Source organism: Corvus hawaiiensis, chromosome 1, assembly GCF_020740725.1.
Source record: "Corvus hawaiiensis isolate bCorHaw1 chromosome 1, bCorHaw1.pri.cur, whole genome shotgun sequence".
NCBI classification, from domain to species: domain Eukaryota; kingdom Metazoa; phylum Chordata; class Aves; order Passeriformes; family Corvidae; genus Corvus; species Corvus hawaiiensis.
Genome location: NC_063213.1, coordinates 47,292,605 through 47,538,559, shown reverse-complemented (window position 1 = coordinate 47,538,559; position 245,955 = coordinate 47,292,605). Strand labels below are relative to the sequence as shown.

At 40.2% G+C, this 245,955-nt stretch overlaps 4 protein-coding genes and 2 long non-coding RNA genes across 14 annotated transcripts; 2 read left to right on the top strand and 4 right to left on the bottom strand.

Annotated features, from left to right (window-relative positions):
- The first annotated feature begins 8,940 nt into the window (after positions 1 to 8,940).
- PALS2 (protein associated with LIN7 2, MAGUK p55 family member) lies at positions 8,941 to 67,709 on the top strand. Of its 2 annotated transcripts, none has more exons than XM_048303263.1 (12): positions 8,941 to 9,076; positions 36,645 to 36,763; positions 41,597 to 41,749; positions 49,264 to 49,416; positions 49,933 to 50,160; positions 51,312 to 51,443; positions 53,386 to 53,485; positions 54,022 to 54,090; positions 55,100 to 55,261; positions 57,831 to 58,033; positions 58,452 to 58,580; positions 60,883 to 67,709. In XM_048303263.1, exons 2-12 carry the CDS (start codon positions 36,647 to 36,649, stop codon positions 61,057 to 61,059), a joined length of 1,623 nt encoding a protein of 540 aa, XP_048159220.1. In that variant the 5' UTR covers positions 8,941 to 9,076; positions 36,645 to 36,646; the 3' UTR covers positions 61,060 to 67,709. The 2 variants fall into 2 exon arrangements, with proteins under 2 accessions (XP_048159220.1, XP_048159212.1); XM_048303255.1 differs by having other exon boundaries at positions 36,642 to 36,763.
- LOC125325825 lies at positions 52,370 to 53,392 on the bottom strand. Its single transcript, XR_007203568.1, has 2 exons — positions 53,285 to 53,392; positions 52,370 to 52,540 (listed from the first exon to the last, which is right to left on the bottom strand). It is a non-coding gene; the product is annotated as an uncharacterized LOC125325825 (long non-coding RNA).
- Positions 67,710 to 69,286: 1,577 nt separating the features above from the next.
- On the bottom strand, positions 69,287 to 95,039 carry GSDME (gasdermin E). 4 transcript variants are annotated; one of them, XM_048303287.1, is made up of 12 exons: positions 94,932 to 95,038; positions 93,271 to 93,379; positions 92,368 to 93,033; positions 90,827 to 91,057; positions 89,501 to 89,693; positions 81,728 to 81,899; positions 80,640 to 80,760; positions 75,658 to 75,846; positions 73,892 to 74,019; positions 73,589 to 73,775; positions 72,152 to 72,225; positions 69,287 to 70,946 (listed from the first exon to the last, which is right to left on the bottom strand). In XM_048303287.1, exons 4-12 carry the CDS (start codon positions 91,035 to 91,037, stop codon positions 70,716 to 70,718), a joined length of 1,506 nt encoding a protein of 501 aa, XP_048159244.1. In that variant the 5' UTR covers positions 91,038 to 91,057; positions 92,368 to 93,033; positions 93,271 to 93,379; positions 94,932 to 95,038; the 3' UTR covers positions 69,287 to 70,715. The 4 variants fall into 4 exon arrangements, with proteins under 4 accessions (XP_048159244.1, XP_048159234.1, XP_048159258.1 ...); XM_048303277.1 differs by lacking the exon at positions 92,368 to 93,033; XM_048303301.1 differs by lacking the exons at positions 75,658 to 75,846; positions 92,368 to 93,033 and having other exon boundaries at positions 94,932 to 95,039.
- Positions 95,040 to 105,159: 10,120 nt separating this feature from the next.
- OSBPL3 (oxysterol binding protein like 3) lies at positions 105,160 to 191,148 on the bottom strand. 5 transcript variants are annotated; one of them, XM_048303203.1, is made up of 24 exons: positions 190,929 to 191,148; positions 172,182 to 172,301; positions 150,371 to 150,613; positions 144,103 to 144,222; positions 143,838 to 143,891; positions 143,508 to 143,621; positions 142,574 to 142,744; positions 139,085 to 139,211; positions 138,147 to 138,250; positions 137,910 to 138,002; positions 137,162 to 137,318; positions 134,638 to 134,768; positions 131,798 to 131,905; positions 128,867 to 129,001; positions 128,077 to 128,170; positions 124,856 to 125,106; positions 122,882 to 123,019; positions 120,068 to 120,131; positions 116,979 to 117,057; positions 114,754 to 114,898; positions 113,289 to 113,433; positions 112,473 to 112,599; positions 111,808 to 111,930; positions 105,160 to 110,615 (listed from the first exon to the last, which is right to left on the bottom strand). In XM_048303203.1, exons 3-24 carry the CDS (start codon positions 150,461 to 150,463, stop codon positions 110,519 to 110,521), a joined length of 2,670 nt encoding a protein of 889 aa, XP_048159160.1. In that variant the 5' UTR covers positions 150,464 to 150,613; positions 172,182 to 172,301; positions 190,929 to 191,148; the 3' UTR covers positions 105,160 to 110,518. The 5 variants fall into 5 exon arrangements, with proteins under 5 accessions (XP_048159160.1, XP_048159179.1, XP_048159169.1 ...); XM_048303222.1 differs by having other exon boundaries at positions 144,103 to 144,219; XM_048303212.1 differs by lacking the exon at positions 190,929 to 191,148 and adding an exon at positions 190,444 to 190,585.
- Positions 191,149 to 236,779: 45,631 nt separating this feature from the next.
- LOC125325781 (cytochrome c) lies at positions 236,780 to 239,293 on the bottom strand. Its single transcript, XM_048303180.1, has 3 exons — positions 239,131 to 239,293; positions 238,153 to 238,329; positions 236,780 to 238,013 (listed from the first exon to the last, which is right to left on the bottom strand). Exons 2-3 carry the CDS (start codon positions 238,319 to 238,321, stop codon positions 237,865 to 237,867), a joined length of 318 nt encoding a protein of 105 aa, XP_048159137.1. The 5' UTR covers positions 238,322 to 238,329; positions 239,131 to 239,293; the 3' UTR covers positions 236,780 to 237,864.
- Positions 239,294 to 239,301: 8 nt separating this feature from the next.
- Positions 239,302 to 243,664, top strand: LOC125325788. The gene is made up of 3 exons (XR_007203544.1): positions 239,302 to 239,378; positions 242,570 to 242,674; positions 243,344 to 243,664. It is a non-coding gene; the product is annotated as an uncharacterized LOC125325788 (long non-coding RNA).
- The last annotated feature ends 2,291 nt before the right edge of the window (positions 243,665 to 245,955 follow it).

The window sequence follows — 245,955 nt, the reverse complement described above, 5'->3', positions numbered from 1 at the left end:
TTGACTGGACATAAAACTCTGAACAAAAGGATATCATTAGTCCTACAAGCCAACTTTTCTCAAATGATAAGCAATTTTGTGAAAGAAATTAACTGCAGGAACAAAAAGTACGAATTTGGGGTCTGTTCAGACTATGCAGAATAAGTAACTAGTCTTTAAATGGAGATATTTTGTTACATGTGCCTGCAGTAATTTTTTTTTTTTTTTGAGCCTGGTTTGCTGTAGTGGCCATAATTAGATTTCTTTCAAATACTTTTAAGACTTTTGGGATGGGCTCAATTCTTAAAATTACATATTATAGTCTTACAAGTATTTGAAAATTAAAGAGGAAAAGGAAGTTATGTAAGATCAATACTGGCGGAATAATTCCTGAGCTACTCTTCCCATGGTATCGTATTTGTTATAAGAATTTGATCCATAAATATGGTTGTTAGTAAAATGAGTCCTTTCTAAAAAGTAAAATACCTAATCAGCAGTTATTTTTCTCTTTGTTCTCCTTTCCAATCCATGTACCTTTTAAAACCACCTCATATTTTGTCTTCAGTACTTGGTCTTTATTTCCTCACTCAGACAGCAAAATGTCTTCTGATGCTCTGTCATCTTTGCCAGACTGACTTGTGGGTTTCTTTAAATGAATTTGCTATGGCAGATAGCAGGAAACAGGCAGCAGTGCTTCCTACTGACACTGTTTATCTTCTACTAGATTTTCACTGGGGATTCAATTTTTTTGCTGGCATTCCATTGAGCTGGAGACATGAATGGCAATGTATTTTGCCTTGAGAAGATTTACAGGCAAAGAGCTTGGGGAAGGAGCTGTCTTTTGTAGCCAGAGCTACAACAACAATTTAGGGAAGAGGACCTTGCAGTAGAAGCTGCTAATTTAAAGTTCATTTCTCTGTTGTAAGGGATGGTTCTTCCTGCCCTCAGCTGAGTATTAATTTGGCCTTGAAGCATGAGGATACACAGCCTCTCTGGCAACACTTTCTGAAAGGAGAACACTGCTAGGAAATGAGCTGAGCCTACTCATGTAGGCTGCTGAGCTGTGGCTTTTCTGATATGCTTAGGTTCACAAATGATTTGATTCCCTGGAGTTTATTTGAAGTTTTTAATTAAAATTCTCTCCATTGGTACTCTGATTTTATTGAATGTGACAAAGATTTCTTGGGACTTGATTTTTCTTTAAACTACAGTCCCTTTACAGTCATCACATAGTGTAAAAGAATTTTTAAGTGTGTGTAAATGACATCATTTTAGCAATGTAAAGGAAACCTTTGGGAAAACGAGAATGTCTGTATTCTGTTTTTCTGGAATTTCATCTTTGTGTGCCTGGACTGAAGACAAGACGGTGAAATAGAATTTCTACATTTTCTTTCAAGAAATTACTTTCAGATATGAGTATCTTGTCAAGACATCTCATAAGCATTATTTTCACAATCTTGTAATTCTTCTCTTTCACTTTGAGGTCCCCCTTCTCTGGGAAGGAGGTTATGGAAAGGGTAAAAATTAGGACATTTTCTGGTAGCCAAAAAAGACTCTAAATATGCAAGCTTTCTTCCTAGAGCAGAGCAACTAAAAGTTCACAGCTGGTGAGGCCAGGAGGAGAGCAAACAATGGGGAGCATGGAACTACAGCCGGCTTGTTACTGCACAGCTGGGCAGTTGTGGCTTGGATTCTGGTCCACGCTCCCAGTATAATTTAAGGTTTATCATTGTATTGAATAAACCATACATATTAGAACTTTATTCCCTGTAGATACAGTTCCTGTGAACTCATTGAGTAACTGTGTAATTGAGTAATTCAGCTAAGAAGGGAACCCAGGGGGTCTCTAGTTCAAGATGGTCCTGATGGTCCAAGAAAGCATAACTGGGAGAGCATACCATGCTGCTCCAGGCTTTATCCATCTGAGTCTTGAAAACCTCCAAGTATGGAGAATGTATGACGTATTTTGGCAAACACTTCTACTGCTTCCTGTTATGAAATAGGTTTTCTTTATCTACAGACTGAATTTCTCTTGGTTTCATTTATATCTATTTTTTCTTATCCTTCAGTCATGCACCACTGAGGAGCCTGGCTCCATCGCCCCAGTAATCTCCTTGTAGGCACTGCCAGACTAGTGTTATGTCCCTCTCAAAGCCATTCCTTCTCCAGACTGAACAAGCCCAGTTCTCTCAACTTTTCCTCACTGAGCAAGTGCTCTAGCCTCCAACAATCTTGGTGGCCCTCTGCTGAACTCAGTTCACTTTATTCAGTGTATTTCCTGTAGTGGGGGACCCAAAACTGGGGGCAGTATTTATACGTAGTCTAACAAAAGTAATGGGGCACTAATATACTGACTTCCCTCTATAATAATAAAGCCTTGGTTTCTGTTGATCTTTTTTTTCTGCCAGAGGACACCCCTGGCTCATGTTCAGCTTGCTGTCTATCAACACCCCCTGGGCTTTTTCAGAACAGCTGCTGCCCAGCCACGCAGACACTCTTCCCCCCAGCCTGAATCAGTGCAAGGAGTTGGTCTACCTCTGGTGCAGGACTCGGCATTTGTCCTTGCTGAATTTCATGAGGTTTGTGTTGGCCCATTCCTTCAGCATGCAAAGGTCTTCCTGGTGGGCAGCCCTCCCCACCAGCATTTTAACTGTATCCCAACCTGCTCTCATGTGTAAATCCATTGAGCAACCATCACTTTGTCATCTCCTCCAGGTCATTGCTAATGATGTAAAACAGGACATGTTCCAGGACAGACTCATGTGGTGCTCCACTCGTTACTCTTGCTACTGTCCTCATGGTCCATTGCCCTGACCATCCAATCCATCTGATTGTCTGGTCATCCAGACTGAAATCTCTGAACTTGGGTAAAAGGGCATAGTCAGACCCAGCATCAGAAACCTTGGTATAGTCTGTCAAGGGTCTTTTCTGCTTTGCTTAAGTCTTGACATCCACACACCCAGCCATAGAAATATTTTCAGGCTGGTTAGACATGATTTACTCTTTGTAAATCCATACTGACTGTTTTCAGTCACCTTCTCCATATGTTTAGAAATGTGTTCCGAGAGGACTTGCTCCAGGACTTTCCCAGGAACCTGAATGAGTCTGGCCCTTCCGTAGTTTCCCAAATCATCCTGTTGGCCTTTTCTGAAGATGGGTGCAAATTTGTCTTTCTTCTGTTGTCAAGGGCCTTCTTTGATCTCTATTATTTTACAAACATTGCCAAGAGCAGCCTTGTAAAGACACCAGCCAGCCCACTCAGCTCTTTCAGGTTTAAACCATCTGGGTTGCATGAGCTGAGTTCTTGCAAGTAATCCCTGTCATGATTTTCTGATCTACTGCTGGTACTTCTCTTCCTCCTTGCATGGAAACCTGGGAGACCTTGCTAGTGAAGAATGGAGGAAAAAAGGCATTGAGCACCTAAAACAGCTGTGTCTGTCGTCACTAAATCACCCCACCTCTTTAGCAACAGAATATTTTCATGGTTCAGCTCTATGGATTTTTTGTACCTAACTGTATTCAGGAGGATACTGTAGACAGTAGATCCTTTAGTGAACTTGTTACTGAGACTCAAGGAGTAAACAAAAAATTTGGTTTTTATTCAATTCCATTTAGCTGAAGCTTCTACAGCTCATGGCCACACAGTCTAGTGAAAGAAAGGGGTTGGATATGATTTATATAAGACAGATAAGCACTTCTGCACCTGTGAAGAAGTCTTGAAATGGTCTTTATGTAATCTCTTCTTACATTTTTAGATTTTCTTGTCATTTAGCCCAAATTTCAAGATGGGGATGAGGTTGTGTTTTGGTGGCTTTTTTCCCTGCTCTGAACAGTGTGTGGGCTGAGAGTTGAGGATGCATATAGGTTGTGCACAGGGAAAAAGTATAGGTCACCTGAAAATAATTAGCACTTTTAAAATAACTGTGTTTGAGGTACAGCTCATAAAAAGAGACTTGTTTTCACAATATGGGTTTTTAAAGAATGTTGTTCTGCTGTCATGTTTCCTCCATCTTGTAAGGAAAAACCCCACTAACTCATAAAGAGTATCACATTCACATAAAGAACATAAATTTTGCAGAAAAAATAGCTAAATATTTTCAATTGCATCAAATATAATTTCTCTGATGCACATATTGATGGAAAATAAAATACAAGTATACACACAGAACACCTACAACAATATGTTCAGGCAATTAAAGAATATGAATGGTACTTCCCAAACTAAATATTCCAAAAACATGTCATTTCAGATCCTAGCTAAGAGCTCATCATTTGGGACTCTCTTTTTGCCTCCACTGCTGCAAAGATGCAAATTCTGTAACATTACTGACCTAATGAGAGGGAAATGCGTACTTTCAACCTCCAACGGCTAAATCAATGCAATTCCCATGTCCAGTCAGTGACAGCTATTTTTGAATTGGGCTAGCAGGCACAGGTGGAAGAGTTTTTGATGGATTTCAGACAGTAATGCACATAGGTAATAATGTTCTAGGTTTTTTGTTTTGTTTTGTTTTGTTTTTTAAAAACCCAAGAATTGTAATTCTAAAATTCTGACAAGTATAGAGAAGCAGAAGTGGTACAAGAAAATAATGGTCTTTTCTCTGTTGGGCCAAGTATAGCCTCTGTTCTCAGATAATGGCAAAAGCTTGCTGCTTTAGAAGGCTGCACCTCTGCTCCGCAATAATAACCTTGCTAATTGTATAGTGTTGTATACAGTGGAAAGATTTTTCCTGATCCCGCAGGGAACAAGGGCTGTGAAGCATGAGATTTGATTAGCCTTATTATCTTAGCTTGCCCAGTTACCAATGTTGTAAGCTGCCATGAAATTATCCACCCCTTTTAAAAATAAAGCCATACTATTTGTCTTCATTATCTCCTTCTATGGAGTTGAATTCCACACGCAAACAGACCTCAGTGATGAAAATAGCACAGGAATTACACATGTAGACTTTTAACTCTGTAGGTACTGTTCCCTTTTATTCTTTCATACTACCTTTCCATGTAAATCAACATTCTCGTAAATATTGTGGGTTTGATCACTCGGTCCTGAAGGAAAACTGGTTTTATTTTACCGTCTATATTTGTAATTATCTATGTTATCTCTTAATGAGTTGCTCTGGAGCAACTCATAGCTAGGAAAATGGCGTGATTTCTTAGAAATTTTGCTGTATTTGCTGGATCTTTTTTTAAAATGTTCAATGCTGTCTTTTGTACAGAAATGAAATCAAACTACACACCAAAAATAAATTAAAATAATAATAATGATAATTAAAAATCCCCTAGCTGATTTCTTTGGCACAAAGAACTTAGTAAAACATATCTTGGATGATATGTCAATGGATACATAAGTAAGTTATCATCATAAGATCTCCAAATAGTGATAAACACAGCAAGGATACTGACACTTCATTGTCGTAATTTTTTCAGGCCATAAAGACAACATATTTTAGGGGTTATCAAATAAAGAAGTAGTCTAAAGTTCCATCTGACTTAAGACTGATCATGATAAATGATTATACAAATTAGACATGGGTTAACGAAAGTGTGGAACACTGGACTTGCTGAGTAGGCTAGCAATCAGCTTAAAACCTCCTTTAAAAAAAATACTCCATCCCAAAGTCCTTAACACAAGTTTGCCACAACAAGTATGGAAAGCAGAACTAACTCAAAGAAGTACCTCCTCTGGTACAACTGATCAGTGGGTACAACTGATCATTTTGTCATTAAAATAGCCATCAGAACAGTGACAGAGAATTCAGAATTCAGACCCAGAATTCTGCAGAGAAAAAGAAAATTTTGGCACAGTTCACACCAGCCAGTAGATAATTTCTCCACTATTGTGGCACTGCTGGTGGTAATTACAGGTTTTGTTTTCCATGTGTACACCCAGAACTGTAATGGGACTGAAAACCACATCCTCCTTTCCACATTCTGTATACTGGAATGTCTGCTACTCTAATTCCTCTAACATCAGGGTAGGAGTCCTAGCACAACCAGAAGACCCTGGAGAACGACCTCTACCTTGTTACTTGTAGCATCAGCGTAGAACTGTCACAACGTCAGCCACCCTTGTCCCTGCAGTTTTAGAGAAAGGAGCAGAAGACTGTAGTAAAAGCACTCAAGTGAGATCTGTATCATCAAAGGCTGAGTTCAAAGCTCTGTAGAGTCATAAACTCCAGTTCTAGTGAATGTGAATCCATCAGCCCAAAAGTATGAGGGCTGGGGCTGCCCTACGTACAGTCCTTATGTTGCTTGAATCCTGTGGCTAGACAGAGACTGAGATAATCCCTGGCATAAAGCAAATCGGTTTTGGCACTCTTCTAACTTATGCGTGGCTGACCATGATCACTAGCCAGAAATTGCTGGGACATAAGTCAGCCCTGGCCAGGTCCTGTCTTCTCTGCCACAAACTGGGAACAGGGTGAGGCTTGGCTAAAGCACAGTAATTGCCCATTAAATGGATAAAAGAGATTTACAGTCGTTTTTTTGCACTGTGGGAATGGTTCAAAGCTCTCAGATAGAACGGCACCAGCAGGGTCCTAAGGACCATCCTTGGATGGGGGATTTCTGCTATGAGCGGCATGGGAACGTAAGTAGCAAAAAGCCCAAAGGATATGATAATTCCTGACAGAGGGTAAACATCAGTTTTTAAGTTCTTCTCTAATACAATACACCTCTATTTCTTCCTTGACCCTAATGGATCAAACTGATTAAATAGTGGGCAAAAAATGGTGTGTGAGCATTTGGGACACATTCTCTAGAGGGCTTTAATAGCCAAATAGCAGCTGCAGAGGCCAGAATGGAAGACATTCAAAAGACTGTGGAGCAGTCAAAGTACTTCGTGTTTAGATATTTCTGTTGCAGCCAAAAGTGGGCTCTTGTGTTTCACAGGTTTGGATTCAAGCTTTGAGCTGAACTGTAATAAGGAACCTCTAAGTTTTTCAGTGAAGCAATTTTCTTTCATTGGCCACGCAGGTAAAGTCAGGATATCATGAAGGATGTCAGCGTAAATTGCTACAACCCTTTGTCCTTAACAGAATAACGTTTAGTTTTCAGAAATGCAGAAACTGTAAGAGAAGAAGTCAACAAGATGTTGAAATACAGGATGAGAAGGCATTTATGCATTTTGCGGCTCTGGTTCAGAAGGTTTTCCATTAGAACATCACAAAAAATAAACAAAGGGCAAAGGAGAGAAAACGATCTAAAGTTATTTTTTGGGGAGTGAGGATTTTTTATGCCTGTCAGTTTTTCCATAGTAGCTGCAGGGGTTCAAACACCAAAAGGGTGGTATAGGTCATTATGTTGCTTAGAATCCCTCAAGCCATTTTAAGTTTCCTTTCAGTTTAACAAGAAAAAGATAACTGCTTGTGAAGCAATTTACCAAAAATATGTTCAATTTGGACTTTTTTACTGAGAAATTGCAGGAGGGCTGTAAACGCTTTGGACCTGTGGATGTATAATTCTGCATGCCTATGATGCTCTCAGCACAGGGTAGCTACTGTAATTTGAAGAGTAAGAAAAATAATTCCTAAAGGAATTTTACATGCTGTTTTTCTAAGATGAGGTGCACAGGATCTCATTTACTTGATGCAACTTTATTGGACAATCTGAGAGAGGTTTTTCACCTGCTGGCTGCCGTTCCACAGTTTATGTAATTATGCCCATCATAAATATCAGCTGCTTTTTCGGATATTTTTGGTGGCATAGAAATCAGTTTAGTTGTTATCTGGTAGGAAAGCAGAATCTGAACCCGTTAAAATGAAAATAGGTAACTAGTGGATTTTCTGTTAGAACTCTGCCCTCACATAACTCTGGCTTTCCCTTTTCCTCAATGGCTCCCAAAGAAAAAGCCAGTGTGAATTGCAGACAGCTTGTTGTGAAGGGTTACCTTATGTCACACGGGGCTACCAGGTATTCTTAAATCAGCATAATTGTGCAGATTGCAGTTAAACTGTATGCTTGGATTCAAAAATTTCCAGGAAAGTCGGTATGAAGAGGGAAAAGTGAATGAAAACAAGCTGAGGAATGATGGATTGTTTTGGATATGAGCATTTCGTTTCTGGGGCAAATTTTGCCCTTAGGTGAAAACAAAAAAATTCCAGCTTTAGTTAGTGAGAATTCTGCATGCAGGACTGACCACGTGCAAACAAATTTCCCTCTTAGACAAAAGTCCAAGAGTATCCAAAGGTGAGAGCCTCCCCTGAAACAAAAAGCGAGAGCTGCTGTACCATCACTGTTCAAAACACACGGAATGTTTAAAGTGACCAGAAGTATGGGGAAATCGCTTTCCCAGTGTTATTTCCATTTAGGTGGTCTTGCAGGTTATTAGCATCAAGGGAAACTCCCCGCTTTTCCTCTCCCCTGTGAAATGTGTGACTTCTCTGCTAGCATTTCTCGCACTCGGCGACTGAGCAGGCAGCGCCACGCGTCCCCTCCGGACTCGGACCGGGGAGAGCCCGAACCCCGTCCGGGAGCACCGGTGAGGGCACGGCGACAGGACACGGGCACGCTCGGACACGGGCACGCTCGCTCCCTCCTCACTCGCCAGCGCTCAGCGCACTCGGCGGCCCTCACACACGCGTGCTTTGACACGAACACACGCGTGTCCCCACACGGCCCCGCGCCTCCCCCGCCCGCCTCACAGCCACGCGCTCACACACACGCACCCGCACCCTGTGACGCGCAGTCACACACGCGCACGCTGAGACACGCGCAGTCACGCGCACTCCCGCGCGCTCGGTGTCTCACACTCCCGACCCCTCTCGCCCCCTCACCCTCACACGGGGGGAGAGGGGGGCGAGGCAAAGGCGCGCGCGCTCCCTCCGGCCGGGAGCCAGGGAGGCGCTCGCGCGCCACTGCCGCGGAGGCTGCGCGCGCGCGCGCGCTCGCCGGGGGTGGGCGGGGCAGAGGAGCGGCGGCGGGAGCGCGTGCCACAGCCACGCCGGCGGCGCGCGCCGAGGCGGGCGCAGAGCGGCGGCGGCACCTCCGGCTCGCGGCGTCCCTCCGGCAGCCCCGCGCGCCCGGGATCGTCCATGGGGCCGAGCGGCGCCCGCTGAGGGAGGAGGGGACGGGGAGCGGCGGGAGTCGGTGCCGGCCGGTGAGTTCCCGTACCGGCGGGGAGGTCGCGTGCTCGGGCGGGGAGGGAGGGAGGGTTCGCCCGCCCGGCTGCTCCCTTCTCCCGTCCCTCCGAGCCGGCGGGGAAATGGTGATGGGAGGCGGGGTCCCTTAGCCATCCCGGCCGATCCCCTTGACCCGGCGGCGGGAGCGGAGGCGCCCCGTGTGCGTGTGGCGTGAGGCGGGAAGAGACGTCCGCAGGTAGCGGGGCCGGGCGGGCCTGCAGGGGAGCGAACATGGCAGCGCCGGAGTCCGGGAAGAGGGATTTTTGCCCCCAGAGCGGGGATTAACCCTCCTCCTCCCGCCTCCGGATGCGTCCCCGGGAGACTCGCGCTTCATCTGCCGCTCCGGATTATCCACCCGCCCACCCTTCTTCCCCCACCCCCTTTCCCGGTATTTTCTCTCCTCCTGGAGATTATCAGGTTTCCCGCCCCTCCCTCTCCGGGATCCTCCGCCTCCCCCCTCCGAGGGGATTATCTCCCCCCTTCTCTGCCGGATTATCCCCCCAGTTCGCTGTCCCTGTCCCTCCCTCCGCGTTTATGCTCCTCCGCAGCCTCGCCTCTCGGGGATTATCTCCTCTCCCTTTGGGGTGATTCCTCCTCTCTTGATCTTTGTCCCGGCCTTTCCCTGCCTATTTTCTACCCGAGGAAGTCAGCCCTCCCCTTCCGTCTGCCTCTGACTGGGGAAAGGGGTGAAAATGTGGTTGTGATCGGGTGGGCAGGAGTTTCCAGCAGTGCTGTCATCTCCTCGGCCGTTGTACGAGTACTACAGGCAAGTGGATGTACGTGGAGGAGAGGTACAACCAGGGATGGATGTGCGGAGCTTGTACCAGAGTTCATTCAGCCTGTGGCGTTGTGCTCCGCATGCGGGAAAATATCTGCACCCTTCCTGCGATGTTACATCTGATGGAGATGGAGGAGAGCCCACCTGGATCAGTGCTTTAATAAACGTGCATGGCTGGGTGGTAGAGACTGCATGGAAAAAAAGCCAGCAAGCCTTTGAGTTTCTTTGGGGAAGGTGCAATGTACAGTAGTAGCTTTAAGTGGGAAGGTGCTTGGATGACATTGCTGCTGTCCGGGGGTCAAAGCTGGCTTGGATAGCTTCTGTCTTGGCTTGCAAGGCAGCTGGCTTAGGCTGTTGATCAGTGTTGAGGAGGAAGCAGACAGGTATCTTTTGCTGAAGCTCTGATGCTGATGTGTCAGCTTCAGACTGTCAACTTGCTGGCAGAGGAAAAATGTGTGTGTTCCTAAAACATAGAGGGAACGTTTATCCCATGTATTTTTGGCTCCTGTGTAGGTTTGACCAGTCTGTTCTCCTAACACCTGGTCTCCCTGCACATGGGTTTGCTGGAGGAGAGTTGCAGATCTTCTGGCCATCTTGCGGCACAAGGCTCAGGATTAAATCCATTAAACTTCTCTCACTTGGCTTTGAGAGGAGGAGAGGCTGCTAGAAATTGTACAGAGACTGAGCAGCTATAAATAGATGTCGGACTAGAGGAGGCTTTGAAATCTTAGCATGTTGCTTCTGAACAGATAGTGTCTGTTAAACTGGTGGGGTTGACACTAGCATCATAATGTTTCCTTTTATTTCTGCTGAGGTGGTTGGCTTTTAACACTTTGGCATGTGGTTGGACCATACAGCATCTGCCAAAAAATTCTTTTTAAAAAGGACACAGAGAAAATTCTCATTTAAATAAAGTGCTGACAATTGGAGTCTAGTTTGAGCTCATTTAAATGTGATTTTTAAAGGACCCTTGAGAGAAATCTTTAGTTTTTTCTTCCCTCCCTTGAAATGTTTGGAACTGATGATCTTGTGTCCTTAATTTGTTCTCAAAGTATTGCACTAGATAGATTACCTGAGATCTATGTTGCTGTGAAAAATCTGCAGTTCTGAGGTATGGTATCACAATGCTGGTAGCATTGCTGGGTTTTTATTTTGTTCTTTAGGTTTTGGAGTTTTTGCTTGTTTGTTTGTTTTTTTAATGGAATCTTTGACATCTAACCAAAAGGGTGTATATTCAGTTTCCTTGAATTCAGGGTGCTTGCATTTGTTTTAGATCTTATGGATCACTGCTCTTTCAGCTTGTCTTGTTGAGAACTAATTAATATGGAAATTATTGACAAATATGCTGTACTAGCTCTGTGGAATGATATCTGTTCTGCTGCTCTATTAGTGGGCTAACTGCATACTCTAAGTCTTTAAAATTATTGCAAAGCTGTTGCAACATACGTGCAGTTGGACCTTTTTTGAAATAACTCTTTTTTGTGCCTTTTTTTTTCTTTAAAAAATAGTGGAAGCTGTTAAATCATGACGGTTGGGTTTTTTTTTTAATAAAAGGAAAATAAGAAAGGGAGTAATGAAAATATGCCTGGATAATATGAAAGAGTTTTAACAAAGGCTAATAGAGAGGATGAATATCTGCAAGAACCCTGACTTTCAGGACATTTCTTATTTAGATCATAAAATTTTAATCTGATCTTTTTTTTCCTTTTTCTGAATTTGTGTATATGTAAACCTCAGGGAGGTAGAAAGGAATGGAAATCTTGGCAGTATGACTTCCTAGTTGTGGCATTTTTAGTTGGTATTTAACCATAGTAAAAGCAGGGAAACCAAGTAATCTATCAAATAATTTGGCTTCATTTTGAGCTGTTAAGGATGTGATCAGAGCATTATCCTCAACACTGGGTATCTTTGGTCAGCATCAAGCTCCAGTTTGCTATTAGGTCCATGTGTTGGGTATTTCTCTGTGCAGAGACAGAGGTTAGTGATCTGGAGAAAACTTCAGAGTACCAAAATGACAAGCAAAAGACTCTTTAGTATGAGTCTCTTTGTACAGTGACTCATTCTAAATCCTTGTGTTGTTCTAAATGTATTTGTTTGTAGAAATTGTAGTTTGAATGCCATTTTCTAAAAGTTCAGTGTCCTGCTTTAAACCCATACTTTCTGCCAAGTGATTTAAAGTTCTCATTGGGTGTGACTGTCTCAGGCTTGTGAGTGCCCTTTGATCCTCTGTGCAGAACACTGGTCAGTGAATCTTTTCTCATGCTGTAGAAAAAGTGGGAGGAATTTCTTTTTACTTAAGAGACAGGTATGCACCTGGGATTGTGACAGTCTCCATGCAGATGTGGAAGGAATAATAGTCTCAAGACATGAAAGGATGAAAAGCTTACATATATTAAAATAAAACGCCCTGTCATATTTTGTGTTTAAGCTAAAAATGGGTAAAACCTGGATGAGTTGGCCTTGCATGTGGTAAAAACCTGACTTTTTAGAAGCATCCTGCAACTGGAGGGGTACAGACACTATTGGACTTAATTGTGTGGCAGTATGACACAGAATATGATGGCAGGGTTAAGAGCAAGTCGGTGAGAGGGAGAAGTGGTTTTACTGTCCCCCCCACAAGAGAGGAAGCTCATAAAGGGTGCTGGAGAAGACAAAGTTTAGTTCAGTGTGACATGTGAGAGGCTGAAATACAGATGTGGTCACAAATACTGTTAGAGGGCTTTTATGATGCCATGGTCGTTATAAGCATCTGCAGTTGGATCTCAGGCTATACTACAGCAAAACTAGCACAACAAAGCATGGCGATGATAATGTACTATCCTGTGGCTTAAAATTGTTTTTTTTCAGAATAAAGCAGGCATGAATTATGTAGTTATGGCTGATGTCATTCTTAGAAGAATAATGGAGACCAAAAAAAAGATAAAAAGAGAGATTAGGACAGGGGTTTTCCATATATAAACATTTACTTCCCTATTTTGGGTTACTTAGAGCCTTTGAAGTTACAGTAATTTCACAACTCGTGTTAAATAATAACAATAAAAATTGAAAAATGGGATGTTATCTACTCTTACCATCATGTTTTAATTATTTTCAAGGTCTGTGGCTTAAAAGAAAAAAGTGTTTCATACTACGAATGTTTCACATTAGCAACCATTCTTTGGGTTTTACACATCAGTTATTTAAAGAACTTATTCTAGTGTCCAGGTCTCATGAAACCATGGTGGAAATGAGAAAGATACTGAAATCAGGTGGCATTTCAGATTTACTAGCAACAAATGTTACTTAATAAATTATATATACATGTTTTTTAAGAGTATTGACTAGTTTTACATTCTGACAAGCAGCTGTTTGAGAGTAGGGACTCTGTGAAATCCATGCTTACTGCAGAGAATGAGAGTTTCTATAAACTTGTTTTTGGGGCAGGGGGACATGAAACATGATGACACATGAGACACACAAATTCTTTGTATCTTACACAAAAAGATTGCTCCTCATGCAGCTTCTCATTACCCAAATCCCAAAGGATCAAATTACTGGTTCAGTTAAATTCATTTTTCCAGTAGGTGGAGACACAACTGTTGATTTCAAATAAGCTTAAGCCTTTACATTTTGATTGCAAACATTTTGTCAAGATACTGTTGAAATAATGAAAATTAGGATGCTAGAAGGAGTTTAAATTTTTATTTTAAGGTAGATTACTTCAGCCTCTTTTATTGAAAGAGTTCTGGCATTCAAATATTGCTTCTGTAGTAAAGAGTGGCTATTCAAATAGTTTGGGTTTAATTTTCTAATTATCTCCACCGACTGGTCAAATATGCATTAATGAAAAGTTTAAGTGATACCTTTTAAAATATCCAAACACAGGATGGAGGAAAGTAGACTGAGGATAAGTAGACTGAGGGTAAAAAGACTGGGTAAAGTTTTTTCTTAACACTAGTAATGCAAGGTAGGGGACCCCTCAAGTAAATCAGCAGGGGCATAAAAGAAAGAGGAATCAGCCATTTTGACTGTGTTATTCCATTCCTTGATAATTTTTTTTTAAAAATATTTTATTCCATGTTCATTCATTAGTTGTTTAGAGATCTGACTGCAGGTATCATGTCAGAGGTTTTGTATGTAAAACATGTCAGCAACTTTTTATGTGATGTTGATTTATTTTTTTAACAAGTCAGTGGGCCAGTTGGTAAGTCAGCCTTTACGTATCTTATTAAAATTCCACCCCATGCCTTTCCTGATCCTCTGTTGAAGTTTACAGAAGTTGTTTTGGCAAGATGAAACTGCTTATGCAGCAGAAGTTCTCAAACTGGGAAGACAAACTGTATTCTAGTGAATTGAGAGAAAAGTTTGTTTCTCCTTTCCAAGCCATTCTGGCTTACTGTACTGTGAGCTGTTGTGCTGAAGCAAAGGACAGGGTTGCTGGACAGAAATTGCTTGAACATTGGTAAGTTTGCTGTAGTCATACTGCTGCTTACAGCTTCTCATGCATTCTTCAGATCATTAGAAGGAGGTGTAATTAACAATTGAAAGTTCAGTTTACGCATTCTTTGGTAAAGAACATGCAGACAAGGGAGAAGTTGGTAAATGAAACTTAATGTTCGTGGAGTGTGTGACAGTAGGGCATTCAGTCATCTGAATTCAAATCAGGCAGACAGTCCCTCTTCCCAGATCTACTGGCATGTCTCTGCTGCTTACAGTAGATTTGGTACGGAACAGCAAAATGCGATGAGCAGTGCTTGATTCGATCACTTCTGACCAGTGAAGCTCCTTTATACAGATTAAATCTTTGTAGTATTTTAGCAACTTCTAGGAGCTTGTTGCTTGATGTAGTTGGCATTTGCCTTATGTGATCCTCCCTGAGGACAAACTCTGGGTGTACAGTGCTATGTGTGGTATTTAAAGCAGTGTTCAACTGAGGCTTATTTATCAAGTGAAACACTGGTTTCAGCTCTGTGAATTTTGTTTCTTTCTTTCATAGCTTTATGTGGAGTGGCCCACTTGCTGCTGGATAAAATTCAACCTTGGTGTGAGCCTGTTGTGTGAGAGAAGTTGTCCGTCATTAGCTCTGCAATAATCTCACAGGTGTCTTGTCTCAAGAGGGATCAAATGGACACACTACCTTTGAGTCATTGTGCTTTGGGAAGCAAGATAAACTGGTGACCAGTGTTGCTGGGTTTTAATAAGCACTTCTGTAACATTACCTGGTCACAGAGGTGTAATGACTGTGCTTGAATTGCTCTGACTGATGGTTGAGAACCCTCACATCTGCTTTGAGTTCCCATTGCTGGGGGGGAGAAACGTTTGGGCAGTTTTGAGGACAGGCCATAAATACACGAAGAGAAAGAAGTATGAGAGCACTGAAGAGTTGGCACTTGAAATGTTTTTTGAGTTTGACACATAATTTGATAGGAAAAAAATCCATCCATGCATCCGTCTGTCCTTGTGTCTGCCACGCTCACACCACTGGCTCCCAACGGGTAAATCTTAGGGATCCAGACATTGTTAGAAATTGGGCTATTGGTATGGGAGATTAAGTGGGTGTGTACACTGGTGAGAAGGTAAGAGGCTTTGTATGTTGTTAAAAAGGTGCAGAAAAGCGATTTTTATTGAATGATTTCCAAGTTCGAGTGTGGAGTCCGAACGTGCCGGGTCTGCTCGGAAAGGTGGCTCAAGCGCGCTCTCCAGTGGCCACACCGGGACAGCGGCGCTGGGATGGGCTCGGGGCCGTCGGGGCCACGGCTCCGGGTGAGTGACAGAAGCCAGCTCCAGTCGTGCGGATGCCTGCTTGCTTAGCTGAGTACACTGATAAATAAGCTGGTGCTTCTTAACAAATAAGTAGCTAAATTTGTTAAAAAAAAAAAAAATCCGCTGTTGCCAAAAATTGATTCAGTTAGAAATCTTGCTCTTGTAGTTGGATCAAAAAATGACTCTCCCATCCAGCAGTCTATTAGCTGGGGAGATTGGTGCAGTCTCTGTTGGGACTGTTTGTACTGTCCCCTGGAAGCAGGCAGGTTTACTGCTGAACAGAATTTATTAGCTATGAATTGAAGCGTGCACATTTAACTGTGTCAAATCTTGGCAAATAGCTCTGCAAACAGCACAGACTAACTAAACAGCAGCAGAAATGTGTAGTTCTTACCAAGTTTACCACACAGTTCTCAGTCTTACATCAGATTCCATGCTATTCAGGAAGCACTGGGGGCCTTTAGAAGGAAGAACTTTGTTGGTACTAATGAATAGGAAATGGAAAAGAGAAGGGCAGACTGTTCAGCAGGTGGATTCCTCATAAAGTGGAAGGTCTCAAGGCGCATTGTTGTAATTTGGGATTTCTGAGATAACTGAATGCTTCATAGATTATTTCAAGTTTCTGGTATTGTTTTACTTTGTCTCTTTTTAACTGTTCAAACCTTGAGCTTCTGGCTTCTGGTAGAGTTCTCTTTTGTAGACAAGACCTAAGTTAGGCCTTGTTGACCACACACCTTGTTTCTCCAAAAACTACAACTGTTTTGAGAGTTTTGTATGACAGTGAGGCTGTCAGAATGGTACTGTTAGGTGTTGCTGTTAATTGGAGTTGTTGCACTAAGACACTTTAAGTATGAGCTTGTAAGAATATAGTGTTTGGTTGGTAATTTTATTAGTACGGTACTAGCAAAAAACCTACATAGAGGAACATCCAGGGAAACCATTAAGAATTCTTTCTTTAGAATTTTAAGAATTAGTCTAATTACAAATTTGGCAAGAAATGCTTGTGTAATTGGTTTCAGAACAGTCTACTACTTAGCTTCGAATGTATGGGCCCTATACGGAAAAGTGCAACTGTATGTCCATTCATCTGTGACATCTGGTGTGATACAGTTTTACTAGTTACACTTACCTGTTTACCACTTCTGATAAAGGCCATTACACAGAATATGTACTTTTGTGCACAAAGCTCTTTCCTCACTATGGATGTCATGATAAAGCTTTTACACATTTCAAATAATAATAAAAAAATAAAATCCCTTGGGCTTCTGTACCCTAGGCATAAATGATTTTACTTTACAAATATAATTACTGCACTTCCAGGAGGTAATCTCTCTGGACAGCCATAGATGAGTTTGAATTAGATTACTCTGTTTTTTCCTCCAGGGTGAGTTAATACATTGAGTTTTATTTTTCTGTAATTACTTCAAAATTTAGATCACTTTTAATGCTTACTATTCTTCCTTATAACTAGACTGGGAAAGCTAGGAATACTTGCATTTGAAAGGTTAACATGAACTTTTTTTCACCCATAACTTTATTTCTGTCAGGTAGGTATCTGTTCTGCTCCTCAACTTCATACATCTCATGCTGTATTCAGTTAGTCTCAGTTGTAGAGTTTCTTAATTTGGAAATACTGGAAATATTTCCTTAATAAGCAGAGAGTAGGCACACTAAATCTTCCGACTGTGACATTTAACCAAGTCTAGCTAGAGCAATGTTTTTGTTAAATCTGTATTTCCAGAATTCTGGGTTTGAAAGCTTTCCACTAGTTTGGCAGTAAGCTTCATGAATAAAGCAAGTTACTACTTTTACCGCTGTTACAAAATCCTTGGACAGAAAGCCAGTCAGTGTGAAATAAACAGAGGAGCAGAGTTAGTCAGGGGAGACAGTCAGGAAAATGTTTTTCCTGGTTTTTTTCATGAACTTCAGCAGGAAGGGCAAATCTGTGGATAGATGATTGTGAACCACGATGGGATGCATATGCATTTATATAAATGACCTGTTTGTATTTGGATTTCACTTACTTTAAGAAGCAGCAATGCGCTTAAGCACTAGATGAGAGAAGACTACGGAGATTAATTTGTAAATTAACTTTATAATAATACAGTTCTGTTTTGAAGTAGAAGGAAATCTTTGGTGTTTTGAGATCTCAGAATATGACTTCCTGTTTGTGTTGAATACAGGATATCTGTAGAGGCAGTCACTTTAGTTCTGTTTCTGTAGTTGGCATCTGGTATCAAAGTGCAGGAGTATTATGTACTAATGCAAAACTAAATACAATGTTAAAGGATAAAACTTGTTACTTGTGTTGCATATGAAGTCCTACAGCCTAGGTGTGTAACACGTAAGTCTGTTGCAAACCTGAAAGTACTTTGGTCCCCTTTAATATAGTAGGTTTTCAAATATTAAGAACTGTCATTGGGTCAGACTGAAGGTCCATCTAACTCCTTTTTCTAACATGCAGTGCAGCTTCTGAAACCATGCCGAATCTATCAGGAGCTCCTGTTAATATTATCTCTGGGCAGATTTTCAAGAAGATAGAAGACATGGATGTCTCCTGATGAGAAGAAGCTGGGGCCAGAAAATTTCGTGTCTGGATAGCCTTAAATTCAGTTCCAGATAGGGAAAAAAGAGCATAATGTGGTCCCCAAGTGCCTAGATGTCATTATCCAAAAACCGGTGAAGAATTCATTGTGCTATGTGCAACAGCGGCAGAATCCAAAATTTAATGCATTGTCCATGACTAAAATAACATCTTATGTAATTGCCCTGGGCCTGCAAATTAGCAGTTTCCAAAAAGATCTGATAGCTTTGCAGAGGGGATTGAAAAATAAGGCAGCAGAATGACTGATAATGCTAAAGACATAAGACTTGAAGGTCTCCAGGAAGTCCATCCCTTAGTAGAGAATAGATTATGCATTTGCCACTCTTCTTTCCCTGCTCTTCTGCAAGTCTTTAGGGAGCCAGTATAAATGCAAGAGGATGACCTGAAATACCAGGCACAGGTTAGCAGCTGTGGGTGTGGCTACCTGTAAGAAAAAGATTCCTACTTCCTAATATTGCACTGAAGAAAGACCCTGCATCAGGAACTTTCTCTTGTTTGATGTGGTCTTTATGTTAGGATATTACCCATTTGAACTGAACAGGGTTATTCCTGTAATTGTTCCAATCCAGTAATGGATTGGAAGTCACAATCTGTCTTTTAAACGCCCTTTAAAAATACGTGTATTTCACTTTGTTTGTATGTGTGCACATGACTGCATACATATATGGAAACATACAGAAAAAGAAGGAATTTTTAATAAAGTGTAGTATTTTTTATATATGTGTGTTAAGATGTGTGTGGGTATATATATATACATACATTTGTATCTTAAAAAAAAGAACGCTTGTCTGTAAACAGAAAGCCCAGCATCCATAAACTGTCTAGGAAAGCATAAAAACAAAGTAAGCATACATGACATTTTCCCTAGGTAATCTCACAGAATCTGGCTAATGTTTAAGCTGAAGATTTTTTGAATTAAATTAGGTTGTGGATTGTTTATGTAATTTGTGTTGGTTGCTTCTACTGTTCAGAATGCTTCCATTTCAAAACTGGTCTCAACTTCTTAATGGACCAGTATTCATATATAAATTGCTACTGTGCACTGGAGATCTGTTTGATTAAACATGAGAAACTCTTATCCTTGGATTGGATTACTGTTTAGTTTCTTTAAATAATTGATAATGGATTTTTGCTGAAGTGCTTGATAACTGAGATGTGATATGTGCAGCATTGTAGCCTTCTGTGAAGATTGAGCCCAGTACTAGTTCTTGTTTTGGCAACAGAGCTGGTGGCAAGTTTGCAGCAGATTAATGATTACCCATATCTTAGTTTAGGAAGCATGTCAGACTGACCAGGATACCCACAGGTTGTTCTTTGGTGGGCCATTGCTCCGTTCTGCCTAATGATATGTCCAGGTGAAACAGCAGAAATAGATGTTTAGCCTCCAAACACTGGAGCTATGCCTGTTTATTTACCTGCTCTCCAGAAATCTGACTGCTGCTATGTGACATGTTCCATCTGATCCTGTCTTCCACAGAGGCACTCTGTATAAAGTGGACCCTAGCCTTGGCCAAGATCTTGGTGTGGCTTTAAAGGTTCTTCTGCCTTCAGTATGGGGTTTTGATAAACGCAGAAAGATAAAGTGTGTTGGGATTAAAGGAAGAACATTCTAATAGCTTGAATTTTGGGTTGTTGAGTCGTTTGGGTTGTCTGTGCTGGTAACAGGTGGTTGTCTGGAGCTAAAGAGAAGACTTCTTGACTAGCAATAGAAATGCTCTTTCAAGTTAGTCTGACAGTACGGTATCCTGTGCCTGAAAGCAAGTTCAACTATCTGTGGAAATGCACAGATAATAAGGAAACATCACTGTCTCAATTGCTGTGATTAAAAAACATCCTTCCTAACATCCCTCACATTGTCCTGTATCTATACCCAGAATTGGGAGCAACTGGCTCATCTTTCTCTCACTCACTTCAGTCATTCTACAGGTAGTTCTTTGTATTCTGTATCACTTGGAAAACACTTCCAATTTTACAGCAATAAGCAATGACTTTAAAACTTCTAGGTTCAGTCTTCTGATGTAAGGAAGAAGGATGGAGTCAGGAGTTCGAGATCAGCCTGTGTTAACAATGAACTGGAGACGTGTTTTCAAGTGAAATCATCTTGATACAAGATCTTAGAATCCCAGCAGTGATTTCCATACAGAATAAAGGCTTAGTGTTATAGAAGTAGTTTCTACAACCTGTTGGAAATGTGGTGTCAGGGATTCAGAGAGATGGAAAGAGCTCTTCCCCTTTACTTTCCAGTCTATCATCTTCTCACTTGTTGATAGAAGTCACAGTTCTCATGTTTGATCCTTTCATCAGTCGGTTAAAGAGACAATGAAGAGGCAATGCCCCAATACAGTTCTCTAAAAAGATTTTTAAAAAACACCTTTTTAAGGTGACTTTCCTATTATCTTTTAATAGGAAGTGTAATCATTGACAAACCCCTAGTTGGCCTGAGTAGAATGTGGAAGCTCTGAGGCTTGACAGCAGCTGGGAAGTGTATAAAAAAATAAGAGCAGTTCCATTACCAAGAACTTGACCTATTTTATAGGTGCTCTTTCTTTTTGGGACAAGAGATTTCGATAGTGGTAGGTAAAACAAATAATTATGGGTTGGTTTTTTTTTAGGTATTTAGTTAAGAAATAATGCAACAGAAATGAAACAGAAATAACACAACATATGTGGAGTTCAGAAAAAATTGACTGACCTTTCTTATCCCAAGTTGCATCAAGAGGGCAGGTCTTCCCCTAATTATTGGTACATCTTGCTCAGAGAAGTGACAAAGGTTTATATAACTTCTAAATTTGATCGTCTCATCCCTTGAAAGTGGGGCTTGACCAGACTTGTGTTTCCTCTTGCTGAAGAAATAGATCCTTTGGGAAAAAAATTGAGAAAGTGCAGCATGAATATGCTTCTTGTATAGAAATAGGAGAAAAAAAGGGAGTAAAATTTACCAGCTGTACATTGGATATTGTCTTTCCAAGTGATGCCCAAAAATACTCTTGTACATCTGAAGATGTTGAATGCATCATAAATCTCAGCTAATATTATCTAGAATTGCTCTACTTAGTTATCTGTGACCAAAATTAGAATCCTTCTAAAGCTTCTGTTACGTAGCTTTTAGAGTTCATTGACAGCTTCTGAGTGAATTAAAAGGATGAAGAAAGGCAAAAGAAGTGAAGAGTCATAAGGACTTGAGATCTTGGCCATCCTATTTTAAATTGGAATTTGAACATGAAAGATCTCTGAATGTCTATAGCACAGGTTGCTTTTATTCAAACTACTCATTGTTCTTTCACAGCTAACCTGCCATTTTGGTTTTAGTCTCTACTCTGATTCTTAAGCATTTGGTTGTACTTAGGAAACAGGAGGAGTACTTTCTCGTGTGAACAGAAATAGGCAGTGAATAGAAAGATAGTGGAAAAAATCTTGAGTCTATATGAACCTAATGGATTAATCAAGAGTTATACTGTGTGACATTTCACAGTTTGTACTTAAGGAAATATATGCAAATACCTCTTGTCAGCCTGTTTTGAGGGGATCTGAACATGTAAACCTCTGAATGAGTCTTTCATTCAAGTAGGTCACTTCCTTCCTGTTCTTTTTTTTTTCTGACATAATTCCCAAACCAGCTTTAACAGATGCATTAACTTTGAAATCCCTGGGAATGGTTACCTGCTTGCAGCTGAACTTACACTTAAATCCTTTTCAGTAATATTTTAGCAAATTCTACTTCTCTGGTACGTTGTCTAACCAACTTTTTTAAACATAGCAGGCTGAAAGAGGAGCACAGTGAGAGACTCAGCGTTGGGAACCACCCTCTCTTTCCCATCAGTCAGGAAGCATAGTGTCATCTTCCAGGCAGAAGTGCCAGTATGTGTACATGAAGACAGGTGGAGCAGGTGACAGTTCCATTTAAACACTGCCCCTTCTAGCATGGTGTCAGCACTATGCGGTAGTGCTAGACTGTGTACAAAAATGACAGGAGGTGCGGTTTCCTGGGCCATCAGCTGGAATATGTAAGACATTTCACGTTTTTTCCTTTTTCCTACTGAGCTGCTCCTTTTGCTGTATCTAGGTTTTCTAAGTTCATCTTAATGTGTTGCCTACTTTCCAGCCTTTTTTTTTTCCCTTTTATTCAATAAATTTTCAAATAATTATTAAATAGGTGTTCAGGACTTTCAGCTCTTGAACAAAATTTTATATCTGTGTTGGAGAGATGCCCAACTTCTCTGTGTATGGTAGGGTATTTGGCTAAATGATTTGAACACTGATTTTGGGGTATGTGCGCAGGCCTGTGTTCTGATGACTGGTAAGATGACTGCAAAAAAACCCATGAGAGATAATCTGACACTAAGATCTTGAATTTGTGCATCTTGGTGGTGATTAAACTCACTGAAATATATTTACCCTCCCAAAATATAATCCAACAAAAGCCTTCAAAGGGTTAAAGTCAGTGAGTTTTTATAGAGGATTATTTGTACAAGGTGTTGGGAGGGCTGTGTCCGTGAATTTGTTTGGGATGCTGTTACGTTATGTGTGTGTCTTTTATGGAATCTATTTTCCTTCCTCTGAAGTCATAGGACACTGTGTGTTGCATGGCTTTGGTCTGCTGTTAGCATAGTAGATTCAAGTAAAGATGTTTGGCAAAAGCAAGAATGTCTGGGATGCAGTTGCAGTGGTACTTCCATGCTTCAAATTTATGGTGGAGCCTTGCAGCTCTGCTGCACTAAGCAGATTTGTGCTGTGCTGTAAATGTCTCATTTCGTCAGTCTTTGCATTGTTTTTCTGTATCTGTCATACAGAAAAATCTGTATCCACCTGTTCTTGGAAAGCCCTGTAACTGAAGAGCAAGGCTGGTAAAATTACTATATGATTTATTCATTTTACAAAGTCTTGAACTTAAGATTGTCTTCTTCCTAATTTAAAATGAGAGATCTGATGTGTGCACATACAGCACTGTGTAAGTATTGCTTTCTGTCAAAAAGGTACCTGAACCCATTCAGGGTATCTCTCTGGAACAAGAACTGCCTGCAGAGTGATGGACTTTAAAGAATTAGGAAAACTGATGAACAGTGTAAGTCTTTGGTAAAAATCCTTTACAGTATCCTGTTGTTATTCAGCATGGATGAGAATCTTTTTCTGTTCATGTTTTAAGTTTCTGGTTGGCGCATGAGACCAGGAAATTACAGGGCTTCTTGGTGTCCTCTTGTCAAACAGGTTTTAACTTGTTTGACATGCTAGCAATTCATTTATTAAGCACAGGAAGAGCACATGTGAAATTTATGTAACTGCATAGTGAATTTCAAGTACTTAGGGTGTATATAAAAAAATTATCATGGGACTATTTAATTCTCTACCCTTCAGCCATAATTTAATCCTATGTTGAGCCAATGTAATGCATGCCTGATTGAATCTTTATCCTTCATAGCCCTTGATGTCCATTGTTCTGGACAGAGGCATGGTAATTAATTTGTGAAAAGAATTTTTCAATACAGAGACTTGGCTTCTCTTTTAAGTACTGGCAGGAGCTCATTCAAAGCAGTCTCTCCAGTATTAAAAAACAAGTGTTGATTCCTTCTGTGTGAAAGTTGGCTTGTCTGGGTCTGAAAACTTAAGCTGAGAAGTGATGTGGTATTTAAATCCTGACACTGTTTGGAAAAACAGAATCTCTGCCAGATTTTCTGCAGCTGAGAAAGCTTCTTTCATGTTTCAAATACTTCAGTCATTGAACACAAATTCCTTTTTACAGGATCAAATGTGATTGCTATAACCATGGCAAGTTACTGTAGAGGAATACTCGGTGCCATCTGTAAGCTTGATTTATGGAAAGGATATTAATGAAAATAAAAAGGTCCCTTTCCAAGCAATATGGTGTTAGTACAGCTGAGGTTTCTTCCAAACTGAGTATTCCAAAGGAAGTTTTGACACAAAGATCTGATGTTTCTAATGGATCTCTCAATGTGCAGACTAATGCCAGTAGGTAGCAATCCAGCAAGTGCTTACCAGGCTGCTGGGCTTATGCCTTTTTTAGTGTGCCACTGGATCTGCCCAGGGACAGGTGTTCAGGAGTCTACCTGCATGTGGTTTACTTTATTAGAGCTGTTTCTTCAAGCTGTTTTCCCCTCCTGACTGGACCAAAAAGCAAGCTGAAGTCCAGCATGTGTCCTTGCAGTCCTGCAGTCCTTACAACTTTGCACGCATGTGTAGCTGACTCTTAGGATGGATGTAGCTGAAGTATCAGGATCTGTTGACTTAGGGAAGTGCAAGTCTGGGCTGCTTAAAAGTATCAGCTGCTCTTTGAGTAGAGACAGTCAACCAGGTTCTGTCCTGAGTCTAGGACTTTTTCTGTACCACATGACAAGTGGAATGTGTGTAGGTCTCCTGGGAGCCATATTAACAGGCAGGGTTTCTGAGAAGTTGAAACAGAATTAAGATTCCATTTGGGTGTTGAGCATGTCTTCAAGAAAAGTGTAGTGAAAAGTGAAAGAAATGGAGCTGATTGTTTGAAAAATAACGTAACAGGTTGATTTCCTTTCTGCAAACAGGAGTTTATACTTCTGAAAAGGCATTCTTAGACTATGTTTTGTTTCAGACCTTTCAAAATCCTGAGGAAGAATGGGACCATTTAACTTCAATGTCAAGTTTGTATGAGACAATGACTACTCACTCTATCTATTTCTTACTACCTTGTGTGCTCTCTAACCTGTCTGCTGAAATAGGACTTGTTTTTTTTTTAATGACATTCCTAAGTACTGGCAACAATGTGGTTTTGAGCTTGTAACGCCCAGGAAGTTATAGAAAAATACATCATTGCCCTTTCAAGTTTTCTTGGGAGCTTGAAGGTAATTTCATGTTAAATTATTCCGCAATCTTAAAACTAGTTGTGTCTGAAGAACCAATTTATCCGTAGGAGGTTACACTGTTCTCTTTTATATTGTTCTCAGGCCCAATATTCTTCAGGGAAAGAGGAATTTAATGGGGAGTAAAATAAGCAGAAACAACCATGGATGGGACTGACTGCTCTGAGAACTCCTTTGGTATGATGAGACAGTCCTCTCAACTGCCATGCTGAAGGTGGTTGGCAAAGCAATTACTCTCTTCCAGGTCAGAACCTGGACTTCATAAAACCTTCTTGTGGAAAAGCTGAAACACGGAACTATTATTTATCTGTTGCGGTGAAATTCCAAGGCTGGGGACAGAGACTCATGGTCCTCAACCTACCATTTCTCATTGTACATGGGAGGACTTCAGTAGGCTATTTTGGGAATCCTCTCCAGATCTTTTCTGTGGATGGCATTAGAAGTGGTTCTGGCTACTGATAGCCAGGTAACTGGGCCTCAAAAATTGTGCAAATCTGAGAGGTTTTATAGTCAAAACCCAACAAGGTTCTTGCTTGCACTAGTATCTTTCTTCTCCCACCTCGTTTCTCTGAGACCCCTAAGCAGTGTGGGAAACAACAGAACAAAGGACTTGAGTGAAAACTAAGATGTGTATGAGGATGTGTATGAACTGCTTTTAAGAAACACCAATTGCAGTTTGAAGTCGAGAAAGACATTATCTTAGAACTTTATTTTTCCCCCCCTCTGTTGACTTTATCACGGCTCAGATGCAGTCAAAAAGCCAAGTTCCATCATGATCTTATTTTTATAAGAAAAGCCATTATAAAAGAGATGATGTCATATCAGTAAAAGTTGTAGTTTCAAACATCACTACTTTCATATTTAGAGCCATTTGCCTGTCTCAGAAAATGATGAAAAGCCTCAACAGACATTATTCTTCCCTGAGTTTTGCAGTGGTTTGAACTGTTCAACAAGAAAAGTTCAGCTGTCTTTGCATTTGCTAGTGCTTCTTTTGAAAAAAAAAAACAAACCAAAAAACCCCCCAAAACCAAAACAAAAAACCCCCACAAAAAATCAACAACAAAAAAACCAAAACAAAAAAACCCACCCCAAACCCCTTGAATTGAAAAATGTGCAAAATTTACTTAAAAGTTCTTTGGTTTTTGCTTTAGTTGGAGTGATGGGATACGTGACTGAGAATTCAGAAGTTCTTAGCAAAACTGAATGAAACCCAACTTGGTTTTCTGAGTAAATGGAGTAGAAAATTTCAAATATGTCAGGATGCATCACATACAGTTTTGGAGATACCCTTTGCTGTTTCACTGCCTGTGCCCACCTTACACAACACAGAACACTGTCATTCAGGGTTTACAGCAGTAACTTGGAAATTGACTTTAAAGTGAAAGTGGCAAACATTGAAAGAGTGCATTCAAAGCGGGAGTTTCCTTAAAAACATGAAGTTATTAATCCAAGCTGCCCCAAGACCACTAGAAATAAATTTTTCCTGATGTTACTGTGCCTAGATATTCTTAAATTGAAATTAGATTTCCCACTTTTCATTAAACGTTTGCAATCATAAATAAATCCTGATAACATAATGTGGGGAAGTAGTCCAGGAGGTAAAACACAACTAAGGGCAGTGTGACTTACTCCGTAAAGTTTTTCGGTTCCCTTCAAAATACAAGTGTCAAGCTGATCTTTTTATTCCTTTTCCAGGGTTCTTGGACATACCCTTCAAAGGACTAAAGGAACATATCTGTTGAGGGTAATGAATAGGCAATTGTGTAAATCTTGGCTGCACTGAACTGAAAGAAAGGTTTAGAATAGTCTCTTCACTAGGGAAGTGACAGAGGTGTATTTTGAGGATTCCTGAAGGTCAAGTAAGCTTTTAACATGCTGTATTTTGCCATCTCTTTATTAGAGCACAAAGGTTTTATGTGGTATTTTTTGCTATTTAGAAACATAAGCAGTGTTATTTGGCAAACAAATTTGGAAAAGACATTTTCTATCCACTACATCTCTTCTAACATTCCAACTGTGTTTTGGAAATTTTCTTTGTGGGTAAAGCTTTAGCTGTGTCCGTAAAATAAGTAAGAACTATATCATGTGACAAAGGTAGTGAAGTAAACATATTTTTATTTTCTTGTTGCAAGTCACCTTGAGCTAGAATATCATTAATTTAGTGAATTGCTTTTACTGCTTCCTAATAAGTTTGTTTGGGCAGAAATGAGGGGTGTGTGCATGAGAGAGATTAGTTTAGTGGAAGTAGGAGCATTAGAGTTTAGGGATGAACTTCTAGTGAAATTTTTGGAAAATGTACTAGGTGATCACGTAAAATTGAAAACTGAGGTCCTGGGACTGAGATAATTTCATTTAAATGTTATAAATTTTGCAGATTCACTCTTGTCCTAAATTTTTTGCCTTCAGGCTGGGATGCAGTAGAAAATTAAGTGAAATTAAGTAGACTCTGAATTAACTGAACACATCCCTATGGAAGCGTTTCGTGGTGGGTCTTTTCCTTTCTATAGAAAAATGGGCTAGATATAATAATAGTGTAATTGAATATATTTTTCCTTTTTTATTAAAGAATATGTTGACATAGTCTAAATACATTCTAAAATGCTTTAACTTACTTTGTGCTCCAAAAAGCTGTCTTACTTTTCTGTTTTCTGCATATAATTTTATTGAGCAATTTTCAAATGCTTGTGTAGCATCTATAGTGGAACCTCAAAATATTTTTAGGCCTGCATTGGTACAGCTCTAATTTAAATACTCAAGTGTTTTAGCTTGGAAGGGATAATTCAATAAATACTTCATGGTAGCAGAGGCCTGAAACAGTGCATGCATGAAATGTTAACATATGGGTGTGATTGTTTAAAGGACAGAGGTGTAGTTTTTTAAGTGGCTGCATCATAATGGAGCAATCAGATTTTGAAAGTGCTGTGTTTGGATGCTTTCATTTGGAAACGCATTCTGCTGTTGTTATAAAATAACTCTGAGAATATATTATGATACAGCCTTATTTCACTTGATATCAAAACTCTTCATCATAAAATTCTTAATTGTTAGAATTCCTCAGTGTCTCCTACACTTGAAGATGTAAAAGGAAGTAGTGTTAAAAGCGACAGTAGTATCTGGATGATATGTGGTTTCTGGTGGATTTCCTTGTCTAAGCATTTTCACTAAAGCAAAAGAGAACCAAAAACAAAGTGCCAAAAACTAATTTGAAACCTAGAGTAATAGCAGTGGATAAAATATGTAGTGTTTTCACTAAAGAAAGAGGACACTTTGTTCAGTTATAGATTTAAATTTTGGAGGAGGATGAGGTTTAAAGTGATCCTTTGTACTGTTTTGTGACAGACCAGTAGACTGAGCTTGACAGTATGACGTAACTGTAAGAAGGTCAAAATAGATCTCATTATCTCTCCATATCAGTGGAGAGGGAAGTATTAATGGTGTCGTGCAAGGCACTCACGAGACTCTCATCCGATCTATTTTCCACAGTTCTGACTGTCTGTATTGAAAAAAGGTGCAGACTGAAAGAGATACATGGGAGTTATGCCAAGCTTGCTTCTTTCCCAGTCAATATAGGAGAGGAGAAGCCTTCTGAAGGGCAGAAAATTGCCCTCTTTATCTTAGAATAATGAAAACTGAGACATTGTTTGCTAGATGTAAAAAAATTGGGTAAAGAACGGGGACCAGAAAGAATTGGTTAAGCTAGATTTTCTGTCAACCAAGATTAAGGAAATGCCCAGGTATCTGAAGTGTGGATTGTTTTTAATGATATCCTCCTGATATTCTGTTGAGGGATCAGGTGCCTTCAGATAAAGGATGCAGACAGCCCTGAGATGCAAATTGCAGTGGAACCAACATCATCTCTGGTGATCAGATTCATCATGGGTCTCTGGAGGTGCAGTGTTGTTACTTTGCCACACAGTGGAATATCTAATTTTGTTTATTAAAAATACCTTGTCTTTTTTGCAGATGTGCACAAAGCATGCTACAGAACAGCTCTGTAACTATTGTTCTGAACCATGACATTTACACTGACAGTAGAGTATGTAACAATCCTTGTGAATTTTAGCTTTCTTCTTTGAGAAAATCCCTATCCAGTGTTCCTAGATGAAAGTGCAAATGGTTAAAAAAGATGTTGATGGCTGAGCTTGGACCAGTTGCTGCTGGGGTGCCTGGTCTCTGAAGTGGGGCACAACATGCAGCTTGCCTTATCCACTATGGCAGTGTTGATTTGAGCCCAGCGACAGGATGCAAGCATGTAACACTTGGACTGGAAGTCTGCTTTCCCTTTGGAAGGGTGTTCATTATTTTCCCTTCAGGTCTATTCTTTTTACTTGTGTAAAGAAGGGATTTAATTGAGGAAGAAATCTTAATTGATTTCCAGCTGCCCTTAGGCTGAATTTGAGAATGGGATAAAACTATAGATGGTTCTGTGTGGCTTCCCCTCAAGTGTTTCACCAAGAAAAGTGGTACAGTAAACCAATTCTTGCATTTGTTTGGGTTTGTTTGTTTGTTACACATAACGTGTTCCTGTGGTATATAACTGTGATCTTTACTTATGTTAGCATTTTTTCAGTCCTGTTTTCTTCAGGCTCTGTTGTACTGCAACAGATAAATAATACTGAGTCCTGTGGCAGAAAAGCAGGTACAAAGCTTTGATTCATTTGGAAGAGTGCACATTAGAGAAAGCAATACTTCAAAAGGTGCACTTAGGTTGTTGCATCTCTTTTGCTGGCATTTTAGACTTCATAAAAACTGGCATTGCTTACCAGAGGTACTGCAGAGAACGCAAGTTTCATCCAGCTACTGTTTGCAAAATACCCGGGAGAATGATGGATGTGTGCAGTAAGCTCAGCCTATTGTATAAATTGAGTGCAGTGCAGGATATGTTCTGAAACTTTGTTGACTTTCTGCTGTAACTTTTGAGTTTAAAGTAGTATCTTAGACTGCCTATTCACTGAATGTTTTGTCTTAATTTTAAAATCTGTTTTAATATATTCTCCAGTACCTGAACTACTAAAATAGTTGAAGAACTAAGGGTAGTACAGTCTTTCTTCACCAAAATTGAAATTTCTCCTGGGGCATGTCCTAGTATTCATTTAGAGTACAGTAGTCTTTACGTGACATTAGTATATACTTTCCTAACACCTGTAGCTGAAAGGTAAGAACACACACAAAAAAAAAATTAAAAATTCAGCCTTTTAAAAAACTTCTGGTTGACTTGCTTGTACATGCTCTGGTTTGTGCTGTATAGTGCTTGAAGAATTTTATTCTGTGTACTTGTCTGGAGTGTGCATGTATGTCCTTCTTCAGTTAATCATTTCTGTGCCTGAAGCTTGCATCATTCTTCCTCTAATTAAAAAAGGTCAGAAAACTTGGTAATACCTAACACCTATATAGGCTTATCTTTAAAGCATCAAGCTTAGTGAGCATCAAGTTTAAGTTAATCGCCTATTTTTCTTTGCAATCCTTTAAGAAAGAGAAGTATGCCTTAATACTAGATTTTAGTGTATCTGTTTTCAATATCTTACTGGTGGTCATGATATATGTTTTTAAGTAAGATTTAACCTTTTAATTCTGCTGGTTTTGGAGTTTTGATGTTTTGTTCCCTTTTTATCTTTGCTGAGATAATTTTTAAATAGTGCTTTTTTTTCCAAAAGATGCAGCTGTGAGGTCCATCTGTTCAGAAAATTTGTGCTTCATCTTTTTTTAGACAAACTTCACAGCCTGAAAGAAGCATGTCTGCAGTGTTCGAGCTGGGAAAGAGTTGTTGGCTCTTCCCTATAGCTTTCATGACCTTCACAGTCAATGAAAAATGAGCATGTAAGATATGGTTGAGCCAGGTTTGATAAGGCTAGGGACTGCTTGAGCTTCTATTTATAGGTATGCTAAAATAGCTCCATCTTGGCTTGCCAGTAGACTTACAGAAAATGAAGTAAAAAAAATTAATAAACTTTTCTAAGCATTTATGTTATTTCTTTTCAACATGCAGAAATTCAGTGGGCAGAATTTGGATATCCAGAGGAACATTCATTCTTATCAATTAGACTTTTCCATCTTCCTTTAAAAATTCATTGCCATAGGTGATTCTGCAGTCAGTAAAGTGTTCATGCTGCGGACAACACCTTTCTTCATTAAGTAATCTTACTGTCTTTTTAGAGGAGGTCTGCTGGGTTTACTGCTTGAGTAAGGGGTCGCGTTTAGAAAAGGTGGCTGAGTATGTTACAATGGAATGCTGCCCAGGAATGTCTGAGTTAAGGTGGCTGTCCAGGGCTGTAGCTGCACTGGCCCAGCACTCCCTGCTTGGCAGTGTCTGTCAAATAAGAGGTGCAAAGTGTTTGGGTGGTTGTTTAAAGGCCCAAGTGTCATTGCACCCTGCTACGGTCAGCAGCATGTGTGGAGTAGGTGACTGATTTGTAGAGGAGCAGGGGGCTGAACTGCAGAGCTCCATCATTCAGAGCTTGCTGCTCTGGAGCTGTGACTGAGAGTGATCCTGCTCAGTGCCTGCAGCTGCTGGCTCTGAAAACACAAACATGATGTTGTATGTGCTCACTGCATAGTGCTATCCCAGAGACTTTCGTCTTGAAATGTGGCTTCTGAAACTTACTCTACCAGTAGTAAGACAGCTTTGTCAGTCTTTCATATATTCTTGGTCAATAGCCTGTTTATGAATGAACTTGTGAAATATTCTCAGAATGTGAACTTGTTCCTAGGTACTCCTTTTCTCTGTTCTAGACTGCCAAAACTGCTATAATTTGTGACTGGGGAGAGAAGTGGCCAACACAAAATAACTTTTTTTTTTTTTCCTTTGCCTTATATTTAAGCGTAATGATCATTAATTAAAAACATGAACACAAATGGGAAAAAATTACAGAGTTGTCATTGGTTAAGGGCTGGCGAAGTTACAAATTAATCTTCTTTTGTCTGAGCTTATTGTGTGTCTTGTGAAAGCTTTCCATATGTCCCTCTTGAAAAGGTTTTAAATTACACAAGAAATTATTTCTGAAGTTTGTGTATGTGACAAGATTTTAATCTAACTTTCTAGACTTTGTATGGAGCACCTGCCTCGCCAGTAGTCCTTGAGGTATTTATTATAACTTCCTATCCAGATGAGTAGGCCATGTGGAAATAAATATGCATGTTTATTTAAATATATTATACATAATTTTCTTTTCATTCCTGTTATTTTGTAAGCTTGGAGACTAATAAAGTGAAACCAAGCTAAAAAAATCTGTGCGAGGTATTCACTCTGAAAAGGTTTAATTTTCCCCAGTGAGTGACACATTTGTCTTCTGTCTGCAAATCTGGAAAATTTATTTAAATGTATGCTTCCTCTTTCCTCTACATAGAATTAATGTAGACAAGAATTAGGCACTGAAAGAAAGAATAAAATCAAATTTGGTAGAAGAGTCACAGCTGAGAGCTTGGTGAAAACCTGTCTTTTTCTTAAAATTACAAGAAGAAAAGCGTTATCGGGGTATCTTTTACTTCTGTTTGGTCTGAATTTACTATTGTAAGGTACAGTGTGTAGATTAAACCTTTGAAGCATCCTTTGGTTGTCTGAAGAACTCTGTGGGAATTAGGAGGATTTAATTCTGGTTAGTAAATTGTGCATTAGGAAGTGGGATTTCTGTGTTCCCACACCTCAGGATGCGTGCTGTTTGCCACAGAGATCAATTAACATCTCTTTCCCCCTTTTCCCTTTTTGAAATGGGATTCAAATGGCGAACTAGTTTCCATGAATGTAGGGTCATATGTATAGTAGGATTAAATTGTTCAGTTCATGTACACAGCAGACCAGTGTGTTCCTGCTGAGTCTTGCTTCAGGCTTTAAACTTGGCTGCAGTTATGAAGATGTCCTTTGAAAATTGACTGTGGAAATTAATTCTATGTGTATTCCCTGTCACGAAAGCCGGGGGCTGGAGTGAAGAGTGGCCTGTTGTAATCTCATTTTCTCTTAGGAGTCCCAGCTCAGACTCAGTTCTGTTGTCACTTTTGCCTAAGAATCCCTTTATTTTAACACTTTGCCTCAACTGAGAGTCTGTTTCTGTTGCCCAGTTCCTCCTGGTGTGTCTGAAGGCTGTTGTCTGTGTGTGTTTCTTGTAATATGTGCGTGTTCCTAGGTGGTTTTGTTAACCACTGTAGTCAGCCATGCCTATCTCATGGTGTCCTCACAAAAGCAAATCCTTATGTGTTGTAATGAGAGTTTAAAGTTTTTCCCAGATGGGTCTTTGAATATAGAAACAGGCTTGCCTTCAGAGAGAGAGAGGGAGGTGAATAGTAGAGCTCTCAAAGTCAGTATATTCGTATTATTTTCTTGTAAAAGATGGGACAAGAGTGGGAAGAGAGACCCAATTAGTTTTCCACTGAAGGAAAAGCACGAACTTCCTTTTCATTGTACACCAAAGTACTCAACAATAAGGAGCACTTCTGACAACCTGGTTTATGCAGTTTATTCATGTAGTCCTTAGTTCTTCAGTATGCCTGACTTAAATGTAAGTTCTACAGGGCTTTCTACTCCACAGTGAGTAACTTCTGTCAACATTTCAAGGGCAGATTCACCACAAAAGAGATGTGCGGCTCAAAAGGCAATTTTTGATGGGATATTTAGATGTGGTAGTGTTAAAACTCCTCAGTTCCATCTGTTTCTTGCTTGGTAGGACCTGATCTTTTAAGTAAAACTTTCCTACATAAGTACTTTCATCTTCAGCTTTCATTCCCGCTGCTCAGGAACAAGGTAAGATACTTTTCTAAAAGTGCTAAGGTGGCTTTACCCCAGGAAAGGAAAAAGTGAAACTGTTTAAAAGAGTGCTACTTGAAGTTCCATGTGTGTCTACATTATTCTGAAAGATCAGTGTAATTAAGCCTGGAAACAAAGTATCTCCTGTTGTTTGTTGTCTAATAGAATATTTCTTCCCTAGAAATGAATAAACAAAAGCCTGTTGAATAGATACAGAAGAAGAGGTTCTATAATACATTTCCCAAAGTGTCTTCCCCTCCTCCCACCTCTGCCCTTAAATAGTCTTTTGAGAAATCAAATTGCTTGAAAGTACATGTATGAATATCTAAGGCATATATAGTCAGTATATTGCTTAGACTTTCAAAGCTATTTTCACATGTGAGCAAATATCAGCGTTTCACATTAAACAGGAGCTATATTTGAAAGTGGCCCATGACTTGTAAAACACACGTAAGACACTGAGATTAAAATGCTTTGTCTAGTCCATCAAAAACGTACCCATGTATTTGTGGTCTGTTCTTTTTAAATAAACCAGCAGACATAGTTCCTGTTGGAAGATGCTCTTGATGATTTTTTGGCAAATAACATTTGATCATGTTCCGAATTTTTTGCCAGGTGGGTGTAAAGCAGTGAAACACAGTGAAGCATATAAATGTTCCTCTGACTACGATGTGCTGGGTAACAGGTGCAAAGACTGTTGAAGCTTAAACTTTCGCTCATGCTAAAATTTTTTTGCTTAACATTGTAACTGGTTAAAATAAAGGTACTTAAAGGTATTATTTTTTAAGTAGTTCTGATGCTAGATGTCTGTGAAACCTTTATTAAATAAAATATTAATTTGAAAATTAATACTGTCTACTTGCACAAAGTTTGAAAGACATTCTTCTGAAGCTTAACACTGCCCTTAACAGTTTCTCATTGATAATAAAGTTTCTGTGTAGGGACTGTATTTTTTAATTTGATCTAAGGCAGAGTTCTGAAAGGCTTAAGTAAGAAACAGGATATTTTAATGGAGATAATATGAAGAATGTCTTTATTCTAGATGTTTTTGTCATCATCAAGTGCTGGAATTGTAGCTGTTAGTTGAGATGCATACTTTGACATGAAGGAAGCTTTACATTTTCTCTGATTATTTATAGGAGCAAAAGTGCTAACCTGAAATCCCTTGAAAAGAATTTACATAACTGTTAAAAATGTAAAGAAAGCTTATATTCTAACACTTGAGTTATTATGCAGCACCTATGATGTAAATTGGCCAGAAACATCTGTCCGCTTCTCCAGATATTGCAGCTTGCATGACTACATTAAAAGCCACGAGTCTGAAACTGGGAATTGAGTAAATGTGAAAGAAGGCAATTTCATCTGCAGCTGAACTAGTCAGGAGGCCCTGGAACTAGGACATACTTAGTCTGGGGCAGTTGTGGACTGTTTACACGGTGTAATTTCGTGACTTTACATAATTTGTGATTGCTGGCAGCACTTTGTCTGTTACAAAGTAGAAATAATACTGCTTCAAAATCTGAAAGCATGAAGTGTCATTTCCCTCCTACTCGTGGTTTCACAGAAAATTCACTTTTTTCAAAACAAAGAGTGTAGTTAAAACATTTAAAATAATGCAGGGCTTTTGACATGCACTGCTGTAGTTAAAATATGGCACATGAGTTGATTTGCTTGTTGAAAAGTCAGTTCCACTTAAAGAATGGCCAGAAATTTTTTTCTTGGGATGGAATTTTCTAGGAAGAATTGAAATCAGAAAGTAGGTGTTGAGAAATGCAGTTTGTTCTGTTACTGTGCAGTGTTTCATAATAGCTTTCATTATAAAGCAGTGAGGAAAGTTAAGGGTAAATTCCTGTGTGGGAGAAGGGGCATATAGGCTTTTCTAATTCTTTTGATATATACCACTCTGCAATATGCAGAGCCTTACAAAACACTGTGGTTATTCCAAGGCTTCTCAGCTTACTGGGGATCTCAAGAGGAGATTTTGTTAGTACACCTGGGCGTGTGTCTATTTAAGCATGCATATATAACTTGGCAGGAGTTAAAAGAATACAGTTAAGAACAGGAACAAACTCTCTTCACTCACCTTGATGAGACCAGAGACCGGGATGGTGGCATTTTCTGACATTTTCTTGGGCAGCATTGTTCACTCTCAGCCAAGAGCAGTTCTCTCAGCAAGTCTGAGGGTCCTGGGCAGGCATGATGCATTTCTCGTTGTAGGATGTAATTCCCACTGCAGTGTGTTTTGGAACCGGGTTGGTCTTCGCATCTGCACCATGTGCACTTAGTCCCAGAGTGCAGTGCGTGAGGTCTGGCTGTAAAGGACTGCTGGGGATGTGAGTGTCCCCGTGCTAAGAGCTGCCTTGGAAGCAAATTTTTGGTTTAAAAAAATTGGTTTGGAACTATGTGTTCATTTTAAAAACAGTGAATCTGCCTCTACAAGCATTGTAAAACTTGTGGGTGTATGTAAAACTTGTATGTATGAGGGCTGGAAACTTCTGAAAAAGATGAAAAGAAAAGAGTACTGAATGAGTTGCTTTTATTGTGTTTGGAAGATTATGCATAACTTGTACATAAAAAACTTGTTTGTTTTTTCAATCCTTAGCAGCAAATCTTGATAGGAATGTGCTGGGCATGGTTTTAATTGCTTACAACCTTTATTCCATTTTTCAGGCACACACACAAAAAAAGCTTCTTTTCTGTTCTGTCCTCTTGCTCTCAGTAGATGTATTTGACTGTGTAACATCTCTAAAGTTAACATTGTGGTGTTCCCCAAAGCTTTTGCTCCTTATGGAAGCCTGTTTTGGTCAGTACTTACTTTATGTTTTTGTTTTGTCAGCAGCCATGCAGCAGGTCTTAGACAACCTTACTGATCTGCCGACATCGACAGGCGCTGAAGAAATAGACCTGATTTTTCTTAAAGGAATTATGGAAAACCCTATCGTAAGATCACTTGCTAAGGTATTTAAATTTGCTGCTTTGAGTAGAATCGGGAAATGTTTTACATTATTGTGTGGACATTGAGTATGGATTGAGGTAATAACAGCATGTTATTGGTACATCTTATTAAAAGTCTTGAAAGCCAGCTCGAAGGTGAAGATTTAGTAGAGTGTAATTTCTGTGCACTCTGGTTAATTGTTACATAGAGGAATCTAGAGGAAGAATAAAATTCAGAGACTACAGAAATAATGTGGTTACATTATTTATGAAGAAAAAATTAAAATACTTGAAATTAGAAGCAGTTGATTTTAATGTAGTCTTGTAACCACTGTTGTGTGCAAAACCCATATGCCTTCTGACTTTCAGTGTTTTTGCCAGAGATGAAAAGTGAGAGCAGTAACCTTCATTACCCCATGGTATAAACAAGTTTTCTTTTCGTCTTTAGCTCAAAACTACTTTCTTATATGCCCAGGAAAATATTCTCTCCATGCTCTTTCCTGGATCTCAAGAGTAATGCCATTACCTTTGATTGTCAGCTCTCTAAAACATGGATTATCCTAAGTTTTTGTTCTTGGGTTACAAAAATCTTTTATGTATAGGTGGTAGCAATCAATTATAAATATGTAAGGTGATATTTGCAAAAAAATCTTTGGACTCTGTAAATAAAATGTTGCTGGTCTTACCAGTAGGAAATGCAGTCAAATATACTACATCACTTATATTTGTTCTTAATCTTCTTCATAAAAATAAGCTGCTTTCATGAGGAAAACCCAGTTAAATACAGCTGTCTCTTTAATAGGAATAGACATCTGAAAGCAGTGCCCTTTGGGCAGGTGTGAAATCCTCTGTAAAGCTAAAGGATTGTTGTTCAGGGATTTTGTTCAGTATAAAAATCTGCAAAGGAAAACTTCTCATGAGAATTCATATGAGAATTTACTTCTGTTTAGCTGTTCAAAAAATTGGTTTTAAGTTGAAGACATGGCATAGTAATAAACTTAGAAGTAATGGAAATGTCTCATCTGCTGGTGAGATGACTGCAGAGGGAAGGACTTGTGTACTAGATTTACTAGAGTAAGTAAAAGCTTTTTTTTACTGATGATGGAAACAATGTTAAGTATCTGCTGCATAGGCCATCTTTAATATTCATCATGAAGAAAATGTTCATGGCAAAGCCTTTTTTTCTTATCAAGAATTTGTGCTTTGATGGCCAATTACAATTAGGTGGAATTTATTGACTAGCAGATGTAAAAAAAAGTGCTGTAATGGAAACAGATTCTTAACTGTGTACCCATGCTTTATCTAGAATGCTTAAAGGTTTTAATTGTGTTCACATGGCATGACTGCACTCATATTTCTTTGTAATTATTTTGGAAAAATCCTCAGTCTTAACCAGCAGTGCTAAATAAGGATAAGATAAAAACACATTTGGTGAAGTGTATGTAGTTCACATATATATCTTATTTGTCCCTAAAAATACATAAACTTGCTTTTCTATTAGAAGAGCTGGTTTTACCAGAATTAGCAGTTCTCTGAGATGGTTACATTATTTAAACAGAATCATTTCAAAGCAGGCCAGAAATGCAAAAACTTTTTCATTTTCCTTTATTCACCACTTACTAAGACTAATCATTATGTAAAGTATGCCAAAAAGAACAAAAAGAAACTTAGGGAAAGGTGCTGCAAGCCACACAAACTTATTTTCTCCTTTCGGTCCTTAAATAAATGAAGGCAAACAATAAGCATAGTAGTTAAATTAGAGTATTTTACAGTGCAAAGTTTCACTGATGTTTTAAAACTGGGTTACGTTAATTTCACACTTTTCCTGTATAGAGTAAAGGCAACAAGGTAGAAATTACAGATTTATTTGGGATAGGATTCTTTCACTGAACCTTTTCACTTTTCAGTAGGTGGTAGAGGAAGGGAGAACTAACTATTACCATTGTAAAATGTTTTTTCCTGTCACTGATGTTTATAGACTCATAGAGTAGTTTTGGTTGGAATGGACCTTTAAAGGTCACCTTGTCTAACCCCCTTGCAATGAGGAGGGACATCTTCAACTAGATCAGGTTGCTCAGGGCCCCATCCAGCCTGACTTTGATTGTTTCCAGGGGTGGAGTGTCTACAACCTTTCTGGGCAACCTATTTCAGTGTTTCACCACATCCATCCTAAAACCTTTCTTCCTTATATCTAGTCTCAATCTACTGTCTTTTAGTTTAAAATCATTATGCCCTGTCCTATCGCTAAAAGCCCTACTAAAAAGTTTGTTCCCATCTTTCTTGTAAGCCCCCTTTAAGTATTGAAAGATTGCTGTAAGGTCTTCCCAGAGTCTTCTCTCTCCCAGACTTAACACCCCCAATTCCATATCTTTCCTGTGCTGATGTTTGTGTTCAATCCTAACTAGTCCTCAGAATTATTATGCTTTTTGGAAAATAGTTGTTGAACTTGGAACATGCATGAATTCTCCTCAGTTTTGCTACTGAACTGTAGTATCAAAATTCTCTCCTTCTGGATTGTTAACTATTCTTTCAGACCTCAAAACTTTATCTTCTTTCTGCTGTCACACTACTGCTTTTAGCATTGTAGTACAGCCTACAGCAGACCAGGTGAATGCCCAACCCAGGCCAAGGAAACATCTTGGGAGTAATCTATGAGCGTTTAGTCCAGTATTTAAGATGTCAGATTGTTGGAGGTAAAAGCCTTATATTTGAACATTTGGCGAGTATGATACAATACTGAATGCACAGAGAGCCCCAATTCAGTATCAATGATTTATTGATATTTATTTATTTATTTATTTCTGAAATGTTGACGTGAAATTAAAAAAAGAATTGCAATATCTAAATTAGGTATTCTTGTTTGTTTGTTTGTTTTTAACCTTATTCATACCATTCAATATCCTGCTACTCCTCAACGTATTACAGGATCAGAGATTTTTCACTGATAAAACTTTCTGTTCCCCAGTATATACACGGCCTTGATTTTTGGAGTGAAGGGTAAGGATGTTTGTATTTAGATTATATCATTCAGTGTTAGTGGTGGTATTTTAAAAACAACGAATGAGAAAAAAGGTAACCCATATTCACTAATCTTACAAAGGTTTTGCAGTTGGATTATGTTTAAAATCTAAGGACTCTTAGATTTGTGTTTTTACTTGCTGTAAAAGAAGTAAACTTTAAAAGAAGGATATTGTTTACTGTATGCATTATGTACAAAATAGCATTCCCTTATTAAGGAAAATGTGTGTAGGTGCCGAGCTTCCTATAACTTTGTAATCACAGTTGTTTGGTTTGTGTGTGTTGGTGTTGGAGAATGTTTGAAATGCCTTTATGTTAAATTTGCCTTTCCAGAGTTTGGTCATCAGTCCTGCGGAAATAGCATTTTATAGTTATGAAGTACAATGTAGTACTCAGATGATTTCAGGGAGCAAGGTTTTCTGCTTTTAGCAAAATTTTGTTTTATTGTCTGTTTTAAAGCACTAATAAAGAGAGTAGAAGTGCTCACATACCTTCAAATTATATCTATGGGAAGCATATATAGATGACTCTGAATTTTACCTATTATGTATTTGTTTTTATATGCCAAAGAAATTGCTCTTTTGTAAATTTCTTGTTGCTACAGTGTTGAAAATAACTTTCAATTGAGAATCTGAGTTATTTTTGGCCTCCTCTTATTCCCTAATTGTATGATAGAGCACTGTCTGTAATAAACAAGTGACATCTTCAGAGATGCTTCTCTTTCTGCTCAAAGTATGTACCTTTCAATGAATTTCAGTATCTGCAGAGTTCAGGAAAGGATTATGTCTGCAGGAGTAGCTCTAGAAATAGATTAAATGTTATCAAAGAATCACGGGATGGTTGAGTCTGGAAGGGACCTGTGGAGGGCATCTAGTTCAACTCTCCCTGCTCAAGCTGGGCCACCTGGAGATGGTTGCCAAGGACCACATCTAGATAGCTTTTGAGTATCTCCAAGGAGGGGGACTCCCATCTTCTCTGGGCGACCTGTGCCAGTGCTCATTCACCCTCACACTGGAAGAAGTGTTTCGTGATGTTCAGACAGAGCTTCCTGTGTTTCATGTTATGCCCACTGCCTCCTGTCCTGTCACCGGCCACCACTGGAAACAGGCCGTCTCTGTCCTCTTTGCATTGTACACTTTGTATACATATTGATGAGAATGCCGGGAGCCTTCTCTTTTCCAGGCAGAACAGTCCCAGCTCAATCAGCCTTTCCTCATATGTGAAGTGCTCCAGACCCTTCATCATGTTTGTGGCCTTCACTGGGCTCTTCCCAGTATGTCCAGAGTGTTCCAGGTGCGGCCTCACTAGTGCTGAGTAACACTCACTCTTCTAGTAACACTTTTAATGCAGCCCAGGATACTGTTAGCTGCCTTTGACTCTGACTTTTCTTTAGCATTTCCTTCAGTTATGCAGATTTTTCTGTAGAACGTGCTGTTCAAAAGGTGTTTGAATGGGAGGAGTCTGAGGTAAATGTTTTTCTTGAAGACTCTGGAAAGATCCCATAGTTCCTTTTTTGCCCTTCTTCTAGAAAGTGTACTTGTCCAGGATTCTGAAGAAGGAAAGGTCCTGAGGTGCTGTACTGTTGATAGAGCAGTGTTTGATGTGTACAGCATAGAGGAGGTACAGACTTAAAGCTTCTCTGGCATGTGTTGCTTATAAAGTTTTTTGGGTCATGTAGTTGAGCATGCAAAATCCTTCAGCAGTTAAATCAGATTATCCTATATACAATTTTTCTGGCTTTCCTGCTGAAGATTGTGCTGAAAAATTACTTTAAATGCTTATAAATTTGAACCACTTGAAACTTATTTACATTATAGTCTCATATATTTAATCTTACAGGCTCATGAACGACTGGAAGATTCTAAACTTGAGGCTGTCAGTGACAACAACCTGGAGCTGGTGAATGAAATTCTTGAAGACATCAGTCCCTTAGTAAATAAGGATGAAAATATTGCAGAATTGGTTGGAATACTCAAGGAGCCTCATTTTCAGGTGCCACCTTTTTACTGTATGTTACCAGCTTACTGTATCAGTGTCCACGTACGGATCTAGGAATAACAATGAAACAAAACCTGAACTATAGCAAACTGTAATATGTGGGATTTTACTCCAAATGAAAGGTAAAGCAGAACGTGGGGTTACATACAAATAAGTATGATTTTATTCTTTGATATCATTTCAAAAATACCTTTACTCACTGTATTAAATTCTGCTGCAGTTTCTGTTATAAATCTTGGACAAGCTTTTACTTCCTATATGACTGGAGTTTCCACAACAATTCTCTGAAGGCGGCTTGATGAAGGCAGATGAAGGCTTGCTTCATCTGTAACATTTCCAGATGAAATCAGTTCCTAATCAGGAGCATGGTACATTTCAGTTCAGCTGTTGGAATTTGTACTTGTGTGCAAGACGTACAGTTTGCAGAGTGAATGAACGTGATTCTTTTGTGATCTGATCTGCACTGCAGCTGAAGCTGAGACTCTGCATCCCTCTCACTGCTGCTCTGCTTAAATGAAGTGTTGACATACGCTTGTCGAAAGCAGATGTTTTTCCATTTTGCTGTTTCTATGAGCAGCTTCTGTACTGAACCTCGAAGATCAAGGTTTGAAAATCCTTGGTAGATTCTGGCCTTTCTAGGCAGGGTTCAGTGGACTTCACTACTTAGCTGAAGGTATCCTGTAGAAGAACATAAACAACCTTTTGCCACAGTATAAGTGGGCTTGTTTTGGCAGATGGGTATGGAGCATAGGCATTTCAGGGGTAGATGAGTTTAAACACACTTTTTTCCCAAGTTTTCCATTACATGTTATACAAACGTAGCAGTGAGTTTAACATGGATAAACACTGGAAATGCTGTATTGTGGCCTGTTGGAAGAGGGATCACTTCAAGAACTCAGCTTTTGGGGCAGTAGCTCTTCTGAGTACTGACAGTTCCTCTGCCTCTCCTGTGCTGGCCTCCCTTACTTGTCCAGAAAGGCATCATAACTAAGTGATCAAAAACTATGATTCAGAGACTTACTGATGCATAAACCTGCAAATCAATCTTTGATCCTGTAGAAGATATTGGGACTTTAAAAGGACCGGATGAGTTTGGAGGAATTGGTAGTTAAAATGCAAAAGGATTAGAAGTGGGGGCAGCTGGTGCCGTGACAGACTTGACAATGATCCACTGTGTTAGATAGAGAAAATAAAGCTGAAAGTCAGGACGATGAATCAAAAGATGAAAAGGACATAACAATTGAAGTGCTGCTCTTTGAAAGGCATGGTAGCAATCATCTCTGGAGGGAGATGGCAAAGGCCAGAGAGAAGCTTGGGCAAAGGATCTTTGGGGTGGAAACTGGAAATGGCCTGTAGGAGGCTAGATCAAGAATTTTATTTTGGGTGAATAGCCAGTACTAAGGCAAACCCACCATTTATTCCTGTTCAGTGGTCAGATCTACAGAGAGGCAGAATGCGTTGCTGGTGTCAGATACTTCATTAGTTCAGGCTTAAGCAACTTAAACATGTAATTTAAAAGTTCCAAAATAGATGGTAAACTAGAATGTCAGTATTTATGCTCTTTCTTTTACCTTTTTTGTTGCTTGATATATAAGGAGCAGACATGAAACTGCATATATGCTACCTTAACTTCACAGTTTTGCTCTGTGAATTAGTGCTTCCTAACTGCATATTAGGTAAATTTAGCAAACATCTCTTCTGTTTTCCTTCCCTGTCCCAGCAGTAGGCATCTAGGGAAGACTGTAAGTCTAGAACAAGCCAACAGTGATACCTTCCAAAACATGTTGTGAAGATTTAATGATTTTTTGCTCAGACTTCTGAGTGAGAAGTAGTATCATCCACCTGTAGTTCTCTTCCATGAGCTTTTTCAGTTGTTTTTTGAACCTGTGTGAAAATCTATCATTCACAGCATCCCCCATCTGAGTGGAGACTCTGCTCTTTTGGTTTTGAGACTGTCTCCTGTCAATTTCACTTAATATACCTGTCCTCTTATGTAGGAAGAAAGTGAACATTTTTTCTTAATCAGCTTTTCCATGTTACTTGTGGTAAGAGAGACCTCATTGTGTCTGTCTGTGTCAAGTAAATAAAATGAAGCAAAGCTGTATATAGCATGGATTTATGAAGTGGTGTCTTAATTTCTATTGCATTTCTTACTTACGGCCTAAGAGTTCCTAGTATTTGGTTTGCCTATTTAACAGCTGGTGAATAGAATAGAACAGAACAGTTCAGTTAGAAGGGACCTACAGGGATCACTCTCTCCAACTGCCTGACCAGTTCAGAGCTGACTGAAAATTAGAGCCTGTTATTAAGGATGTTGTCCAAACGCCTGTTAAACACTGACAGACGTGTTTAGGAGCCAATTCCAGTGTCTGACCACCCTTTCAGTAAAGAAGAGGTACCTCTAGGCTTAGTGAGTGTAGAGGTGGGTTGTTTGTTAGGCTCGGTTTGGTTTTGTATTATTTACATTTCCCAGATACCATTTCTGAGTCTCTCAGTTAGCATATTAAACTAGGATTATGTTTTCCCTTGCAGTCTGTGTTGAATTTCATTTGCCTTGTTCTCAGTCTGTTGCTCATGAGGTGCCTCTGAAGGTTGCAGTCAGTTCTTTTAGTCCTTGAATAGTTCATCAGCATCAGCAAACTCAGTAGTTTCACTTCTCATCCCTATTTCCTAGGTCATTTATCTGACATGTCAGTGTATTGACAGGTGTAGAACTGAGCCCAGATGCCTGTGGAAATCACCTGATAATGTGAATTCTGAAAACAAATAATACTGTATTCCTGGCACCAATTATCTGTCTTTTAACCAATATTTTCTTCTTCTTGAAAGCCTTACTGCTTATCCTGTTGTAGTTTTGTTTCTTTAAAAGACTTCTACCAAAGGCCTTATGGAAATTGATCTATATGAACAACTCTTAACTGCCTTGTTGCCACGCTTAGTGACCCTTTGAAGGAATCTGACTAGATTTGAGAAGCCTTACTTCCTTATTAAAGCATGTTGATGCTTTCCCGTGATCTGTTTTGTCCAGTCATTCTGGGTTTTGTGGAAAATTCTAATTTGTTTAGTATCAGCATCACACTTACTGTTTTGCAGTTTTTTGACTCTTCCTTGGAGCTCAGTTTAAAAATTCATGTCATGATTTTTGCAGGCTGCTTCTTTCCCCATAGTGTTGGGTGAGTCATGAGCATGTAAGAAGAATACAGTGCAACTTTGCTGCAAAACCTGGATTGCACAAAAAGGACAAAATAGTGTGAAAGGAAGAGAATAGAGATGGTTAAGACAGTTAAATGCTACCCTGGAGAATGAGCCTATTCATCACTCTGTCAGAACTAGAATTCATTTTTAAAGAAAGTCTGAAGAAGCTTTAACTTGTATTTTTAAAATTTATTTTCTAAGTGCCTGTTGGAGGCATTCAGTCTCATTTGCAGAAACAATGAGAAGTTTTGGCTGCTGCATACAGGTAAAAGTGCCCATCTACTTGCTTCATTGAAGTGTATCTGTTGTGATTCAATTCTGAAGCCTAAAATTAGGGAGAATTTTCAGCCCTTAATTTTGTGCTTCCATTACCCCTGTGGAGGCAAGCAACAAAATCATTGCTTCTGCTTTTTACCCTCTTTAGTTTTAACTTTTCAGAGGTCAAAGTGTGAAAGTTCTAATGAGTTTCACAGTATTGATGGCTGCCCAGTAGGTCAGTATGTGTTGGAGAGCCAGCTGGCAGAGGCAGTGCATGGAAAAGCCTGTAGCAAATCTTACCAGACAGTAGCTGGAGAGCAGAGCACAGAAGTGGTAAGAGAGGTTGCCTTGAGGGAAGAAGAAACAGTTAAAAATTTTCACACTGTTGGAGTGGTTAAACATGCAGAAGAATCACTTCTGCTTCTTCTTCTTCAATGGAAGAGCTTGTTCTGTTACTTTCACCTGTCCAAGAATTAGCCAAAGCATTCATCCTAAATAGATTCTGCTGGCAATAAAATACTTAATCTGAAAAGCAGCCAGTATTGTCTTATAATAGTCAGGTTTGTAAGGGCTAATCATACCTTCAAAAGGTTTCATTTAGAAAAAGTGATCTTAAGTTCCATTCTAGACAGGTATTAATAAATAGGGTTATTTTCCCCACATACTCCTTTGTTCTTACCAGCCCTCCTGATTTTTCTGAGGTCATAAATGATTTCCTCACTTTTCCAGAAGAGCCTTTAAAATGTGTTCTTTTCACATGACCATTAGGAGCCTCTAGTCCATTTATTAAGTTCTAATATTTAAACAACGTTATCAGGAAAGACTAGCACACATTTAGTGCATAAAGAGGAAAGGAAATATTTTAAATACTTCCAGGCCCAAAGTGTTAGGAAAGGAGTCCTGAATTCCAGATTATAAGTCATTCTGCTCTTCTGTATTCCCTCCCACGACAGCCCCCAGTTTGTAATATAATTGTTCCTTTGGATCAGAATTGGGGAAATAGTTATTACATTATTTAGGGCAATGCTTCATAACATGTGCTTAGAAGTTTTTTAGGAAAAACAAATGTTGAGTTTGATGGTGGCTTCAGCACTGTAGAGAGCCTTTAATGTTTCATGTTTCTCTGTTTACTGAATTTTTAATTACATTTTAAATTATTTTTTTACCTGTCAAATATATGCAGCCTCAGAAAACTACTGTAAAGAGGTCAGTATCTTCTAAGTTTATGGATTGTTTTTTGACAGTATCTTACATGAAGAGATCATACTGTCTGTCACAGGACTGTTTATCCATTGTATGTTATCTCTTGTGCTTTGTAGGAGTTCTTCAAAATGCCTTATATTCTGTCAATATTGTCATTTTTTCATGAGAACCTTTCTGCAGCTATCCAGTCTTGGATAGTCAGCTGATCCTGACTGGAGGAAATTACAGGAGGAAATTTTGTATGGAGGAAACTTTGAACCATTTTATGACTGTTGATCAGTCCATGTTGTTTTGCAGACTTTGGCGGTGGTTTTATAAGTGTTCCAGCACCAGTATGGAAAGGTCAGATTCCAGCAGAGCTCTGGAGTTGCAGGAGCACAGGATATCACTTTTTCCAATATCACAAGAAAGAAACAAGTTCATGCAACTGAATTTCTCAGCTCACTCAGCCATGTTCCCGAAATAAGAAGGAACTTAGTGACATAAAATGTTGGCGAGTAGTCCGGCAGTGGTACAGACACATGGTCCCCGTTGCCAGGTGCCTGTGCTTAAGTGTTCTTCAGAACTGTAGGTCATGACCTGGCTGGCTGGAAACCGGCTCATAAAACTGGAACATATTCTTGAGTTTCAGAAGTGAGAGTTAGGTGTGGGACAGGAATAAGTTAACTGCCTTAAGGAAACCAATGAACTACTTTTCTCAAAGAAACCACTTTATAGTTGTGGGCAGCAGTGTACAGTTCCTCATAGTCCTTCTGTGACTCAGGCATTGTGTAAATAGCAGGAAAAAGATCCTGTGATTGAGAGATGGTTAAGTAGTAGTTGTATGAATTCATGCTTGTCAATAAAACTGAGTGATTAAAAAGGATCAGAATGTGGAATGGGATCAGATTTAAGAACTGAAGAATTTTACAGAGCATGTTAATTTGAAAAGGATGACACAGACTCTTATCTTAGTAGGCTTTTTTGACTGTGGATCAGGTTATAATCTGTAAATTGCATTACTGTTAATGGGCAGGGAGATGTACAGGCAGCTGTGTGAGGCTCTGCCACAAGGCTCCATGAGAAGTATAGTGGGTTGTGGTGAGAAACTTCAGAGACAATTTGTTCTAGTGTGTGACCAGAAGAAAACTGGAAGTTTCATACCGCTGTATCTACCTGACTTTATGAGTGTTAATCTGTTAAAATGTGTAGCTGATGCAAATTAGTTTCATTTTGGAAATGCAGAAAGATCCAAAAATATGTTGCTTGCAAACATTGGCAGAGAGATCTATTCTCCTGGTTTCTGGATTGGATGTGTCTTGGATAGAGAAGAATTAGAAATTGCTACCATCTGACAGCTGCTTGATTTAAATAAATGATTGTTTTTCCTATTTAATTTGATTTGGTTTGTGTCCACAGTATCAGAGCAGCCACAATAAGCAGCTGTCTTTACAGTCTTAATGGAAGGGGCAAAATCGGTGAATTAATACTTCCTTCTAACCTCAAGTTGAAATATCAGCAGGTTTGTTGTGTAATGGGCAGATGAAAATGACTGTTCAGGTGTGTGACACTTTGAGCTGAGCTTAGCATGCTGAGCTTAGCACTAACCCCTAATGTGGCTGCACAGCCTTTAGCTTAGAGGTGGCTTACAGAAGGATGGAGCAGACTGCATAGCAAATCATTGCTGTTACCTGCTCGCCTGCTCTGCTTTCTGGTAGTTTGCTGTCTTCTTCAGGCATTTGCATGTCAGTATCAGCGACAGTCCCCATGGTGTCTTCTCTTTTTAGCTACTTCCATGACACCGTCAGCAATCTGGTTTAAGACCATATCTGACCAGTCACGGTTTGAAACAAAGCTGTGTAGTTGGAGGCCCAGTAGGTATCTCCTCTGCTTGCTACTTCTCCTCTCTGTATCTGTCAGTGTGACTCCTTGTGCTGTAGGATGCTTTATCTTGGACTATGATGGCTTTAGAGTGTCCCTTTTCCTCTCATAGAATCACAGAATTGTTTGGGTTGGAAGGGACCTTAAAGATCATCTTGTTTCAGATCCCCCACCACAGGCAGGGACACCTTACACTAGAAGGTGGCAGAAAGACAGAAAGTCCCCACTGTTTTAATGCACAAGTTTGCTCTTGGTTTACCTGTATGTATTGTCTTATATCTTAAGAAAAATTTGTCTTTTATGAGAAAATCATGCCTAAATTGCATTGTCTTCCAAACATGATTATATTCGTTTGGATCTCCTCCTTCCACCTTGTATTTATGTCTCTGGACTGGTGAAAACAGCGCTAACTCTGAGGTCTGAGCTCTTGTCTTCCAGAAAGTAAATTCTGTCAGCTTGGATTCATTTGGTGCTAGAATTCTTCCTTGGCTTTATGCAAGCAGGAAGCACTCATTCTGCAGATGGCTAGAAATCCTTGCATACCTGTCATTATCCAAATTACTGTGGAGGAAAATTTTATTGCATTAAACACAAGTATCTAATGATGAGTTGTCTTCATTTTTTGCAGTGGGTTGTTCGTTTACTGTAACCATTTGCTCAGATACTGTCTCATTAGGTGAAAGACTATTTTAGGTACTCCTTTTTCTGTCTTCTTCCCTTGTAACATCACACATTCCTCCGCAATTTAATTACATTTCTCCTATATTTCCTTAAAAACCAGCATTTTTATTTACAAGACAGCATATTTGCTAAGGCAGTGGGCTTATCAGTTCATGTGAGCACTTGTATGTCTATTTTTGCTTTATTTCATGTGAAGTAAGAGTATTATGATGTGGTCCCAAAAGGACAGATTCAGTGTTTATTCAGCACTAAATCCTTTCACAAATGGTTATTTCATGATTTTAAAAAATACTTTTTCTGTTCCTTTGCAGTCACTCTTGGAAGCACATGATATTGTGGCTTCAAAATGTTACGATTCCCCTCCTTCTAGCCCTGAAGTCAATAACTCTTCAGTGAACAACCAGGTTGTTCCGGTAGATGCTATTCGTATCCTTGGAATTCACAAAAGAGCAGGAGAGCCACTGGTAAGTAATTGGGGATGAATGTGTCTTTACTATAAAGTGCTAGTGAAAATGTTTGCATGTACCCCATTTCTTGCATTATGTTTTATTTCCATTATGTTGTCTAATTTAATGGGTGATAAGCTCAGTACTGAGAGGTTGAAGTAAGAAGATACTTTCATGTACTCCATCCCACTCTCTCCAAGAAGTAATGGGACAGTGAATAGGCAGTCACTGGGCTAGCATAATTGATTAACACAACATCTCTTTGGGCCTGATATGAGATGACAGGATTGCATGCAATCAGGAGCAACACAGTCATTTTTTAGTCATATGAAAACCTTGTCTGAAAGCACTGCTGTGTCACCTGATGCTTCTCTGTATGGGGAGCTCTTACACTGTAGTAGCTGTGACTGACTGTTTTCTTTGGAGGAGGTATCATTTTGGAATATCCCACAGCTGTGTATTGGTGCTTGAGATAATGGTAAAACGAAACTGACATTCAAACAGTGGTAAACTGGGTGTCATTACCTCTTTCAGGGTGTCACATTTAGAGTTGAGAACAACGATCTGGTAATAGCCCGAATTCTTCATGGAGGAATGATAGATCGGCAAGGTCTTCTGCATGTAGGTGACGTCATTAAAGAGGTGAACGGCCATGAGGTTGGAAACAATCCAAAAGAATTGCAGGAACTGCTGAAAAACATCAGTGGAAGTGTCACTTTGAAGATTCTCCCCAGCTACAGAGACACTGTCATTCCTCAACAGGTCAGTAGCACATTTCTGATCATTCTGTGAAAAGAACTTCTGCGTAGTACTTCATTGTATATTCTGGATTAGACATATTTTGTTTATTTTGTGAATATAATGTTAGGATGAAAACTAAAATGTAGATACCTGTATTTTGCTTCAATTACATTTTAGAAATGGGTTTATTCACCTAATACGCCTGCCTAAGAAACTCGAATTAGTGTCTAAAATTGTTAAGCATTTGTATGCTACATACAAAGCACATTTCTTTGACCTCAAGTGATCTCTGATAACCTGACAACAATCACACTACATGCAGTGAACTGTGCATGTTTATGACATGGTTGGTGTCCAAATAATCTGTTTCATAGAATTCAGAAACATACTAAATTCAACAGATGAGCTTGAACTTACTGACTTCAGTGGGAACTTGGATGGTGGCTATTCCTATCCTTTTGTTGTTGCTGTAAGCTGTCAGTTTCTCCATGGCAGAAGTAACTTCTTGAGCTAAATCAGTGCCTTTGAAACACCGTGTAAGGTGCTCCTTCAGGTAGTGGGTCTTATACCTGTGACTATAACAGGCAGTGCTTCCAGTGAGTGGAAGCTGAGGGAATGTGCTCTATTGAGACAGGTGCAGTGCTTCTTCTGCTCCCCAGCCTGGTACAAAGAGAGTCAAAGATGTTTTCAGTTCAGTCATGCAACCTACTGTTTCTTCCCCTGTATGAAATTTGAGTCTTAAGCAGTTGCATATCCCGTTACTTTTAAAACATTGAGTTCATGGCAAAAATAGTTAAGATTCCACAGGCCTTAAACACAGTGCTCACATTCCAAGAATTTTTTGTGTTTTTAAGTAATTAAAAGTCAGAATTCTAATTGAGTTGTATACACTGAAATACAAAAATGAGCGTTTTGTAATGCACTGTCCAAATGGAACAGATTTTTTTATTTTTATCATGAAGCTACTTCAGCCAGGGTTTACACTGTTGATTATTCTGTCCCAGTTGGTGTATAACTTCTTTCCCCCTAGATTGTATTTTACATGCCAAATGCAGCTTGGATCATGTCAAGCTTTTTATGCTGTAGGTAAAGACATTACTTCAGTTTGACAGACAGATTAGTCAGAATGTATTTTATAATGCTTAAGCTTTGTTAATTTTTACACATTTCAGGTTTTTGTGAAGTGTCATTTTGATTATAATCCATATAATGACAACCTCATCCCATGCAAAGAAGCAGGTTTGAAATTTTCTAAAGGAGAAATTCTTCAGATTGTAAACCGGGAAGATCCGAATTGGTGGCAGGTTGGTAAAAAGATTAAAATAAGTAAAGTAAAAAACTGAAAAGCATCAGTAGTTGCCTTAATAATAAACTCTTTAAATTATGATCTACTATCATTTTACAGTAGATACATGAAAAATATATTTACACTGCAATCCAATTTCAAGCTAATAGAAAGATATGCAGTTGAAACACTAAAGGAAATGGAATGTTTTAAATTGTATACGTAACGCTCATTTTACTCTCAGTGCTGTTTATTTGTCTTTGTTCTTGTATCATAAGCCTGGACATTCCCAAATCAGTTTGAGGTGGACAATTTCTAGCAAAAAAGTCTTAAGTTGACTATAATTGTGGTAAGCCTTCCCTGACGGCAACTGTGGAAGAAGTGGACCCCTTCCTGAGTGCTCAAAGTTGAGGAGAGGGAAATTAACCTTGTGGATTTGAATAGAATAGCTCTTTGGAGAGGCTGTATGTTTTATTTCTACAGTGGTGGTCAGTGTCTGTGAGCTGTATCATGCATGCTCACAGTCACAGTGTTTGTCACTATTTCAAATATTAACAGTTCATCCTGGTTTAAGGTGGCATTTCTACATTCAGTCCTTCAGTAGAAATGAAATCCAGTGCTTATGCTATGTTTATTTTTTCCAAGACACTATACACAGAATTAAACATTATCAGTGCCTTTGAAAATGGGACAAGTGAACCTTTAAGACAGTTTTCTCAACCGAAATCCTCAAAACTGGTGAAGAGTTTGGCATTATTAATTTCCCTTTCTACCCCTGTGTTGCTCACCCTTTGCAAGGCAACAAGCAGAAGAGAGCCAGACACTGCCTGAGAACAAGATACATGACTTTAAAAGCAACAAAAATATTCCAATATACATCAACAGCTGCTGAATTCTGTTGCTTCTCAGTGACAGTAATAACAGAAAGAAAGACAATAAAAAGTGTCGGGAAGGCTGAAAATTTATTGCTGCCAACTTAATTAGTTTCAGAAGTAGACACTCCAGAACTCCAGAGGAGTTTGATGTTTAGCTCCCATGCTGACTTCTGTATTGCTTTTCAAACTCTCCAGTTGTAACTTGTGGGAGTCCAGGAGAAATAAATCTTCAACACTCAATCTGGCAAAATTGAAATGTGTTAAATCAGTATAGTGTATTGCTATGCAGATCATGCCCCAGGAAAGAAAAGTTTAGTTCCTCATGCTTTCTAGAAATGCTAGACTGTTAATGAAAACTTCATACTGTAAAAAATCAGTCATAGATAAAAGTACAGAAGTTGAAAAGCAAACATCTCCTGTTAGCAAAAGAAGGATTTATTGCAAGCAAAAGATTTATGGAGAATTACACACTTCATAACTGTGTTTATGTGTGCTAAGCTTGCTGAAAATTGAGCTTGCCATTAAATTATTTTATAGAGAATTTTAGCCAAATTTTCATTACTAGGAATACTTCAGTTACTAAGATTTTAAATCTGTAGTTGCTTAGTGCAAAAAGCTTGAAGGCAGGATTAGGATGTGTTAACAGCATTCACTGGGAAATGACAGTTAATAAGCTGCACTGGAACCTGTTTGGAGCAGCTCAAGAATGTAAAATAAGTATACTGTATACTAGAAAACCTTGAGTTTTGTCACCTGAGCCTTCAATGTCTGGAGCCAGAGAATTCCACTTTGGAATTTTATGCCCAAGTTTTATGGCTATGGGACCTTACCAATGTAATGGCAACTAGTAATGAAACTTGGATTTATTTTATTTTTCTGAATTTTAATACTCAATGGCAAGACACTATTATTGTAAAGGAGAATTTTAATATTTACATCTGACTTTGAATTTCTAAGTATCAGCAGTAAATGTATAAACACTCACCAGTGAGAAACTGGCAGTGAGGAAGTCAGTAACACCATGTTGATGAGAAAAATGCTTCTCACAGGTTAATTATAATCATTTGTATTGGTTTGTTTCCCCAGGCTAGTCATGTCAAAGAAGGAGGAAGTGCAGGTCTAATTCCTAGCCAGTTCCTGGAAGAGAAGAGAAAGGCTTTTGTTAGGAGGGACTGGGACAACTCAGGTGAGATTGAGTGAATTTCAGGAGTAGATTTTGCTCTGACTCCATTTTTTTTTTGCTTTTCCTGCCTTCATAAATAATAGAAAAACTGCTGTGTGAGATTATACAGATTATTGTGAAAAGCTGAATATTATATTTTGGCTTTGGCTGAAGGACAAAGGGTGAAGTCTCTGTTTAGTGTTCAAAGACACATGAATCATTTTTGCCACCTGCTGATGAAAAGCTGAATGAGGTGGGACAGGCATTGTGCACTTTTTAAAATTTTTTTTTTCTATAGTATGGACTAAAAGTTAATAAGCTAAACATGAATTTTACTCCTGCCTTCTCCAAAGCTTTCTAGAAAAATACTTTTTTCTCTGTATGCAGTTCTTCCAGTACCATTTGATGGCCATGTAAATAGATGTAATATCTTGCCCTAGGATATATACAATTCTAGAGTAGTCCTTATAAATTTAATTAATCTAAAAATTCATATATTCATGTAAATAAGCTTTGGAATTTAACAGAAATTGTGAGTTCATTTAGTTTTTTATTTCTAGGGCCTTTCTGTGGAACAATAAGCAGCAAAAAAAAGAAAAAGATGATGTATCTCACTACAAGAAATGCAGGTATCTCTTAATATTACATGAAAGTCGAAGTTCTTTATGTTTCAAAACTCTCAGAGTCTGGTGTATCCAGAGGTAAAGATTTGCAGTAAAATATTTGATTATAAGTTTGATAGATCAGATAGTTTTTATCATTTAAAAGCAATAGTGACCAGTGCCGACATGGTTGTGCTGAGTACATCATTTGGTGTGTGGAAATCAGATTAAAACTGGGTGTTAAGAAAAATGAAATGTTTGTTGCCAGTGGGGTGAGGGGATGTGATTTTTCCCTTCTGTTCAGCATTGGTGAGGCCACATCTAAGTGTACTGGGCACCTCCCTAGTGCAAGAGAGATGTGGACATACAAAGGTGTTAAAGGGACTGGAGCATCTCACCCATGAGAAAAAGCTAAGACAGCTGGGAATGTTCAATCTGGAGAAGAGGAGGCTCAGGACAGGTCTCATCAATGTGTACAAATACCTGAAGGGAGGGTGCAAAGAGTTTGGAGCTGGGTGGGCTCTTTGGAGAGTAGCCCAGTGACAGGGCAAGAGCCGAGCAACAAAGGAGGCTCTGTCTGAACACCAGAAAACACCTTTTCCACTGTGAGGGCGACTGAGCACTGGCACGGGTTTTCCAGAGAGGCTGTGGAGTTGTCCTCCTTGGAGATACTCAACAATGTCTGGATGTGGTCCTGGGCATTGGGGTGGACCAGATGCCTTCCAGAGGTACCTTCCAACCTCAACCATCCCATGATTCTGTGAAAGCTCACTAATTGTTAGTCACAGTTTTCTCCTTCTGATCAAACACAGACTTTCTCCTTCAAAGTAAAAGTGAGAATCTGACCTTATGCTGTAATGGAGGGATAACTATTTTATTCCCAAACCAATTCAAAGCAAGAAGTCTTGTATCAGACTTACTGCCCTCTGAGTACTGTTTATATTCACATGGGATCTGTTGATAAATAGCAGGACTACTTAATTTTTTTTCTTACAGCACTGTGTATTAAAGTGTTTTTGTACATTTCTCAATGTAGAATTTGATCGCCATGAAATCCAGATATATGAGGAAGTAGCCAAAATGCCTCCTTTTCAGAGGAAAACACTGGTCTTGATTGGGGCCCAAGGAGTGGGGCGAAGGAGTTTGAAGAACAGGTTTATTGTACTGAATCCTACTAGATTTGGAACTACAGTGCCATGTAAGTTGTCAGCATTCCTGTCATAATACCATACTTTGAGTCTGATTAACTGGAAAGTACCTGATGTTTATCCTAGTGATTTGGTGTAGGAGTGATTTCGTCAGAGCATAAAAATTATAGAGTGGGAAAACAAAAGGCTCTTCCTGTTTTCAGACAACTGAACTAACATATGATCATGAAAATATTTGTAACTAGCACTTAAATGATGCTGCAGAAAACAGTTTTTGTCTGCACAATATTTCAGTCTGTGGGTTTCTTCGTTGTCAGTCACCGTCCATTACTGAGGGGATTCCGTAAGTTCCCAGTAGCCTTCTGTAATGAACAGCCAGTGGAGTTTCTCAGGTCTGCCTTGTAGTTTTCCACCTGTGGACTAGGCATTATAAATTGTTGCTTTTGTATTAAAAATGTAGGGAAAAGCAACAAACTTCCAGTAAAACTGAAGTAAGTGTTTGTGATCTCCAAGATTTGTATAACTGTCTGATGTTTTAATATATCTAGCCTTAAGCACATGGTCTTTCATATTTTCCCCTATAAACAGCAGAAAAAAGCTGCCTTTACCTAAGTATGTTTTCTTGCCTTTCTTTCTGATACTTTGCTCATTCACCTTTGTTTTTGTAACTCCTCCCTCCTGTTAGACTGCTGACCAGAGAAGCCCACTCTAGCTACGTTATTATTCTCCTACTATGTGCTTTTCAGAATTTCAAAGCCAGCCTGTTCCCTTCTGTTTCCAGGGGGCAAGGAATAGATCTGATAGTAATGGGAGGAAGGACAGGTCTGAAAGATGAATTGTGCAAGATGAGAGAACCAGTCTCTTTCATTTGCTAAATCTTTAGCATCAAAACTGGCCAGGACATTTAGAACTGGGTTGTGGACCTGATAATGAGGTTGACTTCTCAATGTTACTTTTTTAAAGAAATCTTCTCCTGGGAATTTCATTATTTTATATTGGCAAAATAGTAAGAGACCTTTTATTTCTTCTAAAATTCTTATTCTATTTCAAAAAAAACTTCAGAATTACTTATTTCTCTAGAATGCTATATAGACGCTTGAATATATATATATAAGTAATGCAACACACTGTTAAAATGCTTTTACTTGGAGTTCTTGCACATTCTTTAAAGGTATAAAAGTAAACTTTTCCCAATCTGATAGTCTAATCATGCACATGCAATACCCAGTTTACTGTATAAAGAATCTCTTCTCTAGTTCAGATTTTAAGTGGGATAATCAGTAAACTTAGTTGGTCTCAGTGTCTTTGATTAGAAGGGAGTTCTCCCAGTTATTCACAAACAAATTTGTGTAGGATGTGTTTTAGGAGGTGGGAAATGGGTAAAATAGATCCACTGTGCTACGGGGAGAAGCATGTTCTTGGTGTTGAGTTCTAATCCACCACATTGCTGTGGTGCCATGGTTTTTCTTCAGAGTGGACAACTGAACTGTTAAATCATCTCCTACCTGTAAAATGTTAAAGCTCACTCTCCAAAATTCATTGCAAACTGATGTATGATTTTTAAAAATGTGTTGTATTAAGCAGTATAGTTTTAATCTTTCCGTAGAATCTTGACTAAAACTAGATGTTCTAGAAATATATTTATTCTTAACCACTTCAGATAATTGTTTTTCTTGGAACTTGTGTTTTCTATAATATTGAAGTGGATAGGAATTACTGGAAGGGGAAGATTGCTTTTCACTTGTATCACCAAGTTGCACCAAGCGATGACACAAGTATTACCAAAGGAATGCATTGACTGTTAGGTTTAATATGTTCTAGAGTTCAAATCTAATTAACTGTAAGTAGCAGGTAGTTAATATGGTGATAGGATAGCAAAGTCAATAATAATATGATATTATATTTTATTTTATTCTTTTAAAATTTTATTTTTACTTTCTTGTTTAAGTAATGTCTGCACTGCACAGTGTAGCCAACACCCAAGACAGCTGATAATGATTTACTTAAGTACTGGCTTTAATCTTTCTACAGGGAATTTACCCTGATTTAAAAGGGAAGTTGTCCTGGAAAGCAGCATTAGCTGGCCTCCACTAAGATTCTGCTACGGTGGCTGGGCTGCTTCTGATATTTAAGCTAACTTTCTTTATAGCTAGCTCAGGTAATTTTACCCTGAATAACAGGGCAAATACAGAGAGCAGAAGTTTTGGGGGTGGGATGGGGCTGATCTTGTTGTACTCAGCTGTTTTCAGAAGTACATTTGGTATTTGAGAGTTAAACGTCCACTTGATTTCCAAGTCACTTAAATAAATATTTTATTAAGTAAATAATTAAAAAGATGACATAAATGAGTATTGTATATGGTGTGAAGGAGTAAGACAAAGGAAATAGGCAAATGGGTGGGTAAGCAACATACAGGAAGGAATATAAATAAAGGGAACAGGAGGGGCCATGCTCAGTTTTAAAATTTATCTGGAATAATGAATAAACCTGTACATGGAGCAATTACAGTTGTATAATGTGTATTATGGTCTCCCTAACTTAATAGGCAGTCCAGTCTCATATTTATATTCCAAATATAGAAAGCAGACATTCAATTTATATTTTACGTTTTTTGTTTAGTTACTTCACGAAAGCCAAGGGATGATGAAAAAGATGGGCAAGCATACAGATTTGTGTCACGAGGCGAAATGGAGACAGATATTAAAGCTGGCAGATACTTAGAGCATGGAGAGTATGAAGGAAACCTTTATGGCACCAAAATTGATTCCATCCTTGAAGTTGTTCAGACAGGAAGGACCTGCATCTTGGACGTAAATCCACAGGTATATGATTTATAATGTTACACTACAAGTGTGGGAGTATAGTGCTGAAGAGGTGAAGAGATATGCCTTCAAATTTGAAGGCTTCTTATCTGGTTTCAAGGTTACGGTTACCTACTGGATTCTTGTGTTTGTGGCACTTACTTGGAATGAGTTAGAAAGATGGAAAAAAACCAGCTTAAATTCTGCATGAAAGAGGAGTCTTGCAGAGTAGTAAATAATCTTTTTAGTCAAAGAAAGAATGATGCTGAGCATTTCAAAAGGCAATGTAGGAATTTCTAAAATAGAAATAAGAATCTTCACTTATGTGTTCCTGCCCATTTTATCAGGTGAGTTTTGTGGTGTCCCTTAAGTAATGGGGAGATGTGGTGAGTCATTCCCAAACTTTGGTGTTTTTTTTTTTCTTCTTCTCTGCTTCTAGGCCCTGAAAATACTGAGGACTTCAGAATTCATGCCCTATGTGGTGTTTATTGCTGCTCCAGAGTTGGAGACTTTGCGAGCTATGCACAAGGCTGTGGTAGATGCTGGAATTACAACCAAACTTCTCACTGTAAGCAGATCATTTCTTACTTAGTTTGCTTTGAACAGGATGTTCTTAGATTTTTAAAAAATTCTTTACCTTTCATTTTAGATGGAATTTGTTCTGAAATTAATGCCTCTAAGAAAAGTTAGGCAAGACTTCTGCTGATAACCTAACAGAAGTTAATCAAATACTATGTATAAAGAAGATTGCTTCTTTCTTAAAAATAGACCCTTACAGAGAAATGTTGATTACAAAAATGACTTGTAATGTGTACTTTGGGAAGTGTCACCTTTGATTATTTGCAGCAAATGGTAGATATTTCAGAATGGCAGAAATTGTTCTTTTATGCAGATGTCTTCCCTTGACTTTCCCATCTCCCTCCCCACCCAAATTTTTGTTCCAGTTTGTCTTGTAATACATGTGTGTTTTAAAATGGAATCTGTAATGCTTGGGAAAGATATTGCAGCTTGTGTCAAAAAAAAGAGAAGAAAACTCCTGCTAACCAACAAACCAACCAAAAAAACCCCCAAACCAAAAGACAAAACCAACCAAGAGTGCAGGTAGTCCTTGTTTTCACTGCTGCAGCAGCACATGCTGCACTGAGAATGGCTGAGAGCTGCCAGAATAGGAAGTGTTGAACAGCTTCCCCTGAAGTTCCTTGGATTTGTCATATAAAGTGAAGTGGCATGTTTTGTTCATTAGATCTTCCCTCCCTTTCTGAGACACAGTGTGTAGCAGAGGGAAATGAGACGTTTCCTCCAATGCAGCAAATTATAAATATTCTGTATGGGCATGAACTTTCCCAGCTGCAGGAGCAAAGCAAAAAAAACCAGATTGAGCAGTTCAATTTCCCCAACGGAGAAAAGCCATGTTTTCCTGATGGCTCATAACAATAGCACTGCAGCTTAGTAGGAATATCTTGAAAAAATGCTGACAGGGCATTCAAAGCTATAAAATGGGTGGGTGGGTTAGTATTTCCACTAAATGAGTATGTGATTTTTAGTCATGGATTCTGGTTATTATGCATTCTGGTATATCTGTGGATGCTCAACCATTCCTCTTTCCTGCCCCAATGAACCCTGAATTTTGTGGTGCATATACAAGAAGGCAAGGTTAAAACTGTCCAGACAAGTATAAAAATAATTTCCTGCACTTCCTAATATTTGATTCCCTAAGGGACATCCTTTCCTCTATATTACTTTTTATGAATAATAAAGAGCATCATTAAATTTCAAATATGCATTTATGCGTCTTTACGGATTCTGAATCGCATCCGTGCAGGTATAAAGAGTATGACTTGCTATTTCATATTCTTGTGCTTCCTGAACAAATGAAAAATAAATGTCATTTAAAGTATTATGGTTTGCTTGTTAGTGGATCTGGCTGTATTATTTCTAGCATCCTAACACATTCCATTACAAAAATTCTGGCTCCTGTGGTCATACATTTACTTGTCTCCTTCATTCACTGTGAAGAAAAGGCCATTGACAAACCTAGTTTTTCATTTTGGCTTTTATATTGACAGCTGTATCAGGACTTGAAAATATTGAAATAAATACTGTAAAGGGGGACAAATCTCATAACTGCTTACAAAAAAATTGCTGTTGTGCAAAAATGGAGAGGAATTTTAAAACAATGTAGGACTAGCAAAACACAAAAACGTGCTCAGACACACTTTATAAAGGTTTCATAATGTAGGAATATAAATTTCCTGCATATTTTTCAGCTCATGTCAGGACTACAATAATGCAGCAGTAGTTTACAAATGAGGGACTGGTGTCAGGTGAGCAAGGCTGAAATGTTGTCTCTAAGAGCCGTAAGGTATTCTAGAGCTGTATTCTGCTAGAAATTGTCTTTCATTTTGTACTAATTTAAAATCTTGGATTTTTGGTGCCTTCTGTGGAAATAAAAGGGGCACAAATAAATTTACAAAACTGATTGACTCAGTCATTCCTCAAGTATTAATTTTGCTCTGATTGTATCATCAATTGCCCTACAGTGATTGACTGCTCATTGTGCACACCAGCCCAAGTTCACCTGCTTCTATTGATTCTCTTCAAAATTGCAAGATTTGCTTGCCATATTTAACATTATTGACACAGCTCCAAACTTTTTTAGCCCTTTCAACGTGTTTTAGCTAAATTTCTGTGTGAATTTACTATAAATGAAAACCTTCCTTATTTTTAAAATATATTCAGTATCTAGCTTTAAACAGTCAGTTGCAGTACGTACCGAAGGGATCTTCTGCATCTATAAGGATTTGCCAAGTCTTATCTTCAGATCTTTAGTAACATTTAGATTCACTAATCCTTAAAAATCTCTTCCACAGGACACTGATCTGAAAAAAACAGTGGATGAGAGTGCCCGGATCCAGCGAGCCTACAACCACTACTTTGACCTGACCATTGTAAACGACAACCTGGACAAAGCCTTCGAGAAGCTGCAGACGGCCATCGAGAGACTGAGGCTGGAGCCGCAGTGGGTCCCCATCAGCTGGGTCTATTGAGGAGTTCCAGTGGGAGCTTAAGTAACAAATAAAGCCAATGGCAGCAAATGTGATGTGTAGATACTGATGATAACCTACAGCACCTGTGCATTTTTACTCTGTGTATATTCAAAAGTACACTGTTCTGAATTTTTATAAAAATGTTGAAGAGAAAGTGTACTTAAATATGTAATTTATTTTAATTTTTCTAACTTTTTACAGATAACCTTTCTATTCATATCACATGAAGGAAATGCGTTTAAGCATTTTTCTATGTTTTGATTTAGTACCTTTGCCTTTTTCATCTAAGAAACTTTCATTCACTTCAACATTTACATCTTGGTCTTACATTTTCACTGTGATTAAAAAAAGGATACTTGAAACAATTTTTGTAAAATTTGTTTAATGTCAGTGTTTGACTGATCAAAAGTCTATAGCTCTTACTAGGAAAGAACACTTAATTTCTTCGGTTTTTTCTTCTTTAAAAACTAATTTCATGGGAGCAGAATTTTAAATATTAAAAGCAGTAACAAAAACACAGGTCCGTTGCTCCAGCTTTCAGCTTCATGTTGGTGCATTCCTGATGTTTCACAAGTTCTTGATATCTCTTGATTTAGGTAACTTTTGTGTAGGTTCCCTTATATCTGTCTCCTAAAATAATACAGAGCAATACCTTGCAAGCTGCTTATTAGGCTTTCTTAGGAGCCAACCTGTTAGCCCATTACAGTTGAAGTACTGACATTAGAAAGTCATGCGCAAGGTAATTCAGTGCAATTTGAATAATGGTGAAGTAGCTTGAGAGAGAACCTGACAATGTGGAGCCTTGTAGGTGACACTTAATGCTTAGGACTATTTGTTCATGCTTGTGAAAACACATTGCTTTTAAAAAAAAAAAAAAAAAAGGCATTTTCTTTTCTTAGGACATTGTTCTGTATGTGTATAGTGATCTGTGGCTTCATTTCCTGTGAACGTCTAGCTGGGTTCTAAATTATCTTTTAAATATTCGTGTGTGATCAACTGCTGTATTTTATGAGTGTTGTGTAATGGCATTTCTGTGCTTTTCCTTACATTGTTTTTAATTGCATTTTTCATTAGCTAGCTTGTGAATTGGAAGCTTACTGCTAAAAAGCAATGTTGTTTATAAGTTTTTTGGTTTGCAGTGTATTTCCTTTTTAGTGACAATTTTCCCCTCAGTAGGCTCATTGATATAATTCGTATTAGGTTCAGGTTGATTGATCAAAACTTAAGCTGATGTAAATTTCTGCTTAATGAGAACAGAAGGAAAATACAGCTTGTTGCTCAGATGAGCTCTTTTTGTGACCATGTTTTATATGACACTGTCAGCTGTTGTATATAGTCACATTCCCCATCACATACTGGGTTAGGTGTCTAAACTGAAGTCATCTGTTTAATTCCTCTTCCATCTGGTGACAGGCACCTGGCTTCTGGATTCTTTTTCAACACCAAAGTGTGACATGGAATGCTATCAAAAGGCATCTTCCTCAGAACTATTTCTGGAGGAAGACAGGCTTAGACACTGTAAAACAGCATTGCTTCCTGGGGCTCTCAAAAGACTTTCATGTGCACAAGGAAAAGAAAAAATGGAGTCGATGCAGTAGAGGAAACTGTGTTTAAAAAAAACCTCAAAACACCCATATACAACAGATGGTTTTTACACAGCCTGTAAAGTTGGGTGTTGTGGGGGAAGAGGGGCAGAGGAGACTTGAAATCCCAGTGTGCATGGAAAATGTTAGTTCAACTTGTGTATAGCACAGGAGATCTTCGTGGCTCTTAATACTGAGATTTCAGTCTTGTAGAAGGAATATGAAATTCTCTAAGGAAAAGTTTTACCACTGCTTTTTTATTGCTATGCTTTCTAGGATGTGTTTTCTCTGGTTTTGTTTCAGTTTGGCAGAACTCTTAAATGTGGCGCCAGCATGGGACTTGCAGTTTTCTTCCCCAGGAGACACGTTCCGTGATCCTATTGCTCAGAGGCTGCTGTGAGAAGCGAATGGAGTGTTGTGTGTAGCAGCAAATGATAGTAGGGCTGTTGCTTGGCTATTTTAGTGGTTTGCTTTTGGCACTCTGTGCTGAACATGACTGAACTGTGTGTGTGTACTGTGTCATGGGAGACCTCCATATGCTGTAAATAAGATGTGCTGTCTGGACAGATAAGATGCCTTTTCATTATGAGTTAGAAATATACTCTTATTTGTGATGCCAAAAGTGGGCTGAGTTCACTCTTCCCCAGTGAAAGGAATGAGAAGACTCTTCAGTTTACACACCACAGTACTTCATATTGCAAACATCACTTATTTTCATCTTTTTTCCATAAATTTACTGGACCAAACACATGAAACACAGACATCAGGGTTTAGTCAGGAGAGCCTTTCTCATTCTGTTTCCATCCCAGGGAAAATACTGTCAAGAGAGTCTCCCTAGTTGGCAATCTCCAGAATAGCCACCTATTTGCTAAAGACTAAAGCTTTAGTGTTTGCTATTGGTTCACACAGTGTGCTTAAATCAGGCTGTGGAGCGTCGTGGCTGACCTTTGGGTGGTGGTGGTGTAGATGGCAGTGAACAATTCTGCAATGCAGTTCTGAAGCAAGAAGAGAAGGTGGCTTGCTTGGGTTGGCACAAAGATTGTGTGGAAGTATCTGCAGGTTTGATCTGGATGTCTGTGTGTCAGGTTGTGGGGGGAAAACAACCTAAACCCAAACAGCACACCCCTTGCATCTGTTTGCTAAATCTTGAGGGTTCACATTGGTGTGTTTAATGGTGAGAGGGAGTGAGAGGTTGGTTTCTTTCTTTGTGTAGTTTTGGCAAAGTCAGATTTTCATCAGATACTCTGCTTAGTTTGTCCCTACCTGGTGAATGACCGGAATGAGAATAACAGTTACTATTTTTTAAGAAGAATGTTCTTGGAGGTTCTTGAAATGCTGGTGCCATTTCAGTCACATCCACAGCAGTGGCAGCCCCCACCTGTCAGGGTGTGCTACATCAGCTGTCAGACAGGGGCCTGTGCATTGTGCAATTAGCAGAGAAAGACGCTATGAAAGGCTCATTTTGAGCAAGTGAAAACATTTCATAGAACACCTGTTCAGAGTGTTTTGGAGGAGTTAAAATAACTGGCATTTCATGTTATTTCATCCTGTACTAAACATTGATTTTCCAGATACTAACAGGAAAACTTTACATTGACTGTTAAGGATTACAATAGGTGTGTCTGAGCGAGGTGAAGATGCTGCTAAATGTTTAAGATATGTGGTGTGTATCACAAGATAAATATTTAAGTAGTTTAGAAAAGTAAATTATCAAATAGTTGTCTATGTATATGTATGTATGTGGATGGTAAAACAAAAAAATGCTCATGTTGGTTATCACATTACTAAGATACCATGACTTAATCCAGAAATGTACCTGCATGTGAGACTTCAGAACTGGTACACTTCTCTACCTGGTTTATTGTGTTTACTAATGTATATTTTTCTAAATATACAGATATTTCAATCTAAAAAGAATCTATATTTATCTGTAATTTCTATCTGTTTTGGACAGTGCATGAGGTGCTGTAAAATTCTGTACATATAGAGACTTATAGAACACTGTAGTTGCCCTGTGAATGAAAAGTTATACATAGAAGTACAGTCAGTATGCCAAGATCTATAAGTTATTTCCCTGAATTCACCAAAAATTCACTTAAGTGCGCACCAATCTCAACTTTCCTGTAAATATTGTGGTGCATGTGTACCCAGGCGATTACCTTGCTCTCTCTAAATGTTAGCAGGTCTGCTTTAGGTTCTGCATCACATGCCAAGATGCAGTCCAAGTTTAGTGGGATAATTATAATGGAATATGTCATCTTGCATAGATTTATAAAGGTCTTTCAAAATGTTCTGCAAATCTACAACGAAGGTAAACATGGAGCAGAATCACAGATCTTTGTAGGCAAGGAAAAGGGAGTTCATAACCAATGCAGTATCCGTGACTTGTGCTGTGTTCTCAGGGCAGCTCTGTGTACTTAGTTGTACAAAAGCTTTGTGGAGCAGGATGGCAGATCAGCTCATTGCTTTTGAATTTGTGTTTATATAAACTTGTCACATCTTGGCTAAGCTCAAATTGTGACATTTATTTCCTCATCCTCTGTACTCACTGCATCTTCTAAAATCATACCTAAGTGACTTGCTGTACAAATTGCCTGCAGCTCAGTGCTCAGGAAGTCATCTGGGTTTGGTTTTGTTTTTTGAAGAGGGTGATTCAGCTAAGAAATAGGAAACTTCTTTCTCTTTGAAACACAGAAAATCCCTGGCTAGGTACCCCCTTGAGCCCAGCTGGCCTCTGCTGAGCTCAAGGACCAGTGCAGAACGATCAAGCAGAGCATTGCAGAGATCAGGAACTGGGTTCTTACCTGTCCTTATGCATGAGCCAATATTGTGAACATAAACTCCCTTCGCCTTTCCCGTGGTTTCCCATCCAGGCTTCCTGTAGCTTGCTTCTCCACTCACACTGAACCTTGAGGCCTTGTCCCAGTGCATGGACAGTGCCTCCTGCAGCAGCTGCTCCCTTGCCCATTGCGCCTGTGGGTGCAGCTCTCAGACAACCAGCAGCTGGAGCTCTGTCGCATGTCGTGCACATCTGTACAGGCTGTTTGCTTCATGTGAGGTTTCCTCCCTCATCCAAATTCCAAAGACTTCAAGGACCACATGGTTATTGCCAAACTTCATGATGCTACTTTTGCAAAAGTGGTGAGATCATTTTATTGGTGTCTGTGTAGTGGGTACTGGATCAAAGACTCATAGTCTGCTGGGCCTCTTGCCTTAAATACCCCTCAGCTCCCAGCACCCTTCTCTCCCTGCAATAGAAACCTCTCCTGGGTCACTGAAAGGGTTTCTATCCTTCAAGGTACTTTAATTTACTTTCTCTGGTGGACTGTTGTGACTGACAGTGCTGAAGTGAAGTTCTGGCCCTTCTCTTTTTTTCCTGCATTTCTTCTTTTTTGGCCTGTCCTTCTTAGTTTTCACATGTTTAACAGGCTTACTAATGGGAATTGTCTGGGATTCCCAACTTGTGTCTTGTAGAGGAAATAGTAGTTAACATGAACGTCAGTATTTAGGACTGGTATAACTTACTGTTTTTATGCCCAAGACAGATCCTAAAAATAAAAATTCAGAGAAAAGACTTGTAAATTAACCAGTTTTGGTTATTTTTACAGGCAGCTTTGCCTTCTAATCATACTAAAAATGTGCTCATGCACACACACATACACACATACATATACATAAATAAAACTTAGGGGCAAGTGCTGCAAGTAATTCAGGCACTGTCTACTAATTTACCTGAATTCTCTGCACTATTCCACAGTCGCATTTTCAACTGCTGAATTCTCAGTTCTTCTGCTGGTACTGCAGCTGGGATTTACTGGTACAGGCTTAAAAACAAACCCCAGCTTGGTGAAGGCCATTAGGCAGTTTCACCTACAAATGGAATTCATTCAGCAGGGGTTCAGTAATAGAATAAATGACACTTGAAGTAAATGAATTTTATTCTTGGTATTTGGAACTGTTCCTTATGCTCACTGGGTATGGAGTTCCTTTTGCTGCTAGGACAGTGGTCGGGTAACACAGTTAAAAGTAGTCCTGAAAACACTTCTCCCATTTAGCCTTTTCCCTTATGTCAGTAGCTCCATGCTACTGCTTCTCCCTGCAATTTTGGTTGTTCCCATGGCTGAGCCAACTTGGTTACTCCACAAGCAGCCAACATTTACCTGAATACAGTAGAGCCTCTTCCAAAAACCCAACCTCTCCATTACCTGACCTCTCACATGATCCATAGCATAAAGCAAAATGAACAGCGTTGCTTTGTACAGGCAAAAAAGGTTTTGACTGATTTTTGTTGGTTTAGGTCTTGTACACAATTATGTATGGAGAGAACTGTTCAAATATATTTTTCCCCCTAGGAAAATGCATGTTAAGCATCCCTTCCCTACCCCCCATATGTTGCCCATGTGTAACATTTGTGCACTGTGGTGTAAGGAGGGGAACTGCTTCTGTGGGGTTTAAAACACCAGAAAGTTTGCTGCTCTCCGACCCCACACCAGGCTAAGAACTGTAGGATCGTGGTTGTGTTTGGGTTTAAATGTGTACTAGAACTCTGTCACCGTGCGTTTCCTTACCTTGCGTCTTCTCACAACTGGTTTTGCCAGTTGGAAGCTCTCATGGTTTTGTTTTCTTTTTTTTATTATTTCTACAGTATATTAAATTAACCTGGATTTGACATTTGTAAAACTTTCAAAACTGCTCTCCTGTAAAAAAAATAGTTTCTTTAGCTGAAAACTTCCTACAAGAAAAATCTTAACTATTAGAGAAATTTTTTAATGGGAACCTGGAAATTATTTAGTACCTAATTGTTTGAATACAGTACTGTAGAGCAGGCCTAGGATATGGGACTTGTTAGCATTGTGACTTCATACTGATAAAGTCAGCTACTATGTGGGACATTTTTAAATTGTGACTTGTTTTCTAAGAATCCCCCCCTTTGTCTTTTTCACAGCTAATATTTTCACAATAAACACAGCCAGACATAAAAATGTTAATGTACAAATGATGAAATTCTGTTAATTCCCAACAAAATATTTTTGTATATAATAAAAATTTAATATTGAAAAAATGTAATTGGCTATTTTTCTGATTTTTTTTTTGGTTGTAGTCTGCATTTGAGCCACATAATGTATGAAGGACCAGTCTTTGCAGCTGCCTTTCATCTTTGGATCTTGGTGCTCCACCTACATAAAAGCAGCTTTTCAGTTGGTCTTGTTTATCTCGATGTTCATGAATGTGCCACGTGCACAGGGAGACCTTGGGGGCTCTTCAGCCACCCTGGGAATATCATTGCAGAATCTGGGCGCCTCATTTCCTGAGCACTGCAGCACCAAGGGAGTCGCTCTCCTGCGCCTGCACTGGAATGAGCCAGGGGACAAAGCCCAGGGGACTGGGATTGAGCAGCTGGAAGGAGGCAAGTGCTGGTACTGGCTGCAAGGCAGAGCCTGCTGGCCTCTAGAGGTAGCACATACTCCTTGAAAGGCTGCTGACCTCCTCCTGCATCGCGAACGTATGAATTCTCCAACTGTCCTCCTGGCGAATGCAAAGGGAAGCAGTATTTTGGGGAGGTTGTCAGGGTGTGAAATCACACCTTTTATGAGACAAGCTTCAGCCTCCTCTGAAGCACCCTACAGGTCTTTCACCACCTCCTTTCCTAGGGAAGACCACATCTAAGCTTGAAAATGGATTTTCCATGTGAGGCCAGCCCAGAATCTCGTTCGTCTCAGGTAGTGGATGCACATTCAGCTCTTCCAGTGTGGATTCTAAATTAATTTGCATCAGCTAGGCTGGGTCCCTGAAGAGGCCAAGCTCTTAGCCTAGGGAAAGGCAGGATTAGAGAAATACTGCTTCTGCTGCTCCCTTGGATCTTCATATCCCCACTCTGAGCTAGTTTTAAAATTAATGTGCATAAGGATCCTGTTTTCAAGTGCATGAAAGAATCAGCTATAGTGAAAATTGTGTACATATAACCTGCTGTAGTGCTTCTGTCCAGCTGTGCTGCTCACTCAGTTCTCGGAAGGCCATTCTACCCTACCTGGTCTAGAGGTGCTTCTGTAGTCACGGGAGTGCTGCCAAATGGAGAAAAACTGGGAAACCCCTCCACAAAGAGCATCTACAATAAAGCCAAGACTGAAGTGCAACCAATGTCTTCTGCAGACACACTGACGAATCCTAAAAACAGGGCAGCAGATGAGGCGAGGAGCCAAGAAACCCCAGCAATCCTCATGAGCAGCGGGAAGCCTGGCGTCCCTGGGGCCTTGTGACTGCTCTGTGGTGCTTGTGTCTCTCCTGTTGCACAGGCCCAAGGCTGCCCATTCAGTGCACTGAGCTGAAGCTGAAGCAGCAGGAAACAAGCAAAACATTTCTTTCTTAAGGGTGTGTCCACAGAATACCCAGCATTTGGGAGGGTTTCTGCCTCTGTAAACAAGTTCCCTCTCCTACATCTGTGACACAACATGCACACCCTGAAAGCAGTGACACAGTGTAGTGCTCACAAGGCTCACACCACAGCTCTGCAAGGAAGATCAGAGCATGTGGACAGTGGCCCCACATGGATGCCCACACAGCCATTTGCCATCCGTGTGCACCACTTTTCAAGGCAAAGGGCATTACAGGAATGCCCAAAAGAAAAACAATGGAAATTACATGCATAAGTTATTCTATTGTTTTGACATAGCATTTAATAGAAAGTTTTAGTAAGCTCATTACAGAGGCAACTTTTGAGTAGCGATGGGCAAAGAAGACTTTCCCACTTAAAAACACACACCCCTCCCAGAAGCAGAGTTATGTGCTTCCATCCTCCTGAAGGATCTCTCCTTCTACACCAGCACAAAGTTCAGGCAACACCATCAGCTTCACTTAACAGATGAGATGCAGCAACGCCCACAGCCCAGCGTGCAGAGCTACCCTGAGCTCTCAGGGAATGAAAGGCACCGTGGGGCTTTCCTGCAAAGCCCATGTCCTCAGGGAATGCTGAACTGATGCGACTTTTTAAAGGCTTCTTAGACGATCTGCTCAAGGCCATGTGGGAATAGAGCAGGAAACTGAGCAGAACTCCTACCCACCAGCTACGCTGCAGGGCCTGGTTACTGATCACCCCCACACAGGTGCCTGCTTGCTTGTCTGTCAGCCATCTCACAACCTCATCTGCAAGCACTGATGATGTTCCACCTACCTGGAACATCATCTTCCCAAGCCCACATTTACAGTGATCTCTGCTGCATTTCTGTTCAATCCACAATTACAAAAAAAATTATGATGAAAAAGCAGGCAAAATAGTTCAAGCACACAGTGCTTTACTAATACTTTGCTGTTAGTCAAAGAAACAAGCAAAATATCTACACTGAAAATGTCATATGGGGTAAAATTATCGTTTTTGTGGTGTGCAGCAGGGACCCTTCATGTGCACACATCAAAAGGCATTGCCATACCTCAAAGTTCAGAATGCAGTTTAAACAGCTGAAACTTGCAAAGGTGAGTAAAAACATACCAGAAAACAGAAATGCTGTACAGAGGTATAAATCCCAAAAGTGGTCTTGATTTTTGAAAAAGAGGCTTTGTTATTTCCCACAGTGTGCAGTTCACATCCGTAAAGCTAAACAATAATTAATAAGAGAATCTAATCAAGTACCTTTCTAAGAGCCCTCCATTGCACTTGCTCCAGAGTGAAGGCATTCTGCACACTCAGTCTCAAAGGAGCAAAACAGTTGCTGCATTGCAGAACCCTGGGTTTCCAGGGCCTGGTTGTTTGCTTGCTTACAAAAAGCAGTTTGTACTTTGCTGTTTTCTCCCGTGCATATTAATGCAAGCAATCCAGCTTCCACTGCCCTGCAGATCTGACACCTACCACAGCAGCTATATTCCATTTCTCTTCCATGGTTCTCTTTTAATTTCTCCCCTTTATCCCTTAAATAGGTATTTTCCACTGAAACTGCAGAGTCCCCTGATGGCCCTAATTCCTGCCTGTGCTGCCTGAAGTACCAATGCAGCAGCTCTACTGCTGATCCCAAACACACCAACACTACAGAGCTACGGAAGAAACAACGGGCTAGAGCAAAAACAGGATACTCAGTACAGCTCCTACACATTCCCACCTAAAGCATGAAATCCATACAGTGCAACATAAAGAACAAGTGGGAAGAATCTCGGTTCTTTCATAGTTACAGCTTTTACAGAAGACTCTGTCATTTCCAGGTTAATGTTTGATGAAGCAAACAGCCTTTGCACGACCTCAAATCTTCCTCTGTCAGCGAGAGTGGCCACCAAAGGACTGCTCAGTGCCACAGTGCCATCGGCTGAAGCGATGTTAGGCTGCATCCATGAGAGAGAGCAAAAGACAGAGATATTAAAACATTTTCCAAGCACTGCTGCTCCTGCCATCGCACAGCTCAGCTCTTTCATACAAAACCGCTGGAGAGCTTACAAGGCAGCAGCAAAAGGTCAAGATTCCCTTTACTATTAGCCCTGACAAGTATGATGTACTGATCCAGAACCAAAGCTCTATGGCACACTTTAAGGAGGAAAGTCTCTCCTACTGTGCCATTCCCTGAGTTCAACTTCTCTCACTGCACGTCACACTTAACTATCACTCTGAGCAAACAGTAGAACTCCCCTTGCTCCTACATATTAAAAGGATTTTACTATTGTTTTTGTCAGTGACTTTAAAAAGCTAAAAATAATCACAGAATCATAGAATGTTCTGGGTTGGAAGGGACCTTAAAGATCATTCAGTTCCAATCCCCCTGCCACAGGCAAGGACACTTTTCACTAGACCAGGTTATTCAAAGCCCCATCCAACCTGGCCTTGAACATTTCCAGGAATGGGGCATCCACAGATTCTCTGGGCAACCTGTTCCAGTGCCTCACCACTCTCATAGTAAAAAGTTTCTTCCTAGTATGTGATCTCCTCCAGTTTGAATCCAGTCCTCCTTGTCCTGTCACTACATGCTCTTGTAAAAAGTCTCTCTCCATCTTTTTTGTAAGCTTCCTTCAGGTACCGGGAGGCTGCATTTAGGTTACCCTGAAGCCTTCTCTTCTCCAGGCTGAACAAACACAATTCTCTTACCGTTTCCTCACAGGAGAGGTGCTCCATTACTCTAATGCCCTGCACCATTCCTTCAGCAGTTTCAATAAATGGCCTCAGAGTTTTGGGACCTCAGGGTTTGCCAAGGCTCAAGCACTGTTGCTATCAAAGCGAAATTTCTGTTTCCCAAGGAGAGGTGATTACTGAGATTTTAAAACAGTGGGACTATTAGAAAAATAAAACTGGAGCTTAAGTTACAATTTTCTTTTGCTCACAAGCCATGAAATCTCCCAAATACAGCGATGTTCAGAAGTTAGGTAGCACCTGCAGCTTCGTTTGCCATGTCAGACTCTGACCTTAGCTAAGCGCTGCCTACAGCTGAAATTCCCACTGCAGCTTGACATCTCCTCCTTTATTGGGGAGAAACGTGGCTGAGGACACGGCCACTGCTGCTGCTGTGCCCATGAGCCACGCTCCCATCTCCATTACTCACCAAACAGCACAACGCCGGAACAACCTGAAGATCACAACAGGCACGCAGCAGGACCAGAGTGTCATCAGGCAGCTCTGTGAAGGAAACATTCCCAGGGAAAGATCATTTCCAGTGAACCCTGCACCAGGCTGGCTGCTGGAACAGGGGCTTTAACAGGGAGCTAACAGGTTCTCCTCAGCTGGTTGTGTGGAAGAGGTTGATCCAGCCCCTTCCTGCCTGCAGAATAGAATGGGATGGGCAAAGGGTCTGACTATCTCTGTGCTTGAGAAAAGGCACTAGTAGAAAAGAGGGTTTCCTACCCATCATCCTTGCCTCCTCCCTAAGTATCTCCTCAGTGTTTCACTCCAAGTCTGCAGACTGGATGAATGACCTAGGCCTTGAATAAATCAAACTCTATGCTCCCAAACTCTATACGAGATGCTAACTTCAGCAAAGCACAGTTTGAGAGGAATGGCATAGCTGAGACTGCCTTGGGGCTGGGAGATGGACTAACTGATCTCTGTGGTGCTCTTCAACTCTGTAACAAGGCTGTAATTCCTACCACAAGAAACAGGCATAAAACAGCTTTTGAATCTGGATCCAGGTACACTTATGCCTGGACTTCAGCAGTAGACATTATGTCCAAATCCAGGTGATAATGCAACACACTCAATTAACTGCGCCCTGCTGTTAATGGCATCTGACGAGTGTTACCACATCAGCAGGTTTTTGTTTTCTATTTCTTTCTGTCTCCACAAATGAGTTGAGCTCTCCCAGCTGGGGCCTGTGCATATATGGATGCACACTGACATTTTGCTGCACAGTGCCACAATTTACACCGGACTTCCCCTCGTTATCTTAATGTCAGGGAATTCTTTAGATACAAGAAAGAAGAGAAAAATCCAGGCAAGTCTGTCTTGGACTTTGCAGGTAGCTTTTAATTAACACTGTGGTGCCAACTAGATTGTGAGGGTGGCATTTATTCGACATTTATGTTTCATCTCCTGTTTCAGCAGCTGCAAAACAACCCTCTAATTGCAGAGTCTCCATGTTAAACTCATTTTTGCTAAATTTAGTTTGCACTTGAACAATATACGCTTTTACACAGGAGACAACACCTAATTTGTAATTCTCAGCATTTAGGCGGGAAGGACTCTGGCATGTAGTAAGTACAGAAATTAGCTTGCCAAACTGCAAATGCTCACACTCAGCAGAAGCAAAGTTGAGCAGTCTTGGGGGAATGTGTAATTTACACACAAAATCTGTCAGTGATTGAGGGCTGAATTTAACTCACAACCAGGAATGCTAAGCGTAGTATACCAAACTCATAAAAAGTGAACAGAACAATTTATGTTCACTCAGCTCACCAACTGCTCAAAGAGAGCCATAAATGCTTTAACATGGAGGGAGCTTCTAAAAGGAAAATAAAATTTTTAAAAAGGGCTTTTCACAACATACCAGACATAGCACTGATAAGAAGGTGAGCAGCTGAGAAAAGTTCTTCATCCTGAGGCTGGTATTTCTGCAACAACAGCTCACTCTGTAAACTGCACCCTAAGAGCTGCAAGAAACGAAGGAGGTCTCCTTGTTGTTCAAGTTTTAACTCCTCCAGATCTGGCTTGTCTCCTGTGCAGATATCATCGAACTGAAAGGAAAAGAATAAGCAAAACTACTTGAAAAGAGAAAAATTCAAGCAAAAGAGAATGCTAGTACTATTCTGAAATTACTTTGAGGAAGCAAGCCAAAGGTTCTTCATCTTACCATGTCCCCCAGGGCAGTCACCATTTCTTCATGGAGCAGGAGCTCACAAAGGGTTTTATATAAAGCTCTTTGCTTGTCTTCCGGAAGCTTCACAAAGGGCTGAAACTGGGTCTTCAACCGTGACAGATCTTTCCCAAGAAAGCAATGGAAAGCAAAATTAAGTATTTCTACAAAAATGCCAGTTAAAACCAGGTAACATTTTGCTATGTGTTTCATAAGCTCATTTATCATCACACCTTGACATCCTGATTTCCATCAGCACAAGTTAAAATGCAAGGCTGGAACAGATCTGATTTTATTTCCTAAGGAGCCACTGAAGTTTCAGTGCAAAAATTAAGAAAGAAGAACAGCTATCAAGAATCAACATTTTGGTGTACAGTATTTTTAATATTTTAAAAGTCAGCTCCTTAGTGTTAACCAACTAACTGCATCTTAAGTCTCTCGCTTCAAAGTTTATCTCCAGAGAATGTTCATTTATATGGCAGAATGAAGAGTACTCATTAAGTACAAGGGAGTGCTCTGCATTCACCTTCTCACAATTCAACTATGATACTGAAATTAGGTCTTTTGTGACATCGACTTACCACTTTGCTAAAAAAAATTGAAGCTTTCAAATCAATAATGCCAACTGGAAGGATGGAATGTTTTTTTTCCACATTCCAGAAACGTGGGCATGCAAGTGTTCTCAAATTTGTTTAAAAGAAATTTTCCTTCATGTCACTCCAGTCAAGAAACACGCTCTCTTTAAAGACATCCTTTATAACCAAAAAATTACTTCACTAGGGAAAAAAAAACATCCAGCCACAGGCAGATATTTTGTTTATCTGATGCAATCGTATGACTGTCTATACAAATAACAGAAAATGAAATGTACTTTCAAATTCTTTAGTAAAAACAATTTTTTTTAGCTTTTTTATTTTCCAAGAGACAGTGGAAGTTAAAACTAATTAAAGAAATCTCTGTGCTTTTTAAACAAGAAAAGCACAAAGGTATGTCAAGCTAAAACAAAAACCACAACAGTGGCATACCATTCTTCCACAAGTAAGTGTTTTTTATATATTGTTTACTGAACAACCATTAACCAAGGGTGAAACTTACAGACAAGAAGTGATATTCATCAGTAGAACCAGCTGTAAGAACTCTACCAAGAACTGATGAAAAGCACAGTGTGTTCTGAGTCCTTGACTGGTTTTCCATTTTTTCATTCCTCCAGTAACATTCCTGCCTCCTCTTTCCAAATTCCTACAATAAAAACTTGTACCTGGGCCATTATACCAATTTGCAAACTTCCATTTAAACCCCATTTTAGTTTTCTCAATTATAAAGCTCCTCAGAAAATAAAGAGGCTAAGTGAAGGCAAGGGAGATGTCTAATTCTGTTACTTAACCTGTAACTGAGGAGCTTTATTGAGAGTTTTTCAAATAATGAGAAAGTATTTTCAGTGACTCTTTCTCAATGAAAGCATGTATCATCACTAATCTTGCAGAGGTTATCTGGAATGCAACAGAGCTGTCATAAACACCTGACTTTATAAGATTATATTTATGACAGATTGATTCAGAATGTTGATAGGAAAGAGTCCACTGCACACACTTACTGCAAACTGATTTTTTATATTCCTTCAGTGCATTCCCCCAAGAGTTCCTGATAAGAACTATTAAAATGAACTAACAAGATTTCTTACTTACTATTGTACCAGATTATTTCTGCCTATCAGGATGTTTAATTCACTGTAATATAATCATGTCAAGCATTTTTGGTAATACCTTGTTTCAATATACTTATAGAAGCATCACTGGGAACGAGGTTTTTAGCCCCAGAGTACATCTCATTATCAACAGCATCTGGCTGATAGAGGAACGAAGCATCTCTGAATTGAACTGAATGGGGATAAGTTGAGCCTTCTGTGCTTTCTTTTTCAAAACCTCCCTGCTGTTCATCTAGCAGACAGAATTCTGTAATTAGAAATTCAATCAAAAACAATAATTAATAAAATACACAAGCAATTACTGAATGAGATGATAGCTTGTATTTTCTAGTGCTCTCGCATGTGATTTCTCCATGTGTCGTCTCTTCCAGATGGAAAGAATGCCAGCAGTTGCTGTGTGTGTGAATTATTGAGCATTCCTGCAGCCCTGATGTTTGGTACAGTGCGTACAGACAGAAGACCTGTGGTGCAGCTGCCTCCTACAGAATGTGACACCAGCTCCTGTGAACTAAATTAGTGTAGACAGGAAGTAACATGAAAACTTCCCTCTGACACTGTAAACCAGAATGCTGCATACAGGAGATGCACGTAGGAATTCTCAATGTTTTCAGAGAATAAGTTTGAGTTGGAAGGGGCTCTCAAGGATCATCACACTCAACTCCTGGCCCTGCACAGCACCATCCCCAAGAGCCACACCATGTGCCTGAGAGCATTGTCCAAACACTTCTTGAACTCTGTCAGGCTGGTGCTGTGACCACTTCCCTGGGGAGCCTGTTCCAGTGCCCAACCACCCTCTGGTGAAGAACCTTTTCCTGATACCTAAACCTAAACCTGCCCTGACACAACTTCAGGCCATTCCCTTGGGTCCTGTCATTGATCACCAAAGAGAAGAGATCAGCATCTGCCCCTCCTCTTCTCCTCACAATGAATACTGCAATGAGGTCTCCCCTCAGTCTCCTCCAGGCTAAACAGACCAAATGACCTCAGCTGCTCCTCATATGGGTTCCCCTCAAGGCTCTTTACCTTCCCTCCTTTCCTAAGAGTTTTCTTACATTGTGGCACCCAGAACTGCAGACAGAACTTTAGGTGAGGCTGCCCCAGTGCAGAGCAGAGCGGTTCAATCCCCTCCCTTGCCTGGCTGGAGATGCTGTGCCTGCTCCCCCCAGGACACATTTGGCCCTCCTGGCTGCCAGGGCACTGCTGACTCATATTCAATTTGTCATCACCCAGGACCCCCAGGGCCCTTTCCATGGCACTGCTCTCCAGCTTCTCCTTCCCCAGTCTGTACATTTTCTACCTACTAAGAGACGTGCTGTAATGCAGGCAACAGGATCCACTCATGAAGGAGACACATGAAAGTACTCTCTGAGATCTGTAACTACTCTTGAGAGTCCTTTACAGAGCTTCTGCTGGTCACGGCACTGACAGACTCCTCTTTCTCAGCCAAGCCACAGGTCCATCCTCACGTCCTCCAGGTAAGCAGAAAGCTGGAGGCTTCTGAGAGTCTCTAAAGGACATCACCCAGGGATGTTTCCTAAGAGAATCACTCTGCAATAACTGTCTCTCTTCAGTAACTTCATGGAGGAAATAACACACCCTGGCTGCATTGCCCTTTCTGCCTCATCTTCGTGACAAGCACGGGCCAACCTCACCCAAACAGGACTGTCCTTGTCACCATCCCAGTACCCCCAGCCTGATGAAGTTAAGGGCCTCCTAGAAGGTACAGGGACCCTTTGTAAGAGTTATGCTGAGAAATCTGGCATATCAAGTTCTGTGCTCATGTGTCCAACACTGTGCCCTAACGATGCAGAATACACTCAAAGCCCTATGCATATTCTGATCATCTTTTATTGGGTCAAATGCAAGATTTGAATGTGTATCCATTGCACTCTGCAGCCTGTCTGAGGAGAGAGAACACAGGCAGGCTAGCAAGAGAAACTCAATTTTAAAGTAATACCTGACAGCAAAGGAAAAAAATGTAACTAATCAAGCACAGTGCTCACATGTACCAGGCACAAAACCCAAATATAACCTTTCTGCAGTTGTAAGAGTCTGTCTCACTAAATTAAGGACATTCAAAGCAGATGAGAAAGCATGGAGAGCACTCCATCAGCAAAAAGCCTTTTCAAAGGGAAAGCAGACAAAGAAATCCCTGCCATAGAGAAAGAAAGACGACAGACCTTTATGCTTGCATAACCCTTCACGGAGAAGAATGAGCTACAGAAGAGCAGAAAGTGATTAACATAAGCTAAGAACTTCCCAAAGCAACAAGACTCTGGACAGCAGCTGAGGCACCACAAGGCCAACTCACTCATGTTGCTGTCATTGCAAATAACAAGGCTTTCACATGAACCCTGAGGAGGAAGACTGTGCTAATAAAACTGCCTCCCCTCCTGAGGCAAATGATGCTAATAAGGGAAATCAAACTTTTCAGATGATGTTGTTAAATCTTGTAATAGGACTTGATCCACAGGAAAACACAGGACTCAAAATTCCTTATTAATAGGACTGTTAATTAATTCTGTATTGAATTCTGTTACATTCATCGATGACAAACCTCCAACAATGCAGTTAGAGCTTGTTAGTTACTCAGAAATGTTAACAAAAATGCAAGAAACACAGAGGTGATCAATGAAAACAATCAAAGAGACTCCTTTATGTAGAAAAGTAGATATATTGGGACTGTTTAATTTACAGACATTTAAGAAAAAGCACACCACACACATATAGCAATGAACAGAACAAAGCAAATCAGCTGGGTGCTGTTATATCCCCTGCTTTGTAAAGCAAGAACAAGAGGCATTTCAGCACAACTTTAAAACACGAAACTGCAAAGCCTTTAGCAGAAACAGCTTTTACACGGAGTGGAAAATTAGCCTGTAGAAATCAAACAGAATGATTACAGGAAAGCACAATGGTAAATGGATCAGAAAAGGATTAGATCCTTTTTCTTTTTTCTAGTTTATTTTATTTATTTATAAAAATATCCAAGTATGTCCAGTCACATTAGTCAGAACATTTAAAAGAAAATTTATATACCATTCTTCCTAACAGAATAACTCAAGTACTGTCAGTGGCAAAGAAAAATAAACAATAAAAAGCTTACATGCATCTTACTCCGTAATTATTTGTGAAGAGAATCCCATTAGGTTACACCCGCTACTGGTCACTTTCAGTCTCATGACAAAGGACTACATTAGTCCCTGGATTTAACTTCAAAGGCTATTTTGATTTCCATAAACAGACACTGATCCCTGCTGCTCAGACATTAACAAGTTCAAGTTTAGGCTCCACTATACTTATTCTTGCAGGCAAAGCCCTAATTTTGCTGTTAGTTCCTCCCCTTTACCTTCTCAATGACACTCAGGCAAAGGAAAATAGCACAAATTAAAAAAGAAAAGAGGCAAGACGTAAGTTGTTTAAGATAAAACATGAAACAAGCTGTGCTGGTTCTGAAGCTTCAAAGATCTTAATACAAAATGTGAAAAAAAAGAGCGGAAAAAGAAGCAGAAGTGGAAAAAGAGCCGAGAAATACAGATCATTAACAAGGCCCATGCGTTCTCAGCTAGCAGGACATCATAATTTCATGTAGTAATCACCTAAGTAGACAACCAGCTATATACTACCTATGTAGTCAGACGGCCTTAATTACACCTCATTACTCTGAATTACAGTTCTATTATAACCATGACGTCAACATCCTCTGCTATTATTGCTGTGTTCCGTCTACGTCAGAGCAATTCCACTTTTCAGAAACTTTTTACAGGTTAAATAATATTTACTTCTATTCCTGAGCCTACAGACTTCCTTCATACCAGAAGGACTATGATGGAGAGTTAATCTTCTGCATTTCTCATCCAAGTAAAGCGCATCCTGGATTCAAATCTCAGCTGTACTCCAAGTATTTCTTCAATGTATCTTCTGTTTCTCTCCACATCAGTCCGTCCCAACTTCCAGCTCTACTATCTGATTTTATTTCTCCTTGCAAAACATCCCCATAAACCTCCTCTAGGTCAGTGAGTTTAAATGAGGATAGACAAGAAAGAAAAACCCAAGTGATTGTGCAGAGCAGAGATACGACTTCCCCCAAAGCCAATTTCAACATTTTTTATAACCTGAGAAATATTCAACCTGACATAAGTAAAGCACGACCAGAAAACATGACAAGGGCATTTCTGCAACCACTCCGAGGGCAATCTTTAAATGAAAGTGTAGGCTAGAAAAGTTTAAATTCCAGTCCTGTACGAATGATTATTTTCCTAAGATGACTGTTGTCTAAACATTCCTGGTTGACAGCTGATTTACATTCAAGTCACTCTCTGCAACAGGTGAAGGGAATAGCCTGGGCCAAGGGCCAGCTGGCTGGAAGCAAAATTGCAGAAAAAGACCTGGGCAACAAATCCAAGAGGATCACCAGCAAGCCCTTGCAGTTATTGAAGTTTGCTGCATACTGGGCTGTACTGACAAGACTGTAGCTGGCAGATTGATGGAATGGAATTTTCAATTTGGGAAAGTGCATTCAGAGTGCTGGGTCCAGTTTTGGACTCCCAAGTACCAGCCCCACATTCACAGACTGGAGCAATTTAGCAAACAGCAGATATTAAGGAAAAAAAAGTTCACCACCACGGTCGTCAAACATGGTAACAGGCTGCCCGGAGGAGTGATGGAATCTCCGTCTCTGGAGAGGAATCACAACTTCAGAATAGACAAGGATATGAGCAATCTGATCTAACGCCAAACTTAGATCAAAGTTCAAAAGTTGGCCCTGCCTTGAGCAGAGGCTCCAGCTACATGATCTCCTGTGGTTCCCTGAAACCTAAGTTATTCTGAGTTTACAGTGTATTCAAGCAAGTGAAAAAGCATTACTAAATCAGAGTTTTAAAATTACTAAATCAGCATTTCTAGCACAAATAACTACCAAGGCAAAGGAGACCATACAACATAATCACCTTCATGCACAGGGAAACATAAAAATCAGTCTGACAAACAGCTTTGTCCATAGTTGAACTGTGTGCCACAAAAAACAAGCTTTTCACTTACCAAACTGGCCATTGTGCCTTATAAACAGTTCAATTACACCGTAGGCAATAGCAGTTGCAGGAGGAATTTCAAGGATCACACTAGAATCCTTCATCAAACTTCCATTTTCACTTACTGAAACCTACAAGACAGATTTATTTACCATTTATCTGATTCAGCTACTATACAGCTTAAACACCTAACTAAGGTGAAAAATACAGAGGGAGAATGTGCTTTATTCTCCATGATGTCTCATCAAAGCACACGTTACATCTGACTTCTAGGAAAGGAACTAGATGAAGAGTGAGGTAGAAACACAATGCCAAGAGCAGCTCTCTCACTCTTAGCTACCCTGTCCTAGCACAAAGTTGAGCTCCAGGAGCAGCTTTTGCCACACATAAAGCACCATGTCAATAGGAAGTGGGCACCCACTTCAGTACTCTGCCTCGCCCAATTCTACTGTGACATTGGTTTTGCCCAGCTGGAAGGCTGGTACCAAGAACTCGCAACTCCCAGATTTCTTCAACTGGAGACACACTGTACACAGAAGTGATTCATCTCCAGCTTAAAAAAACCCAAACTTTCAATGAATGAGCATATTTTGACTTTGGTAATTCCTTCTCAATTCATAGGCAATTTTTCAGATAGCCTCATAATGCAGTTAATCTCTACTCCCATGATCGAAAACAAACAGCTTCCCAATAAATATGAAAACTCAGTAGGCACTACAACCATTTGTGATGAATGATTACTTGGCTGTTCAGATAAATTTGATTCAGCAATACATTTTGCTATTCAACTTGCAATGAATTGTTTTAAGTTTGCTTCATGTTCTGCTGCAGGCAGGAATCTACACAGAAATGGAAACACAATGTGATAATATTGATGGAAACTACATTCCAGGCTCATACAAAAAGACAGCATCTTTTCCCAGAAAGGCAGTGGAAAAAACATTTTACCATACAAAATTTTCACAACCAAGCAGTGCAGTTTGTTCAGCACATTAAGAAAGCACGAAAAATATGCTGAAGTCTATTTGGAGAAACTGTAATTTCTTCCCAGATAATGTGCAAATGTTCTATTCCTTGCAGATTTTTAGTAACTTTTACCTTTATTGTTTTTGCAGTGCATCCCATCACACCCCTGACTTTTTCTTCTGTCTGGATATGTTCGGATATTGTACACTTCTGAGTTGTGATTATCTTTTCTCTCAAGATGCACAGCACTTCACGTTTTCTTTCTATTACTTGTTGCAGTAAACTACTGTTTAGATCTATTGTTCTGAAAAAGAAAATACACCATAGCAATACCAGAATTGTGGGAAAAAAACTAACCACATTTTCTTAACTGCTTGAAGAAGCTCTTATTGTAAAAATGACAATGGTTTCTGTATGAGCAGCCTCCTCAAAATTATGATGTCCTCTTTTGCTATTTGGCAGCAGTAAATACCTGCATTCCACAGTAGGCCCTCACATATACATTGAATTCTTGATTCCCTACTCTGAGCAAAAATGGCAGTTTGTCCAGATACTTGCTAAGAAAAAAGAAAAAAAAAAAAAAAAAAAAAAAAGAGAACTAATGGCAACTTTAAGCTTCCTGGGTAATACAAAACCAACAAGTCCGGCTCCTGGACACTGGACTAAATCCTCTCCTACTGTGAGCTCACACTGACATTTCCATGGCCATGGCAGTGGGTGCTGGCTGGGGGACACAAAGACAGCAATGACTCAGTGGCAACCCTCACTGCTTGCTATGGATCTGTTTCAGTGTTCACCTAAACCTGGAACAGGCAGAGTGGGATCAGCACTGACCAAGTACTTCAAAGGGCTGAATGAGAAAACATGGAAGATTTCACTGATTTTGAGACTGTACATTACTGAAAAAATCCACCTGCTTCAAGGTCCTGTGTTATTCATTGGTATAGACTCAAAATTTAAAATTGGTGACAAGGACTATCACAGTCAAAAGAAAAACTAACTGTGGGAGGGAGCTCTAAACTCTAGCCCAGGCACTAACTTCATAAGCCATCCTTACTTCACAGCACAATTCAGCATCTGTTTAAATGCTGCTGAAAATAATTCTAACGTTAAGTTCTTCTGAGAATGACGAGAAGACTGAAAGTGAACTCCCAGAAACAATACAGAAGATTTATTATCTAAGAAAATATTACAAAATCCACTACCTTGTCTTTGGGGTGTTAACAGACTTTCTGGTAACAGTTAAAGCAACTTCCTAATTTTATTTAATTGATTAAAATGTGTCAACTATATTATACTTTTGCAAAATATTCACTGGAGGTGAATCAGAGGAGATGTTCTATTTTTTATGAACAGGTAATCTAGCAAAACTGTTGGAAGATTAAAGGATTGCTATCCCCGACTCAAATTATTCCATCTTTTCTCCTCCCTCTCACTGTAAATGGCTATTCATGGAGCTAAATGGCAATATCCCAAAAATGTGACAGAAAGACATGTCTGACTCCAATTCATTTAAATAGAGATATCTCCACTTTTAATTTAAAAGTTTTAGATTTATTAGATTCTGGAGTTTTGAATTTATGCAGTCTATATAAGTCTGAACTCAGCTGGGGTTTTTATTGAATTAAAAATATCCTCAGGCAATTTTTGATCTTTGGAGAGTTACATGCCTATATGAAAGTTCAATCAGTTGGAATGAACTGTCTGAAAACCTTAAAGTTGATTGTTTAGACAAGGGAAAGAAAATACCTCTGAAGCAATGCAGCAGCCACCAGAAAAGCACCCCCAAACATTCCTGAGATTATTAATATAACTTTTTTTCCTTTGGTGCAAAGTCATGCTTTATGCTTGGAATCCAATGAACCTTTGGATTAAGCAAAAACTGAAGAAATGTCAAGCAATCACAAACATCACCGCTCTCAGAAGTGTCTGCCAAACCAGAGCCATTAGTCACAGTCTATCAAGCCTATCATATACTTCACAATAATTATTTATGTTTCTAAAGTGGTGTGCTAAGCATCTTGAAAATACAAATTATTGCACTAAGAACTTGCAGTTTTAACATGTCACCTAGGGAGCCACAAAGGAAAAATACAATGAAGAAGCACAAAAGCAATTTGCAATTTGCTTTTATTTTCTGACTGTTTAAGAGGATGACAAGCTTGCTGAATGTCCCCAAAATTTAGCGGAAAAAATTCCCTCAAACAATCCAACATAGAAAAATACACATTAAATAAAGATTTGCTGTTTCTGAATGAGTGCTAAATGAAGACGCATATAGAATATGACCTAAGCCTATGCAAATGAATTACCAAAATAATTCAAGAGACTTTTTCTTCCATCTGCTTCTACAGTATTCTGCCCAAGGCAGAACTGGCTCAGACCCTGTCACGCTCCTGGCTTTGAGGCCCAGATGCAGAAGTATCAGCAGAGTAGCAGAGCAGAAGAGTCAGAAGACATAGTTAACTTGCAAAGAGGGGCAGTGAACAAATCTTGGAGGCAGCACTGGAGGAGCTGCTGCAGCACTGGGGGCTACAGAGAGACACTGACACACAGGGACACGGAGCTACCTGCTGCAGCAGCACTCCCCAGGCAGCGCCCAGAGGCGACCTGGGATCTCCAGCACAGAGCGGAGCGCATGCCAGAGACAGCCGCTGCCACAGCCCCAAGGTTTGAGTGCCTTCAGTGGGATGTGTCCCGTTGTAAAGCCATCAGAAATGTTCTCCTCTGCCCAGTAAGTTTAGTGAGCACCGAATTCAGAGCTTTCACACACATACCCTTACTCACAGCTACAAAAACCTTTTCTTCCAGCACAGCACAGTTAAGTGCTCTCCAGTAGACTTCTGGCACCAAACTGTCTATCATAAAACAGAACTTTAGGGTTGCACGTGGGCACATCATGAGTTATTACTGGGGCACAGCCTGTTGAAGGTAAAACATTCTGCTCTCCTCAGCAACTCAAACAGGAGATGACACGAGGTAAGCAAGTACCCAGTTTATCTAAATTATGACTGAAAACAGTCATCAAGAGCAAAACACAACAGGGTTAAAGTTTGACAATCAGAGCAGGGCTTCAAGTATTGCAGGGCAATGGCCGCTGTGTCTGTGACTATTTTTGCAAGAACTGAACTTACTTGCCAACATAGCATTGAATATAAGAAAATATCTGAAAAACACAAGATAGCCGAATTAAATCCCTGAGAATACATGCATGCAAGGCACACGAATTGCATTGCATTTTTTTTATTTTACAGGTCATGTTTCAGAGCTTTTACTTCTGTTCTACAACCACGGCTCTTACCATCTCTTTTACTCTGTACTGTACAAGAGCCACCACTAACCTTGTGCCATTTGCACTATATCACCATGACCCATCCCAGCCTGAGGAGCTGAGCTGAAGCCCTCAGAAACAACGCTATATAAAATATAATGAGATGTTGGTTTGCCAAGTCCCATTATCACCACACAGAGTATAAGCCTGGATAAACAAAAATTATTTAAAAGATACAAATTATGAGGTTTTGCTTGATTGATTGTTCTGCTTAAACAACCTTCCTGAGGTCAATGATTTACTATGCTGGGAGCCTTACAGGTCAAACATGTACATAAAATAATTTCTTTGAGTTTTGGTCTCACTCCACATTTAACTAGATTAAACACTTCTACTCTCCTATAACGCAGACTTCTTTCACCTTCGTCCAGTATTTTTCTTCTTGCATTAGGAAAGCAGTAGACAACAGAGGCACAAAGGCAATTTGCTGCAGACTGGAGTCAGAAAAGAAGAGACAAAGGCAGAAACTAAATAAAGACAAGAAAAAACAGACAACACCTGGCAACAGATCAGGCTCTCACAGTTAAAACAGACAGCAGGTGCCTGCTCTAAACCTCACTGCTGAGAACGAGGGTCTTTCCTTTAGGCACAGAATTTGACCAAATTACCCACAAAGGAGACACCTTAGGACCATTTTTCCATCAAATCCTGCCTAACCTTCTCAGTAATCCACCCACAAATCCTCAAAGCAAGGTGCTTGTCAATTTCCTACAAATACCAAGAAGATGGGCATTGCTGTGAGTACTCTCCATACTCACATTGAAATCAGCACTGCTGCTTGTCTGCACAAATTTTCACTGCTCCAAACTACTCACAAGTGAAAAACCTTTTCAGTCCTGTGCTGGGCAATGCCACCTCAATACACCTCCTCTCCCAGCTGTAGAGACACAAGCAGCCTGTGTTCATCACCTCTTCTCCACTTCATTTATAATGTGCAATAGTCTGATGTCTTCTATACAAATACTGCTTGTTGCAAGTGAGAGCCTTCACCCAGCTTTGATCCTGCTCTAACAGAGACCTCTAGATGGGTGCCAAGGAGTAAAATCCACCAGACCTCACTCTGCCATTTTCCACCAAGCACAGATGCATATTTCTTTTGTTAATCCATTTCAAATATAACCTCTCTGACCTACTTCTTACAGAACACAGCATCTGCAATCGTCAGCTTACTGACTGCATTTCACTATTTTCCCTACAGAATAACCTGACACGTACCTCATAGAACATCTTCCCTAAGAATACCAGAGACTTCTTAGACTGCGACTGACAGGTAGTTTCTCTATTTTCTATTTGACATGCTCCTTATTTTTTAAATCAAAGGCACACACAATTGCTTTTATTCAATCCTGTCTCACAACACTTTGTGACTTCGTATTACCTCATGTAGCAGCTTAGGTAGAAAACTGAATGGTTTTCTCACCATACTCATAAATGCTCAAGGAATTTTAAACAATAAATCACAAAATGGTCTGAATTTCCACTGTACTCAGATTAAGAATAGGAATTTATTTTTGTCTCAGTATGGACAATAATATGCCCTTCCATTAGTTCACCTAAAGTGCAATATGCAACAATATAAAAGTATCTTTCAACCATGCCAGAGTATGCTGCTAAAAACACTTAAAACCTTTTTCCTAACATGCTAATCATAGAGTTAGGAATCATTCACGTGAAACGATGGAAGCATGACAGGCAATTTTTTCTGCAGCTGATGTGAACTCACTGACTGCTATCACTGTCCTCTCAGAACTTCTCTTTCAATCACCTTCCATGACTTTTAGTGAAATGGTGAAAACAAACAAGCAAATTGGTAACACATGAGAAGTACAGAGATTATAATCTCCTTATGATCTTTTTTACTGCAGGGAAGAAGACAGAATGGTTGAGGTTGGACAGTCATCTGCTTTAGCGGGGTCACCTAGAGCAGTCTGCCTAGGTTCATGCCTCCAAAGAAGGTAACTACACAGCCTCCCCAGGCAACCTGTGCCAGTGCTCAGTCACTGTCACAGTGGAAAAGAGTTTCCTGATGTTCAGACAGAGCCTCCTGTATCTCATATTGTGCCTATTGCTTTCTGCTCTGTCTCTGGGCACCACTGAAAAGTGGCTCATCCAACCCACACTTCATCAACTTCTCTGTGAGGACCTCATGGAAGACAGTACTGAAAACAGAAAATGGAATATACTCTTTAATCCATAGCAATCCAAGTGAGCTAAAGGCATCGGACTCTGCCCCAAATCTGTATGTTGCAGTCCTCTGTGAGCCAGCAAGCATTATGTAATGCAAAATCAAAAATAATGTAAAGTGAAATATACCAAGTTTGCATACCTAAAACTATTGTTTAACTTTATTTTAGTATTGTATATTATGTTAATAAGTGTGTTCTGCATTTACAATGTCACTGCTTCTGCAAACTAGGAAGGATCTCCTCCCACATCCTTCAGCTGTCATCCTCTTTCAGAAAAAGGAGCCAGTGCAGCACCTGGAATCTAATTAAAAGATCAGTAGGATTCTCCTTCAGAAGGTTCACCTAAGAAGCGACAGGAAACCAATTTGCTGCCACTGAGCACTCTAAGCTTGCTGAACTCTGAAGACTCACATGACTTAGTTAAAAGGCATATCAGCTTTGACATTTTAGAGTTTTCTGCTACTAATCTGCAACTTCAACTTAATCAGCCTAATACAAGAACATTTTAAAAATGCAACTTAACTAGGTTATACATGTAGAAATAATAAATGAAGCAATGATTGATCAAACAAGTACAAGCACCACATGTCATTAAATGACATCAGGAACAGTTTGCTGCCTCTCATTTCACACGGCCTGACAGGTAAACATGCTCCTATAAGTACCATAACGCTTTGCATCCAAAAATCACTAACCTGGAGGCATCAGCACTCCTGAATTCCACACAATACTCATGAATGAGTTGAAAGCTTGAAGCTTGGACACAATCAATCATAAATCATAAAATATTTATGAACGAGTAAGTAGAATTCCATCTATAAGGCACTGCCAACAATTTCCAGTGAGTCTTCACATTATGCTGGAGAAAAAAATAAAAATTCTGCTATCCTCATCATTTTCAGTGACCTGGCAGAAGGCAGACGGACTCGATATCAATTATACACGGTGCATCATAAACTTTAATAAGCTATGAGCATCTTTTTTATGAACTAAGAACTAGTTCCTTGCATAAAGTGGCACACACATCAACTTCAGTCACAGTTGCACATACATCGGAGTAATGCTGCAGATTTTCAACACTCAAAAGAAGGTAACATATTTCTGAGTATTTAGTTACATAAAGGATTGTAACTCCAAGATGTGCTGATTTGCTGTGGGAGGATTATCTTTGCGAACAGAGTAGGCAACTTTAAGTAAAAGATTACTGACCTAAATCAAAGTTACTCTAGTTTGTTTCTCCATAGGACTCTGTCTAGTGCTAGAAACCAGATTCTAGATCTTGACTGACACTATTTCCTCATACTAGATGCACATTAATTTTACAGACTTGGTACACACATTTAGCCCAGTATTTTCTGCTTTAAATAAGGCATTTAGTACAAAGAGAGCAAGGTCCCTTATTAGAATAAATTTGTTGACTTGTGAATGCTCCCAATAAAAAAAAACCAGACATTTGTTCCCATGAAAATGGAGAATTAATTATTTCTAGAACATCAGTGTATGTAAAGCAAATTTACGTTGCTTCTGACAACTTCTGCACTGATAGCAAAAACCTATCATCTTTATCTTCAGAGCATCAGCAAAGGCTATTAAAATTCATTACAGCCCCTGCTACAAATCTAGAGTACAATGTTGTCACAAACAAACCACCCTCATCTCCCATGAGTCACGACCTGCAATAGAGAGTAGACCCCTGACTTGTCAGCTGGTTGCCAAATAGGCTTTGGTCCACGACTCTCTTACAGCAACATTAAATAGATCCAATGTCAGAGTAGGACAGGAAGTGAGGAAGTGTTGCATATCTTGTAAAATAAAGAATATGATTCCCCTCAGTTAATACAGTGTATAACAGGAAGTAACAGATCTATATTTTGTTCAGCTAGTAGACCATGCCTTGACCATGCTTGCTCACCTTTGCTACTCCTTCAACTTCAAATAATCCAATTTTCTAGCATGGTCACTCACACACACGAAATTACAAAGCCTGCTTACAAGAACATTAGCATTTCTGAACTCAATTTCCATATTCAATGTCCCAGTAACATAGAGAACTAATTATTTTTTTTTTCCAGATTGTTACCTCAGTACAGTCCCCCAAAGAAGGGAGGATTTGGCTCTTGTCCCAGGTGGTAATTCATGCAAAAACGTAAAATGAAATTACAGACAGATGTTTTTAAAACTTGAAAGGGAGAAGTCTGACTAACAAGATTTCAAAATACACAAAATTTCATTTTTCTATACATGATTCATCATGGATATGAAAGCTTACAATGAAAATAATTTTCAAACTGTGGCAACACTACAAAATCAATTGCTCAGTGATCACAGCTGGCCCAAGCCTTTTCAACGGCTCAGTAATCTCTCCTGGCCACCACATTAGAAACATACCTGTCTTTGACATCTTTCATAAGCTGCTGCAAGTCAATCTCCTGCTTCCTCAGGTTTCCAAATGAGGACTGGTTTTCCACATAGCCCTTCCCTCCAGCTCCCAGGCTGATCTTCACAAACGATGTTTCAATACTTCCTTGAAGGAAATCTTCAAACTTCCCCATGTATTTTGCAAAGTCAGACTCCACAATCACTAGGAGAACAATAAAACTAATTTCTATCTGTGAAGAAAAGTGCTGAAACGGTCCTTAAGTGATTGGAGGAACAGATACTTAGAGAAAATACGAAGAGTTAGTGAAAGCAATGAACAGTATGGAGAGGTAAATAATGAAATTTACAGCTCTACAACTCTTGCTTCTGCTCTTTTCATATTTTCATCATCTTTGCTCTACTATCTTTTGTATTTTGCCATTTTAGGAAAATGTAAGGTGACTGAAGTGCTGAACTCAGATGCTATAAAGTATTTATAAAGAATAATTGAAAGTTATTTCAGCTACAAAGAAAATTACAAAGCAGACCTGCTTGTACAATAGTGCTAGTATTTTAGCATTATTTTGACAAATCTCATCACAGGCTGTCCCAAAGCTCACTGAAAACCAATGGAAAAATCTAACTGGTTTAAAACAACTCTGAATTCTTTTACACCTAAAAACCAGAGAACTGACTCAGAATCAGCTACTTTTCCAAGACAGCTACAATTAACATCTTAGGTTAGGGACTTATCTATTTTCCTGTGTGGAATTGTGACATGTCCAGAAATATGCGATTCCATGTCATTTATCTGAAAACATGGGTGGGACTGCTATAGTTGGCTAAGTCCAAGCATCAACCTTTTTTAACACTCTGTGCAAGACAAACAGAATCAGGGGTAAAACTCGCTTGGCCTGGCCTGGACAAGCATTCCCTGGGCTACCAACACCAACAAGACAATGCTTATTCACTGCTTTTGACTTGGAGCACAGTACAGTTTCACACTACTATCACATACAACCCCCCCAAATATTCTAGGGATATTCCTGTGGCTGCAGACAGCGCTGTTATCAAACAGTAGGACTGTCCAGCCTGATAACCTTCAGCACTCTATTTAATACTCTACCCAAGCAAAACTTTCTTCTTTTTTTAACCAACATTTATTATTACCAGTTTTAGTTACATAAATGGTCAAGTGAGAAAAGATCCATTCATCTCATTCCCATGGATGGTGGATTCCTTCAGAGCATTCCTCTGAGAGGAGCCCTCTAGTAACACAATTGAGAATAAAAACGACAGATTAGGGTTTGTACCGTTTTTATCTGCAATAATACTGCTGCCCAACTATGGCTTTACCTGGTTTTATTGGTTTGTCTTCAGTAAGCACATCACTCAGGGTGACTGTCAAGAAATGATACTTGGGCTTCTGCCAGCACCAGAATTTCCTCCTCTTCGTAACTAAGCTCAAAAGCTGCAGCTTGTCTGAGGCATTCAGGTGGGAGACAGGGATCAAGTCACCTCCACTGTCAGTTTCTCTCACAAAATTCTTCGTTGCTTTTGCAAACATCGTGGGGAATCAATTAAAGCCTGAAAGAATACACCTGTTTTCAAACAACTACATTTGTAAAGTACAAACATCTACATTGTCATTTTAATAAGTTCTTCCCAGAATTGGTATTAATGAAGGAACACATAGTGTTTTCATCCTATCTTCTCCACTCTGAGCTGGGAAGGAGTTCAAATCACTTGCCCCAATATAAGTTTTGTCAGTAACTAATAAAAGAATTTTAGTTAAGAGGAACATTCACAGGTTATTAATCTGTCAGGGAGGAAAAACATACACAGCTTACCTGAAATTCTATGAAAAAGCATCTACTAAATGAACACTCTGCAGAGACCAGCTGGGATGAGGAGAGCACTGGGGCAATGGCAGAGGATTTCTGCCTCCCCACAGGATCCTTCTTTTATTACCTAACATAAAACTTACTCCATATAAGGCAATTAGGTATTACTCACCGAATTATATGGATCTTTTTAATAGGCAGTAAACACATGGAGAGATAATAACAACTGTTCTATAAAAAGCACCAAATACATGAGCTGGCATCTTTGTTACTAAGTTTTGTTTCTGAACTACAACCCTGGAAAGTTCCAACTAATTTTTTTATTTATGAACTCTTTTTTACCTTTACTGTTTTCCAATTTTCTGTTTTTCATTTGCGTAACTACAGCTAAATTGAACATACATTATTTGCAACTGTTATTCACAACTGTTATTCATATCCCCTACACAACTACATACATTATCTTACTGTTGCTTTGCACTGATTTTAATTAAAAATTATCAGCATCTCTTGGGATGTGAGCTTTTCTTTATCCCCAGGAATGCATTTTGCTGTATTTACAAGGAACATCTTCCAGTAAGGGAAACTGGCTAAACTCACAGAAGAAATGGTAAAAATGACCATTCATGGGAGCTAAATGCACAATTCTAATAAATTAATATTTGATATTTCTAGTTTTTACAACTCTGTGTTATCTGAGCTAATGATATCTCCAGAATTAAATCAGTTTTTTTTTAATCTGGCAGCATTTCTTTAAGTCCCCCAGCTGACGCTGACTGGAAAGTTCAACTAAGATCATAAGATGTCTCAGCTGGGTATCCACACTTTAATGATTAATTACCTGTCTTGCTCCACAGAGATCTTAGATTTGTCATTTGCAAACACAGGCCAGAGTAAAATAGAACAGACTTCAAACAAAAACTGATATTGCAGTGAGCACTCAGGATTATTGACAGAAAATGGAAACCTGAATACAGATATTAGTGCCTGGACCACAGGCTCCATATTTTAGTATTAGGGGGAAAAAAAGCATTTCTGCAGATGCAAACTTACCTCTCCATTAGTTTTTCCCAAATCCCATTTCAGACATTCCACACAGTATTTACCAATTCATCTTGAGGTATTTACCACCCCATGAATCCTCTATGGTCTAGTCTGTGTAACAAATAAAGGGTGTTTTCCAACAACACCTGCATCAAAAGGATTTGAGCAATGTCAAAGTCGCATAACATTTTATTGGAGAGTCTTCCAGGGCTTTCATTGTAACTGCAGCTGCAGCAAACCCTGCAGTACCACCTCAGCTGTGGGCTCTGATAACACTTCCACTGACTTTCTTGTTCTGTGATCTTTTCCTAAACTGAACTGAGACTGATTTTTTGCATCCTTTATTTCTCCTCCTTAATTCTCCTGGTTTTAATCTCAGTGAGAACACTTTAACAGAATAAAGCAATGCAGATCCGCTGCAGCAGAAAAGAAAAAAAACCCAAATCAAACTGAAACTAGTTTCCTTTATCCATAGGACTTCTTTTGCAGGAGTCTGTATTTTGCAAACAGCTGGACTGATTTGTAATGTAGGAGACCACTAAGAAAATTCTCATTGCTTGCATCAGCTGCCTTTGCCTAGCATAACCTTCTTCAAACATTTCTGTACTTTACATGACTGCTCACTCATCCTGATGCCCTTGCTGCATAGCCGGCTCACATGGGCTCACATAGTCTCTGAAAAAAAAAGAAGGCCAGCAATTTCTGAGTTTATCATAAAACAAATTGCAAATCCAGGTCCTAATAATTGGCATTCTTACAAACTCACTAAATCTCACGAGAGGAACCACTGTACCAGTCTGCAAACCTTCCAATTCAGTGTGTTTTGCCATCACTCTCCATCACCACGCTCCTGACTAAAAAGGAACATCCAGGGAAGAGGACAGAGTGCTTGTGAGGACTAACAAGACTCACCACACAGGAGAGATGGGGCAGTTTTCAGCCTCAAAATGTCAGTATCTCCCACACTTTGCTGTGCTGGTAATGTCTTTGCAGGGAGCATATTTTGCTGGTGTAGGTGTACCTGCAAAGCAAGAATATTCTATCCAAACTCCTGCTTATTTCTCTTTGGATATAGCACCTTTAACACAAATTTGCCAAATACCTTGCTTCACTACTTCCCACAACGGAGACATAGAGCAATTATGCCCCTAGCCAGCATCAGGGGGTTAGTACAGCCATGAGGCTCAACAGCATCCTAACTGAATGGACATGGAGTGGTTACAGACCCAGCATTATGAAAACTCTGCTTTGGGAGCTTCTTCCTCTGGATATTTTAATAGAGCTGTGCATGGTTTGACAGAAATAAAAGGGAAGGTATCAAGCTTGTAGGAAACGCCTGTCAGAGTGAATTCACTCTTGCAAATTGATAGCTAAGCATGCATGCAGAAAAGGAAGGAGGAGTAGCTTCCTTGCCTACCGAAAAATCTAAAATTAGCCTGAACCTGGGCTACAGGAAGATTATTTAATGGCAAGGATGAGATCAAATTTAGGTAATAGCACAAATTTCATTGTTTACTTAAACAAACAAATCTCATCCTGCTTCTTTGCTTTGTAGCTCCCTAACTCAGTATAGTGGGACATTAAATCCAAAACAACATTTTATGAGCAATCGGTGTTTGCCTCTGTCAGTACAAAAAGAAAAAACCAACAGTTGCCTAATATTTCTTACATTCTGTATCTTTCACATAAAATACAAAAATGCCTTTTTTTCTCCCCGTTTAACACAACATTACACAACACACTGGGTACAGTACACAGGAAATTTGGTAGCAGGGTGACAACTGGATTGCCAAATGCCAACACACCCCCTTCCTACAATCCAAGTTGTAAGGAAACACAACGCCTGAAGGCCAAAGAGGACCAGGCCTCAGTGTTGGAAGAGCTGTTAGGCATTAACCACTGTGTAGGAGTGGTAATGGCCTTGGAATCCTAAAGGACTGCGAGTCTGTATCGGAAGGGAACTGGAGCATGGAAGTGACAACACGCATGTTTTGTGTTTTATTAAAGAACATTATTTTCACCTCCTTTCTGGATAATCTAAACGAAAAAAAGAGCATCCATAAAAGCTAATACACAAAGCCTAGGAAGGCTGTCCACACTATGCATGACAGTCTTTGAACGCATGTGGTCCCCAAAAACACATCCAAAGGCTTTTAGCCTGGGTGAAGCCCTCTTTCTGCTCCTCGAACACTCTGCATCACGTGTCTCCGCAGAGCGGTGCCGCAGGCTCAGGCACCCGGAGAGATGCGGCGCCTTTCCCTGGCCGTGGGCGCCGTCCTGCGGGGTGCGAGGGCTGTGGGAAGCCCCGCGCTGCCCCGGCGCTGGGTGCGCAGTCCCGCCCGCCTTGCCGGGAGCGGCTCGGGCAGGCGAGCATCGCCCCGCCGTGCCACCGCTCAGAGCACCGCACGGGCACTGCGGCCATTCCGCTCCCCCCGCAGCGGGAACGCCAGCGGGGCGCGGCCCGGCGGCCGCAGCAGCTCCCCGTGCCCCCGGGAAGGGCGGAGTGGCAGCGGCTGGGGGGAGACGGGCACGGTCGGGCCGCACCGCCACCCCGGGCCCGCTCCCGTACTCACAACATTCCCGGCGCTCCCCGCCGCCGCCACCGGGGATGCGGCGCGCTCCGCCCGCGGGGCGTGCCGAGCCGTGCCGCGCCCCAGGCGAGGGGCCGCGGGCGAAGCTCTGCGAGCAGCTGCCGTAGCAGCGGGGGCTCCGTGCCGGGAGCGGCGCGGCGGGGAGAGCGCAGGCCCCGCCCGGGTGCCCGGGCCGTGCGGGCGGGCGGCAGCGGCCCCCGGCACGCCTCCGCCATGTTGAGGCGCGGAGCCGCCGCCCAGCCCAGGGCAGCGGGCGGGGGCCGGGGCGCTGCCCGCGTCCCTGCGAACCCCCGGGGCGGTTCTGCGTCCCTCGCCATCTCGCCCACCTGCCCGAGCTGCCTCGGGGCCTGACTTTTCTGTCGTGAGGGTTGGAACCGAGGGCTGCAAGTGTCCGTGTGCGTGGGGCGGCGTCCCGGCACAGGCAGCCCGCGGCAGGTCGCGGGGTGGGGCAGCCCTGTGAGTGGGACGGTGGAGAATTCCCACTGGGATGGCTGCACCCGAGCAGATAACACTGGCAGCTGTCTTTCCCTCCAGGTATTTGCCTGACAGCGATGATCTATGACACGATTGATAAGGACGTCTTTGTGACAGCCTCTCAAGCTCGGCCCGGATCGCCCTTGGTCAGAAACGCACGGGGCCAGTGCGAAGTCTGAGGGAAGCAAGAGGCCTGCTACGATTTTGGCTGCGAGTTTGCAGCTCTGGGTTGGCACTGCGGGCCTTGCGAAGCCGCCGTGGACCGAACGGGAGCCACCAAGCCAAGGTCCCCAGTCCAGGGACCTTGAACAGCTGTACTTGGAAAATGAGAAGTGTGGTCAATGGAGCCTGGGGGCAGGTTCATGAACCGCAGTGTGAAATGCTGAGCTCCGTCACAGTATCCCCTCTGAAAACACCACAAAAAAGAAAAAAAAAAAACCAACAAAAAAACCCCACTTGGTTGTTTATGATGCCAAAGGAGTGATCCAGTGAGAAACAGATGAATCTGCAGAAACCCAAAGAGCAGTTTTCTCACGATAATAAAAATGAAATAAATTTTTTTCAAGTGTATCATGCTAGAGGCTGGGTACTCCCCTTATGGTTTGAACAGAGCATTTGAGGCTGGGGGTAAAGTCACAAATGTCACATCAACAGATCTTAAGGGACTAACACCCAGTCTTTGGAACAAAGGGAAGGTAAAAGCTTAATGTCTTTAAATGGGCAGTCCTGGGTGAAAGGTATCAGTAAATGCATATAGCTAAAGTAGATCTGTTTCTTCCGTTGAGCTATGTGCAGTATCCAAACCTTCCAATGAACTTCAGCTGATTTTAATCTGTCACCCCTTTCTGATTTCACCAGGTGACATCCTTATTGATTCAATGATAAACCAGATTTCCCTTCTGGGGTTTCATCTGTTTACAGAAATTTGAACAGCCAGCCAGAATGGAACTAAGTACCTGTATTTGGGATGATTTAATTTTTATGAACTAATAAAAATTATAAAGCTCCTTTCTTAGAGCCTCTGCCTGGGAAAAAGTACCCACACATCCTCGGGAGATCTCTTTTTAGGATCAGCACCGAGCTGCAGAATTACTAGCTCCAATAATAATCTGGCCAGTAATAGCACACGTTTCATAAGCTATCGTGTTTTTCCAGGGAGTGGCAATGTGTGATCCATTTCAAGTGCAAAAGTCTACTAAAGCATATTTTGAGAAATCGAGGCAGGAAGTTGCACTGAACCACATTGCCATGGAAATACTCACTGGGGAAGGAGGACTTAAATAAAACTAGTGAAACTTGCTGGTAATTTAAGGACACTACCAGCAGTTGCATGGTACACCAAATAGAGGGTACCCACACCAGGAATATTTCCATGTTTTCAAGAAAAAGTCTTCAACAGAAATCTCCTATCCATCTGAATGGCACCAGCTAACACAGGATAATTTTCAGATGCTTCTCATTAACTAGAAGAGACAGAATCATAGGTTGTTAGCAAACAGTTTTGGGGCTATGCAGCAATTAATTTTGAGGTTTCAGTCTGTCACAGAAACTGGCTGCAAATAAGAAACATTTAGGACTGAACATGCTCCTTGAGCTTTCAGTCTTCGTGGAAATGCTCTTCAGGTGCACTGCACAGTCAAAAGTCACAGCCTTACTGTGATTACTCCACGACCAGCTGGGATGTCAGCAGGAACAATGTCTTATCAGAGAAATACAGAATCTCTGTGTGGTCTGTCAGCCACAGACTCCATCTCCTGAGCTGAAGCATGAAGTGCATCACTGCTGCGTTTGAAGATCCTTCTGCATTGCTCCTCCATGAGAAGATTGTCTTGCAGAAGGAGCAGAGCAAGAAAACGAGAAACTCTTGCCTCTGGGACAAATTGCTCTTGGTATAGGGCAAGTTCTGGCTGCCTTTTAAATAAGTGAAGTGAGGCAAGTGACTTCACAGCCACAACTTAAAAAATGAGTAATGCACATAAGTGAATAATAACACAGAAGATAGTAATCTGAAAGGGAAAAAAGACCCCAGCAAAATAGTTGTATGCTTTTTGAGTATGGCTGTGTGAAATTCCTCAGGTATGACATTGAAGAAACCACTGAGCATGCCACCACAAGATGTCAGCATTGCAGAATGGTTATTCCTACCAGAAACAGAAAAGGCTTTCGCATCCTATAAGCATTTGGTATTATATTTTTTTTTTTTTTGTATGCTGGCATAATCTGGCCTTATTTTTTTCAGCCATTGACATTATGATGTCAGTACAAATTTAGTTGCAAGGGGGATTTCTTAAACAGCTTTTTTTTTTTTTAATCTCAAATCTTTTTAAAATGCTTTCACAGCATGAACAGCAGTACTAATGGCAAATAATACCTTGTAGCCATCAATATGTTTTTGCAATCCAACCTGGCTAGAAAGTGCTCACTAAAATTGTGCCTGTTTGTTGAGGTGTCCAGAGGTCATCCAAAGGTCTCTGCTGCTGCACACTAGGCTTTTTTAAAACCCTCACGCTGGCTGGAGAAGGCTCTGCTGGCCTCATTTCTATGGAGGAAGTAGGAAGAAAGCGTGAAGCTATTTTGGGCTTCTATTTAGAAGAGAAGGATATTTGGGGTAGCAAATCTCTTTAAAGGTGTCCAGCAACATAAGCCAAATCACCAGCAAAAGAATTAATTTCTTTTTTTTCCTCCATTTTGAGCAGCAGTTTTTGTTTGTTCCTTTATTTCTTTCAGATCAACTAACCAGCCTCATTTTTCTTCCACATTAAAATTCATGTCCTGTTTTGCTGGGATGCTCTGTACTTTTCGCCTATACCATTCTGTCCTCCAAAACATTTCCTGTTGCACACAACAGCTTTCTCACTCTTCTGCTGTTACAGCTGTCATCAGCCCTGCCACCGTGCCAGCAGCGACAGGCTTAGCAAGGGACTGTGTCCTGAGAAGGGGAGATGAGTGGGAGGGTGCAGTGAGCCAGGAGGGGCTATGTGAGTTTGAAGCAACCAGAAAACCGATCTGCTGTGTTTGTCTACCTGTTCATGTGAGCTTCTGTCCATTCTGCTCTTGACGATGGGAAGGTGACATCTTTAGCCCTCTGAATATTTTGCTCTAAGATGAGTTTGGCCACTCTTTAGAGGCTATCTTGTATTGCCAGGTTCAACTGTGCTACCTTTACGGACCAATATGAGGAAAACAGAGTTCACTTCTGGACCTTGTAGTCCCTTGGAAGGACCACTGGAGAGAGCCATGCTGAGATGCAGAGGGAGGCAGATGTGTTCAGTATAACCTGTTTGCTGTAACTCAGTCAGAGCTCTTTGCCGTGATCACTGATGCTGGCATGGGGGGAGTAGTGCTACGTCTGCCTTTCTGTAGTGTACATGTTGTGGCACAGGGCTCCCGTCTGTCATTCTCTCCAACCATGCCATGATTCTATGATGTGGCCCATAATACGGAGAACAGTTTGCAGGAATTTGCATGAACTTGGTGCTTCTACCTTTAAAATTTATTGTAGACTAGATGGAAGCCACAGAACTTTATTTCTTTTACAATATTGATATATGAAGCCTTAGGAGAAGATAACATTTCTTGCATGTCTCAAAAGCCTTCCATAACAGTTTATTAGAAACCATCTGGTTTCATTAATGTTTTATCAAAAACCATCTGGCTGCTATATTGTTCAATCTATTTAGCAGTAAAACTTCCTCAATAATTAGCCAAAAGGAATGGCTCTCAAACTGTTGTGTAGGAGCCCTAAACAACTTTCATGTAGGTCCTGTATAAACAGTTATTTTTAAAGTATTTGACTACACTAAACCTTCAACATTAAACTTCCAAAGTCTAAAAAATGCATCAGTAATAAAATCTGAAATTTAGCTTACACCTCATGCTTCTTAATTTTTCTTCTTTTTTCTACATGTTCAATTCTTGGCCAGTTGGAACAGAAGCTACAAAGTCAAAATGACCAAATGTATTTAAAAAATACTAGGATTTTGTTTTTCAATGAAACCTTGCAAACAGAGGATACCTGTCACTATGCCTCCTAAAAATGAAGCCCTTCATATTTGCATCTCTGCACATGTACAGTTTTCAGACTGTAAGCACTCTGGCAGGGTTTCTGGCACTGCTCTGAAATCTAACTGTACAGCCCATGGCACCACATAGAGTTGTACAGTGCCTACTACTATGGGCAGCTAGGTAACTGATTGTAAATGCTCACATAATATACATTGTTTTAATAAATCCTACTTCCATTCATAATTATTCTACTGTTACATCTTCAGATCAGCAAAAAATGTCACCCTAAAATTAGGGCAGTTCATCGTGATTTTGCTATTTATAGACAACCTTAAAGTTACAGTGAATGGAAGAACTAAGGAAACTATATCTAAAGAACACATACAAAATTTAGGACAAAATTGGCAAAGCAACAGGAGTTAAAAGATCCCTGGGAAAGAACCCAAGGCTGAAGCCGCCTGTAGAGAGAAAAGCTGGGTGTAAGTTTTCTTTGATCAGCTCTCCAGATTTGTTCTGTTCCATGCAATTCCTTTTGCAGCCTCTGAATGTGCATACACAAGCATCCTCAAAAAAACTCACTATCCACCTGTGGGAGCAAATGATCTGGGCAGAATCTTCTGAAGAATGGGCAGTATGTGACTGCAGTCCCCCACGGGGCAGCCAGCCGGGTGGTGCTTGTGTTGCGCTGCTGCAGAACTGGAGCATGACCATAGTCAAACCTTACAAAGTGTTCAGAAGCTAACATTAATATTTCATTGAGTAACACCAGATGCATATTTTAATTTACTACATCTGTAGCAATAGCTTTATGATGATTTTAAACATATTTTCTCTCTCCCTTTTGGTTTTTGTGCCTCCTTTGTTTTCTTTTCTAGTTGTTTTGCCACTCCATAACCCCCCTTCTCATTACCTGTTAATTGCCAGCTCAGTCTCTTTTGTGGGAACAACAGCAGAAATTCCTGTTCCAGGGCAATCTGAAAGGGGTTTCTCCAGAACAAAAAAAGAATTGCAGTTTTAAGTGCCCACAAAGATAGAAATTGAGATTTTTGTTCAGCAATCTTTGAAGCAAGCCATGGCCCATAAAAGTAGCAGGTGCATTGAGGAGAAGACCACAAACAGGAAAGAAGTCAGTGGCTACGGAGGGTCCTGAGGATCAGTGAGGCTGCATTGCTCCTACAAGTGAGTCAGGATTCCTGCAGCTTCCCAGGGGCTCTGCAGCAGGAACTGCCAGGAGCTGTTTACACCTTCTGCTGTAGGAGGACAAAAGTTAAAACCCCACCCCATTTCACACAGGGATGATAGTTCAGCCCCGTTGGGTACCAAGAGGAAGGCCGCGTGTTTCTTCTTAAAGCCACTTCATTTTTCAGCTTGCTATTGCTCCTCCTAATTTTAGCATGTGAAGTGTTTGCTTTTCAGTGTCCTACAGGCAGTGGGGTAAGAACATACCTGGAATTTTCCCCATGAAGGGGAACAGCATGTAAAAGAACACAGTTCTTTTTGAAACAAGGAGCAAGGGCTGGCAAGCAGCTAAAAAGTGTGTGGGCACTAAAAAGTGTGTAATTGCACGGGAGTTCTTTTTATATTATGCAACAGTGTTGCCCAAAAGGACAGCAGGTGCTATGACCAAAGCAGGTGCTTTGGGTAAAAACATACTGGTAGATATAAAAACACTGTATCCTAGTCTTGGCTTCTCAGTGCAAGAGAGACATGGAGTTCCTGGAGCAAGTCTAGTGGAGGGTGACAAAGATGATTAGAGACTGGAGCATGATGAAGAAAGGCTGAGGGAGCTGGGCCTGTTCAGCCTCGAGAAGAGATGACTGAGAGGGGACCTCATCAGTGCCTATCAGTATCTGAAGGGAGGGAGCCAAGAGGATGGAGCCAGGCTGTTCTCACTGGTGCCAAGCAACAGGACAAGAGGCAATGGGCAGAAACTGCTGCACAGGAAATTCCACCTGAACATGAGGAAGAACTTCTTTACTGTGTGACTGACCCCACACTGGAACAGGTTGCCCAGCGTCCCTCACTGGAGACATTCAAGAACCGTCTGGGTGCAATCCTGTGCCACGTGCTCTAGGATGACCCTGCTAGAACAGGGAGGTTGGACTAGATGATCCACTGTGGTCCCTTCCAACCCAACTGATTCTGTGAAAAGGCTGCAGCTGTCCTTCTGAACAGAGCAGGAACCACTACAGAGCAGTCATGTCCTGCAAATTTGTACTGGTGGTGGCTCAGGATAGTCACACAACTCCAGGTTGTTGACACTGTTTGTTATATTGCAGTTACACATACAGACCAGCTCTTTGCTATGCTGGAAAACAACCTCATGTATGAAATAAAGTGCTGGCCTCTTCTCTAACAATTGAAAGTGTAATTTATTTGCTCCATCACAGGACTAAAACTGGTGTCCTTGCTGTTTGTACTGCCCTTGTTTGTCTGAATGGTGCACTGATTTGGGTGAATGGCATCTGTAACAGGTGATGCAAGTACCCTTGGGAGGATGGCTTTCTTATTGCCAAAGAGACAACGCTTTGAAACTGGGAGATGGGATCGTACTTCTCCTGCAGAACCAGTTGCTGTCAGCTTGAGATGGGGCTTATTTGGTTCTCCCACAGTTACTGTCCAGCCTCACCAATGCCAACATACCACAGTGTGGGCAATACAGTTTCTAAAAGAGAAGGAAGACCAGCTGTGTCCTGAGAGGAAGCACTATCAGGAAAGGAAACAATGAGCAACCAGTACTGGGAAAGCATAAACTGCAGGTACTCCTTTTTCCTAGGACCTCATGACTGCTCGCTTCAATACTGAGAATCATATTTCAACATATACTCTTTCCTCTCATTCCTTTCTCCCATCATGTCAAACCACCAATTCATGTTGGTATCAAGACAAAGCACTCACATGAGCATCAGCTTTAGGAAGCTTTGCAGCTAGATAGAATTCAATGGAGCTCCAACTATGGCTCTTTTTTTTTTTTTTTTTTTTTTTTTTTTTTTTTTGTGATGTGGCACATCCTCTTTTTCAGTTCCTGGTATTCACTATTCACAAAAGGTGAGAATGTAATATCCCAGAGTTCTCTCTCCTGCATGAACTTTAACTGAAGCTTTACTCTGTCTCCAAAATGAAAGGGGACGTGTCAAGGAAGGGCTAAGCTCACCATCCTTTAGTAACTAGAGAACTCAGAAAAAGTCAAGCTTGCCCTAACTAACCTGTTTGCAGTGCTCTCTTAGGCAAAGTCCTTGGTAAAAGATTTTCCCCACCAAAGGACTTCATAATTTGGTGCACTATTTCTGAACCTCATAAGAAAAATTGATTTTTCCATCCAAAAAACCGATATAGCTCTAGTTGCCTTCACAGGGTTTGGTTCATTGACTGAAGTACAAGTAGCAAACAATGAATACAAGTAGGATGATCTCTTGACTTCACTCCATCTTCAATCTGTCAACTGCCGAAATGATAACAAACCTAGCAGTAAACAAAACTGTAAATCTCTTTCAGCTATTAGACAGGTTCTCATCTATTGATAAATCTACATAATTTTCCTTGCCTTAGGCAGCAATCTAGGCATTGCAGACATACCCTCATAAAAACCTAAGGAGGAGAGGATTTTTCAAGGCATGTACTGCAGTAATTCAAAGTTGACTTACTGCAACCTTTATTTCTTTCTTTTAACACAAGCTGAAAAGTAAGAAATTTGTAGTTTTGGAAATCAATTTTTATAAAGAAGTTTTAATAAAGACAAAACATGTTAACTAAGCAAAAACCATTGTACTTTTGAATTCTAACAGCTGGTTTTACTAGAATAGCAAGTGAAACATCAGCACATAAAATCCTCAAGGAGAAGTAGTGCCCTAATATTTAGAGGAAGACAATAATTCCTGGAGTCTGTGAAATTATGGTCAGAAACATCAGCAGATGTTCATACACAACATCTTGTGTTCCAAGAATTTATTACTGTTTCAAGAACCTGTAAAAACTTGCATCAACGAACCCACAAAGACAAATTTTCAGTTAACTTAAGCCTCGGTTACGCTCAGCTCAGTAGAGCAATATTGATTTATTTCAAATAAGAGTCTGCAAAAAGTAATTTCAAATATTTCCCTTGGGCAGAGTAAGCAAAGATACAAGTTCATAAGTATACATCAGAATTTGGTATCTGGCCAGCTTTTCACCCCATTTAAAAATAGAGAGTAACCCTACAAATTCTTATGCATACAACAGAGGTCTAAATTAAAAACCAATAAACCAAGCACAGAGAGCAACATTTGCAACATGAAAGGAATATAACAGAGGCATAAAAAACAACAACAAAAAAAACCAAGATGTGTTGGTTACTATGTAGAGCAAGCTTTGCTCAGCTGTCAGTGTTTTTCCTCACGCTATGAAGGTTTGAATCATTTTGCAGTAAGCAAAATGACTTTAAAATAGAGATTACTGTAAATGAACAGACAACTGAGCTTAAACACAAATTGGATGCAAGGTCTATACATGCCAAGTTTACCTTGCACTTCTGTAGGGGAGGACAGCCTGTTTTGTCTGGATAGCACTGACCACACTGTGGGCACTTGGCATGGTATTAGCTTGAAGGGGCAGTCATGAGAAATCCACTCCATATCCATTTCTTCCTAAGAGAGAACACCTGCTGCCCTAGGTGTTCATGAGGAGGGCACCAATAATGAGCATCCATTGCAGTCTTCCTCTCCCTTTTATAATTATGAAAAAATATTATTGCTTCTATAAACCACAAGTTTCCCAGCAACTTGAACTAAATGCTAGTTATTTCCAATTAAACCACATCAGATCTCTATGAAATAAATCAGCAATGAAATGATTCCCCCTGACATGATGAGAAATTTCCAAAGTTCTTAACCCAACAGAACCAAAATGGCTGGATTTCAAAAAGCCAGGAGCTGATTCTTGCCCAGTATAAAGACTGTTTTTCTTTTGGCCTCTGTCCTAATTCTGCCATGTATAACAGCTGAGGATATTTTGCATGGTAACAAATTTATAGATCCAGTTTTCCCAGCTCTTCCTGAAAGCTCCATGTTCCCTCCCACCAAGTCTTTGTAGACACTGAGGCTGCAAGGTGCTGCAGAACTGCAGTCAGGAATTTCACGTTGGTCAGGAGTTACACTCACTGTACTCCCACATTTTCAAGATCCTAGTCCATCCATATTGCATCTTATACACATGTGGTGGGACTGTGAGACATACTTGAGATCGGATTGGCAGAGCTGTCCTGAAACACCATCTCTAAGGGAAAAACCACCACACTGATATCCTTTCTTTCCAGTTATTTATTTTATCCAGTAAATACCATGTTTCCTTGTTTTTAAAAGTTGTTTTATGAAGAACATTTAGGTTGTGGTTTCTGCATTCATGCTAAAGCGTAATATTTATGCTGCGTATCTGTCTGCTAAAAACTGCTTTTAAGAACAAGCTGACAGCTGTAAATGGATTCCATCAGCTTACCCCTTTTCCTGCCCCAGTGTCTGGCACAATAGCCATGCAGAAGAGCTGTAGAGAACAGTACAACTGGAACATTGCACAACTACCAGACAGATTGTAAGAGTGATAAATAAGGGTTCTAGCAGATGGAAGCTCTTTCCTACTTGCCATTTTGCAAAGTGTAAAAAAGCACAGATCACTGCAGCAGTGAGATTTGTTTCAGCTGCCACTAACAACCTTGGAAGAAAGATGCTTACAACCCCTGGGAAAAAGTCAGGGTGCTCTGTGACCTTTTGCAAGTATGATTTATTAACATCCAACTAAATTGGTTACAGAGATAAAAATAATAAATCAAGCTGTGCATCAAGGTACTCCAGCGTTATTACAAATTTTTAGAGTGAAGCAGAAAACAGGGATGGTCCTGACTACAGAGACTATTCTCAAATATCTGAAAGTCAGTGATAATTCTTATACATAAGATACCGTTCCTCATTCTGAAATCACTAATGCCCTATCAAAACAAACAACAAATTCAGCATTTAGCAGCTTTGCTTATGTAATACCTCATACATGTGGTATGTTTTTCCAGTACTGGAACTGGCAAAATAACTGTTAACACAAAGACTTTCAGACTGTCAGGGATGCCAACCATCTCCAAGGTGTGGAGCTGACAGAGGTCATCACCTCTTGTGGATCAACATCCCAAACAAACACTCTCATAAGCTTTAATACAGTTTTTTTTTTTTTTAACACATGAAAAACACCAAATCCACAATTTATATTAAAAAAAGGAGCCATTTAAAATAATTCTTTAACATATGGCAACTACTTATGTGGAAAATTTCTCTTACTGCTTTCAAAAAGCTGCAGCAAGAATAGCATCTAAGAACTGAGCAGTACAGTAATAAATTTGGTGGCAAGTTACAGCATTTACTAAGTTTCAAAAGATAAGCCAGATAATGTGCAATTTCTTATGAGCCCACAGCTGCTGGAGTAAGTTGCACCCATCAGTAGCTAGAAAATAGAAAGGATGGGCTAGTGAACACTGTAAATTTTATTTATTGTAGGCATAATTCATGAATGAAAGCACGCTACACCAAAACTTTCATTTTAATGTAATTCCTTTGAATAGCACCATCTCATTCTAGCCCTTGCAAGATGTATTCAGTTATGTGGACGAGTTGGATGTCGTCCTTCTCTCTATTAAAATGCACCATGGGTGAAGTTTTGCACTCCTCTTCAGCTTGCCCCCTCTGTGTGAGTTGTACACAAAAAAGAAGCCATACTGAACAAAACAAGATATGCTCAAAGTTTCCTGCTCTGCCAAGCTGGTCATTTGGAGAGACAACACGAGATTTACACAAAAGCAGATGCAAGGACATTCGTAATTAGGATCTGCTTAGAAGATACAGCTGCATATTTCTATAGCACACTACCCTTACCAGGTCTGACTTCAGAGTGTAAAAGTCTTGCTCACTTTCAAGGAAAAGATACAGAAGGAGGCCATTATGCTTATGGGGAAAGAATAACTACAGCCTCTAGGCATGATTTATCATTTGTTAGAATGGACTGTTTTCCTATTCATCAGGTTTTTTTAATAAAAAGAAAAATGGGACACTGAATAAAAGAACACATAGAACACCTGAACAGGACTGTAAACAGCTGAGGGCAAGTAGGGGGCATGGGAAGGGGTGAGGTCTTTGTTAGGTTGGGGTTTTTTGGGGGGGGGTTGTTTGTTTTGAGACCAGCACTGGACCTTTGTGCAACATGAAAGCTGTCCCTGATTGGGCCCTAGTTCTGGTCCCATGAATTGCTGTACAGTGATCTGGATTCAACACTAAGCTGCCAGATAATAAGGTGTTTGCAACTATTACATCCTTCAGGTTTTAAAAGAAAGCATCAATTCCGTTTCCAGTCCTTCAGAGAAAACTGGTTGGTAGAAGAACAGATCTCCAGGACGTTTCCTTATCAAAATTTGGGCTGATTTTAATCTTCCTTCCAGGCATCTAACTTTCCAAGCTCTGCATAAAGAACCTAAGTACAGACTGCTGGGTCTGTATTTCAAAAAGCATCTAAAAGGAGTTGATCAGTGCTGACAAGCTATCACACCAAGCATATCTCAGAGAACAGAGATCCACAAAGGAATGCAGTAATTAATGATGGATTCTAGTTCCACTTGGTCTAAAGGGCACTTGATGCTATCCAGAGTCGCCTCCTGAACAAGTGATGCTGTACCAAAATCAGAAACTAAGCATCAAGCCTGCAAATCTGAAAGTAGAGCTGTGGGTTTCTGTTCCTAGGTAAAATATTTCCCTGGATTTTTTTTCTTTCTATGCTTTGCAACTTGAAAACTGAAGCAGGGTTTCAACACCCAAAGGCCTGAGCTGCTCCACCTTGACGGAAGTTTATACCAAGGGTTTTACTTTGTGAAGAGGCACAAAGAAAGGCAGAGCTGGATGAGTGCTTCTCTAAATGGCCTCCAAAATCATCTTAAGTGATGTTTATAAAGTCATTAAATAAGAGCGCTATAACAGCAGGCAAGGGTCATCAGGAAATTTTAAGACTGATCCACTGAGCTACACTCCTTGGGGGCTCACAGCTGTGTATGAAAGGAAGCAGTTAAGTTGCTGATATTTTTTTTTACTATTCAGGGTAGAAATAGTGGGTAAAAAGTCCCTCAGTGTCAGTTATTAAAAATAACAGTTGTCTTAATTATACTGCAGAAAGCTAATATAAATTTTGCACCCATTAACACAGCTGAAGTTTTCGGGGAGAAAATTACCAAAATTTCATATTTTACCAAGAATAACTTTATAGAATATATTAAGATTTGTGAATGTTGAATATATTTACATGCAGAAATACACAGAACTAACATCAAGACAATTTTCTTCCACTTCTTAATATACAATTAACAGAAGTTTAACAACTAAACCCAATTGTTTCATACAAAAGTAAGCAAGGAAAACTATACTGCAGTTGGAAATGTGGGGTCAGAGGATAATTCACAACTGGTTACATTGCGTTTGGAGGCGTGTATTTCAGGTTTACACTTGTTCAATGATTTTGCTTCATGCATTTAAGAAATGCCCTGGATTATTCTCAGGCATTTTTATGGAGACAATACTAAAATTCTGGAGTTTACTTTCTTGATATGAAAATTTTGATGAAGAAATTTTTATATAAGGCACTGCTCAGCCCAATGCTTCTTGTCATTAATCCCATGTATTTCAGACAGTTTGGAGTTTTAGAGAAATCAGACTTGGCACTGCCAGTCTGATTTCTCAAAAATCATGACTCAAATACTCCATATGAGATTTGTTTTGTTTAATACCTGTATGGGGGAATCCCCTCCACACACAGACTATACAAACCCAGCAATCAGATCAGACAGTATCACAATAGCTGCCAAATATGACAATGAGCAAGCTTAATGCAACTTCCACAAATTTTGTTCCTTTTCTTAAAAGCTTTTATTTCCTCTACCCTCCTTTGTTTTTAAATGAACCTTATTTTTAGTATAAATTGTAATTACCAACATCAAGGATAATTACAATTGTCAACTCATTCCTGTGCGGATTTTGACAGTTAATACAAGGATGCAAGACAGGAAGGGAACAAGTCATGAAGAGAACCTCATTTTCCTTGAAAAGCCAAACAGCCCCCAAAGGTTAAGATCTCCTTTGGAATCAAAGCCCAGATTTTGTCTTCATATAAATGTGAACCTTGTCTTGCTGGCGTGGTAGTCAAGTTTTTCAAAGACATATTCATTAGAAATAATTATGCTAACTTCTTTGGTAATAAATTACAGAAATGATGGTGAGGCAGAGATGCTGGGCAAAACAAAAAATGGTGAAAAAGCATTCACCTGCCTCTGAGACAATGAGGCTTCAAGGTAACAGAAAGCAAAATTCAAATATACATCTAATCTGACACCACAGATATTGCTTAAAATTGAAAGCCTTCATAGTATTTCCTTCATGTTACATATAATACATGGATCCATTTTTAATGGGATTTCTCTAGAACAATGCAGCACAATTGCAGTAAAGTGCAAGCTTTTCTAAGCTACTAGTCTGTCCTCCTAGGAGTCTGCTTTGTCCATGCCATGTCCAGTTGTTCCAGTTATAAACCAATTTAACATGCTAGCATTTGGGTTTCTTTTGCGTCTTTACAGTGGCATGTACAGAAAAGAAAAGGGGATGGTGGCAGAATACAGCTCTATCACATGGAAAACTGCATTGCTGCCAGAGAGTTGCAGACACAGAGCAAATTTGAAGAATTGTGGATCAGGCTTGGGTTGCAGATAGGAATGCAAATTATTCTGTTAATGACTATGGCATTGTGATTTGATGGAAAAAACCAAAAATACTGCCCATCTCTAGAATCTTCATTCAAAAGTGAGGCGTCTGCTACATTTGTTTCCTGCTAAATTTCTGACCTATGGTTTAGTAGCTTCACAAATTGAGTCATATATATAAAATTACAGGAAAGGGATGCAATTGATGTAGTGCAAGACACTTAAATATTTATCTGAACATAACAAACAGAGGAAGATCAAAGACTCCGTACACTTCTCCATAAGGCAGATGGTAATTTTTTAAATATAAGATCTTAAATATGTTATTTATTTCTTAAGAGGTAGAAAATATCAAAATACTAGGAAAAAATTTGTAGCTTAAAACAATCAGTTTACTTACTTTTTAAAAAGTCTTACTGTTGCGATTTTTAGGTTAATAAAAACAAATGAAGCTATGGAAGCACAGGATTTCGTGCTCTGTATAGGTATCACTTACTGGAAAAAGAGAGAGCTTCTTCATCTAGTCAGTGCTCAAGCAGTATATACAAATGATCTCCTCCTCTTGCCCTGTTGGGGGCTATAAATTTGAAGTGAAAGTTTTTCCCACTGGAAAATTTTGGCGATTCCTGACTTTCTAGCACTACATTTAAGCGGGTACAGTTTATGTGTAAGGCAGTAGAACCACCGACGTAAGTTCAGAACTACCTCTTCCATAATGCTAAGAAGAAAGTTAATAGAAACAAAAGCTTACTTAAATTTCTCCTACAGACAGCAAAAGATCATACTCAGATTCCAGCACTAGCTGATAATCTGTTTTAGCAATTTATACCAGCCCAGAGACAGCTGAACTACTCATTGCACTGTAGAAGCCTACCTACAGTTTACCTACAGTTTGAGTAACTAAGGCTTGCACTCTGATTCCTCAGTACAGCTAGGAGATGCTGATGCTACTGTCTCCAATACAATTCAGTAAGGCATAATTCAACTCAGAACTGACATTATTACACATCGAAAAAGTAGGGTAAAAGCTCCTCTCTCTTCCATCTAGCTGTTAACATTCAGTACTATTTATTAAGTATTTTATAAAAAGAAGTTAGGGTATTTATACATTCAAACACTCACTGCAGTAGTTGAGTAAAGGAAACAAATGAATTATCAGATTCTAAATTAAGCACGATTCTGGAGATATGCACATTTGCACATATGCACACACGTACTCTGTATGTGTGTGTGTATATATATATGTGTATATATAGATATAGATATATATAGTTATATTTTATATGTATGTCTTTTAAATCAGATCCAAGAATACAGCACAGAATATCTTCACTTAGCTCCTCTTTCACCAAAGGACAGGATTGTCCAGTCTGGAAAAACCAGGTTCTTTTCTAAGGTCCATGTAGGTTCCATTGCTCACCCAGGAGTCATCACTGGATTTCCTATCAAAGATTAAACAAATGTAAGCTTATATTTTCCATCCATATGCTGTGTAATGCAGCGTAGCACCATGCACAGATACCAAATCCAGCCCATGAACCAGGAGCAGTGCAGCTCATTACAGCCTGCAAACAAGGCAGTGCAGCTTGGAGAGCTGAACGAGTGTGTCTGCACCGGGCCATGGAAAGGCATCTCAATAGCCTAATGTTCACCTGAGAACATCACTACTGAAGAGCCAAATGCATTACTTTGCATCTGCTCTAATGCTTTTGCTATATAGTAATTAAATTCTTTATTCTGTCATTTAAATCTACAGCATAAATCTCAGTTTTCAAATCCCCATTGTAAGGATTCGAATCCTCATTCACAATTCTCATTGTGAATACACAATCACAAAGTTTTAGACTTTGCCTCTATCCTGCTTCCCTTTAGTAGGTGTGATTGGCATGTGATGAGTTAGCTCACCCAGCTTGTCAGAGATGTAGTAGTCTAAGACATTCCCTTTTGCACCAATTTAAAACATTTCTGTGTTCCTCAGAAGTACAGGATATATGCATCCAGAAAAAATAGGATCCCAGATCTGCTAATGGGCCCATACAACATTCATCTTGGCTCCAGCTCTTTCAGTGCAGAAGAACAGAGAAGCTGGAGGGCAAAAGACCACATCCTTGCTAGCATTCCTTTTTGTCTTTCAATGGCTGAAGTCTCCCGTTTAATTGATTTACAACAGGAAGAGATAAAGTGCCCTCAGAATGATAATTCTCTCCTCATAAAATAGGGGAAACATGTTCAAAAATAGCCCTGGAAATGAAAGGCTCCAACTCTGCACATTTCCACAACAGGCAATCCCACTGAATTCAGCAGAAGTTCAGCAGAGGTAATTTAGCTAAATCCAGCTACTTCACCTTGCTTGAACCAAAGATGCTACATTCACTCAAGCAAATTCAAATGTAGACTAAATATCAATTGCCATCAAGCCAAAAAAAAAAAAAAATCAGGGATGCACTAATGAAAAAGTAATACATTAATTCTGAGTGTTAACTAAATCTGGATTATTCTACATCACCAAAGTACAAAACCAAAATATATAGAGGAAACCTGGAAAATACTGGAGCCTGCCACATGGCAATTTAGAATCAGATCTATAATAATAATTTCAATAAATGATAGTATATGATAATTACTATCTAGTACCTGAAAAACCTGGGCTGATGCTCTAGATTGTTTTCTTCTAGCACCTTCCGTCGTTCTCTCTGTAGCTGCTCGATCCTCTGCTTTTGTATTTCAGCTCCTTCAATATTCCCTTCTTCTAGAAACCTGCAGCAGCAGTGATATGGGACAATTGGTCTCCTGCCTCCAGGAGAATCTAATCTTTCCAGCAGGTATTTCACAGTGTTTGAAAGGGAAACAGCTACCTCTGCAGACAACTGCACTATGAAAAAGCACTTAAGGAAGACTAACTCTTGTAACAAGCTCAGAGTCAGAGTTATATTAGATTCTTCTACTTGGAAATTTGCAGAAGTAAAAATTTCACGGCAGAAGGAAGTTTCAAGTGTCTCAGTTTTTGGTTATTCAAATACTGTATGCTCAACATCCAGTACCTGAAGTACTGAAGTTTTAACATCCTTGGAAAGGCAGTTATCTAGAAGCATCCAAGAGCCAATTTTAGGACACACTTCCATAATGACTAGAGCCTTTCTCCCTAAGTGATTACAATGTCTGTTTCAGATGCACATTAATGTAAAAATAGAAACACACTGCAGGTATCTACACAAAATAGTCTTGAGTCTAGGGTAAAGTGAGTGTACAGAAGATTAAGAACTATTTCAGGAAAATATTTCAGAATTTAAGCTTCTTACCTTTGGTCTGGCCTAAAGCGTGTATCAGTGGATGGGAGTAATGACCTGGTTTGCAGGTCCAGTTCATTTAACTCCAGTGCAAATTGAGTAAATCCATACCACTGTTCATAATCTTTAGGCATCGGATCTACAGAAGAAAGGAGTACATTCAGAATTCCAACTAAATACTATTATCTTGAGAAGGAAAAGTTCAAGCTCCCTCCAGTCATTTGTTTATCCCTGATCCACAGCGTCAATTCTGAGGGAACAAGAGGTTTTTAATAATGTGACAAAAGAGAACATCCCCCTTGATAATTGCACTGCAACAAGACAGATTTCTGTTCTCCCAGCTGAATCACAGCGCAACAGTGATGAAGGCCATGCTATTATCATAGTGGTTTTTCAAACCACAGCAGACAAAACCCCATGAGCTTGGGAGAAATTCAGCTATGGCTGTCATTACAGAACTGAGCTTTGTGGGCTATCCTCAGGTGTTTAACACATGAAATAAACAACACTTCTCTGCAGAAGCAGCAGAGGAGTTCGTTCCTTTTTCTTCCCCTTTTTTTTTTTTCCTTCCTGCTAGAGTCCTCAATACCCACTTCATGCCCAAATATGAAAATGAGGGAGAGTGGAGAAAATGCAGGAAGCCGTGGGATTAAGTTCTCGTATCATTTAAATGATACATTCTTCTGATCTAGCTTCTAAATGCTTGACAAAAATCTAATATTCTATGAAGAAATAACAAGAAATTGGGGCCTAATAAAGAGATGAAAACAGTAAGCTTATACTCAAGCAGATCTCAGTTTCTGTGTATGAGCCATTCTGATCACTAACTTGCTCTCCATATGCAGTTTGAAGATGAAGTTGTCCCACAGTATAAACTTTCATGCCACTTCCCAAAGAGTCGATGCACAACTTTCCCAGATTTGTCCATGACACTGCCTTCAATCTCATGTGCATTTGGATTCCAATACTTTGCCTAGAATTAAAAGGAACAAGGGAAATAAAGGTGCATAAGAGCTCAAGTGCAGGCCATTTTGCCATGCCAGAGCACCAGGCTATAGAGCAGTTTTCTGAAATTAATATTCATTTAGGTGTGCATTACAATAGCATATGCAAACAATTGCTGTAAGTACCATTAAAATACTAACTTATTAGTATGTCAGCTTATCAAAATACTAACATTGAGAATTGTATTTATTTTGTTTGCCTTTTTTTAGGGGCAGTATGAGGTAAAGAGCACCTGACCTTGAATTTTGCCCAAAGACAGTTGACCCTGAGTCCTGACTTGGTTATCTACATCTCTCCCAAATTTGCAGAAGAGGAAGAGAAGGAAATCATACACTAATCTCCACTTTAAACAATTTACAATATCAAAGGTGTAAGATTTGCAGGCTCTCAGTCTTTAATATTTGAGCTTTAAACATCCATTGCAGCTCTGAAAATACATTAAAGTACCTTCAAGTATTTGGGAAGAAAAAAAGCACCCTAATGCTTCTTGGAAAGCACAAAGTATTCAGGGAAACAAAAAACTTGCGGGGGAACATGCCATGATGCTTAGGTACACTGAAGTACTTCCCTTGTATCTGTATGGTCTGTTGTATGTCAAGCAGAGCCTTTCTCCATCAATCAGATACAGAAAATGCAAGTTAAGGTAAATCTCTTAGGATGATTTGCAAAACTATTTATCAGGTTAGAAATTTTAGCGTTGCTTTACATTTTCATTGATTTTCCTTTACTAAGAAATCATCTATTGCCAAAAACTAAATTTAATTTCAGCTATAAGGACAATTCCTGAAGAAGTCATATATATTGTACTTGTACTGAAGCAAAAACTTTGAGTAACACCACAACCTCTCACTTAAACTCCTCTGAGTACCTGCAAAGGGCTAGAAAAGAGCGTCAGGAGAAGCACCCTGCATAAGCACTGGTCCTACAGCTGCTAAATGAATTCAACCACAGCACTTGCCAGTGGGTTAGCAGGAGGCATGTGGTAAACCACTGTCGGTAGACTTGTGCCTACATCTCTCTTCAAACCCAGAGTACGTTTTCCATGATATCTTCCTTTCCCCATAATTCCTCTATTTCCAGTGGAATCACTCAAGAAAGCTGTTGCTTCTCTTTTTTGTCTGGCTCTGCCTAGTGAGTGGTAGTTCCTTCAAAGCTAAAGTTTTCAATGAATCACAGGTAATTACAGCTTGTAAGCAGAAGTAGTGAGCTCCAGCAGAGAGCATCCTCCCACTGCTGTGCCTGTTAGAAAAGGCAGTGCCAACATTGCTGTGATTACTACGGTGGTTACCTTTATGAAAGTCAGTTTGCAGTGGCAAGTGTCATCATTAAGATTTTTTATGATGATCTCTCCATAGTGTTCAATCCATCTTTGTCCACTTAAGATGTTATGGATGCAAGATGTCACCTTGTTCCATGCAAAATGGTCTTTAAAACTGCAAGGAAAAATACACACAAGAAAAGTCTCATGCCATGGTCAAGTGAGCTCAAACTTGAGAAAAAAAATTTGCAGAGAACTTGATTAGAGAAACCAAATAAACTATCTTTTTTTTTACTAGAATGCTTCATCTTCTTGTTCCACACCTTCTCAAAAACAAACCCTATGACAATAATCCCACCTCCCAGAAAATCCTTTTCACTTCTGCTGTATACTTTGGTCTTGAATTCAGTTTTTTCTCAATTTACTTGTCCTTCTTTACCAATTTTAAGTTTCCAGAAGTAATCATTCTGGTATCTTCTACAGTCTGAGATACCCATTCCAAGCTTGTAACACAGGGACAATGGAAAACACAAGGACATGGGCCACCAGAGTGATCCGGACATGGACTGAGAGGAATGAGCTTGGTTCAAGCTCTCAAAGCTAAGCCTAATGTGTGTGCTTTAGGCAAGAGCAAGAGCTCTCACCAGGCAGTTCAAGATGCAGCTGCACACTGGAAAACAGCAGACAGGGAGAGATAAACAAATACCAATAGGGAATACAACATTTTACCTTTTATGAAAGAAGCAGATGCTCTTATAAAACAGCTTTATAAAGAATCAAGGAAAGGAAAAGTCTCATGAAGACATATATTCTGCAATTTGTTCTGGGTATGGATGGCCAACTCACTACTGGTAAGGTAAAATATAAACTTACAAAGCACCAGTTTCCCTGCAGCAAGTGCCTCACACACATCCTGTGAAGTTATTACAATCTTACCTTAACCTCCCCTTAACTTGCTTTCACTTGCTGCTTTGTAAGGGCACACACAAGGACAGTTTGTATAGACTAGCAGATATGCAGCCAATTTATCCCACAGTAAATTGTTTTTCTGCCCTTACCTATGCAGGTCACATGCTTATCACAAATGCTAAAAAAACAATGGTTTTGTTTCAAAATGAACCTTAATACTAATGCTTAATTTTTCCCTATAGCCTTGGCACCTTTTTTTGTACCCAATTCTGTATCAAATCCACAGGGATACAAACCAGCACATGGAGATCACATATGAATCAGATTGCTTTCCAGTTCATCAGCCCATCACAGGCCCTATCTTGGCTCTGAATGCTCATTCACATCCTAGAAACCTTTCATTCCAAAGCTTAGGGTAGGTGCTATGAACATAACATGGTTTATACATTACTTTTGAGATACTATCTTACTGTACTACAATTTTATCCACTCAAAAGGAAAAGGCATGCTTGGTTTGAGGAATGCTAGGTTCTTGAATCCTTTGGCTGTTTTTTTTTTTTTCAGATGGTGGAATAATTAATTTTGTACTCTCTTATTGGAAAACAGATTTAATTGGAACAATACTCAACCTTTAGACCTCTGGTTCTGCAAACATGATGGATATAAGCCAGATTTTAAGGGATTTAAATTGCTCATCAATAATGGGCACTCTGACAAGCCAGCATCAGAACATTGTAGATTTTTATTTAAAAAAACCAAAAGAAAACAAAACAACGATTCTCAACTCTTCACTACAGTGGCTGCTTGCTTGGATAATAAACCCCAGATATGTAACTGGTTCTACTTAACACTTACAGTAATTACTTCTGCAGTGGTGATGGCTGTTGGCCTCGCCTACAGACCAGAACCCCGTGGTGTCAGGGTCCCTACATGTACAGTTACAAAAGACAAACCCATATTCAAGCAAAAATATTCATAGCTTCCTTTACCCTGCAGTTTTTCCCTGTGAGTTTTTCCCTGTGAGTTTAAAATGCATTAAGGTTGAAATTCAACTGAAGTATGAAAATACCAACTTCTCTTTTTTCAGTGGTGGGGTTTTTTTTCTTCACTGTTTGTTTTTCATAACCTTTGAAAGAGTTAGTGCTTCTGATTTATGCTTCTGGTTTTGGTTTGGTGGGGTCTTTCTTCCTCTGCTTTTCTCTTTAAATTAAATCATAGTCACCAATTCTTCCAAAGGTCTAACAGGGCAGAGCAGAGCTTGCTGTCCTCTGAATGAATGTGGCTCAAGTGTGTGCGAGCACATCTGTGCCTGTGCACGAGCAGCAGTGCCCGACTGCAGCACTTACGCGGGAAGAGTTACATGTGTTGTGCCAACTGGAACAATTTCCATTGACTTTCCCCAGAATTTGTTTTTCCATCTGACATCTAGAACAAGAAGGAAAAAAAGACAGGTTTAGTCATAGGTGGGTGAATCAGGCTGTTTCTGGGCTCTATTTTGTTTTCAAGAAATTCAAAATAACAAAGTGTAGCAGAAGTATTCAAATAATGTTGTTGGACCTTCAAACACTGGTTGGTGGGTTTGTTGTTGTTGCTGTTTGTTTTGTTTATTTTCATTGTATTATTGGTTATTTAAATAGCAAAGTAACAGATGTTTAACAGTCCTCTCAAAAAATTTTTCAAAAGAGAAATTTGAATAAGGTGTAGGCAGCATATACTTGTCTGCTATTCAGCTGCTAGTGAATGAATGCAGACATTTTCAAAATCAAAAGCAGAATTTCAAACAAAAATATAACAAGAACATCCACAGTCAAGAGGTTAAAGAGGGTTTCAAAGGGCACGAAATGGCAGAGGGATTTAGTCCAACTCCCTCTGTAAGTTTAACTGGTCTTTTGAAATCTTGTTTGAATCACAGAAAGAAGTGTCCAAGTCTCATGTCATTTCTTGATAAAGGTAAGAAAATTCAATGCAAGTTTAGCCAAATTTATTTAGCAAAAGCACCAGAAGAGAAAGAAACAAGCAGCATGGCAAAAGGGCTGTTGAGTTACACTGGGCTAGATATTCAAGCAGTAACATTCATAGTAACTTCAGAGCTCAGGGGAATAGCACCCTTCCTATACTAGACTCTAGGAACTCCATTCCCTGCCTGACATGAAAAAGAGGGGAAAATTCAACTCTATCTCAAAAAGATGCTAGTTCTAACACAAGGAAAATGAAACACTGTTTCCTGTACAATTCTCGGGGGAAACTCTTATGCTGGCTGAGAGATAGATGCCCAAACCACAATTAGGAGATTACTCAGGTATCTACTGAGTATGTAAGTACAAGTGATGAGTGAGCCACACCAAGCTGCCTATCATTGCAAAGATAGAATGGGATATAGGAAGAATGCATGCAAGAAAGTAATTTTTCTTATCACATGAGAAAAGGACCTTTTGGGTTTTTTGGTTTTGAAGTCTGATGCTGGGTCAGCATCTTCAGTGACAGTGATACTCGTTTGTGATTCCTATACTGCACAACAAGGGCTCCAAAGCTACTTCAAGTATGATGTTGTTGAGACAAATTCTGTCCTGGCTTTCTCCTCTTCTGCAGTGGGATGGAAGACAAAAGGCAAAGGTACACCCTACTGAGTTTAACAGTTAAAGTGCATTACCAGATTGTGCCAAATTCTATGTTCTCATAAATGGCAAAGCTGTCCCACAGAGATCAGCATGTGGGAAACATCTTGGGAGCCAGTGTGCAAGTATCATGCAAGAATTTTAGGACAGAAGAGAAAAAGCAAAGTGTTATTTCAAAGCTATGCTCACACTAATTCAGGCACAGATGCTGTAAAAGCTGAAACTTCCTTCATTTCCACTGCTCATGTGTCGACACTCCTCTGCAAAAGCAGAGCCAGCTTCCTAAGTCATGGAAAGCTATTTCCAAACTATTGGTCCCTGTCAGAGCCCATTCTTCCAGTTCACTAGAAATGATCAGGAGATTTCTTGATGATGAAACACATGAACTAAGGTCAGTGTCTGGTGGGATGACAGTGACAGCACTACTCTGGCAATGTTGCAGTCTCCTTTTCAGCTGAGAAAGTGACACAGTAAGTGAAAAGATCTTTGCATATGGAAAGAACTGAACTTACTGACAAGCTGCCTTTATGATTAAATTGGTGTTAATCTTTCCACATAAGCCAATATAGCCTCAGTACAAGAGGTTGCAGCATTTAAAAATTGCTTTTACAATGGAAAAAAACCATAATCTAGCCTTCTTAATAAGCTCAGCTAGCCACATTTAAAAACAAAGCAAGCAAAAACCCCCAAGGCCTGCTGCACCCTGAATGTCCTGTGCTCATCGAGACCAATCTCAGAGTCTCACATTAATCAGATTCTCAGCTCTCATTATTACAGAAGAACTTCGTTCTCGAAACAGAAGTGTTAAAATATTTGAGTGATAACAGTTGTCAAGATCTGTTAATAAAAATAGATGAGACTGATCTGTTTAAGACAGGCTGCTATCTAGTCTTATTTATACAGTATTCAAGTTACTGAATAAATTTTTGGTCATCTTAGTTTCTGGGCTAAGAACAAAAGGATCCTTGTGTCCCTGTATTTGTTTACAAAGCAAAGAATTACATATAATAATAAAACCCAGACTAATGGTTCCAATTTCTGTTCAGTATGGCTCCATCTGTAATAACTATAATCAAGTCAGCAGAGTCAATCAGAAAAAAAAAAAACAACAAAATGGCTACATTGTGATTTGACAAACTCCTGGGTGAAAGATTTTAAGTAAGTTAAAAGGCATGGTTATGTTTTGTGTACCCCTCAGAATTATCTCACCACAGGTATTGTTACTGGCTGACACCTTCACTAGCAGTACACAGCCAACAAACCTCCAACACACACCTTTTGAAAAAAACATTAGTAGTCAAGCAGCACAAAATCTGTAATAATGCCAGCAGAGAAAGAGAAAGTAAAGGTATTTATCCTTGCTGTTATGCTCATTTTTGAAAATTGCTTTCAGAACAGGTTTACAAGATTTTCCAAGGTTCAGGATTTAACTTGTAGTTTTTTCATGCTGTTTTCAAGCTTGTTTGTTTTATAAATAGCTTGAGATACAATTCTTCTTTAGTAAAGACCAACATCCCCCCCAAAACCCCAAGCAAAGCTGATTTTAAAGAAGAGGAGATACTTGTACATGAAAATAATAATCAATTAATGTTATGTAAAAAAAAATCCAAACACAGCAAAGTATCTTGCGAATTTTTATAATAGGAGAAGATCCAAGTAAGAAGCATGCAAGTAAGTACAGGCTAGCATTTCATAAAACCATTCTGATACAAATTTAACCAAGGAATGTCAACTTTTCCTAATTTCTGGATATTTTGTGTTAGACATACAATGAAAATATTATGAACACTGTAAAAGTAAATGATAGACTGAAGAGTTACCTTGCCAAAAAGCAAAATTCACAGATTCAGCATGGCATGCAGAAATAGGTGGATGGTGACTGACCTAATAGCAAGACATGAAAAGAGAAGGGGGAAAAAAAGATTAACATATGACTACTTGAACAGTCATTTTGGTTTGGTTTCTTTTGGTTTTTTTCTCCTTCATTTCCATATGGTATTTACAATTTGAACATTTTCTTTCCCTTTGCAGTTGTGTCCTGAAGGGGGAGGCAGTGGGATTAATAAAGGTTCTGAGACCTAAGATGCCTTGAAAGAAATGGGGAACACTTATTTTAAAAGGCCTGTAGCTAGATTTTCACTCACACAAACTTTGTACACTGTCTCTAAGGTGATAATTAAATTTACCCTTAGGACCTCTTGATAGATTAACAAAAACCACACTTGGAGCGTTCAGACAAGAATTTTTAAAAAACCCCCAAACCCAAAAACACATGAAGGGCCAAAAGCTTATGTACAGTAAATAACCACAAAACCCTGAGTATGAGGGAGAAGATAGTGATCAGCATTTCTAAACGGGCCAGGCGCAAAGAAATCAAGCCACGAAATTCCATCCAGCAATCCCTACTACTGCAGCAGTGACACCCCAGGTGTTTCTAGTGTGAAACTCTAACCACATGCACTGCACTTCATCAGCTTTGGGCATTAGCATGTGCATGAATTAGGGCAACCACCAAACTAGCAAAGCAAGGACTGTGAGTAAATAAATAATTCAGAGTATTAAAATGCAACCGTAAATAAAAAAAGCACAAAAAGCAGCCACTCCTCCTCAACTTGAACTCTCCCTTCTGGGTGAACACGACTATCAACTGACCAGGACCAGCTCTTAGATGTGTAATGCCTGCTGTTCCTTGGGCAACTTTATTTTCAAGTGAAATCGCTATTTCTCACTATGAATTTAATTTCTTAACCATCTACATGGCTCAAATCAACTTTTACTTTTTTTTTCTTTTTTTGTTACTCATTTCACAAATCTCTTATTGAGCATCTTTTTCCACAGGCATCCAGTTATTTATTGAACATCCTCCACTTGGTTTAAAAAAAAAAAGAAGATAAAAGTACTAATTGCTCTCAACTGTGGCCTAATCCAGCAAGAGCAACATTCTGTCTCTTACACACCGTACCCAGATTAACCCCAGATGTCACCATAATACATGGGTTAAACTTAGCTCTCACTTAAACTGTTATAATGCCAGGCTAAGATCATGGTGCTATAGCAGGAGTTATTCTAAACTCACTCTAGTGATAGAACAGAATCTTTGTTATTTTATACCTTTTGCCCCTCTATCCCATGGATTACATTCTGCCTGCACTAACAAGGTATCTGGAGTAAGCATCAAAATGCTTGTGCAAGCAATAAGCCACTGTTCCTGATGTAAAGAGAAATATATAATGCTTGTAAGCTGCATTAAATTTCTTTCCTCCTATATTGCCCTCCCTTCCTAGTATTTCTTCACCCCATATTCTTACCATAACTTTACCACTCTATAAACTCACGTCGCTTATTTCATATATTAGAACAACGGTTGTTAATAGAACAAGCCTGCTCATGTAGTAATATTCTTCTTTATAAAAACTAGCCTTTGTACTGGTTTACCCACTATTCAACTGAAAATACCTTCCTTTAATTCAGTGTAACATCAAACCCAGTACTAACCTTTATTCATCACTTTGTTACTCAAATTTGATGCTGTGTGGGTACTTGCAGTGCTCTATACACATCATCTTAGTAGTGGAGTAGCACAGTGAAGAACTAGATACGTTACTTGAACCTTAAATTTCATTCTTGCTTTGACTGTTTTACTTTTTGTTTGGTTTTTTTTTCTCTCCTTAGTTTTACTCTTGCCTGTGACATTTCCTGAGACTAAGGAAAGATCACATAATATTCCTTTTTGTCAGTTCTAAAACATAATGTGCAAAATGCTGTACCTTCACAGGCACAAAAGCACTTTTCATTTCCTAAAGAAAGCCTCTTAGAAGTCCTTCTCTGATCAAGTTTCTAGCTTGCACACTTTTGCCCCCTGCACTTTTTGTATTTTTTCTGTTATGTCTAGACAGAATAAGACAACTTTCAGTCATTCTTACTTTGCTAGGCACCAGGTATTTGAGTTTTATCTCTTTTTAACATATGCTTCAAGTTTAGTAATTTTGGTCGCTTGGCTGGTTTAAATTTAATATTTTTCACCCATACTTAATAATTATTCTCCTACTGGGGAATTATCTTCATGAACACTTGGACCATGATGTGCTGTATACATCCTTCACCTACTCAGCTGTGGTAGCAGATTTGAAAGGCTTAGCCTACTAAATATTTGGACAGGAAGCAGAAATAGTCATGGTGCCATTGGAAATACTTGTGGTTGATTGACTCACACAACAGATACATTTGTTATAAAAGAAGACATTAAACAGCTGAAGATACTTCAGTATTTTTAATGATCACACACAAAAGAAAATGACAAGAATGTAAACTTTTGTTGCAGTTGTGATCAGATTTCAGCATGGGGAATTGCACTCTACTTAACCAAGTTATCTTGTTACTGGAGCAGGCAGCCTGCCAGCCTTTGCTCCTCGAGTGTCAGCTGCTGGTTGTGATGTTCCATGCCAGACTTAGCAGACTTTCCTCAAAAAACAATTCTTTTTGTTTATAATTCAGCAAGGTCCCTTGAGTTTTGCTGGGCTCAGGTAATGTAAAGCAATTTTGTATTTTGCCATTAATTCTAGAGGATTCCAGCCACACATTTAGAATTCTGCAGTGTATCGAGTAGCAATTCTAAGGGTTGCAGCATACAATACCTGTTCTGCAAAGAACTGGAAACCCTTATCTTCACGAATACATTCATAGGTTTCTCCAAGCACAGGATTAAATGGCTTACTTCCAGCTCTGTAGTAACTGGATGCATAGGCAGAGACTGCAAAGGCAGCTATGTACACCTGGGAAGTACATATTTGGGACTTAGATTAATTAATTTACAACAGACACGAAAAAATAAAAGCAAACTTTATCCTGATTCTGTATTTCTCCCTTTATTTGCAAACTACAAATGTTCATACCTCCTATAAGCTAAGCCCTAGTTCACACATTAAAGAACTATTCAATTTTCAGAGTCATTCAATAAGTCAGGAATTATTAGGATCAGATACTGCAAATTTCATCAACTGAAAACAGCATTTCTGAAAAGTGTTTGAAACAGTTTAGCATTCTGCAACACAGCTCAAAGCAGTAACCCTAAAAATCACTGTTAGATTTCGTATAATAACTGGTTTTTATAGTTATATCTGTGACTCCGTAAATCTACCAACAATCCTTTCCATAAACATAGCACAGAAAGTACTGGATGAGTTTTCACCAACTTTGCTATTTCTAATGTTGTTTGACTTAAATTGTTTTGTCTCGACTGGGTGCTATTACCTAACCATGAAATTGTTGATCATGACTGACACACAGGCAGCCCTTCCAAATTTGTGCAGTCAACTCAAGCATAATATGAGGAATTAGAATTCAGGGCTGTTTGATTCAAGTCTCTTTTGTAACACATTTTTTCTCTTTTCACTCCCTTTTCCTCATCTTGTGAAAGTGTAGATACTCTCTTTTCACAGCTTCAGAAAACAAATCCACTGCAGATAGGGTCTTTTATGAACTATTGCAATTACTATGCAACAGCTAGCATTAAATTTTGCTTCAGGAATTTCTCAAAGGCAAAGAATACACCAGTCTGAGGTAATTTCCAGATGCCTGGGTGTGGGAAGGAGAGAAGGCTTCTTTTCACTCCCTTTTGAACAACTACTGCTCATTTCCTTTTCCTTTTAGCATATGTTCTCAAGAGAACAAAAAAAGCTATGGACTGAAAACCCCAGTGAATGGCCACACCCTGGGAATAGGCCCTAAATTGTAACCCCTGAGTGTGTCAGAATGAGGAAAGAGACTTTTCAAACAGTATTTATAACACGACTACCTACTTCCATTTAATAACCTCATTTTAAGATAAGACATACTGAGTTGAAAAGGCTTAATTCAGTTTATGGGAAAATCTGTATCTTCCATTTACGAGAATTTAGGGAGCTTCTAATCCTTTATTTATGGGCTTGCATTTTAAGTAGCTCTTGTACACCTGGAAGCAGAACAACTGAAAAGCACTTCTCTCTTGTTCTTTTGCCAAATGCAGAATTCAGGGTTCTGCACTGGCAGAGGATGACTCCATTATTGTACCCAATATACATCATACTGCCCGGTTTTGAGATCCTGAACATTTTGGATTAACCCCAAAACTTCAGAAAACTAGCTGTTAAAAAATATGGAGCTCATAGTTAATATAGAGATATCACAGTCATGTAGGGCTGGAAGATCCAGCATCTCTATGTACAGATGTGTTACCAGATCAGAACACCCTTGAAAAAGACATATTGTAGCTTTCATCTTTGACAGGGAATTATATAAATTTAATCCCCTCTTCCCTTTTTGCTGTAAATTTTTAATATTGCAGAGCAAGGGCTGCAAAACAGAACTAAGCTTCTTTTTTGTTTAAACTTGCAGAACAGCAAGGTACTTGAGGAGAGGGAGACTTTTTGAAAAAGCAACAGAAATGGAGCAGAAGAGTCAAAAATAGTGGCTATGTGAGTATGTACAGACACATTTGGAGAGTTTGCCTCTCTCAGCTGAGAGAAACAAAACAATGGAACAGAACATCTTCATTTCTTCAGCATTGCTTTTATGTTTACTCTGTTCTAATTCTACTGAATGTTACTAAGTGTTTGGAATAAGGTATTTACCATGCGTTCAAAGGGGTTTGGTGTGTGCGCTGCTTTATCCAGGAGCTCGCTGTACTCCAGCTCCTCGCAGAGACGCTGCAGGGTGTTCAGTGGCTCATTTAACTCAACTGGCATGGCCACTTTGGAGAGATCCTTTCCTATGTTATTCCTCAGGATATTCCATAGGCTGATGTTACTCGTGTTAGGGCATGGAGCTGGTAAACATGTTCTCCGTTTAGAATTGCATCCAATTCCGCTTTCAGAAATACAATCTGAAAAGAAGTGGCAGAGCAATTAAATTCACATTTTCTTAGTTTCATCCCCTTTGCAAACATACATTAAACAGCAACCATCTTTTCTTCTGTCAAAACTTCCTTCCACCCACGATTCATTTAAGTATTTCACTTGTGGTTTGAAGATAGCCTGTTATAAAAATGACAAAATTAAGAACAATATTTTACATATATTAACAGAAGTGAAATTCCAGGTACAAGAGATGCATAAAAATTACCTTCTTTTCCCTTAAAGTCTGCAAGAAAAGTCTGCTCAGACCTTCCACTGAAGTTAAAAGAGTAAATATTATAACTATTTTATTTGTAATAGAGATGGATTCATATCTGTTTAGGGGACATAAAACCTCCTTCCTTGACAGACCTTCAATTAAGTTGACACTTCTCAGAAGGCGAGATGTAACTTACAGATGTAAGGATAATAACTACTCCTACTGAGCTCTTCCTACTTTTTTGAATACTCCTACCAGGGAAATTTACTGCACCACAAATTTACATTCAGGCTTTTCCACGTTGCTCCCCATGGCATTTAAACTTAGCGATGTTACTTTGAGATACGCCCATACATTGATGGAGAACTGACATGTTTTAAGGGTGGAAAAGGGAAAAGCAGAAGCAACTGTGCTTTGGGTTTGCTGAAGATAAAAAAAGAAAAAAAAATGAAGACTCAAGTCAAGAGTCGTTGACACAAATATCTGAAGTCTGGTTGCTATATCAAAGCAATCAGAACAGGATAAATAGTTCTGAATGAAATGATTTGTAGCAAAATCCAAACAGAGCTACAAGCTTCTGCAACAGGCACTAGTCTGAAGTGATTACACTGCTTAGCTGTACATCACTTTTGTTTCAGAGAGGAATGTGTTTGCCACTGTAAGAACATATTTTATCTTTACACATCCTGAGGAGCACCTAGGAAGCTCCTGCCTTAGGATCAGTTACTATTTGGAAACATTTCGGCATAGCCTCAGTCTGTCAACCCCTGTCCTTTTCTGGCTTTCCTCACACAGCTCTGTCTTGAAGGAATTAAACCCAACCTGGGCAGCACATCTCTTTCTGTGCTACACATGCCTGAAGACTCCCTGCCCTTAAATGCACTTAACCAGTACTTCCTCTGCTCTTCCACTGACATAAGCACAGTATCAGCAGTGCTTCCAGCAGTGACAGGTGACCACAAGGACGAACTTCTCCATCCCTGCCAGCCCATGCCTCATGTAGAGTTTTTAAAGGGTAACCAGTAGCCTCAGAGTTTTGAGGAAGGAGTTTCCATCTTTCCTGCCACTCAAACTATAAGTCCTAATACCTCACATGACTGAGTTACTCTAATGAGGTCAGGTGAATTGTCCCTTGCCTGTATCTTTCTTTTTGCTTAAAAATGGCATGGGCACTATTGAGTCAAAAAATCTACCTGTAACAATTATACTGTTGAGAGTTAAGGAGTTGACTCCCATACTTCCCTATTGGAAGAATTTATTTAAGATCAGAAGAGGCCAAAAAGAAGGATGCTGCCTTAGATACCTCAGGAATGAGGTAAATGCTAAAAACCTATCCTTGTTTAAAAGAGCTCCCAGAAATGGGATTTGGCTATGTCTTTTGACAGCTTCTGATTAAAAGAAGAATACCAATTGACTCATTTATGTATTCTGGACCAGTCCATTAATTGAGGTAAGCTGCTGAAAAAACAGAGTAGAGCAAGAACTCCAATACTCAGATACCAAATTTTCTAAACAGTGAAGTTTGCCCACTCTCTGTTACAGAAAAGCCCATGCAGTTCTGGTTTGTAAGAGCTGTGACAGACAGGATGAATGCCAAAGGAGATTTAGACATCTGACCTCCAGTTAGACTCAATGACTTTTGAGGCCAAACTGGACCATTATCAACATCTGATCTGACCTTCTACATTGCAGTGGCCAGAGGATTTTATCATAATCCCACAATTTACGGTGCAGCTAAAGCCCTGTAGGAAAAAGACATCCAGTTTTCTATTAATGGCAGTGGCAGGCTGCCCAAAGCACTGAAATAGCAGGTACCAGAAGCATGCAGAGGTGCTGCTTATACTGAAGAGCTTCAGTGACAGTCTTTGTTACAAAAAGATGAACTGCCACAATAATACAGCTTTCTAAGGTCCAGATCATGAGATAAATCTATCTGTATTCTTTCCTATCTTAAAAGAAAAAAATTAAAAAATCTTCATTTTGAACAGTTACAGAACACTTGTCAAACTACCCAAGTTCATAGGAATCCACTGGTCCTTGGAGATGATCAGGAAACAGCTGCTCGTAAGAAATCACTGTTCAGCATTTTTGAAGATAAAAATACATTGTTAGAGGGGGAAGAACATTGTGGTTAGCTGAAATGAGTTGAAGGCAGGTTGTAATGACCAATTCTTCTCCTTTTTTTGAGTCTCCTTCTAATTAGAAGGACAAATTAGCATATGTACTAACAAGACTATAATGATTGAAACATGCAAGAAAGAAATTCTTATGGGCATGCACCAGACTTGCCAGTGTGTAATTATTCTCATGTTCCTTTAAACAGTGAGTTCTGCTAAAACAACATGACTTCTGAATGCAGTTGCTAAATTGCAGACTGAAAAAACAGTGTGAGAAGAAGAAAATTACTTTTTTAAAAAAAGAAAGCAGTTAGGCCTTGCTACTCTGAAAATCCTGTGGCCATGTGAAACTGAGAGGGAGTGAGAGTTGCATCAAAGAAGCCAAGAAAAGATGTTTCCCTGATGATACAGAACCACCATCCTGCTTAATCAACAGTGCCCAGATAAGCAGATTATCCAGAATCTGCTGTTCCAAACCAATCTGAGTCTACACGAGAAAAAACACAGTCTGTTTACATCTCAAAACCCGTAACATCTAATTATCTAGTAAGAGAAGAAAAAAGTATCCCAAACAAACAGAAACAAAATTCTCAAAACATGGCATAAAAACCCACTGAACTTACCTAACGTTTGTCTTTCATTCTCCATGTCATTGCTTAGGTTATCTTCTGAGACATTATCACTGATATCACTTACATATGAGTCATCATCCGATACCTGAGTGTGGGGCGGGGAAAAAAGCAAGATACATCACTCATTAAAATAACCCCATATGTATGTGGAAAGTGTTACTTTCAGCTGCAATTATTGTTTTAATATAATTGAACCGTTTAAGCGGTGTTTCAGTACTACAGAAAAGTACTACAAAGTCCTAAGAAGAGACAACTAAATTTGGGAGAGATCGCCATAATTGAAGAATCTAGCTTTAGTGGAGACATGCTTCATCTCCTTAGCCTCACAACTAGGAAGGCTTTCCTCATGTCAAAAGCCAAGGTTTTTATGGAGCCCAAGAGAGGAAACAATGATCTAATAAATTTCAATATGCATGACATCAGCTTCAAGGTACCTTCAGGAACCACAAGGACAGGTATGAACAAGTATTTTTGTGATGCAATTCCCAGGGCACCTGTATAATGACTGAAGGCAGCCAGTACAATGTCTGCAGTATCTGCATACTAGCTACTTAATTGCCATCTGCCTTGCTGAGTATATAAGACTTCTTAATAATTGCTACCTTTTACAGTGAAGAGACAATGACAACAAATAAATATAAATGGCATATTAATTTCTAAATGTTTTGAAAATTTAAATTTTCTGGCAGTCTTCTGATGTACAGCTAGCACTCAGAAAGATTGCATGTCAATTAGCAGATAAGAAAATACATCTGAATGATGTCAATCTTCTTGCTCAGACCTCATTTTCTGAAGAACTAGCAGACAGCAGGACTTCCTGTGCATCAAAAAATTCCGTGAGAGAGTCAGCTATCGACAGTCTGCTTTCATTGGAGACCTGGTGAACCAGACCTCTGCCTTCTTCTCTTGAATTTTCCTGTTTAAAAGAAAAGAAGTTTTGAGCAGGGAAGTACCACCGACAACATTCGTGCATGCAATTCCACAGTCTCCTAACTTGAAGGGCTGTAAAACATTGGGAGAAGATTGCACATGCTCCTCTTCAACTTATGTAAAAGATAGCATGTGTTTCAAAGTGGGATTTAAAACCAAAGTAAAACAGAGCAAAGAGAAGGAAAAAGAAGGAAAATAAAGCAATGCATATTGAGTAAATCACTTAAAAGTGGTGCATATAAAAATGCTTTGCTATTTGAATTATTTAGCCAGATATATTCAAGTGTGTCATCAAAAAGCCCACAAAAGAACAGAACTCCCATCTCTTTATATTACATCCTAGATTCACATTCCTTCCTGATCTTAGCAAATTAATTAATCATTGCTTAATGCAAAGCCTGCTGTAGAGTAGTCTACAAAATTCTGAGGGGTAAAGTTGCTTTCTTTATAATAGTATGTTTTCCTAGCTCTTTTTCTTCACCGATTTTCTATGCTGTGCTTTGGAAAGCATTCCTTCATATCCACACCTGAGATGTCTCCACATTAACCAAAACCAACATACTATTTAAGCCATGGAACCGGAATTGCTTTTGCTGCTGCAGGCACGTTTGACCGCCACAGAGATCTTGACAGCCCCTCCCATGGAAGCTCAAGAGATCATTGGTGTAAGCAGAGCTCCAACAGGTGGCCTGGCAAAGGTGGGGTGACCAGTGAGAATTCTCATTCTGTGGTGGCAGTAAAAAAGCTGTTAAAGCTTGTGTGCTACTGTTTTCCCTGATAACTCCTCCAACACAAAGGAAATGAGCTATGCTGGCCCAAGGGAGTATATTAGCTGCTCTGAAGATTTTCTGCATGAGGTGCTTTACTAACTTATAACCATGACTTCCCTATCATAATTTTGCAGGAATTGTAGTATTTTATTTTCAGAACAACATAACGAACAGTCTGACAAGCCCATAATCAAGCTGACAAACCTTCTTTCAAAGTTTTTCTGTTGGTAGGTTTTGCTATTGTATGAAATGTTATTTGGTACACCCTGATAATGGTGACATGGAAACAAAACAAATGCTATACAAAAGACTTAAAAAACCCCTCCTTTTACAGCAGGGATAAAAGAGAACCTCAACATTGTCCCTCCTGTAGGAAGGCAGTTACACTAGCCTACAAGTAAAAAAAAAATACCTTACACATAAGCATTGCTACTGGGATTGTTTCCAATACTATTTTGAATCTGAGAAGGGAAGTGAGCAGGAAAGACTCATAAAAGAGCATCAGGTTTTTATATCTAACACATAAGCTTCAGGTTTTCTTGTTCCAAATTCCCACTTTGGCATGATGAAATACAATTAAATTACCCAATAGACAAACAAAACTTTTCCCTTATGCAAAGGCTTGAGATACTATTTTATACTGCTTCAATTTTCAAATTGGGTGTATCATAGCACCCGATGTATCATTTAATGACAAGTTTTGTGCAATGGTCCTGTCTTCCTCAAAGCAGCACTACTGTATCACAGTCCTCAGACAATCTTAAAATGAAGCTTCTCCAGTATAAGTGATTTCATCCTTAAGTTCCATCCCAAGCCACGCCAGAGGGAATTTGTGAATGCAACCTCCAAAAGACCTTCTAAAAGCTATTTCTGTCACATGTGCCTCTGTGTGTGTGTATAGCACATAGCACAAGTTTCAGAAATAATCCGTCGTCATTGCAAAGACCTCCACTAAGTAAGAAAATAAAGAACTCCTGCAACTAAGTAACAGTGCATTAATGCTTTTCTGGATAGCAGTTTAAGTGCTGTTCAAATTCTCATGGGTTTTAAAGCAAAAGGCATTAGAATGATCAACTACCTAAAGGAAAAAAACCCCAAAACTGAACAGCTAAATATGACCAAAACACAGCTCCACTAAAACAGAACTGAACCAGAAGCGAACAGATGGAATCTGTTCTGGAATGACTAAACTGTCTTTAAAAATACAAGGAAATAATTAGTTACATAAAAGCCCCAGCACTCAAGTTCTAATGAAAGATTTATACTACAAGCACAGCAGAGGTTTCTGCATGAGTTAACATTTAGGAAAATCTATGATAAATAACACAATTCTGGCTTCCCTCACTAACACCATTAACACCTACATCTTATGACCTATAATTACCCCATATTCACATGCATTCTGCAGCAAGCCAAAAAACTGTCTGAACATCAGTGGAATCTCAAACTAACTGGATATAGAAGATAACTGGCTAACTGGATATAGAAGACTCCCTGGCTTAACACAAAGAACACTAAATGGCTGAAAGGATTCTTGTATGTACCATTAACTTTGATCCTTTCATGGAAATGTCTGATAATTGTTCTAAACCTTACATGATCCACACTGGTAGCCAACATTCTGGGCTAACAGCACTTAAATGGGCAACAAAAGATCTACAGAACTTAACAAGGGACTAAAAGGGCAAGAGAAACAGTGGCACAAGGGTGACAGGAGCTTTGTACATGCTGAATGAGAAGCAGGCAGGAGGCGAGGGAGAACACCAGGAACCAGTAGCAAAAAGCAATGGAAGATGTGCTCAAGAAACCTGCTCACAAGGAAAATCTTTGAAATCAAATACCAGACAAGGCATCATCAGAAATGACTCACAACCATGAAAGCAGACTGGCTTTGCTAACACACCACACCACAGGGAAGACACGGAGAACAGGACAAGGCGCAGCTATGCAGCACTGTCTAGATGTAGGGGCTGGAGGAATGGACATCACTGAAAGAGGAAATCCATACCCACCTTCACCAAATCTGGACTTGATTTTGCATTAGATGCTGAATCAATGATCTTAGATTCGGCATGTATTCTGCGTAACCGGTCTTTAAGATCTGTGTTTTGTGCTATTGCCTGGAATATTTAACAAAAATATTGGGGATATAAAGTTCTCTCAGCTAACTTGAATGTGGCTTTATTGTATAAAAGGGGGCAAAGACTATTTAAAGTGCAGTATAAAACACTACCACCACATCATTTTTTTACTGGTTCAGCAAATCATTTATTATAAATGCTTCAAACCTTACTCCTTATCTCTCAAATTAAAACTGTTTTTTTCCAGTTTGAGGAAACAGAGACATAAGTGCAGAAAAAAAGTCAAAGATGGCAGGGATGTTTTTCTTTTCAAGCTCCCTTCCTTCACTCCCATCTCCAACATAGCCTCCCTCAACATCTGTTCTTGCCACATCCAAAACCATTTGATTTTCCCATACTGGCAGTTTCCTTTGCCTTCCAGTGACAGAGAAATAAGACACAAATTCACACAGGTAACAGGTATGATTTGTCTCCTATCAGATTATAACAGCAATGGTCAGAATAAAAAGCCTCTACTGCAAACTCATGTTTGTTACATGTTATTTACTTATTCTGGGTGCATCTGATAGATGTCAATTAGACTAGACATGTAGGAAGAGAGTGTAACCCTGCAATGAAACTACCTTTGAAACAAAATATCATGTTACTAATTTTGGAACAATACTGAAGACTTACATTCCATTTTAGTGATCTGAATCAATACCAGGATGTGGAGAACCCTGCTGTTTACACATCCACTTTATCCCAAAAATGCTTCTGCTTTTGGCAGTAATTTTTGTTGAAAATTCTCTTGGTGGCAGGAAAGACAGTAAGCTCAGTGTGATGATGGAGTAGAGAAAACTTATTTCTGGCTTTACCTATATGTGGTCTGAATTTGCCATAAAGGTATATATCCCTTGTATGTCAAGTGCTCAGCACTGTGTTAAATCCTCAACATCAGGTAAGTGCAAAACAGCTCTCCTGTAATAGCATCTTCCCATTTTCATTATTTGTTACAAAATATTTTCTTCCCGCTGTCTTCTTCCTCCCCCCAAATCAGAAATATTGTATCTTTTCCCGTTCTGTATTTCCTTTTCTTAGAATGTGTGTAGGTCAAGAATACTATCTTAATGAAGGAGAAGCAGAGGCAGATATGCTAATTTTGTGGTGGCTTATCCACTTTAAATCTGTTCATTTTTCTTCTACTGCCAGGCTGATGGGAGCAAAACAGACTTATGTTTGATAGCTTTCAACCTGTGAGTGATTTTTTTGTTCCTCCTGTAGAGAAAACAAACTAAAATGAACAACAACAAACACTAAGCCAAAGTCATTAACACAGGACTCTCTTGCAAGGAAGTCTTAAAAATATGTCAAGTTTATCATCTCCATGCTTCCAAACGTCTTCAAAGGAAGCTCATTCCATTCTCCTACAGGATCTCTGCTGTACAGGATAAGAAAATTTCTGCTGGCATCATGACATTACAGAACTGTGGATTAAGAAGAGCCCTCATAGGTGATTACCTTGCTGAATCAGCCAAAGTTCACAGATGACTTCTGGATGGGCTACAAAACTAATTAAGTATCAGATAAGACCTAAAAGAATTATTTGTAAAGACATGTACAGGATGAAGATGGACAACCAAATTTCACTGCCCAGAAAACAAAGTGATTCATGCTAAGCTGAGTGTTCACTGAGTTCAGCAGTCTTAAAACTGATTTTCTGATATAAAATGGTAGACAAATAACATTGGAAAAATAAAAGTCACCTATTCAAATATCAGAAGTGGAACATCTGAAAGCCAAAACCAAAGAAATGCAAGTGAATGAGTACAGATATTATGCAACAGGCTTCAACTTTCTCTAAATACTGTGAAGACATCACAGCCTCTAAAGGTCTAAGCAAAGAGGCATGTCATACACTTAAAAACTATAATCACATGCAGATTTTGTAAAGCAAAGGGAAGCTTTCATACTGAAATAATTCTAGGATGATCTACATCACATTGATCAGTGCCAGAGAGTCTCCTCTGCCTCTGATGTGGTGTTTGCAATAAACACTGAAATTTTAAGGCCATGATAAAGACAGCCCTCATTGCTCTGAAATCAGATCAATTTGGTTGACATGTTCAAACATGACCCAGATGAAAAGTTCTGGTCTCAGCCAATTACATACAGCACACCAACCAACCCCCCACCTTTTTAACGAGCACCATCTTTTGTCACTTAGAACTCTGCCCTAAGAACTCCATTGCTGCTTTTAGAGGACTGAGAGATAATTGAGGTTGGAAGTCAACATAAACCAGTTGTACTTGAATTTGCTTTGCAGTGTCTTGGTGCAGCATGGAGAAGCTCTGTAGTGCACTAGAAAGGACAGCTGAGAGCATTCAGCCACTCTCACCTTTATTTTATGCTAAGTCATACAGTGAATATTCAAGTGCTGTTGAGGTAAAGAAAAGGGAAAGGAAACCTGCAACCCATCAGAACTGAGTAGTAGCATGTTTAGAAAGAAAGCAGACTCACAGTAACAGAGCAGCCCTTTGATTCTTAACATCGAGTGATACAGATTACACTACATACATAAATCAATCCATCTATTAAACTCCAATGATTTGAAAATACCTTTAACATTTAGAAGAGTCGTTGAAAAACACAATCTATAATAACTTACTACAATTAAATTCTGCAAATTTTAGCACAGAGCTGACACTAAGGAAACAAAAATTAACTACTCTGAAATTTAAAAGTAGTATCTGACAACAATGAAGCTTGGTGAGCTTCAGCATGTCACTTACAGATGTTAAGGCATTCTTCAAGCCCACTATTTGTGCAGATGGAGATGAGGATGCATCATAGTCCAGCATCTGCTTCAGCTTTTCTCTCTCTGTAGATATGCTGCTGAAAGCTGACCTCAAGGTGAAGTAAACTAGAACCATTTTGTAAAAAGTGACAGTTAAAAACAGCTGCTACCAATTGTATACACACCAATTACATAAAACTCAAAGCATCGTTTATGGTGACAGAAACAAGAATTTAGGTTGAGAGTTCCAGGGTGGGTTACTAAAAACAAGGAATATTAATCAAGGTTATAGGGTAGATTTTTAGTAGGAGACATGTTTATGGTGAAGGCTACTGTGTTGACTATATTAGCCACAGTCAAAATTACTCTGATTATTTGTGACAGATGGCAGCAAGGCTAACTAACCACATCTGCTCTTCACTTGCTTTTGTTTCCCAATTAGCTTGAATCTTCAGGTGGTCATGACTCTATTCCATATTCCTCTCTAAATTCCAGTGGGGGAGAAGAAGAGATGAAAGAAAAAAAATCAAATAGAAAAAAAAAATCATCAAAAAAAAAAAAGAGACAGCTATAACACATATTGTGCCACAGCTTAGGGTTAGTAGTTTCCCCACAAGTAAGTCAACTGTGGTGTTGTGTTTTGTTATCTCTTTCTGTACTAGAGAAATTTCAGCTTGTTAGATGATTTAGTGACTCAGAGGGTCAGATCCTGAGTGATGTGCATGTTATGCTGCTACTTCTACTCCTTCCGGAGGCACTATCACCAGCCCAATACATTTAAATCAGACAACAGATCATGCAATTTTAAAATCACTAAAGGGGGTTTTATAGGGGAAATATGCTTTTGGAATTTTTTTACCATTAAGACATTTCATCTTCTCTTTAACCACAAGGAATAAAAATTTATTTGAGCAGTATTTGCTTACGTAGGTTTTCAACATTCATCTGACTGGAGTATTAGAGGATTTCTGAGGGCCTAATCAAGCCCTGTAATACAGTCATGAGACTTGACAATGCACAAATGAATCCAGTTACAGGGAAATGAAGATAGAAAATCTGAGCATGGATGCATGAAAAAGGGAAACAATAAGGAATTCCTAATACTTCTCTCTCCTAATCATCCACTCTGAGGTAACCCGAACCATCATTTCCCTGAGGAGTTATGTAACTTAATTTAGTCTTCTGAAAAATTATTCTTAAAGTATATTCCAACACTGCCAACCATTACCAAAGCTAATTCTCATACTATCCAAAGAAATCTTTAACAGTATCACAGGGTGGGGAGGGAGATATACCCCCTGTGATCTATTCTGTTAGGCTTTCTGTTATATGTAGATAACATGACCAGAATTTTCAATGACCTTCAATGACATTTAATATGTTGTATACTAACTCTACTTTTCAAGAATTATTACCTACTAAACTAATAATGTTACATTTTATTCAATTTGTATCAAAAAGGTGACACAAAACTTTTCTCCACTACTCTTTCTTGGAAGGGGTGTGCTATTAAGTAACTTTAGAAAAATATTCTTTATCCTCTTAGTAAAATGATTCTGCAGTCAATAGAACCAAGTTAATTGTCCCTTCAAATCACTGTGGATCAATCTAAACAAAATTTCTGTCACAGACAATTCCAGTAAGATGACCTTGAGTAGGTGATTTCATTGCTCAGCTTAACAGCAACTTCTCCAACTGGGTCCCACCCTCACTTCCTTTCTCTCTTTGGAAAACATACGTCAGTTTTGACTATCATTGACTTTATGAAGTTTACTACTTAGATACATTCCTTACATAACAGAATCAAGATACATCAGCACTAAAGGGGAACAAGAAGCAAAGAATGCTTATTGATAACATCAACCATTATCGTGTGCCAAAGGGGACAAAGCCAATACTCCCAAAAGCCTTTCAGCTATAAATGCGTAAGTGCCTCCCTCACCAAGATCACTTAAACAATAAAAATGTTTCTGGTGCAAGGGTGATGGAGCAAAGCACTGCTAATGAAAAATGATTTTGAGGGAAGAAATATTTCTAGTCAAGCTCCCCCTCTGGCTGCTTTGCATGATTTACTCTTCTGTATTCACTAAAAATAGGTTACTACCATAGCAACCCTTGCATCACCAACAAATGTTGACTCTGAACTACAGTGAAGCACACAGAATATAGAAACATAAATGTGCTCATATGCACGGATATGCATGCAAACAAGAGAGTACAGTCTGCTGTATTTCTAGCAACCAATTTTAGGTATTTTACCTTTTGGCAAAAAATAATTGAATCTAGGCTTTTAGCACATAAAACAAGTAGTTCTCTATTAAATAAAAACCCTAAAAAGTGGTGATTAAGCCCCCTTTTTCAAATGACTCAAGATCTCAACACTTGCAATTCCTCAAGGAAATTAAAGGAAGGGTGTTTTCTGCTTTTTCTAAACATTAAAGAAGAAGCATTTGCAGAAGTCATATCATTATCTAAACTGGGATGATATGAAGCCATTTATGAAAGACAATTTCATTTACCTTTATGTGCAATGTGAAACAAGTCTTCTTGCATTTTAGTAAACTCTGATGATGTTTCAGAGCCATCAGAGTAATTTTTCTCCTCTACAAAATCTATTGTAGATAAGTTTGGATTGGAAGCATGCAGTCTCATAGGGGCAGAAAATACTGAAGGCACCTGTAAGTAGACAGTAATTTGTGATGTTTTTATTAACTGTAAAGAAAATTTTGTTTTATTGTACCCACCTGGATTACATGTTGCAGACACCAAAAATGAAAAAAATTACTATCAATTATCAGTAAGATTCGAATGGATGACACCTGGCAAATGAAACCAGAGATATAACTTGGCCCAAGATCCCATAATGGGAGATTGCCAAAACTCAGAGAAGCAAGCCCATTGACAAAGGTAACATGCTATATTATTTTCCCCCACTTATAAATATCTAATCACATGGCCTCTGGATGCAAATGTGCACTAAACTAGCTAGGGAATTTGCAGTAATCTGTTCTGATTAAAAATAAAAAAATTAGAGACAGACTGAAAACAGGGGTAAAAAACATGGCCAGTGTCCTGAAGGTAACAGGACAGGTTCTATTGCAGAGATCAATGACAACACATTTGTGTTTTGTCTGATATATTACCACTTAAAATGAGTAACACAGGACACTACTTAGAAAGGATTTGTATTTCCTTAACTGGTCATGCCAAGAAGTGATCAATAACTAAGGTTTGGAGGAAGATGGGCTCTGAAAGGACTGAAGTTACCTGTAACATTCCTTTAGCCTCTTTCCCAACAACCCTGGATCGCCACCTCCTATGTGCTCTCTTTTCCTTCTTTGGGCTTTCAAAAGGTCCAACCTTTTAACAACACACAGGACAAAAACAACAGAGACTGCCATAAACCTAACAGAGCTAAGAAATACCTCGATTCTTTAAGATTTGGGGTTATTTTTTGGAATTGTAAGGGAAAATGCTTTTTGGTTTTGTTTTTAAACAACAAACCTGCATAGCATTTATAGCAGGCGCTGAATATGTCCTGTGAAGAACATCCATGCTCTGTAACAGCTGGTTCATTTCCAGTAAATATGTGTGACAGTTGGAGAGGTCTGTTTGGAACAAGAGAATATTTTCAGTTGCCCTACAGTAACAGACACACTGACAGTTTTCTGTCTTTGTAGGTTAGTCCTATTTTGATTGCAGCTAGCTTAAGTTATTCATTGACTAAAAGCATTAGACTGGTAGATAAAGAGATTGTATCCTATATTCGAGTTCAAATTCAAAATACTGAAATGCACCTATATGGTGTGCATAATGATCATGATATCTTTTCCTAGTTGGCTGCAGAAATAATGAGAATAATGTGATAATTTCTGCAGTTTGAGATTTGTCAGAGCTCCTCCTGGTGAGGGTAACAATGCCACAGGCATCAACACTGAATTGCGCATTCAGACCTAGAGATGAGGCTCCTCTGTATTAGAGAAGAAGCTCACTGGTAGGTAGAAACTTAACAAATAAATATCACACAGACACTGCCAACATGAGAAAGATCTTCATGCTCTTAGGAAAGCATGAAAGCAGAAGGTGACTTTGAAGTACAAAGACTTAGTGCTTTTCAAATTACTAGGTTTTGGATGCTTCCCTTTTTCCAGCCTAAGGATGTTCAAATCTTACTACTGCATGTGATGTTCCTATATAAAAGAAAATGTACTGAAATGTACTGGTTCCTTGAAGAGCTACCCACAATTGATACCCCCACATCCAAAATCACCAGTTCTTTTGCAAACAAGTCAGTAACCACTTAATCAACCACCACCTCTCTCCTTCCTCCAGTTTCAGAGAAAATTCTAACCATAATGACTACTTAGTGTATAATACTCTCATTGTTATGAGAAACTAGGGGAAATATTAGGCTACTTTCAGCTTTCTTCAAATATCATTACCTCTTGAGCATTTTTCCATGTCTTCAGAAGACTGTAGCCAAGATGAAATCCTGGACTCGTTACTCGAAAAAGAAAATGACAAATTACCTCCAGTTGACACTGAATTCTGTTTGGTCAAGCTGCCTGCCTGTTCCAAAGAAGAACAAATGAATTATTAACACACAATATTTTAATGTTGTATGCACAAATTCCAACAACCAACAGTTGAGGACCATGGTCATGGACAAGGACTGAAGGCATCAATTACATGCAGGGGAAACAAGGTGTATGATCTAGACTAGGTATATAGTCATTGAGCATAATGCCAGGATATCTAACATAACTGCTGTCCACAAGCAGTAGAAACACTCAAGGGACCATGAAAATTTGCTGAAAACTAAATTTTGAGGAAGGGCAACATTCTGCATAAATTAAGTCAACTTAAAACAATTAAAGTACCATATCTGAAGGGACCAAATTCGGACATTCTGTTCCTCCTCCACACTCCCCCAAGAAGCCCCAAAAGTAACTTAGATGTAATACATACATTTGTTAAAGCTATTTTTCAGTGTAAAAGCAAGATATACTAGATGTCATTTAAAATTTTACACAAGGTTGAGTGACTTCAGCATGGATTTGGCTCAACAGGCCTTAATACAGGGATGACCATACACCTCATCTGGGTAAAGACTACCCTTTGACAACACCTCAGTAAACATTTTCAAACTTAGCTCAATTTCAGCAGTGCCCATCATCAGATGCTTCAAGAGATGCTGGAAATTCTGCATAAGAGCTAATTGAGCAGTACAATTAAATAGCTTCCAGTGGGAAGAAATTTCTACCAGTATTGTTACCAGTTGATTGTAGCCTATAATGCTGTTTTCTTCTCTCATGTAACTACAAATAGTAGCCATTCAATACTATTATGTTAGTTATAGTTAGTTATTTTTACACCTTACTAAACCTTTCATTTTCAATAATACCCAGGTCAGGAAGATGCACAAATCACATGCGTTGTCAACATCTTGTTAAAAATCAGTTTTAAACTGTTTCATCTTAGTGCCATTACACAGTCATTTTACTGATTATGAGAAAAGGTGACTAAATTGTTTGGCTCTTCTCTGAAGCATACAATTTACAAACTTTGTTACCTCCTGCTCACCTTACATCAGAACTCCAGTAGTACTAATTTTAAATCTATTAATAAGAAATTTCATCTACATCTCAGTCAGTTGCAGCTTTCTTAGTAGGCCTTTTTAAATTTACAACATGACCACCAACCTGAGCTTCAGAATAAAATGAAATGCACTATCCATGTGATGTCATTCAGTATTGTGTCAGTATGCAATAGCAGTAAGCATCAATGAGCACACTTGTTTTTAAATTAATCAACTCAGCTTAGCTGGCTTATTCCTACATAAAGCTGTACAAGCTTTAGTCATCTATTTAGACATATATATATATACACACACACATATATATCCAGATAATAATCTCAGCATCTTTAAAAGCACAAGTAAACTGAATTTAACGATGGGCAATTGTATTGGCATTTTCTGAACCAATTCCATATTTATCTCTTCAGAAATCGGCCTCACGTAACCAACTTTTCCAGAACTCATATACAAGTGACATGAGCATGAGGAAAGAAGGAATTAGGGATTGCCAAGAATTGACAAGAGAGAGCTTGTGTAGCTCCAGTTTTCAGAGTTTTGCTTTGGATCAGTATGGCTAAGCTTTAGAATCCAAGGATTCCACATAAACATGTGCATATACAGACACCTGTCTCTCAACCACAATAAAAAAAGATGTGAAAACTGACCAGGTGTTGCTAAAAGCAAATAAAATGAAACCTGAAGTTCACTCAATATATATTTCTCAAAATAACCTAAGTGCTGGAGTGATATCAACTAACACCAAGCTAAGGCTGGTGTAAATTGGCAGACTTCCATTCAGCTTGAGCACAGCTAAGGTGATTAACTGCAGCTTAAGAACTATCCCCTTCTATTTTTCACATGAAAATAAGTAGGGCTTCTTTGCAGTGCAAATCTGCACTAATAGTCTGAATTAAAGTCTTTCATGCCAAAGAAGAAATGGTTAGTTTCCTCACAGTAAGCATAGATTTTAAGATATGCTGGTCACATAGGTTTGTTCGGTTTGGGTCTTTCGGGGTTTTTTGAGGGCACCAGCATAAATATATCATGGACTTTGCAATGTTCCTCTTCTGCCCTTGATATCCTTCCCCACTTCTATCCCTGCTGTCTTTCAGGAGAAAATAACGAAATGGCCACAGGAGCTTTGCCATTCCCTTGCAGACAGTGCCTGAGGAGAGCAGGCTGTCAGAGCCACGGAGCTGCTGGCACAAGGAATGCGTGCAGACAACTCTCTGCAGAATGGCCTTGTTACCGCAGGGTGAGTTATTGTTCTTTCAGCTGCCCGCTTGCACACGTCCCCTCCCTCTTGACCATGAGCAAAAAGCTGTTCAGACACATCTGTGTGTGTGCTAAAACTCATACTCAGTTACAGGATAAAGTGATGAACTGCAGGTATTGGGGAACAAGCCTACTCAGATCATAAAGTAATTACACGAGGGAAAAGAAAGCCTTAGTTAGAAGGAGAACAAGGAGGGCAGGGCTGCTTAGGAGTCATTCTGGAGCTGACAGAAACAGTTACTACATTTCAACTGTAGTAACACAGAACATTTTTTTTTTGATTCTCAAAAGCGACCAGTGATTCTACATTGGAGCAGAAGACCTTCTTTGGCTGAAGGTCAGCCAGTCAATGTACAGACAGCTGAAGGCACAGAGGCTGTGTTCAGGCACAGAACCAACACCCTCGTCCATGAAACTGCAAAGAGGCCATTTATGGGGGTGGACTGAGCATTTGTCAGGTCATTTGTGAAACCAATTCACAGATTTTACCAAAAGAGAAGTACACTGCTGACTGGACCCATCTAGACCCCATATCCACCTACAGCACAGCCCTTGGACTGATATGAATAATGCTTTTGCCTCAGTTAAAAATATAAATAGTGGTCCCAGTTGATGGCTTTTTGTATAACTCCTATATACTCCTTAGTTAAGTAGTCAGCTTCATTCATGTAAAAGGGGAAAGGGTTTATTAGCTAAAGCATATACAACAAAATGCTAAAGGGAAAAGAAAATACCTAGCTGAGTACTCTTCTGTGACTAATATTCACCAGCACATATCAGAAAAATACTGATATATGTCCCAAAAATTTATGAGGATTCTAACTCAATATACAGTTTTGAAATTCACTGTGAAAATACAATTTACTAGATTAAATAATGAAAAACTACTACATAAAATTTAATAGCATCATAAAGGAAACTGCTTGGGTGTAAATCAATAAATAATTTTCCTCTTGACATTTTAGAACATAACTTAAGTGCCACCACAAACTTCCATTATGCTCTTTATTTAATGAACACAAATTAGACTAATTTAATTCTTTATGAAAGCTCATTATTTATAAATAAAAACTATTACCTTTCTACCTGGAGTAGAATCACAGAAACCAGGGACAGAGTCCGTAGTAGTAGACATAGGGAAGAAAATATTATTGGCGTCATGAGGAAACATGGAGATTTCATTCTGACGGTACATCCTGTGATGGCGAAGTTTTGCTACCCATTCATCAAACAGCTCCTGAGACTTCACCTACACAAAATTTCAGGGTTGATAACATTCATATTCGAAATAACTAACAAAGAATTTGTGGTATTTTGTGCTCATTAGACAGCTAGCCTGGCTGACCTTTACTGGCAAAGTATCAGGAAAGTTTTTCTAAGGATGCTCCTACCAAAATGCACACTGTAAGGGCTTAGGCATGACAGAAAATTAATCACAAGATAAAGTCAGGAAAAAGAGAAACTACAGTTAGTAGTTATGCCTTCCAATGCAGAACACAATACTAGAACAACTTATAGATAAAAAAACCCCCCTACAATTTGAATAAAGCCCCACACATATAATTTGTCATTTATTAATTGCCATTGGTAAAGCTAGGTCAGTGTTTAACTAATTACAAATAGAAATTTGATTTTGGTGATGTACTTTAAAACAATTTATTTCACAAGTATAAATCTCCATACTTGACCATGGAAAATACTTCCTATAGATAAGACAAGGACGAAGATACAACTACTGAAAATAAAAGCACTTGTGTAAGAAGTGAAAAAAGCGCAGCTAAACATGAGGCATCTTTGAGGTTTCTGTTCAGAACAGGGTTACTGATTCTGGGCCCTAAAACAGTACAATAAGACCTCTCAAGTTATTAAGTGTAAACTAATCTGCTGAAACTAAAAATTATTAGTGTAACTAACAAACATCTTGCCATCAAAAAAAAAAAAAAAAAGGCTCCACCCTACACAATTAATGTTATTAGTCTGGGAGCAGGGTTGTAACAACCTTGAAGGCCTACCTTCAGGTGGTATATCTGCTCTTCTGTATCCAAATCTATACATTTTGTTGATTTCTTTACAGACATGACAGAAAGTCCAACATCAATACAGCCATGAAGTTTTCCTCTCTCTATCTGCAAAAATGTAAAAAGTAAAAACACAATCACCCCAGACGAAAGCAAAAGGATAAATATTACCTTCTGAAATCAGCGTTTCTTCCCCTCTCAACCGACTGTTTAGAACTGCTGAAACTCTATTTCTCATTGCCAACAGTAGGGAATTATTGTTATTTTGGATAAAAGAGTGGTGTTACTATATAAAATGGCCTTAGAGGGTTTCTGATCACTTACATCAGCTCGGCACTTAGAATACTTCAAAATCCCTCTGTCCAAAAAGAAGTATCTCTGTAACCAGAAATGCAGAGAATTAAAAACAGACAAAACACACAAAAAAGGCCACAAACAGAAAAAAGGCAAAACCACATCCTCCCCACTTCCATTTCTTTTTTTCAGAGAACACTTTCTCTGCTTTTTTGTAACCCTTTTGTCACAAAACCACACCAAGTAAGTCCCACTCACGTGGCATAAAGCTTTCAGATACACATTCCTTTCCTACCTTGTGCCAGCCTTTCAGAGGCCATTTCCTCTTTTTCAGCAAGCAGCCCTCCTGCTTCTGTGGCTCCTGGGTACAATTCATTGCTCCACGGAGTCCTTCTACAATTTCCCAGCTGTCCTGCTTAAACAGAAAATCCAAATGTAGATCTTATTTCTTCCAAAGAACTGAATTGTAAAGAGAGATTCAAGAAGAAGAAGGCTATAAGAAAAAAAGACAAAACCCAATTGATGTTGAAATATAACCAAGGATCCATCTGTACACTTCGTTACATATCATCAGAGAGATATGGTTCTTTTTAATTTTGATAGAAACAACATCACTAAACAAAACACAATTTTTATGACAACATCCTTCATTGAATTTATGTGCTTGCCAGAATTTTATATGTATCTTCTCCTGCATGTACATACACACAGTGCATAACCACAGCAAACAGTCACAATTTAGCAGAAAACCTTCTGTCATCAGAGACAGAAACAGCCCATGTTAAAAGGATAGGTTTTGTAGGTTATGAAGCAAAAAATGAGACACTGAAAATGAAGACCTTTTTTCTATAAAACTCTTTTGCCCATACTCAGTAACTCAAGGTTTTGTTTGGTACAAACTGCAGCCTCCCTAAAGTAAAAATAATAAAATAAATTAAATCAAACTAAACTAAAAACAAATCAAAAAGTGAGGGAAGTAACTCAAGTACTATGAGGAACATGACATGAATGGAAACTATAAGAAAAATAGAAGTCACCCTTCATCAGATACAACTCCAATTAAAAGAGAATCTTTTGCCACCAGGAACTCTTAAATGAAAGACCCTGCAGCAATATAACAGAGAAGAGACTAAATCTCACAGTATTTTTACAGTTTTTATTTATGGAACAACTACAAATGACAATGTCACATGTGTTTCAAGATTTCAGAGATCTCATGAATTATTTATTGCCAGGATTTGGCAGATGTAGAATTATAAATAACTGACAGGAAATGGTATGTGCTAGTACCATCCCTTTATATTTCAAAAAGATAAAGAATACTTTAATACACAGAGTATAATAACAAAAAGGACACGTGTGAAACACTTTAGGGAAAAGAGAACTATTCCAGGTAGGTAAGTACTCATGGTGCTCCCTGTAAGATACATAGGGAAGTATTCCCAAAAAGAACTTGACTGGCTAAAAAAAACCTTGAAAAGTGAAACAAAATTACACAAAAAAAATCAGCAAGTGTGCTAGCTGTCCTCATTTATCCATCTTCAGAATGCTTAAACGTCACCTCTATAAACCCAGAAAAAAATTACATCAGGTAATATGCTCATTACTTGTGTAATAAGGCATTACAAGCAAACCATCTTGAAAAGGCATCTATTAATTCCACCACACTATCGGTGGCACTCCATTATATCTCTGTTATTTTCCTTGTGCTTCATTTAATACAAGAAACTGGAAAGCTGCTCTGCTTTCCTGTTTTGAGTTTAGTCTCCCAACACTTACCACACAACAGGCTACAAGCAGTAGAAATGTGGGGCTGAGCAGCTCCTGGCAATCAACACCTTACAGACCATCCAATGATGTTGTACTACCTCAACACAAGTCAAAAGTGCAGTTGTCCTAATCAAAATTTTTACAAGGGAACATATTTTGTTATAGAATTCTAATTAAGAACTAACAGGAACAGCTGCGAGATTATGAAAAATGTTGTGTTTATGGTCTTGTTTCTTTCTTCTTGAAATTAGCCAGAAGAACCTTGCAGAGAGACAAGCAGAAATTTGATCTCAATCAAGGAAGATTCACAGTATCATAGATTATCTCAGGTTGGAAGGGACCCTACAAGATCATCTAAGTTTCAACCCCTCTGCCACAGGCAGGGACACCTTCCACTAGACCAGGCTGCTTAGAGCCCCATCGAACCTGGCACTGAACACTTCCAGAGGTGGGGCATCCAAAAGTTCTCTGAGCAACCTGCTCCAGTTGTCTCACAACTTTCACAGTAAAAAATCTCCTAACAGCTAATCTAAATCTCCTTTCTTTCAGTTTATGACCATTCCCTCCTGTCCTATCACTGTGTAAATATTCATTCTCTTTTCTATATGCCCCTTTAAGTACTCAAAAAGGCTGCATTGAGTCACCACGGAGCCTCATCTTTCTATAAGGATCAGCTTAGAAAGAAAGGGACTCCTGAAATGAGACAGACCCATGCTATTGGGTATATGAGGTGAAGAGAAAGGAATCAGCTGTGAAATAGCTCAACCATTACACCCATCTGGAATATAAAGACTGTTAATAGTTTTGATCAAACTTTTAAATACAGAATACAACCTTCCCTGCATTACAATTCCAGTTTTGCCTGGACCTCTCCTGCAGTCCAGACACAAGGTGTCTCTCACATTCCTGCAGGAAAGTCACATTTATCACAGTTCTTCAGGTCAGCAAGGTGGCCTACAATGTGCCTTCTCAAATAAAAAAGTGTGAAAATGGGAAGAACAGGTGAAGTGGGAGCACTGCTTCCCCTCAAGCAGTCTTGACGGCCTGCCAAATCTCAGGTAGAAGGCAAGTCTGCTACATATCTCTCTACCCTGGGAACCTCACACTTCAATTGTCAGCTGTACATAAAGGTAGCTTAGTTGAATTAGAAATGGATCTTCTTAAAAGCTCACAGAATTAACAGTTTGGGGGCCTGCTGGATACATGCAAGGTGCCATGATGCAATAACAGAAACTGGTCCTCTTCCATATACACCCTTCCAAAAGAATCCAACCTTCCCCACCTGAACAAACACATTTTTCAAAAACACTGACTGCTTTGGATCCATTGGTCAACCCAGACCCTACAGATCTTGATCAGGTTTTTCGTTTTGTGAGAGATTTGACACCTCACTGAATGAGGAAAAAGCATCAGCTGGCTATTCCTGGGAGCAGCTGCAGAAGTGAAAGAAAACTGCTTACTCTCTAAAATGAAGGCAAATGAGTCAGGCTGGTCAATTATCTTCTCTACCCATCCCTCTGAAATAGCAGAGGAGCAAATTGGAGATATAGGACTTCCTGAAAGCATTCAGATTACACTCCCTTTTGCTGATTCTTATCCCACAATAGGGAACTGAAAGAGATAGCCCAAAACATGGCACTAACTTGAAAAAAAAAAACCAATGACATCCCCCCCACCCCCCAAATGCCCAAAACTCCCAGATGAATGGCATTAACAATTCTAGCATACATCTGATGTCTAAATTGGTTGTGTTTTAAGATTACAGTACTACAAAAGATTTTGCATCATTATGGGCCAAAATCTGCACAAAACGATCAACAGTGCATTTGCTGCCCAGGAAGAAATTTCACTTGAGGCTAAGGGAGGAACAAAATCTTTACTTTTCTCAGGTCCAGAGGTGCTCATTTCAGATCAGCACTGAAAAATCCCCCTGTACACACTCCTTGGCCCATACCTGGTCTATGGCTGAGGAAAAAAACCCACAGACTTCAGTCTTCAGAGATAAGTAGATCATTAGGTAAATGTATTAATTTTCTTTGTTTGATAAAATAAAAGCCTCCTCATTTTCTGCAATACTCTGCACCATACAGCTCCTTAAGGCAAATTATTTCAGGGGAAAGTATGAAGTAACGATTCTGAATGGCTCTCAGACCGATGCTTGCAGTTGCAGCTCCCTGAACAAAACAGATGACAGTGCCAGACTTTCTTCCAGTGCAAAATGCAGGCAGTTGTACCAAATATTTTAAAGTGCCAAAAATAGAAACCTGCTTTGTGGAGGATAAGGGTTGGCATCAGCTGCAACTAAGTCATTTGCTACGGTTCATAAAATTGTCAGAAATTATTTAATTTTCTTTTATGGAACATAAGGTTTTTTAAAATGGTTCTCCTGTCACAAAGCTTTTCCCTAGTGGATCTACTTTAAAAGTTAGTTAACAGATTTAAAAATAACTAGCACAACATACCTTCTTTTGATCACAAATCAATTTAAATTTAAGGAAGATAACACTGGTTTTCTTTCCTCACAAAACTGAATTTGAGTTGTGTCTCTGTGGAAGAGATTCCTTTCCATAACTGAAGGAGAGGGGCAGAGAAAAGCAAAGAGGTGGGAAGTGGCAGTAGACTCCAACTTTTCATACAGTTTCAAAGTGCAGGTGAACTTAGTGGAAGAGGATTAACTGTTAACCTGTTCAGTTCACGCAGCAAATGTATTACATCGGGCAGGAAACGGGCACCAAATGTAGCAAAGCAAGGAGTAGATCCCTCAAAGTCCTGCAGCCCTGCTTAAGTCAACTCCTTTCTAGCACAGTGGCTCATCTTCTGCATCACAGGAGTCATGCCCCACACAAACAGCACACCAACATGTAAGTAACTTTAGCAGACACAGCAGCCTGGCACTACTGTGCTTCCACATCCCAACCTCAGGTCACTTCTTTGGTGTGGCATACACCAGCAATAAGAGTCTGTGTCTAGGAAACCAAGAGAGACTCAAAATGCAGATCCTGCTATTTTTTGGGCAAGCTTCCCCCTGCTCCAACTCACCTTCCCCCTACAATTTTCAGAATTTCTTTCTACTTAATCAGATTCAAAGAAGTGCTGTGTCAGAGCAGCAGCACAGAGAAAAGCATCTGTCAGGCAGCTCTGTCGCTAACCCACAAGCCACAAGCGCGAGAGCTGCAAGTGTTTGAAGGAGGAATAAGAAGCCCTCCATGGAGCTGGAATATGAAGAGAAGAATACCAAAATCATAGCGTGTCACTCCCAAACCTGCACAGTACCCAGCAACATAATTTAAACTTTCAGGATACTATTAATAAAAAAGTAGCAGTAACAGCATTACATTTCACTATTCTACCAGGATTTTCAAACAAACACCCAAACAAATCCAAACAAAAAGCTCCTGAAGGTTATTGCACATGTGGTCCTTTTTTGATTAGGGGACTTTTAACAGTTTCATACAACTTTAGATTGTTGCTGTTTTGTTAATAGATCACCTAAAGTACTGTCATTTAAACTAACATACAGATGGAAAGGGCAAAAAAATGGCATAAGTATGGTTCCTTTTATCGGCTGTGTTACACACCAGTGGATTTAGTCATACTCATGTAAATCTTATTATTTAAATACTACATGATAACACATTATAGACATGAACTGTTGAACAGACAATGCCTTTTAAAAAGTCTTTTAAATTACACTTTTCAAAGGTAATCTCATACGGAGGATATAAAAGATAATGTGTCAGGAAAACAAAAAAGACATCCTGAGAGCAAGGACTTCACTGTTCACTATACTGGAAATGCACAGCATTTCTCACAAGCACAGCACTTTAAAAGGCATAAATTGTTCAGACATTTGTCTGCCTTGCCAACTGTATGAACAGGGCCAGAAGTCCTAGAAGAGCAGGTGCTGTTTCAAAACACAGCTGAGGACTCCAAAGCTTTTGGGGGATTGGGATGCTCAATTCCAATTAAATTCTCAGCCTGAGGCAGCTTCAAGAGCTCCACTAAGCCAGCACTTGTACAGATAAAAGTTTATGTCGAGCACTTTGCTCATGACTTTGCAAATATGGATTGAGCATATGTAAGTTTAATTCTCAGTGTAGCTGCAGGTGAGCATTTCTTGCCCACAAACAAAGCTGTCTTCAGCAGCCTCACCTGTCAGGTGCAAACACTTGTAGACACATCTTTTGAAACTGAGAGGTTTAAAGATGAGCATAATCTCTGCAGAAAACAAAGCAACCTTTACATTTGGCACCCAGATGCAGCATGTTACATGAATACTCATTTTCCTATCTACAGTTCTGCAGCAACAACCAGCACACATGGGCATTCAAAGAAGCCCTGTGTCAGGTTTATGAAAAATGAATTATCTTTCACACATGCATGCACACCTTTCCTTGGAAACTTGAAATAAACAGCGCAGTTACACAATATTCTACCACAAAAGTAGTGCCTAACAGAAAAGATTTGGGATTTCAGGATCAAACCACTGAGAACAAGATGCTACAGCAGCTCCATCTCACTATGAAGACACCATACACACAATAAGATGGAAATCAAAATGCACTGTTAGCATTCCAGTTTTACACATGCCTGCTATTCAGTAGTGTGTGTAATGCATTTGACTCAAAACAAGATGCTGCTACCAACAAAAAAAAAAAAAGTGAAGAAAGCAAAGAAGTGATGAAATAAAACAAGTAAGCAACAAGAAAACAGGATTTAAGAGATTTGCAGGTATTCAAGAAAAAAAGTAACAGCCAATCTCAGCAATCCTTTCAGTTTGGTGAAAGAAGTACCTGTCGACTTCCCTGCTTGGAGGAGCAGCTGCTAGTACTTCTTGAAGGAGACAACATTTTCTGGGATGCGCCAAAGTTTTTTTCTTCACTCATGATCCAATACTATTTGTTTCACATAAGCTCACTTAGAACACCATTAAAAGGTAATTTGGAAAATGTGTTGGAAGACTCCTCAGAGAAACACTGAACTCATTCTTTACCCAAATGCAGTCCAGTGGCATGATCTGTATCCCAAGGACACTCCTAAAAGGGAAAAGAAAAACAAAAAGCCAAGTTATCAGATGCTGTCTCTTGTTGCCATGCTCTAGCATGAATCATAATAAAACCTTTGGTAACACAAGCTGAGCACATTACTGTATTTTATAAGAAATAAATTCAACAATCACTTTAAGATAAATTTGCAAGTCTCAAACAGGAATGACATTAATTTTGGAGCCTAAAAACATTATAATTGTTGCTATTTATTCAGAGGACAAAGTACAGTATCAAGCATCTTTTTACAGATTTAAATTAATTTTAAAAATTAATAAAGACACACAAAGAAAACAATAACTATCTATATGAAACAGCCCAAAATAGACTGAAAGTGACAAGAAAATATCTAATAAAATGTCTCCAAAAATGATGATGTAATCAAAAATATGTCTCTTTTTCTCTGTTCCTTGATAATTTAAACAAGTAAGCATGCCTTCAGGTTATAAGGAAAAAGGAAACTGTACGTGAAAGAGTAATACCTAAAAGTAGTGAGCATGAAAAGTTAGCTGCATAGAGCTGTGCATGACCACTTTCACCTGGAATCAGAAAGCTCTAACAACAGTCACATCAGTTGTCTCAGTGAGTGACTGGAAGAATAATTAACAGTCTGTTTAATAACAGTGCTCCTTGCAGCACATGCAAATAAAAGCCATGCCAGGAACTCCCAGTAAGGGATTTCCAGCATGGGTAAAAGTTGTCATGGTAACCGCATACTTAAAAAAAACCCCAACAAAACAACACATAGAGGACATTAGAAAAGGGTGATGCTTTCCAAAACTTGAGGTGGCTGCATTGTGTATCACTTCAAATTTTATTGTCTCAAGCAAAGAATTCACAATTATGAAGAGTCCAAGAACAACCACTGAGGAAGGTAAGGAAGTTTCCACAGAGAGAAGAGAGATTTCATTGCCAGAACAGGGAGGCACTACTTCACAATGCCCTTGCTTGCACTGTGAACAGTCCTGAGCTGGGATCACTGATTATTGACGTTTGTCACTCATTCTTTCTTGAAGACGCTTAAATACTATTCTGAGAGAACCAGTAATTTCAGATCCCTAGTAAAACATTTTGTGCGTTTTAAGAATTCATTTTCCTTAAAAAAACCCCCAAACAACAACAACAACAACAAAAAAACGAAACAAAAACAAACAAAAAAAACCCCAAAACAAACCCAAAAAACCCACATCAAAATCCACAGACAGAGACAGAACACAAACTTAAAACCAGGTGCTATATTTAAGATGAAGACAACACTCTGCAGCAGAAAACCCCTCTCCTTGCTGCTGTAATTTGAAGCATCCAGCTTTTGAACAGAGACCTTTTCCAATCTACAGTGCTTTCTGGCAATATAGTTTGCTGTAACATTTCAATCAACATGCCCTCTTTTCACCTGAAACACAATCTCTCTTTATGGCATTTACTTTACCTAGTCAAAAACACTCTGTTACCTCCAGAGCAAATCTGTGATACAGCCTCCACAAGAGAGGTGAGAAAGGAACTCTCCTGGGGTTCTTCCAGGAGTGAAGGTGAGTCAGCTTGGTAAATATTCCAAGAACCAGCAGAGAGCTACAAAGACAGTGAGCACAATGAAGGCCAAAAAACCCAGAACAGCAATGTGATGGCAAGGTCTGTGTGATTTGGGCCCAACAGATGGACCTTAAACTGAAATTATGACTGAGATTAGGAGTAGTGCATTTTGGAGAAGGTATGGTCACTTTCTGTCTGGAAGACAAATTTGTGTGGCATTTCATTAAGAACTAATACTCTAAGCAGACTTAGATTTTTTTTTTTTTTTAAAGCAGGTTAGAAGCATCTCAGGTTTTTAACTATGGAGTAAATAAAAAGGATTAACTTTCTTCCTTACTTGCAAGCTCCATTTAGCAAAGCAGTTTAATGGTAACATCTGTATTAACAAGCAGAGGTCAAACACTCTCAACAGGAACAGAAACACTCTTCCTGCAAACTCATTGTTCAAATACCACCTTGAAACCAGACAGCAAGTGCTTTACTTTGGGACACACTTTGCTCAGATAAAATCCTGTTACCTTCCCTGCTCTGTGTTCAGAATGAGCACCTTCAGCTTTCATTGGTGACTATCTGGCATTTTGGCAGAGATTGGCAGAGTTCATGGCAAGAAACAGGCTCTAATTTGCAGCAAAATGCACTGAAAATTACTGCCATCAGTACTTTGTGGGTATATCTCCTAGACACACTAGGTTTAAGATACACGATGCCCTTTGCCTGTTTGAACACACAGCACAATAGTTGTGATGTCCTGGAAATGTCAAGTAAGTCAAAAAAATCCTAGAGGTCTCTTGGACTTCAACACAGAGAGAAGCCATATCATTATAGGAATATTTCTATCATCACGTTTCTGGTGTGGAGTCTAAATTAACTAAAGGTTTGGCTACATTAATGTTTTAGGACAGAGCAGAGGGCTACTTCCTCTCCAGATCTCCTGTAATAACTAGGTTTGCACTGCAGGGCAGTCTTGGAACATGGGAACTGAATCCCTTTTGGATAAAATATACTCCAGGACTGCATCCAGCGCTCAAAGCATTGAGTCCATAACACCAGAATAATGCTAGTCCTGACTAGTCTTATCCAGGGGCTGATGTTAGGTCTTCACCTTTACCTGACTGACAACAAGAATCCACTTTTACTGCACTGCTCTACTTGCTAACATTGACGTCAGAGAGGCACAGACTTACGCCACCTAAGAAAGTACTTAAGATCTCCTAGGGCAATGTCATTTGTCCTTCTGGAATCAAAAAGAGGGAGATGGGCACGTTTCCAGAATTCAAATGAGCTGAAGATGACTCACTACCTAACAAGAGGTCCTTGAACATCGAGCAGGAGACAGGTGAGGTAAATCTGGCAGAGTGCACCTGAAGTATTTTGTCAGTCTACTTCTGAAGTTGGGCTTTTAAATTTTCCTTTATTCCTTCAAATTAATTACTGCATGGGCTGAAGGAAAGGCTTTTCTTACCAGTCCTGAAGAATACACGAGTGAAAAATGTATCCTCTCTCCAAAGTGCTTTATTCTACTGGTGTTTCCCAGTAATTTAACTTCTTGAGACTTCCAGATTTGAACATGAAAAAGTGTATGTGAATAATGATCCCTCATGTCCTCTGTAAAAACTGCTGCATATTCCAGCAACAAGTCTGTGCTCCTTTTTAAAAATTCTCTTCAAGTTTAGAAAAGAAAAAAGAAAACTCAGGCTGCCCTTCAACAATAACTCACTTTTCTTTCAGGAAAGTGAGAAAACACTGATCCTGCATCCCAACTTGACTGGCTTTCAGCAGCAGTGACTGGGCTTCTCTCTAAGGTAAATGATATTTTACATTACCCGTGGAAATTAAGGCCACCAGGTATAAGAGCAATTACAACTTTAAAGAAAGCATAAAAAGTAGTGTTATGCTAACAAAGGGAAGATTGCAACTACAAATGATTTTTAAAGTCTTTATGATCCAACTGCTTCAGATTCATTACAACTTGCTCTTTTCCATGCCACAGGATGGCCTCAGAATGCATTTACTCCCACATGTCTCTGGAGTACACAGTGCTACTTACTTCAGTCTACTCCAAAAAGACAACTCAAAGGTGTGAGGCTGAGGCAAATCCAAATAAATTTAGGACAGTAATTTTCACAAGTGTTAAGTATTGGCCTAATTCTTTTCTATAAAGTCAACAACTGCAAAAGTAGGCCAAGAGTATCTCTGCAAATGACCTCACCAGGTGCATTTTGAAGAATTAAGAATACATGAGTATCAAATATTATTACCTAGAGCTATTAAACCATAAGACAATAAACAGCACTTATCTCTACTTGTCATCTGCTACTAAGAGCCTTATCATTCTACATCAATTAAAGCTAATGTAAACACATGATAATATGTAAAACAGGAATACTTTTCTTTTCAAAAAGTACCATCCCAGGTTGTCTGCAAACCTTTAAATTGCACAGGTTCAAAGCAGCCTTGCAGTATCGTTTCATCTCTCACAACTCTAAAAACCATAAGCTTATAGCAAACTCAAAGATTTTTCACATCTCACCAAAAGAAGGGAAGTGAAATTCAGAAAAAAATTATGTATAACTGCAGTTTAAAAAATCAACATTATGCAATTATTTTTGCTACTGTTCTGGAAGAAAATAAAGCCTTAATAGCTGCTACAAAGCTGATTCAGCAGTGAAGGAACACTGTAGATAACTCTGAGAAGCAAAACTGGAAGTGTACATCTCATTCTGTAGTCAATTAAGGTTTTTTGAATAGAAGAACAGAAACAACATAAAGCCTGATAACAGTCAGGTGGATACAGCAAGCATGGAACTGAGCAATCCAAATCAGAGTTGCAAGCAACACTGAGTGACTTTCACAGAATTTAAAAAGACTTTGTGCTGAAACCTTTGCTCTGCAGCTATTATTAAATTACATTCACTCACATCTGCCTGGATAAACAAAGCAATAGTCTTTTCCTAGTATTGCTTTCATGTCTCTGTTATAGTTCAATTTGCCAGCTTTAATCTATCCCAGTGTCTCATCTGGCTCAAAATAGGAAAGAATTATTTATAGGCTACAGATACACCATGTACAACTATTGGAGATGTCTTTTCAAGGCAGGTATTCGCTGTTCCTCAATTACCATAAGATTCACGCTATTGAAGGTCAAAGCACATAAATCCTGTTGTTACTAGCTAGTTCCTTTACTAAACAAAACTTGCAGAAACAAACAAAGTAGTTTAAAACAACTCTTACTGGTAGGCTATTAAACCTATCTTTGAAAGCAAAAGTTCAAACAGCTTAGGGAGACTAACAATAACAGGAAGCATTTCAGAACTGACTTCCATCAGATAGGTGCTCGCCCAAATCACCACTTCTCTCGAGCAGATGTTTTCATGAAAAACTACTACTCTGAAGTAGCCTGTGATGCAAAGAAACAATTCCATCTAGCCTGCTTGCTTAAAGAGGCCATTGTAGCAATTAAATCATGCTATGTCAGTGACCCAAAAGAGGAAAATTTAGTTCAAAGAAAACTCTCCTAATTGTCTAATCAAGAGAGGCAGACAGAGAGGGAAAGGGGAAAAGCTAGACAAACAACAACCATACTGCATTTAATAACAGATTGCTTATCATGTATAAAGTTCATCACTCGATGAAAGAAAATCCCCTATGTTCCAGCACACAGAAAGCAAAAGAAACCCAAACAAACTCACAAAACCAGAAAACAAACCACAAAACTAAACCCCAGAAACAATCCAGTGGAATACAACCCAAGAAAGACATCAAAGAACAAACATGCTTCGATGTCAAGTCTAACTAGACTCTCCTGAAGCAAAGCAAATGTTTGCTGTTTCACTAACCCCTGTGGCAGATAATTAATCCTTACATTAGAAAAATCTTATATAAATTTAGAAATAGGTCATTCAGCATCCTGAAATATGAGTACATATAAAAATACCACCTCTTCCTCACATCCACCACAGAAACTGACTATAATACTGCACACGACATGATTCATTTAAAATGCATACTCCTGACACTGTTTCCATCCCCCCAGGAGATCTGTGATAGATTGCACTTGTATAAAGAACCCAAAATTACTGGCTATATAAACTAGATAGATATGTTAAAAGTCTTGGTGACTAGTGACACAGAAAATATACACAGTAATGACAGTATTTTTACAGTAATTAGTCAGCTCTCGTAGTATCTTTTCCACTCAACTTTCAATCACCACTGAGAATCATAACTAACAGGTCTAATCTAGCTCACAGTCAGGTCCTAAATAATTAATATTCTTCTTCTCTCCCTAGCCCTTTCAGAAAGAGTCTTGCCTAGGGCTTGCCTGGCAGCTCAGGGCTCACTAGCATGACTGAGAGGTGGCCCCACATGCCCCTTCCAGCTCTTGGCAGGACTGAACACTCGACTGATAAGCCAAAAGCTGGGGGACCACAAGAAACAGTGTGTGACCCAGTAACAGAGGGGTCCACGGTCTCCGTGCCGGGAGGGTGGAGCAGAAAACAACAGCTCCTGAGCTGTGATCAAACCCTAGGCCAGGAGCGGGTACACCGCATACAGCAGGGCCAGCGAGGTAGACAGTCCTCCCTCTGCTCCAAGAACAAAGCAGCAGCAGGCCTGTGTGCGCTGAAGTGCTGTTCAGCTAGAGAAAACCTTACAAAAGGTGATCAGGCAATAGAAGACAGAGAGACAAGCTTATTATCGTTTTCAGTAAGGAAAATTACAGGCACATGGTATCATTTTACAGTCTGTACTAAAAACCTTGGAGAGGCCCATCTCTTAGTGATAACATCCCTGAGTGGGAAACATTTGGCAGGAGCTTGGTTGTCTTTCATTTTTCTGCTCTTACTACTTAAAGCTTTGCTTTGTTCACTAAAACAAAGATACTTCCCTGTGCCCCAAGGCTTACTCCTTTTCAAAACTGCAGTCATTATTGCTAAAGTGTTACTGAAATACACACTGTTTGTTTTCGTGGATTCAGTTTTGATAGGCACAATGTTAGTTCTGGAAATATCTGTCAGTCTGCCAGCATGTAGTAATTCAAGATCTTAAGACAGAACTGCCTGCACATCAAGAAAAAGACATCAATTTTCTGTCAAATCATTGAAGGCATCGGTGTAACTTTGAATCAGACTGGCTCTCTGTGACCTGATGAACTGCAAAATGCTGTGAGATGCATAAATCTATCAAGGCCAACATAAAACAATATATGTTATTAAACCAGCTGACATAGTTGGTGTAACTATGGAGAAAGAAACCCAAACCCAGTCATCTCCGGTTTCTTGTAGAACAGTGAATAAAAATACTGGAATAATTTTGGTGGCCCTGGAAGGCCCTCACCGAAGTCTGAAGAAAAATACCATGAGGGTGGTACGAACAGCAAACACAACACGAGTTCTTTATCTCATGCAAGAGAGCTAGACATGTTCATTAAAGAGTGGCAGGATCCAACAAACCTGCTTTGTCCTCTTTAATGTACTGTTTTACCTTTCACACTTTGGAATCATCTACTTCTTTAAAAAAAAAAGAAAAAAACAACAAACAAAAAACCCATCACCAAACCAAACAAACAAAAATTTTGATCCCTCTCACAGATATTTGTTTTTCCATGATACACTGGCATTGTCATTTGTCTTTTGTATGTCACTAATTTCTAAAAGAAAAAAAAAATACAAAGGAAACAGTGCTTCCCTTTCAGAATGTTAATATTTGTCCTTTGTAAGCAGGCCTATTACCTCAAAATTTAAATCTTATTTAATAACTGTGGTAACAAGATTCAGTTCTTCCTAGGATGCATAGAAATTCATTTACACACTTTATAAAGTGCAATGACAATGAACTGTTAAAAGGTCATATTTCTTCTTGATCCACTTAATATATCTTTAGAGGCTTCTGTCTCCAAGTCCTCTCCAGGACACCTTTTCAGTGTGCTTTACAACATTAATATTTATATATGTAGAACTACAGCTTCCTTTTAAATATTATGCAGATTATTTCCTTACAGAAGTACTTTCATATTATGAGATCTTGAAACAACAAAAGAGGTGTGTGGTGTTCTGAACAAGGGCAGCTAGTTGTTAGCAGATCAGTGTTAACTCTAACACCACCTTAGGTGAGGGGCCACTAATTTCTTAACACTGTATTTCTAAACAAGCAATGTGCAAACATCAAAACTTTAGAAATGCATTGTAGAAAATAGTTACATATAAAGTATCCTTAGGACACTTAGTACTACAAGTGGTAAGTATTTTTATTATTAAAGCCAAAAGGTAGGAGTTTGCTAATTCCAGGTTTTCAAGAAAAATAAAAAAAAACAAACCAAAAGCTAACATGAAGGAAATAAGTATACACAGAACCACAGAAACATCAAATGGCTTAGGCTTGAAGGGACCTTAAAGATCATCTAGTTCCAACCCCCCTGCCACGAACAGGGACATCTTCCACTAGACCAGGCTGCTCAGAGCTTCATCCAGCCTGGCCTTAAACATTTCCAGGCTTGGAACACACAGAGTTTCTCTGGGCAACTGTGCCAGTGCCTCACCACCTTCACAGTAAAGAATTTATTCTTAATATCTAATCTAAAACTCTCACAGAAATGTGTTCATTTCAAATACAAATTAAAAATGTTAAAGCTTTAGCAGGAGCTCCTCCAGGACAGACACGATGAGGCCTGCAGCTGTCCTTTTGCCTGGAAACACACATCACCCACGTTCATGTATGCAGGTGACAGGAACCATGAGTCACAGATGCACACAGTGAACTACTCTTGGAAGATTCTGCTGGTCTTAAATCCATTCATATTTATGATCGTAATGAACACCTTGACAATGGGAACCAGGAAAGAGGTTCCATGGATCGAGTTTTCTGCAACGTTATCTTCACGGTACAGGATAAAGATGAACTGAAAGAGACCTAGAAGCAGAGAGATGGGAGATGTGGGAATCCAGATTATAAATCTGAATGACTACATGCAATGTTTTGCCTAATTAACAAGAAATGGGAAAGTATCAATCACAATAGCTGGGTCAGACAAAAAAAAGATGCAGGCCAGAAGTGAGGGTCTCTGGTTAAAAGGGTAGCTCTTGAACAGGAAAGAACCATAAAAGGGACCCTCTCCCCACCTCAAATGATACAATCCCACCATCACGTCCTCAAGTTCTGAAATGCTGGAGGGGAAGACAAATCCAGCTAGGGTTACCACAGGAGCTCAACTTGGACAGAACTGGTAAAGGAACTTTTGCCCTTGAAAAGAGAAGAAACTAAACACAAAGCTGCAGAAGTAGCACCTATGTTTGGGAAGATCAGAAGGTCCATCTCAGAGTGAGTGACTTCATGTCAGATCTTGCCCTGCCTCTGCCTAGCTACAAGGGTACAAAATCTAAAAGCAAGTTCAGAGATTGGCCACAAAAAGAAAGCCGTGAATAATGTAACTCTACTACAGACAGCCCAGAACAAGGAAGACCTAAAGAGTTTTAATGCAGTAAGTTTGCTTATACAAGTCTACTACAATATGACATCCCAATGTAGAAATATGGCCTGCATCCAGCAATAGAGCTCAGAGTTAATATAAAGCTGCTGAGAACCTTTATGGGTCTCAGTAGCAGCTCAGTTCCTCCACTGACAGGCTAGAACTCAAATTCATATTCATTTTCAAAGCTGCCAAAGTAATTGAAGAAATTCTTGCTCCCAAGCAATTTGTTACTGTCCTTTCCTGCAGATCAGTTCACCAGCCAAAAAATAAATACATTAAAAAAACAAAACAAAACAAAACAAAAAAACCAAAAAAAACCCCACCAAACACATGAGCCCTGCCTGATCCACTTCAGTGGAGCAGCATTTGTCACGGTGACTAGTTCACATACTTTGCTTTGGGATGGTCATCACCAGCTGGTGGTCAAAAAAGTGGAAGCAGTTTCAATTGATCCAGACAGTTCTGGAAAAGATACTCTGTCCCTAATCTTACATTTAGATTCAGGTTAGTGCAAGCTAGCAGCTATCTATCTGAATTTAATCAAAAACAAATGAAATGCCCCGTGATTAAAAAAAGCTTTAGCTACGCTCTCATTCTCAAGTATTTTTAGAGGTTTAAAAGATGGAAGGTTTTAATTAGGATGCCTCAGCAGTATGAGAGAATGAATAATTTACAAAGAACTTGATCAGAGCTCAGTGAAAGGGCGGTACAATTAAACTATTCATATTTTTTATTTCTAATGAGTATATAATTTTTTAGTTCAGCTCCAGTCGCTGCAAGCAGGCCACAGAGATGGCAGACAACAATGTGAAGAGTTTTATAGTGTGTACAATCCAACATCTCGGTTGCTTCATAGCATTCTTGAGGTTGGTTATACTTGAACAGCAACTAACAAGCTGGATTTTAATTATAGTCTATAAAACCAGCAATAAACAGAAGTTTTTAAAAGTGATGTAGGTTCCCCTTAAACAGCTTAGTATTAAAAGAGTTCCACCAGTCTTTGCCTTCTCTCTCTACTCTCCTTCCAATCCCTCATCAGTTTTGTGTTAGTTTTTAAACTGCTGGCATATGGCACTGGCTTTGCTAGACCACCAGGACTTCCAACACCAAAAAAAAAAAAAAAAAAAAAAAAAAATCAAAGCTGTGGTTAATTACATACAGTGCATAAAATGAATTCTGAAAATACTTAAGAGTCTTATTTCATATAACTCTCTTGATGAATTTCTGAAAAGAAAAATAGAACAAAGCAATTTCTTGGAGGAAGACACAAAAAGGTTTGGGGTTTTTTATTTAAAAATGTCTAAAATGGCTAAAGTAACATATGAAGTTGCAGGAAACATAATACTGAAAGCTATTTTCTTAACAGATGGCACTCACGCCTACTTCACCCATGCTGACCTACATATTTTTTCCTTAACTTTTACTAATATTAATCTTTCATTGAATGTGTTTTTTACAATTTTGCTACCAAGTGATACTTTTAGCATTAAAGGTTTGAGAAACTTATTCAAGAATATATTTTTAACATTATGAAATATAGAATGCATAAAGGAGGAAAACACCTTTACAAAGTTCAGGACATAAAATTGCACTTTTGACAGAAAGTTGTCTTCTCACAGGCTGTTCAATATTGAAACTCTATGCACAAAGTTTTCATCCAGTCTTGACTGGAAAACATGACATTTGCAGACATTAAAGCATTGCCATAACTCATACTGTCTTCTAGAAAAAAATACACCTGTGCAATACAGGCAGTTAAAACAGAACCACTGGATTTCATTCTTTTGTTCTATGTGTTTAATTGTGAAAAGGTAGAAAAATTAAATGTATGTAGAAAATGAGGAGCTGGAGGAGAAATGTGGAAAAAAATTTACCGTGAATGGTGATTTAAGTAAAAAACCACTAAGATTTCCATATAAAAATGCACCCAATTATTTCTCCTAACATGTTATACTGTTTTTGAGATCACATCATACAATATGTCCAAAACACCAAAGATCTTTAGTGTTGTTACACCAAAATAACAAGGATTTACATGGAACATCACATTAAAAATAAATCTTGGAATGACCAATGGCAGTTGGAAGGATGACATTTGGAGAAGTTACATTATCAGTATTTGCAGTTTGACAGTCTTTTCTGTACTCAAAAAATAAGAAAATCAGTCCACTGTCTGTTCTAGCAGCAAACAAACAAGGTGGCTGTGGGAGCTGGCAGTGCCCCAGCTCCTATTTCAGACTCTTCTCAAACATGCTGACTCACCTGACTGCTCACCAGCCCCATGATATCCCTCATTATAATGATCTTCCAGAGTAGGACACTCACACTAACAGTGAGAATAATAAAAGAGGTGTTGTTGAAACTATTCCCATATGGTTCCCAGAGTAAACAGCAAAAAATTGCTCTCTAGAGTGATAGGGTGATCACTGCTTCAAGTCAGTACTGAACTATAAAATGCAGTGACAAAACAAGCAGGATCTCCTGCCACCCACCAGCATCATTTGCATCACAAGACATGATTTTGGGGATGGATTATCATGCTGAATGGGTATCACACTTTTGAAAGGTGAAAGAAAACACAGTACACAACATAAAACATTTCTTGAGGACCTGGTGCTGTATTCCACCTGGTCATTTTGGTCAATTGAATTAAAATGCTACTAGAGCCACATGCCAGTTAATTTATGAAGTGCACACATAAAAATGTAAATAATTTATATTTGTGTCAAATACAAAAAAGTTATTGAATTACTTGGAGAAAAAGACTCTGATCCCTCTCCTTATGTTTTTCTCCTTTTAGCACATTAGGTTTTTGAATAAGGATTTTGAAAATGGGCCAAATGGTAGTCACATGCCAGGCTCTGAACAGCATCCAGTGAAAACTGATTGCATCTTCGTGCTTCCCAAAACACCCACCCTTAAAGTGAAGTTCATTTAGACCCAAAACTGCAGTAAAAGTTTTCATACCTCACATTTTTCTTTCACATAAATGATACCATTTCCAGACATACAAATTTTGACCTATTACCAATTGCCAATCTATTCAGAATTTCATTATTATTCCCAAAATTGGAATGTAAATTTGCTTCTACTCCCTATGGCATGCAGCAACTAATTTTGAAAAGTCTGTCATTTGTTCTTACAGATTGTCCATACAAATCCAGCACACAGTGCTTTAAAATAATTAAAGCTTCCAATAAATGCTGCTGCCTTGTGCAGAGGAATCTTCGTATTGATTTTGCCTGGGGACTTCACAAATTGCTCAAACATAATTCACATCTCCTTTTACCAGTCTGAACAGCTCAGTTTCTCTCTGTCTTCCTCCCTGCCCCATTCCCCATGCCTGAGATACTTTTCTAGAGCTAGGTGAGGACATGGAAAAAGCATGAGGCATTTAGAAGTTAAAACCAGCAGCTTAACCACTTTACACAGTAGATCTAAGAAGCTTAAACTCACCAACAAGTGCAGGAATTGTCAAGTTGGATGTTATGCATTAAGCATGAGAAACACATGTGACAAATGCATTACTTCCCATGTGAACACAATGATTCTCAGCTAATGTATCTAAATTAAGTCACACATTAGTTATGTCTGAACAGAGCAGAGTGACAATTAACATTTTGTACATAAACAACCACTGGTTTTTTAGATTCAGAACCACTTCAGAGATGCTGCAGGCCTGACTTTTCTCCAGCTGAGCAAGCAGAAAGACATTATTTCAACAATATTAATGAGCCTTCATTTCCCCATGGACAGAAACTGGGTATTTCACAGGTAGCAAATCAAATAAATCAGGTGAAAGCAATCAGTCCAAACTGAGTTGCCACAATTTATCCAAAACCATTAAACAGTCTTCTATTTGATCTTCCCTGTAACATACTGAACCAGAACTTCTTTGCTACCGCTAACTTGCATAAATAAGTAGCAACAATGCTAGTTTTCACAATCCTTTCAGAGCACTCTGAAATTCAAACATATGCAGTCATAGGAATATTTTTGCGATAGAAATAAAATGTTCTTTATAAACACATCTTCCTTATGCTGCACTATCATGTTACCCCTTGTTCAGTGCAGCCTAATGAGAGGAATTTTACTAATTGTCATTTGTGGCAGTAGCAGCTTGATGCCACAAGGCCAAAAGGCAATTAAAGATCACTGCCTATTAGATTACACCAGACTCATGGCAGCACATCTGGAAGCCAAGGCAGAAGCCCCTGAGCTCTGACTCACTGCAGAGACTCAGAGATCTGGACACTTCACTCGGCACCAGCATGGCTGGGCCTTCTGAGCTGGCCCCTGTACTCAGATCAAACAGCCTGCAACCTGCCTCAGGTGGCCTGCAGCTTTCCTCTCTACTGAATACACCTTCAGCAGCTCTATTCCATTCATCAGGCTAGGAACTTCTGCTGCACTTTCCATGGCAAACCCCATAATTCTTGCCGGTCATAAAACTTTCATTTCCAATATCCTTCATTTCCGAAGTATAGGCATATTGATATTCATGTTTTCTATATATTCATCTGAAGTGATACTAGCACCTTGTTCAAGTGTTAATGATCCCTTTTTAATCAAGTCTTAATATGCATATTTATTTTTTCTATAACAATGACTTTATGTTTTAAATGCACACATATCAAGCACATTACAGATTTCTGGGCTGTAAGTTAAATGAAATGTGATGCACGGTTATGCAACTGAAAAAACCATGGATTTATCTTCCCACAGGTGAGAACTGAATCACAGAATATTCTGAGTTGGAAGGGACCCACAAGGATCACTGAGTCCAACTCTTCAGTGAATAGCCTGTACAGCACAGCTGGAGCATCCCACACAGAGCCACACATCCAGGTAAAAGATGGTAGTAGTGGTTCCTTATTTCTCACAAGATACTATTAAAAGGGCCTCCAGCTTAAAGCCAAAATCCCACTTCAGAAGTATTCCTCAAACTCTGTGACCCCACAGGGGATGCACACTGGAGCAGTTCATGATAAACTACAGCCCATGCGAAGGACTCATGTTGGAGGAATTCATGGAGGAGTGTCTCACGTGAGAGGGACCCCACACTGGAGCAGGGCAAGAGAGTGAAGAGTCTTTCCCTGAGGAGAAAAGAGCAGCAGAGGCAATGTGTGATGATGTGACTATAGCCCTCATTCCCCAACCCCTGTTCCACTGGGAGGAAGGAAGCAGATTTGGAGATTGAGCCCAGAAAGAAGGGAGGGGTGAAGGGAAGGTGTTCTAAGACTTGGGTTTATTTCTCATTACCCTATATTTGACTGGTAATAAATTAAATTAATTTCCCTCAGTCAAGACTGTTTTGCCCATGACAGCAATTGCTGAGCGATCTCTCTGTGTCCTTATCTTGACCCATGAGTCTTTCATTATATTTTCTCTGCCCCATGCAGCTGAGGAGTGACTGAGTGGCTTAGGTGGGCACCCGGTGTCCAACCAGGGTCAACCAACCACAATATCCATTGTGGCAGTCCCTGCACCCTGCTTACCTGCACTTCTTGACCAGGGACTTCGCAAATACAGGACAGATTGAGATTTCACAACTCGCAGGGGAAGCTAGCTGCAGCAGGAGACGCTGAATCATGCCCTTAACAGCTGTTACTTAGCTATCACCACTTCTTAATTAGTGGTTTCTTTTAGATTTCCTCAATAGCTATATGGCACCAAAAAAACCCCACAAAATAACAAAAAAAAGGAAAAAAAGCCAACCCAACAAACAAAAACCCCAGACAATTCAAGTTCAAAACATAAACCATATGTAAAAAGGTTAAAGGTGAAGTACAAACTAAAATATGACAAGACAGAACAAACAGCCAACTACGGGCATAGAAAATGTTTATTTTATACTATCCTCATGACAAATCAAAATCCATTGAAAAGCTCTAGATTCTGCAGCCTGCCTCACTCTACAGAGTGGAAAATCCAATTTCCTTTGGAGTCCCAAAGCTTGAGTTAAACAATGAATGATTTTTCTATTTCTCCTGAAGCAAAGGTTTTCCCTCAAAAGCTGCTGGCCAGATGCTGAATGGTATTAAGGGTGAAACTATAAACTATCTTTTCTTAGGGTACATTTTACTTTGCTAACCACTTGTTACTATCATTTTGTCGAGTTCTGGCAAAAATAAAAGCAGGCAGGGAGTGACACATGACTCATCACAATGTGTTAAAAACAACATTAATAGTTTAAATCCTTAGAAGCAAAGAGTTGTTGCCCAATAAAAGTTGTCACTAAAAAAAAAAAAAAAAATCACACACAAAGGAACAGGGCCATTCTCCGGTCCTCCTTGTCCTTCTCATCACCACCAACAAATTATATTGGTGTCCCTCAACCAGAAACCCACTGTTTTTTTTCACTGTCACCATGATGTCATGATGATTTTTTGTATTTTCTTTTATACCTGTTATACCTTTTTACAGCTTCTGTATTCTTAGAGTGCTTTTTACCTACATTCTTGGACTTGTTTGTTCAGCTACAAGACTAAATGTTTTAGAAGCTTCTTAGGTAGAGGATCAGTGTGCCCCAGACCCCAAGGTCCTCTCCAGAACACATTCTGTAAACTAAGATAGAACCATCTAGGGGAAGGTTCCTTGGGGAGGGGGGGGCTCATTCAAGCCTTTTATTAGGGAATTTTTGATAGATTATGCTAATCAGTAAGACCTATAATGTTATACCTGATCTTTTGGGGGGGGCATTGTGGTGTGCATTTCGGTGCATTCAATCTGGACGTGTGCACCTAAGGATCCTTAAAATAAATACCAAGGTAAAATCCCTTTTCCCCTTCTAACTGTGTCTGACTCTTGATTTTAAGACCAGGAAAAGGCATCAGCACAGTGAGTACTGCTGCCTCTGGACCATTAATGTAGCTGACAGTTTCTACCTTTTAGCTAATGCAAGAGCCCCCAAGAATTAAAATTATTTCTTTTTGTACCACTTGACAGCTTGTTAGAAGTTCCAAACAAATGCTGTGCTACAGAAAGACAATTTTCTAGTTTTGATTAATCCTTTATTATTAGACTTCTAAAGTAGAATAATAACTTGAGTTTCTTTGATTTTCCTGAAAGCATAATTTCTGCTGTTAAAAATAAAGTACTGCTTGAAGTACATTCAAACATCTGTGGACGGTCATCAAATTGTTCAGATATTTAAGGACTGGAAGTAAAAAAATCCAGGGTACAAACACACGTGGGCAAAACTTAAGGGGGAAAAATAAGGATAATTTTTGCTACTTTTCAAGGTAAAGCATCATACGAAATCTGGTCTTAGATCAGAAACTCTTCCTTTTCTTTAATAACTTGCCATCGTCCAAAAATACAGCAGCAGAGCCCAGGTCTCCTTCAGGAGATCTGGAGGCACAGAAGTCACCTGGACATAAGGGAAGAGCAGTGAAAGTTACAGTAAAACATGCTGCTGCACTGAAGGCTTCATAAAGCTTTTTCATCATTTTATTTTATCATTATCATTTTATCATCAATTTCTTTTCATCATTACTCTGATGCTCACTATTGTGTCTGCAAGTCACCAGACAGCATGTTTTACTCCCCATCAGGTAACAAGGGGAGTAAACCATCTTTCCTGGTTTTCTGCAAGAATGTTAATGTTCTTGAAACGTAAGTTGATGTGCGAATGTACTTCGATTCTGAAAAGTTCTCGTTATGGTTTGGTCACTAAAAAGCATGTGTCTCCACAACAGACACTGTGTGTGTGAGACATACAAAGTTGGGAAAGTTTAAAAAACTCATTAAACAAATATTGCAAATGTTACGTTTTCATAACTACATCTCTGTTTATTCATCACTGTTGATAATTATGCTTCATCAGGTTTGACCATTTTTCATCCCTCATATATGCTTTGATAAGAAGTGCAACAAAAATCTATGACAGATTACATTCTTGGGCAAGCACACAAGGAAAAAACAAGATTAAAACACATTAATGTAACAGAAGCCCACTGACAAACTAAAGAAGCCACTGAACTTTATACACATAGCTCAGAAAAATTATACCGTTACCATTTTACTCAGTCTTTAAAGTAATCTTTATTTCTTTTTGAGAAGTAACTGCTTCAATAGTCATAATATTTTTTGCTTAGTAGGAAGCTTCTTCCAACCTAAAGAAACAATGTCATTTTCATTTTGTCTTCAAATACCTGCTGCTATGAGAACCTGCCTTATGAATTAAAACAAGAATATGACCTTTTCTCTGAAGCAAATGTGAGTCTACGGCATATAAACTAGGAATCAATGAATAAGCAACAGTCACTAGACGCCAAAGCCATACCTCATTCACTATTATACATGGTAGGATTGGGGATTCAGTCTCATATCCTCATTACCACACTGAAGGAGCCCACTGACAACTGCAACCTTCTCTTCCACTCTCCTGCAATCTGCCTGCATACAAAACCTTTGCTGCGGCACAATTGGAAAGAGGGGCCCTGAAGCTATACAACTACACAGCTATACAGCTGTTGGTCTTAATTTCTAAGGCCACCTTTGAAATGTAACAAATCTTCTGCCTTCTGATGTATCTGTGGCTTTATTTTTATTCTTCAGCTGGTGGACAAATAAAGAAATTACCAGAGTTTACATAAGCAAAGGCAGGAAAAATTTACTTCATCTTTTTTCAAAACGATAAGGCTGGCAGAAGCACGTGTTCAAACATATACTGAAAGACAGAGATGGTCTCTTCGACCTACCCCTAAAAGAAGAGAGGCAAGTTCTTTTAGCTTCTCCAAGCAAAAAAAAATTATGCACATCAAAGGACTGAGTTCATGAAAAGTGTACGCTTCTGCTCAGTGAGGGTGTGATGAAAACATTTTCACTAGTAAGAATATGGACTATCTGTATCACGCTCTGTAGGCAATATGCAGACTTTCACTTCGTCATATCCTCACTGCAATGTTACTAAGAAAGCAACTTGTTCCCACTGCTAAAGTGGGAAGGGTGACCCAGCTGATTGTCTTTGTAACAACCAGACAGCAGTCGCTACTTTTCTCTGCATTTAAGCATAAGGAATGTAAAGTTTCCATAACAGGAGACAAGACTCATGATCTTTTTTGGATATGCTAATTAGGTATTTCAAGCACTTAAAGTTCATAGTCTCTGCCAAAGTAGGAAGCAGTAAATATTAAGAAGACCTGAATTTTCATGTGTGTGACATACTCTGAACCTAATCCAGGGAGAATGGTCTGTCACCTTGGCACCACAGGGCCAAGGAGTTCACAACCTCATCACACCACCTCAAGCCAAACATCAGCCTGACACGTTTGGCATTTACAAGCAACAACTTGTCCTAAAAGATGCACTTAAATAATATCATGCTGTATTAATAAAGCTGTGCCTGTATATTTGGTCCACTTTTTCATGATTTCACGAACATTTATTTTCTACTGAAACAAGTCCTAAAAATTACTTTATTCTGAAATCATAGTACATCAGCAGTCCACTTGTTTCAAACAGCTCCTCTAAGCATGTGTTTTCTGTTTTAGATCAAAGTATCTATGACAAACTAAAAAATACAAATTATGCTTCCATGAGGTAAGTAACTTGCTTATTCACCACCCCCATCCACAGATGCCATCCACGATACTCAGATGTAATAGTTTGTTTTGGTCTTAAACAATAACAAAACTAATTTGTTTCAATAGCAACTAGGAAGACAAGAAGTTAACAAACAGCCTTTTTCTTACCTTCTTCACTTTTTTTTTTGCAGGAGATTCACATATGCTACTATTCACTGTACAAGTTAGTACAGATATTCATAGCTAATTCCAAAAGAAACACATCTGAGAGAAGTAGCTTAAATTTACAGTCATGAGCTTGTACACAAAGAACAGCTAGGGTTGTACATTAGTTATTTTTGCATTTACAAGCATATGCATGCTAAGATTTGGCCTCTTTTTCCTTCAGACGAAGAACTAAATGGCATATTTTAACACGGAACTTTGTTCTGTGAAGAACAAAGTAGAGTTTTTCCTGTAAGACTATTAGTAAAGAGCCAGCAGACAACAGTGAGCTACCAATATTCAGCTTAAAAAGTAAAAATCACCTTTCACAAGTGAGATAAAACCAAATAGCCAATGTACATAATATTTGTACCACAGAACTCAGCTTGGAATTTTAGGTTGGCAAAACTAAGAGAAAATACCAACAAAGACCAGAATACACAGGGGTTCCATGAAGTTTCTTTTAAAAAAATGTATCCGGACTGAGGAATGAGGATCACTGTATTTCCTACATTCAGGAGAGCAGTAAAGAATTCTTCTAAAGGCTCAGTAACATATGGAAGTTGCTTCTGTAACAGCCATAGATTCAATTTTCAAGCTTGCAAAAATGAATTTAAGACAGCCACTTAAAGGTGAATTCACTTTGAATTCACAGGTACTGCTTCTTTCCTTTTTCAAAAGATACCGAGCTATTCAGTGAAATTATACCACGTGTTAATGGGAGATTTAATGTATCTCAAAAAACAGGGTGTTACAAAGTATTAATGCATTCCAAGAACAGATACGAACAGGATTGTACTGTGTCAGTATGAAAATGGAAGTATTATTTTTAAGATAAATCCTAATTCTCATTTCAATGTTCTGCTACTGCTGTTAGAGGAGCAATGAAAAATTCCCTTTTTGTAACTGTTCAAATGCTGTCAGTTTTGTATCCCTGTAAATCTACCACCCTTCCTTTCAGCACCTATCAAAGTTGTCTTTCAATGGGGAACACTAGAAAGATTAGGATAAGCAGATAAGGTCTTCACCAGAGTTTTTCACAGGTTTCCTGCACGACTGCATGGGAAGTCACAAACGTATCTGTTGCACAGGAACCCCCTCTGTAAATAAAATTGCCACGTGTTGCATGCTGGGGTGGGCTGCTCTATGTTCATTTTTGCCACGTACAGAAATGTTTTGAAAGTCATCAGGCAATCACAAAACTTTGATTTGCTACTTAAACATAAAAATTCCCAACTTTATCAGCGAACTGTTTTGTAATAGTGTTGATAAACTCCACTATCTTCATAGGTAAAAGGATCCCATAGCAACTGGGCACCACCCATTGGAGCAGTATGGCAGTACCTACCAACTGAAATAACCAAGTGAAAGTATTCCCCACTCCTTGCTCTCCCCTCCAGTGACACCTTTTCAGCTTCTAGTTTAGAGAAGCTGAAAACATACATAGTTTTTAATGTGCTTTACAGTAGCCACATCTAGCAAAGATTCAATCCTTGCGCCTGCTACATACTTCAGTTCTCATGACTCATCTCCAGCTTTCCACAAGAAAGCAAGTTCCTACTGGGCATCCTGGAGCTAGTGATACCTTTTACATGCTCTCAAGAGGAATAAAAATTCAGGCTAAAAATTCTCCAAGCTTAAAGCAGTGATTAAGCCTACGCAAACACAGGTGCAAGTACAATAAGAAATTAGTGCAAACAGCAGTGCTATATTCTGGTTTACAAGTATAAGATCCACATCAGTCTATCAAGACAGATTTTTAAAACATCAGTTTATACACAGGACTGTAAGAACTGCACAGTTCAGAACATCCAGCCTTCCAAAACTGCAATCAAATATGTAAATTACATGCATGTAAAGCCTACAACATCCTAACCATCCTATGTGCTCTAAAATACTAATCTGGTCCCCACAGGTTAAAAAGGACAAGAATATATCTATTCATACACACACACAGATACAAACAAAACAGTTGAAATGCAGCACAAGCAGCCAGACAGGAAGTTCAAATACATTACCAATGTCCCTACACCAAAAGAGAAATTGTTAAGTATTCAGAATGCATTGTGACTATATTTACATACTATTAGAGAAGATAAAATGCCACAAATGCCATGACTGGAAATATGATTCAGGACAGTTTTCTCCTAATGCTAAATCTCACAATTAGTGAACACTCGGGCAAAAAAACTCACCAGCAGGACAAGAATTTTTTCAATGTCACCGATAACATAATCTCAACCTTGCCAAAGTCCTATATTTGGCTGCAGTCTAGAGAGACCATTTCAGAATGAGACACGAACCTCAGAGTCCAATGGTGCAATGGGTGAAAGTCCCCCTTCCTAACTCAGTGGGTGATCAGTGGAAACCCCAAAGCCTTAGACTGAAGGGAACCCAAACAGTACAACCCAACAAATGGTGGTTTTTAACCCATTTCCCTCAAAAGTAACACAACTTTGAGGTATTTTTGAACAATTACCCTTGTGTCAGCAGAATAAAAGGCTACATTAGCACAACTTCAGGTTCACCTATTCTGTTTCCTTGCTACTTCCTTCAATTCTTCTAGACATCTAATTAAGCACAATGTCTTATCCCAAAAAGGGACCGAACTGCTGCCTCTTTGTGGCTATAGTGTAGTCCTCTCCCATTCTCCACTGACTGAGTAGTACTTCATACCAAGAAGCTTCTTACACAGCTTCTTAGATCATGCTCTCTCTAGGCTGAAACAGGCTGAAACAGGCTCTAGGCTGAAACAGGCTCCACACCAATTTAACGTCTGCTTTCCTAGAAGGAGGGCAACACATCCATAATAGAAGGAAGACTGACTTACAGTGAGTGGGGTAGGATCACCGTCACTAGAAGAATCCAAATCTCTTCTTTTACAGAAGTGAAAGTATGAGCAATTCCATTAGGCAAGATGTGGCAAACTCATGTGAGTCTTCTGTTGGAGCTGAAAAACAAACCAAAAAAATCAAATGAGAAATAAAACTTCCTGCTGCATTGTCCTTTCATACCTGGGAAACATAAGGGAGGTAATGAGTAGAATGTATGAATTTCTGAAAAATTTCCCACCTTGTTTTTTGTGCATTCTCCCCTCCCAAAATATTTCTCTAAAATACAGCATCAGTAGCTGACATTTTTTTCTGAAAGATATGCATTAGAAATTCAGGTTAGCCACACTCTCCCATATAACTAAGCAACTTGAGTTTTAGTTTACTAATACACTAAGAGAGCAATGTATTGTGTAACAGAAACCCTTCTTGCTCCAAAGATTCAGAACTCTGCACATGTGTTTAACTCTACTGAGGCTGTGGGGATCTTGTCAGCACAAAACAAGAAAGAAGAATCCTGCACAGAAACAGATGCTGGAGTACTACTTTTTGACAAACTTGAATCATTATTCAGCCATTGCTTTGAAGCAATGGAGTTTTGACATTTAGTCAAATGCCCTTTTTCTGAAGACAATCCAATTTTACAGTTTTAGCAGCTTGTAGGACTTATCTGTACAACGCGAACAGTACAAAACAAATTGCTTATGACAAAGTTTAACGTGCTCCATTTGAGCTAAAAAGGAGCAATGGTTTAGTATGCCTTTATATTCATGGGCTACATGGTCCTTCATTCAAATTATTAGATTTGAACTTCTATTGCACCAAGTCAGTTCCCACATCAGCTTGACAATAAATTTCCCAAAAGTCTGCAATCAATTAGCCCCAGACAAAACAGTGTCTGAGTACCACATACTGTTTGTAAAAACTAGCACATTGTTAAGCTTTCTCCATTGCTCTAAGGCTTTCCTGATCTTTCTTCAAAATCAGTATGAGAAACAGAGAATTCCTCAAATTACTTGTGGTAAGTTTTGAATCTCGATTACTGTTACCATTTAACTTTTTCTTAGCTATTATTTCTACATGCTGTCACAGACTACAGCTTTAATTCAGTAATGAAATTAAAATCTTCTGCATTTCTTGAATTGACATTACTGCCCTTATTTAGTATTATTCTTACAGTGTTAGCATATTTTCCAAGGAAAAAGGAAATTCTTTTCTGTTGCCAACTCAAGAGTTTTGAGCTATACTTTTGCCTTCTCCTATTAGCTGTCTACATTTAGTATCTCCTAATTTCACATTTACACTCAATTTCTTGCTTCTTCTATATCAATTTCTAAAAATGCCACTGTCCCCATCTGGTTTGTAGTTTAAACATCCATGATTTAATTTTAGGATAATTCAACACATGAACTTGTGCATTTTTAATTATCTAAGTATTAAGGGTGGAAGTTTTTTAAACTAGAGTAAGAAAGAACACTTGATGTGTTAACTTTGATATTTTTGATTAATCTAAGGTTCTTTCATTGTACTGCCTTTTAAGATTAGAGTCCTAAAATAGCTATTAATATAAGAGCCTATTGACATTTTTAGCCTGTAGGAACATAACAGTGGGCAGAGGCAGCTGAAATAACATATTTGAGCAATGAACCAGCTTTATGATTTTATGACTCAGACTTTCCCAAATCTATGGCTGGCATTTTTCCCAGTAACTCAAAAATTAAGCTGTTCTACATTTGAAACTTCCAACTAATCATATATTAGAAACTTCTCATGGTTAAGGCAACAGGATAACCTTACAAAAAGTCTTTGGGAAAAAAAAACCCAACAAGTTAGATCTGAAAAACTCATGCCTTTAATTCTCTGTGCTATCTGCACAAACAACATAAGAAAAACAGAGAAAAAAAAAACTGATACAGGTTACAAAGAATTATGTTAGTTACTAGGAGTATATTACATATCATATTGAAGTAACAGGGACCCTAGAAGGACCCTAAAGGAAAGTGACAGATATAAGGAGACACAACCTAAGCATCCTTCACTGGGCACCTTAGGCCAACAGCAGCTCAGGAAGCCAAGGCTTGTATCAACCACTTGTACAAAGCCAAGTGACACCTTTGTTGTTCCACAATGTCCCCACATTTTTGCATAGACATCAAGTTTTCCTCCTTCCAAAATGAAATTTCCCCCACAATTTGCTGGTCTGAAAAAGGTTCCATGTTCCCCCTTGATCCCCAAACCACTGAACTCGAGGGATCTCTTCTGACCAGTGAGCATAAAGAAGCACTCATATGATTTTGTTTCTGAGTATTTTGCAATACAGGTACACAACTGCTAAAATCATCTGGGAAATCCAGATCAGCTTAACTGCACTGTTGATTGATTTATAGCTTTTTTTTTTTGTGTCTGTGTAATAAATAAAGTAACCCACAGTTGTACAGACATACTCACAAACATCAGAAAAATTCTACAGCCTGATGCACTGGAATAGAAGGATAAACTGAGCAATAAACATATCTCACAGTGGATGACTATAGCTCATGTGAGCATCATAGAGGGATGTTCATTTAACGCAGAACAGAAAATTAATTATTTGGTACCCAAGGAAAAAAAAAAAAGAATGAACATGCAATAACTGACCTTTTAACAACTCTACAGCAATTAATTAAGCTGGTTTGTACTGTATTAGTCCTAAGGAAGCTACAAATTTCCAGAAGAGCCTACCAGGAGTGTAACAAAGACTCAGTCTGGCAATAGAGAGCAATTCGGTGTAAGTCGGCATCAAGCAGAACTGGGCCCTTGGGGAGGAACCAGCCAATTTTCTCCCTTCTCAAAGTTAGCTACTTATTCCCACAGCAAGTTCTACTAAAGCCGGTAGCCACAAGACTACAGAGTGAAATTAGAGTGGAAAATTAATCCAATTAATAACTAAACAGGAAAAAAGCCAAATTTTTAGCCATAGTGTTTGCAGAGTCATTTCACTGCACCAACATGCTGCAAGCATAAAGATGATGAAAAGAGCAAACCAGGCATCTGCTGACTGGGGGGTAGAGCAGAACCACCTCTTTCAAAAGCTACATGGGACTATGGGGGTTTACACGGAAAATGGACGTAGGAACAAAGTGGGAACAGTAAGAAAGCAAATAACTTCTCTAAAACAACCCACATCAGACATCTTCTAAAATGCAAAGTTTAATGAATGTAAGCAAAAGTTAACAGTAATGCCAAGTCTGACTGAAACCAAACATTAAAATCTTACAGTCTGCCTGATGGATAAGCTAGTCTCAAGTGTCATTATACAGTGCTAGCTTTAATTGCTCCCAGCTAAATATAGCTTTCAGAATTTAATAGCTCCCCCTCAGCTTTTCTGTCCTTCCAGGAGGGAAAAATCTTCTCGTTAGAAAAAGCACACCGGCATACACAGTGGCACGTTACCACAGTGAAGCAGGAAGCAAACCATTAAGATGATTACATTAGTCTCCAACACTCATTCAGAACTCCTGTTTTTCAAGAGACCAAATATTTCCCCGTTCCACCACTCTGGTTCCAGTTACAGAAGGTGATGGAAGCCCCTTTTCAAACTAAGCCATTTTGCTGCTTTATTAGCAGACTGTAAACCTTGCTTGCCCGGTGTTTCCAGTCAAAGATGTTGTCTTTGCCAGCAAGCTGCCGTGGTGCCCACACACTTCTTCCTGTGCCACCTCGCTGGGCACCATGGGGCAGGAAGAGGAGCAACGCTGCACACACATATGCAGCCTGCCCCTTCCCTGCGGCCACTGTATTGGCACAACTTACACGAGGGGGTCCCAAATCTGCTACAGCAGCTGAGACTGCAGCACTCTGATACAGGCATGAAAAAAATGCCCTCTTCTGCCTTCTAATACCCAATAAAGATTTCAAAAATGTAACAAGAAGTTCCATATAGTAAGCTTCATTTTCCCCTCTCTGAGCTGATAATGGGTTTCACTCAGAAAATTTGGCTGACATAGAAATATGTTCCACAAATTCAGCATTTTTGTTCACCTTCATTTTAGAGGTCATTATGTAATTAAAATGCTCACAGTGTTTTTACAGTCCATGGAGTTAAATTAAAAGTAACCACTGCTGCAATGACAAGTCTTTCCACTTTCCCTCAGGCCATAGCTCCAAACTTTGTTCTTTCCCCTCCAAACCACCATCTGACCATCTAACTATTTTCTCTCTGGATTCCTCCATCCTCTTCTTCTTTACTGAGTGGGGAAAAGAAGAATAATGCTACTTATGGAAAATAAAACATTTACCAGACCATATGAACCACCAAATGCCACATTACCTGGCCCTTCACTTCAGCTGTAAAATTCCAGAATTGCCTGTGTTAGAGCTGTGCAAGCACTGTAGGAACACCGCCTGGAGGACTGCCAAGAAGTACCTACTACACTGAACAAGACCAAAGGTAGTATAGTATGCCACAGATTTTCTGCCCTCTGAACTACCACTTCTGAGGCGCAGACCAGGCTGAATAAAACAGGTTAAAGGAACTATGTCTGTTCACTGCTTACGAGAGGTTTTAAAGTGAGCCTCCTGACATGCACTGTTCTGCATTGAGACATCTGTGCTCTACTGCTAGCTGAACTGCCCCAGAACAGAAAGGCTCCCTACTGTCAGTGCAGGTGCAGACTTCATTTACCAGCTTCTGATAAAGCACAAAATCATGACACTCATTCCCATTTGTTTCTGAAGTAACAAATCAAAGTGTGGATAAATAGCATCAAAAATAGGGGTGAGTACTGGAGAGGCACTTTGTATACTAGATCCGGTTACTCTTACAGAACACGTTTTTATTTTAAAACACTGCCAACCACAACAGACTATTTAGAACAAATGAGGGTTAAAAAAACCTGCAAAATGTATGAAATATCATCCATGTATATGGATAAATATAGTCTTACAGCTGTGTGCTAGCTGTCATGAATCAGAGCTCAGTGCCCCAAAACTCCACAGGGCTCTTCCTTCCGAGCTGAGCTGTTCTGCTCTCAGGCAGCAGCAACCAGGCAGAGGCAGGGCAGGCAGCCTGTCAGCCAGGGCTGCACAAGTCCCAAACACCAAACAGCCTCTCACCCTCTCCCCACATCTGAAATCACCATGTAAGGTGCAGTGAGTAGAGACTCACCACATGCTGCCTTTTAAGAAATCAGCAGTAAAACCCACACAAGCGGAAGGAGGGAAGAACAGCGGGGATCCGCCAACGCAACCGCAGCATCGGACTGGAAAGGAAGCACGCAGCTACGGTGGACACATAGTGCTACTAAATCTGGATCTGGGGATTAGCAGGAGAGAAAAGACACCAGAAAAAGGTAATTTGTTTTCTTGTCATCTGTAATACTGAAGAGATTTTGCTCTCGTCTCCAAAATTAGAACATCTACAGTGTAACTCCTTCCCCTCTTAAGAGTCACATGTGAAGAAACCCACAAAAAAAAAAAAAAAAGCATTATCAGCCTCAGGTCAGGACAACTGTGGCCTAAATAGTCACAAAACTGTCACGGAAGCATTAATTCTAAAGCAATTCTGTTAAAACAACAAGATCCATCAGAGTAAATACATTAACGCCCACCAGAATAAATAAATACCATCCTGCAGAAGCTTCAACCTATTCACAGTAAGTTTATTCAAAGACATTTTCTTGGACAAAAAAACCCCAAATAGATGTGATCAGTCAAGATGTCTATAAATTCCAGAATCTATTTCTTTACCAGATGTTTTTCTCTACATACGATGACCTGCAAATATGCCTTAGCTGTAGCAATAGCTGTTGATAAACCTTGGCAACAGCAACTACTGTATTTGTGACTGAAAGAAAATGACATATAAATATTTTCAGTTAATTATGTCTATTCACATAAATGCAACTTGAAAGCTTTTTTGTGTTTATAAAATATATAAGGTCACATTTAAGTGAACGGTTTCACTTATATTGGCTTTCCCCTTCTCCCTTGCACTTTATGTATTTCCCTGCTGATTCAAAGCTGTATTCTATCTGGGTGTTCAAGGTTACTTAAGGAAGGGGGACAGACTCTGGAGATTATTTATATGGCAGGACTTCAAACAATTGATCCAGTATATCTCAAGTGACTTGATAAAGAAGCATTAAAATAATGAGGAGAGAGAAAGATGGGTGAAACATTACAGCATTTCAGAGTCACTCAGCAGCACTCTCCTGCTCAAGGACTCTCAATTATGAGACAAGGACACTGACCATGAAGGACAAGGTGACACACCCAGGGAAGGATTTACAGATGAAAGTGAGAAGTGAGAGTTGTTGGGCACCCACAAAACCTCCAACCTCGATGCGCGAGTAAAGGAAAATGAGAATGTGACCAAGAAGGACTTATCTCTGATTGCTTGATAAAGGGCTGAAAGTCCTAACACAGATTAGAATAGTGTTCTGGCAGACAAGTAGTCTGCCCGGGTGAACAGGCATGACAAGATAAAACATTCTAAAGTATTTGTGTACTTACAAAAAGAAGCCTCCACTGCAAAACTAATGAATTTGAATTAAATACAAGATTAAATATCATGGGGACAACAGCATCTTAGTGGCTACAACACATAGTAAAATGCACATGCTATTCAAAAAAAGCCCATAAAGGTAGGGATGGTTCAAATATACACCACTTAGAATTGTGATACATTTTAAAAAAACCACCCCAAACACAGCACTGCAAAAGAACAGAACCTGATTGAGTCAAAAAAAAAAAAAAAACCAAAAAAAAAAACCAAAAAAAAAAACCAACCCCAGACCAAAACCAACCACTTAAAAAGGACAGCCTTGTTCAGAGTCTGCAGTAGATTCAAAGAAAACCAGCCTTGCTACAGACTTTATTTTATTAGAATGAAAAAATATCCCAGTGAATTGGGCATTACATGAGATTAACTTCTGACTGATATGAAGTTTAAGTAGTCAGGTAGAGCGAGGAGTTCAGACTCTCTAAATTGAAAATGCTGAGTTCCTGCTTCATTAAGTGTGCATAAACAAATCTGGAAATGCCTCATGGGATGCAGCATGCAGTAGATAACTTGAAAGATGAAACAGGCCCAGCTAGATAAGCGCTTCACCACACCTCCCAAAAGGCAGAGAAGATGATTAAAGAAGCTGCATCTCAGATGTTAAAGTACAGGAATAATGTTATAGCTTTTAAAAAAATTTTATTTAAAAGATATTAAAAACAAAGTTCTTCAATAACTCATAGAAACTATGTGGAGTAGTAATGTGGAAGTGAAAATTTCTTAGTAAAGAAACAAAGATAGGATGTCTATTATGAAACAGAACTGGAAACTACCAAACCCAGCATGGAATTAAAAGTAACATCTTGAGCATGCATGAAGAAAAACAGATGAAACCACTACAGAGCTCTGCAAAAAAAAAGGCAGATTAAATTGTACATAGAGTTGCAAATAAAGCTTTCATGTATTCTCTAGCTATTGTGTCAACTTCACCTCTAGCCAATAAAATAATTTAAAACCTATAATCTATATTTCTAAAGTAGACCAAAAAAGCCCTGCTGGAGATACTCCACGATGGCAGAAGAGCAAACAGAACACCTGTCTTTAGAGTTGAAGCTGAGGGGAGAAAAGCAAAAAGAAATCAGCCCTACTACAATCAGTACCATGCAGTCAATAGTAACAGAGCAGCTTTTTACAAAAAATTAAAAATAGGAGAAATCTTAGATCTCATCTGGACCCAACAATAGCTGCGTTTAAAAAAGTCGGTAATGATCTTATTTGGTAGAAGAATTGCAAAGTGACTAAGTGACTGGGCACAGACAATAAAAAATTATCAGGCTGGACACAGATCACCAGAAGAAGTTGCCAAGAATTATCCTGGGGTTAAGTTTTATTTACAGTCCTACTACTGGCAGGGGAATTGAGGTGTCTACTAAAAGTTGCTGCTGACAAATGTATAGAGGCACTTCTGATGCACTGAACAACTAGGACACCAGGGGAGAGGAACCACATGAAGAGAAGCAGTGAGAGGAAATGCAGTTCATCAGCCCTGGAGGCAAGGTCAGGATCCAAGGAGTAAGACATGCAGAAGTTCTGCTGTGACAGTGAGAAGTGACTAAGGAGAGGAAGGTACTCACATGCATGGAGTACGTCTGATCAACTCATCACCAAACTGCTGAAGGTATGAAAAGAGGAAAGACCTACCCATGACATAAATTAAGGCATTTCCTACAGAGCCAGATAGGGAAGCATTAAAAAAAAAAAAAGGCACTGCCAGTATCTAATCTGGTCAGGAAAAAAAAAAATAGCACCTAAGACACAGGTGAGATATATATAAGTTTATGCAAGGAAGATTGACAGCATAATATTGTCCTGAAATGAAAACCATGAGCTTACCTAATCAGTCATATCACAAGATTCCCTGCATCTCTTCAAGTCTAAATTCAAGTCTCTTAAACTGACTGGAGGAAAGAGAGTCTCCCTTACATGAACAGAGAGAAAACCCCTTTACAAAGGGTGCAAATGCTCTCATAAATACTGAGAGAAAATACCAATTTTATCCAGCTGGGCATACAAACTGGTTGTAGGTACATTTAGCCAGAATCCTGGAATGAAGTTGTAGCCCAAACACTTAAGCTTTGAAATAATTTGTTAATGAGACAAGCTTTGACTATTTTAAGATGATGCTTGGTAACTTTACAAAAGGGCATATACAAATCCATTGACTGCAACAAATACTGAGCATGAGAATCCAGGAACTTTCTTCCAGTCATGTTATGTGTCAGTACAGCCACCTTCAGCAAGGAAGTCTTTATATACCACTTGCCAATGTTATTATCGCTGATTTAATCTGGGCTGCAAACTGACCTTGCCTTAATACTCTTAGGTTTCCATTAATAAAAAGAAATTACTTAAGCTTTACTTGCTTACATGTATTTCTTCTGTGCAAAGTTTGTGTGTCTTTATGGTTTTTTTTAAGGACTATAATTTTTAAAAGGGGCAGATCAAAGAAATGGTACTTTTCAGCATTTAGTTTAGGCTACCAGTCATAGGTAACTTCAATTACATCAGTTTTGACAATGAAAGTTACACATATTTTCTTCTTGATTTGATGTCAATGCTTTGCATGTCCTTGCCTTTCCAAAGACAGCTACAGTCCCCAGAGCTCTGGAACTCAGACACAGAGAAACAAGCACTTCAGAAACTCAGTGCAAGGAGGAAGTAGGAGATCAGAACAATTCCCTTCTTCAAAGTCAATCCGAGCACAAATCTAACCCATCTATGCCTTGCAATTTTTGTTTGCACTCCTCCTACATTTCACAAAGCATTTTTGCATGCAAATGTGTCAGTGGCATTCACAGACTGGGCAAAACAGCTTCATAAGCTGACTTGGCTGTATTTACTCAAAACACCCTCATGATTTTCAAGGGCCAAGAAAACCCACAAGGAAGTAAAAAAACAGTTTGGTAAATCAGAATAAAAAGAGAAGAATTTAAGTTTTGTACATTAATAGATGAGAAAAAAATACAAAATCCTGTTTTCCAGCCCTTCATCCCTAGTTCCATTACCAAATATCACCCTTCCTCTCAGCTCTAAGTGCATTATGCTGGGCTAATAAAGAAGATACAATTTTATCAATAAATTAATGTACAACAAATGCACAGCCTATACCATCTCTCTTCTTAAGTAAGCCATCACAAGGTAGATCAAGTTGCAATGCACTTGCAGAATGCTGAGCAATGATATTTAGAAAGAAAATCCCTCAAGAATTCTAGTTCTGCAAGATGTGAGTGCTGGGACACAGGCCACAGTGAGATAGGCATTGCACCTTTCTACCAGTCAAAAGACAAACTTTTTTTTTTTAACTTAGAACATAAAATTCACTTAACAGCAAGCAAAGATGATCCTTTTGTAGAAGGGCTCTGGAGACTGGACTACTATTTAAATTTGAGCAAGCCAGAAGCAAACAACTCTCATCCTGCCCTCAACAGAAGGGCCTGTTTATGCTAACCATGCATTCTAGTCATATTAAAGTAAATAATGCGAACTCGCTCGACAAGGAGTGCTTGGTGGTTCAATGAGAACTATCATGCCTGGAATGTCAACATCCACAGTTAGGAAAACACCAATGTTTTCAAATGCTGAGCTGTGCCCCAGAAACCAAGATTCCCCAAGCCTCTTCAACTAGGAAGCTGTTATGACCACAAACCTTTCCCAAAGTGAGAACAGTGACTTGATGTCACTGAAATACAGCCACTGTTCTACCACCTAATTACTACGAAATTAAGAAAACCACTTCTTTAAAAATAGAGATGGCTGACAATACAGCCAGAAAGAAATGGGAAGTTGCATTTTCCTTGCTCAGCTTATTAAAGTAATCAACTAGGACTAAAAGCAGATTATTAAACTTTTCTGGTGAAAACAATTACTTGTATGCATTTAAAAATACTCAATGGTGTCCCATTACCTGAAATCTGATCTTTTAAAATATAATATTACCTGCAAGGGATCTTCAGTACACCAACAACTGAATGCACATGACATAGCAGAAGAGAGTGATATTGAATACTTAAGTGTTCCAGCAATAAAGAAAAAAAAGAATTTATAAACCACACTTATCAAATATACCATTTTTGTCAAAGCCTGCCATTAATTTTTTTTTCTTCTTTCAAAAACAAGCAAACAAACAGCAGGTGTCAGCAAAAGTGCTAGCCTGGCAATGGCTGTGCTGTTGATTTTCAAGTGCAAGTGTTGATCCTGCTGAACTTCTAGTAGTAAAGTACAATGTAGTATTATACATAGGAAAATAAGCCATAAAATTGCGTCCATGTGTGTGGAAAGAAGACTTATGATCCAGCCATCCTGTGGAAAATTCTAACCTCTTATCTCTGAATCTGAAACGAAGTTCCCTATTTATTCAGTGAGTGAAAAAGCATTATTTCAGCTATGCACTTGTATTCTTATTCTAAGAAATAGGATGTTAAAAAAGCTTGTTTTAACAAAACAAACTGGGTACCAGCTAAAAGACAAGAACTGACTTTATGCACAGAAGCACTTCCCTACCTCGGCAAGTTCTCCTCCCTCACCAATTTTATATTATCTAAGCACTGGAAGATATTTAGTAAGTGAGCCTTATAAAACTAAGGTTTATAAAGTTCTAATTTTGAGTGCTTCTGGTCTTACAGTTGAAATTAGTGGGTTTGAAAGACAATAAGAAATCTGCGACTGAACTCACTGATACAACTTTTTTTTTTTAAGCAACAGGAAAGAATGAATGTGTTTTATACTTCCTGAATTTCAGCAGCTGTGGCAGTAGTGTAAGAAATATGAATTGTTAACTTCCTAGTTAGGTCACTCAGTAAAACAATATCAGTACCATTCAGTTAAGGAAGACAAGAATCAGTCACAATACTTCAGCGGGATATTTTCAGCACAGAAATTTTCCTGGAATCTAAACCAAGCTGGCTGCCTTCTCTGCCTAGGCAAACAGCTCCATGATAAACCTTTGTTGTCCATCATTCTATTCACTTAACAGTATTTGTTGGCACTAGTAAGACCACACCCACTGAATTCACATCTTAAAAACCAGTATCTTTCTTGCCAAGACATGACAGAGTCCTGTAGACCAACAGCTAAACTCTTTTCCTTCCATTGTTTGACCTTAATCAGAAAGCAAACAAGAAATATTAACTTGTCTTTCCTAACATGGTTGTTACTAGAGTTCAATAACAGGACAAGATCTAGCCCAGATTCTCCTCTCTTCATATACATATTGCCATTATTCAACTTCAGTGTCAAGCAAATTAGAACACCCCGGTAGTTCTAGTCCTTTCCAAAACTCAAATTCTCTCAGACAGACACCACCAACCCTCCACAGGAAGCCTACTCCAACAAGGGTTGCACCCTGTTGGAAGAGAGAGGACCAGTATCCCAACCACAAGGTTACTTATTAACTTCATTGAGGCCCAGGCAAGACCAGAAATACCAAGACGCTGTCTGGCTTTTCAAAATTAATTTGCTCGTCTAAGATTCTGAAGAGCAGAACTGCACTACGCTACACTTAAAAATACCCTAGTAAAATTATCTCAGAATGGTTCAAGTTGGAAGGGACCCCCCCAGTTGGAGGGCATCGGGTTCAATCCCCCCACACAAGCAGAATCGCCTGGAACAGGTCACCCAGGACCACATCCAGACAGCTTTTGAGTATCTCCAAGGAGGGAAACCCCATCTTCTCTGGGCAACCTGTGCCAGTGCTCATTCACCCTCCCAGTGAAAGAAAAACTTTCTGATATTCAGATGGAACCTCCCCTGTTCCAGTGACCATTCTCTCTGGTCCTCTCACATCTTAACAAGTGACAAAACCATTATCAGAATGTTATCTTTTAAGGAAACTAAACATGGCTGTTCTGAGTGATTCAGCTAACCCTATTTAACAGTAACAGCAAGTAAAATGGAGTTCTGACAAGTTTCCAGGGAAGACCACAGAGTTCTGTCAATTATTATTAGCAAAACAAAAAGTTAGGGAGAAGTCTTCTCTTCAGGCATAGTCTTAACACCTTCTCTTTTTTTTTTTTTTTGTTTCTTTATTCCAATATTGTTTATTTAAAAAGCAAACACCTTCAATCTTTTAGCAAAAATGTCAGCTCCAAACAGGAGCCCCAAATGCATTCAAGGTGGCCTACCTTCTTTTTGAGGTGGTGAAGTCATTGCTAAAAAGGTGGACCTGCTACCTAAATGGCTGCACAGTTCCCATGAAATGAGAGCTCACGTGTCTCTATGCTGCACAAGCACAGATACATCCAGCTGAGGGGGAAAATCCCACACAGCTACCAAATTGCAGAAAGGCATCTCTCAGCAAGTACCAGCCTGCCTTCCTTTGGCAAGCAGCAAGGTATCAGGGAGTGAACCTGAGAAAGCCACCACAAACTCCCAACCGCAGTCATCCTAAACTAGCAGAGAGTCAGTAGCCCACATCCTTTGGAGCTCGCTTCATCTGCTCCCAAATACACAGACAATAATCACTCACCTGTCTTCAGGATCACTGTTGCTACTGATGATTTACACATTGTTATTCTAAATCAGTCAAGCACTACCACAGAAGATTAACAGACACTTGCTGTTTCTTTTTTTAAGGTATACGAGACTGTCAGGGACTGAATCACATTCATAGTGAAACTTCCTTCCTGCCATCATAAATTGCTCTTAAATTCAGATTTTATGCTGTCAGAGTTTTGTGTCGGAAATCTCAGCACCTGTATTTGTCACAAGCAAGAGGCACTGAAAAATAATAGAATCATTCACTCTCCTTCAGAATACAGTCCTTTATCAGACTATTAAACAAACTTCTTTTCTGGCAGCACAGTTACAGCAAATGTAGTCTCAGCTGCCAGTATGAGCAAGATGCATTCCACATCATATTCAGGGCAGATGCCACAGTTATGGCTCACAGCCTGAGGTAACACCAGAACCTTTTTGACAGTAACACTTAGCAAGACTGGTCTCAAAATCATATGTTGTCACTGCAGACAGGACAGAAGTAGTTCTGTAAAAATAAGAACTGTACATTTCACTTCAGCAACTATGAGCATGAAGTAACTCTATCCCTCCCCAAGGCTATTTTTCTAGGCACACTGACAAAGCAATTATCTTGGAGAAGAGGGAGACATTGCAACAAAATGTTTTTAACATGCGTGACCAGCAAGATGGAAGAAAGTAGTACCAGAGACCTACATCCTACTCTACTCACATGAAAACTTGAAGGGCAGGACTTAACCTTCTGTAACAAGCAGAATTAACAGTGACACAGATGGGCTTGTGCACCGAGAAGGATAAAGTGTCCCGCACACATGGTTCTTTTGCTGATTGCCAGGCTGTTCAGAAATTGTCTCTTCAGGGGTTTCAGCTACTCTCTGGGCAGAGTATACATGTGAAGCAAATGGAGTATATCCACACAGCTGCTCCTTATCAGAACCATTAACACCAGGAGCTTCATTCCTTTTCACCAACAACTATATGAAAGTGGAACAGACTAAAACTGGAACAGTAAAAAATGTGTACACTGTGACTAGGAAAAGCCTCCAGAATTATGAGAATAAGTAGCATCAGATAAGAGAGAAGTGACCTAAAAGTGACCTAAGTGACTGGCACAAGAGATAGGAGATTACAGTTGTGATAACACTCTTTGCAGTATCATCATGAGCCATAATAACAGAACTGGCTGGAATTAAGATGGGAGAAAAGTATGACTGCATTCAGTAAGGGAAATCTTTGCAATTTCTACCCTGAAAACATTCATCAGAATGGCCAGAAAGTCTCAAACTACTTTTTTTTCCTAATGATAATAAAAAAAATTCAAAATTATAAAAGAAATTCAAAAGATATCACTACAGTAAACACAGAATACTTAGAAACACTTACAAAAAAGGATGAGTTTCTCACCTTTACTACTCTGTATTGTTACTGCACAGCAATTACATAAAAGTGCTGCATGACAACTGTAGCACCACATATTACCATGGTCTTGCTGTGATTTTTTTTAAGGTTTAAGTACAACCAGCACACAGGAAAAATCTGAAGACGACTTAAAAAGTTGCTAACGTGTAAAGATGAGTCAAAAGAAAAATCTTAATTCTCAATCTATGCATTACATTGGAAAGCAGAGGAAAGGGAGACTTGTTTGCACACCCATGGTAACATAAGTGCCAAAGAAAACGTGCAGAAGGAAATAATTAAGTGTTGACATGGCAGCAGCTGTGTTTGCCAACCTAAAATGAATCAGGCATCAAACCCCCACAACTTAAAGACTAGAGGGGAAATGTTCAGTTCAAGTACTTGTAGTTTAACAACTGAACTTGAAAGCAAGAAGTCAAAAACGACAGACATATACACACCTTATGGCTGGACAAGGAATGTAGAGCTAGCCTAGCATGCTTTTCAATGACTTCAAAGGAAAAGTTTTCACATTCGGTCTAAACTGTTACAAATTTGGAAAACAACAGAGACACATAAAGCATCCTATCTGCAGCTTTCCTCCTGTGACTTACCAGATGCTATTAGGCAGCCACTATCTTTATGTCAGGATGTCTGTCTCACAGCCAGATATACAATTATTTAGTTTAGAGATCTCTAAGAGCTAGATGCACATAGCAACTCTCAATGCACTACTTCAGCTTGGGGCTTAGAGGTCAGTGAAAGTCAGTTCTCTCTCCTATTTGCTCCTCCTGTTGCACATAACAGGGATTCCTGTCAAGTCTTGCTTATCAGTACATATTTTCTACAGAAAACTATTCAAGAGGTGTGTCTAGAATAGCCTGCATCCAAAGACTGAGAATCACTACCAAACAGACATTACAAAAACTGCTCAGCATCTGCCAGATTGAAAGCAGCTCAACTCTATTTCTTTACTTTCATGGTTAACATCATGGAGTGCCCAGACACTGAAATAGGATTAGGCTCTGCTGTGCTCAGTGGCACACACCAACACGTGACTTCTACCCTAAGGAGCTTGCACTGAGTCAGGCACACCAGACAGGCAGGACAGTAGAGGCTGAGCTGCAATGGCCAAGTACATTTCTCGGTTTCAGCTACCATTTCTAGAGTCCTCACTGCTTTTAGCTGAATTTGTATTTTAGAAAAAGCAAAACAAAAAAAAAGCCCCAAACAAACAAATCCAGCAGCCACAACAGCTCTGATCATTTAATAATTCTCAGTTGCAACAGCTGAATACAGAAAATCAGAAAGAATTTGTTCAAGATCTGTTTTCTTCTGCAGCTGAGGCTGTCCTCAACTTTACTTTCAAATGTTTAAAGTGACTTGCAACAATGTGCCTGAGCTTCATGCTGACAGAGCTCCAAAACCCCAACGCTGCTCATTCATGTCATAACTTCATATATAATAGAATCTATTTCTGAACATATACCATATGTGAAAGCCACAAGCATCTTCAAGAACTCTGCATGAGTAACAAGCTAAAACAGATAGAAAGGAGAAGAAGTTACAGATATCCTGCCTCCCAGGGTATAGACCCAGAGCTGTGCTTTTCTTAGCTATTATGCCTACAACTTTACCTAGGCTATCATAGTCATTAGCATTAACACCCACATCACTCAGCCTTGAAGGCAGACAGAAAACTTCTCTATAAGGTAATTAGACATTAACATGGAGGATATATATTTTATGTTAGCAGAATAAAGTCAAGTATCCACAACAGGACAGAACTATAAAATACACAAAACCTCTGGGTCATTCAGATAAATGAGAAACTAAAGTAAAGAAATATGTATTTCAAGGCACAGTATTCAAGGATATAGCACAAGTGACAGCTGCAGAAACCTAAAAACAGTGTCTGCCCCCCAAAGTAAAATGTTTGAACATAATCACTAATGCAGAAGACAGACATGCAAATCCAGCATCTCAAAGAGCAGAGCAGGGTAAATTTGGTAGCATATTAGTCCCGGTCTAGAGAGTTGTTTGTCAGATCTCAGTGTATCTGCATCCTGTTATCTGAAACTTAATACAGAAAAAAAAGCAGTTAGATTCTCCTAGAAGTTTCTTTGGTACCTTAGTAGTGGTGTATCATAGTATCTATACCCCAGCCTTTTACCAGCAAAGCTTTGCTACTTTGGTAAGTCAAATCTTAACTGAACCAAAGTAGATTAAATTTAGTAAGATTAAAATATGCTGATACAGATACTACACTGCTTCTGACATGTTAAAGTACTCCATGCACACTAACATACTCATTCTGCTGCCTTGTTCATCACTGCATGGTTTTGAAATGCACTTTGCAGCAAATCCAATTTAAACCTAAAATATATTAGCACTTTAGATCGGAATTAACTTTTCTTTAGAGAGGGTTTTCTCATTTGGTAGCTAAGAGCACCATTTGTAGGAACTGAAAACTAAGTTTTACAATCAGAAACCATAAGGTCCAGGAAATGCCGCATTTGACTGTTTTCTCCTCAGTATGTAACAAGATGTAGAGAATGCAACAAATGCGGGAATTAAGCTGACTGAATTAAGCATCTGTTTATAATAGATGTGGTTTGAACAAGACCCAATTCTTTACAACAATGTACACACATCTACTTAGAAAAAACCAAATAAGGCTTTTGCATAAAATACAGTGTGCAACAGTGGATGACCTAGCCACACACAGAGTGTTGCAACAGGCAGACTACAGCTGAGTCTTACCATCATTTCCTGTCCTTGGTGAACACACTAATAATTTCAGCACAACCACAACTGTTCAGTGCACACACAGAGAACACCTCCAACACCTAAAAGTCCCCTCCCACCTTTCCTGCACACAAACCCAGATACTATATAAAATTACAAGAGAGAGGACATAAGTGGGCCTAATGCAATGTGTGGGAAAGGCAACATGAGAGTAAAGAGAAAGAGAATCAAGACTTGTGAATGCTGTTGTTTTGAAAACAGATGGGAGCCACAAAGGAAAACTAGTTAGCTTAATCTATTGGGAGTGCAGACTGGGGAGTATTATTTAAAGATATATTTTTAAAAAAATCTTAAACAACAAAAAACAAAGCTCATGGAAATTAAGACTCTTGCTACCCATGGCTTTACAGAAAATATCCATGAAAACACACGCTTTAAATACCCAAACCGGACTTACAAGCTCTGTTGAAATTAAGTGGAGTGAAACACTCTGAACTCTATGAGTTAAACACTCGGAACTCTATGATTAATCGATGAAAGTCAAGGGATGAAGCAACTGTTCCCTTTGTCCCTTCTCAAGAAAACAGAGAGAAGAACATTGTTACCATCATTAGCGGCCTAGGACAAAAACATAAGGCAGAAAATTACCTTACATTTATTAAATGCCCTTTTCTCTACCTAGTCCAGATATCCTCCTAGTAAAAATAAAACAGTATCAGTGAAGAGTACTTCACTGCCACTGAACTTTACACCAAACAGTTTTCAAATAGTAAGAGTATTTTAAAGCTCATATTGCCTAATTGGTCCTCAAATGGAAATTAAATCAACCTGGAAACAAGCGGGGTTTAATCAACCTATTTTCTTAAAGATAAAAGCAAGAAGTAAAAATAATAATAATGGTGACTTTTCTTTCATCTTTATTTTACAAGAGCACAGAGAACCACAGATTCAGCAGCGATCAACGGCTTTGCAAACACGCCCAAGATTTCTGAAGTTTCATTTCACAGCCAGCCAGCTGCCGGGCGATTCCCCAGAGCCCGCAGCAGCGGCGAGAGCTGCTCCAGCCCCCGCCCGGGGCAGCGGCTGCCCGGTGTGTCACAGCTCACCTGGAATTCGCTCCGTCTCGGAGCCACATGGAGCGCACCGGGAGTCAAATAAACCCCTCAGCGGCACCCTCCCAGGGCAGGGAAGGTGTCTAAGTTGGCGGTCTCTCCGGAACAGCCCCGAGGGGCTGTGACAGCGCGGCCGGGGACCCCGAGGGCCGCAGGAGGAGGCTGGAGGGGACTCCGTGGGGCAGGCGGGATAAGGCGCTGCACCGGCAGCAGCCGCCCGCCCGCCCGCCCGCGCCCCGGCCGGCACCCGTGGGCGCCCTCGCTGCCAGTCGGGCGAGAAAGGCGCTTTCTGGGCGCCAAAACGCCACTTTTCTCGCGCGCCGGCTGCCGCCCCCCGGCCCGGCCCGTCCCGCGGACCCCCGGCCCGCCGCCGCGCTCCAGCGAGGGCAGCGGCCACCGCCGCCAGCCCCGCCAGGCTGAGCCCCGCCAGCCCGCCCCGTCCCGTCCCGTCCCGTCCCATCCCTAGAGCGGACACCCACCTGAGCTCCACACCTACGGCCCGCCGGGCGCCCCCGCCATGGCTCCCGGGCAGCGGCGCCCCGCAGGCAGGAGCGAGGGAGGGAGGAAGGAGTCTGGCAGGAGCAACAGCCGCCAGCATAAAGGGCCGGTCCGGGCGGAGCGCTCGCTCGGGCTGCCGGGGAGCACCCACGAGCGGGACCGGCGGCGGGACCGCCGCGCTCGACTGACGGCCGCGCCGGCCAACGGGAGGAGCCTCCGCTGCCCCCGCCCCGCCGCCGCCCGGAGCCGCCGCTGCCGCCCGCCTCCCGGCCGCCGGCGCGGGGGAAGGGGTGTTTCCATGACGTCACGGGCAGCGCCCCGGACAGGTGGGGAGCGGTCTCCGAGGGGACGCGGGGACAGGAGCCCCGGGCTAAGCCGGAGCTGAGCCCCCGAGCCGGCCTTAAGCGGTTGGGGCAGGGCGGACTGCGGGCACGGCAGGGCAGGGCAGGCGCGGAGCTAATCCTGCAGCGGCCCTGAGGGAGCCTCGGGAGCGATGGCTCCCTGAGCCGCCTGGTCCCGAGGGCGCGGCTTCCCGCGCCGCAGGGGCGAAGTGCGAGCGGGCGCCGGCGGAGAGGGTTTGTCGGGGGATCGCCGCATCCATAGCAGCCTGAGGGCATCACTTCCCGCTCACGAGGAGCGCTTCCCGCGCCCGTCCTCGCCATCCGCCTCGGGAAGAGCTCCTCCGTGGGAGAACCACCCCTCCCCGCCTTCCCCCCCTACCCCCACCCCGCACCGGCATCCTAAAATTATGGTGTTCCTCTGGACCTTATTTAAAAATAAACAACTTGAATGACAAGTTAGATCCAAGCCGTTAGAAGCACGCTGGACGGCTTCCATGAACCCTGAATGCGTGCGCTAAATCTTTCAGAAATTGTTACTGCTTGCGAGGAGGTAGACGGGATGTGACCTGGCACACAATTCACACCGTGTTTACTTACAAAGTGCGATTTAATCCACATTTAGGAGAATCGGAGGGGATCGGGAAGAACCAACCCGGTTTCTTTACTCAAACTCATATGCCCAAAACTGATCAGCTGCTTCTCAATTCCATTCAGAGCTCGGTGTTTTTCTCGACGGGAGGGAAACAGAAACCCTTTTCTTCATGTATACCATTCATACAGCATTAAAAAAGAGCAGACGCATTTGGAAAAGCAAGCTTAAGTGACATCCCAAAAGTTAGGAATGGTATTCACGGTTTGGAGCTCGAGGTAGCATAACCCAGGAGCACAGTAGTACACTGCACTTTGAACGAAACCTTGTAAGGGCACAAGAGAGGCCACAGAATATCACGGTTAGTAAGAACACTATCCATTGTAGGCTTCGCAAACCATCAGCAGCAGAGTGACTCAAACACCCTGAAAGCTACTTTCAGAGCTGGCCTATATGATGCTACAGCAGGGAGGACTTCTGATGCCTCTGCTGTTGGTTGTAGCTATACAGCCTGATGATATCTTGAGGAGATGCTGCCTACACAATGAAAACTCAAGCAATGACTTTTTAGTCAGCATCAAGCATCAAAGTCAATGAAAAGCAACAGAAGTAGTTTTAGTTATCATTATATTGTTTAATGTAGCTCCAAGTCACTGCTGTATGGGAATTCAGGCATTGCCAGAGGGTATATATCAGTTTGCAAACAAGTGGAGTTTAACAATAGCATATAACAATTCCTTGGCTTTCAGATTCTATAAAAGTTTGATTTTATAAATCCAGGTTTTAGGACAAAATTAGCAGCCCCTGTCATTTTAAAGAGCACAATTTTTGACCTAAAGGCACCAAACAGCCTGCAGCAGCAAATCAGTTAAGGAAAAATTAGACAACTGGAATATGTCAATGGTAGACCTTTCTGGTGTTCACATGAGGTAATAGCACATTGTTAGGTAACAGCATGTTTCCTATGCACATGTGGCCTGTTCCAACTTCCACTGAAACCAAACACAGACCACCTCTTAATTTAGAAAGTGACTATGTGTCTCCCTGAAGATGTACAATCTCCAGGCCCGGCAATAAAAAAGACACAAACACTGCAAAAATAAAATTCTCTTCCAGACCAAAATCTCCATCTTGAGCCCTGCTGTATAGACATTGCCCTATTTGAGATTCCTGAAATATTTAGGACTTCTACTGTTCCTGTGTAAAAAACATGGTCTAGGCACATCCATGGGCTATATTACATTATTTCACCCGAGTTACATGAGGAAGGAGTTTGATCTTCTTACAGATTTAGGGCTTTGATTCCTTTCCTTTTGTTCTTCCCTTCTGTCAAACAGAAACAATGAAGAAATATTGGAGTACTCTCTTTTCCTGTGCTAAAGAAAAGTTTAGAAATAAATTAATAACCAGCCTTTTGAGAGTAAGATCATTCTTTCTGTTAGAAAAGCAACACACAGAGAAATAGTGACAGTTCATTAACTGAGATGGCAAAATACAAGGTGGTTGTAGACATTGGGGGAAATGTATGGGCAGAAAGCCTCTGTGTGAATATAGATTGCTGGTTTTTATTCTTAATAGAACATCAAGACAAACTCATCCGGTTTATAATCATAAAAGGAAGGTGGTTGGGGTGTTCCTCAGCAACATGCACTTAACCTTCAGTTCATCCTTGCTCTTTGGCTTTTCTGTTCTGATTGATGGAGCCTCATGACACAGTAATCTTTTCAGAGCTATTAAGAAGAGGAACTTCATTCTGCATAATCCAACAGGTATTTTTTTTTTTAATTCAGTTTCCCTTTGATCTGTTATAATTCAGAATTAAATTACATGGTCTGAATTAAAACTCTACTAAAATGTGTGTCCTTTTAGCTTGCTCTTTCCTGTGGTTTTGTAAAGACAGTTCATAATAATGTTTCCAGTGGTGCAATGAAAGGGATTGTCTTTTGATTTCCAGCTTGATTTTTTTTCCTTTAATTATTAGGTAAAAATAATTATTGCCTCCCTATTGAACTCAAAGACATGCAATGATGTTTCATGTTTAAGCAATCTTAGTCTGGTGAGTGAGCCAGCTTCCATTCCATGTATGTTTTTCTCCACAAAGAGAAAGGCTCATTATGAGACACAGGTTTTGTCCTGTGGTTTGAGCTGAACAACTGACAAAGAAGTTTTGTGAAGAGCTTCTACATTTACAGCAGATGGATATATTTATCAGTATTCGTGTGGCTGAGGTGTGAGCAGCAGAAGAGTTGGGCACATGGCAAAGTTATTGGATTCATCTGTCTAAGTCTTCTGATGACTATGCACATATATCTTCAGTCCTGGGCAGGAGTTATCTATCTTGAAATTCAGAAACATCTTTCCTCATGCACAAAAATAAATCTGTCCTTGAGAGCTTTCTTCTTTCCACCAGCCCTCCCCATGATGTAATTTCTGTCCTTATGCCAGTACCTTTTTGTTATTCTTGATCACCGCTGAGGAGCCTCTATCCCATTGACAGTGCTTTGGCAAACGTTGCTGTTGTCCTGTAGCACTTCCAGGCTGGTATTATGGAAGCTATTGGCACTTTCTTGCTCGTACTTCTAAAAGCTTGCCTATCTCCCTAGGCTGCCCAGGCCTCTTTTCACATGACCATAGTTTCTGGGTCTTCTTCCATGACTTGCCTGGCTTCCCAGCTAGCATTAGTCTTTTTAAATTCCCTTTGGAGCCCTTCTGGATACCTCTGAGGTAAACGCATATCGTATCTGTTGCAAAATTCATCAATTTTTGCAATTCTTTTAGCAATCTTGTTTGTGCCTTACCATTTGTATGGTGATCAGAGCTCTACACCTGCGGGGGAAAGCAGACCTGCTGTCACAGCACCCTTTACTCTTTTTCTTCTTACAAACTGCTTCATTGATTGTTGCTTACTTATTCAGATGAGGGCAGAGAAAGAGCAGGAAGGCTTATAGTCTTTCTATGTTGGCAAGGCAGGTGTGTGGCCAGAAGTAAGTCAAAATGGGAAGGTGAAAAACTGAAAAGGAATGAATATCCACTAGCTGGGCACTCAGGAATAGAGTTCCTATGCTGAATGGTCAAAAGAAGTTTGACCTGGTCTAAAATTTACAAAGCTGGACAGGATGAACCAGGCAGCAAACATCAAAAGGATGCGCAGATTTACTGTGGCTGCCATGACCATGCATAGTGTATACCTGCCAACATGACATAATATACACAACGTGATATGACATACATAACGTGACATGATAACATAACATGGCTTCACAGCCTCTTTTCACTACACTGCTGATCTGTCCTAGAAGGCACCACTGCACATCAAAGAAATAGAGAAGGCATGAAACATATGTTGCTTTAAAAAGACCCAGAAGCCAAATATGCAGACCCTCAAGAACCCTGTCTTTTGTGAGTGTGTGTGTTTGTGCATTACCTGCCACAGTAGGGTCTGTGGACTTGACAATCACTAAATTCCAAATAGCAACGTTCATCATGAGTACTAAGAGTACTTTTCTTGCTGTTGATTTGAGTTTTATTTCTCTATTTTACTTTGCTCCAGGGAAACTGTGAGGGCCCAGTTGCCCAGTTGCATTTGGTCTGGCTCCCAGGCTTACTGCCTTTGAGGGCCAACTTCGAATGTCAATTGGTCTCTGTGTGGTGGATGAGTAAACCTAACATTGAGACCTCTAGAGAAACAGGGAATTAATCACTGAGTTTCTTCTTTACACAGATGAGGACATTTTTCAAGCAGTAGCTTAATACTGCCTTGGAAATGAGAGGCAACTTCAAGGTTTTCAAGAGGAAGTTATTCTGATTTTTTTTTTTATGGTAGCATTTTCCCTTAAGAAGAGAAGTTAAACAAACTGGCAATTGAAGATTCTGGATTTCTCAGTCTTGTGCTGGTTTCATACATACCAGATGCTGTTTTATAACATTTATCCTCCTCCCCCTCATTGGTGACTATTACTCATTCAGCCAAGAGTTCTGGGATTTTAGTATTTATCTAAAAGGCAGTCAGATGGAAAAAAAAATTAGTCCTATTTTTTTTCATATTACTTAAGTCAGAAAACATCAGAGTACATGGAAGTCTGCTGTACTCAGAAAGCATGTTTACAGAGATGTGATACAGCTCTCTGCAGAATCTGGCAACCAGACGCTGTTCAGCTGCGTTCAGAGGGCAGTACAGCTATTAAGTAACAGTGTAATTCAGTGCTCTGTGGGCCAGATTATCCCTCCCTACTGATGCAGGCCTGGTCATTCAGATTGCTAGTGAGGGGCTCTACCTGGAGTAGGAGAGACAGAAACATCCTGTGGAGCACAAGGGATTAGCAGAGATACTCCACACCACCAGGTCCTTCTGCTTTCCAGAGTCTCACCTAGATGCAGATGGAAGACTTAACACATTGTCCATTGCAACCAAAGTTTCTACTTACTTCACTGGGCTCTGGGTGAGGCCCAGGCATACCTCTTGTGTTATTCTTTCTCCTTAAGTATTGCACACAGCATGGAGCACTTCAAATCCAGAGGTTAGGTCCCTGCTCTTCTTTTCTCAGAGGATCTGCACACAGATTCTTTAATCTTTGATGACTGTCACGCTTTCTGCTGTGAGAGTAGGATCCCAGTTTCTCTTATTAGTTCTTTTCCTTTGAATACACACAACAGGAAAAAATGTGAAAACACTAATGCACAAAAACTGCTAATGCCAAGTTATTTAATTCTTTTGGGACCATGAGCACAGAAGGTAAGGTAAGACACTGAATTATTATCTGAAAGACCATAAGAAAGATACATTTGCATTTCACTTCAAAGGAAAATAAATTATATTGTTCAAACCTTGTAAATTGGACCTACAAGGTACATTTCCTGCCAGCATGAACAAAGTTTTCCATTGTGTGAACTCCTTGAAATTGCTAGTACTTCATTTGAGTGCACGTGATACTCAGCAAGTGTCAATAATGGCAGTAACAAGATCCCAACAGTGTGTGCAAGTCCAGCTACAAACATTAAACTGGCGTCAGAATGGAAGAACAGAGAACCAACTCTCTTCATACTCACTTGAAAGTTAGACTTCTGGCTTCCAAGCAAAGAGCTGTTCCAAATCCTTCCTGCTCCAGTGATCAGACAGTCTCCTAGTTCTCAGACTGGGCATAGTTACATCCAGTTTGTGCCTATTGATACTTTGCACCCTGTCATGGTTTAACCCCAGCCAGCAGCCAAGCCCCACGCAGTCACTTTCTCACTCCCCCACCAGTGAGATCAGGGAGAGAATCAGAATGATAAAAGCCAGAAAACTCTCGGGTTGAGATATAGACAGTTTAATAGGCAAGGCAAAAGCTGCACAGACAAGCAGAGCAAAACAAGGAATAAATTCACTGCTTCACAAGGGCAGGCAGGTGTTCAGCCATCCCCAGGAGAGCAGAGCCCCATCATGCGTAATGATTACTTGGGAAGACAAACTCCAAATGTCCTCCTCTTCTTTCTTCTTCCTTCTTCCCCCCACTTTATATACTGAGCATGATGCCACATGGTCTGGAATATCCCTTTGGTCAGTTGGGGTCACCTGTCCTGGCTGTGTCTCCTCCCAGCCTCTCATGCACCCCCTGTCCCCTCAGCAGTGTTACAGTATGAAAAGCAGAAAAGGCTTTGGCTCTGTGCAAGCTCTGCTCAGCAATAACAAAAACACCTCTCTACTATCATCACTGTGTTCAGCACAAATTCAAAGGCAGCCCAAGTCTAGCTACTGTGAAGAAAATTAACGCTACCCCAGCTAAAACAAGCACAAACCCCTAGACCTGCACCTCAGTAACACTTAATGTAGATAAACTATCCACTGTCACAGCAGTTAGACACATGTACATGTACATAGGTAAGAATTTCACCAGATGACTGTAGGAAGTATGCCTGTTGCTGCTGTGAATTAACTACTCATTTTGCATCAGGAGATTTCCATCAGGAAAACTGTTCAGTCTGACTGCCAAATTACTGTTATCTGGGGGAAAAACTAAGCTAGGTGGGATAAGTTCTGCTGGGGTACAGTAGTAGCCTTTCCTCTTTCTGTACTGCAGCCATTAGTGTAATGGCCTGAGTTTTAAAACAGTTCAGATGCATACTACTAAGATTACTTCCCATTTTTACTGCTGCTAGTAGACCTTATTTGACAGAAAAATATGTCTTCCCAGACATCATAACCCTGGCTCCACACAAAACAAGTCAGTAAGTCCAGGCAGACTTTATTTTTTTATTTGCCAGAGGCCAGCAATGGTTCCAGGCAGAAGGAACACCCAAGAAATGAAATCTTCTGCTTTATTTGAAGTAACATTACTGTTCCAGGCAGCAGCATCAGACCACATCTAGAGTTGTTGAAATCAGTGGAAAAATCATCCTTTAAGTTCAACAAGTTTTGTGTCAGATGCCTCACCTAATGGATGAGTGGCTGCGATTTGCCTTTGCATCTCAAGATATTGATGAGAATCCAGGCAGCTGTGGGGAGACAAGTACTCCCCCCCACTACTGCCTCATGATACTTGAGGCAAGACGGGCCACACGAGCTATTGGTCAATGCATCCTTTTATTCATGCTGTTTTTCTAAGGGTTTACTGCTGAGGAATGGGTCTCCGTGGTAAAGAAAGTTTTGACAATGATAAAGCAATGAGAGCCTTTAATTGAAGTCAAAGGTGATTGCTGAGAAAGAGAAGAACAAGAGTATTTATGGCATTAGTGCCACACTTTGACACAACTGGCTGACAAAGTAAAATAGAGGAAAAGCAAACCTCCCACACAGCCCGCCTTGGGCAAACACAAATATAGAGGTCACAGGCAAAAGGTATGAAAGGTTTACTCACCTGCAGCCCAGGTATAGCCAGTTCTTCAGTCATCTCAATCCACTCAGTTGCTGATCAGTCACTTAGCACAAGTTCAATTAACAGTGCCCTCAGCCATGACAGAGATGTACAGCTGCCTTTCCACTTTTCTGCCTCCAGAAGAGGTGTCGGAAAGAGATACCAGTATAAGGTTTTAAAGTCAACCACTTTTAAAATCTCCTTTTGAGTACAAATAGATAGAGATTTACCAGCTGTTAAGATTTTTATTTTAATAAGCTGTTATTTTTAAATAGAATTAAAAAAACCACAAACAAACAAATCAAAACCCAATAAAAACAAAACAAACCTGTTGAAAAGTTCAGCAAATATTATACCAGAAATGTTGAGGTCATTGGTCTGTACACATTTGAAGGAACCAAGGGTGAGCAAGTGTATTTTATAATCTTTTAAAAAAGCAAGTCGTACATTCATAACTGAAGAAGGAAAATATTTGGCAGAGACATGGATCTGTTTATGCACACTCATTACCCCCAGGATTCAGTATTGGGGCCAGTCCTGTTCAATGTCTTCATCAATGACCTGGGCGAGGAGATTGACTGTCCCTCAGTCAGTTTGCAAACAACACCAGACTGAGCAGGAGTGTTGATCTGCAGGAGGGTAGGAAGGCTCTGCAGGGGGGTCTGGACAAGCTGGATTGATGGGCCAAGACCAAGGGTATGGTATGTAACAGGGTGAAGTGCCAAGTCTTGCACTTGGGTCACAACAACCCCAGGCACCGCTACAGGCTGGGGGAAGGGTGGCTGGAACGTTGCCCAGGGTAAAAAGACCTGGAAGTGCTGGTTGACAGCAGCTGAACATGAGCCAGCATCTGCCCAGTGGCCAAGAAGGCCAATGGCAGCCTGGCCTGTGTCAGTAATAGTGTGGCCAGCAGGATTAGGGCAGGGATTGTCCCTCTGTACTGGGCACTGGTGAGGCCACACCTCGAATCCTGTGTCCAGTTTTGGGCCCTTCACTACAAGAAAGACCTTGAGGTGCTGGAGTGTGTCCAGAGATGGGCACCAGGGCTGGGGAAGGGTCTGGAGCAAAAGTCCTATGAGGAATGTCTAAGGGAGCTGGGGGAGTTTAATCTGGAGAAAAGGAGGCTCAAGGGGGACCTTATCACTCTCTACAACTGCCTGAAAGGAGGTTGTAGCCAGGTAGGGGTCAGCCTCTTCTCCCAAGTAACAAACTACAGAATGAGAAGAAACACCCTCAAGCTGTGCAAGAGAAGGTTTAGATTGGATATTAGAAAAAATTTCTTCACCAAAAGGATCGTGAGGCATTGGAACAGGCTGCCCAGGGAGGTGGTGGAATCACCATTCCTGGAGTTACTTAAAACGCATGGCGATGTGGCACTTTGGGACATGGTTTAGAGGTGAACCTGGTAGCGCTGGGTCTTCTCCAGCCTAAAGATTCTATGATTATCACAGTAATTAGTATAATTGAATGGCAGGAAATAACTATCTGTGGGGAATTCAGGGTTATCTTGGTTTTTACAAGTAATAAAGGCAAAAGACTCCTGAAGACATCTTTGAAAAGGTGAAATTAAATCACATTACATAACTGGGAGTAGGTGATACAAGAATGTCTAGTAAAAACTAAATAAGAAGCAGCTGAATTCAAAAAATTCATCCCACAAAATGAAAAATGGCCTTTGAATTAAATGGTCTGTTTAAGTGACCTCAAAGAGCTAAGGCAATGTGTTATGACAAACATTTACTTTGCAAGGAGAAAATGAAAAAACAAAATATTCGCTCTTTAAAGTGGAACTTATATTGATTTTAGGAATCTCACAGGTTATAGAGTTTTAGTCAATGTTGAGGTAAAGAATTAAAGGTGTATTTCTGAGGCAGCTGGGGGACTATTATAGATGGGAAGCAAACAGTCATAACAATAGGGGGAGAAAAACTAGCAAATATGCCTCCCATGCACTGGTTTTGATAAACCAAAATGAAGTCACTTAATAATGGTGAGAAGAGCATTTATTTTCTAAGATGTAAACATTATTTCAGTATTAAAATACTGGCTAGTGAAGGATGAAGAGATGAAATAGTTTGAGAGCCTTGAAACACTGTCAATAAAGTCTTTTTCAAAGAGGCTGTAAAGGAACTTGAGAATCAGACGTGAAAGGTAAACTCATATCATGAGTTAAAAACTATCTGAGAGAGAGACTATGAAGAACTAGAATAAATTACTGCCTCTTAAAATGGAAAAATGTTAATAGCAGGATGCCCCAAGGACCCTGGCCGGAGCCACTGTTCTGTATATTATTCAGAGTCTGGAAGGATGAATGGTCTGGTAGTAAAATTTGCTTGTGATACAGATTATTTGGGTTTGGCACAGTTTGGGAGGATTATGAAGAATACCAGATGGATCTAATAAAGCTACTGTAAACGTTTGGAAGCAATATAATTGTAAATGAAATACCAACTGTCATGGTTTAACCCTAGCAGCAACTAAGTACCACGCTGCTGCTCACACACTCCCCCACCTCAGTGGGACAGGGAGGAGAACTGGGAAAGGGTAAAACTTTCATAATTGAAATAATTTCATAATTGAAATAAAGTCAAGTATAATACTAATACTACTACTAATAATAGTAATGAAAAGGAAAGTAACAGAGAGAGAGAGAGAGAGGAATAAAACTCAAGGGAAAAAAACCCCAGTGATACATAATACAGCCACTCACCACCCACTGAATGATGCCCAGCCCATCCCTGAGCAGCGACTGCCCCTCCCAGCCAACTCCCCCCAGTTTATATACTGAGCATGATGCTCTGTGGTGTGGAATATCCCTTTGGTCAGTTCGTACGAGCTGCCCTGGCTGTGCTGCTCCCTCTTGGCTTGTTTGTGCCTCCTCACTGCAGAGCATGGAAAACTGAAAAGTTTGGTTTAGAGAAAGCACTACTTAGCAACAACTAAACACCAGTGTGGTGTCAACATTATTCTCATACTTAACCCAAAACACAGCATTGCACCAGCTACTAGGAAGAGAATTAACCCTGTCCTAGCCAAAATCAGGACACCAACAAAGAAAATTCAAGATAAGGCTTGTTGGAAGGAATGTAGGTTTCAGCACACTTGTGTGCAGTGGGGTCTGGTTGAACTGCAGCCTTCAAGGACAGCTCTATGCACAACTGGCAAGAAGACCATTAAAAAAGCACCAGTAAAACTGCTAGTGTGGTTGCTGTCATCTCGAGACTGTTTGCAAATATGAACTGACTAGCCAAATAGCTGCAGCAAGAAAAGACCCAAAAAATGTCAAGGGCAGATTCAAAAATTGAAGTAGCAACTGGAGCACTTGGAAAAGATTCATGAGAACCAGTACCCCCTCCTTCCTGTAAGAGAAGTCCATATGTCACGGGGGAATGCCACAGGGCACAAGCTATGCCAAAGGGTGCAGATTGAATTGTTTCATTTACTTGGAGAAAAAATGGGAAAAGAATGAATCCCTGACTTTGGTAGTGATTAAACTATTTCCAAGAAGATGCAGTGCTTTATTGTCTTTACCAATCCAGTGTGTTTCTTTAGTTGTATCCCCCCACAAAAAGCTTGATTCCTGTCAGGAAATGCTTGATTCCCAGAAAATGCTTTAGACAGGAGGTTAGGACTGCCACTTCATGCTTACTCACTGAAGAAGCAGGAACAGTAAGGTTGGAGGGTCAGACTATATTTTCTTGTACTTTTCCTGTAAGCAAAGTATTTCTCTGAGGCTGAATGGAATATTTGTTTTAAATCAACTATGTTTTCCAGGGTTTATTTTGACAAGAAGATAGACTGTAGTCTTGATTGTAACCAATTTTTGTTTAAATTGTCCAGTTTAGCTGTCAAATCAATTTGTGATGCTCAGGATGCAAATGCATGATGTCAGTTCATCCAATACATCTGCTGAGTGTTCAGCACTTGTCAAAAAGTGAGTGAAGTATTAACATTTTTAAGAAGAAAATGAAAGGTAATAAACAAAACAATATGATACCATGCAGCCTTCTTTTGGTCTTCACTTTGTCAGTTAACAACAGGCTGCATCAGAGCCCTTGAAAAGTAAAGGCGTTTTTCAAAGACATTCCACGTTGCTTTTTTGTGTGGCTTTTCACATTTCCACTCCCTCATTTCATCACTCTCTTTTCTCTTTTGTTCCCTCACCAGACCCACTTGTACCTTAAGTGCAGACCCAAACAATGCCTCTACTATTTTTCCTTTTTTTTTCCCCCCTCTCACCTCCTCAGGTGGCCATCCTACCACTCCTGTATTTGAGATTGAGAATAACTTGAATTTGAAAAGCACCTTTTTGCTAAAAATCTCTATGCTTTCAACTCTTGAAATCTCCCACCTAAAAGAAAATTATCCAGACATAACCAGCATGACAAATCATAAGTGTCATCATAAAAGGTCCCCAGTGTCAATGTGAGTTGGATATTCAATATCCACTCCCAGTGTGCTGCTCGAGTTTCTGTGGCCCGAGCAGCTCAGGGAGGAGGTGCCCAGAAAGGTGGCTGTCTTTTTATTCAGTGAATGTAGGCTCAGTGGCAATGACAGATATCTTCAAACTGCCAGCTGAAAAGATCCGAATCATTCAGGTGAGATTTCTGAATATAAATGGAAGAAAAAAATTCAGAGTAAGAAACTTCAGAGGGAAAGAGAAGACAGTATGACATGGGCAGCAGAACTAATGAAGTTTGCTCTCCTACAGATTTGTTTCTCTACATGTTTCTCACAAAGCTCAACTCAATAACCATGGATTTCCCTTCATCTGGCAAAGCTTACCTACATGTCCCTCAGCTCTCCTACAATAGTTTCACTTCACTCCAGGTCCTTTAATAACCAGGCAGGGAAGAGGCCAGATGTGCTGTAGCTGAATTCAAGCTCAGCACCTAGTCAATCAGTAACAAGATGAACAGGTCAGCCTGCTCTCACCCAAAAGAACAGTGCCTGAGTGCCTCCTTTTCCTGCATCATCAAGGAAATAATGGGCTTTTTCTACCTAACCACAGGGTTTTGATACAGTTTGCAGGAATTTTGCAAATCTGCCTGAAATCAGTCTGAGGTTCATAGTTATTAGAGCTAAATTGATAGATGGGTGAACAACTTGGCTGAGCAGGCATTGCTTCCTTAAGAAAACAGACTAAAAATAGTTTTTTGTTGTGAATGCCCAACACTCTGGGGCCTCTTTTCACAATGAACGGACTCAAATAATTTTCAGCCATTTTAAATTAAGTGAAGCTTAGCTATCTGATCCAGCTGAAATAACTTCGCAAATGGAAATTAGCTTCTAGAAGTACAGAAAAAGAAAAGGCAGAAGAGTCTCTAATAAAATCTGCATCGAAGTACTGCAAATATGGAGCAGATTTCCAGTAAAATAATATCAACCTAGCCAACAGATTCATTCTTGTCTTTTTTAGCTTGTATGAAATAGAGGCAAGTAGGTTTTAATTTATATTAACCCATCCAAACCCAAAATAATGACAGCCTCCTCCTAGTCAGCTGGTGGAGAATTAACTAGGTGGCATGGTAACTCTGCTCACAGTGTGGCGACGTTCCCATGGGCTCCATGTGAGCCAGGTTGAATTTGGGAGCAATATAGCCATGCTCTCATGAGGATGCACTCTAGGACTTACTGCTTTGAGCTTATGCTAGTTTGAAGAGCCCTGTAAAGCAGCGTTGCCTAATCTTTGCGTGTGTTGATGTCAAGTTTTACCAGTGTTTTTATTAACTCTGGTATTGTCTAGTCTAGCTTATGCTAACGCCTCCCTCATGACTTAATTTGCAAGATTGTGCTGACTAATTTTGCAGGATTGTGCTGCTGAATCTGGCTCCGCAACCTGAGGGTGGCCTTCATGGACTGCCAGGGAAGATAGAAATGTACAAGTTATTCCCAACGTCTCTTTTTTTCAGTAGAACCCAGGTAGGATTCAGCAGTGTTTCTCCAGCCAGAATATACTTCAGTATCTATTTGTCCTCAAGCATTCACCCCAAGAACTTTAATCCTAGTCCAAGCTAACACTGGGTGAGGAAGGTGAAAAGTTTCTACCCTGTCTGCCCTCGGTGAAAAAATGACTTAAATTGTGAAAGCTACAGGGGACAGATATTTGGGTGTATGTGTATGGGAGATAATACCTAAAGCTGAACTTCTGGACCATTAAGCTCAGTTTAGAAGCCAGCTACTAACTGCAGCTGGTACAGGCTGGTAGCAAATTTTGGTAAGACCTGAACTAAACAGAAGTAGTGCATCCTGAATCCTGCAATTAATGAAGAGACATGAGACAGCCACCAATTACATGGCTGATCATATGAATTGTGCTTCAGACTATTGAGACCAGGGAAAATGGGGTCCTTGCATTCTGTAAAGAAGAGCTGGTGATAAAATGATGGGTTCCCAAAAAGAAGTGGTCTCAATAAAAAGAAGGTGGCCTGCAAAAAGGAAGGCGGAGATCTTGGCTAGAGGAAAGGTCCTGGACATGGAGGAAGATCCTAGAGACCTGAGGGCTGTGTGGAGGTGAATGCCAGGGGATGGCCTTGCTGGACGAATAGTGATGCTCCTGCTGGGAAGTGAAGTTGAGACTTAGAGGACATAACACCAGGGTGACAGTAGGACTGAGTATGTGAAATAATTAAGAAGGGTAAAAATTCTAATTTTCTTGGTTTTTAAGTAACACTCAGTTCCCAGATCAATGGTGGGTTGTCATTTGCTCTGTCTCATCCATGACATTGTCTTATTTAAAGCAGTCTGGATTTCCAGGGCTAGTGATGATGTCAGATCTTGTGACTTCTGTGCATTTCTTTGCTATTGTAATACAAAAGACAAAAAAAGAACATTGTCATATAATTACTGTTTTCCTCCAAAGATTTCTCAGCTGGTACAAAAGCACTCCAAAGCACACCTCTCAGTGGGAAAGGAACACTGACACTTTTAACCTTGAAAGTAGGCACCTGAACCAAAGTAATGCAGCATGAAAAGTAGACACTGGTCTGATTCAAAAAAATGCCGGTATTTTAAATATGTGTGCACGGGAAGGGCCTTTTTTGGATGCAATGAAAAAACTCTCATATGGAAACTCATCAATATTAAGAAGTCTGTAAACTGTTAAAATGTGTGCAAGTAAAATCAATTTATCAGGAATATAACTGATTTACAATGCAATAGAATAGACTGGTGTATAGCTGAGTCATAGTAGTATTTATTTTCCAAATAAATTGCCCACATCTAACAGTGAAAATTCTTGAGTGACTAAGTCCTTTTTGTGGTGTGAAGTGAAGCACTGGAGATTTGCAATGACATCCTACATCTTACTGTGCTTTAAGCTCATTGTCTCGGTTTTGAAAGACAGGTGTCTGCTAAGGAAGGCAGAGGCCCCCCTTGAAGTGGCAGATATAACCCCTTTTCCCTCCAAGTTATTATATTTTGAAATCAAGGGCCTTTAGGCAAAGATGTGGGAAATAGGAATAACAGTTCTTTACTATATATATATATGTATATAACCAGTCAAACAAAACAACAACAACTATGGCAGTAACAGCAATCACAAACCCAGTGCCAGCCTTCTCGGCTGTCAGGCCCTTTCCCCTCGGGTGCAGTTCCGCTCGCAGCCGGCAGGGGCGCTGGCGGCTCCCGGTGAGCAGGGCAGGTGCGATGGTTCCCCCGCGGCTGCAGGGGGTGCTCCGGAGCGAGCTCGGGAAACACGCGGCACCGGTGCCCTGGGATCCCGGGAAGGGATGGAACAAAGGCTTCACAAACCGCTGGGCAGCTGATCCCGGGCTCTCAGGAACAGCAGGCTGGAATGGCAGGGACGAACGCAAATCCCGGGTGGCAGGCGAGATGTATCCAGATGGGAGAACCCCACGGAGGCCCAGGCAGGCAGGGCGAGCAGGGCTACAGCGTAGCGAAAGCTCGAAGCAGCAGCGGGGCAGGGCAGCCACAGCTCGGTCTCCAGCAGGGCAGGGAAAGCGGCTTTTGGGGTCCCGGCGTTGCTTCCAGCAGGAAGAAAGAACGGCCAAAAAGAAAGCAGCAGCAGCTCCTTTCTCTGCAGCTTCTCTCTCCAGACGCTCAGAGCGAACTGTCCCCACACCCAGGTGTAGACAAAAGAGTAGCCAGGCCCGCCCCACTCCCCTTTTTGTCTTTCTTAAATACAGCTATTTGTCCCCTAGCAACATGCATATGGGAGAAAATTCCTTTAACAGGAAAACCTAAGACTAAACTAAAACCCCAACATTATCCACCCCGAATTTTTTCCCATACTAACATGTTACATGAAACTTAACTTTTTTTTAACCATATAAATCTATGCATTACCCAAATTATATACAAATATACATGCTGATATTGATACAAGTACAGAGCCATGGGTAGTTCACCCTAAAACAAGGTCCTCTTGAGGTAAGCATCGGGTCTCTCCATCCTTTTGCATCACCCACCAGGTGCAACCTGGTCCCTGAGCAAAAACAACCCCACGGATGGGTTTGTCTTTGCTCAAGGCAGACTTTACCCAAACAGTTTTTCCAAGCATACCTCTCATGTGCACCACTGGAACCTTATCTCCATCTGTTGTTTGTAGGGGTTCGGATTGGGCAAGGCCTGCTCGGCTGGTGGAACCTCGAGTGTTTACTAACCAGGTGGCTCTTGCTAAATGCATCTCCCAGTTTTTGAAAGTCCCCCCACCCAGTGCCTTCAAGGTGGTTTTAAGCAGTCCATTACACCGCTCAACCTTCCCAGCTGCTGGTGCATGGTAAGGGATGTGGTACACCCACTCAATGCCATGTTCTCTAGCCCAAGTGTTTATAAGGCTGTTCTTGAAATGAGTCCCATTGTCAGACTCGATTCTCTCAGGGGTGCCATGCCTCCAAAGGACTTGCTTTTCCAGGCCCAGGATGGTGTTCCGGGCAGTAGCATGAGGCACAGGGTAGGTCTCCAGCCATCCAGTGGTGGCTTCTACCATTGTGAGCACATAGCGCTTGCCTTGGCGGGTTTGAGGCAGTGTGATGTAATCAATCTGCCAGGCTTCCCCATACTTGTATTTGGACCATCGCCCGCCATACCACAGAGGCTTCACCCGCTTGGCCTGCTTGATCGCAGCGCATGTCTCACAGTCATGGATAACCTGGGAGATACTGTCCATGGTTAGATCCACCCCTCGGTCTCGTGCCCACTTATAGGTGGCATCTCTGCCCTGATGGCCTGAGGCATCATGGGCCCATCGAGCTAGGAACAGTTCTCCTTTATGTTGCCAATCCAAGTCTATCTGGGACACCTCTATTTTCGCAGCCTGATCTACCTGTTTGTTGTTACGATGTTCTTCATTAGCCCGGCTCTTGGGGATGTGAGCATCTACATGACGGACCTTCACGGATAGCTTCTCTACCCGAGTGGCAATGTCTTTCCACTCTTCAGCAGCCCAGATTGGTTTTCCTCTGCGCTGCCAGTTTGCCTTCTTCCACCTTTCCAGCCAACCCCACAGAGCATTGGCTACCATCCATGAATCGGTGTAGAGGTAGAGCTTTGGCCACTTCTCTCTTTCAGCTATGTCCAGAGCTAATTGGACAGCTTTGAGCTCAGCAAATTGGCTCGATCCACCTTCTCCTTCAGTGGCCTGTGCAACTTGTCGTGTGGGGCTCCATACAGCGGCTTTCCATTTCCGGCTAGCGCCTACAATTCGGCAGGAACCATCAGTGAAGAGGGCGTATTGTCTTTCACTCTCTGGTAGCTCATTATATGGTGGGGCTTCTTCGGCACGTGTCACCTGCTCCTCTTCTTCTTCAGAAGATAACCCAAAAGTCTCACCTTCTGGCCAGTTTGTAATTATTTCCAAGATCCCAGGGCAACTTGGGTTTCCAATTCGGGCGCGCTGCGTGATGAGGGCAATCCATTTGCTCCAAGTAGCGTCGGTGGCGTGATGCGTGGAGGGAACCTTTCCTTTGAACATCCACCCCAGCACCGGTAGTCGGGGTGCCAGGAGGAGTTGTGCCTCTGTGCCGATTACTTCTGAGGCAGCCTGGACTCCTTCATAAGCTGCCAGGATTTCCTTCTCTGTGGGAGTGTAGTTGGCTTCAGATCCTCTGTAGCTTCGGCTCCAGAATCCCAGTGGTCGGCCCCGAGTCTCACCAGGCACCTTCTGCCAGAGGCTCCAGGACAGACCATTGTTCCCGGCTGCAGAGTAGAGCACGTTCTTCACCTCTGGTCCTGTCCTGACTGGGCCAAGGGCTACGGCGTGAGCAATTTCCTGTTTGATCTGGGCGAAGGCTTGCTGCTGTTCAGGGCCCCAGTGGAAATCATTCTTCTTGCGGGTAACCAGGTAGAGAGGACTCACGATCTGGCTGTACTCGGGAATGTGCATCCTCCAGAAACCTATAGCACCTAGGAAAGCTTGTGTTTCCTTCTTGTTGGTCGGCGGAGACATTGCTGTGATCTTATTGATGACCTCAGTGGGAATCTGACGTCGTCCATCTTGCCACTTTACTCCCAGGAACTGGATCTCTCGGGCAGGTCCCTTGACCTTGCTCTTCTTGATGGCAAAACCAGCTTGCAGGAGAATTTGAATTATTCTCTCTCCTTTCTCAAACACTTCGGTTGCAGTGTTCCCCCACACAATGATGTCATCAATGTACTGCAGATGTTCTGGAGCCTCACTCTTTTCTAGTGCAGTCTGGATCAGTCCATGACAGATGGTGGGACTGTGCTTCCACCCCTGGGGCAGTCGGTTCCAGGTGTACTGCACGCCCCTCCAGGTGAAGGCAAACTGAGGCCTGCACTCTGCTGCCAGAGGAATGGAGAAGAATGCATTGGCAATGTCAATAGTGGCGTACCACTTTGCTGCTTTGGACTCCAGCTCGTACTGGAGCTCCAACATGTCTGGCACGGCAGCGCTCAACGGTGGAGTCACTTCATTCAGGGCACGATAGTCCACAGTCAATCTCCATTCCCCGTCAGACTTGCGCACAGGCCAGATGGGGCTGTTGAAGGGTGAGTGGGTCTTGCTGACCACCCCTTGACTCTCCAGCTCGCGGATCATCTTGTGGATGGGGATCACAGCATCTCGATTTGTCTGATACTGCCGGCGGTGCACTGTCGAGGTGGCAATTGGCACTCGTTGCTCTTCCACTTTCAGGAGCCCAACTGCAGAAGGATTCTCAGATAGTCCAGGCAGGGTGTTCAATTGCCTAATGCCCTCTGCCTCCACAGCAGCAATCCCAAATGCCCACCTGAGTCCTTTTGGGTCTTTGTAGTAGCCATTCCGGAGGAAGTCTATGCCCAGAATACACGGGGCCTCTGGGCCGGTCACAATCGGATGCTTTTGCCACTCCTTCCCAGTCAGGCTCACCTCAGCTTCCAAAAGGGTCAACTGCTGTGATCCCCCGGTCACCCCAGCGATGGATACAGGTTCTGCCCCCACATGTCCCGATGGCATTAAAGTACATTGTGCCCCAGTATCAACCAATGCATCATATTTTTGTGGCTCTGATGTGCCAGGCCATCGGATCCACACCGTCCAGAAAACTCGGTTCTCCCGTGCCTCTTCCTGGCTAGAGGCAGGGCCCCTCTAGCCCTGGTTATCATTCTTTCCCTGGGCGTACATGCTCGAGGTACCTTCAAGGGGATCCGACATATCATCCTCCCTTCTGTAATACCTGGCAGCTCGGTCACGGGAGGCTGAGGCTACCTTCACCTTAGCGGAACCCCCTCGGTTAGTGCCTCCCTCCTTGAGTTCACGCACCCGCGCTGCCAGGGCAGAGGTGGGTTTCCCATCCCACCTTCTCATGTCTTCCCCATGCTCACACAGGAAAAACCACAGCTCAGCTCGTGGGGTGTACCCTCTCTCTCTAGCAGGGGGACGACGGGCTCTGACTTGGGGGCCTGTGACTCGCACTGGTGCCACACTGACCCTCCTCATCTCCTCCCTCATCTCCTCCCTCATCTCCTCCCTCATTTCCTTCCTCATCTCCTTCATGTCCTCTTTGAGGTCCTGGACCACAGCAGAGACATGAGCTTTCAGCGGGCCATTGATCATGCTGTCATAATGCCTGAGCCTGTTGGCAACAGAGCCCACTGTTTCTCGGGTATTGTCAGCATCAATCGTTGCAATGAAGGTGGTGTATTGAGATGGCCCTAGCCTTGCCAGGTTCCACATCATCTGTCCTGTGCACCTGACCTTATCGGGGTCATTATCATGCTGTCCATCCTTCCCAAAGAGTACCTCTAATATTGCCACCTCTCTTAGCTGTTGGATCCCTTGCTCGAGTGTCTTCCACTGCATTCTATGATGATACTCCTGCATTCTTTCTTTGTGAATGAACCTTTCTCTCACACTCATTAAGAGCCGCTCCCAGAGAGAGAGAGGCCCTGGCTCCCTCACAAATATCTGGTCTACACCTGGGTCCTGGGTCAACGATCCCAGATACCTTGCCTCACCACTATCCAGTTGCACACTTGTGCCCATAAGGTCCCAAACCCGAAGCAGCCAGGTGGTATAAGGCTCACGCCCCCTTCGCACAATGTCGTTTCGCATAGCACGGAGACTGTCGTGCGACAGGGACTCAGTGATGACTTCTGGCTCTGGCTCTCCTGCTGGTTGTGAGGGCCCTGGTTGCCCATCATCATTAACTGGTCGTACTGATTTGGTCTTATACTTCCTCCTTTGCACAGGGGCGACTGCTGCTGGCTGTGGTTGTCCTTGTGGTTCAGCTGAAGCCTGGACGGTTGTAACATCCGTGGGTTCCACTGCTGCACCATCGGACTCACCCTCTTTGGGGCAGGGAGAGGGTTTTTCACTAGCTGAGGAGGTGTATTCCCTTAGCAATTGGCATATCTCCTGGCGCACCTGGCCCATCTCCTGGCACATCTCCTTGCGCACCTGGCCCATCTCCTGGCATATCTCCTGGCGCACCTGACCCATCTCCTGGCATATCCCCTGGCGCACCTGACCCATCTCTTGGCACATCTCCTGCATCCCTTTTGCCAGTACCCCCACCCAGTTTGGGTAGTCCATTTCTGAGGTGGACTGTTGGGCAGTATCAGTCTGTGGGGCGGGATCTCTAGTGTCTGGGGCTGTGGCAGGCTCTGGCTCTGGGGTAGGATCTCTAGTGTCTGGGGCCGTGTCAGGCTCTGGGGCAGGATCAGGCTCTGGGGTAGGAACTCTACTCTCTGGGGCCATGTCAGGTTCTGGGGCAGGATCTCTAGTCTCTGGGGCTGGTGTCCGGGTAGATATCCAAGCCAATCTCAACTTATCCTTGAATGCTAAATAGAGTAGGCCTATCAGCAGCAGATGGTTAGTATTCAGAGGGAATTTAAACCCTTCGAAAATTGATGGGGTGGGCCCAAAGAACTGGTTGAGGGGTTGGGAGAAAACTTCCCCTGGTGTCATTTCCTCACAGAAGGTACCATTGTTAACATAACCCCAAAAACATGTGCTCAGTGTGTGATAGCTGTTTATCCATGTGCCCACATTCCGGAGGAAGTTAAAAACCCATGAATTCCTCACCTTCTCGACCCATAACGCAAGCTGGATAACAGCAATGGTAGCCTTAGTCAGAGGACCCATATTCAAGTAAGGAGCTGCAAAGGGGAAGAATATAGCCACGGCTACATGCCACCCAAACCAGGGTAAACTAGACCACATAGTGCTGCCTAACAAGGTTCCAATATCCAGCACACAAAATAAAGTTATCGAGGAACTGTTATTCCTTTTTCACCTCTATCTCTTAATGCCCTCAGGCCCCACGTTGGGCGCCAAGATCTGTCTCGGTTTTGAAAGACAGGTGTCTGCTAAGGAAGGCAGAGGCCCCCCTTGAAGTGGCAGATATAACCCCTTTTCCCTCCAAGTTATTATATTTTGAAATCAAGGGCCTTTAGGCAAAGATGTGGGAAATAGGAATAACAGTTCTTTACTATATATATATATGTATATAACCAGTCAAACAAAACAACAACAACTATGGCAGTAACAGCAATCACAAACCCAGTGCCAGCCTTCTCGGCTGTCAGGCCCTTTCCCCTCGGGTGCAGTTCCGCTCGCAGCCGGCAGGGGCGCTGGCGGCTCCCGGTGAGCAGGGCAGGTGCGATGGTTCCCCCGCGGCTGCAGGGGGTGCTCCGGAGCGAGCTCGGGAAACACGCGGCACCGGTGCCCTGGGATCCCGGGAAGGGATGGAACAAAGGCTTCACAAACCGCTGGGCAGCTGATCCCGGGCTCTCAGGAACAGCAGGCTGGAATGGCAGGGACGAACGCAAATCCCGGGTGGCAGGCGAGATGTATCCAGATGGGAGAACCCCACGGAGGCCCAGGCAGGCAGGGCGAGCAGGGCTACAGCGTAGCGAAAGCTCGAAGCAGCAGCGGGGCAGGGCAGCCACAGCTCGGTCTCCAGCAGGGCAGGGAAAGCGGCTTTTGGGGTCCCGGCGTTGCTTCCAGCAGGAAGAAAGAACGGCCAAAAAGAAAGCAGCAGCAGCTCCTTTCTCTGCAGCTTCTCTCTCCGGACGCTCAGAGCGAACTGTCCCCACACCCAGGTGTAGACAAAAGAGTAGCCAGGCCTGCCCCACTCCCCTTTTTGTCTTTCTTAAATACAGCTATTTGTCCCCTAGCAACATGCATATGGGAGAAAATTCCTTTAACAGGAAAACCTAAGACTAAACTAAAACCCCAACACTCATCTAGATAATAAGCACCAGCCTTGTGTTAGCAATCTGCTTCTCTGTCTCCACAAAAAATTTTTGATAACTCTTTCTGAAGGTCAGATATTTGCTTCATGGGAATGTTAAGTGTACATGTGGATGTAGCATTTTTTTCACTCTTTTCAACCAAGTCTTGTAAGCAGAGCTGAGAAAAGTCAGAGATCTCTAGTTCCTTGATAACAAAGAGCCACCTTCTCTAGCAGCTCAATACCTTGCTCAGGGCAGGCATTTTCTTCTGACAGCATTCCAGTGATGCAATCATAAAAGCTGCAAACAATTATCTTCTCAGAGAGTTTCTGAAACTACTAGTGAGGGCAGCAAGACAAAGTAGTGAGAACTCTGACTGTGATAGAACTCTTGGAAGGAAAAAGATGGTGTGACTAGTCTGGCATGCAATTTCCGTTTCACTTTCTATTTCACTTTTTACTACTAGATCTTCACAGTCCTAGATAGGGACAATAAAAAATGCTGGTCTTCTTATTTTCTGCAGAGTAAACTTGTGGTCATTTTATGGTGGTTTTTTGTTTTTTGGGTTTTTTTCAGACTGTGCCCATTGTCTGTCTACAAAGAATACTGTTGCAGCATCTTTCAGCCTGGTGAAAAAAAATACTATGCAAAGCCTCTGGTTTACTCTCTGACACCAGGCTTTCCAGGGGTCATTTGTTTCCTGACAAGGCACAACACTTTCTTTTACAGGTCCTGCAGAATTCCACAATGCTTTACATCAGATCACATACATGAGAAGTAACAAGGATCCTGGAAATCTGGAGGTAATTAACCCAAGTCTTTTCAATTTGTTGTATCCCACTACTTCCTTGGAGGGTCACAAAAATATTATTGCTGTTGTATTTTGCCTTAGGACTTCAATAAAACTCAAGTCATATAAGAACATAACTGAACTGCAAAAGGGTGACAAAGGGAACAGCGATCAGATCTAATTCAAGTGGTATTCTTGGAAGTAGGTAACAGATCTAGACTTAGTCTCTATTTGGTACTAACTCTGAACTAGGCATGCTGCCAAGTGAAAAAACCTCCAGTCACTGAGGAAGTGGCAGATTACTCTGTTGTAGACTGCTAGTGACTTTTCCACAAGCATTGTACAGCAGAATCTGGTTTCTTGCATAGCAGCAGCTCTTTCAAGGTCACAGCTTGATGAGTCCTATCCATGTTTGCAGAGCACCCACACTAAACACATCAGAAATCCAAGAGTGGGAAAAGGTGCTGAACACTATGCTTTGGGTAAGTTCTACTTAGATGAGCTGGCTCTGTAGTGACTTCTGCCTCTAATTTGTAGAGATTGCTGCACCAAAAGAGAGAACCACTGCTGACACAAGCATGCACACACTTCAGAGCTGGCTCTTCCATCTGCTTACTGCGGTTATTCAGGAGATGTTCCCTGGCTAGCACACACTCTTTTTTTGCCATGCAAAACTTTCAAGCTGCTGTGGAAGTTTGTGTCTGCCCTCCTAGTCATTACTGATGGCGGAGCTGATACAAAATCAAAGCTATGGCAATTGGTACTAAAGAGGGAAATAACTTATTCCACTAGCAGGAAAGCAAATGAAGTCTAACAAGCTACAAATGTGTATTATGTGTCCTGAGCCCTAACCCATATTAGCAATCCATCTCTCACCCATGTTTCTTGCAGTACTACTATCACCATGTCCCCAGTCTTTGTCTCTCCTAAATTCTCCTCACCTCAAGCTCCTCTTACAGTCCCTTGTCCTGTTCATACAGCATCCAAAGATCTGCTTATGTCCCTTGTTTACAGCCCTTGGGCATCCTGCTGAGCACAAATGAGCACATGGTATGAAGAGCTACAGGCACAGTCACTGGTTAACCAGCTGCTGTCAGAGAGAAATCTCATCTGAGTTCCCCCTGCTACTCCCTCTTTCCTGCTCCTATCCAGTCATCTGTCAGATCTTCACATCTCAGAGATCTCTGCTCAGCCATCCCTCTTTGACACACCTTTTATTTCCTTAAGTTGTGACAGTGAAAAATACAAACCAACTTGCTCTTTCTTTCTCTCTCTAAGAAAAACAACCCACAAAGAAGGATGTGAACCCTTAGCATCCTTATACACTGGACAGTGAGAACCTACAGAAGTGAGAACCTGGTGAAAGATTGGAGGTGTGCGGTGCTCCAAGTAAGAGAAGAACTACCAAAAATCTAGGGAAGAAAACTCAGATTCAGCTCTGTATTTCTTTCTAGCCAAGGCCAAAGTGTCACTTACGCCCAGATGTTTGTCTATGATACAAAATGTGAATGGGACTGCATTCCTGCTGCCACCCTGGATTCCAGGGGGCGATTGTGGCTCTGCTGCAGCAGCACCACCGCTCTGCAGCGGGGGAGGTGTGGGGTGACATCCAAAGCATTACTCATGTCCTTCTGTCTGCAGATAAGTGATGATGGCAGTCCCTGGCAGCTATCGTCTGAGGAGAGAGGCACCGTGCAAGTTCTCAGATTCTTAATTATGACTTCTCCCTACCCAGCCTTCCCAGATCTGCAGATGTCATCTAAAAGGCCACAGATACCTCAACTGTTATTATCATTAACAATTCTGAGCAAATTCTAGTCCCTCAATGCTGCTGTGGTCCACCTCAGCATGATGGGTGGCAATACAGATGAGTGTTGGATCAGTCATTGTAGGCAACCTGAGATAGCTACACAAAACAATCTAACAGCTCAGTTGAGCTCTGCACAAATGCTTTTGCTAATTTCAGGATAGAAGTAATGTAAGTGTGAAACTCAGGCAACAGCTGTGAAAACCACATATTGGTCACAACCCCAGCCATCAGACCAGGCATGGGACAGCATACACAACCTCATTCCTGGGTAGAGATCACAAGCCCTACAACTAGCATCAGGGAGGAGGAAAATGCAGTGATGTTGATTCATATATATAATATTTCCCATGGAAGTGTGTGGGAGTTTAGCCTTTTACCATAAGCTAAATTTTAAGAAAAGCAACAACTTGTTTCCAGTTCAATAACAGAAGCATATGACATTTTATATTAGCCTGAGAAATATGGAAGGACAGAGTATGACGTAATTCTCCTCTTTGATGCTCCATATTTTGCAAATTCATGGTATTTATGTGCTATGTTAAGCCATTTGAAGAGATGCTGTCGTGCAGAAGCAGCAAATAAATAAGAGTGGAAGAATATATTTGGAGAGTCATAAGGTCACATCTTATCAAGACTCCTAACTAATAAATATAGCACAGCTATGATCAGATGTTTCTAGGCTGTCATATTTTGACTTATAGAAAAATAGAATAGGCAAGCAAAATTCTCAAGTAAAGATTGATATGAATAGCTGAATTTAATGACCTGACTTCCTTAAACAGCAACAAACAAGTAGATAAGGTCTTGTTTCAACACACATTTCTCTCCATAGATGCTGCAGCAGAAAGCTGTACCACCAAGATCTGATTTTCTCCTCTTAATGCTAACAAAATGATGGCTGAAGCAGATTTTAGGTGCTTCATTCTTTTTTGAGCACTGGCTATGATCTCCTGAAAGATGCCAAGGGAGCCCAACCAATTTACACAAACCAGAAATCTGCCTGTAAGAAACTATAAGCTGTGGTGTAGGAGACTCGTGATATGAAGTTAGGGATGACTGGCAGGATGGGAATACAATTTCCAGCAGCACCTTGAATTTGAAACCTGTATCCTGATTGTATCCTGATTTTTATTAAAGGTATGTAGCTCTCTTTTTTTATTCAAAAACAGTGCTCCAGGAAAAGAAGCAGCTATGCTAGCAAGAAGGGGGGAAAAATCAAAGAAATTTTTCAATGCCCTTACTCTCCATTGCTCAGTGGCATAAAATTACAAATCATAAAGTGTTGGTCTGTGCTGTTGTATCTCCTGGTCATCCAGTTCACTATAATATGGAGCAATCTCATATTACCAGTCATTCCAAATATCACAGAAACACCCCCCATTCTACACAGCTTCTCTGTTGTAACTCCACATGAGTTATAGCCAAGAGTGCAACTACAGAAATCTAACTTTAGATCATTTGTTCTAAAGCTGTGCTCCTGCCAGCAGATATTCACTGAAAGCAAGCTTAAAAGGACATGTTTCTCCTAATACTACATGTTTTTATAATTTTACCACTCATTGCCAAATGCAAGAGTTCAAGCTATTGTAGCTCTGGAAAGCTAATGAGATGAGCCAATTTTTACCACTCAAATCCTGGCTTTATTTCCACATTCCTGTCCACCCACTTGTTCTGTATTGTTCCATAAAACCACCTCATGCCTGGGCTATTTATTTTCAAATGCATTATGTTACTCTCTAATTACAGTGAGAGAATAGACGGACTTGCTATTTCTATGTGAAATATGGTAATTGTAGCATCATTTAAATAATTTCGGAAAAATTATCAGCTCTGAATAAAGAACACAGTGAATGAAGGAGTAAAACACAACCACGAAGTAGTCCCGACAACTCAGGAATGTGAGTCAAGTGTTTCAGAAAGTTTGAAGATTTGGGAAAATCGGTTTCTGTACAGAACCCCCCTCACCTCCCCAAAATAAAAACTCCTCCAGGATGCTTGCTAATACAATTGAATTAAATTTGTTTCTTTATATAGCTTTCAGCATACAAAACTTTGCAAAGAGAGTCAAGAATTGACTGAAGGGATGAGTCAGTGACTTAGAAAAGGAAAGAGGATTGTGAACATGTGGGGTAGCAGGCTTGACGCAGCAGTCCTTTCCTGTAGGACACGGCAGAAGTGCAAAACAAAGGAGACTTGAGTTTGTAAGCAAAGGGACACACTTTAACAAGTTAAGCCAATTTATCTGACTGTGGAAAATCAACATGCATTAAAGCCCCAAATGGCTGTCCTCGTTTAGGATTAAAGTGGTCCTAATGTGACTAAAGTGGTCCTTAATCCTTGGGGATTTAGTCCTTGATGAAAGAGTGCTCTGAATTGATTCAAAGGTATTTCGTAGAATAAAATCTCAATGTGCAGGTTTCTCCCTTTTCAAGTTATGTCATCTGACTGCATACTTCTCCTTGACTCACCATAATGTTGCTGATCTTCCCCATGAAACACAACCTTAATTTGAAACATGAACATTTAAAGTGACAGGACAGAACTAGTCTTGGGCAAATTACAGCCAAGGACTGTATTGGGAGCACTGGGGGCTGAATAATACAATTCAGAGAACAGGTAAAACCAGGACAAAAACACTAATCTGACTTGGCCTAAGGTAAAAATTTCTAGGCAAAAGCCCAGAGGTAGCCACCCTAGGCCAACAGCACACAAGACACTGATCCCAGAGTAAACCACATTCGCTACCTAGGAATCACCTTGTGTTTTAGCTGCAGTAAACCAGCCAGGGAAGATTTGCCTTAGTTCAAGAAACTTTGTCACGTCCTTTAGGGTGTAAAGGAGGGAGTTTAGGGTTTTCCAAAGGTATTTCACAGCTCAGGGTTAGTTATAAGAGAGTCATGATGACACTTTGAGGGAGAAAGCAGTCCCTGCCATGGGCACTTCCCCATCTGATACAAAACACACTGTGGTACTTACAGATGAGGAGAATTACATTTCTCCTGATCTCCCCCTGCAAATCCATCTCTGCAAGGCCTAAGAAGATAAACTCAGAGAAAGGCAGGACATACTGATCTCGAGGGCATATCCAGCTTTCCTCGTTCTGCACTTGGCTTCAAGATGGGACGTCAGCACCAAATGTGTCAGCCTGTGCAGAGCAGCACCCGTCTGCTAGACCCTGGACATGGCTCAGGTTAATTTTACACAGCCCCAGCAGCTGTTCCAGGCTAGTGCCTTCTTATGAACAGCCAGTAAATTAGAATTGACATAATTAAGGGAGGAAAATCTCAATCCAATCTCAGCTTCCAAGGACAGTGGCAGCAAGGAGAACATGGGGGTTATTCCTGACACTTGCACACCTGCTTCACTTTTGTTTTAAAATCTTCCACTGATGGAGGTACAAAAGCATTTATTTTCAATGATGAAAGCAATAACTCTGACACTGATAGAAACCATATAGATTGCATCAGTCTGTGACTCTTTCGACATGCTTACCTAATCTTGTAACATGCTTTTCCTGCAGCTTGGGATTGTCTATGGTCTACTTGTACTATCAGTCACAGCAAAGGTTTTTTGCATTCTCACTTCTGCATGAGCTGAAGTGTGGGAAGACATTTCCACCTCAGCTTCCTTCATGTTGAAGAATTAGGCCCCAGGCTCTGCAGATCAGCTCTGCTGGCCTCCTCTAATAAACATGCAAAAGTGTCCTATCAGTGCTCTTATATAACTATATAATGATTTCTAAGTGAAAGATACTTGTCTGCCAAGTGCTGGGCAAACTTTGGTGCTGAAACAGGCCTGGTCAATGAGCAGGTCTAGCATAATCATATCTCTGACTGACAGTGAATAGTTACACGCAGTTTGGAGCGCTGAGTTCAACAACCACTGTCTCCTCAGTCCTTAAGACAGATAGTGAGACAATTCAGGCAAAACACTGAAGTACAGGTTCTTTACAGACAGGGGAATACAACATTTACTGATAACCCCAATGCACAGTGGGGCTCCTCAGTCACAAACTCCAGATTGTGAGGGATGCTCTGGATCTTGTCTCTCTTTCATAGGGTGGGATGTCACTGGGCCAATGTAATCACATGGGAATGGAAACTTCATTCCAACATGCTATAGCCTGCTGGTGTGACAGTCAGACCCAAAGGGATGAGAAACATCAGGTAGGAAGCTATACATGTATTAATGTCCTTGTGTTTAAGACACAAAAAAGGAAAGAAGACTTGATTTTCTATGTATAAAGGTGAGTTTTTCTGGTCTAGCAAGAGCGAGACAGAAATCCTTACTGATGCACTTATCTGATCATCCCAGTGGCTGAAGCATGTCTGAAAAGAGTCTCTAGAAAAGAAGAACTGACAGAGAATCATTGAGAAATTAGCTGTGTTTCTGCATAAACAAAATAATGTGGACACAGCAGCATGACAGTGCAGGAGATAGAGATGAGGCTTGTGCTGCTGCAGCACTCCTTGCACCCTTGCAGCTAGGTTAAATCCACAGCCCGTGAAATCTGGTGAGCTGGCATTAGCATTCAGCCTCTTATAAGCACAGCTTTCTAATCCAGCTGTCATGGAGGTGTACAGTCTTACCTGCTCAAGGAGATGGAGGAGGGAGAAGAAGACAAATGAAAATGGGATGGGAGGAAGGAGAATGCAGACAGGATAGACTGGCAGAAGAAAAATAAGTTTCAGGTATGAGCTAAAGCCAGTGGACATAATGGTGTTCCCTATAAGTCTTTCTTTTTCTTTGCAGAACTAGAATGACAAAACCCCATCTCTCCGGAGAAAAAGAAATGAGAACCCTGTTATATAACAGATCACTTCAGTAAAAGGTAGAGTCATGTTTGTAAAGCTGGACTCCGAGTGACAGCTTGGCACTTCTGGCATCAGTACTGAAGTGCAAACATAGCTAGAATGGCTTATTGCCTCTTTTATTTTTTTTTCAACAATAAGGTCTGATTTCAGATTTACTGGAGGAATCACATTGATTTCTTGTTAATGCACTGTTTACCAAACAAGATCTCAACATAGGTTTTAGACAGCATATTCTTTACAGACTAAGTAATTTTCTTTCTTTGCCTTTAGCTTTTTCTGACTTTAAAGAAAAGTTCACAGAGCAGGCAGAATTTGACCTTTGCTGCTTAATACACCTTGGAGTGTTGTAGTCCACAAACACAACACCAGCTCTGCCCTTTTCAAGGGCACTCTTCCCAGGGTGCAGCACAAAACTGCCCTAAGGAGGGCTGAACTGGTTCTGAATCTTGCAACAAACAGCTTCAAGAATAAATCACCATTTTTGCCTCATATTTTTGATCAGTCTATAAGCAGCAAATGTCTGGAACACTTACAGTAAGTCCTGCAGAGGACATTGGTGAAGGTTAAGTAGAGCTACATGTATTTTGGACAATGAGTTTATGAGATAAGGGGTTGAAGACATTAGTCTTTTTTTGAACTGCCCATTATACCACTATGTCTAAACATCAATTGCTGTTGTCTAGAGGAAGGTGATTTACCTAAAGATAAATCTAACGGCCTGTAATCAGCGAGTTATTGCTCAGTGTTCAATTAGATTTTCAAGTTTATTTCTGCACTGCAAAACTTGCAGTATCACAGTCATATGATGCCAAAAAGCATTTATTGTAATTTGGCTGAAGGAAAGTGAGTGTTCCCCAGCAAAGAGCTTCATTTCTGAGTCCACTGACAGTACATCCAACACGCAGACCTTGTGCTGCTTGAATCGTATCTCATGCATAGTTAAATACCAGTATTGCTCGTTTAGCCTCTCATTTGCCTCTGGTTCTAATAAGCCAAGCACTAAAGCTGATTTAGAGAACTGCACTCACTCAGTATGAAACTTGGCACAATATCCTTCTCTCTCAGGACAGTCAGAGCCTGGCAAAACAAGAGATTTCCAGCAATCAATCAGAAAGATGATACACTGTTCTACCACATTAGGCCTAGCTAAACCCGTGAGCTCCCTGAACAGTATGTGGAGGTGCAGCAGATCCTCTGCTGACATTTTTCTAATGCAGCTTTTAGAAGAACAGAGTCTTGGCTCAGCTTGATGACAAGAGAACAGAGCAAAATCAATAGCACTGTTCCTGGTGCTGGACAAAACACTGGCTGTAATGAGTTCAGAGCCTCCCCCAGGCATTCCTACGGGCACTTGACACATGCTGCTGCTTCAGGCCCTCGAACAGTTCCCTTAGAAAGGAGGGATCCTGCTCTGCTTAGGCTAGAGAAAGAAACCAGTCAATTCCCAGGTCGATGTTCCCAGACAGCTGCTGCCTCTCCTCTCTTGGAGGAGTTTGATCAGGGGCCAAAGATGCAAAGGTCTCTTTGCCTCAGTGTGTCACCCATGACTGAACACGTCCTTTGGAAGGCCACGGGACACCATGCACGGATTGTTAGGAGGCAGGCTGAACTGGTGAATCACCGGGGGAAGCAGTCAGTGCTCTCCTCCTCAGAAGCACTGCCTGTGTTTCCATGCCTGGACACAGTGCCTGCCTGCGATGCTAAGTGCTAAATGAGTAGAGGCATCCAGGGTGGTTTCTCAGCTGGGGGACTGGGCTCTGCTGCAGCGCTCTGCTAATGCAGCTCTTCTCTCTTTGCTACCTATGATAGCTCAGTAAGAATTAGCCTGAAAATCTGTACATCATGCTGCATTATGCAGCACAGGTGCACCTACCCCTAAGCGTGAAAAGACAGAGCAGGCCTAGAAGCCCCCATTTCTGCTGCCACCTTGGAGTACAGAAACGCTGCTTCCTAAAGGAGCTTTTACTTGACTGCTAAAGATCCTTTTAACCAGGCCTCTTCCTAAGCACAAATTTAAGAAGAATAGAGAAAGCTGATCAGAAATGAAAATAGTTTTTTGACTATAGTAAAAAACCCAGTAATGTTCCTGGCCTGTGAGGCATGAAAACCTCTTTAAAACTTCATTTCCAGTTGAAATTAAACCTGTGCTTCAGATGGTCCTAGACTTTTATTTATTATCAGAGGATATAAACTTTTTATGTGTTTACGTATAATCAGCATTTTGGTTATCACTGAACTGTAGCTCAACATTATTAAAAGGAACACAAACAGAACTTGGGTAGTAATTTTCCCTACTCCATATTTCCAAAACAACTTTAATCAGAAGATGACACTACAAGACTATCAATTTCAGCAGTGAAAGATTTTTCCACAAATTGCTATTATTTTATCAATTTGCAAATAAGTCTTAGCTAAATGAGCAATTTAATGCTACCAGTGCTATTCTATGCTCTGAAATTCCTCCAAAAAAAGTGGAATCATGGGTGTTCTTTTTCTTCTGTATAAGAACAAATTAAAGAAATTAGAGGATTCATATCTTTATGGACAAAGAAGATACAAAGCTCAAAACCATATGAAATAGAGCATAGTTTGCCTAGGCGTTTTGGTAAGTGTGGTTTCAACTGAATAATTTATAATTGTTTCAGCATATATGTGGTCCTGTTATGTATGTTCTACTTACTAATTAAGTAACTACATAATTAATAATATGAAGCTTCTCCATAGTTTTCAGTTGTTACCTCTCAGTTATTGCACAGAATGAGACCATAGGCATATGCAAATGCTTCGCTGAAGAGCAAAAATTACTGTTCCTGCAGCTGCTGCCTGTGGAGGCAGTGATTCGCTACTGTAATATTGCTTTTTGCTGTAAGATTACTTTTTTTGAATTTTTATGGACTTTCAGCTGTACGAGTGCAAGATCAAGCAGCTTTTCAGAAGGAAGAAAAAGAAGATGGTGTAGGCTGTATTGAAAGAAGTAGAATCTAGGGAGGGAAGCAAGCTATTAGTCACAGAGCAGAATGCTCGATGGGCCAAACACTCAATAAAACAGAGTCAATAACATCCTAGTCCTGCTCTGATTCTTACTTTCTTTTTCTCCACCACCATTCTTTTATGTCTGGATAAACTTTCTGTAGTCTTTTTCATGTATCACTCTTTTCATGGAAATTCTTTGATTCTTTTAAATTGCATTTTCTTTGTTCCTTCCTAAAGCCTTCTGCTTTTCCTATGACTGTCTCCCTTCAGTGCTGTCTCCCTGATAAATCAGGCCTGCCTCCCTAATTTTTGTGTAAGCACTTCACCAGCTTTCCTTTCCCTTGATTATATCCAGTCCTTTTGTTAGATTTCTTCCCAAAGAATGGGAGTCTTGGGGACCTTCTTTCTCCCACAAAGCCTCTTCACCATCTACTCAGCCCCTTCCATGTTTCCCTTACTCTTTTCCTGCCACTGAATTTTCATCCTTTTATTTAAGTGCCCATGCATTTCTCCATCTAGGTGCTGGATATGGAGCACATCAAACACTTTCATGATTTGTTTTGTCCTCTCCACACACTTGCCAAACGAGAATTATGGAGCTGATTTTTCAGTGACTCGAGTAAACTTTGCTTTTTTTGGTGACATTGCAGCTCGGTCAAAAAAAAAAAAAAAAAGCCAAAGCCCCTGTTAGTAAATGACAGCAAGGACAGATCCATACATCCAGTGACAGTAGGTGGCCAGAGCAAGCGGCTCCTTGTATTGTTCAGGCAGTTCTTTAGTGCCACAGGGTGGTCTGTAGTGACAATTTCCACAATACAGCTTTTGTGTATGTGTGTGTTGCTGCTTAATGGCCATTTTTGTTGAAAACATTAGTAGAAATTTAGATGTGAGCAACCAAGTGAATATTCCACACACTTCCAGTTCCCACTGTTAACTGGGATAGTGCCCTTGGCCTTCCCTCCAGAACTTGCTGATTTCCTGTTCCCACTCTTCTCTCTGTAATGCACTGGAGACCAGATTTGATTTTACCTTGACTTTGTTTACTTTCCTTCTTTCTTCTCAAATTTCTTTAGACTTCATTTTTTATCCCCTTTAATATGACAGGAAGAGTGTCCAGCTCCATTACAGAAAAGGCTTGTGGCTCTGTTGAGGTGTGGTGACAACAAATGAGGCTAGCATGACTTTTCTAACTGCCTGGGACAGAAGTTTCCTTTATGCTAGTTGCTGCCAGGCCTGGGCACAGCAAAGGCAGGTTCTGGTGGATCTGCAGCACCTCAGCCATTGCAGCTGCTGACAGGCTCTTCTTCTGTTTTTCAGAAACTCCCTGGGCACTCTTAGGTATGGCAAGGTGCGTTTGGTCTCTGCAGCCAGCCAGAACCAATTAGGACATGGGAACACTGTGTCTGCTTTTCTTCTCCTTTCCCAGTCCCTGGAGGTACAGGGAAAGCTTGCATGATATGGTTATGTTCCCTTCTGTCTGTCAAATATCTTACCTGTACATCTTAGTGTCTGAGGAGGCCTATCTGGAAACAAGACTGGGAAGGGACATGAGACCTCTTGTACTTCCCTGCAGGATTTGAGTTCAGATTCCTGTCCGCTTCAGATTCATGGACCTTCTGTCTTCGCCTTCTCTGCTTTGAAGATCATGCACTCTACCTGCATCTAAATATTCTCTATTTAGGCCATCTTAAGCCCAAATTCTTTCGCCTCCCTGCCCTGCATTTACACCAGACTACATTTACATTGTGCCTAACATTTATGCCTCATTTGTGTCACTATAAAACAGAAGAAAATCAAGCCTTACAAGTGTAAACAAGAAATCCTCATAGACATAATAGCATTTCTACCCACTTTGATTTTCTTTTCTTGTAAGTAAAAGATAATTTTAAAAGCCTAATTAAAATTGATCTTGATTTTCTGAAACATTGAATGATGCCGTCCTAAATCAAAATTATAGCAGCTATTCTTTTAACAATCATGAGATTGAAGAGAAAAAAAAACCTGTCAGAACAGGTAAGAAATATTATCAATATTGGTTTGCTGGCTCAGGAAACAATACCAGTCTTTGAAATGCAGAGTGGTATATTCTTTTTCAGATAGGTGGCTTGCAGCAATCCAAGAAATCTATCCTACTGTTCCCAGAAAGATAATGTCACAAAAACTAAATTTCAGCATGGCAGTAGCTGTGGCAGCAGCCTAGGAGAGGACTCACTGCAGGCTACATAGAAACAAGAGATCATCAACAAATCCTGCCAGGGCTGAAGAAAGGACTGATGAGCTTTATGTAGGCTTCATGTATAGAGGTGAGGATGGAGGAGAAGCAGAAGGAAAAAATCCAATCCTCCCCAGTCCCAAAACTGAGTCAATCCTATACAAAATTTTAATAGCCACAAATGAACATTAGTATACACTAAACACTCTACAAAACAGCTTTTTAAAATGAAGAAAATTAGTGCAGTAACAATTTGTTATACTAAGGAACATTGCTGTAATCTTAAATGGTTTCAGACCTGCTGCCCTAAACCAGCTGTCAATACATGTTAGTTGAAACATTCAAGAAGCTGTTGTCATTCACTGAAATATTTGCCAAAGTAGAGCTTGCCTTCCCGTAAATGATAACTTTTAATGCTGCTAATGAAGTCATGTTCTGCTAATGCATTTGATATTTTTCTTGGAGTGAGAACTGCAGCTTTCTGGATTCCAGTCTGTAGCTGTAGTGCCATCCTGTCTGATTTTTATAGTTGCTTCTAAGTTGTAGAGTAGCCATTAAACTCAACTGCAATGACAATTTTGGAAATATAGTAATACTGTATGCTGGAGATAATTCACAAAGCCTTTATTACTTGAGTGCTTAGAAACAGAGAAGCACTGTAATGCCTAAATCCCACAAAAGCTGATTATTTTCCCCCTGAGCTTCAGACACAAATCAAGAAAATGCATCTGAATAGGAGGAAAGGAGCTGCAAAAACAGGATTGCTGAAAATATTGTCCTGGGCTACATATCTTTATCCTGCATCCTATTTATGAGTTCTGAATTACTAGGGATCATTACTTAAAAAAAAAATCCCTCAGTGCATCGAATCTGATGCACTGATGTAATCATTATTGAAATAACTTGTATGCTGCACACTTTTAATTTCTTATTATCTGTATATAAACTGTGAAGCAGCAAGAGACTACAGAACACACATACAAACACACATATATACTTTTTTTTTTTTTTTTTTTTTTGAGATAGTAATCAATGAGCGAACAGCAGAGCAAAACCAAGACAAGATTTCATTCAAAAAGAATAGGGAAACCACAACTTTTTCAGAAGGAGCTGGGCTGGGGGTGGTGAAAAGTTCAGCATCCATTCATGGTAGACAAGCTCATCCTGAATGGACTATTTAATGCTGGATAAATGAAAGATGAAGAGTTGATCCTTCTAGGACATAAATCCAGGTTCCACATATAGGAAGTCTTTTTAACCAAAGTTTTTGCTTCAGTCATTAAATTAGCTTTTCTGGCTATATGAGATTCAAGGCAAGAGCAGCAAAACATTCACTTCTGTGTAATTACTGAACTGCCCCCTCTATGTCTTCTGTAACATGGAATTCAAGCAAGGAATACAAATATTGGCCTCTAAGCTTTTCTGAGCCAGACTTTGGAGCTACAGAGAAACAATTCAGGAAAGGACACAGAATCATAGAAGCAATCAATGCTGAAAGACAAAAGCCCAAACCTATATATATATATATATATATATATATATATATATATGTGTATATATATATATATATATATATATATATATATATATGTGTATATATATATATATATGCACACCAGCCTTGCAAGCCCCTATTGAGATGCCTTAATAAGTGGGGTATACACATGAAATTCCCCCAGATGAGCTTTTCATTTTACTAATGGTGGCAGGGAAATAAAACCATGGCAAATATGGAGAGTAAATCATCTCCAATGAGGTTTGGATGTAAGAGACAAAATTTAGGCAGATATGTGAGACACATGTCCACACTGATTTATAGTCAACACCTGCAATGTTTTAAGACCTTGGGTTTCCTGAGACTGACAAGAAATTAACAGTTAAGTTCACACCTCTGGCATGCTTTATACATCCTGTGTAGACTTCCTGGCACTTGCATTTTCTGGGATTAGTTATGTATTGGCAGGTTCACAGTCTCATATATGCACTAAAGCATAAGAGAAAAGCCTCAGCATTTCTGAACTCACCAAAGTCTATTAAATACTTAGAAAATGCTTGTAGCACTAGGAAATTCCTACAAAGCTTGGCAAGACAGAAAAATTCCACCTACTTGCAAATTTTAAACAAATGTCTATTTTCCCACAGCTAGAAAGTTCAAAGCATATAATTTTACAATTGTAAGTGGATACCATTCCTGAGAGTAGTGAAAACTCTTCTATTTATAAAATAAAACCCCTTCACCACTTAAAACTTGCAAAAATCCAGAGACAGTCACAAGACTGTACAAACTCAGACTGGTTCTATCTACATTTACTGGAAAACATGGCCTTAGGTAATAAAATAACAGGCCTTCCTTTAAAAGGTGGCTTCATGAAGAGGGAGAAGGTCTCCTCCTCTGTGACTGGAAACTGTAGGCATGAACAAGTCACAGGACAAAAAGAAAGCCCCACCCACATGGATTACATCAACAGCTATGGGAAAAAGCTCTATAAGCAGTCAGTTCAAGAGCCCCTCTTTCCTCTTCCACCCTCCATGTGTGTGAGAGACAGACAAGGCCCTAAATTAAACAAAAATAAAAGAAAAATGAACAAGCTAGTGTGTTTATGCAGAAATTCTCTTAAAAATAGCTTAACCAATAGCTTAAACCAAGCATCTGCTGCCGGAATGTTTTAGCAATCACTACAACATATATTTCATTCTCTGAACAAATGTAGCTGTAATAGCTGTAGACAGCAAAGGAAAGCAGGATGGGTCACCAGAGGATCAAATATCTCAGAATTTCATTAATATTTGCTCGTTCTTACATGAAACTCCAAGTTAAAGATTCTCATCATGATACTATAAAGCTTTTGTTTAGACTTAAGCACCTGTGCTACTGAAAGTTAAGAAATCTGCCTCTGAAACCTTTTCATGTAGAGTGCTGTCATAAAATGTACACTTGATATTTACCATTATTTTCAGTGAAGTTACAAGCTCTCATATTACATTAGGTCCATAAATAAAGAGAAATTGAGTATATGATGTGCACCAATAAAGTGAACTTCTGCAGATGAAGTAATGAGAAGTACTTAACCAATAATTACCCTGTATTTGGAGTCCCTCAGGGTCAAATTCAAGCAGATAGACAAATAGGAAAATAAAAGGAAAGCCCTCGTGTTTATGGCATTATATTCTTCTCCCGTGAGGAAGGGACTGGCTGGGCCTTTCAAAGACTCTCTAAATTAAAACCTAGTAGTAGTTCTTGCAAAACAAATGAACGAGCAAACAAAAAACAAACAAACAAACAACCCACCCAGGAAAAAAAACCAAAATCAGTCCCCACAACTTAGAAGACCTTACAGAAAATGAGGACCCCAACCCTTTCAGTTAAGCAGATGAATAACTGGATTGCTCCAAAGGCCTGGAGAAATCTAAAGACTGGCTAAGGACTCACTGTTCTTAGTGATCCTAAGATCCTGTGCTGTTCTTTAAAGTAAGAACCAAAATCTGTAACCCTCAGGTGAGAAAGAAAGGATGTTTGGAAATTTTAACACAGTAGAAAGAAAATTCCCCTCACCTGGAAGAGCAGTGGAGACTGTCCCCCTTTTTGAAGAAGTCAAACCAGTGACCTGGTTACTGGAGATTCCTGCTGCAGCCATGCAGTAAAAGGAGCTGCACCGAAGGGAGGTGAGAGGTAGCAGACATTATTGGTAATGGGCAGTGGGAAGGTCAAGATTTAAGATAAATCTGTGGGGAAAAACAGCTCTTGGCACACCATCCCAAACTGTAAACTCTCAGACTGAAGTCCTACACCACAGTGCAGAAACTGACAACGGTATCTATCTCTCCCTCCATCCCCCCTTTTTTAGCCACAGTAGCAGTGGGCATGGGACCCAGAAAGGCTTTCTGGGTAAAAACATTCCAGCCGCCAGACACCAACTGTCCTGGATTCACAACTTGGGATGGTGCTGTCTTTAGGTCATGGTGTGAAGCCCTGGGAGGGGATTATCCCAGCTCACTCAGGCAGCAGGAGAAGCCTTCGTGACCTTTCCCTCTCCTGCTTTCCTGGCAATAGCACCAGTTGTATACACAGCATTGATTTGATTGTAAGAGAAAAATAAAACTAATTGCTTTAGCAAAGAAATAGTTTTCTTGAAATCTTGAGATGATAAAAAAAGGTTATTGGAAACCATTTTCTGAGAGTGAAACATAAATTTGGCTAACCTGATCAGTCAGAGCATCAGGCTGCACTACCTAGAAACTGAAAACTGGTGTTAAAAGAGCCAGACAGGCAAAGAGCCAGACAGATGGCACTGCAGTAGATGTGGATTCACTGGGCTTTTTATCTTCACCTCTGGAGACTTTCATGATGACTTGACTTTCAGCTGCATTCTGGATTGGCACAGAGCAGCTCAGAGAACTAGCATCCTTAAATTTAAAATAAAATATATCAGCAATGTAAATGTAATTTAGGCCAAGCTCCCCATCAATACTTTTTATATATTCTGGCAAAGGAACAAAGGCTCTTTTTCATGCTGACTCTACTGTATGGCTACTCTCTCTTGTGCTAGAGTCCTTCTTCTTACCTTTTTATCCACCGTATGTTCACTGCATCTACTAAAGATTACTGACCTGTACTTTTCAGGTAAGATCTGAAAGTTGGAGCAAAATTTAAAGTATGCCATCAACTGCAGTGTAATTCAAGCATGTTGTGCAAGTGGGGACATTAGGCTTTGGTGTTTCTGAAGAATCAGAGCTTACAGCCCTGCAAAACATCATTTGATATGTGCACTGAGTAAACATCACACCATTTCTCAGCTGGCTGATTTGCTAATGTGGGATATATATCAGTAAAACCAGTGGAAGCGAAGTACAGACTGCTGGAGCCAGGTAGCCTCAATTGGATGACTTCAATTTGCTGAAGCAAAATTAAAGGCATCCAACCAAAGAGATACTCACTGAACATGCACACCCACTCCCTTTAAACCTTCAACTAAAGATACACAAGTTTGGTTTTTGTTGCTTCTGGGTTTCCACTGCTTCTCCTTTCATACTGCAATATGTTGCTCAATAGGTGAAAGCACAGGTGCATTCTTTGTCCCTGCTGAACATACACTATGTCACCTTGTACTAACCTTGTTTAATTTCCACTTCACTTCCCCTTTCTTTGCTTCATTTGTGTCATTTTGATTTCTATCCTATGGTCCGGTTCATTTGTAGAAGACTACCCTATGTTTTTGATAGATTTTCTGATGTGGAAGTATCTTTCAACTGCCAAGCTGTCCCTTTGATTGCATCTCTCTGTGGGGAGTTTTTTTCTGATGTGTCATTGGATGCTGGTACAGAAAGAGATGTCATCTTTCTGAGAATTCAGAGTGAGAGCAAACACATATATGAGCTAAATTTTTTATGTCTGATCAGACTGCTCCTGGTAGAGTTAGGCACTGCAAAACAAGCTTAACTTGTAACATACACATTGATCATGAACTGACAGGACAAAAGGCAGCATGGTCTTTCAAAGAGTTTCAAAGGCTTCATGGTCTGGCATGTGCCAGAAAATCCATACTGATAGTTAAATTAACGTTGATATCCTCATGAAAAATATCCCTGCTAAGTAAAATTCTAACTAAATGGTACAAATCTTAGTTTTCCTAGGACCTTATATAGTATCAATGCTAGTATTTAGATACACATGTATTGTAAAACATCATGGTTTTCAGGGTAATTTGGGACTATCACCAAGCACCATCCATAAAGCAGTATTAAAAACAGATTTAAAAGTGCATTTTTGCTAACAAAAGTCACAGCGTTTCTGCCTAACTGCTAGTGGAGAAACTATATTACCTCTATATCCATTTCAAGATTAATACCTTAACTGATGACATCAAAGTGAGCTCCACAATAGGAACAAAGCCAGAATATGTATAAGAGATTGCCACCTTTGATTTAAGATTCTTTTGAGCAGTCAGAAGAAACATTCTGCTTTCTAGCTGAATCTTTTACCATTTGAATAGGCTATTTCAAACTTGAGCACGCCTGATGAAATACAAAACATGAATCAGTTTAAAACTTCAGAATACCACAGACTTATTGCAGACATATTATTGCATTCAGCTGTACTAATCACCTCCAGCGCTTTTTGCTGATCACTTGCATTAAAACTGCTTTGTGTACAAATGAAATTCGTCTTTCAGACTGAGGTTTTTTCAAAATTACCTTCAAGAGCGTGTTACAACTCTTCTGCAGCTTTTTTTGTGCATTGGCTCCCTCTCCTGTTCAGTGAGCGCAAGCAAGAAACTGATCAAACACAGCCAGTTACTAGACGTTTCTCAGCACTCCCGTCATTGCTTTTTGGAAGCATGTTTCTGAGGTTCACAAGAAAAGACTTTCGTAGGTATCCAGTTGAAACTGAACCTTTTTCAGTGAATTTAAAGCAAAAAAAATTTGAAACAATGCAGAAGGATTCTTCAAGTAAAGTCTTTACCTGGTAACATTGTAGAGTCCACTGTAGAGTTAAGAGAAGTCTAAATAAAGACTACATTTGAATAGCAAAGTACAAGAAGCTGCATGCAGTTCAGATATGGAAAGTATGAACTGTAACAGTAACGTGTGAAATGAAGAAGAGAAAGACCAGATGGGCAAGCTAACCCATGACAATTTATATGTGAGAATTAGAATTAAAATCATTCACTATGGCAAAAATTTGTGGAATTGAAAACATGGTACCTTTCCTGTAAAATACCACTGGAAGGAATAGAGATCTAATATCTAATATTCAAACAGAGAAATTATTGTCCCTCTACTTAGTACTGGTGAGGCTGCACCTCAAGTCCTGTGTCCAGTTCTGGGACCCTCGCTACAAGAAAACACTGAGGTGCTGGAGCATGTCCAGAGAAGGGCACTGGAGAACAAGTCCTACATGGAAATCTGATGAAGTTGGGGTTATTCAGCCTGGAGAAAAGGAGCCTCAGGGGAAACCTTATTGCTCTCTACAACTGCCTGAAAGGAGGTTGTAGCCAAGTGGGGGTCAGCCTCTTCTCCCAGGCAACCAGTGCCAGGAAGAGAGGACACGGCCTTAAGCTGTGCCACAGGAGGTTCAGGCTGGACATCACAAAGAATTTCTTCAAGGAAAGGGTTGTTAAGCATTGCAATGGACTACCTAAGGAGGGGTAGTCACCATTCCTGGAGTTGTTCAAAAACAAGACATTGTTTGCACTTAGTGCCATGGTCCATCTGACAAGGTGGTGGTCGGTCACAGGTTGGACTTGATGATCTTGGAGGCCTTTTTCAACTGAAATGATTCAGTGATTCTGTGATCAATATCAAATAAACTGACAGAATAACTGGAAATAAAATTATGGAGTCTTATAGGAAACATGGCAAGGTATGGAGAAATCTGATTTCCTTTCTGTTCTCAAAAAAAAAAAAAATCAACAGTGGAAGCAGAAATGTGAGACAGTGGAAGTAGAAATGTGAGACATACTTCCAGGGAAAGGCTGGTTACATTCCTGCAATGAAATCTGGGTAGGTAAGAGCACCAGATTATTGAGGGTACTAGTGATACATAGGTGACAACCACGGTATTTTTAAAATGCAGTGTATGTGCATCTTTCTTCTTATCCTTCTTATATATCAGGGAATGCTCATATAATTATGCTGTATCTCATAGTAAAAAAAATCCCTGAGGCATAGTGCAGGTAAAAGCCGCATAAAACTACCTGGTTTAATTAGCTCTATTAAAAATTTAGAATTAAAAAACACCAATAAAAGGCAATGTCCCATATCTTAAGAACCATGAGCCATCTTAAAAAGAAACTGTCACCAGACACTCACAACTGAATGGGGCCATCAGAAGTCAATTTTTGTGGATTATTGTGAGGGTGAGAATAAAGCTCAGTATTTCTGCTAGCAGCTTTTCATTTGAGTGCTCATGACCAGAAGACTGGTAGCGGGGTAAGACAGGGACAGCCCAGACTTACACACAAAAATATGCTTTACCATGGAGAAAAGGGAAGATGGATCTGGAGAGTGGGTGATTCTGAAAGGAACAAGGCAGTGGCTCACATTGCATAAGCAAGCTGCATTGAACAGCTTTAACGAGATGTAAAACCAGCAGAGTAATGACTTCTGATCTCTACTGCTAGATTTATTTTTATCCAAGATGGTTTAAAATTAAATGCATAAATAACCAGGAAAGAACACATCTCCCCTGCTCCCAGGTATGTATTTTGAACACTGTGCTATAGTTCCTCTTTTGCTAATTTTGTTTCTGGCTTTCCTTTTGCATAATGACAGCTTCAACAGATGGATAGAGAATCTTCTTCCCAGCACACAGGTTCAGTTTGTTGGTTATTGCAGCCTTCTGGAAACTGAGGATGTGAATCTGAATGGTGTTACAGAAGCAAATACCACCCACTTCTCTTAACTGTTGTGACACTGACCTCTAAGCAGAAAGCAATCATTCAAAAGGTGACTATCAAATTTTCTGTATTTCAGATCACAAGAACAATCCTGGAAAAAAGCAGTCAAGTACTTACATGCAAGCTCTGAATCATGAGCAGAGCAACAACTACGTGGAGCCCTGACTCAGCAATTGCAGCACCAGGAAGGGACAGGATTTCATACCCTTTCGCAGGGTTAACATGTCCTACTGCTAGCTCTGGGCTGCTCACCTCTCAGAATAACCTGGTTTTCAAGACATCAGTTTGAAATGGTTCAACTCATCCTGTATGTAGCAAAACAGACTTCTCTTGGCTTTGGGCCTAGAAGAGATTTAGGATGTGTTTTGGATAAAGGCAAATGACAAGGCTTACTACAGAGGTAAGCGTGTGCATTTCAGTGGGCTTTGATATACGCGAGAGACTAGAATATCTAATTATTACCTATTAGCTGGTTTTGTTCTCCCCTGTGAACAGGAGGAGGATCATGTACCGCACTTATTTTAGAAACTGATGCTGTACTTTATACCAAAAAAAGGAAAGTATTACATAATCCCATACAAGACTAGATCTATCCAAATGAACAGATCTTTAACTGAAGCACTTATATACAATTGTACAGGCAGCAACAAATGGAACTTTCCCAAGTTGTTTGTAGAGTGGTTACACTTGAATTGCTAAGACTCTAAATAACATGAGAGCTTCTGTATCACTAAATTTCAATTGGATGTACAACTAATAAATATCGTAGCTTTTTAAGTATCCTACTTATTTTGAAGTCATATTGTGAAAAGCTGTACTTTTGGATTTTACTTTTTTTCCAGTCATTAACTTCATCTTCATTCATTTGCATAACTACATGTGAAAATATCACAAGATCATTGTCAAAGGCATGCCCCATCAAAGCTGTGAACTAGTAGCCAAGAACGATTTTTACGGGATGGTGCAATGTTTGGCAGTGGTGTTTTGATTTCATCATTGGGAACTGTAAAGGAACTACTGAAATACCAGGTGTCTAGACTGGTATCACTTTCAAAATGAAAAACATTAAACTTAGTACTTCACAAAACAAAGGCAAACCCCACCCCTCTACTCTATAAAATAAACTAGGAAACAAGGAACTAAAGCTTGAATATATAACTGATTTTGATACCTCCTTCCCACCCTGCAAAGAACCCACCCAAGCCCTTGCACTAACACCAAGTGATAATCTAACCTCCTTCCCTTTCAATATTTGCTTATCCATGAGTAGAAACACCATAGTATTGTTTCTCCAGTGGCAAATGGCTGCTAGTTACCTACTGCAACAAGACTTTTAAGCCATTGCTGTCTAGGGCTGTACACACAGAAAGATGAAATTTTAAAGGTCAGAATGGTCTTTTCCCTAAAATGTAAACAAGGATGCATGTCAGTCTACAATTAAAGTACAATTTTCTCAGTCTTTAGTGTTATGCAGAAGCAATGCTTGTCTTTGTACAGATAGATTGAAGAGCCAAGCTAAATTGTGCCCCTTGCTTACTTTGGGCAAAGTTTGCTCCCTCCTGAAGTTTTTCTGATGATGGGTAATTTACTTGTTATAAATTGTAGTCTGTAAGAATTAAATACCACACCTTACTGAAAAATCCTCTTCCCTAATTGATCTGGAGAAGAAAAAAGTTGTAAAGAAGAGCAGCTTGGATATCACAGTGTCTCCTTTCACAAAGGTGCTAACAGAACAAAGTGTCACGACTCTCACCATGCACAACTCTCTCTTCACCATCATCATCTCAGAAGACTGTAGAGCTGGGTACAGCTACATTCTCTATCTACAACTGCTCTATTGGGACTTTGGCATGGAAAAAATTAAGTTCTGCATAGCCATAGAAGTGCTATGACAAACACCAGTTCTGAAAATTGGAACAGTAATAGACTACTACAATTTGAAGTTCTCTCTGAAGCTTTTAGTAAAAAAAGCTGCTGTTGGTCAACACTGTGCCCATAATTGCAAGAAATGCTGTTTACGGGTTAGTCTGGAAAGAAAAAAGAATCACAAGACATACAGTAGCAATCACTGAGACCACTGTTAGTAATCTTAGGTCTTTTCGCTCATTTACTCTGAGTAAAGCCCTTTGCAATTCCATCATTAAGTACACTTCTCCATACAACTCAAATGCAGCCCATCCTACAGCACAGCCACAACTTTAGAGTTACCCTGAGTTTTCTCCCATCTCACTCTGGAAGCACAGCAGAAATGCTGTTGAACAGCACATTGCTCAAAGAGCTTTGCCACATTTGTACTTCCCCCACCAACTCAATTAGCATCTACCTTTTTCCACGTGGAGCTTTTCCTTGTCTCGGTTCCTAATGATGTAAATCTGGGTATCCAACTTTGCTCTGCATTCCCACTGTTTTTCACTTAATTTCATACACATACAGCAAGCCAGACTTTTAATTATTTTTTAATTTACAGTATTAATTGCTCCAAATTATGCCTTACTGTTGGTACACAGTAAATACATTCTTCTGAACAACTCAGTATGAAAAAAATGCAGTTAAAACATTAAAAATACTGCTTTACAATGTGCAAAACAGAACCTTCAGAAGTAATGACATTGGCTACAGCCAGGCAGAGGAAGACTGCTTGTTTTTGTCTTATTTTTTAGTCTACCAGCACATTCATTCCCCTTCATCTGAAGCTGCCTGTAACAGTAGATCTTAGGTGAACTTGTCTGCTGAGTTAAGAAGATTAAATAACTCTCAGCTTGGCCTTTAGCACCTGTATTCCCAGAACAGGATGTTTTTCTCTTACACTAAGAATGGCTGTTCTCAGAAGATTTACTGAGCAAAGGGCATCAATAACACGTCAGAACTGGAGATGGTTCTGAAGGGGAGTTATACTTCATAGGTGCATGCAGTTGTCAAAGTCTGGATGAATTAGGTAACATGCTTCCCCTCGATAAAAGACAAGTTGCTAGGCACAACTGCCAGTTCACAAATAGTACTTAGATGAAATGCATTTTTATCACAAGCTTTAGACAGATTAATATATACTGCAACACCTAGCACTGATTAAATTTAGAAAAATACTATGTTGGGATTTTTTTTTTCATAGTCTTTGCTGTTTTGTTTTTAATGTCACAGAAGATGTATGGCAGATGATGCCAAAAACCACCCTGCTTTTTAATGTTAAAGAGCTGAGCTGTCAAAGCTATTATGCTGCTGAAAATTACTCATTTGATTATTTACACATTTTTTTAAACAATGAAGAGGCAGGAAATGTTTATTTATTGTTTTTTAATATTTATGATCAAGGATGACTGAACCCAATTACATAGTCTTTGTTAAGTTAATGGCTGCCAAACAAGCGTGTACTCCCATGACTCACCGTGAGCAGAGTTATCTGATGGGTGAGACAGATTTTAAGGTTAGACACAGTACATGTAAAAATAGAAAGTTTAAAAACCAATCTCATCACAGACATTTCCATTGCCATCTCCTTTGTGAAATAAATAAGGCAGCAGATAACTTTTACTTTGCAGTGGCAACTTTGAGGTATGCTATTAAATCTGCTCTCTCGCCCTTCTTCTTAATACCCGCAAAAATCATCTTTGTTCCAGGAATATACTTCTTTGGATTTTCCAAATACTCCATCAGAGTATCCTCACTCCAAGTGATTCCTAAGGAAAAAAAAAAGTTAGTAAGTTCAAAATAGTAAACATTTATGTTCTGGTCCTCCACTCAATTTTTATGGCAGATTTTTAAAACTATCACCAAGAACTGAATATTTCTGTCCCCTAAGGGCAGCTTTAAGTTTACCTTTGTTCTTATTAGCATCCGTGTAAGAGAAACCCTCAGCTTGGCCAGTCTTGCGTCCAAATAGGCCATTCAAGTTGGGTCCAGTCTTATGCTTGCCTCCCTTTTCAACTGTGTGGCACTGGGAGCATTTCTGGACAAAGATCTTCTTGCCTTTCTCAACGTCTCCCATTGTCAGTACTAGACCAAGAACACACACAGAGGTCAGTATCGCAACCTCAAGGTCACTGATTGAGCTGAAACTTTTTATAAAGTATCCCGCTGGCTTACAAAACCAACAAATGCAGCCCATGAATCTGGCAGTTCTCCAGCACATTTTCTACCCACAAGCTACAGCTCCTGGGCTTGAAGACTAGTATGGAATCATCAGACTACCTAAAAGTTATCAAGGTGATAAACATGCTTGAAGGGCACAAAAAACCTTCCCTCAGACAAACTGATTGGCCCACAGCATTTAAAGGGTACGGCGATAATTTCGGAAGAACAAATTTAACACAACTGCTATGCATAGTTCGTACACCTGTGACAGGAGGGTTTCCTAGTCACAAACGACCTCGTGTAAAAGCACAGGACTCTTGGCAGCCTTTTCTTCTGCAGCTGAAAAAGCGCACCAGCCACGCACCTGGGCAGGGCCGGAGGGCAGAGGGCACCCGGCTGTCACCACGACCCGGGATGACCCCAGGGCTCCCGCCGGCAGCCACGCGTGAGGAGGCGGAAGCGCCCAAGGACGCGCGCACCGCCCGGCTCCGGCTCTACCCGCGCCCAGCCCGGCCTCAAGCTTCTCCTCAGGCTCCCACCCGCGGTGGGGCCGCCCGGCCCCACGGTGACCTTCCACTGCACCCCGACCGCCGCCGCAGGCCGCGGCGCCAGCAGGCGGGAACGGCGCTCAGGACGGCCGAGAACAACGCCCGCTCGCCCCGTTCCCCTCCCGGCCCTCACCACCCCGCAGGGCCCAGCTGCAGCCCGGCCGTCCAGCCGCACCTGCCTGCCCGGCTGCCCCGCTGCGCCCTCAGACGCGGTCACCGCGCTCCCGGCACCTCCGGCTCCGTCTGCGCCCAAGGACACGCTGTACTCCGCCCTATGTAACCCGGCACCGCCGCAACCAACCTCTGCCAGCACCCTTGGCCCGCCTCTGCGGCCTAACAACCAATCAAGTGCCAGCTTCTGGAGTTCTGATTGGTTGCAGTGGCTGTCCGCCAAATGACGTCAAGCCGCCGGAGGGTAGTGGGGTAGGTTGCGACCCGCGGGCCCCCGGACTTCCTTCCTTCCGCCCCTTCTCCCCTCCAATCCCGGCGGAGTGACGTCAGACGTCACTCTGGTGGGAAGGGGGCGCGCAGGAGCGGGGCGCGGGGGTTGCGGACGCATGCGCACAGCGCAAGCGGGAGCAAGGGTCGCGCGGCGCCCTGCGCACGTGGCCGAGGCGGTGCGGCGGGCGGGGCCTGGGCAGTGACGCAGCGGAGCCACGCCCCTGCCCGCGCGCCGTGGCGGCGGCGGTGTGCGGCGGTCGGGCTGCGAGGGCGGGAGCAAGGGGCGGAGCCGTAGAGTTACGGGATCAGTGAGGGCCGGAAAGACCTCTGGTCGTCGAGTCCAACCTATGGAATGAACACCACCATGTCATTTAGACCATGGCACTAAGTGCCGTGTCCAGTCTTAAACACCTCCGGGGATAGCGACTCCACCACCTCCCTCAGCAGCCCATTCTAATCACCCTTCTGATGTCCAACCTGAACCTCCCTTGGCACAGATTAAGGCTGTGTCCTCTCCTCTGATCACTGGTTCCCTGCGAGAGGAGGCCGACCGCCCCTTAGCTACAGCCTCTTTTTAGGGAGTTGTAGAGAGCGATAAGGTCTCCCCTGAGCCTCCTCCGGGCTAAACAAACCCAGCTCCATGAGCTTTTCCTCACAGGGCATGTGCTCCAGACCCTTCACTGGCTTGTCCATGAGTTGTAAAAGCCAAGGGAATAACAATGTGGAAGTGTCGCAGGTAGCCAAAGTGAGGCGAAATCCCGCTGGAGAACATGGCCAGGAGCGCCTGCCAGCATGGCCTTACAAAGGGCTGGTGGGGAGCGGGTGTGCGGCTGGATCCTCCGTCTGTGTGGGATGCCAAAGCCGTCCTGTTCTGGCAAAGATGAGAGGGTTATGGAAGGGACTGCCACATGAAGGGATGAAAGTGTTCCAAACGCCAGTCCAGCAGTGTGGTGGTGCTCAAAGAGGACATGTCAATATTCACACATTGTGGGCTTCCAAGCAGAATATAAATGATGAATTCCAGACATGACTGCCATCTCACTCTCCTTGGCAAGGAGGAGGAAGAGCTGTTGGAAAAGCCCAGCATAATAATGTCCAGTGTTCACAAGAGTTGAACTGTTTGCTTTGACTATGGACATTAAAACTGTGAGATTTTCCACTGTCTGGCATTTGAAAAACATTTTACTTCTGTGTGTGCTTTTATGCTGTGCTGGAACTGGTGTAGGTGTGCCCCTGTAACTGCCCATGGAGCAGTGCTGATGTGAAGTGTCAACATGAAACAGAAAGGAGTGAGGACTGTAAAAATACATCAAGGGTTCCTCTGATGGCAGAATTTTGCACATAATTCACAAGAACATTCAGAAATCATCACTCCCTAGTTCAGACAGTGCATTGCCTTCCAGAGCTCATGGTGTCTAGAGCATGACACACAGGTTTTGTGCAGTTTCTAACACTTCATCACAAGGTATATACAAAATATGTGTTCTTAAACTTTTAGTAGTTTATGCTATAATCTTATTGACAGTTCACTGGCCACAGTAAAACTGTTTTGCTTACAATATACAGATAAACTCATGTACTTCATGAAGAGTGAGGAAATATGTGCAATGAAACCACTTTAAATTTGCTTTGAATTCTGCTGTTGTTGCCCAACTCAAATCTCAACTCATATCAGACTCCCATCATTATAAGGTTGACTGGAAAATATTATTTTAAAAACTAAAGGCATCCTCTGTTTCTTTTATTTGCTGTTTGGTTTTGAACCTTCATGGTGCTTTTCACTCTTTTTTTTAGACTTTTTACTATGATTGTAAGGACTGAATTTCATTTAGTAAGGCTTCTGTGTCTTAGGTGATTCCAAGGGCCAGATGTAACTTAATATCACAAGACTCGTGATAAAACCACGAGTCTCTCCTATCTTTAAAGACGCAGGGAGTTGAAAGCACCTTTTAAACTGCTCTAAGAAATAACAGTGTAAATTATTAAGCTTCTTTAAGCACTTGATGTGGACTGATGCCCGCTGACACCTATTCAGAGGTTCTCCCTTTCTTCACAGAACTTCAAGCATCTGTAGCTCTCTTCATTTCTGTTGCATTTTGCTTTTAAAATATGTATGTTCCGTTTTGAGAATTGCATGTTGTGCTTCACAGTTAACCCTTCCAATGCATGTGGAGGGACATTGTAGCAATGCTTTTTCAGGGTTTTTTCAGTTTTTTTTCCAAGAAGCTGTTTTTGAAAACTGCAACAATTCAAGACAACTGGATTGTTTTTTGTGAAACTTCTGAAATAAGGAAGTAATGCTCTTGGGGAAAATACTCAACCTTTGAGCTTTTCAGTGCTAAAGATTAGTATACTAAAATCAGTCTATAAAATGAACTGTTATCTTCTCAGCCTTACATCTGACTACGCCGATGTCTGCAGTGTGACTGGCTGCCAGCAGTCATGATGTAATACCCTTTCCTGAAGGTGTAAATGAGACAAACGCAGTATTAGTGGACTTCCATACTGTATTAGTGGAAGAAGAGCTTCTGCCTGATATAACAAGATAGTAGGTTAAGGGATGTATTTTCACCAGTAAAAAGAGGTATCTTGAATGGAGAAGATTTCTCATATCTTTGAGCCCATTTGGGCATTACTAAGGGTGGATCTGGAGCAACATGGTGGTAAGAACTGACCCGTAAGTAAAGTAGACAGTGCAGGAAGGGGTGTTGTTCAAGGTGCCCAGTGTTTACTTTTTGAAATGTTCTGTGATTGGACAGTCTAATAGTGAAATTTTTGCCTTCTCTGCTAAATACGGCATCTGCAGTGTATGTGTTAAATCCTGCATATGACTTCCTGTGTAGGACAGAGTATGTTGTGGGACTTCCAGAAGCAACACTAAAGACAAGGGCAGGGCTTTTCTGGCTTTGTGGGTTTGAATTGCTGGAGTAAACTAAAATGACTCAGGGTGCATTTTCAGTGCTCTATACTTTTCTACATACATTAACATTCATTAGACTATTTGCCTTGGTGTGGTTTGCCTAGAAGGCTCATATTTTAGTCTTCCAGTTATTCACTGTGGTTACACCTGGAATACCTTTGCCTTTTTACTAGCTCAGGCTATTACATGCTGGAACTATAGTTATTTTGCAATCAGAATTCTGAGTGTAACTCTATGTAATTCTGTCCCAAAGGAAGCAAGAATAAACCAAATGTGCCAAGTCCAGTAGTAAAGAAAACATGTCAGAAGAAGCATCCATATCTCTTTAAGAGGGACACTGAAAATAAAAGAAAAAAAGGTAGGCTTGCATTGTGGGCCTAGACTGGAACTCAAGAGAATATGTGATTTTTTTGCTCAACTCTGTGCTAAACTTCTGGTTTGGTCTTTGATAAATACCTTAGAACCCATTTCTTATGGAAATCATCACCTCATCCCTGAGGTGCTGGAGTACCTTGGTCATTTTTAATCCCCTTATCATGTGGAAGTGGGACAAGCCTGAGTTGTTACTGGTTATCAGCAAACTGTGCTAGCATTGGGGAGTCTGATTTGTGCTGGAGTCATGGTGGTGTGATGCTGGTTTTAAGAAACAGTTTGGCTTATGATCTGAGTCATAAATCTTACCTCATCACAAAGCAGTACTGATTAATTTGCACTGTTATGATTTCTGAATTGTACTGAAGCTATTCAGAAAACATGGTTTGGTTTTTTTTTTTCTGATTTTATCTTTGCCTTTGGAATTTTTGGGAGAAAGGTGTATCTCTCCATGGGTTTTTGAAAGCCTAGTTTATAAAGATGAAAGAGTTATTCTGGGCTGGGCTTGAAAAGTTTTTTATGCTAGTATCCTTCAGAAAGGAGTATTCCGCAGAGGAAAACATACAGGTTTAGGGTTACTTTTCAACACTTTCATGGTACAAGTCCTGTCATTTGGAATATACTGCTGGCCTTACGTTTATTATGTCTTTTACAGGCTATTCTGGGGGAAGACAGGAACCTGTTCACCGAAACAGCTAAGGAACAAAGTCGAAAAGCATTAGAGACTGAAGAGGAAATAAAAATGCCTGATGAATGGCGTGCCTCTAATGATTACTGCTTGTTGTGTTTTATGCAGTCTAAGACAGAGAAGCCAATTTTGCTACTGCTTTGAACAGCTGCAAGGGCAGTCTCTGAGATGATGCAGTTCCTAAGGGTCACTATGTAGTCCTTCTTAAGACAAAGCTAAATATTGGCCTAGCATCTAATTTTGTGTAATATTTTCCCGAACAAGTCTTGGTTTTATTTTAAGGACTGCTTAAAATAAAAGACAGTGTATTTATTCTTTGTGCAGTTGTCTCTGACAATGTTGTGATTTTTATTTTTTTTTCAATGACAAGTGTTACATTGACTTGAGTATCTGGATTGCATTCAGTGCTTAATTGCCATTATTGAAAAGGTAAAAACTATTCTCAAATTTAAAAGAACTGCTGGTGTATTGTCCCATCCCTATGTTATAAAGACAAATTATTTGGGAGTGGGACATAGAAATATTATCCGCAGCCAGTGTATGGAGTGGCAGTTGAAGGATTTGATCTTAGTAGAGGAAGGCAGAACTTGGAATTCTTCCCATATCTGCTGTTCCTGTGTTTTTGGAGAGTGAGTTTGGTAGGGCTGTGAAAACAACTACTTGGCACTAAGGGACATAAGAATGCCTCTAAGTGCCAAGTAATGAGAATTGCCTGGCCAGGATGTTTTAAGTTCCGCTTTGGCACAGGGTGAGGCATTGCTGCTCAGCATCACAGTGAGCTGTTAAAAAAAGGACAGGAGGCACAGGTAGAGACAGCAGCCAATCCAGCCAGAGTACAAAGCAGGGTGAGCAGCTGGGCAATTGCCAAGCTTTCATAGCTGAATCAATTGCATAACCATTATAATGCCATGGCTTACTGAGTGATAAATTCACTGATGAGTTTAACAGGTGTGAAAATAGCAAAGTGCTTTGACCATTCTTTGATGCTGTGGTTCTGTGCCTCAGGCATGGAGATTTATTCAGCAGCCATTTATTGTACGAAGAAGTGTCTCCAGGACTGGGGGAGGTAGAGGTCTCTGTCATTCATCTGGCCTGCGGGGAGCTGGGTAGATAAGAAGATCCAGGGTTCAAAGTCACTCTTTGACAACTTAAACACAGACCTCAAGCTGAGAACATTGACTTAATGACTGCCTGGGTTGCCCTGCTCAAGTACTTGTCCCAATAGCTGCCTGTGGACTGATAGATTTCTTGTTATCTTGGCGAGTAACCTTGGACCTCAGAATAAGATGTGTGGGATACAACTACTCTGTAATCGGTGGTTTGAGACAAGTAACACAACAGAGGCATCTTGTTTGGATGAGTACAGAGGAGTAGTGAATACAAAACATAAGTGCATGAAGTTGGGGTAATTTGCCTTGAAGTGTAGAATAGCAAGGAAGGACTCAATGCAAGACTTGTCCTAGGATGGAACTGCATCAACATCCATTTTACTATCAGAAAAATAATTCTGAATCCTTAAAAACCAATTCCCATAGTGGAAGTAGGCCAAAAAAAGAGGTGATTCAAGATATTAATTAAAAAAAAAACAAAAACAAGCAAACAAAAAAACCAAACAACTTTTTTAGTTCAAGGACAAAGTTAATTAGGTTAACCCACAAGGACATCCACATTTGGAAGATTCAGGACCCAGCAAGTTTTCAGAAGTTCAGCTTTTCTTAAAAATATAATTGTGTTTCTTTTGGAAAAGAACTTAAAAATTAACTTTAGAGATTTAAGAACTGAAAGGCAAATGAAAGGGTATTCTTTTATCAAGTCCATTATGTTTTTAACTTTAGAGCTAGTCTCATGCTATTGTGGAGTCTGCCACAGTTTACTGGAAAGCGTAAAATAGTAGAGGTATAATAAATGTCCTCAAACATTGTCTGAAAGTCTGATTCCATCTGACAAAAAACATGCCACAATAACAGTAATTTCTATTGGCCTCAGTTTCTACTTTTGAGTGGCAAGTAATTGGTCAAAGCTACCACATCTTCCATTATTTTTTTTTTCTTTGTAATGAATCAAACAGTTGGAAGAATTTCAGGAATATCCTGTTTGGAGGGGATGACAGTTAGCCACATTGATAACACATTTGCTTTGTGTATCTGTGGGAGCCAAGGATTACTGTCTTCGCATTTACATGATCATTTGGGATGTTGTCTTCTGAATAATCCAAGATATAGAATGAGAATTACCTCAGCCTAGATATTGTGAAATTAGTCTCCAAAGCATCAACTTAGCCCCAAGAAAAGCTTAAAATTAAGAGTCCTTTTGTAAGGAGATTTGTGTGGTTGGGTCTCCTTATGTGATGATGATATGCTAATCTAATGTAATCTACTAAAGCCTATGCAGTTTTTGTGTCTAAGGTATAGGCCAGACAGGAGGACCTTCATGAAAAGTGAGCACTAGTATGGCCCCATGAGTCATATGAAAGTCTTAAAAATAAGTGCTTTGCTTACCTTAGAATTTTCAAAGGAGAAACCTTTTATAACACAAATAGAAATAAGGCCATAAATTGGCAAATCTCCACTCTCCCACAG

What these genes read in the sequence shown, in the direction of transcription:
- OSBPL3 (XM_048303203.1), bottom strand. Translation starts at nt 150,463, where the DNA reads ATGAGTGAAGAAAAAAACTTTGGCGCATCCCAGAAAATGTTGTCTCCT. An exon ending in ATTCTACTCCAGGTAGAAAG is followed by an intron (nt 139,212 to 142,573) that starts GTAATAGTTTTT and finishes TCTTTGGAACAG; the next exon opens with GCAGGCAGCTTGACCAAACA. An exon ending in GTTTCACATTGCACATAAAG is followed by an intron (nt 134,769 to 137,161) that starts GTAAATGAAATT and finishes AAATGGTTCTAG; the next exon opens with TTTACTTCACCTTGAGGTCA.
- GSDME (XM_048303287.1), bottom strand. Translation starts at nt 91,037, where the DNA reads ATGTTTGCAAAAGCAACGAAGAATTTTGTGAGAGAAACTGACAGTGGA. An exon ending in TCTTATCAGTGCTATGTCTG is followed by an intron (nt 72,226 to 73,588) that starts GTATGTTGTGAA and finishes TTTCCTTCACAG; the next exon opens with AGCTGCCTGATGACACTCTG. An exon ending in TTCCGGCGTTGTGCTGTTTG is followed by an intron (nt 70,947 to 72,151) that starts GTGAGTAATGGA and finishes TCATGGATGCAG; the next exon opens with CCTAACATCGCTTCAGCCGA.
- LOC125325781 (XM_048303180.1), bottom strand. Translation starts at nt 238,321, where the DNA reads ATGGGAGACGTTGAGAAAGGCAAGAAGATCTTTGTCCAGAAATGCTCC. An exon ending in GGATGCTAATAAGAACAAAG is followed by an intron (nt 238,014 to 238,152) that starts GTAAACTTAAAG and finishes TTTTTTCCTTAG; the next exon opens with GAATCACTTGGAGTGAGGAT.
- PALS2 (XM_048303263.1), top strand. Translation starts at nt 36,647, where the DNA reads ATGCAGCAGGTCTTAGACAACCTTACTGATCTGCCGACATCGACAGGC. An exon ending in TCTCACTACAAGAAATGCAG is followed by an intron (nt 54,091 to 55,099) that starts GTATCTCTTAAT and finishes TTCTCAATGTAG; the next exon opens with AATTTGATCGCCATGAAATC. An exon ending in ATTTGGAACTACAGTGCCAT is followed by an intron (nt 55,262 to 57,830) that starts GTAAGTTGTCAG and finishes TTTTTTGTTTAG; the next exon opens with TTACTTCACGAAAGCCAAGG.